This window comes from Odontesthes bonariensis, chromosome 24 (assembly GCF_027942865.1).
Source record: "Odontesthes bonariensis isolate fOdoBon6 chromosome 24, fOdoBon6.hap1, whole genome shotgun sequence".
Classification (NCBI taxonomy): Eukaryota; Metazoa; Chordata; class Actinopteri; order Atheriniformes; family Atherinopsidae; genus Odontesthes; species Odontesthes bonariensis.
Window position 1 is genome coordinate 13,139,667 of NC_134529.1, and position 287,788 is coordinate 13,427,454.

At 39.8% G+C, this 287,788-nt stretch overlaps 4 protein-coding genes across 8 annotated transcripts; all 4 read left to right on the forward strand.

Moving 5' to 3' along the window:
• The first annotated feature begins 1,491 nt into the window (after nt 1-1,491).
• On the forward strand, nt 1,492-39,344 carry grm1a (glutamate receptor, metabotropic 1a). Of its 2 annotated transcripts, none has more exons than XM_075458865.1 (9): nt 1,492-1,611; nt 2,446-3,283; nt 5,748-5,997; nt 23,175-23,410; nt 24,619-24,865; nt 25,341-25,509; nt 28,755-28,881; nt 31,400-32,336; nt 36,939-39,344. In XM_075458865.1, exons 2-9 carry the CDS (start codon nt 2,557-2,559, stop codon nt 37,753-37,755), a joined length of 3,510 nt encoding a protein of 1,169 aa, XP_075314980.1. In that variant the 5' UTR covers nt 1,492-1,611; nt 2,446-2,556; the 3' UTR covers nt 37,756-39,344. The 2 variants fall into 2 exon arrangements, with proteins under 2 accessions (XP_075314980.1, XP_075314981.1); XM_075458866.1 differs by having other exon boundaries at nt 36,974-37,172.
• Nucleotides 39,345-41,332: 1,988 nt separating this feature from the next.
• On the forward strand, nt 41,333-61,022 carry rab32a (RAB32a, member RAS oncogene family). The gene is made up of 3 exons (XM_075459324.1): nt 41,333-41,756; nt 53,636-53,913; nt 59,804-61,022. Exons 1-3 carry the CDS (start codon nt 41,543-41,545, stop codon nt 59,951-59,953), a joined length of 642 nt encoding a protein of 213 aa, XP_075315439.1. The 5' UTR covers nt 41,333-41,542; the 3' UTR covers nt 59,954-61,022.
• A 743-nt stretch (nt 61,023-61,765) lies between these two features.
• adgb (androglobin) lies at nt 61,766-100,622 on the forward strand. 3 transcript variants are annotated; one of them, XM_075459520.1, is made up of 35 exons: nt 61,766-61,937; nt 62,135-62,363; nt 62,462-62,554; nt 63,672-63,743; nt 63,998-64,174; nt 66,781-66,920; nt 67,966-68,052; nt 72,185-72,357; nt 74,105-74,181; nt 74,688-74,862; nt 75,281-75,374; nt 75,905-76,055; nt 78,421-78,466; nt 79,466-79,577; nt 79,672-79,735; nt 79,892-79,987; nt 80,271-80,379; nt 81,098-81,236; nt 82,876-82,990; nt 83,688-83,855; nt 84,564-84,702; nt 85,014-85,148; nt 86,745-86,838; nt 87,573-87,704; nt 87,950-88,103; nt 88,420-88,607; nt 88,742-88,908; nt 89,424-89,557; nt 93,434-93,542; nt 95,468-95,625; nt 96,082-96,237; nt 96,389-96,473; nt 96,558-96,660; nt 98,731-98,914; nt 99,039-100,622. In XM_075459520.1, exons 1-35 carry the CDS (start codon nt 61,867-61,869, stop codon nt 99,237-99,239), a joined length of 4,527 nt encoding a protein of 1,508 aa, XP_075315635.1. In that variant the 5' UTR covers nt 61,766-61,866; the 3' UTR covers nt 99,240-100,622. The 3 variants fall into 3 exon arrangements, with proteins under 3 accessions (XP_075315635.1, XP_075315636.1, XP_075315637.1); XM_075459521.1 differs by having other exon boundaries at nt 85,017-85,148; XM_075459522.1 differs by having other exon boundaries at nt 62,135-62,294.
• Nucleotides 100,623-114,616: 13,994 nt separating this feature from the next.
• Nucleotides 114,617-214,039, forward strand: stxbp5a (syntaxin binding protein 5a (tomosyn)). Of its 2 annotated transcripts, XM_075458734.1 has the most exons (27): nt 114,617-115,163; nt 117,183-117,280; nt 150,051-150,132; nt 151,805-151,905; nt 163,586-163,720; nt 171,980-172,043; nt 173,393-173,476; nt 186,754-186,877; nt 189,686-189,764; nt 190,417-190,571; nt 191,412-191,484; nt 191,718-191,865; nt 193,630-193,697; nt 194,808-194,848; nt 195,134-195,354; nt 196,989-197,161; nt 197,542-197,667; nt 197,931-198,082; nt 199,594-199,656; nt 201,384-201,437; nt 204,777-204,826; nt 205,766-206,048; nt 206,728-207,097; nt 209,710-209,875; nt 210,195-210,306; nt 210,412-210,632; nt 211,204-214,039. In XM_075458734.1, exons 1-27 carry the CDS (start codon nt 115,026-115,028, stop codon nt 211,243-211,245), a joined length of 3,423 nt encoding a protein of 1,140 aa, XP_075314849.1. In that variant the 5' UTR covers nt 114,617-115,025; the 3' UTR covers nt 211,246-214,039. The 2 variants fall into 2 exon arrangements, with proteins under 2 accessions (XP_075314849.1, XP_075314850.1); XM_075458735.1 differs by lacking the exons at nt 201,384-201,437; nt 204,777-204,826 and having other exon boundaries at nt 205,809-206,048.
• The last annotated feature ends 73,749 nt before the right edge of the window (nt 214,040-287,788 follow it).

Here is a 287,788-nt window from a genome sequence, read left to right on the forward strand (position 1 = left end):
TTAACGTATTGTTTGCACTAAAGGGATCGGGGCTGTAAAAGCAAGAATGTGCAAAAACAGTGCCAAGATTTTTGACTGATTGCATCTAGTTTATGGTTTGAGGAGATAAAACAGAACTGGAGTTATGTATTTTTGGCATGATACAATCTTATTTATTTCCCATGCAAACACAAGCCTGGATAACCACTGAGCCTCAAATATAACGACAAATGCAGTTCTTAGTTCATGCAATTCCTCATCACGTCTGTCCACTCCACCAATAATGTGTCGTTGAGATGAGAATACTGTTTAAGTCATTGGTATGAAGTCTCTCGGTCAGCCCACGCGGACCGCAGTCCCAGAATAGACAAAGTCCCACCGCCGCCCTTTGCCCTGAAGAGTGACTGTGGCATCTAAATAATCCCCCCTTCTCAAACATGTCACTTTTATTTAGGTTCAGTATCAGATGATTGCTGCCAGAGCCTCAGGCACCAGTGTCACAGCAACTCCTTCATAAGTTTATTTGTGATTTATACCGCCTGGCGTGAGTCACGACATGACCCTATACGACGCAGTTCATACTCCCTCCAGGACAGAACCTTTATGAGAACACACTGAGTGGCCTAAAGTTGAACCACACTCTCTGTTTCACTGCTTTGGATTGAAGCTGTTTCAAACGTTCCATTCATATAGCCTAAACTGGGCGACCACATAGAAGTATATGAACTTTTAGATGTTTTATGTGTCCTTTATGTTTTTTGTTTATTTTTTCAAATTGGAAACTGTTTTCCCATACCCTCCAGAGGTTTAAAAGCCAGAGAACACCGTGGCAGACCAGGCCTTCATGACATACCTATTCTGCCATATCTCCCTGTGCTCTCTTTTTTTTTATCAGATTAAAAGAGTGACAAAGCTGAGCTCTGATTGACACTTATGACCCTCAACGAAACGCTAGATGGCGCAGTGGATGGGTTTGACTGCTGTCCGTGGTGCTGAAATCATCCACGTACCCCTTTTCATGTAGTTTAGGAGCCAGGGGGCCTCAACTAAACCCAGCGATGGTTGATAACAAATATAGGCTTTGCTCCTCACCTTGTTAAGCTTGTCAACTCTCTTCAGACCAAAGAGACCTGTGAGATGATTCAAATGGTATTTTTTTTCATCTCTTTCTATACAAAGAAATAAATGACATATTCATATGTTAGGTGACACATTTGTAATGTGATATAGTATTAACTGTGCACCACCCCATTCACAGTTAAACGGATATGGACAGTTAGAGGGATCATTTAATCTTGTGCTTTCACCTGACGTTCTCACCGAGCCAGCTGAAATGCTCAATACATCGTACTTTTGTAACGATTTGTGACAATGCTGTGAGTAATGCTCTCCTAAAACACGCAGGTGTTAGTCTGAAGATGCAGACTTGAAGGCATGAAGCTAGAAAAAAAGAAAAGAAAATGTGAGTTTTGTGGCAAAGAGGAGGGTTGAGAAAGGGAGGGAGGGGGTCCTTCATTTTCACGTTTCGAGTTGAGCAAGCGAGAGGGAGAGACAGAGCAACTCAAGTAATACCGACAAAGACCAGCGCGACAGAAGACGGCTGAAGGCACGAGACATGTCTCAAGGATTCAGGTAAGTTTTTGATGCAGCCGACACAGAACAAGCAGCTTAGAAGGTGCATGGTGTAAACGGGACACTGTAGGAAAGGTGACAATCACAGCTGATCATTTCTGTCATGTTCTCTATGACAGACAATAGTTCGTTTATTATCACACTTGTTTTTTATCGATATTAGTATTGTTGCTGCAAACCGATGGTTGAGTGGCAATCTGGCAGAACGACAGATAAAAGGATGCTCGTTATGGTAGGTTTAGGAAAAAAACACTCGAGGCTGTTTCGTACCCTTCCACATGTGGAATCCAGCGAGGTGTCGATTATGGATGGAGTTTTTGTATTCGATGTTTAAATGGGGATTAGCTGGGTTAAAATCGTGAGTAAGACTGAGAGAATGACGAGTCCAGGCAACGTCCCAAAAAACGTCCTTGTACCGTGTTTGGAAAGCGCGCTGTCCGCGGTGCTGAAATCAGGTTTCTGCCTGATTTTCTCAATGAGCAACAAGAATACTCCGCTAACCTCACATGATGCACAATTGAGAGTTTTTACAGTACTATTTCTATTTTATTTCATTTTATTGTTTTGTTTTTTTTTTTAAAAAAGGGAGACCAAATTTTCGGAAAATTTCAATATGATTTTATGATCAAGCTTAAGTGCCTTGCTCAAAGGCATCAGGTGGTAGTTTGTTAGAGAGATATGAGAAATGTTGCCAGCTGTAGGGGTGTGAAACAAGGCGTTGGTTGATAAGAGCATGCGTGCTCAGTGAACTTCTTATAGCCTACATTAACGTTTGGCATATCTAGTCTCCTTCTTCCAGTCACATCACAGCAGTTTGTCTTGTTTTTCCTGCAGGTGCGCGTGGATATACTCCAAGTGTCGTGCTCACAGGTCATGGCTGGGATAAACGTGGAATCACTGGCAAACAGCAGATAATATGCCTGCACATCTGGCTCGGCTCACTCTATGTGGCATAATATGGCACGCGTAAAGATGGGTCTCTTCGCTCTCCTGTGTCTCCACACGTGTCTCTTTCGCGTTCTCGTGCTCTCCCACAGCGGCATCTATGAGCGGTCGGCGGTCCCTCGCGCCGTGTCCCGCTCCGTGGCTCGAATGGACGGAGACGTGATCATTGGCGCGCTCTTCTCCGTACACCACCAGCCGTCTGCTGAGAAAGTGGCCGAGCGGAAGTGCGGGGAAGTCCGAGAGCAGTACGGCATCCAAAGGGTGGAGGCAATGTTCCACACGCTTGACCGGATCAACTCCGACCCGAACCTGCTCCCCAACATCAGCCTCGGCTGTGAGATCAGGGACTCCTGCTGGCACTCTTCGGTTGCCCTGGAGCAGAGCATTGAGTTCATCAGGGACTCCCTCATCTCTATCCGGGATGATAAGGACGGATCCAAATGGTGCATTGACGGTACCCCGTCCAACCAGCCACCACCCTCCAAGAAACCCATTGCCGGAGTGATCGGACCCGGATCCAGCTCTGTGGCTATTCAGGTGCAAAACCTGTTACAGCTTTTCAACATCCCGCAGATTGCTTACTCTGCCACTAGCATCGACCTGAGTGACAAGACTTTGTTCAAGTACTTCCTGAGGGTCGTCCCCTCTGACACCCTCCAGGCCCGGGCCATGTTGGACATCGTCAAGCACTACAACTGGACCTACGTGTCCGCAGTCCACACTGAGGGTGAGAGCCCATCACTAATGATCCCAACTGTAAAATCACTGTGATAATACAGTATTGCATTAGCAGTCATGCTGTCTATTAGTGAACAAATTCTGACTTTATAGTGACCTCGTTACTCGTTATGATATTTTTTAATTAACCATAGCATCAAAGCAATGCTGTTATTAAGAGTGACACATAGCCTATTAGCTGTTATATTTATAGAAGAGGCTACCATATCCAGGATCCCATGCAGGCAAAACTTTAGAGGTTCTTGGTATTCGATGTTGTGATAGAAATGCACACTGACCTAAGTGCAGTTTTTATTAATCTTATCTTTAATTGCATATCTATATTTGCTTTTTACAGGTTTGTCTTTTGAGGGAGAACTCAAGTCACTCATGCTTATCACAGCAAGCTTAAAAAGTCTAGTGGAGCAGATGAGAGACCATTTTATCACGAACAGTGTGGATGTTTATTCAGCAATGTTCAATGCATTTCATGGTTAAGGGAAGAGTTTGAGGTGGTAAAAAAAAGACATTGCTGGTTCATGTTTTGTTAGATATACATTATTAAAATGAGTGTCATATTCTTCCCATAAAAACTTCTGGAATTCAGCATTTCATACCATGATTAGCTCACTTTCCTTTCGAGAACTTTCTCCCTAATTTGTGCAGCCTGGCAGCACAGCGGTGCGTTACAGTGTAGACAGGAGATAAAAGGGAGAGACGGGTTGGGTAGACAAAGTAATTACTGTGAAATGAATTATGTCCATGGCTTTTCATTAAAGTCTTGGTGAAACACAGTCAGTGATGTGCACCCAAATTATGACTGACAGGCTACATTACCCAGGATACCCTCCTGAGGAACTGCAGGCTCATGGGGAGTGTAAAACATCTTTGGAAAGTCTTATTATAGTTAGGTGCAGGAGATGGGCTTTGACACAGGTTGCTACCAGATAAATGAAGAGAGGGAGTTAGGGAAGTGTAGTTCCTGTAGGCATAACTAGGTGGCATTAGCTGTCCGACCTTCCTCTGAGACTAATGACAGACCAATCAGGGGAGGGGGAATTGGGTTGCAAGCAACATCACTAACTCAGTAGGCTGCCATCTCAGTACAACTTTTAAGCTTTATGTAATTGTTTTCTTTTTCCTCCCTTCTACTGAAAAAGATTGGTAAAAACAGTTCAGAAGTTCGGAGTCATAGTAAATGTCGACATTGTGATTAACCAGATATCAGGCTTACATCAACCTTGTCAAGTGTAGAGCTACTCGTTTGTGTTGTTCTATCTTTAGTGGTCTCTAAATTTGTGGTCACGACTGGAGGTTTCACTCTCCACCACCCTAGACAAGTTATAAATGTAGCTTGTTGCCCATAGCAACAGCTAGGGCTGTGAAATTGCATAAATTACCTGTCTTGATTATCATCTGTGTGGTGGGAATGCTCAGAGTTCATTTTTGGTGGTCGTTTTCAAATGGGGTGTCAACTAATGCAACACCACCCACCTGTCTCACAGCCGAAGTGGAAAGAGTAAAATAATTGGATATCATTATTTCCATTTACCAGCTGGAGAATGAAAAGAGGCAATTGAAAATTTCATCACAGGACTGTTGGAAAAGCAACACATCAGCCCTGTGAGCCTAAGTAAATGCATTACACTGATGTCTATTTCAGCTGCTGTCCTCCTTGTAATAGAAAGCCGTACCACGTACAGTGTATTTGTTCCTCATCACCCATTTAAGGGGAGCATGGCGTAGAGGGCCTACAGGAACCTGGCCTCTCACCATCACAATTGCATTATAGATGTTTTCAGATTTTAACGAAAAGATGCTTCATATTTCCTCCTAAAAACATACACATTCAGAGACAGACGGGCTCCAGCATGCACGATGATTGGATTGTCTGTGTAAACCACCTCTCAGACTGAGGAGCTGTGGGTTTTATCAACAGTCCAGACTGTGACACATTAGTCCAGCACTGCGATTTGTGTGAACACAGAAGATTTTTGACTCAAACAGCTTTAAGTTGCTCTTGATTAGAATATTAAGGAGTTAAACAAGGACTGTCATCTTCACTCCTTTTGGTTATGATTGCAATCAGTAGCCAGCAAACTCTGACACACATTATCAGTGGATCAGAGCTTCTCTCTCGCAAGGTCTGCTACAGTGATTGACTGCTGAGGGGGTGTGCTCTAAGCATGACATTGACTGTCTAACAGTGAAACAATTGGATATCTATGGTTGAAAGCAATTACTCATGCTATTTAATATTGTCAGTGTGTTCTTTTTTCAATTTTTCTTCAAAATCATGGCATGCCATGCTTTGTTATCACAGATAAATTGTGTAAAGATTCATTTAAGAAATGGAATAAACATAAAATTAAAATAGATTTCAGAAAAATTTATAGTTTAATCTCAGTGAGGACAGAATGTTCTCCCACTGAATTCTCACTTTTCTCACAGTCTATTTGCTTCACCACCTTTAGGCAACTATGGGGAGAGTGGCATGGAGGCCTTCAAGGAGCTGGCCTCCCAAGAAGGCTTGTGCATTGCACACTCGGACAAGATCTACAGCAACGCTGGCGAGAAACACTTTGATCGCCTTTTGGGGAAATTACGAGAACGCCTACCCAAAGCCCGTGTAGTAGTGTGTTTCTGTGAGGGCATGACCGTCCGTGGTCTCCTGATGGCTATGAGGCGACTCGGGGTCTACGGGGAACTCCTCCTTGTTGGCAGGTATGGATGTGCATTTGTGTGTTTTACCTTTTAATTCACAGTTCAGGGATTCTCTGTGGATGACAAGGCCTTGGTTAACATGCTGGGAGACTGTGAGATGCTGTGTTGTCTTCCTGAGGTGCATGTCACCAAGGCAACAAAGGAGAATTAGTCCACATACCAATCGCGCTGAATAGAAATGTTTTTCAGCAATGAATAATTGGTATTTCTCTCCAGACACACAGCTAGAGAGGGAATCAATGCTGCTATTCCGCTCTCTACCTGTTTGAGCCAAGGTCTTCAGAAGCACATCTCTAGCAATCGTATATTAGCGTGAAAACTGTTTTTATTTGTACACATTAAGATCATACTTTATCAACTCGAGTACAAGAAATCCCTCTTTTTGGTGATTACACACCTTGCCGGATATTGACTTCATCTCCCTGGTCCATATATTTATCCTCCTCCTGCCTCACTCTGTTTGTTAGTTAACCTGAGTGTGCCGTAATCTTAGTAATTAGTAATGAGGTATATGGTCGGTTCCCACTCATAGATAGTATCATGTTACACCACAAAATCAACTGCAAAGAACATACTTGGCTGTCAGTATAAGTCACAGCATAGTTGATGCTACTTATCCATTCATTCATGCGGCATCATTCCCCCATCATTCCAGGAGGGGAGGTTTTTAGCACATGTTTGTTGTAGGTTAGTTGGCAGCAGTGAGTGGCACATTATATGATATATAGCTAAGGATGACCAAAGTTTGCAGCAAGCAGGGGAGGATTCACTGTGCTCATGCAATGTTCAGCACATCTCAAATTCTGAAAAGAAAAAGAAGTTCAAGTTCATCAAATTGGGCAACTTCTCTCTGTGCACTTTTACTCTTCCCTTCTTTGTATGCCAGCAAAAATGTACATTATTCTGCAAAGACCTGTGCTGTCATTTTTAACTGGATGCATCGTATCCGTAGTCTAGTTTGCCAGAATTTACAGAACAAGAAGAGATAAAAACAACACAGGCTGTGTTCCAGTCAAACTTGGGCAAAATGCCCAAGATTTTTGAAACACGGATAGATCTCTCTTTGTCCATGAGAATCAGTTTCACTTGCTTTTGTTCAGCCTGTTGAGTGTAAATGAGTATGTGATTCTGATTATGCAGAGGACTTATTAAAGCAGATGGTGCTTTTGTGTGGCCCAACACACACTGCTAAAAGTATCTGGCCATATGTGGGCCAGACCACCTCCAACTGAGGTCTTTACAACCAAATCTGTTGGGTGCCTCCACATATATTCTCCTGTATTATGGCTGCTCTTGTGATTTTATCACACAATATGCATGTTAATGGATATGAAAAGGGCAAACTGTGTTTATAAGGCCAAACACAACATTTCAATCCAATCAGCATACTTTACTGGACTTTATTGGCAGCTACAGGTGGCATTTTGGTAGGACAGTCAGAAATGGCCTCCATTCACTGACTGACTCCACTTGTAATACTATAGTTTGATCTGATTGATTGAAGTTTATCCAATCATTTGAGTTGAGTTGAGCATTTTTCAAAAAGTGCCTCCTCTTCCAAATACTCTCATGTAAGGTTATCCAACATCAGTCTCTGTTGAAGCTGAACTACAAATGTCTAGAGGAAACTTAACAGTATTTACAGTTTGTCACATTTTTCCTCATTCTGTTTCTTCCACTCATGTCCTGTTCCTTTGCTAAAAACCACTCCGCTTAGATGTTTCAGCATGACTATAAGAAAGAGTATTTTTTATAGAGTATATAGGATTTCCATAGGCATTATTGGGCTTTCAACACAGCTCTATCACCCGTGTAAAACATTGCAAATCTGTATGTTGTGCACACAGTATAATCTCAACAAGTGAGCTCTCTGACCACATCATATAGTAAAACTGTGAGGAACGTGCAAGCTTTTGAAAAAACTGGACTTTGCCCCTGACTATGATCTTAGTATGCCTAGATCTAATAAAACCATGTGAGAGGGATAATTAAAAAAAACGACTAAACCATCTATCTATCTAGGGGATGACGGTCTTGCTTTTCAAATGCCTTTTAAATTATCCATCGTAATGACACTCTAGGATTGGCTACATTCCCTCCCGTATCTCTCCATTTCTCTTTCCTCCATAGGATATGGAAAAGTGTGTCTTTTTTTAGCTTTTGTGGAAGTCTCCATGGGCAGAAGAAATGCTTCTGGGTCACAGAGAAAAATGAAACGGATAAAGAGACAGAGTGTGTAAAAAGACAGAGCAAGTCTGGGCCAACACAGATGCCATGCCATGTGTGCGGCTGAATGAAGCTGGCAGGCAGGTATTAGCTGATCAAAGGGGAGCTTGTTTTCTTAATTCACGCTTTCACCTCTGAAGAGTCCTTCTTTTTTTTGTCCAGCATGAATGTGCATATCCGTTTGTGCGTACACAGAGTTACAGAGAATATATAAACGGTTCATGTAGGCACTGTGGAAATAAGTTTACAAATGGCAAAACGAGTCACATGCACTCTTTTGATGAATTTATGGCTATAATCAGTGTTTTTGGTCTGGCAGTGTTTGTGATAATGGAACCGCTCATAGGTTAACTCTACCAGCTTGATGTTTTAGTTTTACAGGCTGCAGCTTTGCTGTTTTGTTTCACTTGTTGCTTTCGTCACCTCTGTTTGCAGTCGCAGCTTTTACAGCTGAACAGTAACCAAAGCCCACTTTACTCTACCTGGACCAAAAAGGAGAATGACAAAGGGATAAATCTCCAAACATTGTGGAACTCAGAAATAAAACAAATGACCAGTAATAGTTCAGTGTCTGCTTGATGTGTAAATAAAACTATTAACCTAAAAACATAAATTAAATAGAAATCAGTTTTGATTGCAGCATAATGAACAGTAGTGCTCAGAATTATTTTGTGTAAATTTGACATAATCAGATTTTCCCACAAATGCTAAAACTTGAATATATGGAATCCAAAATGAGAATTTTTTATTTTTTTTATCATTATCATCGCAACAGTACAATGACATTTTAAAAAGCTATAACTGTACAAAGTGCAAGTAAAACAAAATACAAGCAAACCATCAACTATTCCACAAAGACATCACCAATGCTCTGATAAAATGAATAGATAATAAATATTAATATTTGTACAAACACACAGAACTCAACTCCTATCTATTGGATCTAAATCTAGTGTAATACCAGAAGGAGGTCGAGGGTCCTAACCTAAATTGATTTACTAGATATTTAGTAGGTATTTACTTGAAAAAGTCACCACCCAAAACAGAATGAAATATTTCAAAATGGCTCTAGCCAAAAAAGAAAGTGAGCATTTAATCATAATTTCATCAGGCCAACCAGTAAAACATTTTTCACAAAAAAGCACAGCACAGCATCAGTCATCCACCAACGCTTTTGACATAATAAATGAGGAATTTTTGGTAAAGCAGAACCTTATGATAATCCGTGTGTTTTGTTAGGATAAAAAAGTATATTCAATCAAAACCTGTGAAATGACGAGGGAGTTTGTACCACGGCCTTCATCTATTTGATGTCATTCGTCTCCCCTATTAAATTGAACGCAGAACAAACCAAAAAAACAGGATAAAAAGGCATGCAACAATGTAAAATCCAACAGCGTGCTCCTCATCTCATACACTGAGATAATCATGGAATACCACAGTGACAGACAAAACACTACACAGCAGTGGCTGCGTTAACAGCAAGTGGTTTGAATCTGAGAGCTTTCGTGTTCGCTGTTCGGCTAAACTGCTCCTCTGACAAGGGCCAGGTGAGGCAACATGCTTGACCCACTTCATTCCTCATCTGCCGAATCCACGCTGCATCACTTCAACACTTTACATCCACTCTGTTCTGCTGTTGCTGGTCAGAGAGTCTCATGTCTGTCCCACTCTGTGTTGTGAGTCATGATTTTACCAATCAGCTCCCTCCATTCCTCTATGACACATTCTGAGACAATATTCATTCCAAGCATATATCAGGCAAGCAGGATATGGACATGCAACAAACAAGCCCAGTTGTAAAAGAGTTGGGACGCTGTGTAAAATGTAAATAACAACAATTTTCAGCAATGATCTGCAAATCTCATGCATTTCGATATTTTATAAAAAAGTACTAGCTCACCTTGAATTTGATGGCAACAACACATCTCAAATGTTGGGACAGTGGTGGCAAAAAAGTTGGAAAACTGAGTGGTACTAAAAAAAAACTGGAGGAACAAGTTGCAACTAATTTAGGCTCATTGGCGACAGGTCAGTAACATGATTTGGCACAAAAAGAGCACCTTAGAGAGGCAGAGTCTATCAGAAGTTGAAGTAAACAGACACAATTCACCGTGCCATCGACAAATGTAGGTTAAAGCTCTGTCATGAAAAGAAGAAATTATATGTCAACATGAGCCTGAAACACCATCATGTTCCCAAGGCTAAAGTTAATTCAAAATGACTGAGGCCACGTGTTCAAGCACATTTCAAAGTGAGTGTCTTCTAATAAGTGACAGTTCCAGAAGTAGAAGCTGGTGGTGATCAGCTTAGCAGAGTAACACAGTTCTGCAGTAAAGTGGTTGGAGATGGAGACAATTATTATGATTCTTTGGCTGCGAATCAAGGATGCCCAAAGATTAAGGTGAAAACTCCTCCAGAATAACCAGAGAAAAAAAAATAGATGAGAGAGATTGAGTAAAAAAGAGTAGTTTACAGAAACAGAGAGAAGGGGGGGATTTCAAAAAGCTCAAGTAGTAGATTGTGTTCAATTAGTCCTCAAATATATTTAATGATGATATGATTGTCAACAGGCTGAAAAGTTCAGCCTGAAGTGAAAAGGAAAATTTAAGCTGCAATCTTCACTATTCAATTGATCTTTTTTTGTTTTACAACAGTACCAGTGATTTGTGATGCTGGCTGAATGGTAGTCCCACGTGGCCGATCTGACCTGGGGCATCGTGCAACAATCCCAGCAGTGTTGAAACATTGCCGTAGACACACAAATGTTGAATGAGTGAGATTTATTTGCCTGGCAACATATCTTTTGTTTATACTATGGTATAAACAAATACCATTAATTAATCATTCCTTTACTGATATAAAGTCTAACTTTTTTAATGTAGGACAAAAACGAATATGCTCAAGCTCACGAGTGTCGTCATCATAATCGAAATCAGTGGATATGTCAGTGTTTAAAAACAGCATCACTTACTGTGGCTGTGATATCTATGAATGAAGGAACAACATCATGTGGGAACCACATGTGCTTCTGCACACAGAGGGAGCTCGTTGCTCTAAGATGGCAACAGAGTCATTGATTGCTCGCCTATGTGTAAACGCACACAATGACTCCCAAGAGCCTATATCATTACACATCAAACATTATTCTATTTCTGAACTTCACCTTTAGTGACTGTAACTTTTTGCAGAGGTAAATGCTTCATTTATTGCATAGAAAATGTCATGTTTAGGAAATAAAGTATATTTGGAGATTGTAAGTATCTTGTTTATATAGGCTTGAGGTCAGCATTTGAATCACTTCTAACTTATTTTTAACCCAAGAACAAACACAGTCACTTCTGAACGCATTTAATGCCTATTTTTTTCAGAATATAAAAACAGGGCCATGTCTGTTGATGTGAATTTTCTGATATTTGTAAGCTACTGTGAATTACACCACATTCACAAACTCTGTTTTCTGATGGCAAATTGCAGCCGCTACAAGTAGATATGGTGAAACCCTCAAAATGATGCAGCGGAACATGAGCCTTGTTGAATACTTTTCACAGAGCAGTCAAATGGGATTTTGACATTTTTAAGTTGTGCATTTAGAAAATATGTATGTGAGCTAATGATGTGAGGAATGCATCTTAAAGTAATATCAATCTATGTTTTTTTTTTGTTAAGATTTATTGGGGATAACACCATTCAATTCTTGCCATCTGAACTGTTACAAAGAAGCTCTTACTCTTGAATGATAAATTCCACCCACTCAGTTATACAAATAAATTACCATGGTATTCAAGTCTCTTTGCTGAGCTGTAGTTTTTGCATCAATTACAACCAGTTTTACATTCACCGTACAGTCTTTTGTTATGATTCCCTCCACTGCCTTTTCTCCTGCACAAAGTTGCTGAATAGTGGCATGCAGTGAATTCACACACTCATTTGCCTGTCTGCTTACTCTCTTGCAATTAGCAGTATTCATTTTTCTCTCTTCCGCTAAAGCAGCTTGAATGCTGTTATTACTAAACCTAATTTGCATAAGCTGCTTTTCCACATGTAATGCTCATTTCTTCCCCGTCTTACTCTCCACAGCTTCTGGTACGGGTCTAATGTCAAATGCTTTAGTCTTGTTTATTATTTTATTCTTGACAAAATGGACATTCAGATTGGAATGTGGATGTTCTGCCTCTGCGACGGCGTAACACCAGTCATTAAAAGGCTTAGACTGTGTCTGTTGAGATTGCAGCGGGGTGCAAAGAAAGCTGGGAATCTGTATTGTGCATGTCACATGGGTTCCTGCATTTGGCTGTCCCATTTAATTTTCTGTGAGAGGGAGACTGAGGTTTTGCTCCAAGCTTGAATAAATGAAATGTTTGGGGCTACACAGAAAGAGCGGAGTTGTAGAAATGACACGTTTCACTGCCTTTTCCTGTCATCTCTGTAGCTCTCGCCTTCTCTCCATCTCAGGAAGGAGTGCGCGGAGGATGTGGAATTGTGCCTGTTTTCTTTTTCATGCGAGTTATTTGGCAAATAGCGGTGCTTGAGCAAATAAAGAGCTTTTCTCTGGCAATAGCACTGAAAATAATGCCCAAATAAATTGGTATCTTTGCCATCCAGAACTGAAGATGCACAAGAGGTTAAGACTGAATTGGTTTCCAAGTATAATCCATCCTTCTGAATTAAATGATTCAGAATTAATCTAGTTTTCAGAAACATTTGAATATTGACATTAATGAGTTTTGAAATGGCATTTTAATATTTAAGATGCTTATTTTTATGTTCTTCTAAAATTATTTGATCCCAATTCTTCCTTTTCAGATAACACAAAGGCATATTGGCTTGTGTTATGTACCGTGGGAGCATTTGACCTAAAACCCTATGCTGTATTATATTTATCATCTGATATTCTCCTTCTTGAAGGAAGTCATTGCACTGCATTCCTAAAACCGGCAACATGTTTCATGGTGTTTCTTGACTTACTTTTAGAAACATCTTTTTTATAATGTAAGCAAAGTAAGGACTGAGTATCGACGAAGGTGCTGGAATGAAGAGAGTGGACCACTTAGCCCTATTTTTTGTTTTCTTTCGTGTGTCAAAGCACCCTACGAGGATATAGAATCTTCTACATTTGACCATGAATAGGATCCACAACATCAGATTTCCAGAATATATTCCAAAATAATACTACACTGAGTTTTTTACCATAGGTATTGTGGTAAATATAGTAATGTGTATTTGTGAGTGGCAAAAGTATGCAAACCTCATTTTGAGTACCTCAAGAGCCAGTATTGTAGAACATGCCCCCTTTGTACCGAGGTGGAGTCCTCTCTTTGGCAGGCTCATGTCTGTCTTTTATTCTGGCCCATTTACTAGAAGAAATGTTCCATCTTCTTTGCTTTAAGTATTGGGTGTGATCCAGACAAATGTTTTAACATTTCTATTTATATTTCACTGGAATAATAAAGGGGATTTAGTTTCCTTAATGAAGACAAGCCATCCTGGCTTAGATGTAGCAAAACAAGCCCAAACCATGACAGACACACCATCAGGTTTCTTTCTCCAATATTGATACTTTTTCTTTGAACCAAAAAATGTTTAATTTTTGTCTCATCCATCCACACATTTTTCATAAAGCCCTCTGCCTTGTTCATGTAATCCTTTAGCAAACTGCAGACTGGCCTTCTCCTTGTGGCCCTGCCATTCTGGACTCATGAACATTAACATTAGCTATCGCCAGAGAGTCTTGTAGTTTCTTTGCAGTCACCCCGGGATTCCTTTGTGACCTCGCAGGCAATTAAACATCTATATTTGAAATCGACTCTAACTGTGAACTATTGGAGTTCCAACTCTTCGGCCTGATTAGCGACAACAACAACTCTTTCTCACATCACCTTAGTTCCACAAACGTGTTGTTAGAATCAGATTCTTGAGGAGCTCCCACCCACACTTGACTGTCATCAAATAATTTCTGTAAGCAGAGTGGAATTTACTGTACAGCAGCAATAAAACGACTTGTACACTGCTTGCACCACAGTCTCCATGGAGATATTGTTTGACCTCATGTTGGAGCTGGTGTGATTGTCTCACTGCGGATCTTTAACACACTCTTTCAGCAGGGCTCCAGAAAATACAACACAGAAGTCCATTCTCGGAAAATATTGTTGACATCTGAAAAATCCCCCCTGACAGCAACAGAAACAAAGATTGAAATTACAATGGAAGGACGAGCTGTTGACATTCGTTCTGCAGTGGAGCCTCTGTTAGACAAGTGGCTCTGGAAAATGCACTCAAGTTGGGTCAGGATTTGTGATTATATCTGTCTGTGTTTCACTGAGCAACGGAGCACAATGAGCCGCATCTGAATATTCATAACACACTTCTGATGTTAATTGAAAGCAGCCACACATTGTGAGGGACATCTCTCTCTTTCCAACTGATGCCTTGTTTTTCCTGACTAAATGCGGGGGGCTGAGCGACATTGGAGGGATCAAAAATAGCACAGGGGCCTGCATCTGGACATAGCTGTCACACGCTGGTTAGCAGAAGCTGTAATGCACACTTGACTAAAGTGTGTAGGTATAACCGGAATGTGTAAAAGGAATTAAAAAATGCAATAGAATTATTTTCGACTGAAAGAAACAAAATCTAGAATAATTTAGCTTATCATAAACAATGATGAAAAATTCCAATCTATCCCTGGTTTCAGCCTGTTAGATGAGGGTTTTTGGTTTTTTTGTCCAGTATCACGCAACAGCCTTGGGTTTTGAGCAGTTGCTTAGATGAAAGAAGAAACTTGAAAAGGGAGTTCCGAAGAGCTGTAAAGTAACATATTTCACAGTTTAAAGAGAAAGAAGGGGCATAGTGTGTCAAGGGAAAAGGAAAGGCAAGCCGCTCAGCAAATTCCCACAAATTTAAAAATGTGCTGACAAAAAAAAAGGTCTCGGAGGCAAATGCGTGTAGACTCACCAACCTGGAGTCAGATGTATAAAGAATGTGCAAAGACAAAAAACCATACAGTTTTTTTTCTCATACACAACTTGGTTGTTAGAACATTTACATTTGTGAGATGAAACTGCGTGAGCCTCATGCATACTTAACTTCATGTTTGGACACATTTTTTTGTTAAAAGGTTCAAGCCTGAAATGATGAAGTGAGAAAAAAAAGAATTCACTATCCTTTTTTTCTCAAAGAAAAAGGCTGTTTCACAGAGCCTGTGTTCCTCGTTATCATTATTTCGTCAGCATGTACACGCCCACTTATAATTACGACGTTGCATTAAAAATAAATGAATGTGTGCTCACTTTTATCAGGCCAGTAAGGGTACCAGGAAGGGCCTTTTTCTCTGAACTTACAGAGCTGATCGCCTGTTTTCTATTTTCTACTCAGTAGCATTAATAATTTCCCTGATTCCAGAACTGAGACTACCCAACAATTTCCATATTTTTCTCCATTTGTGTCTCTACTTCACATGTGACAAAATTCTGCCTCTTCTTTGCTGTTGTCCTCACGGGCATGTCTCATAACTCGTGGCAAATGATTAGATGAGAATGAAAAAGTGCCAATGCCAATCTGGCCTCTTGTGCTCCTGATGGATGTTTTTCGTTGTATAGACAATTACAACAACATGAAAACGTAACGTTTTTTTAAAATCAATTTTAAAGTGTGTAAATGTTTGTAAAACAGTTGCTGCAACAATGACCTTAACTCAATAACACCTTGCGAAGTTTGGGTGCAAAACTATGGGGCAATAATGAAATTAAGAACATTGAGCTGGAATTGTTTTACTGACGGCCTTAATGATAATTATTCTTTTATAGCATTATTCTTGGTGTGTTGTTGGTGGAAGAGGTTAAATAACAGAGCTATTATTTGTTTGAGAACATTGTCAGTGGTGAGTCCTGTGAGAGGCTGGATATCAGTGGACGTTATCATACATTCATCTTGGTGAACCTGAATTTTTTTTTTTGAAAATATAGAAATTCTTGAGCAGAAAAGTTGTCATCAGCCTTACAAACAATTAAGCCCATGATAATATATCACGAGCACTCAGTTTCCGCAACTATTCCCTGCACATACTTGGGTAGGGAATTGACATCCTCCAGTTGTTAAAACAAACAAAAAAAATTTTCTCCCTACAGTGTTCCCTGTTAACATAGAGGACACTGATCTCCCCACTCAAACTGGGGCATGATGAATAAATAAAAGTAGCCTAGATGAGCTTTTAAAAGCTCACCAGCCCACCCAGGGCCTCTGTGTCACCTCAAGAGAGTCTTGCTGCTTTTGCCATGAAGCGAACAAGCAAACACAACTCCTGTTTTGAGTTATGAATAAGAGAAAAGGCGGAGATGAGAGTGGGGAGACTCATAAGCATGGAAGGGAGAGGGGTCTCTGGAAATTTAGCTGACGAGATTAAGTAGTTCTTTTACTGCCAAAACAGTTTTGAATTAATTCATAATGTTGTGGGATCAGCATAGATATAAATTACATGTAGGAGTTCCCGATGTGTGACTTTCACACACTCAAAACACACAGCAATATATACGTTGCTATTCACCAAAGTCTCAATTCTCTCCCCTGTTTTCCTCAATGAGCACCCTTTACCAAAAAAAACAACCTTTTTTTGTTTCTGGCTGAGGCTTGCGCATGAAGAGATTTTATGGTGCTATCAGTCAACAAACGTGTGCAAAGTGAACTTCGTGCTTGTTTGTATTTCTATCATGTGTGCTGTTAAGCGGTCCCAGCAGCGTCAGCTGTGTCCAGCAATATTTGGTTCCTCATGGGCAAAGATAATCTGAATTTTGTATTCACAGCAGTTGGCGTTTTAATGATCTGCGAAAAAGACAACAGCTTAAAAGTTTTTTCATTAACTACCTGAACTTTTAAATCCACAATTGCACAGAGCAATTAGGAAACTCTTTTCACTCCCCTATCCTCCACATCCTCTTTTTAAAGTAACTCTTCTCATTCGTCCTCCTGGGGAAACAGTCCATGTGATTAAATCTCTGCCCTGCCAATTAATTCATGCCTTCATAAATATACAATTGTGCTATCAAACTGAAACTAGATCATCTGGCAGACACTGTTGTATACATTTCTGTGTATTATCCAGCTTTCAACAAGCAGTGTTTCTGTAAACGAAGCCACACATCGTCAGGTCTCAGTAAATCACTGAAAGACACATCGTGTGGCGCGTGGCATACGACCTGCTGCCACGCGCAAACTGCAAATGAGAAAAAAAATAAATGCTGACTTCAATCATTCAAGAAATGTATTTGGAAACTAGTTTGTACAGTCAAGATCTGCATCATGTTTGGAGTTTTATTCAATTTCTATCGCTGTATCCAAAGCAATGAATTCCATATCACATGTTGGAGGTCTTATGCACAGTAGGTAACAGTGACAGAGTTTGCTGTCATTTTTTAAATCCTTAAAACAGCACTTATTTGCTTCTTTTCCCCCTCTAATGTTTGTGTGAATACTTCCTCCGTGCGCTTCATTTTATGGTCTTATAAATGCAGTTCTCTCAATTAATCCAAATGGTCATTGAACATCAAATGGGAGTTTAGCAAAAGAAAAGACAGCCATGTATTCATTCTTCATTTTACAGAGTCAGCATAACAACTATGTAACGAAAAATGAAAAGCCATTGAAATTTTCTGGCTTTCTTGTATACTGCAGACTTCTTCCTATACCACTTATTGAGGAAAACATCATTTATCAACTGGCAACAGATTTGGGAGTGGACTTTCAGTCTATCTTCAACCCAATGAGTTCCATCTCATAAATAGCAGCCTGCACCAGCACCCCTCCTCCACTCTGCTCGAGCCTGACTCAAACTGGTGCCCTGTGTACAATAGTGATCCAACTACAAGCTCATCCATCTGCTCCATCACATGTCACTCTCTTTTCATCTATTCAGGAAACCTTTGATAATTCTGTATTCAGGTATTTCTTTGTCATGATGCAGGATTAAATCTCTTCTTACCCCTTATGTTAGATCAATGAAAGGTATTCACATGTTATTTGGACAGTTAACAGTCAGTTCAATAGAAATCACCAAAGCCCTGCCCTTCATAACAACCTCATATTAACATGATCAATCCAATTAGTATTACATTTTTATGGGTTGCAGCTAGAAAATATACATAGAAGTGATGATAAGAGCAGTCCCTTCATTAAATTTACAGTAATGAGGAGGATGTAATGAATGGCTGTAAACTGTTTGGCCCCTCAACTTTTTCATATCATTATCCTTCTGCTGGCTCAAAGCCAACTTCCTGTCAAATATACAATTGAATTCCAGCAGAACAAGAGGTCCAGTTCAAGACTAATAAAGAAAGTCTATTACTTGGGGTCAAGTCAGCAAATTATCTTCTGATGACTTGTCTATTTCAGAAAGTATTTAATCAACACTTCCATGCTCCAGTTTGGCTTTATACCTCAAAACTTGCTTTGTTTTAAATATCTATTGGACAGGTTTCACTGCTTGTGAACAGTGTTTTATGTTTTATATAAATTTTGTAGCCACATAAGTAATATTAGAATGCACTGGTGAATAATGTTGGGCACGCAATTATAAATTCTCAATAACCTATTTTAAGAGGGGGATGATCAATGCAGTATTTTAGGTATTAGGACTGCAATTAATTCCTGGAAGCATTCCATAATGTTCATATTTCCTGCCTCTCTATTTTCATCGAACCAACTAGCGCACACTTGAACAGCAGTGACTCCTTAATCCACTTGAACAGGTGTTCCTCTGGTACATACAACCCATGTTATGTAATAATGGGCCTTCCGATATGTAGTGTGGAGACGCGAAACATTAAGGTGACATTAAATCAGATTTTGTCCCATCAGTCGTCCCTCGTGTGGCCCGTGAGTTTCGATGAGCTGCTTGGAGCTCTGCCAGACAGCACTATTCTGAGAGAGGAATGTGAGGAGAGCGAATGTCTTTTTTATTTCATCACAAACTTGACTGTGAGACACAGTCAAGCATGTCTTCAGTGTGCTGTGCATTATTGATATGGAGTGTTGAACAGCACCGCTGCTCACTCTTTCCCTCTCTGTCTTTATTTAAGAACTGTCTGCTTTCTTCTCTTCACGTTCAGCAAATACTCCAAACAAGCGACAGCACTGAATAGGCTTCATTAAATGAATTTACCCTGTCATGTAAGTATGTTTATGATATGCAGTCTGAACACACACGCAGAAATGTCTAAATCATAGTGCGTGGCTGTCTTTGCGTTCCTGTACCGCTTGTACAGAATAATAGAGGGAGGGACAGAGACTGCATTCAGTAGGAGTGAATGAAGGAAATGTGACTCGGCCCAAATGAAGTCCACGTGTTTCTCGGTCTTAACTCAATTAGAAGAATGGAAAGGATGACTCAGTTTAAATGTGTTTTTTGAATAATCAGCAAAAAAATAAAAAAAATAAAAAAAAAATACAGCAAACATTTTGAAACATAACAGGAAGTAAAGTTTTGTTGTGATTTTAGAGAACCATACTTCTATTATTCTGGCCTATCACAAATACACAACTATACAACACGTGCCACAAAGGTTACAGTACTGGTTGTTGTAGGGTTACATGTTTAGCTGAATTAATTTCAGGCTGCCTAACAGCAGTGGCAACAAGTTATTAATAAACATTTCCCACACTGCAAGTACACATTTGTCAATTTTACACATATGATGTATTAAAAAACCTTCATACAAGCTCCGGTGTGTATTTGTAGATTAGATTAGATGCAATGTTAGATATGGTTCTGCCTTCTATAAGGCAAGTGTTAAGGATGACAAAGGAGCCATTTTGAGTTGAATGCAAGGCCAAAACTGTAGACGAGAACAGATTTTCACAACATTTTTGAAGTTTTGGAAACTAATTCTGCATAGTAGATTGAGTGTCACATCAGTTTTCTTGCTGGACCAAGGACATGGAAATCAACCTACAGTCTGTAAATTGATACATACCCTATAGAGAGCACAGAATGTGACCTGTGTTTTCCTCTTAGAGTCCCCGTGAATTCAAATTCTAAGTGTTGATATGTAGTATTTTCTCACATGTAATGGCCCAACACTGACACAAAGTTGGTAAATACCTGGAAAACAGTGAAAAAATGTTGATAACTCACCCTTCACTTATTCTTACCAGAGACTGTATTTTAACAGTGGATGCCAAAAACGGGCAAATCCATGGTTACAAAAAAAAGCAATTCAACTGAACAGCTATTATGGATAAAATTAACCCATTTCTCAACTGAATTAGTATTTCAGAAATAATTGACCTCTTGACAAAGTTGTCTCACTTGTCTTCCTTACTACTGCATGATGTTCATTTTGTAAATGGACTCATTTAGAGTAGTATGGACAATAGGGCAGGATGTTTGTAAAGCAGGACTTCAGGGCAAGGCTGCCTTGAAATTGAAAAGTCATGTGCGTGGCATCCACAAGTTCTCAGTCAGATCCATTCCTTGATGGTAACTTTTGGCTCCAAATACTAACGTGTTTGCGAACATAATGGAAAATGGTGGATTTCACCATAGTTTTTACAGGGAACATTCCACCAACCGTTTCAAACTTTAAATGAAAATTACAGCAGTGATATTATGTGGTTTTCTCAGTGTCAAGAAATCCCATTAAAACACCAAAACAATTTAGTATTAGCAGTGAAGACGAGCCTAATTTATCTTAATGTTTTTCCACTGTATACCAATACTTTTGTCCAAAAGCTAATCAGAATACTGCCGATGACACCATACTCTGCGGGACACATTGCTTCATTATGATCAATACAGACTATTGTTTATAATCAATCATTTTCTCATGACTTGTTATTTTTTGTTATTTTCTGTGACTGTAAGAAAAATATAGACTTTACGTCGTTTTTTTTCTTCAAATTTTGGCGATGCATCTTTCATACTGCTCAGTGGGTTTTAATTAGTATTTCACGCCCCCGCAGACATGCAGCGTGTAAAGAGAGATAACCGGATCAGAGGATCAGACGATCAGACGATCAGACGTCAGGTTCAGCTGGAGACGCTTTAACAACTTCAGGATGACTTTAGCGTTAGGATGATTTCCATATTCTGCAAGTCTCTTGCTGCGGATTTTATCTCAAACAAAGGCTCTACTCTCTCAAATAAACTGGCTTTATTGCGTCTTCTCAGTCCGAATGGCTTTTTTTTCTTGACTGGCAGTAATGGTGGATAGAAATGTCAGAGAATTTGACCCGGACACATCCTTATCCTTCAACCAGAACATCCCATGTGTGTAAGGTAATTGGTTCCATGGTGAGTCATACCTAATTGGTGTGTAGCTGTCAATAGAACAGGTATTCGAAGGCAGTAGCCTGGAGCTCGCATTTAAAAGACAGAGAGACACGGCCAGTAGAAAACACAGCTGAAAACACTGACTCAGAAAGAGTGAGCTCTGAGCAGGGATTTTCGTGAAAGTCTCCCTTTCACTGACATTTCTTATTTCTCTTGGAGCCCAATGGCCAGATGTGTCCAAATGAGCTTGTTGGGGTTGACAGTCTTGCACACAAGCAAACAACAAGCCAGCTGAAGGGATTGTGTAAAGCCTGCAATTACAGTTCAGGCACTATTGTTGAAACTTCTGTCCTCTTAAATTGAGGATTGCAACAGTAGAATTGAGATAAGACACCAAGTGGTGCACCCACACTAATTGAACTCTGTAGAAGAGTAGATAATGTAGTCTTTCTAAGTGTGCTGGAATCTGAAAAGAAAGTCAGAGGAACAACATGGCCCAGAGGGTAGTCTTGAATACAGGTGACATAAGGTTCTTCTGTTGATCACTCTTTTGAATCAATCACTTCAGGTCATACATTCATAGTTTCCTAGTTTTCCTTTTAAAATGTTACCAAAAGAGACAAAAATATCGTACTTTTTCATTAATTTACTCAGAAAAATGACTAATCACATTTAAGAAGTATATATGAGTATGATATATCTGTATATATTTCTATATATTTTACATAAGTATAAGTATTTGGCGTGACCCTAATGTGCCTCAATAATTATGACTAAACGTTTCTGGTTTCTGTTGTTCACCCCTACACATCTGCTTGAGGGAACTTCAGCTCATTCCTCTGTACCAAACGCTTTCTGTTCAGGGATGTTGGTGGATTTCATCACATGAACTGCTTATCTCAAGTGTTTCCACAACACGTATTAAATCAAGGTCAGGACTTTGACTGTTCCATATCATTACCTTTATTCTTCTTTAACCAGTCTTTCATGGAGCGACTTGTGTGTTTGGGGTCATTGAGCCACGTTCTGTTGAAATACACTTCAGGGACAGATGTCCTGATATTTTCCCTTATAATTTGCAGTTCAGAGTTCATTGTTTCATTAATGATGGCCCACATGCAGCAAAACAGGCCGAAATCATGATCCCACTACCACTATGTTTCACAGAAGGGATGCGGTGATTTCTTCAATCCAAATTTAATGATGAGACATTTATGACTGCACAGACTTGGCATATTCAAGCTGTACTAACAGCTCAGCAACCACTTACTTGCTCATCACAATCTTTATGTGCCTTTTAATCGGCTCTCTGTGAAGAATTATGGAATTAGCTGACAACATTGCTTTTGTCCACCACTTAGAGCAGCCTCGCTGCTAAAAGCTACTAATATGGACCGGGATGAAGGGCAGCAGCAGCAGACAAAAAATTGAATGAGACAGAGAAACTGTCCTCAAAAGTAAAGCTGCCTCAGTAAAACCTTTTTTTCTTTATGTTTTCTTACACGAATGAATTATACAGCTATTGTGAACAGCTTTACAGGCTTGTCAATGTAAATTAGCAGTTAAGTGCAAATTATAAGATACAACAATCCAGTAAAAAAGACCTATGACAGTGACAAGAACGCTGCCGAGCAGTACCTCTAACTGTTATGCCAATGTTTCACTCTCTTTCAAATATTTTTCTTTGCAGTGATGGATGGGCAGACCGTTACGAGGTCGTGGAAGGTTATGAGCAAGAAGCAGAGGGAGGAATCACCATGAAGCTGCAGTCCGAGGTGGTCAAGACCTTTGATAACTACTACCTAAAGCTGCGTCTGGATGAAAACACCAGAAACCCCTGGTTCTCCGAGTTCTGGCAGTATCGATTCCAGTGTCGCCTCCCAGGCCATCCACAGGAGAACAAGAACTTCAAGAAAGTCTGCACTGGTGGGTTACAGCTGAGATATTCATCTTGTATTGTTGCTGAACAGGAGGACATTTTGTCTGCCATGAGGTGATCTTAAGTATTTTGCTTTGTTCTTTCATCTTGGCAGTTAGACAAGAGGGGTGAATTTGACCAGAGTCCAAAACTCATGTATAATAACAAAAACTAATTTTGACTCAACTGCATTTTTTTCTCTACTTCTTTCCCTCTGAATATTCTCTCCACTCGCTCCCAAAAGGTGATCACGGTAAATTGTGTTCTTGACTCAACAGAGCCAATCATCACTGCAGTCACTTTGACGTGAAAATAAGTTGCTAAGCATGCTTCCAATCAAATGATGAATAAAATCAATTAGTGTTGTGTGATGACTGCCACTATCTTCAAGCAATACAGCTAGTGCAGTCACAGCTGCTTTTCTGCTTTGTCTATATCATTTTTTATAAACCTCTTGTATTCCAAAGATCTTCAAGGTGGTAAGTGTGTCACCAAAGCCACAAGCCACCTTTTATTTTTTTATTTTCTAATGTCACCGGCACTTTGTATTTGACACTTTCAAGTCAGGAAGAGTTTGACCGATGCTTTTAACGCAACACTCTGTGATGTTTAGAGAAATTCTGGATTCTTTCACTCTGGCAGTCTTATGGTAAAGATGAGAATTGGATCAGTCAAACTCTGATGTGTAAGCCTTGTTTATGATAAGTAACTAAAACGAAACTTGTCTTGAAAAACTGCACAAAAGATGCTGTATAGAGATAGAGCATCCTTGTTTTCCACTAAATGTGCATGTTAATGTCACAGACAAAAGTATAAGTATTCTAAATGCACTTTCTAATAAGGCACGGAGATATATGAATTGGGTAGGAAACATTTGAGGAAATGGCTTCATCCATTTATTTTTGCCAAATTTCCCATTCTTCAAATTACTGAGGAACAGCGCCTTCCGATGACTGAAGTACTACTGATATACACAGTCTCAGGCAATTGTTGCTCTCCACATCTGTTTCCTATTTGAATTTTGGACACCTTGTTTGGATGTTAATAGGAGTATATTTTGCAAGATCTGCTTATGTCATTGTTCTCTGTGTCTGAATCAAATTGAATGATCTCTCTCTCACATAGTGTTTGAATACAGCACACAAAAAAAAAATCTTTCACTTGTAATTCTGAATTCTTCCAACTCTTCCATGACCTATTTTTTTCCTTTTGACAGGAAATGAGAGTCTGCATGAAAACTATGTTCAGGATAGTAAGATGGGCTTTGTCATCAATGCCATCTATGCGATGGCTCATGGTCTCCATGATATGCACAAGGAGATGTGTCCGGGCCAGACAGGGCTTTGTGAAGCCATGGATCCTATTGATGGCAGCAGGCTGCTGGACTACCTGCTCAAGACGTCCTTCAGAGGAGTCTCGGGGGAGGAGATTTATTTTGATCAAAACGGAGACACCCCAGGCAGGTAAGAGGATGAGGAGGAAAGAGAGCTTTAATATCATCATTAATCTTGAATTTCTCCCATCTCCCACATTCTCCAACTCATTAGCACATGTGCATAAGCATACACGTGTGCACCATTCTTGAGCACAAAAGGATGTAATTAGTTTGGACTGGAACAGATTCAGAGGATGGTCCACTGTGGCAGCCACTTTCATCTCTTTTCGGTCCAACAGACTCCATTTGACAGTCAGAAAACACAGCCGTGTCATTTCTCTGTCAGCGAGAGGTTAGGTGGAGCACATCCCGCTTCAGTATAAAAATCAGGACACGGGGTGCGCTTTCACATGCTCTTGATGTCACACTGACAGGGCTCCAAAATGTATGAAAGGATTATGAACAAATACATTGCTAGGTGGTGGAACCTCTATGAATTACTTGTCCTTCTTTCTCTTCCTGTTATTGATACTTGAAGTAGTTCATGATCTTTCCCTCTTCAGGTATGACATCATGAATCTACAGAGTGTGGGTGATGAGCACTATGACTACATAAATGTGGGCTCCTGGCATGAGAGTATCTTGAACATAGATGACAACAAGCTATGGATGAACAGCAGTGAAGTGGTTCGCTCAGTCTGTAGTGAACCCTGCTCCAAAGGACAGATTAAGGTAGGCATTCAAATCCGCCATAGACTGAATTCTAGACCAGACTCTAGTGTTCCTGACAGCAATTGCATATGAAGGGTAAAAATGGCGTTCATGACAGTGACAGCCGAGTTGTAAAAATATTAAGTTTCATCATAACATGCCGTGTTTACGTGTAACCAGTAAAATGGCATCCTTGAAGATGTTGGTTGCATTGTAAAATGAATGTGTTTTCGGTCTGACTGTGATTTTTGTTCATTGCCTAAACTTAACCAGGAGGAGACAAAAGCGTTTTAGTAAAGTGTTGTCATGTTATTGAAGAAACATATGTAGACCTTGATCTTTTGTACCACAAAGACACATGATTGAAGGCGCTGCTCCTAATTGCGCCATCCAACCCACCCCTCCTTCCTCTTTATGAGGACTTTGCTGCTTCATAAACAAAAGACTTTGAGAATGTTAACTGCTCTGATGTGGAAATAGTCATGTGAGTCGTACTTCCTTTCTGCCACTTATAAGGCTGATGCTTTAGGGTGCCTTTGTGAATCCGATTATAGGGTATGAATCCTGACTCATTGTGACACAAATCTAACAAAGGACTGAAACTAAAATAAATTTACCAAAAATGAACAATGTAACATTATAGGGGGTGGTCCTTGAAATGTTTTTTTCAGAAATGTGATCCATGTGATTCATTTGGTCTGTTTTGTATGCCCTATAATTTTTCTTTGAGAAAAACATGGGTCTTGGTTCTTATGGGATAATAGATATTGCTCAGTGAACACAAACCAGTATTTCAACATCAATTTCAGATTAAAAAAGAACCTGGGTAATATTTGGTCTGAACATCTATAGTATGACCTCTTTCCATCCTATTTTCAACCCACTAAAATGTGGTTACAACATAACCCTCTCACTAGGCTCTTAGTTGAAGGGGTGATTGGTAGGCAAAATGCAGTCCCCACAAAGAAGTAATTCTAACACATCTATTGTTAAAATGACTTTTTGTGACATGGAGGTCCTGAAGAACTGACAAGGGAAGCAGTTGCAAACGTAAGCTGAGAAACTAGTTTCATGTGCATATTGCAGGTAAAAATACCCTTTGCCCTTCCAAAATAAAGAATAATTAAATAATTATTATGTCAGTTTATTATAATACAAGTTGACAAAATTAGGGAGACAAAACTGATGCCTGTTTTTCCTTTCTGCAAACCCTGGTAAACAGAACTATTTGTGAAAGTCCAGCCAACTAGTTTCTGAACAAACTCTAATACATAATCTGTTATGGGTGCATTTTTCATAGGATTTTTTTCTTTTTGGTAAAGTTTCTGTCCTCTTCTCTTCAAAAAAGAAGTACTGAAACCACATGAAATTCTCACTGAAAAATAAGTACATTTTAATTTTATCTTATTTAATCGGGGTGTCTCGTGGAGATTATTGACATGCTAAAAGGTGATGACGTCAGCTTGCTAGCTAATAACCTATTCAGAACAAAGGAAATCAACAGTATTGCAGAGATTTGAGCATAAATGTAAGTATTGGACATACTGAAACTTTTAACCTGCATGGCGTTTGATGAATGCATAAGGAATCAACAATATTTATTATCATTCTTGCTTAGGGAAACTTAAAGGAGTGTACAGTTTTATGACAATCTAGACAACGGCTGTTAAAACATACAACAACATTGGCAAACATAGATGGCACTACAGAAATAGTCTGGAGTTTTCCAAAGCCATTAAGCATGTTTCCTCTGAGCACGATGTATTTCTATATGCAACGTCTTTTCTTGAAAAAGCAAACACACCTGTTAGTGACAAATGCGTTGGAGGGAGGTACTACTTAAAAACAGCAGGAAGAACTCCTACGCACTGATGGAGGTCAGAGAGACCGAAACTCTGCCATTAATTTTTAGCAATAAACAAAGTGTGTGGAAGAGCTTCCTACTGTTTTGTGACATTTCCATTTAGTTGATGGAGGCATTTCACAAAATGTTTAAAGTATATAAGTTGGTGACGCTTTGAGCGAGCTTGCTCAATGTTGTAATTAGACGATTGCATAATTGGTCTATTATGTGTGCACATATCAATGGAAGTGTTGCAGTGTCGCTCATATAATGTTGCTGAAGGTCAGGTAGCCTGAAAAACGATGAAAGATTTTAGCTTTTAGTGAAACAGTCTGCAGGAGTCTTTCCTACTGATTGCATGTAATTATGTAGAAACTGATTTAAAGAATGGAGAAATGTAACTTTTTTTTTAACAGAATAATTCAAAGTACTGATGCTCAGGTGGTGATAGTTTGACAGTTGGTGGTGTCTCTCGCGACTTTGTATTACTGAGCTAAGTTTAAGAAAAAGCCATCGATTTTTTTTTTTGCCCAACATTTCTCAAATGACCAAAACAATTCCATGCTGGAGCTTGTTGAAAAGTCCTAACATGGCTATTTTCATCAGTTTTCGGCCTGTAAGTATCACGAATGTCTGAAGTTCCAGGATATTCATCCTGTGGTCAATAATAAGTTGCAGTTACTAAAGAAAGAAGCAGTCATGCCCGCGTGTTTTTATGCAACTTCTTGCAATAAATCCAACTTGTTTCAGTGTTATGATGTTCACTTTCCAAGTGGTGCCAGTGTTTAGCCTGCCACAAACATGTATGACAGGGTTGTATTTCACAATCTCTGGTGATATTGAGCTGGAAATCTACACTCAGTGTAATTATTTATTATTTTAAAAGGTAAAAAGACAAAAATTCCTTTCAGTCTAAACATTATATTTTCAACACAACTCTAAGTCTGCTCATGGTTAATGAGGAGAAGGCCAGCACGGCACACTAAATACTAAAACTGGTATGGAGCCCAGTTTGATGAAATGCCCTCGTTAGCTTAATCTGGGGCCGAATGTTTTCTGTTGCCATACTCTCTGCTGCCCTGAGGGAGGGTGCATCCTCTCTCCAAGCTCCTCGCGCTTCTCATGCTGCTTTGTTTCCTGCCCCACTTATCACCCTGCTTTGCATATCACAGTGCTGGTAACAGCTTCTCCGGGAGCAGAATGTAAAAGCAGTTGGCCTTGTTTTCTAAACACTGTCTCGGGCTCAAGAAGAAAAAGAAAAAGAAAAAGCACACTCTCAACCTCGTCTTTGATATCTCCCTGATGCTCATTACTTATTTAGATTGCTTTGGGTGTGCAGTACCTTTTGTCAGGGTTTGGTCATTGCCTTGAATGGTTGCTAAGCTGTTTTTGACCCCTCTTTGTTGATCATCTCCACGTCCAGGTGATAAGGAAGGGCGAGGTGAGCTGCTGTTGGATTTGTACCACATGCAAGGACAACGAGTTTGTCCAGGATGAATTTACCTGCAAGGCATGTGAGCTGGGATGGTGGCCTGATGAAGAACTGGCAGGTAGGTGGAACAAAGCAGACACTCCAAGCCAATCTACCTTTGTTTCAATTAACAGTGTTCAACATACTCCCCGAACAAATCCACACCGATTCTTTTAGCCGTGTCTGCTCTTATCCAACCAACCTTTTGCCTGAACTCAGCCATGACAATGACTACATTACACTCTAAAAGATCATCCTCCCCCCTGAAAGCTATTCATACCACAGTAGTCTGGCACCCTCTTTTGCTGATGCTTCTCACCAGCCAAGTCCTATGCCCCTGCTCTTTCACAGCCTCCTCAGCCTCATTACTCCCCCAAAGGTGATACTGCTCACTTCTCTCCTCTGTGCTCTTTGCCTTGTTGTATCCCAGTGGTTGTTTTGACAGCGATTTATGAAGTTGAGAGGACCTCTCAGTTCCCAGGTGCGAAATCCTATTACCGCCAGGAGAGGCTTGGGAACGCATTTCAGTAGTCTGTTGAGGAAAGAAATTCTCCCTTCACTCTCATTACATTTGGAGAATAATAATAGAGATGATGATCCATATATGGAGTCAGATTAGATTTACTTATGTGATTATTCAGGGCAGGGTTTCGTCATCACATAATATTTAGCATGGTGCTCATTTCTTTTCAAGTCAAATGTGAATGTCTCTTTGAAAATGTATAGCAGAAGTCTTAGCGTTGATATTGAAGCATTCAGCGGTCTTTTCCAAAGTGCAGATACTGTATGACAGTCAGGAGAAAGAGGATTTAGGATTGTAATTGAAAGGAGCCAGATAACGCATTTCATTTTTGGCAGGATTGTCCGTTTGCATAAGATGGGGCAGATGTCTCCGTAACCTAAGTGGTAGGCTTCAGACACTTTTACCCCCACTAGTGTACTCCACATTCTAATTTTCTTATTTGAGTTGGAGACAACATGGGCTCTTTTAAAATGACAGATTTCTTCTGATTTGACACGTTAGGCGTCAGTGTGCAGATCACAAGTGGGCTTCTCAGTGAAGTCAATTTAATGCTATTAGCAGAAGCATGTAATTTATGGAGTTTTAAGCAGGGGAAGTGGAGGGATGTCAGTTTTCCCACATTAAGCTCTACAAAATTCCTCTTCATGTTGGATGACAAGTATGCAACTAGTGCATCATGACAGACACAGATAACCATGTGTTGCATGCATGTGCACATATATACTTGACAGATATCTGACAGAACAAGAGCTTTGAGATGTGATAATACAAGCTCATTAGTTTCTGACACAACCAAAAAATCTGGACCCCTGCAGATATGAAGTCGCGGTGGCCTCTAACCCTTTTAACAAAGAGTTGTCACACATATCCTGAAACTAACTTTTTGGCTGTTCCTGAATGTTTCTTTCTCTCAAAAATACAACATTCCATTTCAAAATGTATTGTGTAAAATAGATTGATATTTTGTAAATGTATAAGACTGTGTTATTGCTACTAAAAATCTATAACAAATTTTAAATTGAGATTAATTTTGGAGGCAGCTTCATGATATAACTTTGACATCAATAACATGAAAAGACAAGCGATGGATATATGGGGAGCCTCTGATTTTGGTCCAGATGTTCATTTATTCCAAAAGAGATCTGAAATACTGATAGATCTGAACACAGTACATATTGCCACATACATATGGCCCCTCCCACATTCTTCTGAGCCCAGAGAAGTCGACGTCACCTCTTGAGAAGGGAAACATAAACAGAACATGGTTCTTTTTTGCACAATAAAATTTAAAGTGGCATTTGTTAATCAACTTCATATTCTAGTGCTTGACAAAGGTTCCCCACCGAAGTTAATCCTTTGCCCATGTGGTTATATCAGCTTTTGATGAATGACATGTCATGAACTTTACAGTTCTTGATGCAGTGCCGTCTCAGGGATCAGAGATCAGCTTAGGCTTACACCCTTGCGCCTTACCCACTGAAATTCCTCCAGATTCCTTTAAAAGAAAAAAAAAGATATTATAACTTGTAAAGGCAGAAATATGCAAAACCCTTCCAATTTTTCTTTGAGGAACATGTAAAAGAAATATATACGTTTGAGTTATTTCTCATGCATTTGTTGACAAACTACAGATACTCTGCCAATATTTACACAAAAAAAGACACTATTTTGTGGATAATGCTTTTGCACCAAATTCTGATTACAATCACCTGTTGATATCACATGTTTGAAAAGTCTTCAATATAATTTTTTGAACTAATTTCCAGCCCTACATTGCGCCTGTCTCAATCTTTTTTGGAATGTACAGCATACAGCATTTAACATTTAAAAACTGCAAGACAAAATTCTTTCTATTTGCATGTTCCATACCATCCTAACCTTTTCTAATTTGGAGCTGCATACTCACACACAAGCAAAGTTCAGCTGGAGTCTTCAGCATCAGTGCAGTCATAACATATGCACAAAAACTGTTTCTGCAAACTTTTTCTCTCTCATTAATGGTTTTTTTTGTAAAAATAATAACAATACCAGTACCACCAAAAGACTGACTCAAGAACTCCACTTCTTTTTTCAGAATGCCAACCACTGCCTCTGAAGTATCTTGACTGGGCAGATGTGGAATCCATAGTTGCGGTTGTTTTCTCCTGCGTGGGCATCCTGATCACCTCCTTCGTCACATTTGTGTTCATCCAGTACCGTGATACACCGGTGGTTAAGTCCTCCAGCAGAGAACTGTGTTACATCATCTTGGCAGGCATCTTCCTGGGTTATATCTGTCCATTCACCTTAATTGCCCGTCCCACAGTGGCTTCCTGCTATCTGCAACGGCTCTTGGTTGGCCTTTCAGCTGCCATGTGCTACTCTGCTCTGGTGACCAAAACTAACCGAATTGCCCGTATTCTTGCTGGCAGCAAGAAGAAGATCTGCACTAAGAAACCACGTTTCATGAGTGCCTGGGCCCAGGTGATCATTGCCTTTATGCTAATCAGTGTGCAGCTGGCTCTGGAGATCACACTCATCATTCTGGAGCCGCCTGAGCCCATCAAGTCATACCCAAGTATACGTGAGGTCTTCCTCATCTGCAATACCAGTAACGTGGGCATGGTGGCACCACTGGGCTACAACGGCCTGCTAATCATGAGCTGTACCTACTATGCCTTCAAGACTAGGAACGTCCCTGCCAATTTCAATGAAGCAAAATACATTGCCTTTACAATGTACACTACCTGCATAATCTGGTTGGCCTTTGTGCCGATTTACTTTGGCTCCAACTACAAGATCATAACCACATCCTTCTCCGTCAGCCTGAGTGTAACAGTAGCACTGACTTGCATGTTCACACCCAAGATGTACATTATCATATCCAAACCAGAGAGGAACGTCCGAAGCGCCTTCACCACATCTGATGTAGTGCGAATGCACGTTGGAGATGGGAAGTCTGCGCCTCAGTGTGGAAGCAACAACTTCTTCAATATCTTCCGTCGGAAGAAGGCTATATCTGGAAATGCAAAGTAAGTTACTTTTTTTGCTAGTTTTTTCTACAACGTATGTTTATTACTGGTGGGATTGGCGAAAGACTAAACTGTAAGATGACTAAGCATCCAAAATTCTAAAAAAAAAGAAAAAATGTATCAATTACAAGTAACATGTAGTTGCTTGTTTTTTTTTTCTTTTTTAAATAACAAACAGTACCCGGCAGAAGTTTACTTACATTAATCATGGATTTAAATTTTACGGCAATATTGAGCCATCACTTGTTTAGATTTATTTATTTATTTAGTCATGAATGTATTTATTCATTTGAAGTTCTTTTCCTGGGATGAAATGCTTTTTTGAAGAAAAAAAACCCATAGTGCACAAGTTTTTATTGTGACATAAATGTAAATACAGCTCATTTAATCAGTTGCACTTTGGCCAGAGGTTTTTTGCAGCCATCAGTACATTTCTTTATCAGCCCTGTTGGGATATTTAGAATCAGTAGAGTTCAATAGAACTTCAATTGAAAATTAAAAGAAAGGAAAATAAATTGCCTCCTCTCTCTGGCCTGACTTTAAAATTCAATCTGTGTATTTTTAATCAAATTTAGGTTGGATGTTTGGGAAGACCACTCCAAAAACTTAATGCTAGCCCTTTGCAGGTGTCAACTGTTTGAGTTTTGCTAAATATTTCTGTGGTAGCCCTACTTCTCAATCCACTTTGTGCAGTTATATGTTTATTCGTACCTCTAAACATTGAGGCATACAAATCAATTCTTTGTCTCATCTGGCTTCCTCTAGAAGTCTTGTTTATTTGTCAACCTGGTCAGCTTCAAACATTAGCATGATTTAGCTAAACTTTAGCTTGAAGGTATTGATTTTGGAGCAGGAGCTTTCTTTTTGGACTGCTGTCTCTCTGTCTATGGCGATGTAAAGATTACTTGACTGTAGTTACTGACACTTGTGTCCTTGTGCTTCAGTGACTCCTGTGCTGCTCCTGCCAATTCAAACTAATTTGCTCTCACTAAGACTGCAAAACAACACTGTATTTTGCCATATTAACAAAGTTGATTGTCCAAATGGGTTTTTCCTTTGCTCATAGTCCAACTCTCCACCAAGTTTCATGAAATTTGGCTTTTCGATAGTTTTTGTGGAATCTTCTTAATATAAAGACAAGGTGCAATGATCACATTCTGCACTTCAGTTTGCATCTCAGTGAAGGACTTGATTTCATTTAAATGAAGTTGTTTGAACTGATTGTCTGGCAAACTGCGGTTGTTCAGATATGGCTCCAAGAGACATTGATTGAGTAAATCTACAGTCCACTTAGTCGGATCTTGACCGAGCTCCTTGGAATTTCCCACTGTGTTGTGCATTTTAAATCCAGTGAAAGCTGTCCCGGAAAAATAATAAATGAATTCATTTAAAAAAAAAATGTTTATGTTGACATAGAGAAGCTGCAGTCAATCAAAAGACGTCAGTGAGAAGAAAAGGGGACCTAGCAAATTAAAAAACACTTTTCTTAGCCTTCAATTATCTACAGTGTTTGAGATGATTTTAGAGGACCCTCAATATATAAAAACTTGTGCACTAAATAAAAGATATATGCTGTACAATAATTCTCAGATAAAAAAAAAAGTAACACCACTGACAGCCCATGATATCTATGCCCATGATCAGTGCATGTAAACTTCTGACTTCAACGGTAAGAATTGTGTTTCAGAACTTTGAGAAGACAACTTGACTTCTTTAGCGTATCGATGCATGATGTCAGTTCATCTTTTTAGTACCTCATTCTAAGTCAAATGGAACTGATACACAGATTTAAATACAACCCAAATATAACCCAGAAAGTTTGGGACGCTGTGCAAAATGCAAACAGAAACAAAATGCAGTGATTTGAAAATCTCATGGTTCGGTGTTTTAATACTATATAGAAGACAGCAAGTGTTGAAATGAGACATTTTACTATTTCATTAAAATAATATTAGCTCATTTCGTATTTGATGGCAGTAATATGTCTCCAAAAAGTTTGGGCAGGACCATGTTAGCCCATCTTGTTTTAACAACAGTCTGTAAGCATCTGGGAATTGAGGAGACCAGTTGGGAGAGGACTGCTGTCCCATTGCTGTCTGAAAACCTGAAGGATTCTAGCTGCTCGACAGTCCTGGGTCTTCTTTGTTTGTATTTTGCATTTCATGATGCACCAAATGTTTTCAGTTAGTGAAAAGTCTGCACTTCAGGCAGGTCAGTTCTTTGCCTCATTTTAATTTTAAAAGAGCTTTGGCCCAATGAAGACGCCATCATTTGTGCGATAGAGCTTTAAGCTGCATTTGTGGATAACATAGTGAACGGTGTTCACAGACAAGGATTTCTGGAAGTATTCCTGAGATCCTGCATCCTTTGGCCATGTCCCTCGCACACAGTCTCCAGATTATCTGAATCTTTTGATGATATCATGTACTGTCCATGCTGTATTTTTAAACGTCTTTACAATTGATTGTTACTGAACATTATTCTGAAGTTACCTCACAATTTGTAGATGCAATTTTTTTGTAGAGAGCCGAACCTCTGCCCATCTCTCCTTCTGAGACGCTGCTTCTCTAGGTGCTCTTCTCATACCCAATTATATTACTGGCACATTACCAATTTGCCTAATTAGCAGCAACATATACCTCCAACTGTTTCTTTTTTAGTCCTATTCAAGATGAGTTCATTTTTTTCATGAAATAGTAACATGTCTCACTTTAATCATTTGTTGGGTTTTCTATGTGCTATTGTGATTAAAACATTGTTTTCATTAGTTGTGCAAATAATTGCATTCTCTTTTATTTATATTTAACACGTCGTCCCAACATTTTTGGAACTGGAGTTGCACAGTAAACATTGGTTCATATGTCACATCCCCCTCCCCCTGAGAAGGAAATAAGGTTGAAATTATTATACAAAACACAAGATGGGACGTTTGCTGTCATTGATTTGGAGCTAGCAGGCCATGCTAACATGTCAATGATTTTTAATGTATAGATTTCACACATCTAAATTAGTTATAAGACTTGTACATAACTTTTTTGAGATCCACAGCTGTGGCACGTGGACAGGTGACTAAAGTAAGGAGCGGGGCAGAGAATGAGAGTGATCCCAATATGTTTAAGTGTTGTCTCTCACCCTTGCTATGCAGCCTATCAAACACTGGCCTTTAACCTTCTACACTATGAAGCAAATGTCAAGGCTTTTAAATGTTCTGGCATGGGGGTATTCATCTTCTGTCTTGGAGAGCTGCACTGTCAACTGAGCTATTTCATCATCCTATCCAGAAAGCGTGGACATTCAGACACTCAGTACTTTTACATCCACAGTTAAGTCGAGCTACAATTATAGGACATTTAATTAGACCACTGTCTTGTCACAGGAGTGAAGCATGAGAGGGGAATCGATTTATTGACTGAATTATGTCCCACTCCTGTATGATATGTGGTGATGTGTGTAAGGGTCTTTTCTGGTTGATCTATTACATCACAGATGTATTTATCCTGCCGGATAAATTTTTTCGACTCTCAACTCAACTGTTTTGGTTAGTATCATGTAGATCGGTGATGTGGACAAATTCAAATCTCTATACATTTCATCCTTCTTATACACTTTCTGTTTTTGTGTGTGTGTATGTGCACAGCAACTAGAACAGTGTGTGACCAGTTATATGTATACATGCAGGAGTAGTTCATCTCTCAGTTGGATTATCTGAGTGTGCTCGTCCAACTTTGAGAAATTAGATATAGTATGACTTAGTCGGACTAAAGTGTATCCCAGCATTTCAAAAGTCCATTTTTTCATTGGACAAACACAATATTTAGATTTTTTACTAACGCCATGTAAAAGTACTGACTGACGGGCCAAAAGATTAAAAAAGTCCCACAAGTAACCCTTTTTAAATAGGTTTGCACATCACTTGGGTTTCTTAAATTGTTTTGCATTCAACAACAACGACGACCTGGCCTGGTAAGGAATCAGATTAATTAAAGTTATCACCTGCTTCTGTGATACTGAAATTCCTGACTTGTGTATGTTGTTGACACTGCAGCCCTCCATGAAGGAGACCTACCACCCTGCTGCTTTTGGTTTATCCTGACTTAACCTCATATTTAACTTTTCTCAGCATGTACACCCTCCCCTCACCGCCTCCTTAACTAATCACATTAGAGCCAGTCCGAGCTCATTCTGCACTTAACTATGTGTCGTCCTCAGGCCAGCTCAGGGACCAACAAAAATATCTTCCAAATGCATGCGTCCCATTTACACTATAAGTCAGAGGGAAGAAATAGAAATGAGCTGGATGGCTCCTAATTCTTTTAACTCAATGTCTAAAGCAGTTTGAGGATCATAATGCTGTCTGCACTACATTATGAATCACTGTTTGTGAAGCTAATAAATGTAATGCTCTTCAGGGCTCATGAGTGAACCCTTTTGGCAAAGCTGTTAAATGTCAAGTCATGTAGTTAAAAAGTATTTTAACATCCATTAGAAATGTTGAAATGCTGCTGCTCTGTTGCGTTATGCTAATGCTATGTTCATGCTGTTTTTCTGCCTCCGCCTCCCGGTTACCTGTGATTGTAACTTCAGTCTCTATCTCGTTCATAGTTCTAATGGCAAGTCTGTGTCATGGTCTGAATCAGGTCCAAGACACCCTCCGAGGGGGGGGAATGTGTGGCACAGACTGTCTGTGCATGTGAGGAAACAGGAAGCCGGCTTGAATCAGACAGCGGTCATCAGGCCCCTAACTAACACCCCCGACCCCCACAGTTGTGAGCCGTCCACTGGCAACCCTCGCACAGACCCCCATCTCTCCCAAGAACCGCCTGGCACTAAGCCTCTGTGCAACCTGGCAGAGGAAGACGACGATGGTGATGCACAGCGCCCCCTCTGGACTTCAGCTTGCTCAGAACAGACACCAGAACTGGAATCTGATTTAGCTGAGCCGGCTCCTTTTTTGCCCTCGAACTCGAAGGGCCCCACCACAGAGCGCTTGCAAGGAGCTGTGGTGGACACACACAGTTCCCATGTTCCTACACTGAATGATCACACTGCCAGAGAGGCAATTCCTGCCAGCGAGCCTTTGAGCTTGACACCCTCTCACCTTCCTTTGGCCCCATATGTGGGGGCGTATGAAGAGGAGGGGACTGAGGAGGAAGAAATGGACCTTTTGCACAGCTACATTTACAATGCCAAGGATGAGAGGGAGGGGGAAGACGTGGAAGGCGAGGATTTAACTCAAAACAAGCCAACTCTGGAGGATTCCCTTGCCCTGTCCCCCCCCTCTCCCTTCAGAGACTCTGTATATTCGGGGGAGTCTGTCAACGGCTCCCCCATCATCGAGTCGATGCTCGGTAGCTCTACAAGCTCAGTCTACAACTCCAACATCCTCAGAGACTTCGCACACAGCTCTTCAACACTGTGAGAGCAAAACCTGCACTGACACAGTAGCTGTCGGCGTTGCACAGACATGTATTTCCACACACAGTTACACAGGCGCACACACACAGATAAACACAACAATATACCTTAACATTTCAAGGATTTTTCCCCAAGTGATTTACCTGCTTGTATGTATTACTTTTCTTGGTAAGTGGTTAAGCAAAACTCCAAATAGAAATACACCAGGAATTATATGTGAGGGTGTACGCATCCGAAAGGCTGCCATCGCACAAAGCCTTTCTGTAAAACTGAGAACGGGGCCAAAACTAGCCAGCTCTCGTGCCAAATTGTAACGAACAATACAAAACTGAGAATCATATTCAAAGATGTAGCTGTGTTTTTGATGCTGGCAGTGCAATTAAGGGATCTGCGTGGGAAGAAACGCAATGAAAAAAAAACGCTAAGACAGACCAAATTTTCCTTTAAAACTGTACAGTGAGTGCATTTAATGCTAGTTTGGATCAGCTAGGCTCCCCCAGTTGTACGTTCACAGGTCTGTTCATGGGTGATGGGATCACAGATGTATTTAAATCTCTGAGCTTTTTGATTGATTAATTGCACCTCTACTTTTTCTCCTCTAACCTCATTGCCATGTTAATATTACAAAATCAGTAAGGAAATGTCAGTACCTTGGTTGAATATTGCATTTAAGTATTGAGAGGTGTGCTTACCACAAAAATCTTTCTTAGTGGTTTAAGGTTCCGCTGAAGACTTGCGCTGTATGATATGTGATATGGATATAATGTGCCAATCAAAGTTGTTTTCAACCTACATTCTTGCTTTAAGTATTTTATTTTTTTTTTATAAAGTAGCTGATAAAGGTGATAGCGTGACTGTAGAAGATGCCAATGTTGTTTATTCCGTTTACACTCAGTCATGGCCCTGAGAACAAGTTTTACAGGCATGGGACGTGACACGAAAAAATTGCTTTTGCTTTCCATGCTGTGTTGATATTTCTCACGTTTTCTGGGTTTGCTGTGTCATTGTAATGGAAACACACGGTACAAGTTGTACAAGTTCTCAAAGTTTGTAATACTGTTAAGCCATCTCTTGTTTTTCACACAGGTGGTATGTTTGTAATACTGATCAATGTTTCTATATTTAGAATGTCAACTGAAAAAAAATGATGACTTTATACATTTCAAACTGTCCTTAAATACTTGTCAAGAAGCAGTGAGTTTGTTTTTTTTGGTAACTTTTAAGCTAACTTGAGTCAAATGTATCCTCTTAAAAACATTTGGTTGTAAACGTAACCAATGATTAGTTGCTTCTTGTAATTGGATGATACATGTTTTAGTTTTGCTTAAATCTAGCTATGAACTTAAGTAGTTTACTTGAGGTTAAGTTTCTTAGTTCTTTATCTATAAGAATGCAAATCATTTCAAAGTACGAGACTACACAGTACATACTGTAGTGCAACTGTGTTGTATTTCCAAATGTTTTTAGTCAATTATAGTGTAAGTTGTTAAATGATTTTAACCAATGTACAATATACAAGGTGCCACCTGTTTAATACTGTTGAATCTAGAAAGATATAGGCCTTTATGTTTCGGTTGAGCTAAACATGAACAAAGCTGTAAAATAAAAAATGATTTATATTAAGAAGACTGATCACTGCCTACAGTAGCCTGAAGAACTGGGTTTGATTAGACTGCAAATGATCCAACAACATAACAAAGTTCCATTAGTTTGATCGATTTTTTAAACACGTTTGTCCGTTTGCTTTTTTAAAACTAGGGTTTGGATACCACGTTGAGGTTTTCAGTCAAATGTTTCTCCAAATCTTAGTTGGAACGCTGTGTTAAACGTGTAAAAAACCATGATGCAATGATCTGTAAATGATTTAAACCCTATTTTTTATTTGAAATAGAAAAAGACAACATGAGAGATGAGGACACTGAGAATTTATTTATTTTTCCCAGTCATAGTTTTGTTCCACATTAGTTCCTCCATCTCTAACCCAGTAGGTTACAGCCTTACTGTGAACTCTTTCTATACCCTGTTTTGTTGCTGACTTGCTGTTAATCAAATCCTGATGATCCCAATATGAGATATTTAAGCTTTTCTTTTTTAAGGAATTACACTACCTTTCCAGTCTTTTTTTTGCTCCATTCCCAACTGTGTTTTTTTCATGTGCTGCAAACATCCAATTTAAATTTAGCAAATAGTTTTCAGAAAACTGTTTCACCGTTTGACACGTCTTTTAAGCCTAATTTTAGCCAAACATATGGTTTTAAGGGTTTAAAGAAACATCATTGCATTAGCTTTTTTTTGTATTTTGTCACATTTTACATAGTGTCTAGCCTGGGAATTCCCATGCTGCTTTGCGCTCGATTTCATTCTCACTGCAAAGTCAGCCTGGAAACCACCGCCCTTATTTTTGCTAGAGTTTGGGAACCAATCACAGAGCGGGGGGGCAGCAAGACGATGACGTCTATGCGCTACACCGAAGCTTGTAGAGCGTTAATCCAACATGACAGCGGACACAACGTTACCGTTCAATGCAGCCTTAGAAAGTGTTTCGGAGTAGATTCAACCTGGGGTCATTTGAACCGTGATATCCAGCCAAGTAGCCCACCCGAAGTTTTTCCGATATTGGCTGAACATCAGCTGAGTTACCGAGTTATCCCGAATAGCTTAGTACAAGCGCTAACTGACCCTGGCAGTATCTCCAAAATTACCACACTAGAATCACATGTCATGACACCAAACTTCTACAGTTGTACAAATATGGTCTGTACTCACAAAACGATGCATTTGGAAGTTTGTACATAGTCCAGGAGTTTATTATTATCATCAACACAAGCCTGATAGCTTTTCTGCTGCTAAAGCTTCGTTGACGTCACTTCTGGGAGCTGGGAGCTTCAAAGTAAGATGAGGGTTGATCTACTACTGTAGACAACAAAGCAGGGCTGCTCAATTTCTCCATTATTAAAATAAATTCACAACTCTATAACATAAAAATTCATGTATAATATAGCATATAGGCCTACTTTGTTAAATTTAAGTAGCTTAGAGCGCAAGTTTACTTTTATTTTCCATTTTTTTTCTTCTTCCTCGTCGAATTTCTGTCGTCATCTGGTATAAGTGATACAATTGGCTATGAATCGCGCGCAAAGCAGCATGGGAAGAACCTGACGTCATTTGATAGACATTCGTAGCGCCCAATAAACGGCTCTAGGCATTCGTAAACCACGCCTCAAATACGAGAAAATGCACACCTAGTTCCCAGACCACCATCTCATCGAGATTGTGGACGCGTCAGCCAGGCTACATAGTGTCTCAAATTCATGGGGAAGTGTATACAAGTCTACTTTTGAGGTTCAGAAAGAGAACCTCGTTGTGCCTTTGAATGACAATTCATCAAGTCTTGTGACAGGTTACTTGACGGGGGGTTTAAAAGCGTGGGTAGCTATTTGAGTTATGATGGGGAAAAGTTGCTGTGATCGCAGCAGCAGGAGGAGGAGGAGGAGGAGGAGGAGGAGGAGGAGGAGGAGGAGGAGGAGGAGGAGGAGGGCATATTGTCAAGCCTCCCCGACATTTCCGGGTCCTATGACTTATCAGGTGGTTTGTGTGTGGCGGCGGGAGGAGGAGGGAAGACGAGATTTAGAAAGTGGTAGACTGAGGGGGGCAAACACGCACTTTATTGTTTCGTCCAGCTCTCTCTCAGCTTTCTATCCAGCGCAGCCGCCCTCACCTCCTCATAGCACACCTTTATGAGCGACAAAGCAGGATTAGTTTGAGTGTTCAGGAAAGCTGTCAGTCCCAGCATGGCCGGGGGTTCGGTGTCTGAGTGCAAGGAGTACTTGTTCAAAGTGCTGGTAATCGGGGAATTAGGTGTCGGCAAAACCAGCATCATCAAACGCTATGTCCACCAGCTCTTCTCGCAGCACTACAGGGCGACGATCGGGGTCGACTTCGCCCTTAAAGTTATCAACTGGGACAGCAAAACGCTGGTCAGGTTACAGCTGTGGGATATCGCAGGTAAGGAGACTTTTACCCGCTTGTTTTTGCAGCGTCACAGAGCCAAACCAGGTGGTCTGGGGGTCGGGGGAGTCTCTGCTTTTGTTGGGCACAGAAAAGTAGTTTCAGGTTCACGGGCGAGAGCTCGTGTTGAGAGTTTCGTGATTAAAAAGGTATGCGGTGTTTCACGGGCGCACGTGCACTGACTTTTAATCAGAAATGTAGAGATTAATAGGAAGTTTTTTTTGTGTGTGTTTGTGGGGGGGTTCATCATGTCTGCTCTTTCTGTTTTCCAGTTTGTGATCACAGCAGCTCATAATTGTCAATGGAATGTAGGTCACGCTGTTATTACTGACTGAGCGCCGCCCCACTGAACTCCTCGTAATGTTTTTGCATCATTTTCTGCTTTGTGGGCCTCGCTGCTTCTTATCTTTATGCCAGGGTTTAACGACAGAGTTGCTACAAAAGTCCCCCGTCACTTTTGTAACGTCTCTTCCCTGCCCTCACACTCCTCCAATCATTTAATTTCACCGAAGAAAACTTTTCCCCAGTGCCGACCTGCGCATTCCAGCAGCTCGGGCCAGCGAGCTTTGAGGAGCCGGAGCATTGTGGGTGAACGCGCGTTTCCCACGCGGAGACGGGCAGCTCTGCGCAAACTCACAACCACCTGCCGTCTCCAGACACACACACAAATGTCACACATCGCAGTCTGAGAGTGATGCGGCTGGAAGGACAGGTGAGTGAGGAAGTGGGGTAGGCTGAGCAGCAGACATAGCGGTGACTGAGTTTTCAATCAAGCCAAGCCAAGCTGACAGAGGCTCAGCACAGACCAGTCAGCAGGTATGAGGGTGTGATGTCTGGGATGCTCCATGAGCCTCTGGCCATTTCATGTTCGAGCTGACTGTCTTTGGTACCAAAAAAAAAAACATCTGACATTGGGGCCTGTGAAGTTACTGGCCAGTGACCGAGCTGTAACTCATGGGGTTAATTTATGCTCATTATCTTTATGAGGACCATGCCTAAGTATCTAAATATGTGTATGTGGTGTGTCATGGGGAAAGCAAACGGTTAACAGTTAGACTTTTTTCTCTAATAAAATCTTGGTGTAGTTGCATTATAGTTATCAAGAAATTATATTTCACTGAGGAAGTGTGTCCTATTGTATTTTATTTTTATAATACAGCAAATTACACTACACTAAGCAATAAAAATGATATATTTGCATGATACATCCCATGGATATAGTTGGCTGTTTTTAAGTAGGCAAACATCTGATCCTCTTTCGAATAGTGCCTACAGTTAATCATATTGACATTTTATTGTTGTTCTAATAATCCAAATGGAAAAGCCTAGATTTGAATTATCGTAATCAGGGTTTCAAGATTACGTTCCAGTGTTCGGAACCTCCTTTAAAGGCGTAAGCTGTTAAACCTTTGACATCAAGGACCTATGAGCTGTTTGCGTTATCCTGCCAAGATTTAATGAGCTCTTTCAAGCTCCTCACAAAAAGGTGTGGAGGCTAACAAGTCGTCAGGGCGTTCCATATATCTGGTTTGTTAGGTTGTCTTGTCACCGACAATGTAGAGGGAAGCCTTTAGCTTCAGTTTTCATCGAGCCATGTAATTTACCAAAACTTAACCTTGTTGCATTGGTTATGTTGGGTTACCTAAACCCAGGAAAGTACCTTTTGAAATCTAAACTTAACCAGAGGGTGACTAAAACAACAACAAGAAAAAAGTAGAGACTGACTGAGAAGGAACATGAAATGAAGAAGTGAAAAACAAAACTGTCACAAACGGATCGAAAACTTGGGTCTAATTCCAGTGACATTTTTAGTGAGTCCAAGGGGTCTTGATAATATGGCAGCATTTGATGTTATGGGGGTCAGAATGGGCCAGTTTGGGAAAGGGCTATTAAAAGAATCTCAGAATTATTTGAAATGGATAATTCCACAGTAAGAAAAATCATCTAGATGCGTTGCGTATTTTGCCCAAGAACAAGAACTTAATGTCTTTGATGCAAACTGATCCAAAAAATAAATTTCCAGCAACTTGGAATTTCTTTTTAACAGAATCCGCAGCTAATTCTTGCATGTGTTGTACGCAGTTGGGCCTCAGAGGCATGCCAGAGGAAAAAGCAGTCGCCATCATGTTCCCTGGAAAACTGTAGTTTTGTACGGTGAATATACTGTGCTTTTGACAGAAAAATCCAAAAGTTTGTTGGTCATGTTAACAGTAGATAATGTTTTCTACAGACCAAAGGCATCTTTCCTCATGCCAACCGTGAAGCACAGTAGTGAAAATGTTATGGTTACTTAGTGCTTCTGGGGTGGGGCACCATCTATGCCATGAATTCCTCATAAGGGTGCTTGAGGATACTGTGAGGCCATCTGTCCATAGCTGAACCAGTAAGTGGACTTCTCAGCTTGATTACAATCCTGAGCACACGAACAAATCGGCAACAAATGAATCAAAAAGAAGAAATTAAGGAATGATCGCGTCAAAGCCTGGATTTGAAATGAAATCCTGTTGAAATAAGATGAACACTTCCTGCAACGTATGGAATTTCCTCATGGACGAGTGATAAAGAAATGACAACAGGCTAATGTTGGAGATTTTTGGGCAGTTATACAAAACACCAAGTCATTTTTGTGAAGTGCAGTAATAGTAGCTTTTCATAGTTTTATTGTTCAGGTATTGGCAGCCACTTCTGTCTCTTGGCACTGTTTCAAACAGCATTGACTGTTTTCTTGTCCAAATAAGTCAAATTTCATTGAATGTTCTTATTTGCTTACCTTACCTTATTTGCTGTGCTATTTGTGGCTAACCTCAAATCTAATCTATCTTCAGGTAAAATTGTAGGACCTATCATAGAAGTGTCATCATTTTAAAAATTGACAGCAAAAAGTATTCAAATTTAGGCAATTTGTAAAGGACGATTGCATCATTTCTTTTAAACACATTGTGGCTGTCGTCAGGTCTCATTTTAATTTTATTATCAGGCGTTTACTTTCTCAACGAATCAGGGGTTGTTAGTCCGAACATCCTAAAACAGAAGTTGGACACGTCTAAGTAGCTTGCTTGATCTGACACTCGATGCAAAGTCAATCATAAAAAAAGATGAAAGTCTTTGAAAACAAATGTTCAACATTTGGAACCTAGGACCAGACGAGCTTGGTCATAGTTTCCCTTGAAAGGCCACCTCAGCTTTTAGTTCGGGTCTGTCTGACAGTGTTGGTACTAAAACATGTCTACAGACGTAGTTTTTACGTAACCTCTTCACCAAGCTTTAACTAGTTTTGGGAGTTGGCGGTTGCACACATGCTGAGTTAGAATGATGACCTTTTTATGTGATTTGTAATAAAAATTGGACTTTGTGTTTTACAACTTATTGTTCAGTGTAAAATGTTGGCTGTCCTGTCGCTGCCAAAAGCTATTACTTTGAAATGCCATGACTAAGCCACAAGATAAAGATAAACATCCATGGATAAACTGCACTTTGTCGAAGCGTTTTTTTCCCAAAAGCACACTTTTCCAAAGCCTTTGTGATGGTGTAGCTTTACCATGTGCAAGTGATTAAGCTGTGCCTCAGAGAATACCGACTGTTTCTAGTACATTCTGTTTAAGTCGTCTTCGCCAAAAGGGGCTGTTATAGTTCCTAAACTCCCTCAGTGAGACGTGAATCTATCTTGTTAAATAGTTAAATGCTGTTGGGTTATGGCTGTTTTGTGCTGACTTCAGCTTTTAGGAAGTGTGATGCATCCCATGAGGAGTTTCTGGTGTCCAGACTTTCTTTTCGCCAGCTACTTTCAGAGCTTCACTGGCAGAACCACAGCATCCCACTTTGAGAAAAAAAAAAAGAAATATTGTTTTCAGACAGTTTCTAAAAATCTCAGACTTCTTCTCTTTATTCATTTTGCTATGCTCTGAAAAAGGAAAGATGTCTTGCCCCATAGATATGTTCTATTCTATCCTCTTCCCTCAATCAACCAAACCTCATATGCTGAGACAGATCAGGACAGATGGTTGGAAGACTGCTGTTTTTATATTCATTCCATTGCTCACAGCAGTGACAGAAATGGGTGTTTGAACATTTGGGTGTTGGGGAGGTCGTCACCACAACTTGTGTGTCTGTCAAAGACTGATTGGCTGTCAGTCAGGCCCTGGCAGCACAAGCTCAATGTGCAGGGGCATCTGTGACTGGGTGCCAGAATGGGCCGTCTGCCTGTCACCGCCAGACAACACTGGATCAGTTGATCTGTGAGGGTAAATAAAACGCAGGCACGCACAACTTCCGGATAGCCTGAAATCATTCATCGAGACAAGGGAGCGCTAGCCCATATTGGGGGAAGAGAGTATTTTCTGCCGGCATTTGCTCGGACCAGAGCATTTAACGTGAGATGACACAGATGCTGATCTAAATTATTCACACCTACACAAAAGCTGGTGCCTGAGGGCACTCTGAGGATAAAATAAGTAACAAAATGTGGGTGTAAAGAGTGAAAGCTCTAGGTATGTTTGCCAAGTCATTAAGGCCATTAATGAGTGGCCTTTAAGCCCTTTGATCGTGCAGGAAAAAAAAAAAAGGGAAGGATTATCATCTTGGCAAGACGAAGAGCAATTTCAAAGTTACGTAGGCTTTTACCAACCTTAGTCGTGATTACAGTCTGCGGGGAATGATAGTAATCAGAGGCTTGTAGAAGTAATCAGAGGCTTGTAGAAGATGGAGGAAGGCAGTGGGAAGCTTTTGGGTTTCCCTCCCCTTTTCACCCAGAATTGCTACTCTCTCGTGGAGTTTTCTAAGCATGTGGACAGGATGATTATCACCATGGTGAAGAGTAAAGGAAGCCTGCATCTTTTAGGATCAAAACAGCTCAGGTCACACTTGAAGAACTCTTTGGACTCGGCAGCATGTTTTTCTATTTCATGACCCTCCCTGTTCCCTGAGGCATTTGCGCGTGGACTGCCAGCCCTCTGGTCACCTCATCTGAATCGACCTTTTGATCTCACTGCCGAAAGTGTCCTGTGCAGAGGGCAGGTCGCCACACTATATTTTACTGCTATATTTAGGAAGGACACAAACTCGTATTTCATTGCAGTACACATAATATTGCATATTTATTTCAGTCTCATTATTCTCCTTGAGAGCTGGTAGCCTTAAACACCATCCCGAGTTTACGCCGCTTTGCATTCTGGATTACTGTTATCAAAGTGTCTACATCAACAGCTCTGTCGCTATTAACCTCTTGAAATCTGTTCCTCAGGTCATTGTCTTGTCAAAGACAAAGATCTTGGAAAACTTTGGCCTGTTTCTGTTGTCTGGTAAGGGTGCTTGGCATGACATGGTGCATTTGGCTTTAGATTTTCCTTTTGAATGGGATCTTCTTGCCAGAGACGTTCTTAGTAGCCATAGAAAACAATCCATTTTATAGTATTTCCAGGAACTGGTGAGACTTTCTGTCAAAAAGAGACTTCAGTTTTGAGGGGTATTCAAATACTTTGAGACAACATTGTAGGAAACGCAGGCTACTTTGATCTTGTATAAATTAAACTGAACTGCGCTTGTAACTTCTTGTGTAGTGGTGCGGGGTCTTTCGAGGTTTCTGTCTAGTTGCTGGTTGTTTATTCTTTTTCTTTGGCGTATCGTTCACACTACGCAGGAATGGATTCGGCTATAAAGGCGTCGTCGACCACAGATTCATTTGGTACACGGATAGTGCATTAGCCACTGCTCTTCAGAGGAGAGACAGCATTGCCGCCATAGTTGACCATTGACGCTACACCTCATCGCGTATCGAGGTCTAACAGGAAAGAGATCAGCTCCTCAGTCATATTGGAAGGATGTGTGGTGGTCCTTCACACCGTCTCCTTAGAGAAGCTATTTTAACCTGAACTCGAGAACTGACTTGATAAACATCTCTGTCTGCAAGCTGCGGTTTTGCAACACAATTCCGATGTCTCTTTGGTTGTCTAAAGCCAGCTGTGATCATAGACCCAAGAGCTCATGAGATAAATGCAAGCTGTGTTAAAATGTTGAAAGAGGAAATCCAGGAAACATGCCACTCTATAATAGATTTGGTATTGAGAGAATTTTAAGCTGACGATTTGAAGAATTATAGAATTGGCTTTGTTTCAATGGGCAAACAAAACTTGTTGTCACTGTATCTCAAAAGAAGATTTGTGGAATAATGTGGCCATCAACCTCTTGCTCTTGTGGAATTGTAAAATCTGTCTTTTACGTCTTACTGTTTCCTGTCACAAGGTTTGTCCTTTCACCGTTCCTTCTGCTCCTTTATCGCTGGTCGGACTCAGATTTTGCCCTCGCTCTCAGCTTTGAGGCTACACAGTTATCTCTCTTGTGTTTACTCTGCATGACTTCTTGTGCACAGCTGACTGAAACCTCCCAACTCAAGCCTCTCACGTGGTCGGCCTTTGTTATTCATTGGTTAATGAGTTTATCAGTCACGGCTCAGAACTGCAGATGTTTTCATTCAGAAAAGTACAAAATCTAAATTTGACTTAAAACGTTGGCAAATTAAATTGTTTGCTACAATAAAGCAACCATTGGAGAGCTCAACCTGCTGCAGGAACCCGCTAATGTTACCCGCTGAGTGGAAGGAGCCAGATGAAAGGATTGTGCCCAAAACATGGGGGGAAAAAAACAGGCTGTGAAGAAAATAGTGATGACAGCATAAACACAACGCTCAATTATATAATTATTGAATTGTATAACTCAACGGTTGGTCATTAAATAAGGATAGAGAGGTGTTGAATCCCATAGCAGGATGTCACCATGTTTCTTTACCGTCCTCATTCACTGGGACAGATCACAACTTACCTGGTGGTGTTACATTGCTGCAGCCTTTCCCACCTGTAAGTAAAAAAAATAAATTATAAATAAATAAAAAGAAAATAATAATGGAGGTGAAGAAACGACTCTTTGCTTGTTTTGGATTTTTAGAACTCTGATAATGTGAACCATTTTGTTTCCATTTTAGAATCTCGTTCCTCCACCCTTGTGCCAGGGCTTTATGTTGAGCGGCCACCACCGACCTTTGACCCTGGGGGGTGACGGAAAATGAGGGTAATACCACTTGGAGGTCTGGGATTTTCCCTCAATTCAGAGTCTGTTCAGTGCTAAAGTAATCTGTCACTCCTCACATGCTGCTCAAAAGAATTTGAACGTGCCAGTCATGTGTTCTTCACAGTCTCTCCTTGGAAAGTTTTGCTGAACACCACCTTAAAGACAGGGCTGTGTATTGTCTTCATTTTTATGTTGGTGGGTGGGTGGGTGGGGGTCACAGCCTGTTGCCTCCTAACAGACGGAGACTGCTGCTGTTGCTGCTGTAATGTCTAGCTTGGACAGTTTCTATGGTAACCCACCCACAGGAGTATCTACGACCATAGAGGAGACTGGGGTTGCTAGGTCTGTGGGTAATGAAGAGACTTTGCTTTTTCCGTGTCTCCCACACAGCAAACAGAGATGATACAGTGGCTACAACTAAACAGTTTCATCAACTAGTTCTGCAAGTGACGGAAATCTTTGCAACCACGGTGCCTCATTGTGCTTGAGGTCATGCAGCAGTATTTATAAGCTGGGGAAAGTGAACTAAAATATCCCCTCTTTTTTAAAGCCCTTGAAATTCCGCCATAGCTCAATGTCTTTACGGCTGGATTCAGGTGTACACGTCTCTTTAGTTTGCACACAGTTGCCTCGTGTTATGCGTTTGACGCAGCAACACACGTCTTTGTTCTTTTCCTGCAGTCTCATGCTCCTCTCTGGCATTCGCGGAGTAAATACCCAATTGTTAATGCTGCTCAGCCCATGCCTGCGTTTCCCGCTGATTGGGTTAGCAGCATATGACACTCATTAATGCTTCCGGCCTTCTTTTATTTGTCTCGTATGTAGATGAAACAAATCCTCTTTATGTGCACTTTTCTTTAGCGGGATGGTAACGGCATATTGCTGCTTATGAAAGCCATCAAAACAAGGAGGGAACAAAAACAAACGGAAATGATGAATTCCATTAACATATTTGCCAGCCATGTGTATTTGCCATTCTGCGAGTGTCAGGAATTGCAACATCAGTAGAGCTGAGTTTCCCTTACAAGTCTTAAGTCTATGACTTTTGACTTGCCCTGCTGCTTTAAAGCCAGCTTTTACCTTATAAAGCAACACTAATTGTTCGGGAGGAGGGCAGGATGTGAAGATGTGACTTAACATGGCTTACGGAACTTGGAAAAATAAGAAAAAGAACTGACGAATCAAATGAAACCACTTCATGTTTTACTGGTATGTCGTTCTAACGGCATGCATGCACAAAAAGGGAAGTAGATCCGAACAATAAGTTGATTGACTGCAAGCTTTTCAAAGATTTACTGGTTCCAGTTTTTCTTTAAAATATCCGGATTTGTTTGACAGCCAGAAAAGGAAATCAATATTACCGCAAAGCTTTAAAGTTTACGCCAAACAATCGGTCAATTATAAGCACATTTATCAAAAGGAAAGATAATCGTGAGTAGCTTTTTATTCTAACCACTTGAGTGTGTGTTTTTAGGTGTATGATCAGCAGCATCAGTTATTATATTTTATTTTTTTTGTCCAGCTAATTCTGTCCCAGGAGAAGTGACACATATGCATGTATGCATTGTCATTATTTGTTTATTTAATTATTCAATTTCAGTCTGACTTGTCCAACAGGCAGTAAGGTGTGGATGTCTCCGATGGTCAGAAGTTGATTATGAAGTCCTCTGATGTCTTATATTCATGAAACCTCCCAGAATAAATGAACCACAAGGCCTGTTCTTGCATAAATTGGTGTCTTTTAAAAACGGGAATCGGGAGCATAATAAGAAATTAGAGTGACACTGACTGCTGTGCACTCAACACACAGTGGGATACATATTAGACAAAACTGTGTGTATCTTGCAGTTTTTGACTCATTTTGCTGTGTTGATTGCTCACAACATTACTTCTTTCATTTTACAAAAAAACCCAACAATACCGTACTACATTCTTCAGCATATACCCCCCCCTCAACTAACGGTGCTGAAAATATCTGAGGGAAAAAAAAGTCTCCATTCTGCCAGAATTGTTGTGCTCGACTTGGAGAGTCACTGGAGGAGAAGTGACTTGAAAGCGATGAGGTCCTTATCTCTGTATATATTCTGCCCTGGCCTGCAGTCTTCTGGGCGTATGAGCCGTAAAAGGCCTGGAAATTAAAGCCTTATTTCAGTCCATCGGCTCTTTATCCCACTGTGTCGTGTCTCTGGTGAATTCACCTGGGGTTATATCAGCTAAAATTAGACTCTCAATTATGAGCAATTAGCGTCAGGCCTGTGGGCCCCACCGTGTATTCACTCTCTGGCTCACACCCGCACTGCGCCACGCCACTCCAGTTCCTTGTGTGGTTGGGTAAGCGCCTGCGATAATATGAAAGTATGCACTTCCTCAATCTTCATCTTGGTTCATTTTCTGTTTTGCGTCAGAGCTGTAGTAAAAGCAGTTGGCTGCCTAATACACTGTACAATTACACTTGTCCTGTTAGGCTTTCTTAAACTGGAGCAGTGTAGCATAAATATGCGCTAAATCCATCACATGCTACCTCAAGTCATTGGAAGCCTGCTGTAATTGCATGGACTTAATCTAATCACTGCTGTGTGGCAGAAGTAAAGGCAAGAAATGCATAAGAAATTTGTTGCCATGCTGCGAATCAAAACACAGGACTGTGTTTTGCTGTTTTAAGATCAGCAGGGTGCAGTTTTTGGCGAGGGCCAGCTCTAATCGGAGCACTGAAATATATCTACATTATATTTCTTCGCATCCTTGCAAAGTCGGTTTCCTCTATGTTTATTAACTGAACTCTTTCTCTGTGCTCTTGTGTGAATGTACTGTAAATGTACCTTTTTGTCGTGCACCCTGAGTCACTGTACTTGTATTGGCACACAGCACATAAAACGGGAAATGTGTTTTGAAGCTCACGCAAGATTGTTTTTGCTGGAGACTCGATTTTAATGTGAAAAGTATTCGCACTGCGAGATGAGAGTTCAAAATTTCAGACACTGTCATCATTTTGTCCCATCTTTGGTTTCAGTGTTGTTACGTTGGGCCTCAACTTCTAACCTCTCAATGCAGGACCCCAAATCATCTTTTATCTGAAACAGCCCAAAGGCACACACAGCTTTCCTGGCTTTGGTGGAAGCTTGTTAATGTGACTTTTTTTTTTTTTTCGCCTATGATTTTGCTGTACAGCGCACCCATTCTCCATTTCAGTGTTGCAGGTCCACACGTGGAGGAGGGGCAGCTGCCTGAAGCGTCCATGCAATGCATGAATAGAGCATTTAAAAGGATTCTGTTCTGCTTTAATTTCTGATTAATGCAACAAGTCCTGTGAAGAGATCCAAACCAGCAGTGATCTGTTCCTTCAACCATCCAAATTCTGACCTTTACTCCTCGCTTGTTGCCACAAATAAACGTTTCCACAGCTTCCTTCATCACATGGGCTCCAGAATTCCACCCTTAAAAAAATGAAAAACAGGAGGCCCACCACTGTACTACACTTTAAAACTGAAAGTATTCACTGTTGATGTCAGAGATTTCTATCATCAGAGGGAATGCCTGTGTGGCTGAAAAAAAACAAACAAAAAAAAACACAGTGCATGAAAGAATGAAGTCACTGAAAGATGCACACTGAGATCTTTGCTTGATATGAAGTTGTTCTGACAGTAGAAATATAGCTCATCATCAGCCGAGTCCTTTAAATAAGGGATATGTTTTTTTTTCTTAAAAAAAAAAAAAAAAAAAAAACCCAAAAGCTGAGAATAATTCCAAGGGGTAAAACTTGGTTTCCCCACCACTCAAGGCGAAAACATCAGCTGAAGAAGTCAGTGAAGTGGCCTCAAGCAGGTGTCGAAGCATGTTTCGATGAGAGGAGCGTGCTTGAGAATGTGATGTCAGTCAAGTGTGGCCTTCGTTTTAAAAGAGCTCAACTGTTGCTGCTGATCATAGATTCACTCCCCCCCCCCCCACGGGGTTACTTGCTCTGTACGCCTCACTGAACACTTACAGTGAAATTAAATGTGGGCAAAGGGCTGTTCCTGAAACGATTTTCTCACCTCCAGAGTATATTTCCTCATTAAAGTTTCATTTTAAATTTGGCAGTATAAGCCTGGGAAGTCCCAATGAAGAAGAATCGGTTGTGCTTTTTCTTATCAAATTTACTTCAATCGTCTCACATTTTCTGGTGGTTTCTGAAGTGTATTTAAAAAAAATAAATAAAAAATCCAAATAAAATGCTCTTCATAATTGGCTGATTTGGTGTTTATTAAAACGATGAGGCCGGGATTCTTGTCACTGGCGTCTTGGCCTTGGTATGTAACTGAGGAAAGTATGACGGTTAATCATCAAGTCATCCACTTGTGTTCTGGAGCATATCCTACCAAACTGATTGTGTCACACCATATAGCATTTGTAATTCCCTTTGATTTGCTTTTTATAAAACGGCTCACATTTTCACAGAACTGCCACAGAGAAGGGTCTTATTATAGTGACAGATTACTTCTACCACTCACATAGTGCAGATTAGGCCTGTGGCAAATGAAGGGAAAGCAGGCTGAACAAGGGTAATTTTTTTTTCTTCATTTTCTGTAGAGTCATTGTGCAGTTCTCATTGAGTTGTGGCAAAGAATGGAGAAAGGAATGTGACTTGAATGCCTAATGTTTAAACCTTTAGTTTTAGTCACAAGACACTGTCTGGTTCAAATATTTAAGCCCGTCTGCTTCAGCTGCATTCATTACACCCACATGATTAAAAACCTTACGCAAACCGTAACCTGTATCCGTCATCTAGCTTTTAACTGCCCGGTTACGTCGTCCACTAAATTCCTTTTTCGTCCCTCCAGGCCAGGAACGATTCGGGAACATGACGCGGGTGTACTACAAAGAGGCCGTCGGGGCATTTGTTGTGTTCGATGTGACGCGAGGTGCCACGTTTGAAGCTGTGTCCAAGTGGAAGCATGACCTGGACAGTAAGGTGAAGCTGGCTAATGGCAACCCCATCCCTTCAGTGCTGCTTGCCAATAAATGTGACCAGAAGAAAGAGAGCTCCAACAACACGGCGCTCATGGACAATTTCTGCAAAGAGACTGGCTTCCTGGGCTGGTTTGAAACTTCAGCCAAGGTGAGGATTGGGCACTTAAACACACACACATACAAAATTGTACATTCTATGGAAAATATTAGCTTTTTAACATGATTTTGGACAAAAAATCTACTCATTCTCTTTGAAAGGGTGCCTGTTAATTCACGCCATTTTATCCAGAACTGCCCTCGTTAGAAAATTGGTTGTAAACAAAAAGGTGGTCCGATATTCCAGCCCTGGGTCTGCATGTAACTCTGAAGCTGATGGTGTAAAAATGTATTTGCCTGCTTTGGGACGGTCATTGCCTAAATTTGACCTGTATGGGAGGCATGCTAGGAGAAAGCCATGGCTACTAAAATAAGAGTATAACAGTTTGCTAATGGACATGTAGGCAAAGATCAGTTATTTTCCAAAAAAAAATTCTGTTGGGAAGTAGCAAAGACTGTCGTGTCTGATCACACTAACGGTAGATATGTTTGGTGCGGCACGAAGGAAATCTTTTCTGGAGGAGAACCTTGTACCAGCTCTGAAGCAGGGGGTGAAATATTATGGTTTGGGGTTGCTTTGCTGCTACAAGGTGTGGGAAACTTGCAGTCATTGATTTAAGTACTGTCAGGTCAATGAAAGTAAGGCTCATTATTTTACCCATTTATATTTTGTGAAATGGCTTGAGATGAACAGTAAATGTAAGAACACCCTTTAATAACCTGTAACTGAAGGACTTTTACGTGAAAAAGTAAATAATTATGCAAAACGCTTACTGGAAGATTGAAGTATAAAGCTTATTTGTTTGTACTTCATTCTCATTCCATTTTTCCTCTATTTTATGATTATTATTTTATTTAATTTTTTTTAAAACAAGACCATGTCAACGTGAAATCACCAATTTAAGTCACTGATGTTGTTACTTTTTATTTTATATCATGAGGCTAAAATGTTTAGTTTAGTTTGTATCCTCCTCAGAAGTGATTAGCGCTGGACTCCAGTCTTATTTTACACATGAATGAGACTTGTGTTTGCAACAAATCAATTGTGGTAAGAGCTTTTCAAATTTCCCATTTGGCGTGCTGAGAATAAAAGGAGTCTTTGGACATGTTGCCGTTTTACTGAATGGCTTATTCACTTCCCCTTGCCGACAAGAAAATACTCTGAAGTTTTCCGTCAGGGAAGCCCAGCCCCCCTTCTGCATGGTGCAATCAAACTCTGGTTATTGCAAAATAGATGTTGTCATGGTTATGTCAGACAACTTTGCAGCAGTTATTGTGATCAAAAAGTTGGGGTTTGTACATCATTAACAGCCACTATGATAGAAAGAAAAGAGTGGGAGCTCAAGCGTGGATTCTGTTTGCTAAAAACGATCAAATATGCTGAATTAGTCTTAAAATCTTTAGAAATGATACAGCTGGTGTTTGGTGTTTGTCATGCATGGACAACATTGTGTGAAATGTCCACTGGACAGCTGGATTGATATGGTATCGCATGACGCTGCTTGATGTTGCAGCCCAGAGTTGTGAGGGTCAGATGCACAGGGCTCTGAGAGACGGCGTTTGTGCTTGTTTTTATAAGCCCGGTTCACGGTGTCACAAGTTTGGTGTTACTGTTTCAGTGCGTTTACGCTGCCTCTCACTTCCACAGAAGTTTCACTTTAGAGATTGATTTATGCACTTAATATAGGCAAAAACAAAGAAAGGAAGCCTTTACTATCTTACATTTAGTTGGCTCAAGTAAAAGTAAATGATGGTGCAGTAAATCAAGTGTAAACTGTGTGCTAGTTTGGTTAGTAATCGATGGAAGAAAAAAAAAAAAACTACATATTTTGTTTGTATATTTAAACACTAAATTAAAGTCTAACCATAGTGCTGACGAAAAAGATGAAAACTTTTTCCCCAGGTTAAATACATTTTGTTATGTTTTTAATACTTGTGTTAAGATAGATTTGGTTATTATTATGATTTTTACTGTAGCTGCCATCATTGTAAAATACCAGGAGTTTGGAATCACCGACCGGCTTCCTAGATCTTGCCAGCCAGAAAAACCTAGTAGTCTGGAATGAGGGCCAAGGTCAGTCAGGTTATCAACAAATCAATAGTCGCTGTGAATGGGATCCAGAGTTGGTTTGTGGATTTTAAATAATCTGGCTGAAGGGCAACCATCAGTGCAGCACTCCACCAATCAGGCCGCTTTGACAGTGGCCAGACGTGACTATCAGTTGGGAATTTGCTGAAAGGCACTTGATCGACTCTCAGATCATGGGAAGCAAAACACTCTGATCTGATAAAACAAAGATTGGACCACGAACATTTGCTACCAAAGTTACTTCAACCAAGTACAACATTTAAGGTCTAAATTCTTATGCAAGGACGACGGGATCTCGTTCAAAAGTGATGGCAAGTAGGAGCCAGCGATGACCAGATGGATTGGGGCTTCATCGGCAGTAAGGAGAGGAGGGTGTTGCGCTGATCTGTTGCCGTCAGTACCAGATCCTTTGAGTCCAGCAAGTTGTGAGGTGGGGCTTCTGTGGATGAGATTTGTTTGTCCAGAACATTTCACAGATGCTTGTTTAAACTCAGATCTGGAGAATTTGAAGGCCATGTCAGTGCCTCAAACTCGTGCTCCTCAAACTGTTTTTTAACTGTTGAAAGAGCCTTCAAGGGACTGCAGCAGTGTGAAGTTGGTCTGTGTCCGAAATAAGATCCACATGAATGTCAGGAGCTACGTTTTTCCAGAAAAACATAGCCCAAAGTCTGATTGTCCAATGCTGATATTGTAAAGCATCAGCAGATAACTATGTTAGAGCATCAAAGGCTGCATGTGCCAAACGATGCTCTGTGATGAATTATTGGAAAACTAGAATTACCAAATGTTTTTTTTTTGTTTGTTTTTTTTAACATCAGCATATTAGATTTTTATGTTCTTAATTGTAAGATTACAGGGAAAGTCACCACCCATATTTTCATCACCTACTTTCCTCGTCACAGTTATCTTTTTTTTTTTCTTTTTTTTTTTCCAGGCACGTGTATATTTTACCCCATAACCATCTACTGTTACTTTTTCCAATTTAGAGAATGCCTTTATGCGTTTGGAATGAGTTGACTTTATCTAATTCTGAAAAACTCTGGGTCCTGGAGCTGTGTCATGTGAAGTGTGTGTGGGTGAGTGTGTGATGAGTGCAAAGCGATTTCCTTTCCGTGAGAGCAATAAAGTGCTGCTATGTGTGCCTGTCACGCAAGTGTGGAACTTAACCCACAGCAACCTGTGATGGGACTTCGCTTAAGGAGCAGCAGACATTCTGTTTCGAGCTACAAGGAAAGTTGCTTGACACCATAAAGGAGAGTAATGCACAGTCGTAGTAAAATATGCATTGTTTTCATTACATTTATTTGGTTATCACAGTGTGGTGGTGAGACATGACACGCAGCCATTGAGGAAGGTTTTTTTCATTTCCCCCTAATCAGCCTGTGTTAATATGTAGTTATTAACATTAAAGATACTGGTTGTGATTACTTCACGCCCTCGTATAATGGGCCAGACGAGACTCATAATCACTCAAGTATTCAAATGCATCAGCATGTAATCAGGAAAAAACCTTTGAATATAAGGGTGACTTGCATAAATTATGGGGTGCAATACATTCCTTCTTACCAGATTAATAATTACTACTTTCTAACATAATACACAATTTTAGTTCCACCGCCAGCATATTTCTTTCACAGCTCAGTCGTTTTTCCATTTAAAAGGCAAAAAAATAAAAAATTCTAGAGATCAGGTCTCTTCGTAAACAACTTTTTTTTACTTTAGAGCCTGGACAAGGCCTTTAATACAGGCTTTGGATAACGTAATTGAAATGCAGTGTTATAATATCAGTTTTATGATTTATTATTGAGATGGGCATCCTTTGGCAGAAATAACTGCTTCAGTAAGTCGAGTATTCAACTATTCAAAGTTGTGTGAAACGGACCATTATCATCCGGGAAGATTGCACTACCATTGGGAAACATTTGGTCACCCAATGCTGTGATATCGCAGGGTCAAGACAATGACATAGCCACCCAAACCATCACAGAACCACCTCCGTGCTTCGTAGTTGGGTTCAGGCAATCGGGAACAATGGCTACAGAAAGGAGGATGATTTATTGGCGATGACATTCTCTCATAGTCCATTTCTTGTAGATTTTTGCAGCATTTTGGGTGTTGTTCACCACTGATGGGTGAAGAAAAAGTTTGGCAGTGGCATCCCTTTCATGGTATCCAGGCAAGATGCTGGTTCCGCTCTGCGGGCACATTGGAACTGTAGTTCTGTAATTACTCGACACAATTCGTATTGATGTGTGTGTGGTTTCTCACTGGGTATTCCAGCTTCCTACCCCTGCCCAAAAACATGCACGTTGGGTTAAACAGTGTCTCTAAATTCATGGTTATTTGTCTCTGTGTTTGCTCTGCGATGGTCGGGCGAACAGTCTAGGGTGTACCCCGCCTCTCGCCCAGTGACAGCTGGGGTAGGCTTTCAGCCCCACTGGCCCTGAGTTGGATTAAGCCGGTATAGAAAATGGATGGATGGAAATCGTATTGATGCTCTTCAGTCTTCTGTCACAGACTTTTTGACATATACTAATTCACTGATTAGTTAAAAACGTCAAGAAATGGGGGTGCTGGGATAGCTCAACTGGTTGAGCAGTCATCCCATGTACAGAGGCTGCGGGCTTGGGCCCTTTGCTGCATATCATTCCCACTTTTTGACCACCGGTGCCAAAATAAAATCCTTTTTATTGAAAAAAATGGGAAAAAAAATACCTTTGTTGTTACATAACATAAGTGCATAATAGATTTATGTACCACTGGAATTCCTGCCGTGTCTCCTGTTTCCTGTTTTTCTGTCCAGTCCCTGCACATGTTGACTTTCCACTGCAGTAACACAGGCCAGACATGAGGTGGGCAAAATGTGAACATTTTTCAACAGCTCTGACTTCAGTTCCAAGCTCACAAAAACAACCGAAGTTATCACCTGTTTAAGAGCATTAGTCTGCTATTCTTTGTCTTGCTTTTGATGGTTACTTGTTTTTCAAAAATCACGCCAGCTCAGTTTTCATCCAGCCGATTGTTTTCTGGTCTGCTCCAAAGAACCCACTCTGTAGATTCCCCCCCAGAATTCAGTGGCGTGTTCCCACTATGCAGGTCGGGTCGGAACGGTTCGCATATTTCAGTGTTTCCATTATCACGAAAGCGTTCCGATCCGTTACCATTTTCGTAACCCTTCTGCTTGGGGTACCTAGCACACAGGACTGGTTCCAGGCTCTGCTCTCCGTTGTTGGTGAGGAGGCTGTGCAGCGGGAGCTCAATGGCGCTGAGCGAAACGAAAAAGTTTTCAAGCTGATTGCTGCAAAAATGGCAGAGAGTGGTTTCAACCGGAAAGTAGAGTGGTTTCTAAACCAGTTCGCAATAAATAAGCATCAATGACAATAATAAATGAAGTGGGAAGTAGGATTCCATGTTCAGTGTTGTCCCAGCGTGTTAGACTTCCTTTTTGCAACCACTGCAGTCGGTCCCAGCTGGCCACAAAGAAAAATGCAGGTCGAAGGCATTGATTTTACTGGATTAAAATTTCAGTCATGGAGGCTTTTGCATCAATTATACCCATTTCAATGGGTCCTACAGGGGCAGCACATGTAGTTGGAACATGCACAGAGGTACAAAAGCTTCAACAACATTCAATGGAAAGCAGCATTTTTGTTTTCTCTTCAGTCTAATGTAATGCAACTTTTGGCTGCACTGCAAAAAGCTGCCTTGGCTGGCCATAGACATCTTTAATAATCTGGAGTGTACAAAGTGGACTTCCAAAGAAGCTGCTAGCAATATTGTTTTTTTTTTTTGTTTTTTTTGATACGCTACTCATCACCTCTCTGACATAACTGTTTTAATCTTTTTTTCATAGGACAACATCAACGTAGACGAGGCGGCACGTTTCCTGGTAGAGAATATTTTGGCTAACGACAAAGGTTTGCCGTATGAGGAGAGCAATGGAGACCGGATCAAACTGGACCAGGAGACTGTGGCTGCTGAAAGCAAACCAGGCTGCTGCTAACGCTCAATCCACTCACATTAGCCATCCGCCACCCTTTGGCAGGGTCCAGCGAGTTCACCCTGCCTGTGGCTTTGGCTTTCTGTTGCAGCCTCGAAGAGGAATAAGAATTTTTTTTTTGTCTTTTTTTTTTTTTTTTTTTTTTTCTTTTGGGGGAGGGGTCTTGAAGCTCCAGGAACTTCTCTCTGCACTGAGGCCCATTTGGCCTAAACATCCAAGCTCCTCATTACCCACCATTGTTTGTGATATTGCCTTGATTTTTTTTTTTTTTTTTTTTTCTTCATAACACTTATTGTGCTACTTCAGGATCTTTTTGTCTTCGTTCCTTCATATGGACTCTAGGTTACGCTGCTCTTCCCACTATTATCCTTACAACCTCTTAAATTCTGGGATACACCACATCTTAGATTGGTCCAAACCTATGAGAAAGTTGAGAAATGAAAGCTCAAAAACAACCCGTTGCCTTCTGTCATTTTAGTGTATTTTCTTTTAGTATCATTCCTTTGATGTCGTCATGGCTTCTTCCAACTGTTATCTGTTAAACAAGATATTTTATTGTGTTTCTGAAGGTTACTATGTTTTCTGGTTAATTTCACAGCAGCCATGTTTACCCTCAGCTGTTCTCACATTAGACTACTGTTGGGCATCAGTCAACCATTGTCAAACTTTTTATCATATCTGAAATTGCTGTTAATATTTTCCATCTTTATTCCTTATTTCCTATATTTTACAGTTCAGATGGACAATACAATATTTCATTGAAAGGAAGAAAAAATAAAAATAGGAAAGAACTTGTTGATGGTACTATATGAGACACTGACAAACCTTTGTTGTAATTACAGTGGTATGATCATTTAAATCTGCAGTATGTGCTTTTAAAATGTTTTGCATCAAGCATTGTATAACTGGTGTGGTGTTAGAACAGGGCTCGGAGGATGACTACACTCTTTTGTACATTGGAATGGTAATCTGTTAAGGAGTTGATGAAAGTGTAAAGACCGTTTTAAACATGTTTACATGTGAAAATACTTCAAATCTTCAATACCAAAATAGAATAAACATTTTAACAGATTTCTGTTGTCTACCTGTGATTACACTGTCTGTCCAGTTATTGTTTATTTAACCAATTGCTCCTTTACAGTTAGCTTATGAATGTAAATGTTGATTGGCATGTTTTGTTGATCATGACATTTGATCTGCACCTTATGCTGAAAGTGAAGTATTTGTATTGACTATGGAATAAAGCGTTTGTGTCTTCGTTAGTATTTTAGAGTTCTTTGTCAAAAGCTATGTTTCTGATTGCCCTATATCACTGTTTAGTCTTTTTTTTTTTATTTATTTATTTATTTTAACAAAATTCTATTTTGGAACAACAACGTCTGGTAGGTTAAGATTTAGATCTCGAAAGCTCATAAACATGGAAAGCCACAGTAAACTTTTGAAAAAAAAATGGCATGCTTTGTGTATGCAAGATGTTTAACTGTGTCCTAACTTAATGCACGAAGGAATGTAGTTGTCGCTGTTTGTGTTAAAAATACTACGGACTTTATGTGTGAAAATAAGCCTAACGTAAGACTCAAGACAACAAGCAGTTATCAGCCATTGCTCTTCTACAGATCGCGCAACGTACCAGGAAGGCAATTAAAAAAAATCGGAAAAATTTGCTATCGCTTAACAATAAGTGAAAGAAATGAGACTAGATGTGTAACGAGTAGTATTGCATCAGAAGTTGATGGAACAACTATTCACTCTTTACAAAACGTGACGCTACAGTTTCAGACCCCGCCCACGTTACAGCTCGGTTGCGTGGCAACAAGTAAACTCCCGAGGGTTGAGAAAATGCTAAACAAATACATGCATACTGCTTGAGTTTTTTCTTTGTTGGCTTTAAGTTTTTCTCTCTTCAACCAAATTCAATGTCCAAGACACACGGGAAGAAAAAGGAGTCGTCCTCCAGCAAAGTGTCTTTATCTGACCAACAAACGGAGTAAGTTTGAGTCAACGTTATAAATGAGCGTTGATTAAAGACAACCGTAGAGGTTTTAGCATTAGCTAGGCTACATGCTGTCACATTGATGTGTGAAAACACTACGAGTTACTTTACGTTTCACTAAGATTTTTGTTTTGTAACTAAATATTCATCAAAACGTAATGATAGCAGCTAGCCACTTGTCGTCATTTCAGTGCACACTCCCTGGTCGCCACCTCCACTGAGAGCCTTTCAAGTGTGGGGAAATGCAAATTCCCCATTTGGCCTGAGTGGAGTGATGCGGAAGTCGACAAGGAGAAATGGAACTCGAGTAAAGGACCTGAAGATAAGAAGACAAACAAGAGTCCGAATGCTGTAAGGGGGGGGGAAGGATATTTGAAATTTCAAAGGAATTTGTCATCGACGATATGCGGTGTTAAAAATGTATGCAACTGACCCACTCGGAAATGTTCATTTCAATATCCTGTTGATTCATGATTTCTCTTTATTTCATATTCACTTTCTTTGTTTTTTGTCTGCAGCCATTTTTTGAGGACCCACAGGGGGAAGTGTCCCTTCCTCCAGCATTAAAGGTGCACACCTGGAAGCGCCCAGTGGAGCTTACACTTGACAAGGTAACCTCATGCTTCTACAAGGATTGGTTTTTGTACATATGGTTTTTGTAAACGGCCAATTTCTATGACTTTTGCAACAATTGTCGACAAAGTATGTGCATTGTTGCTGGACCACTTACAGGATATAAACAGAGATGTATGCGTTGCTCAACCACAAAAGAAAAAACCTCTGATTTATGACATTTAAAATAACATTAAACATGTTTTTACAACACATTGAGAAATCTGGAATTCACAAGGATGTTACCTTGACCCATCTAAACTTTGTTGGAGACCATTCATACACACCCCATTTGCTGCCATTAGACTCATCTCCTAATAAATAAATAAATAAATAAAAACAGGTCAATTTACCAAGCCACATGTTTTCATAGAGCATATCTCTCTTTGCACCTCATTGTTGAGTGTAGGAAAGGAGATCTACCTGCTCACTCTCTTGTCACTTCCTGTGAAGTTTAAATCGCATCACTCCATATTTCTCATTGCAATGTTGAGCAATTACTTGAAGCCTCCTGTTATTTGGAATGATTCCTTTCCAGGTCACATGTTGCCTTTTCAATGAAGATGTCAAAATCATTTGATGAGTTTCACTTAACAGGTGCACAGGCTCATAGCAAAAGCAATCAGCATTGCTCTTCTGAGATATTCTCTCTTCAGGAGGTTACATCAATCTGTTTCCAAGGGGAAGGATATTAAGAGAAATGGTTTAAAGTTCTTCATAAGAGTTGCTCGCATTTGGGGAAAACAAATGCTCCCTTCTCCTGCAGGCACTCTGTCTCACCATCATCTGACCTATTAATTCATATTTTAATTAGTAACATGGTAGAGTCTATTAACTTGGTTTGTCAGAATGCAGCCCCAGTCTTGGGAGGGTCATGGTGAGGTTAGACCCGTTCTGACATTGGGATGAGAGGAGCATTTTGTAGGTGATTTTTTTATGACCTGTTTCAAACAGGTGACAGCAGCATTATGAAGCTGGTTGTCCACTGTGTTGCTACAAGAGATGGTTCTGCTCTGTATTAATGCCACAGTTTTGCAGAACAGCCTGAATGCTACAAGAATGCTGCAAATGTTCATGATGTGTCTATAATGAAAACAATGATGTGCTTTATTTAAGGATCTCACTGTTGTTGACAACCAAATGACCTTTGACCTGGTCTCTCCCAACGACCATTTGTTTTGTTGTGAGGTGAGTTTTCGACATAGTTTTTGCTCTTTATATTGGCCAGCATTAGCCATTATGTGGGTACTTTATTTCAAGTGTCAGCAGAGTCGTGTTTGGCTGAGACAGAGGAAGTAGACTTGGGTAATTCAGTGCTCTATTGATTTTTTTTTTAAATTGATAATCACATATTTAGAATTCAGCCCACAGATTTAAAGATAAGAAGACTTCTTGTTTTTTTTTCCTTTTCCCCTCCTCTGTTTTCTCCATGTCCCATCAAGCTTATGAGGTGGATCGTCAGTGAGATTCATATTATTTGGACGCTGTCTAACTGTGCATCCACACAGCAAGATGTCTGGAGACCTTGGGAGCACATCTACTCGCTGTGTAAGGTGGTAAAAGGTCACGTGCCACTCTACAACAACTACGGAAAATACTTGGTCAGGCTTTACTGGATGGTAAGCCTGACACAAACACTTAGATGCACACACACATCCTCCCATACTTATTAATTCCCAGCATACATTGTTGGCTCTCAATTACAACTAGATGTCTTTTTATACTGATCCTTTTCACTAAAATGCATGTCATGGTAGGATATACAAAAACTGCAGAAGAGGTCATTACAGAAGAAGTTATCGCCCCTGAATTAATAACACATATTACGGGGCACAGTTGGATGACACTAAATTACATTTCTTTGTTATTCACTAGATGAGAATGGAGTAGGGATGGATTCAGCCATAGAGGGGGGAGGGGATTAGAACCTTATCCTCTCAGAGCTCAAATCAATCAGTCTTACTGCTGTGCCAAAAGTGGTGGAGCTTCATACATTGCCTGATGAATAGATAAGCCTTAACACGAGTCAGCTGCTTCTTGGAGAGCTAGGCTGGAGTTGGATTTCTCCACTTAAAACGACCTTTAGAGCAAGCCCAACCCTCGGTAGGGTTTTATCCATGGCGGCATCATTCATTATGGTTATGTGTAAATTTGAGGTTTTTACAGATTTTTGTTCCATGTTAAAGCAATACAATGTAACTTCTCAAAAAGCCCATTATGGAGCTCCCCCTACAGGCTTGGAGGCAATGTATGGTTACACTGTCGTAAATACAACACCCTTTCACGTTTCACGTTTGTTGACGAACCGGCGAGGAGTTAGAAGGTGCAAGCTATGTCGACCGAGAAGGTAAGAGTAATCAAATGTACCTGGGAGCGTGAGAGGGGTCTATTTGTTTTTGCGGTAGGTGTGCCAGAAAGCAAGTCAAAGTACTTCCGCTTACCTCCCGGGCCGGTCCAGCAAAGTTACATAGCGCAGTTTTTCCAACTAGACCCCCGAAGAGCATAGGAGACAGGCCAATCGTAATTTTAAAACTCATTCTAGCCGCACAATTTTTTTCAAGCTGTTATTTTATGGTAGAAATGTTACATAGTATTACTTTAAAGATGACCACATCACTGAGATACAGATCGAAGTTGCTCGATCTCCAAGCTGTTGACCCTACGTCTCTGTGTCTTTTAAGAGAGGGTATGTACTGTTGCACAACAGTTTGGGTTAACAGTCAGCCACCATGAAAGAGCTTATGATAACGGCTTTTTATAAGACTGGGACACTGGGACACTTGCTTTGCCAAACAAGTATGTAACAGTTGTAAGCATCACTTCCCATGCCAAGCGCAGCATCCTCACAGATAGTTACTGAGATTGCATTAAGTACCCAGCTTCCACACACCATTCCCATTTCCTTGCCCAGTTTTGCTTTTAAGCCGTTTCTCTATCACTCATTCATCTGTTTCTTTATTGTTGCACACCTGTATTTTTTCTTTAGCAAGTTTCCCCCCCCACACTGATATAGATATGCATTTGGATTCTCTTACCCTGTTTTACACAATCTAACTTAACCTCTCTCCTCCTGCTGATCGTCTTCACTCCTGTAACTTGCCATTTTGCACTGTATTTCACCTCATCATGTGAACATCAAGCTCCTCAAAGGGGAGAAAACATTTGACTAGAAAATAGAAGAAGAAGTGAGAAATGGAGTGTGCTAGCGTCCAACATAAATTTGGATTGCTTGTGCACACTGTTCTGATAGATAAAGAAAGGCACAGCTGTGAACAGTCAGTTAGATTATTGCCTGCTTGTGTTTCTTTTCCTTGCAAGTAGTGTGAAACTCCACGAGACAGCTTGCAGATATCCGACACATACTGTAACAAACTCTGGCAGTGCCTAAGATGCTAAGATGCAAGCATGGGCTTGCTAATGATAAGAGACGTAATATAAGACAGTGTGAAACACACACACGATTGTTAGCAAAAAAAGATGAACTCTGTATTTATTGTAAGAGATGAAAATCACACCGATGGTCCACTTTGAAATCAGAGAAGAAATCTCTTATTTACATAATCTTTGCATTTGAACATTTGCAATAACATTGGCACTAACGCATAAGAGAAGTAATTATGAGGATTATAAATCTATGAAGGCTTTCATTTATGTTACTGTTCAGCCGGTAGTAAGTTAATCATTAATGACACGTTGGTAATGAGCGTGACTACTTCAGTGGTCTTCTTGAAGCAATGCAGAGCTGCACCTGCTCTGAAATAGCTGCAAGTGTGGAAAAACAGCAGCTGTGAATTTGACTATAATGCACAAAGTAACATTTACTCCCGGTTACTTCTTGCCACGGATAGTACAGATATTCTTTGAGATTATGCCTCTTTTAAAAAATGAATTTCTGTTTGGTGGATTGTGACATGCTGTTCAACATGTTTTGTTTCACTGTATGCTTAGAAAGATACAATTGTGCCTTTATTTTGTTCACATAAGTGGTTAATGGGATTGCTAAATACTGTATGTCTGAGTCTTTTGTGCTCAATTATGTAAGAAATAATATCGTTACAAACTGCTTGTGTATACATTCAATAAACATGTGCTTTCCTTTAAGGTTGACCTAATTTTCTCTGATGTGACTAATACAAAGTAATACAGCAGTATCTATTTTCTTAGGCCTTTGACATTCTTAGACATTGATTATTCTCTCTCTACCATTCTCCTTCTTATCTGTCAGGGTTCTTGGAGAAAGATAACCATAGATGATTCCATGCCATTTGATGAGAAGAATAACCTCCTTCTCCCTGCCTCAACTTGTAAGTCAGAGCTCTGGCCAATGCTGCTGGCTAAAGCTCTGATTAAAGTAGCCTGCGCAGAGTAAGTGACTAAACATTCCAAGAGAAACTATGTAAGCATATTAGTACTATTCCATGGTAATCTATTGTAGTCTCAATGTAAGACTCACAAAGTAGTTACACTAACTCTTTGTAGTAACCATGCTGACATAAAGCTGTATACAGACTAGGACTATTACCCAATTTCAAATAAATTACAATGAAAAACATTTTTTTACAACCAACATGCATTAACAAAATGAAACCTATATGGATTTAATTTACAATCCAGTAAAGATCCTTAAACTATAGCAATGCATTCAATATAAATGCTCAAAAATTCGGGATCAGTAGGTAGATTTTTGAGTTGGCATACATACAAGCAATCCCCACACCTGTGGAAACAAAGCCAGCTAAACAATTTAAAGTTCACACACATGCACAATAACTGCCAAAGAGGGCCATTTTCTGTATTGAATTGGTTGACAGGCAGAGATGAGACACTGGTCATACCTGTGAGGGGGCATCATAGCGTGTTTAAAGGTAGCCGTGCAAGTGTCCATAGAAAGTCCAGACATAAATGTTTCATCCTGAACAGGAAACAGAGCAGCCTCTCATTTGATGAATCATTTATAAGCCATAAAGAAAGTTCTTTGTTCTGAACGAGAACCAAACTTTTCTCAGGTGTTTGCCAGTGCTTTTCAGAAAAAGAATGTCCCTTTTTTTTAATGAGGATCTGAGTTTAAGGACTCCTTCACTTTGGTGCAGAGTAATATTTCTATAGTAATGGACAGTTAGATTTCTCTCTGCTTGACATGTAAAGTATGCACATACACTTTGAAACACAGTTCCTAAAGTCATGTGAAGTATTATAAGATAGGGCTTTCAGTTATAATTCTTTTAGTTGAACTTTGAACACCAAGTAAATGCATACTTTCGAGGATTAAAACCATGACTTCAGCAGTTCTAATTGAGACTGTGGCAGTGGCATACAGCTGGTTCAAATGAACTCTCCCATCTGTTGCACATATGCTTGTGCTTGCTCTGTTTCAAAAAGCTTTTATGCATTATTTTATGCTCTTCCTCAGTGCGGTGACTGAAGTAAGCAGGGAGATGGGTGTGTTCACCTTTATCCAAACCCTCACTGGCTGGATCCCAGAAATCAGCCCAATAAAGTAAGGTTCTGAATGGTTGATCTATCTCTGTTGACTTAATCTCTGTCTATATTCTAACATAAACTTTATATTTGATATATACAGCAGTTTTTCCTTAAACTGGCATCATTAGTGTTTAATTGATTAATTAATTAGGCTTGACATTTTTCCCCTTTGAAAATCACAGTGAGACCATCTAATTTCTGGTAGTTTTCACCAGTAAAAGTCAAACATTTGAATGTTCCAATTTAGGAATGCTATTTTAGAAAAAATATGTTTATGCAAAATCATGCAAACATATGCAAATGTTTTAAATGATATGGGAAATTGTTCTATCAGCTAAAATCATTTATATATATATATAAATATAAAAGCCCAATTGTAACTCTTTGTAGAATGTAAATAGAAACAAAATCCAACGATTTGTTTATCTCTTAAAAGCAATATTTTATTCTGAATTGAATATAGAAAGCATGCCAAATGTTAAACTTTCCTATTTCACGACCAATATTAGCTCATCTTGAGTTTGATGGCCACATGTTTACCACTGTTTAGCATCTCCTCTTCTTTTAATAACAGTCCATGATATGAATGTCTGGGAACTGAGGAGACCGGTTACTGGACCTTTAGGAGAACAGTTTAGTGCCATTCTTGTCTGCTCTGAAGCTGCTCAACAGTCCTGGGTCTTCTTTTTCATATTTCGTATTTTATGACTCACCAAATATTTTCTGTTAGTGAAAGGACTGTTGTGTCTGCAGTCTGGACTTTTCTACTGTGAAGATATGCTGTTATAATAAATGCATCATGGGGTTTAGCATTGTCTTGCTGAACTATGCAAGTACTACCCTGAAAAAACGTCTGAATGGGCGAATATGTTGCTCTAAAACCTGCATATACCTTTCTGCATAGATGGTGCTTTTCCAGATGTGCAAGCTGCCACTTCTATAAGCACTAATGTACCCCCATACCATAAGAGATGCAGCCTTTTAAACTGAGCGTCCCTCTCCCCTTTGAAGGATGAAGCATGTAGAGTTTTCTAAAGATTATTTAAAATTTCAATTTGTCCACAGAAAAGTTTTCCATTTTGCTTCAACCCATTTTAAATGAGCTCTGGCCCAGAGCAGATGACAGTGTTTCTGAATCCTGTTCACATATTCTTCTCTAAATGGGCCTAATCCTGCATTTATGGATGTGATGGTGAACTGCATTCAGAAATGATGATCTTTGGACGTGTTCCCAAGCCCATGCAGTGATTTCCATGACAGAGTATTGTCTATTTTTAATGAAGTGTCACCTGAGGGCCCAAAGATCACAGGGATCCAAAATCGATTTTTTTAGCTGTTTCCATTTTGCACAGATATGTGTCCAGATTCTCTGCCTCTCTGAGGTTCTCTTTTTATACCAAATCATGTGACTGATCTGTTGCCAATTACTCAATGTAGCTGCAAAATGTTCCTCCAGCTATTTCTTTCTTGTTTTTTAGTACTGACTTAGTGCTTACTTTTCCAGTCGCATTGCCCCATCCCAAATTTTTTGGAGAGATGTTGCCATCACATTCAAAACGAGCTAATGTTTTTTTTTTCTTGAAATAGTAAAATGCCACACTTTTAACATTTGATAGGTTTTCTGTTAAATCGGGGATCAAATGTTGATTTCTAAGATTAGCTGTTGCTAACTAGGAAAATGTAAACCCATACAATAATGCCCATTTTGCGTTTCACACTAGTCCGACACATAAGACCCACATCAACTACAAAAAGCAATTCTACTCTATTGGCATGAATGCATTTTATTCACTGTAGTATGATGATATTTGTTGTTGTTACCAATTCTATTTGCTTGACTTTAAACTATCATTCTGACTCACATTTGAATGTGGCTAACAGCAGTCACTATTGTAATGCTAAAACTTTGTATATTTAATATATCATTTCAGACTGGCAATCGTAAGTTCTGGAGATATGAACTGCAGGTGTTTTGGATAGGGCTGCGCAACGATTCAAATTTTTAATCTAATTAATCACATGATTTCCCTGATGTAATCACGATTAATCGCATTTGTACGCAAAATCCAAAAATGAATTCAAAAGTAGTATATAGCTTTTAGCATTTAGTTTTATTTTAAATGTACTGCCATATGAATGAAAGTGCCATAACATTTGTTGTGCAAACACACACTAACATCAGCATTTTTATGTAGTTTTTATGTAGAAGCCTCGCTCCACTGTCTATTTCCTTGAATGACTTGCTGGTATCAGTTGTGTGTTTTGCCTTTTAGTGATATTTTAGACTGGAACTACTACGGTGATAAGACAATTCAACTTGGCAGTATTTACAGATGACTTTGGTTCTCTCGACTCCGCCATCTGGAAGAACTTTAAAATGAAAATGGCCGAGTAAAAGTTCCGTACCCTTCTCCATGTTTGGTGGATCCACCAATTACTTTCTTTTCCGGTTCCGCAGCAGACAGCAACAGACTTTTACAAAATAAAAGCCAAAATAAAAACCCGGTTTGAGTCCCGCATCGGACGGCCCTGGTCTGCGTGTCATTCCCCCTCTCTCTGCCCCCTGCTTCCGGTCTCTCTGAACTTTCTTATGCTGCGTTTACACCAAGGGCGACCTACGCTACCTGGTAGCGGAGGTAGCTGGAGAAGCTTCGCTTGAGAATTTGCTTTGGTAGCTTTGGTAGCTCGTGACGTCACATTTAGAATGTTCAATTTTTAAAGGCCCCGCGGCTGTGCAGCACCCCCGCGAAAAAAAAACATGAGGAAAGTGAGGGCAGGGACACGAATAAATGTGTTGTTATTTACAATTTGTTATACAAGATATACATCACGTTACAAATTATTTAAAACTACATTAGGTACACCTGAGAAGAGCAGGAATAGCAGAGGCAGCTGTGAAAAATAAACTAAATTCGAAATAAAATCCGAAATAAATCCGAAATAAAACTTAATTGCAGTGAGAAAGCTATGCGTGGGGTTACTACACTATTGTATTGAAGCACTTGACACAGCAATTGCAACAGTCTCAGGATTAAACGACTATTGTTTGGATAGGAACCAAAGTTTACACGTCTGTTTCCGCGAACCCCGCGGATCGTCGGACCCCTACAATCTGTGGATTGTCATTGGTTTTCGCCGAACCGCGTCATAGCTCATTACCATAAAGTTAGCTTGAGTTTAATCGCTGGAATCCGCTCTGGTAGCTCAGTTCTCTTCGCCCCTGGCGAATCCGCTCTGGTCGCCCAGTTAGCTCACCCTCCATAGAGAAATAATGATTTCCGGCGCTCAGGTAGTGTAGGTCGCTCTTGGTGTACACGCAGCATTATCCATTAAAGGCACAAAAGCCCCTCCCCAAAAACACTGCGTTAATGCGCGATAAAATATTTATCGACGTTAAATAATTAACGAGTTAACGCGACAATAACGAGTTAACTCGCCCAGCTCTAGTTTTGGACTAAACTGACTTCTTGAGTGTTAAAAACCCGTCAAAACAGCAGACAAAGTGATGCCCTTCACATAAAATGACATGACTCTCCTTCTTACACTTGCTAAAAAAACAGTGCTCTCTGTTCTTGGTGTGTTAAGCTAAGGTGATTGATTAGTGTTACCGCTGCTAAAATCAATCACAAATCTGTAAAGAATCAGATAAGTAAAGTTAGGAACCAACTTGTAATTACTGTTTCTGGTCCAACGTCATGCCTCGCCATTTTAGGTCTGTCTGTGTGTTTTGTCTGTGAAGTTCCGTACTCAATAATATCTTCTGCAGAGACTGTTTTAGTAGAGAGAAGACAGCCTTATGCACGTAAAGATTAAGAAACGCTTATTTACTGTCATGCGATAAACAGAGACACGATGCAGAGGAAGAGGCAGAAACGGCATTGTTTGAGTTTTTAAACTAAAAACAGTAAACACTGCTATCAAACCAGTCTTTATGTATGAAACCTGAATAATAGATATGAGGGCAATTACTAGGGAATTACTGGTTGTATTTAAATGTTTTGCAGTGGTCATGTTAGTTTGACAAGAGAACATTTAGACAAAAAAAACCCAATAAAGCTTCTTTTTTTCAATTTGCAACAGATTGCATCTTTATAAAGTGATCAAAGTATTACGTGGAACTAATCATGTTCTCATTCACTCTTTCTCAGGTCGGTGTACTCAAGAAAAATCTGGGGTTTCTTGCAAGACACCATTCCTGAATTTAAACACCGAGATGAGAGTCCGCCAGTGACAAAGGCCGAGATTCCAGATCCAGCTGTGGAGTCGGATTCCACTGAAAGGGACAAAATGAGTCTGCTACCAGAGCCAAATAACACTAAAGGTCTCCGTTGTGCTAAACATTCACACACACACTCAGAAAGACACATATTTATGTGTAGATGCACATTCCCGAACACAAATATTAGTTACAGACTCTGCTTCCTCATTTAAATGAGGGAGTCAGTGTAATCAATCATTCATTACTATGATCATTTCTATGTACAGACCAAGCTAAATGATTTATGTATCATCATATTTGTGTTACATTCCCTATCTTATTTGTGATATATAGACATTTATGCTGTATTTTATGCTCGCTGAATATTTCTTTATCCATTTTTCACGCTGCACTTGCAAACATGACAGAAAGTGTTTTATAGTCCTACAGAAACGTGTCCTTATCAGTTTTATCTCATTCTGTCAAACAGTCGCAGAAGTAACCATAGCAACAATTACAAAATTGTTCTGGCACTTTACTTAAGGATAAGACAGAAAATGCTCATTGATTAACAATGCTTCTGTGCCCCCTGTGCTGACCATCTACTGCCCTCCTGCCTCTTTCTTGCTTCAAAAATCACTTCCTGTTTTTCTAAATTCATCTATAATGGAGTGCAGAGAGGGTTAATGCATGTATGGTGGACCATAAATAAACCAGCAGAGGGAGCAGTAGAAGGGTGAATTATTTGGTCCTCCCTCAGGGCAGAGGAGCCTCCCAAGTCAAGTGTGGTTTCCTGATGAAGGCAGGATTGAAATATGTCCTCTGAAATGAGTGTGTGGTTTTAGTTGTTTCAGGTCATAGTGTTGCCACGGAGGCCTTTTAAAGCTGTACAAAACATTTAAAGACATTTTGGATTTTTCTGCATGGTAATTATACTGAATCAGTGTTCTACAAGCTAAATTTTTGAATAAATGACCTGGACCTCTAATGGTGAAAATTGAGGGAAACGTGCAAAAATAACGTGTGATATAAATGACTACTTTATTTATTTGTTATTCATAAAAAAAACACTCTTTTCCTTCAGTCTTTTTCTAACTGCCTCGTTGATCTGACCTCTTTCTCTCTCTTGAGCTAACATTCACAGACCAGCTCTTTCTGATGAAATGTCCCTTACACTCTCCTATAATCCCACTTGTGTGCAATAACTTAAACTGTTGGATATTAACATTATGTAATGATATGCATACGCAAGTTGTATTTCTTAACAGGACATTTTTGCTTAAAGGAAATGCTCTGCGTGAGGCTGTCACACACACACACACACACACACACACACACACACACACACACAACCTACACATTCTTTCCCTGGTGCTTACCGTGATCTTCCATTGAAATGCATAAGTCACTATGCAGTGTGAGAATCACTTCTCCGTTTAATTTTTAATGTGCAGCCTTTATATTAGCCTAGCGGTGCTCCCATCTCTCCCCACCATGGCCTGTCAAATTGATTTTTCATGTCTTCTTTTGCGATATACTTTAAGATGCACAATGTGGGGTAACAGCCCCCTACGTAGCATACATATAAATACGCACTGTTGTCTTATTTATGATTGTAAATGCTACCAGTGTTTTCAATTGCCAGGGTTTCATTTTGTTCTGATTTGAATATTTGGTAGATATCATTTTTCATGAGATGGGGATGGTTGATACGAGTTTGTTCATTTCAGTCTCTAAATAAACTATTGTGTAGTGATACTTTGTAATGTCAGTCACACTACGTGTTTGAACTGCTGAACTGCGTTTGCTGTTGTTTGTTTGTGCCATTGAGCTTACCTGTGCTTACATTATTATTCTTTTTGCTTCTCAGGCTCCCCTGAAGTGGTGGTGTGTGCCAGCTTCTACCCTTTTCAACTACATAACAATTCCTCAGAGTTTGGCAAAATGGTGGGATTTTTATTTATTTTTTCCTTATAAGTTGAGAGACAGGATAGTCACTACATAGATATTCCACCTATGAATGATCTGAGCAACTTAAATTTGAGGTAGAGCATTTATGTTGACATCACTGTGTTTTGGAATATTCAGACATCTTCATTGCCTCTTTTGAATAACCCAAAATGAAGAAATATATTATTAGTGGGTTTGTAAACGTTGCTTGTGATCTTGGGGCATGTTCTATTTGGATGCTATGCCTCGACAGGCTTCACTTTTATTATTTACACCCATGATAAACCTAATTGGAGGGCAGTTTTGCAGAGCAGTCCTCGGCTGGAGGTGTAAAATCACTCCTCTGATCATCAACCCAAATGATCTCTTGTCTTTTCTTCTGGTTGGTGTTGACTGTACATTTAGGATAATGGTTTTGACTCTTTTAAACCGCAATCATGCATTGCTCCTAAGTACTGCATGTATGTTCATTTCTGTGCACTTGTTAATGTGCGGTTACGCAGGCAAATTCCTCCGAATTTCTACGTCGTCATGGCTTATCCTTGCTGTACAGCCATGTCGTCCTGTTGACAAGAACCCGTGCATGCCAACTGGAGGTGCCGCCCAAACCTCCACCCGTGCCCCAATGGAAACTAATCCGTCCGCACAAGAAGATTACCGTCTCATCTGAACCTCAGAGTAAGTGAGAGCAAGAAAAAGTCACGCATTTTTTAAAAAGAAGTTGAGATTATGTTTGGAAATAAAATGGTAGTGAAAGGGATTCAGGAGGAGAATGCAGGGGAGATTATCAGGTAAAAAGAAAAGTGAGAATAACTTCACAGCGTGTAGGTGAGTGTCATAAATGAATATAACTGGAGCAAAAAGTGGGAGTAAATGCACGGGATTTGGAACCCTCAATACAAAGGGCATGCAAAACAGCATGCTGAAATAAAAACATGAGGAGGCCAGCTATAATTCATCTGTTTTTAAAATAATTGTTGACTCGGGCAAATCTGACATCAGCTGTTCTCCGACTGAAAAATGCAGTGCAAAATCTGAGTGAGAGCAAGCAGTGTAGGCATGATGTTTAGAGGTTTTCTCTTTTCTCTGTTTGCAGAGTTCAATTTGCCGAAATCAGAGCAGTGCATTGAGGTTGCCAGCCCTTTTCTCTCCTACCATTCCAACAGCAGCAGTGGCTCCATTCCAGTGCTGTGCGTACCGCTGAAGTAATCTAAATCTGATAAAGAATCTGATAAATCTTCTCGGTTTTCTGTTGGTAAACTATGGCTCGATGTCTCTGTGGACACATGAGAGCACAAATACTGATTTTGTATTGGGATGCAAAATATTGTCATAATTACATGATTTTTTTCTTAGGTGAGTGTTTTGTGTGTGGCAGCTTGAAATGTAAATTATTCGCTTAATTATTTAGTTTCAAAGCTCACATAGTTATAAACAGTAACAATTAACATTAAATATTTGTTCCCACTGAACTAGCACCCTGCTAATTAAATTAAATGTTTTTTTATATGCTTTGGGTAAATAAGTCAGAAATGACATGAAAGAACAAATGGAAAAGACAAAGTTAATTTAATTTTATTTGTGATTTATTTCATGAAATGAGTGGAATGGTAGAAATGCTGCCCTGGTGTAACTTGATGACAATAATTTGACACGGATGACTCATTTGTACATGATACGTTATATTTGTTTAAAATGAATATGGGTTTTTGTGTTTCAGAGAGGCTAAACAGAGTGCTCCAAGGAAGCTTTCCCATGGAGCCCCTCTGATGTCCATCACTGAGAGAGAGGAGCCTGAATGTCAGAAAAGCCTTGAGCTCGATGTAGCTGAATGCACCACTAACTCACCAAACAACATTGACCAAAAAGAGGTGCATAGAATTACTGCCCGTTTGGTCACATTATTAATATAGACATTTAAGAGATGGTTGTTTACAGGGAATACACTGATTACTTAAATAGCTTTGAGGATCTATTAGACCTCGAGTAATAATGTTTTTTTTTAAAGAAAAAGAAGAAAAGCTAACACTGTAGCTGCTGTCAAATGTAGTCACCACTTGTTACTACTTATTGTCATGGATTCATCTCTGTTCCCTAACACCTCTGTCTATCCGGTAAATGCAGCTGAAGAGCTTTGCTTGTCAGTGACAGAAAGGCTGCCATCACCCACTCTCAAAGTCACTTCTGTTGTCTCCCAGCCAGGCCACTACTGACCTGGGGCACATCTGCAGTAAAGAGAGAACCAGTTCAGAAAGGGAAATAACAGGGGGTGGGGTTCAGAACAGCAGCGCCAAACAAAGACCAACACAGAAATGGAGACAGAAGCAAAGAAAGCAAGGAATGCAGAGGAGAGACCAGTGTACTCTACAAATAAAAACAAAGGGGAATGAAAAATGGGAGAAAGTGATATTTGGGAAGGGAAGGACGAAAGCAGAGCAGAAAATGGAGGGAGATGGTGAAAGAGGCTCTTTGGTGTATGGTGATAGTGAACAGGGTGCGTGGGTTTCATACAGGGAGAGGTCGCGTACTGTGCTAATGAAAAAAGCAGTGCAATTAGACGGTGAGCCATCAGTGTCTGCATCTCCTGGGGGCTTCATTATTACACTTCAATCCTAGCATACAGAGGAAAAAATAGAGTTCATATAAATCGCCCTCTTGTGTAACTGTGACCAGTTATATAGCGGTTAGGTTAGGGCAGTGTAGACATGATAATTTGATGTGTCGTTTGATGTGTGTGCATAGGGACTTGTTCAGATCCTTTTGTGTGTGCCGCATTTATTGTGGATGTCCCTGCTCTTCACCAGCACATGCTGGACCACGTGCTGAGAGACGATGAATGAAACGAGGAGGATTTCTTATCTGATCCTTCCCACCATTCCTGTGAACCCTGGCCAACAAAATCAAGCCCTGTGCCTGACTCCAGGATAGAAGAACTTTCTGTCATATAATACCCTCAGTGGCCCACTCACTCAACTGTAGCATGGGTTAAAACATTACATCCTATTGTAAGCACGCTGTTTTAACCACTGATATATTTGGATTATGGTTAATTACAACATCACCAAAGCACTCTGGAGTTTAAGTTGTATTTTTACTTTCTCCTCACTTCCAAAAACCATCAGGGGAATATGTGAAATATGGGGAGTCTCTTTCAATCTCCCTGTGTGAACCAAAACCCCTTGAAGAGTGCGTTTACATGTGCTCTCCTCCAACTATCGACCCGTGAGTGATTTGACCACAGGAGATAAAAAGAAAATTACTGTGTCCTCTGAAAGCAGCAGCTAAAAGTCTCAGGGGTCTTGCATGTAAAATCCATTTGGTTAAATTTTATTGGTCTCAATGCACCCTCTCTACACACAGAGAAGCAGTCTCATAAGATGGTTCGCTGTGGATGCCTGGGATCCACCAAGCCTTGGAGCTCAACTGAGAGTTCCATGCACTCTTATGAACATGCACACAGAAACATACATATTGAAATTCAGTTTCAGGAAAGCACTTCTGCAGTGGTGGAGAAAAGGTCAAGTGTGGATCCCAATGACAGTGCCTCTTTCCGTCTGTCTACATCTCTGGGTACTTATTTGCATGAGTAGTGACTCACATACAGCTGTACACACACACATTGAGTCATCAGTGAAGTCTTGGCAGGGGTTGCTTTGAAGTTACCCAGATACAAAGACATAATTCTTGTTCAGAGCTGAGTAAACTTTTGGACACTTTCCAGTTTTTTTTTTTTTTCCTCCAGGGAGCATTTTTTGATCAAAATTTGTAGTTGATACAGGTGCACCACTCTTTGCAGTTAGCTTTGATATTGCTAATGCCCTTTTCCCAGACCACACCAACTCCTTGTCTCCTGCTCAGTCCATATGCTATTTTAGGGATATGACTCGTTAGCTGTATTCCTTTTATATTTAGGGAAAAATAGGCATGGAAGAAGAGCTATTGCATAAATTCCCTCTAAAATTACAAACATGCTAAACAAACTAATAACTTATCATGTCACTGGCATTCAAACTAAATTAGAGCTGGTGTTCCCTGGTGGTGTTTTTAGCTGGGGAGGAGTAGCCCCTGTCACATTAAACTGTGTCTCTGTGTTGGGCGAGAATGGCACAACACCACAGCTGGCATGGAATCACCAGAGGGTGGAAGCATATCTCTTGCAGTGCTAGTCTGTCAGCATCCCACAGTTCATTCCTCCCTCACTTTCCCTTTTTTTCCCCCCTCTTGTTGTCCCTGTAGGTTACAGCAGAGGGCAAGAAGAAGGACACTGATGACATCTCCAATGGTAAAAGCAGTTTTTCTGGAATGCTTTGCACCTCAATTTTGTTGGAAGAATCATACAAGATCATCTTACCTGAGGTTGAACTCTAAGCTCCCAAAATGCAAGATGCTCATTATTTATCTTTTATTGAAAAAAAACCCCCAAATGTCTTGAAGGTCGTTTTTATTGGAGCGCTTGAATAGCATCAGTGCAGCATAGCCCAGTTAACGTGTTTAGAAGAATTTTCATCCATCTTTCTCTCCATGCTTCCATCGGTTGGCCAAGACAGTTAGATAGGAAGAAAAAGAAGATAGGACTGAATTTATGCCCTGTGACAACAAACCAATTCCCTGCCTCCTCTCTGCCCCCGTTTAGTTGCTTAGTAACACCTGCAGTTTGAGTTAGCAGACCACCATTGCTCAGCAGCAGAGACGCTGGCCTTTGCCGCCTCATCTTACTGATCAGACTCTAGCTTCAAGTAGAGCTCGGGGGCAGGCTGTTTGTGTGTGCGCATGTGTGTTTTTGGGGATGAGTGTGTCTGTGTGCATATGTCTATGATTTCGCACAGCATGCAGTGGGATAGAGGGAGTCTGTGAGTGGGAGTATGGATGTGCATGTGTGCTCACACTCTGCCTTTATGTGAGAGTTTGGCCAATTTGCTCGGTGTATTTAAGATAATGATTTGAGTCTGGGGTAACTTGATATGAGTCACAAGCATTTTGTTACTCGCAGCATTTTGAAATGTAACATTTCACTTGCAGCTCCATTTTCACTTGGCAGTAAGTGTGGTGTGGGAAACACCAGTCGTCTTGGTTGATACTCAGCTTTACAAGGATATGTTTTCCCTTTATTATGATGTATGATGTATTATGATATCAAACAAAACACTTCATTATCCATCTCTAAGCAAGGAGGTTGTTACAAACCTGCGTTCGGGAAACAAATGTCTCATTCCAGAAAAAACTTTTTTTTTTATTCAGAATTCATCAGAAGCCCAAATCACTCTTTAAAACTCCCTTCCAGATAGGCCAACGACTGCAATGAAAAAGCCTGTAACTCAGGAACCCTTAACTATTGTCGGACCCATCCTGCAGAAGACATGGCTGGACCTTGATGACTTTGCAGAATGCTTTCAGTGAGACATACACCTAAACACAAAAATACAAATATTACCATATCGTACCAACGGATGAGAGACAATTATGAAAAACATGTTTTTATTCTTCTAGAACCCTCCTGGTCTTTCACAAACCACAAAACTACCCACATCAAATCAAGCAATCACATTTTAAGGTCGGGTACTATTTTGTGCTGGTTTTGTCTTTCGAGCTGGAAATTCTCAAACTTTTAATGCCTTTCTCCACATATTTTCTGTGCTTTGAGAAAATGAATGGTCATTTTACTGGATATATTGCAATTACAGTAATTTAGTTGTTTATTTGTCAGCAGAGCACCGTCCTACCCAAAACTACAGGAGGCATCAGCTGCACTGGCTCTTCTACACATTGTCTTACCTCTGCATCCATGGCTGTCGCGAGCCTAGAAGTACTCTTGCAGACACTCAAAGACATACATGCATGCACAGGGCAAATAGATTTTATGTGCATTCTCATCTTAATCTTTCAGATTGTATCCTTCTTCATATTTAACACTTAGCTGACATTACTAAATTCACTGACTTTTATCGGTCCTAATCAGATGTCATCTCAAAAGCTACTCTGCTGTTTGAGCTCATTAATATAACTCCCAACAATTGGATTACATTCCCACCTTTTGCATTTGCCTTCAAACTAATATTCAAACAGTATGCGTGTGTTTCTTCCTGCAGTGTGCAGAGGTGAGAGGCACTTACTTCCTGTGTGTGGACAGCCTGCAACCTTCACAGATTCTCATCAACTTTTCTGCTCTTCGTTTCTGGAGAGATCCAGCTGAGGAGAGTAAGGATTTAACTGCACGCACGTGGATTTTCTTGCTGTGTTTAAACCGCTTCTTCACTCGCTCAATATATAGTGTCAGTGCATCACATAGAGTACTGGATAGTAGTGGATAGGACTAGACTGCTGCTGATGCATTTCAAACACTACTTGATTTCAATAGTTCTTTGTGATTATGCACCATTTATTCATAGTTACCTGTCATATAAAATAATGCAGGTAGGATACAGACACAATACATCTGAAATGACCAACAATGTGCTGTTTTTGGTTGAAGATATGTTGTAATTCGCATTTCTCTGTGGACACTCACATAAATAACGCACCAACTGCGATATATCGACCCACTGAAGCATTGACAGTAGCTGTAACTATAGTAATAATGATAGTTTATAATAAGGATGATGATGATGATTATTATTATTATTACCTTTATTGAGGAAGGAATAAGTAGGAATGGGAATCTGTCTGAAATGGAAGATCTCTTTCGCAAGACCATCTTGGCCAAAATAGTTTCAAAATACGACACATAAGAGTTATTCAAACATAAGATTAAAGGTGAAATGAGAACACACTCATGAATAAAAACTGACTCCTTTTATAGTAAACTTACGGTGAACGAGTGCACAAATCGAACCCATCATCTGTATGAACATTTTATTAGTTATATTTTATGCAACACATTTTTTTTGTTTGTTTTTTTTCTTCCTTCACCTCACAGGAAAGGAAATGGTTGGAGTACGTACATCTGCTGCGTTAATCATCCTGCCACACTCCTGGACATGTCTGCAATCTCAGCTGCCTGTTCTCACCATCAAGGCCACCTACTCAAAGGCAGCTGTGCTCAACCTACCCTCAGGGTAAGACAGCACTTGTATAGATTGAGGGTTCTGGGTTGCATTGGTCAAAATTTCTGAGCATAGGAGTCCTAATGCTGCACACACTAACACATATTAGATATAAATAAAGAAGTAGGCTTCAAAGTTTCAGAAGTTTCAGAGATAAAAGTGAAGAATACAAACATCTTTCAAATGTGACCTATCAAGAAGACATGACCAACCATGCAGTTCATCAGTGCTGGAAGGTCAGCAACATCAACAAAACAACAAAGTCTGACCTCTCTCAGATGAGCAGAACATAGGAATAAATATATAAATATGTGACTTTCCCCAAATTCTCCAAAACATCAGTGATGCAGCAAACCCGGGGTTAGCCTGTCCATGAGGTCACGCAGTTGCATAGTTCATGTTTTGTGTACGTAACACAGTCTTATGTTCAGATATGCAAGTCTTCAAAAAGCTATTTTTTTTTGTCCCATGTAAACAACACCTAAAGGAAATTTCTACATAAACTCGTGCTACTGCAGTTAATGAGGGATCTGATCGAGCGTTTTTTTTAAATTAGAATTAGCATTGAAGCACTTTTGATTCTTGTATCCATGATGCCAAAACATTTTCACATCTTGGATTTATTACATAAAGATGCCTGAATAATACACACCATTCTGGGTCAAACTCTATAATTGTAACTGGTTCCTTAAATATTGTCCGCCTCAATAGACTTAATATTTGTATAATTCATGTGGCCATTCTGCATTTTAAAATCAAAAATAAAAGATCCCATTTAATTTCCCTACTCATACCTCACAACCATTTATTGACCTAAGTGATGTATTCTTCCCTTTCTGAGTACCTGGTTTTTGCTCAGCTACAGTTCACTTTTGTTTTGATTTTTATAACTGTGCAGAGATCTTCTTTAGGCTATCATGTAAGCAGTGGATATCTGCCTACCTCAGTTGCTCTGAGAAGCAGTAAAAGAATCTGTCCCAGTCTATTAATGGGTGTGACTTGGCCTAGAAGCAGAGGGCCTAGTTTCTAGGGTCAGGTGCAAGTATGCAGCAGTGCAATTACCACTGAGCCGTAATCACACACAAGGCACTCATCTCACAAGGCCCCATAGTGCTTTCTCTCCAAGAGACTTTAACTGATATATTGAAGCTACTTGACAGCAATCATTGTTAAATGAGTTACACACTTTGTGTGTGTATGTAGTTCACTGTTTTATCAATTTCTTGTTATTGTTTAAGTCTCTCCTTTAATTTTTTAATTTTTTTATAACGCCATTCTGTGCTAATTTTCTTTTAGTTTTTTCTTCCCGTCTTCACTCCCAATCTTCTTTCTCCTCACTCTCATTTATTTCCCTCTAGTGTATTGCTAAAATACCAGCCAAGCGCTGCCATCGTGGTCATCCATCTAGTTAGGCTGTGATGGCTGAATTACGTCAAGCTAATGGAGCCAAGGGAGTGGGACACAACTCTCATGGCTGATCAGGTCCTCTGAACTCAGCTTGGCACTTGGTTAGCTGAAATTAGACAAAAGAAAACTTCAAAGTTTCTTTTTTAAGGGTTAACCCTTACCCTAATCGTTTAGGATAGTGCAGTAAATAGTGCAGTTTGTGCTTTTCTAAACAGATACAATAAGTCGTCTCTTTTCCCTTCAGGCGCCATGTGCTGTGCATGCACACACATGCAGCACTGGGCTACCATGTCCACCTGTGCAGCAAGACACCATTCATCTTTGGGGATGAGGAAACCATCATGTCACACCTCACAAAGGTGACCAAACCTTTGATTTCCAGCTGACTTTTCATTCTTCTAGTAGTTTCAATATTTTTAATACAATGCTATTATTATTCAGTTTTCAGAAGACAACAGTCTCTTTAGTTATGTTGTGGGTGAATATTGCGAGTTGATACGTCCAGAAATAAGATCACGTAAAGAAGATGTTGCACAACTGGTACACTGTTTTTCATCTTTTCATCGCACAGACCAACCAACGCAGTGAATACTAATATCTGCCTCCTGCTGCTTGTAGATAGATACACTGTTTCATTTTTTATATAAAGTTATGGATTCTTTGCATACTCACGTAGTCAGAAAGGTTGCAAATTTCTCTCAACTTTGGATACAACTCTTTCCAACTTTAATTTAGAAACTTGGCAGCAAAATAGTTTTTTCTCCTTTTTAAAAAAAAAAGTGAATTATTTTTGTCACTTGCGGTGGATGAAACGAAGTGCTGGTGTGTTTTATGTGATGGAAACAAGTAACAAAAACAAAAAAACATTATGCACAGTCCACCGCTGTGGATAGTTTTTACTTTTGGCATATTTCCAAATAGTCTTGATTTGTTTCGCTATGGATTTTCACAGAGATACATTGGTGTTATATACTGTTTCATTTAACTTACATTCAGTTTAACCTGTAGCAATAACCAAAATAGAGTTACTTCTCTTCTGCTTTCTTCTTTTAACAGGAGAGTGCTCGCTTCACTGAGCAGGCCTCGTCCATATTTAGGGCACTGTCCAGAGTGGTGTCTTCCTTTGGGGATGAGCAGGAGCTGCCAGAACTCAGAAAGATCCTGGAAGAGACTCACTGCCCCCAAAACATCAACACCACCAAGGGGAAATGGGAACACCAAAAGGTAGTGTGTTTATAATGGCACACAGACTGTACACAAAACGGGTATCTTACTGGCTTTATGATAGCTGCTGCAAGTACAGTATTTGCACATTTGGCCATGTTTATGCTCGTCTGATCAGATCAATCACATTAATTGCCAGATAACTGTTTATCTAGAATTTAGCAGCCATGCTTAGCTATTGTTAAAGTGGCGTAGCTAAGTCCCAGCCTAACATTGTTCAGCTTTGTTTTGAAAAATGTAGTCCTCGTAGTCCACGTGCCTTTGTTTTCCACCACTCCTGTCATCGCTCAGTCCATTCCTCCACATCTTGTTTCTGTGTCCTCATCAGTCATGTAGTACACATATTGACCTGTTTTCTTTTTTCCTTGCTGGGTTTCTCTTCATATTGTTCAGTCAAGCTTTGTTCCCATTTCTTGTTTGTTTCTCAGTGTTCCTGGTTTAGATTTTCTTTTTTGTGTCTCCGCACTACCTGTTGCCAACTTTTAGTGTTTTTACACTTTTGGACTGTTTCCTGCATTTCTCCTGTTTGTTTCTGATAGCTAGAAGGTGGCATGTTTGAAGAATAATACATACTCATCTGGGCACAACAGTGGTTTTAGGGATCAGGTTTTATGTACACGTGGCCTGTCGTGATAGTCATATATTCAGAATTGTTTGAAGTATATTCACAACTTTGCAAAGTAAGTGTGTGTGTGTGTTGCGGACTAGGTGTTTAACTCAGCTGTTTACCTCATGGTCCGCGAGGCTCTGGGCCGTAAGCTGACAGCAGAAGAGCTGTTTGCTGTGCAGGCCCTCACTGCTGACCCCTCCCTCTTGGCCTCTCACCCACAGGAACACTCACCTATATGTAGGTCTTGTGTGTTTGATTCCTCTATGCTGTCCATGTTCATATATTTATACGTGCAAACATATCATTCCCTTTAACTGTTTATATAACTGCTATAATCACTGCATTAAATTACTGTATGACTCCTATCCAACCCAAATTATCATTGACATCAGAATATACCATCATTTGCGAAGTAATTCATTGCAAATGCCTTTATTTTATTATTTTTTTCTAACATGCCCATAATGGAGTTGTATTCCATTGTCTTAATTTTTAACTCACTTCTCGTTTTTTTTTCTTTTTTTCTTCCTGTGTCTGTGCTGTGATAGTAGACACAGATTCAAAACCACCAGAGATCTGGAGAAATAGGCAGCCAACAGACAAGGAGGTCCAGGCTGTCACCATTCTGCAAGCTGGATTCAAAGGGCGCTTGGTGCGAGAGGTCCTTAAGGCTTCAAGACCTGGTAAACATGCGCATGAACACATTTGGAGATGATTTATTCAAGTAAGATGACCCCAAGTAAATGATAGATGGTATAATTTCCTTTCTACTGATGTATACAATCGTGAATAGACTTGACATGAGAATGCCCATAAATAGGTATGTACTTAAAGACTGAGCCTCAGAGCAGAAGGACAAGTAAGTATTGAAGAGGCTGCCACTCTTGCTAATACACTCTGACACATGAAGGGTTGCCACACATGTAGATTAAATATAACAGCAAACTCAGGCACACAACATTCTTTCAGCCACATTCAAAATGCTCGTCAGCGACTTGAATTAAAAGTTGAAAGGAGGCTAGGGAATGGAAAATAGTTTCCAGGAAATTATAAGGGATTATACTGAGAGATGAAGTTGAGGAGCCCCTCCTCTGTAAAAATGTATCTTTTTCTTGTTTACTGTTTAAATGCATGGTTTTGTTTTGTGCAAATTGTAGATATATGAATTTTTTGTGGTGGTGTAATAACAATAGCTGTAACCTGAAAGTGCACCGAACCACTGTCAATCCCTGGGGTAACACTAGAGGTGACTTATTACCTGGGCGTCTTCTGTTTACTGCTATTGCCTGAGGCTAACTGTGGCTTCTCCTGTCACAACATGTGAACCTGTCACCTGCTGGGGTATGGACAATCATATTAATGCAGACAAAGCACAAAAAAACAACAGCGTTTTGCAGCATTGGTGAGATTATCCTCTTTGTCATAGTTTGGACAAGTGGCGTGAGCATTCCATACATCAAGAATAGTCACACCATCCGTCAGCTCTGCTGAAAAACGCTGTTATGTGCCATTTGCATGACAGCAGCATACATACACACACTCAGGCTGAACAGCTTGACTTCTATAAAACATGCTTGTCATTTCTAAGAATCTATTAATTTACTTATCAAAGTAGAAAGTGCACCATTCAGAGTGGCACTTAAAGTAATGGCAAAACCTCAAACATACTTTAAGAACAGTGGCTGTCTAACACCACCACTTTCATAAGCCATTTGTTCGTTAATTCTTACATTAAATGGCCAAACTCCCCAGCGCACATTTTTTATCTTTTTCATTGGCAAGTCACATTTCTGCACATCTCTCTTCTCCGTTGCTCTGTACATTTTGTTGTCTTTCCACCATTTCATGTGTCCCTCCATCTTTCCGTGTATTTTCTTTCTTTAACTGCAAAAATTGGAATGCATTTCACATCAACGAGCGTCGGCGCACGGTGAAGGTTTGATGTGAAACGGAAAGCGTAAGAGAGCAGAGGAGAAGGAGGATTGCATGATGGAAGAATGTGAAGACGACGTTGCCATATGTCAGCTGTGAAAAAAAAAAAAAAAATCTATTATTTAGCCGTCTCCTCGAAGCACTTCTTTCACTTGTGGGAACAAACGCACCCTAACTGACACACGTGCCCATGAACATGTTGCACCTTATTGTTTATCAGCATTTTTCCTCCATCCCGCTTTGATTTTTTTTCACGTGTTTGACAGCAACATGGATTGTCTTTCATCTTTAATGGTGGCTACTTTTCTGTGTGTGTCTGTGTGTGCATGCGTGTTTACATCATTCAGGAATGAAGGAGAACCTTAACGCATCCAAGATTCTTTTAGACATGTGGCCGAAGATTGAATCAGATGCAGGCAAACAAGCTGCTTTCTTGCTACGGTAATTCAAAGACACAGTTTGCAAAAATACGCTATTTTAATGACTCATGAAAAATGTTGATTTTATACACTTGTGCTATACATATAATGTTACAGATATCCTGTAACAGAAATGTCCTTAGTGAAAGAATATGAGAGCACCCCTACTGCTCTCCTGTGCCACTGCCGTGTAGATTGTATGGCTTGCGTTTAGCCTTTCTGTTGCACTGCATGCCCAGATATCTGCTCCCTCTCCTGGTTGTGGCAGCCTGTGGGGGCCATGCAGGGAGCATTTTCCACATTGAGTTCCATCTTTTCCCAGTGGTACCATCTGCTGTTTATACTCTTCTCGTTCCAATCAGCTTGCAGCGTCTGCCGAATGACCTGCTGCCTGGGGAAGTATTTGTGCGCATGAACACTGAAAGCTTGTACACTGTGTGTATGGAGTGTAAAGGGGGTTTGTTGTTGGGTGTTGTGAACCTTTGAGCATGTGTTTGTCTTTACTGACAGAAACATCCACTTCAAGCCGAGATGCAAAGTGCATTTCCTTTCCTCCAGTGCAGTCTTTTGATCCCTTTGTTGACTGGATTTCATTCACTTTTTGCTACATAGCGGATAAGTTTTGGGATATCATCCCCTGAGAATAGATCTTTTCTTTACTTCACACAAGTTATATATATATATTTGTTCATATATAAATATGTATGTATATGTATGTTTCTAAATGTGCTCTCAACCTCTGTGTTTCCTGCACAGGTATATCATAGAAAACTCTGAAAAGAAAGCAGAGCTCTACCCTTGTCTACAGGATGAATCGACCAGAATCACCTTTGCTGATTATTCCGTATCTCTTCAAGAGAAGGCCAACTCCTGGGTTTTGGTCTTTAGGTTAGAAAGCATGTGTAGCTTAAAGGTTAGGCTTGGCAGTGAAAGAGAGTTTTCTACCTTTTCTTGGGAAATCTTGTTGGAACCTGATGTAAATAAGTGATGGTCTGTTCTTACGGAATGCCTAAATGTTGGCTTATGAGTTCTCATTTGCACTGCCAGAGCAATAAGGTTAGGAAAGTATTGCTGTGATGGAAGAAAAAATACTTGGAACAATTGTCCGATTTATTTATTTATTTTTTGTACAGACAGGTTTTCCTTGTTCCTAAGGGGATGCTGCTGGTACCAAAAGTCGACTTCCCAGTTCCTAAATGTCTGCTGCATGTCATAAATAATGATACAAGGCAGGAGATTGACATGCTATTCAACAAGGTGGCACCCCATTTCTTTCAGCCAAATAAGGTCTGTGGATACAAAAAATGATTCAACTTCATAACTTAATTAAATTAATAAACTTATATTTGGAAATGTTAGCATACTGACTGTTTACCAAGACAAATTACTTCACTTTAGGAATGCTTCAAACATATTTATCGTTTTGTAGGATCAGTTGTTGCTTCATGTCATTACTAACTGTGAAAATTCAATAAATCTATGAAAAGCTCCTTAAGATACTTTTCCTTAATAACATCTGTACTACTGCATTGTAATAAACTTCTCTCAGATATTTTAATTTCACGATTGAATTTTTTTTTTCTTTTTTTTTTTTTTGTCACAGCTTGGTTATACCTTTTTAGCAGAGGTTGTAACGCCTGAATTACTCCCTGCTGGAACCAAGTGGAGAATGCGCTTGATAGGCTCAAAGGAACCACTTCCAACACCGTCCAGTCAAACTCTGCTTGAGACTTTCTCTGTGAGGGAATTCCAGGAATATTACATTCCTAATAATGAAAATCTCATATGCCGGTGAGAGAGTGATGGGTTTCATGGACAGCATTTATACTAATCAAACAAGTGAATCGTTACAGTTTGCAATACAGGACAAAATGAATTGTGGTCTGAGACTAATAGTACCTACATCATCTGAAACTTTTCTACAGTTACTGTGTCCATGTAACAACGGACCTCCTGGGAACGATTCAGTTTCAGGCTTCCAAGCCAGATGTATTAATACGTCTGTCTGTTCTGGACTATGAGAAGGAAGTAGCTGGCAACACTGGGATGGGCCATGTGTTAATTCCTGTGTTCTACTTCCATGCCAACAAAGGTTAGCAGTCATCACATGCAATAACTATAGTATTTAAGGATTTAAAGCACCTTGACAGCAAAACATTTGTGAGACTAAATTGCGTTTATCTGCCAAAAAGTTGCATGTAGAGCATCGTTTTCATCTGCGGGGATTTCAGTTTTATAGGTGAAGATTGTATTGTATATACTGTATTCTGAATGACAAAGGTCAATATTCCTGGTATGAAAACCTTACAGTCTAAATTATGCAGCCAAGCCATTAAGGAAGCAAGAATTTTAGTATGAAATAGTATGTGTGGTACATTATTGTCTTTTTATTTTTTACTTTCTTTTAGCACAACCCACTAAAACATTAACACCATTCTATAATCCTTGAAGTGTTTGCCTGTTAGGCTCATGGAGGGTTTGTAATTCATGCAACAGGAAGTTAGTATTAATAAAAAAACTGGGTTGTAGAAGTTTCCAAGGACTGATTATTGAACACTGGTGTCTTTCCTCAGAAATGGACTTATGTGGACTTGCTTTCTCTCATAGAACCCACCAAAGGTGAAAAGAGCAACATGGGATCTCCCACCCAGGATATATCTCAGCAGAGAGAAGGGACAGACAGCGCAGTTGTAAAGCCAGGCTCTTCACCTGACCACCGCCAGCCTCCAACTAAGACTATGGTATCACTGGCTACTGTTTGTGTGGTATCTGCCTTTGCTCCAACACTTAACTGATCTCACTTGCGTGCACATAGCACGGTCGCTATCAGTCTTTCTCACCCACTGGCTTGCTGTCTGTCCATATCAGTTTTTTTCTCCAGCCAAATAACACCTTACTTGTTAGCGTGCGCGCAGAGACACACACGCACACAAATTTACATTCACCCACACACACATTTACACAGACGAAATCTGACAAAAAGAAGAGCAGCGAAATCTGGAGGGGTGATTTTGTTGTTAGTTTCTGGCTTATCAGCAGTTCTCTGGGGCACTGATTTGCTCATGATCTATTGTCTGAATACCCACCCATCCACCAAAACTGTGCTATATGGTAACAGGCATGTTATACTAATACACGTGTACATTTGCTGTGACAAAACACAAACTATTGATTCGTCTTAACTTGTAATTATTTTAATTCCCCACCTACTGTTCCTAAATACATACATTTATATGGAAGTTATTGCCAAAATGTTTGTTTTGGCTTTGCTGTAAATGTGTCTAATACTTTTTTGTACCGATTTTCTCTACTTAAACAGTATTGTCAGTAGCACTGAGACGGATCATGTCAGATCCAATAGATCAGCAACCAGCATGAAGAAAACATTGATCAAGACTTTGAATCAATCAAGACTTAGATCAAAAGGTCACAGTTTCAGGCACTGTTTGCTGCCACAAGCGTGCTGATACTGATACTCATTAACAGAGGGTTAATAGTGAGGGCTCATTTAGTATTATAAGTGTGGGACATGAACACCCATGTGAGGACACACAAAAAAAGCCATTTTAGTTATTTTCTTTTGTAATTTTAGGTTTTTTTTGGAAAAGAAATTTAGATGGAGATAATTCCCTTCTGCCCTTTGTACAAATGTACAAGAACTGTTCATGGGAAACTAGCCAAGTCAGTTTTCTTGAGTGTTCCAGGTCAAGCCTCAGGTTAACACGGCGCCAGTCTTTGTTGAATAGATCCTTTGGGACAGGAGTTTGTCTTCTTCATCACTGACGTGTCCGTATGTAAATAACTGCTTTATCATGATGTTTCAATCTAGAAGTATGTTCCCAATGAAATAACATCCCTTCACTAAGTTCATTTTCATAAAGAGTAAACTATGTACATTAGAACAAAGGGTGCTGACAATCTTTCCCATCCAGCTTTAGTAAGAGAAGAATAACTGACACCTATGGATTTACATAAAGTCTGCTCACAGTGTGGTTATGTAGTCAATTCCCCAGAGGTCCGTTTCACGAAGCAGGTTTAGTGAAAACTCTGAGTTGATTAACCCTGAAATGAGGGAAACCCTCAGTTTTCCATTTCACAAAGGGAGGTAACTCAACCCTGAGAAAGAGGGATAACTCTAGCCTGTTTCACAAAGAGAGGTAACTTAACCTCTCGGTCAGATACCGTAGTAACAGACTCTATGAACCTAACCTGGTCGGGACCAGGTTTTATTCAAGAAACTTCGGGTTTCTCTCTGTCTCCGCCCTCTTTCAGCCACACACGCCTTTTGATTTCCTCATTCATTCAGTCAGCAGAGCGAGTTCAGTAGGAGACGACTTTTTTCACGAACATGGCATGTCCTTTTGACAACGATCCCGTGGATGAAGGCGCAGCATTATTGCGCAGAGAAATAAATATTCGTCGGAGATGGTAATCGGACCGCACATAGATTTTTGCATTTACAGACAATTATCTTTTTGAGCGGCACCATCAGAATGTGTTGGGACAAAAGAAAAAAAAGACATAAAAGACAAATAAATATTTGTATGAATAGGCTTAAAAAAGACATATATAGGCCTATTATATTAAGACTTGTGTCTTGGGGATGGACTCCCCCCAGGGATTCCCTCAGCCACTGCCCTCCCGTTAGAGGTGGTGGTGCTGGGCACCACCCGTTTTACAGGCATCTGCCTTCTTTCTGTTGGCTCAATAGAAGTCTGTGTTAGTGTAAATAGGCTTTATTATTTAACGGAACATGATATAGATGAGAAGACATAGTTTATGTGTGTGAATAAAATAACTGCACCATCAAATAGCCACTTAATATTTATTTTACAGTGTAAAACATGATCAAAATGAGGGACCTCCATGGCGAGGTCTCACCTGTTTGAACAATGTTTTTATGTTTCATCTTAAGCTGCTGCCAAGAGCGCTTCTCCCCCGCGAGATTGCACCTAAAAGAAATAAATGAATGGGCTACCATTCAAGCAGTTTCCCTGTAATATTATTGGGATTGCAAAGGACTACATTTAAACTTCCGCTTTTGCTGCTGCAACGGTGCACTTATTTCTAAAAACGTATTGAAACTCGCCGTATGAGCGCATTAAGATTTCCAATTTGAGGTTGGTGAAAAACGTAGCCCCCCCTCTTCCCCGTTGCCATGGTGACTCATCGAATCGGGGCTCCATTGATGCTGGCTTTTTAAAGTTGTGGCGCACACGCGACACTCAAGGTGAACCTACTCAGAGTTGATTAACCTCACTCAAATCAGCGTTTCTGGAACCGAAAACTCAGGGTTTTCTATCTCAGAGTAGATCAACTCAGAGATCAGTAATAGACTCAGAGTTGGTTGAACCTGCTTTGTGAAACGGACCCCAGGTCTGCCTAAATTCATCCCTCTTTTAGGAGGAAGAAACCAACGCACACCAGAAGTTTCGAGGTGCAGGTAGCGGGTACTAGTTCACTTCAAAGGGAAAGATACCGCACACTCTTGTCCATCATGCTGAATTCAGCATGATGGACAAGAGTGTGCGGTATCTTCCCCTTTGAAGTAAATTCATCCCTCTACCATCTTATTGAGAGAGTAATCTTTTCCAATTTACAAAATCGTATTGTGCCATCTTCTAATGTAGGGGGTATTGAGTTGAGCCATCACCTAGTTATAGATTTCTTGCTCACCACCAACAGGACCTGCAGTAGTTTTATATCTTAAATACAACATTTAATTTTTTGCGAATATCCATCCAATTTTGGGTGGGTGAGTTTAGGGTAGTCCCAACATGTGAAAATGATTTGCTTCACTCGTTCCACACTGTCTCCAGCAGTTACACCCTGGCATTTACCTTGGTGTGGAGCCTTAAAGAGTCTGACAGTATTTTTCCAGCCATGTCCACTATGGAGTTTGTTGAGGATCACTGGAAACAACAAATCTTCCCCCATGCTTCCTCTGATATTTCATTTCCTGATTCTGTTTAATTCTTTTTCGTTTGTATTGTTTAAAAGAACCTCATATAATTTGGAGATAGGTTGAGTGTGAGTCGGAATGCAGAGGTTAGGATGTTGTTGAACTGTAATTTCACTTTAGTTAAGACTAGATCTGCAGTTCTTACGGAAGTAGTGTCATACTCTCTAAGCCATGTTTTGCATGCAGAGATTGAAAACTTTTTCTTTAGACAATTTTCATACAATCACTTTCTGCAAATGCCTTAAATGGGCTCAGTTGCAAGTATAAGAATTAACATAAGAAAAACTGAAGCTACATGTGACTATTTTTGTCATTTTTGTTGCATTTTGATTAAGACACTTTCTTGACGAGCTTAGGTTTCAACTTGAGTTTTTGTCCAAATTCAGTCTTTCTTGTTTAATGTCATGCCAAAGAGAGTTATTACTTCTGATATAATCTTAGCTAACAAACCTTCTGCCTTCTCTCTCCCTTTGTTGCTCTTTAAGGCTATTATATCGCTCTGAATCATCACCACAGTTTACAGCTGCATGTTCACAAAATATCACACACAGTATTTTAGCTTTATCTCTACGATGTCATTTATACGCGTGTGCCTAAAACCACTTTTGTAATGTGTAGATGTTTCACATTTATTTTTCTTGTGTGTGTTTCACAGGGTCACAAGTATGTGGTGCAAGCAAAGGTGCTCTGTAAGAGCTGGGATTTGGATGAATCCCAATTGACTTTTGCCTTTATGCTCAAAGACATGGAAAAGAAGGAGATAGGTATGTACTGTACAGTCAGCCATTCTCAGTTGCCCAAGAGAGAGCCAGGAAAACATTTCAGTATCACATGAATTTTTATCTGGACATCTACCTCTTGATGTTCATTATGCATGATTCAGATTTATGATTCAGATAGCCCAAAATACATGTGCGCCTATAATGGGCCATGAAGCATTTTCATTTGCATTATTGTATTCAGATGTTAGTCAGCATTGGAGCCTTGGGTTATGAATATATTCTCTTTATTCCATGTTTGCTCTTGTCCACCTCATTTTTTGTGTCTTGTTTTAAACGTGGCTGATACTCAGTTGGCAGTGTCAGGGGCCACAGCAGACGCAGTTTATTCTCTGCTTCCGCTAGCCAGAGGCCTGTAATCAGAAGCCTGATGAAAGCCAAATGAATACAGCTGCTTTTGCAGATCACAGTGTGATTTCTCGTGCCCACCGGCCATTGGCTGTTGCAGTAATCCTGTCCTTTGCCACCAGCTCTGCATTTCTTCCTTTAATCATGCTACAAAAAATGCATCAATTGAAGAATCAGTGGTTTGAAATTTGTGGAAGTCTGTTGGCAAGAATTAAGGGGAATGAATGAAAAGCTGTGCAGGTGGATGACATGTGGATGTTAAAGAGATGCTGCATGGGGACAGTTTTCATGATTGCCTGAAGAGAAAGGCGAGTTTGCTGTCATTGAATTCTAACACTATTTTTTTTTCTGTCGCTCTGGTCACTGGTGCCCAGATTAATCCATTCAGTTTGCATAGCACAAAAATCTACAAATGATATGCATGACTGTCATGTGCAACATTAATGCTAATGAAGTGTGCTGTATGTTTTATCTTCCTTTTTTCCTGAGATATTTCCCTTACACATGTATGTGACCATGCCGAGATCTTTGCGAATACTCATGTTTGTCCTTGTATGTATATAAGAGCCAGTCTCCTCACAAAGCTCTTGTGTTTTCCCAATAATCTTATGGAAATGGGTCAATGGGATGTCAAATAAAGTTGGCTCTTGCCCCTTGGTGCCCAGGGAAATATCCCAGCAGGAGAGTGAATTAATTTCACCCAGTGTAACTCTTGTCTCAGTGGTGAGACTGTGCCCTTGATCATGGTCCCCACATGCTACACAGATAAACACGCTGTGTAATCCACACCGGGCTTTGAAGCCTATTTTACAAACAGTTACAGAAAGCTGAAGTCAAATTACCGCACAGCATATGTTCAATGAATGCCGCGTTTGCGTCCCCGCTATAAATCTTAGTATATTCTGTCAAAGCAGTCGCTGGATATATACTTGTGTCAGCAGTTTCATTGCCATGACAACCACTGTGACATTTTTACCGTGATTCTATCAGAGCATAACTCTGAAAAAAACAGGTTTTGATTCATTTTATGTCAGTTCGTCCATCTTAGAATCATTTTCCAGAAGATCTCTCGGCCTTTAATTAAAACAGTGATTAATCCTTAGATAAAGCTACAGCACTAAATGTCCACACTTGGAAATAAGAGTAACTCTTAGTATTTAACATAGCACTTCAGCCAGAATGATGGGGAGTCAGCTAAATGATGGATCATCACGTTCTTGATGTTGGAACAGTGGGACTCACTTCATTTAAGCTTGGAAGTGCACTAGTTTCAACTTAAAAGTGCAACAGTGCCACCTAGCAAACATTTAAATGAACAACACATGCATTGTTCTCCTTCTCTGTCATAGTCTGTGAAAGAATGATTTATTTTCTCATGAATTTTCTGTATGGAATGGACACGGCTCTGGGTGCCAAACTGGTTTGTCTGTCAAAAAAGAGAGCAGTAACAACAGTTAATGCTTTTATAACATTATAACACTATTTCTAGGAGCAATACAGAACAGATTTTGTCTGTGGTATTATCTAAAGTGAATCTACTTGATCTCTGTCTTGAAATGTAGCGAACAAGCTGGGAGATCTGAAGGCTTCATCCACCACTATCCCACCAAGCAGTGACGGGCTCAAGTCCAACGCACCAAAAACCAACCGCAAAGGTGAAGGTGACAAGGAGAAGGGGAAGTCGCGTGCCGTCTCCAAATCAGGCCCCAAGCAGGACACAGTAATGCCTTACTCATTAACTTACAACAGTGACCCACCACAACACTGTAAATTGATAATTTGGACAGTATTATGCAAACCCACAACTATAAATAAATGATACATATATATATATACAAATTACAGTGGCACTTGTTATGTGATTGTTAATAAAGAATAATACTGGTCACCCTCACTTCCAAATAATTTCTCTTTGTTGACAGTAAAACGATGGTAAAGTGGCAGAGGCAAAGTAGAAAATGATCTCACAACTAATGAATTAAAACGATCGGTTATTTACAACAGGACATTAGAAGAGGACATATAATCTTTAGTAACTGGGCAGCTGGTTGTGTGCGTCACACTGAGGAGCTCTTCAAACGAGACATAGTAAACAGTGGAACAACGACCTTCAGCGCAATGTTTGTCTGTGTGAGCTTAAGCATTATTATTTTCGTGCATTTGTTTGTTTGTCTAGAGCCTTGACCTGACTAAGCCAAACTGGACGCTGCGCGTTGTCACTGATGAGAGCAAAAAAGAGGGCATTGAGGTGAAGAGGGACACGGAGAGAAGAGATGAGATTAGGAGCCTTAAAAAGGCCTGGGAAATGGTTGAGCCAGGACGCTGTGTCAAGGTAACCCAAATAATTCAGAAGCCCTTCTGATCTAATTTTACATATAAGCATAAACACATGTATAAACTGGGAAACAAAAGTATGCTGTTAGATTTTTCCCATCTTTACCTAAGCATATACTACTGACATAGTTGTTTTGCTGTCTTTTTAGGCTTTACAATCCCGCCTTGAGTTTCTTGACCAAGACCAACATAAAGCAAGTGATGAAGCGACTTTAGATGAAAGCATAGACCCCGGTATTATCCTGCACATACACCCACATGTATTTAGGCTGTTTGTGTTGTCTTACTTGTCTCATAGAGTTATTTCTTCATTTACAGCTCCTTCAAGATCTGTTCCAGGTACCGGTCTCAGTCCATCCAAAGAAAAACTGAGTGATCTCCCTTCCTCCCACTCTCACTTAGACCACAGTCACCTCACCAGGTTTGCAACTGGCTCTTATACTCTTTTTTCACTCTTTTTCCATCAAGTTTAGCGCTCATACTGTCGCTGGGATAGACAGAATGATGGTAAAATCAGATTGATAATGAGACCACAGCCAGCACTGCTACAGGTTGTGTGCCTCTCAGTGACTGTTTCTGTAACAACAGATAAATTCATACATGTGCCGAGAGGACAAAGATGGACTGTAATGACTCTGCATTGTGACGCTCTGACAGACTGCGTGTTACCACAGTCCTGTGCCATATGTACAGGTCTGCTTTTCTAGCTCTGAACTAAACAGCCACGGGGCTTGTTGACATAAGGGGATTTTTCTGTGTGTGCGCAGACATATGTGTCTGTCTCTGTGTGTTGAGTATGCATGATGTTATGTTGGCAGACGTGACGGCATCCTTTTTCTTTGCAGCAGAGTGGATTATGCAGTGTATGCAGGACTTTGCTAGTAATTTACTTTTTATGACCTTTGCTCCAATTGGTGCAGTGAATTACATTTTGTGCCGTTCCTGTCCTGAAAGGGCAGTGATGCCATAAAAATATATGAATGATTAAATGTGTCCAAACATTTGACTGGCAGGGTATGCACTAACATAAGGTGGGGGGTTATGACAGAGAAATGGTAAAAAAAAAAAAAAATTGTTACTGGTGGCCTGCCAAGCTTCTTGCTAGAGATGCTTTATTTCCAACAGCAAAGCTACTATGTATGCGCCTCAGCCTCCAGTTGAAAACACAACAGCTCCACTACTGTAACTGATGTTCCTTAAAGTCATGCAGAGGTTTTACTCAGCAGAGTTGGTGCTTTACTCAACCATAGCGGTTAATTTCGTTATCGGATCACCGTTATGGTCACGAGCAACCACGACTTTCCTGGTTTTCTGTGTGTAAGCCATGTGTTACCATTTGACTTTGTCACTTTTTTTTGAAGGGAAGTGTCCCTCTACAATTCTGCCTGAGTGTCATGTTACTCTCCCTCACGCCATCTCTCATTCTCTCCCTCCATCTCTCCCTCTGTCCATCCCTCACCAGGATAAATGAGATGATATTTGGGTCTGTTAATTAGAAAGCTATTTCAGGGCCCCTGTTGCTCCAATGAGATGTGCCCCTCTTCCGTCACCTCTTCATCCTCTCCTGCTGCGTGAGCGTGTGTGCTCACATGTGTCTCTGTGTCCAGCTTCTAATGGCTGCTGACACTGGCCTGCAATCTGAGTAAAGACAGAGATCCCGGGGAGTAGTGCGTTAAGGCTGTCAGATTAGTCTGCAGTGCACTCCTCTCTCACAAAGGTGCACCATGCATGCCATCTTTATGGCTTTTGTACACACTGTTACACACAGTGACAGAGGTTGAACAAGGGCATCGTTCGTTAAGCAATGAACCTCTGCTGTTCTTTCTTTCCATTAAGGTCATCTTGTAGGACATACGTAATAACATTTAGAGTTAATTCCCTCAGATCTTCACTGTGTTGGATTCACAGGGTCATTTCTTTCCTATAAACACACATGTTGAACGACTAACTGGTTCACTCATTCACAGCTATTCCTCTTGCTCTGCTCTTGTCGCTTCTGTGCCCACACAAATACACGGTGTGGTAGTTATGAAATCAGTCCTTAACTGAAAAACCGGTAGAATATGATGGTTCTATCCAAAAGCAAATCGAGTTCTCAGATATCCATCTGAATCCACAACTTGGGATATAAGATAAGGCCTGGGACCATGTGTACATCATTTCTTCTACCTATCTCTGTATTTATCTATACCACATTTCCATCCTGCCTGTGTCAACATCCCCCCATCTCATAGAACAGCCTGTGTAATATCAGATCCTCACACGTCTCGGTCTGATAAAATATACTTCATATAGAACAGTACAACACTATATTTGTTCAGAAAGAAGTTTCTCTATGCACTGGAAATATACATTAATTATCCAACATTTACTCTTGTCTATTCTCATTAAAGACATCACTGAAAAGGTGGAAACAGCCCACATGACAGTAGATTATGGTAAAGCATATACACTTGTGTTGTATACACTAAGTTTTTGTGCATACACGTAGGCGCCAAAAGGAGTTTCCAGAGCTGATGGACTCCCAGAGAGAGGAAGTCAAGCAGAGGGAGCTTTTTGAAAAGTTCCAGACCCATCGGTTGGTCCGTGAAGATGTGCTGGAGCACGATGAACAGCAGGTGTTCAAACGATTGCAGCTAATGAGGCTTCAGCTGGAGATGTATGATAATGTACAGGTCAGTGAGACAGAGACAAGTATGTCTGAAATTGTCTCTAGATGTTGTAGACAACCACAATGAGCTGCTTCTGCTTGGAAATCATCCTGTAACTTCTTTCTGTCTGCCTCTGTCTTGTCTCCAGGCATCGTGTCAGGACAGGGAGAAATTATTTGATGCTTGGGAAACGTTTATTAGCCATCAGATGGCGGCCGAGAAAAAGGAGCAAGAAAAGAATTCAGCTCTGAAGGAGGCCCAGTTGGCAGATGTAGAAAAAACAGCCCCCACCTCTGCTGCCACTCAGCAGCCCAACAAACCTGCCAAGAGTGCTGGAAAGAAGAAATGATGGTCATTAGCACTGACATCCAGTCTGAGTTCTCCTCAGCAAGTCTGCTTGAACACTGAAGTGTCTTAATTTAATCCCAACATCAGTGCCTGTACTTCACTGAACAACACCAGAGAAAAAGTTTGCACAGTTCAGAGCTGAGGGGGCTGTTGTCTCTTCCTCTTTGACTCTTTAGGATTCTTAATTACTAGTTACTCCAAACCAAAAGTGAAGTGAAAGTGTTTCATTTTCTTTTGCAATGAATTTCATCTTCGTAGCTTTTTTTTTTTTTTTTTCTGTATAATATATTAAAGCTTCCCTTCATTCACAGATGTGTTGTGGTCAGTGTTGCTCTGACAATGTTGCATGTCACAATACTAGTTTCACAATATTTCTTCTCTCTTTAAGTACAGCTCTACAGCTAGTTTGGACACCAATTCGGGTCTAATTTTGTCTCCAATCATTAAAATTAAGAACATGTTTAGTCATGTTTTCAGAAAATATTAACTTCATTCATTTTTTTGATAGAACTTTGACATAAATAGTTAATATCTGCATGTTTCTACAGATCATCAGACATACCTGTAGAGGATCTTTAATTATCAAACATTTCTCTTCAGAAAAAGTGGTTATTACTGCTGTAGCTGAGTGTAATCACTTAAAACCATTCTTCCTTCATTGCACTGAGACTGTCATTATGTACGATCATATTCTCCTAATCTTCTGCTTTCTATTGAGTGCATGACTGGAAGCATGGCGGATCAAGCCAACCTTGCACAAGCTGACTGCTACTGATCGATTGAACTGTAGTCTTGCTGATATGAGCCTGCAAGACTCACATTCTACAACCAGGCAAAAGGACAATGCAACGCATGCAAGTTGATCTTTAACGCATCATGCCAACAATGAACATAATTCTAAAATAAGCAGTTTTTTTAGGTTTCTGGTTTGTATTTAATCTTTAATCTCGTGAATTTGACATGGTTAAGTGCCCTTTCTCTTAATTAAGCATTTAGACCACATCTACTTCTCCATCCCACATAGTCGGGTGAGGAATGAGAAAGTAAATTGGAAATGAAAGGGCAGATGGTGCCATCTAGTGGCTATGGCCGTTGATAAATTCTCATTACCATGTCAGTAGTGTGCCGTTTCAAGGCTGACAATAATCAATTGTTCCATTTTGCTGCTGCTGCATGGGGGAAATTATCATTATGCTGTTCATGTTTATGTGTGTGGACCTGCGTGTGTTTGCCAGATAGCTGGACAAGGCTAATTGTCTGTGCCTGCTTGCAGATGCATCCTGCAATATTCTGCTCCAAAGCTTTTGGTGGTGCGCCTGAGAACTCATAGATTAGAAAGCTTTCAAAGGAATAATTCCTTATTCTAAACATTAATTGGGAAATGTATATTAGATCTTATTTGAAAGGATGTTATGCCTCCAGAAAGTTTCCAAGAGTCATTAGAATATATGCACACGTGTATGTATATACTGTATATAAACATATCCACTCAAATCTCCACTTTACAGTGTTGGCATGTGTGCTTTGTTCTGTGTTCTCTTGACTAAAAAAGTGTGCTGCTGTGTTTTGCGTGTCTGTTCAGTGGGTCACACCCCATCTAGCCGTCCACCATTTCTACCCTTGTGACTACACGACAGATTTAATCCTGAAAGCCTTGTTCCTGGCACAGGACATTCCCTCTTGTCTGCACCACTTGCCCAATTCAATTCCTCCCTTTATAAAACACGAGTTGTTCCGGGATGTTTTCACCTGCACCTAAATCCGCCCTTCTCCTCCTCCGTGTGTGCGGAACAAAGGCTGTTTCACTGTTTCGGCTGCCTGGACAGAGATATCCCCTGACTTTCTCTAACTGGCAGTGACGCGTGCGTGTTACCAGGTAGTCTGTTTGTTAATTGGCAGCTGTTGGCTGATGGCTTGATGCAAATGTGTTGTGAGCGACGGAAGAACAGAAGAGTTACTCCTGAGTAACCTTGAAAATAAGAGGAGAGTCGGCATTGTGCGTGTGTGTGAGACTTCCAAAAAGTAATTTGAAAATATTTCATTTTCAAATGGACCCACATGGTAGAGGGATGATGAAAATAACTGAAAGTAGATACACATTCGTCGAGTGGTGTGGGGACTGTAGTGGCTCTTTAATTCACTCTCCATTTTGGGAGGCAATAATTCCAGAATGCTTTCATCAATTTCTTTGCTGCTGCGTTTTGTGAATGATAAAAAGGCATTCCAACTTTTTCTGTAGCTTTTTCTCAGCAGAAACAGTTTTGTCACATATATGTGTGCTATTCACAGTATATGCAATACCATAGACAATCCTAGTTCCAAAAAAGGTTGGGATGTAAAATGTAAATAAAAAACCAAAGGCAATGATTTTTGAATCTCTATTCGAAATAGAACATTGAAAACATATCAAATGTTAAAAGCGAGACGACTCGCAGCTCTCTGAAAAATAGGATCTCACCTTGAATTTGATTGCTTTCAAATGTTTCTCAACATTTCAACCTGTTTTGTCCTTTCGCTTTAACCCAACTGGATCTTTTCTTTTTGAATTCATTATTTTTGTCTGATACAGCAGTTCCAGTCCAATCACATAGTGGATTAAATTTCAAGACATGAGAAGGTCATCAGATACTTTGTTTTTTTTTTGTGTTTTACAGCAGTATAAGAAGACAGGACAAACACAGCGAGAGGGATAAAGATTCCCAGCTGGAATCATCACAACATGGTTACGTCCTTATAAAATGCGTCTTAAGCACTCAGCTGCCAGGCGAAACATAAGAGAACAAAACCTCCTCATCAGTGTCAAAACCTGGTGTGACCCCGATGAGTCACCGTATGTATGAACCATTGTTTGTTTGGTTTTAGTTGAACGTAATGAAGCAGAACAAAGCGTCTGCAGCTGCGTTAGTGGCTCTGTGAGGGTGCTTGCAGCTGAATACTGCTGTCAGCATCTCTGTCAGAAAGTTAATGTGCTCACCAACGCGGGTGAAGGTTTTATTTCAAAGGTGGGGGGGCAGTTAGTACAGGAGCATTAATCCTCAAGAGGATTATAGGTTTTCAGATACACCTACCAGAGCAAAATGGGAAATTCTAAGAACCTTTTTTTTTTGAGCATTTTGGATTTTATTAGATTGTGAGTTAGTGGATAGTAGAGAGAGACACTGGGGTGACTGGCTGGAATTCAACCCGTGCCTTTGTGCTGAGGACTCGTGCAATACACGTGCTTGCTCAACATTGTGAGCTACAAAGGAGCCAAGATGCCCAGTCCCTTTTAGATATGTTGCTAATGATCTAAATTATCTACAAGGACAGCAAATTAAAGACGATGTTCTTCACTCGCCACCTAATTAACGCTGGTGAGTTGGTAATTAATGTGCTGAGTGAAGCACAGAGGTGGACCGATTGTGCTCATTTGAAATATAACGTCCATAATAACAAAGTAATTGAAGAGATTTTTCACCGATTTACTCCTACGTGAGGTAGAACTAAACATCATCATGTTATAACATACAGTTACGGTTTGTCATCAGAGGCAGGACCCTTGAACAGAGGCAGACTCCTGAAGACTGATAATCAACCAGTTTTATTTACAAAGTGCCAAAGGTTATCCAGTGGAAGTAGCTATAACAGAGGCTTGTGGGTGATGCCCTACGGAGGGGAGGGTTTTCCTGAAGAGCATAAATTTCCAACTTTCCAGAGGAGACAGCGGTGGTGGTGCAGAGTGGTGAGATGACAGGTGCTTGACTCATGGCTGACTGGAGAATACTCCTTAGGTGTGCAATAGAGCTCTGGGGTGCTCTAATCCAGAATAAGAGTTTCAAACAAACGGAAGACCCAGAACCTGAACAGGTTCCTAGAAACAGACAGAGGGAAAACAAGTTTATATAAAAATAAATACATTTTTTGGGGGGGCTTTTGAGCCTTTAATGGATAGGAAAGTTCAGAGAGACGGAAAGCAGGGGACAGAGAGAGGGGGAACAACACGCAGCAGTGAGCCGTCCGATGCGGGACTCGAACAGGGGCCAGCTGCAGCGAGAACTATAGCCTCTTGTACATGGGGCGACTGCTCAACCCACTACGCCACGGACCACCTGTTTTTTTTTTTGTTTTTTTTATTATTATAAAACTCTGTTGCTCACAGGCTTTTATTTTGTAAAAGTCTGTTGCTGTCTGCTGCGGAACCGGAAAAGAAAGTAATTGGCGGATCCACCAAACATGGAGAAGGGTACGGAACTTTTACTCGGCCATTTTCATTTTAAAGTTCTTCCAGACGGCGGAGTCGACAGAACCGAAGTCATCTGTAAACACTGCCAAGTTGAATTGTCTTATCACCGTAGTAGTTCCAGTCTAAAATATCACTTAAAGGCAAAACACACAATTGATCCCAGCAAGTCATTCAAGGAAACAGACAGTGGAGCGAGGCTTCTACATAAAAACTACATAAAAATTCTGAAGTCAAAAGTGTGTTTGCACAACGAATTTTATGGCACTTTCATTCATATGGCAGCACATTTAAAATAAAACTAAATGCTAAAAGCTAAACACTTTTTTTGGATTCATTTTTGGATTAATCGTGATTAATCAGGGAAATCATGTGATTAATTAGATTAAAAATTTTAATCGTTGCCCAGCCCTAATTTTAAGAAATCTTTACAAAAGATAAGACTCAAGATTTTTGGTTGCACAATACCACAGGACAGCAGACGAACTGGTGATGACTGAAGCACAGAGCCAGGCTTAGAAAGAGGAGGACATCAGCGCAGTCACAGGCGAGTCAAATGAGCAATCAGGGAGCATCGAGTAGCCACTCCTGCGCGAAGGCAGGAGCACGGTGTAAGAAACCAATAAGAAAAAAAACCAAAAAAACATGAAAACTCACAGATCTTAATAGCACTGTTCATACTCTGCCCTGCACTTTCAAGCAACATGAATATCAAAATGTGTAAAGTTTCAGCCATTTAAATTGAGCCCCCCCCCTCTCTTTGTAGAGCTAAGCCACCAGGGATTTTCACTGCTAAGAGCAGTACTGAAAATGTCAAAAAATAAAACTAAAAAACAAATGATGCCCACCTCAAGGTGGCTATTCAAGATGGTGAAGGAACTAAGTTATACAGTTTTACCCTCTCAGGACCATAAATATCTTTACATAATGTCATGACAAGGGCTGACACCTAAAACAGTAACTCCATGCCAACAGCTGCATGTGTTCTAATGGCTGTTTTGCTTGCCACAGTTAGCACAACACTTTTGGGGTGTATGTCTTTTATTCATTCATGCACTCCCTTTCTTTGACATCCACAACAAAGTGTGCACAGATTTTCCTTCAGTCTATTATCCTGTAATATGTGCAAAGAAGATGCAGTGTCCTTCAATTCTTCAAGAGCCTTCCTCTTTGTTGGCAGTTTTCGCCTTCAACCTTCTCTGACACACACATGCATTTCTACGTGCATAAATGAGCATATACAAACGCACATACTCAAATCTGCACTTGCAGGTGACATGAGGTGGTCCTTTGGCATATTGACAGTCTGCAACAGGGTCTCATTGTTGTTGCTTTCTCCTCCTGAAGGGGGATTTCTCTCGAGGTCCATCCTCTGAACTGGCTATGCTGATAAAAGAAAGGGAAGCGAGGCTTAGAAAGAGAGGAGCCTGTGCTGTCGGGGCTCAGACAGCACAGAGCAAAGGCCCAAGCCTTTATGTTGTCAGGATGATAACACTGAAGGGGAAAAGGTGAGGGCTCAGAGATTAATGCCAAATCTTCCCTGTGGTAGCCTAAACGTGTCTGTCCTGTTCCTTCTAACAAAGTGCTTTTGAGACTTCAGAGGACATTAAAGGTTTTTTTTCTAACCTGAACAGTGACTTTAACAAAGAGGATACAAAACATTAACCAGAACCTAATCTTGAAACATATCTCCAGCATAAAATTTCTGATAAACATTTGTTTTTTCTCACTATAAAGAGAGGAAAAAAAAATCACCAATGTGGCAGATTTTGGTCCCAAAAGCATATTGTCTATTCACAAGCACAAACACACATCCTTGTTTTTATAATTTGTAGAGACTCTTTTTTTTAATGTAATGCGTTTCCTAGCTTCTCCACCTAAACTTAACCATCATAAGTGAATTCCTTACCTTAACTTGATTCTAGCTGTAACCCTAAAACCAAATCTTGAAATCTTGAACCTTCAAAAGTCCAAATCAAACTTTTTGGACCCCATGAATATAGCAACACAAGCCTGCTTACACTTTTTCACAATCTGCAGTCTGTGCTGGAGGCTGGATGGCTCCCTGATTTTATAGAAATGCTGACCTGTTTGCAGCCTCATTCTTTTTGTCCAACTATATATCCCCCTGTCTCACCTTGCTTTGGCTTCACTGTTGTTTTTTTTACTCCTCCGCGGCCAACACTTCCAGCAACGATCGTCTCTCTTCAGCCAAGACGCTCTGCACAGCTCTGCAGACCAGAGGGGGTGTGAAAGTAAAATAAGGAGTCATAAAAATCCCTGAAAAAATAAAAAAAAGGCCTTAAAAAAGCAGACACTTCGAATTTTTAGCTATAGAAGGAATAAAGGATCAAAAACAAAGTCAACGAAGAGGGAAAAAAAGAGCGTGTTCATTTGCAACTCAAACTGATAGCTTTTTATTTTCTTTATTTTCCTGTGGCCCTCACTTATAAATGTCTGGAAGATCCTCCCTCAACTGCCAGCTAATAGAGGTCTAGAAAAAGTCTATTTCTATTTGAAGGTCAGACCGAGTCAATATTTGAGCCAGGCTGAGAAGCTCATGTTGAGGCAGATTTATGAATTGACTGTGAGCCAGCTCCGTGCACACTTAAAGATTTGACGGCACGGGACGGCAAGGCACAGTTCAGGGCAAAGGCTTGGGTTGACGTTTACACAGGTGGGGATAAAGAGGTTGTGTGGACACATGACATGATGACACAAATACTGCAATTCCATCTTAATGAAGAAAAGCTTTGGATTCCTTTGCTCTTCGGTACAGTTCCCGCTCAACATGACTTTTTATTGCAAAAACTGTGACGTTCAATAGATTAGTGTCTATCAACACTGATCTTTTCCCTTGTCTACACTACTTTCCACAAATAATTATTGCACACTTTATTGCCACCCTACACTTCGACGAAAGAATTGTACATGATGGACACAAAGGCTCGCAAACACCTTAGGACGAAATGTTTGCTGCTTTGACTCTAGCAGGTCCGTGTGTGCTTGCAGAGGGTGGAAAGTAGAACAAAAAAAAAGAAAGCCCGGTTTTCCAGTGCATGCGTAGTTGATACCCCGAGGAGGTCATGGTAACTGCCTTATATGAGTCATGTATGCATGAGCATAATGATTACGTTAAGTTGTGGGAGGAAGATGCTTTTAATGTGGCACAAAAGCAACTGACGTCTCTGCATGTGCAACTCGACTCAGTCAATGACTCATAATAAGCGGTGACACTGGAAGCAAATTAGGGACACAGACATCAGCACTAGTATTAACACTTTCTGCAACTGTTTGAGTCTGAGTGACTGAATTTTGTTTTCAGAAGGAGAATGTGAGTCTATCTGCAGATGACAGACAGGATGTTGATGTGCTGACACTGATATTCTCATCTAGACCAATCTGTATAGTCTTTCTGGAACCCTGACCAATCACACTTCGTATAAGTTCACGGAAAATTGACATGTGGATTTGCCTGAATCAGTAAAATTCACGTCCTCTAAGTGGGTTTCAGTTGCACAAGAAATGAGTATACTGTTGGTAACAACAACTGCCTGTTTGTAATGCTTGTACAAAGAGCTGAAATCTGAATCTGCCAGGGTTAGAGTGAGGTGAATTTCTTCTCTGGGAAACAAAAATGGTCCAAATCTGAAAGAGGGCGGGGTGAAGAGGTCAGCCGCTGCCTACAGTTCATCTTTAAAGAATACAAAGACATTCTCATGTAAAATTCAAGGAGAAAAGTTGGAAAACAGAAAGTGTGCAGTGGTATACAACAATCCACAGAAAATGTGTGGAACACATCATCCGAAGTGGACGAGAAAGTAGTGCAACAGCTATAAGTCTTTGGTGTTGGCAGACTTCAAAGGAGTCACACCTCATATGTGTGTATGTCCATACAAAGTGATCATCAAGTTTCTTTTTGTATTCAAGCTGAGACTCTTAAACCCAGTTTTGTGTTAGTTAGGAGAGATCAGCTGAAAGGAAGGAAACTAAATCTATTGATGCACACGACATGAATTTGAAACATTTTGTTTGGCATTTAGCCTCCGATGGGTTATCTCGAAAGAGCAGTGACATGAATGAAGGAGGGGAATAGGATAGGTCCCCTGAGGTCAGGAGGCAGTGGTGGATGAGCATAGTTGGCACGTGACAGAGACATGTGATGAGGCTCTTTGGGAGTCAGTCTGGAGGGAAAAGAACACCAAAGAAGACATTTAAGGAGTGGGGGTCAAACTGAGTGGCTGATGTTGTATTTCTTTCTAAATATAGATTTACTGATCCTACCAGATGTGGTCCATTGTTTATGCAAAAATAATTCCATGAGCACAGTGTAAAGGCACTTTTTTCGTTTAAAGCAACACTAATCACGTATCAATCGATGTCACTGCTAGCAAGTGGATGGGGCATAATCTATAGATGGATGGGTGGAGGGATACACACAAATTCTTTAAATAGCATCACAGTGACTGCTGGAATCACTACTTAATTGCTTTGTGTTGGAGATGATTGTATCAATGCAGCATTGGAGGCTCGGTTTACACAGCAGAGCCGTAAGGTGTCAGGTTGCCAATAAAACAGGAGTCTAAGTTTCATCCCACTTTATTGCATTGCGCAATAGCCTTTGCCAATCACAAGGGATAATTGCTCAGTTTAATTTACCATCAGAGGATACAGAATGAGAGGAGACTGCTGTAAGACTGCTCACCATCAGTCAACTGAAGTCTATGAAGAGTTTAATTTTCCTCAGAATTGGCCTTCAGTGCCCATGAGTTGGATGTCTCAGCATGCCTGTGTTTGGCTTTGTTTTTCCTATCTATGTTAACACATCCTGACAGACTTTCACTTCTAATATGTGGATAAAGGTGGCGCTCCGTGTGTTGCCTCACACCATTTCAGCGACACAAACAAGGTCGCACTGAAATGCTGATTTAATTAAGTGTGAATTGATTGGAGCTGATACCAGCAGCAGGTTACAATGCAGAGGAGTCATTGATAAGCTGCCCAAAGCTCATTGTTGATTATTGTTGTCTGATAACAGGACTAATATCTCTGTCTCACACACATATACACATGTTAGTGCACTTAATTTTTCATGTATTTAAACTGCACGCACAATTATTAGGCAATTATTATTATTATTCCTGCGACATTTTTCGACTCCAAACCTTGTAATCTTGCATGCTTAATGGATTTAATTACTTTGAGGGCGCTGCCTCAGTTGACTGACACCATATTTTAAGGCAGACAGGTTAAAAAACATGCAGAAGCATGCATAGAAAAGAAAAAGCACCAATTAAGAGCAGAATTCTAAGCAGCAGCTACAAAAAACCAGTAATCCCTAAAAAATCCATACTCCAGATTACATTTTACCTGAGTTGCCAGCAGGGGCCTCAGAGATGACGGAGGGATGATCAGCACTTTTCGTCACCTGACTCAGATCCAGCCACTGATCTCATGGGTCCTTCTCAAATGTGAAATCTACAGCGACAGAAGACAAGAAGACACTCCTGGGCTGTAAATGCTGCTTCAGCAAAAGTTTCTCTTGAACAAATCAGGAAACCTGTTCTTTTTTTTTTTAACCAACAAGGGGAAAAAAAACAGTCAATTTCTCATTTTGTGTTCACAGTTCTGTTTGAGAATCATTGAATGAAAGGAGCTGTAGTGAGCCATTGCATTTCAGCCGCACCAGCTACCAGTTCCACACTCCAGTCAGGCAGGTTGGCTGATTTCACAGAATTTGTACTTATTCTGTTCTGAAAATTCACAAATCTCTTTCACATCTGACTGGCTTTTAGTCCTTTCTCAGTCGCTAGATTTTAGGTTCCACACAAAAAGAATCATAAAAAGCTTCATCAAAGACTCCAGAGACAGAAGATAACGGTAATTGTAATAAAAAAAGTTCCCATAATCATTGCTATATTATCGAAAAGCAAAATATTCTTAAATTGACATTCTGTGTTGCTTTTTTAAAAAGTCGCTTAATAACTCTGGATAATAGTGTTTTCTTTACAATTTTGAACACTTTTCCCAAAGAAAAAGAAAGCTCACTTTGTGTTTCTGTAACATTCAGGTTTAAGGCTCAGTGACACTTTACTTTGTCTGGGAGCATTGCTTTGATTCAACAAGAAGAATAATCCAGTTTGCCCAACAATTATCCATGCAGTTCAAGAGCAAGTGTGTGAGTATAAATGAAGTGGATTGCGCTATTTTTCAGGTCCCTGCACAACAAAATACCAGTAACTCGGGGTAGCCTTTCATCGACTGTATTGAACTCCCGCTCGTGCTCGTTCAAAGGACTGCGCCCGACAGTTCCCTCCCTTGTTCCTCCTCATCAACCACTTTCTCCAGTCACTGAGTCAGTGGTGCTGAACTGGGGCCAAAGTACGATTCACCTCTCGTGTCTTTTCAATCTTCACATGACTGGTTCAAGTCAACTTAATTTTGGAGGCAGCCTCTTTCTAAGAATCTGTCCTCTCGGATTTTCTGTGTCACTGCAATGACAGGAGTGGCGATGCCCTTTCCTTGAATAGTGGCATCCATCTGCTTTACCATGTGTGTGTATGTGTGTTTGTTGATGGCCAGCTTATCGCCTTGCCTGATTATTGGCAACCAGCTGTGCTGCCTCAGGCGGAGACGAGTTTGCTAGAACACCACTGTGCTCACACATGACTGCAATATCTGACATTTCTGGCATTTTAAGGATGCGTGACCTTATGACCTTAAAAACATAATGAAACAACACACCCAATCGTTTTCTCAGGAGAGGGAACATTTCTGTTATTGTTCTCTTCTCCAGCTTCCCGATTAGGAGCTGTGTCACCATGATGAAGGCTTTACGATTGTTTTCAATTTCTCCTCCCCCACCTACTCATCTTTTTTATCCCCCCCATCAATATTTATAAGCCTCTCTGTAACCATAAGGGTTGGTGGTGGATGGGAGGGTGAAGGAGATGCGTCTCTTAGCTTTGTTTCCTTCTTTATGCAACACATTTACAGTACATGTGTGTTTGACATTGAAAACAACCTCCTGTTTAGCTAAGCAAGTGTTCCCTCTAGGGGATTTGGCTCATTAACTGCTGCAGATGTGTGTGATGTATGTGCCTGTGTGTTTGCATGTGTTTCATGCATAATTTTGTCAGCTTGGTATGTTTCCTCTTTGGTCTCCAGCTGTTCTGTGAACGCGCCGTCCATGTGACAAACAGCTTGCAAGAGTGTCTTTTTCTTGTTCCTTTTAATCACGAGCCAGCGTCATCATGCGAGTTACGTGCTCTGATAATGTGCATCATCACACTTGCTTGACAGAGCTATGCTGAGGACAAAGGGGTTGAACGCTGAAGGGAGGCCCGGGGTCATGAATGTTAAACTCAGGTGTGCTATGAAGCGCTTGATTAACTGCAGCTGTCAGTGAGGGCGGAAGGTCCCGTCCCTCCAGCGCTTCTGCATGGCAGGCAGACACCCGACTCTCTGCAACCTGAGGGTTGTCCCCTGTGTCGCCCTGGGTTTTTCACTTTCTCAGACAGCCCAGGGACTTTGTTGCCGCAGGGGACACGAGGGGCTTACTGTGATGCTGAGTGCCGGGGCTGCATGGTGTGCTTTTGATGGATCAGTCTTGGATGTGTGCGAGTGTGACAAGGTCCATCCCTGTTAAGTCATTTGTAAGATTTTAAGGCGATCTGGCCTCTAGGGGGATTTTGTGCAGAAAAAGGCACTTATGTGGTACTCACGTGTTTTGTGAGAGCATTTGCTGATCTGCATATGGACTGTATATTAAAGTCATAGATTTGGAGTAATTGAAAATATGACATTTAAATACAGCTAGAACAGCTAGAGCCTAAACTAGAGCCTACAGCCTAAACTGTAGGACCTGTGTAATAAGATACATGAGGTATATGATGCATATTTATGATTTTTATGCAAACCGCTGTGTAATATATGCAGAGTTGCAGAGGTAAGTAGGCGTTTTTTCATGTCACACTTCAATCTACTGTCCAAAATAACACTTTTTGTGTCCTCAAAAAAAAATAGAGGGAAAAAAATTTTGCGGTAATTTATTCACTCCACGTTGCCTAAAACAGTTATGGCCACTGGTTTTGCACACATCAACAGAGGCTGACCACAAAACACAACTTGAGCGCCTCAATGCAGTCAGTCCTAGTTCTAAATGTTTTGGTTCATCTATCCACACCTCTGACCTGAAATTAGCATAGGACCATTTTTTAATCCATGTGCATCAGAGCTCAATTTGCATTTTTCCTAAGACTATTGCCTTCATTGATTAAGCGCTAAGAGTGTGTTACAGAAGCATTGGGATGTTAGCTGATGCAAGTAGTCTATATATGCACAGACATTAAAAGATTATTTTCTGATGCACTTTTAGAGGATGGAGACCTGAAAACTCCACACATTATATTCAGCATGAACAGTATTATGTACAGTTTGATGACAAGAAGCAGCCAAGTCAAAACTGTAAAAAAATTATACACAACAAAAGATTAGCTATGTCATTGTAACTGTAAATGATTTGCACAAAGAGCTTTAACAAATAAAATCAAACATCATCCTTTCTTACACTTAATCAAATGTGTTGATACAGCCATATTTCCCAGACTTTGCATTGGATTAACACAATCCCCTTTCTTTTCTTTCCGTTCTGCTGCATTTAAACTATAACTCTACATGAAAAACGAACAAAAGCATAACTAAAAACAAAGGCAAACAAACAAAAAGCCACCAACGACGCTGGCTCAGTGTAAAGCCTTATCAATGCGCACAAACACAGCAGTCAGCCACCAAATACAACACACACAAACGCACGTGACACAGCTAGATGAATGGCCTGGCCACGACACAATGGCGCTAAATTAAATCTCTGATGTCAGAGTCGCCAACATGTATTGACACACACGCAAGGATTGACTAATAAGGCCACATTGTTTGCCTGCTTGATGTATTCAGGATTAGGTGATATCGTCTGGGGTTGGAATTTGTGTATGGTCAATTTTACTTCATTATGCAAATCAATATGGCAACAATTGTTCTCAGGCCAGCCCTGGTATGATGACTGGATTAATGATTTGCTCCCTGGTTCGTTTCATATATTTTTCTGCCCTTTCATTTAAAGTAAAGCCTACATGAAATGCTAATAAATAAGCTTTTTTTTTTTTTTTTTTTTACCAGTAGGATGGACATAGAGTTTTATATATTTATTTGAACTTTTTCAGTGGGAATTGGCATCAGGTGTTACTAGCCAGAGCACAGACACGAATATTACTTCCGCTGTTTTACCCCTATCCATGTCCCCGGCAGGCACCTGTCGGAGATGAGTGAGTTAGCAAACGGCCCAAACAGGTGGCAACGTCAGTGCCACTCAAGCATGAGGAGCCCCAGTTGAGCTTGTCAAGGTTACTACTTTCATCTGTGACCTTACAAACATACACTGCTGTTTGGGGTTTATGAACTCGGCTCACTTAAGCTCTTAAGGGGAAACATGATAGCTGCTGAAGTTGTCTGAACGGTAGCAGCCCACGAGGGACCATGAATGAGAGTAATGACAGGAACCTCTGAGTTGTTTATTTGGAGACATGCTTTGCTGATGTCTTAAACTTTGTAAGAACAACTGTGAGCTCATATCACGATTTAGGGAATCGGCTAGTTTTGAGAAGTCATTAAGAAGGCCGAAAAAAATAAAGGAAAAATAAAAACTCACAGCCAAATTGATGTATGGCATCTCTAACCAATCAATCTAATACCCATATGTGAAAACATATATATATTGTTGCATCTTAAGGAAAAATTACACATTGCTAAAATAATTTATTCATTTTATGATCGTTCAAAAATAAAGCCATTTTTTTGCCATCAAAGCAAACGGTTCATGTTACTGCAAATATGGCTTTTTCCACATCTCTTCAATTTCAGACAAATCCTTTTCAACGATTCCCCAGATCTTTGAGGTTGGAGGGTTTCCTAAACATTAGTGCTGTCTACAGTTCCCTTCACAGAAGATTTAGGTCTGGACTCTGACTGGGCCACTCCAAAATGTTAATATTGTTCTCTTTTAACCGTATCTCGAGTACTTTGGCTACATTTTTCCTTATTGTTATCCTCTTTGCGAAATTTGATCTAGACTATCTGATTTCTTATTGCAATCGCTTCTTCCTCACAATACTATTTACTTTGAAGGTTATGTGGCTCATTGGCTTTGTAAAACTGTAACAGCTCTGACTAAGTATTACCATCTTTTGGTACTTGATCGTGTACTTTGTTCATGGAACCATATGAACAAGTCAGAAGACACAAAACTGCCCATAAATTTGGCCTTGGATTGAATTACTCTGGGAGCCATTATTAATCTGAAAATGTAACTTTTCAGTATTTTTTTCAAAGCAGAGCAAAACATTACAGAATTGAGATGCGTAACTGTAGACTGATACATAAGTTCAGCTACTGAGTTCGCCATGAGAGGAAGGCGGGGATGAGTGACAGGAAAACTTGGATTCCACCATGAGCCGGAAACAAACTATTGCCATGGATACAAATAGACGCAGAGCTTGCTCATTTGTTGGGTAATTTAATATCCTGTTTTTCTGCAAACGCATCCCCCCATCATTCCTAAAAAAAAAAAAAAATAAAAAATGGAACCAATCCTTATTCTGTGCGTCATGAGCCTTTTAAAATAATATTCGAACCCAATGTTACATGACAAAATAACCCTCCCACCCAACCCGTTTTGTCTGTAGACCCATATCCTCCTGAAATATGCAATAAATATATCATTCGGCGCTGTTTTCAGCTCCCTTGTTCGATAAAACGAGGGTTTTAATTCACTTACACAACTAGAAAAAGCCTCTAATATGGCGAATCTTCCACGCAAGCACACAAATCGAGGCGGGGTTGATGGGGCGAGGGTGCAGAGGAAAGAATGGGACTGAGCTCCGGTTTGTTTGCTTGTCTGTCTCCACGCAGACACTCACAACGCTGCAGCATCCCAGCATCACCAGGTGCAGTGGAGCTAAACCCCACTATATGTGTACGTGATACAGAGGGGAGGGAGGGGGCGTTTTCGCTGGGTGCAGATGAAACGAGGAGAGAGGGAGAGAGTGGGCTGGCAAGGTGGCGGGATTTGTGTTGAAACCTCTATTCTGTCAGACATGCGCAAGAGCTCCACCACCACAACCACCACCGCTGCGCTGCGTTTCCGCCTTGGCTGAGCGGCGCACACAGCCGAGAGGGGAGGGGAGGGAAGCTGAAAGGAAGAGCAGGAGCCACCAAGACGCAGAGGGGCACAGCGTGCACGGACTCGGAGCAAATTACACCAACATCCCAGCCTTCCGTGTCCACATTTATTTCACGTCAAGAGGCCACCTCTGCGGTGCGCGCCAGAGCTTTCCAAAATGGACACTGCTCTTAAGAAAAAGCTTTAAAATGTGAGGCTTACAGGGGAAATCAGAGTAGACAGAAAGCGCACGCGCGTGTGTGTGTGTGTTTGTGTGTGCGTGAGAAAGAAAGTGGCTACCCCCCCTCAGTCTTTTGCAGGTGATTTAAATTTTTTAATTCTGCAGTCTGAAAATGAAGAAGTTCAACATCAGAAAGGTGCTGGACGGCTTGAAAGAAGCGTCCTCCTCCACGCCGTCTGTCCAAGTGGGGCCACAGGAGAACCATCTGATTCAGGAGACTCTCCAGTCCGAACATTTCCAGCTCTGCAAGGTGGGTGAGACTGGTGATTTTTGTCAGGCTTTGGGCTACAGCTGTTTTCAGTGGTTACAATTAGCCCTCCTGCGTGCATTTGTTTAAGGAATAATGATTGATGATAGTTTGTATTGGACTCGTCCCATTTCAGGACACAGTAACACAGACGTTAAATATCACAGCACGTAACACTAATATTCCCACTAACTATTTTCAGGTGATGTTTGAATGTTTATTTAACATTCAGAAAGAGAATCGTTGAAGCGTTCTGTGCTTTCGTGTAAAACATACCCATCAATGCGCATATTCTGTGGCGAGTGCGCACTGGAAACAAGGAAATAATTGCAGTTGCATCTTTGCATCCTCTGAATTTATTCTTTTTTAATGAGCAGTTACATTGGTGACACGCGTTAGAACACACTGTGCAAAATCCTAGAGTTTGCTGTTTGTGCGCATGGCATGAGCTGTCATATCGAGGGGTTGGGCTGAACTGATCCCTTCTTGCATAATCTGCTGGGTTTGGATTAGCAAAACGGTGGTTTGTGATTCATGTGTGTGTATGTGTGGCGCTGTGTGTCTTCCCCTTACCCCTTGACTTTCCTTCACCATTCCCCCATATTTTTACCACCACACACGCACATCTCTGCACTGTCTCCATCACACATACACACACGCACACATTAAAGCACGCTGCTTTATCCCGCATCATTTGTCCTGTGGGGAATGATGCTGCCTGACATGACTGGGTTTTTTTTTTTTTTTTGGGGGGGGGGGGGCAAATTGAAAAGAACAATGGATGGAATAATTAAACACTCATGCAATTTTCATGCTGCGCAGGCTACTTCTTACCCCATATAAACTTAATTCAGCATTTCCCTAGTTGCGCTCCAGTGATTTGGTGTGGGGTTTTAATAGACCACACTGTGTGTTTGCCATTGATTTCCCCACATATTTGACCCATGTGGATGTTCTAGGCTTAATTGTGGATCCATTTTTTTAAAAGTTTTGATTTATTTTAATTGTACTACTATCAGTAGATCTACAAAAATTGCTTTTCTGAGACAATGCAGCGCTCAATATATAACCTTTACATTAGCCATCATCATACATTGCCATTGACAAACTAGATCATATTTTGGATGGTGCAGCTGCCGATTGCTGCAGGAAGTCCTTTGTCCTACGTGTGGATAACATTTTTTAGAACTGAGTTGGAGTGCCTGAAGTGTGAGTGACTATAATCTAGAATCACATTGACACTGATGGTTTTGAAGGACAGGGGAACACAATGACAGCGACAACAGCGTAAAGACATCTGACTGAAGTGTCTTTGAGCAAGACTTCACACTCACTCCTGCACCTCAACTGTCTGCCTGGACAACAACTGTTTGCAATGTTTCTCTGCAAAGAAAGCAGGTGTCTCTGCTGCACTGAGTGCTTCTTATGTAATCTGCTTTAGCCTTCTGCCACTAAGCAAACAAATCCAGCAGCCCGCCAACGGCATGCTGGTGCCATAAAACTACAGTCGCACAATATAAAGAGTGAGGAGCACCTTTCAGGGTCATACAGGCCTTCAGAAGGCCCTGCGACAAATCATGCTCTAATGCTCCATATTGATGTACTTTATTTCCAGACTTCAGTGTAATCACGACTTCATGTGGGAGGCAGAGAGAGAAGGGGAAACAACATAAAAAGAGAAAAATGAGAGAGAATAAATCTCAAAATAGGCCTGTGATTATAAACGGATTCTAAATGGTGAGACCAAATATCAGCCTATCGTGAAGAACAGGGTACTCATGCAAAGAAAAAGCATTTGTTCCTCTCCATCATATTCTCACGTCTTCACAATTTTAAGCTCCATATTTCAGTTTCATAACAGTTTCTACATTTATCTGGGCTATTTGTTTACCAAAATCAGGTGTGTGACATCCTCGGACAAAACAACACCCGTGCTGTGAAATGCAAATTGATATTCTCTGTTATGAATTCTTTCTTCTTCTTTTTTTTTTCTCCTTCCCATCTCTTCGCCTATCACACCAGACTGTCCGTCATGGCTTCCCCTATCAACCATCCTCCATGGCTTTTGACCCTGTGCAGAAGATCCTGGCTGTCGGCACCCAGAGGGGAGCTCTCAGATTGTATCCTTTCAGTTGCCATTGAGCTGTTAAAGATAGCTGTGGCCTGTGGCAACATCCCTGGGAGGCAGCAGCAGGTAAGTGAACAGATGTCTGAGCTGCCATAGTCGGATGCTCATGTAACTTGGTTGAGTTTCAGTGTTTTTTCAGAGTGTGCTGAGGAGTTTTTGATGTTTGGGTTTATAGTGCCCTGGAGTTCTCCGTCTGCGTTTGAAGTTTCAGCATCAGGAATAAAATCTCTGGTTTTTCTATGTTTTAAGCTTCCAACTTTCAGATGATATCACCTGGCAAAGTAATGGTTAAAGTATGGATCAACAATTCTGCAGCCCTTGAATCCCTCATTTCAGATGCTTTTGAATGTTGAAGTATGCGTTCAGTTCAGCACAAGTGGCTGCTTGTGTCGACTGTCTTGCAATATGAGGACATTTACAAAAACAAAGACAACAGCTTGCTATAAAATGACACCACAGGGAGTCATATAGCTTCAGATAACACCCGCGAGCTTGCCAGTGTGAGGCTGCTTTTACAGGTCCTCCATGTGTTCTCCTGCCTGTCCAACAACCTTCGCCAGCTCATTACAGCGTGATGAAGAGCTGTCCCTCTTTTCCACCTGCTGGCAGCTATGCTTGTGACTCAGTCTTGTTCACCTATGCTGGGAGTCAGACAAGAACCATTTTCTCTATACCTACTTGGAAAAAAGAAGAGTAAAAAATGGTGGACAGCCAGTGTACCTTTTCGTGTGTTCTCTTAGGCTGAGTCAGACAGCCGACTGCCTTTTGTTGAGATGATTGACGTGTCCAACGTTTTACAGATTTGACACAAACCACAACTGAACCAGAGCAGACTCTGTCATTGCTACACATGTATTAGCAGATAGGAGACAAAATCCCTCCTCAGGTAGAAGCTCTATGTTGGGGCTTTTGCAGGAAGTGGCACATAGGCTTAATGGGGCTTATCTCCTATTGCTTGCGCATTCCTCCACAGAATAAGAAACGTTTGCAACCTGGAAGTCTGTCACCTATCAGATTAGAGATCAAAATGCATTTGCCATCAGATTATTCTGAATTGGTTTCCTGCAAGCTAAAACTAGTCACTTTGAAATGGAATGAACAGAAGAATCTCTGATGTGTTTGAGTGATGTGGATCGGATAGTCTTATCAGAGTCAGGAGAAGGTGAATTGGGATTCATATATCTTTTCAGTGATGCTGGTTCTCCTCTGCTGTTATTTTGCTGTTCAGTCAGCCCTCATTCTGTATCTGATGACGATACCACCGTGGCACAGATGAATGGGAGGTTTCATGACTTGTTATTTTTTGCATTGCTGCTCTCCCGCATGTGGGTTTTTTTGTCTTCAGTGTATCTTAGTGAACATTTTGACTGGTTGTTATGAAAGGTGTGACCTAGGACTCCTACACTGATGCACCTCTAAGTCCTGGAAGTGACTATTATTACAGATAGCGGCTTCAAGTGGATACAGATGTCTGTACATGTTTGTATGGGTGTTTGTTTGCCTGATTGGCCTGCCACTGTTGGTTTTGCCCCTCTCTCATGGAGGATTCACAGGAAGTGGGAGATCAAGGGCCTCAGCCTGGCAGCGTGGCACTGAGGACTGACAATTACAAGGAGAAATGGAACCCGTCTGTGTGTGCACCCTCAGAGGAGATGCCTGATCCCTCTAGTCACAAAGCAAACCACTTGAGTTATCCTCTAAAACTGCCCCATGTTTGATGCTCACCACTGCCTCTGCCTTCACTGTCCAGCTGGGAAGATGACAATGTCCCTTTGGTGTTGACTGGTGGAGGGAAAAGGGAGGAATAGAGACATTGGTTGGCTGGGGAGCACAGTCGAGTAGATAAGGAAGAGCAGGGAGTAGGAAAAAGATGGGAAAGGCTGGGGGAGACAGGCTATCTTTTTTTTTTTTTTTTTTCCAAGATCTAATGGCCAAGAATAGAATCCTTATTGATCTGTGTGTGGTAATGCACTGACTCAGATATGCCCAGGAGCACACACGCACATTCATTTGTTTTCTACACAATATCTCAGCAGTAAAATAAAGTTATGAGCCTTTAGAAAACAGGTTTTGCTGCACAAGCAGTCGCCTCATATTAACTGTGCATTGGACCAACTGTGTGATTTTTGTTTTAAAAAAAAAAAAAAAAAAAAAAAAAAAAAGAGCAGAAATGCGGTCTGCTTAAATGGTGCATGAAGTGTTTTGAGAGTTAACCTAAGGTAGCAAGAAGTCAAAGGAAGCTTCTGGCATTTTGTTTGATTTTGTGACCAGACTGAGTAAAATTATCTGCACTGATGCCACATGGGCACGTGTTGTCCTTAAGTTTCACCAGATGGCTGAAATGGAATAATGATGACAACAGGAAAAAACGTTAACATATTTTATTGTACTTGCATGACATGATTCTCCAACAAATTTTTATTACTAGCTCTTCATTTACTGTCCCTTGGTCAATAGCCCCTCAGTTTTCTTTCATGGCTTAGCTCTGTAGCATCCGTTTCCAATGCATAGGGAGCTGCTCTGTAGCTGTATGTTCTCATTTCTCATAGAAGTGACACACCAGCTACACCAATGGTAAACGTTCAGAGGAAAACATCATTCCATGGGGCTATTATTGTTATCAGCAATTGACACAGACCGTGTAAGAAAGTCGGAGTGATGGAGGGAGATAGTCGCCCAACTGTTTAGCATGAGACTCACGTTCGAGTTCAAACTTGAAACTGCTTTTTCACCCCTGCTTTTTTAGCCCTTTTTAAAATTCTAGTCTTGCAGACTTCCTTCCCTCTAGTACCACAGTCTACTACTTCATTGAGCATAAAAAAGTACTTGGTTATGGTAATTAAAAACATCATCATTAGGCATTAAAAACACAAGTTCTTATTACAGCATACACTGCCATTAGAACGTGTCCTGTGACAGTTTAAAAAAAAAAAAAAAAAGTGATGCTTTTGGGCCCCTTTGTGTTCAGAACTGTCACAGCGGGTTTCCACCTCGGTGTGGGATGAACTGGGATTGAGACTGGGTCGGAATCTGTTCAGATGTTGATGTTGAGTGTAAACCATTAACTTGAGAGAATACATCGATTATTTATTTTTCTAAACCACGTGCAATATCAATTTAGAGAACAACAGTGACAAAAACGGGGGCATTTGATGGAATGTAAATGTGAATTATTTTTTCGGAAATCAAAACACGTTTTGAATATTTATTTTTTTTAAACGTGCACTGCACAATATTCTACGTGATGTTGAGCAAAAGAGCGATGTCATCTTTGCTGTTAGCTGCTACTGCTTTTTTAACAGATGCTACATATGGTGTCAACAGCCGATTTTGCAACTGTCCATCGGCAGTTTTGAAAGCTTAACGTCTTAGTTTTCACAATCATTTGCATATTTGAGTGTTTGCTTATGCATGTGTTTCCTTGGTGGACTGCAGGCTGTGCGTGTGTAACAATGTCGGCCACTCACCCCTTTATTGGTGTTGGCCAGAAGAAATGGCAGCACCATAACTCATAGACTCCCGGTGAGCCAGAAAGACGCAAGATCAATAGATCAAATTGTCAGTCCGTGCTCTGCCAGATTATCTCATCGACAGACGCAAGACATCATAGCACTCACACATCCAAATGTGGGCACACACAAACACTTATACTCAAACAGAGGTATTATTTCAGTCTAGACATTCGGGGGTGGGAGTTGAAACACACTTTTCAGCATGCGCAGATATGCACACACACAATAGTGGATTAGTTATGGAATTGTTCATGAATATGTATGCATGTATTGTTTATATGATGGCATGCTTAAAAGAGTGTACACATGCAGACAGACACGGTTGCACACATGTTTGCAGAGGCAGCTTTGCACACACAAAGGCTTTGCATTAACCGCTTGGACTGACAGGCCCTGTGCAGCTTCTGACCGTAGCACAGATTGGCTGTGACATATCTTCATCATTAATCTTTCTTCTGATTCACTCAGTATCTGTGCTGCTGTTTGAGCTTTTCCTGCAGTCACTGGGAAACTTCTCTGAGCCATGAGCTGTCCTAGGACCACTGAATGGGAGCAATGTTAAGTGTTAAAACAGAGATTGTTGCCCACAAAAAGCATGCACAAGAGGAAAGCCCTTAGGGAGCTTCACCATGTGGATGTATGGATGTTTCTCTTTGTGAATAAGCCGTCAGAGGTATTTGTTGTATTTAAATTCATTTGAAAATTTCTGAAGGATTAAGGTGACATAAACTCTTTCCACTAACGTTAAGCTGCTGAAATGGACTCAAATTTTATATTTAATTTGATTCTTCACTTTTAAGTGTTGCATTTTAATAATGTATGGTGCCATAGAAATTTGGCTCGCTATCCTTATTATTTCTGTAAAAATGATCATGAATTGGGAATGAAATGAGTGATAACAGTGGCTGCATCATTTTAAGAGACACAGGGATAGTTATAGCTTCTCTCATGATACCTTTTTTTTTTTTTTTTTGTAAATGTCAATCTTCTTCAATCTGCTATGTAACAGTTTTGCTCTTTTTGCATTCTCAGTTTCAAGTTGATTCTTCTCGATCGTATGCTAAGGAAGTTATTAGATACAGCGTTTTGTGCTTGTGTATGTGTTGAGTTATGCAATGTGGCCGGAACAGCACGGCACAGCTAAGACTACGCTGCTCTAAACTGCTTCTGCCATCCTTTTCCTTTGTAGTTGAAGTATATATGAGTTGGCTTTTATTTGTAGCACTGGAAAGATGTATAGAAATGTAAAGAGGAGCAGTGTCGTTCAAAATCAAGAGAGATTACCATTTCGTCCCATTTGACCTCATTTGGCTTTTCACCCAAATGGAAGTAGGGTCTGAAAAGAGAATGGCCTCAAATGAAGTCCTATTTAATGCAATGAGGATATTTAATGAGCGAGTGAGCCTGCCAGGATGTGCTGTACTTTTTTTCTGCCTGACGGTATTGTGAAAAATGTCTCAAAGTAAAGATCGTTGTGAACTCGCCTGTGAGCTTCCAAGATTTGGCTTTCATGTCAGTTCAGCGCACATCAGCTTTGCACCATTAATGGAACAAAGGATGTGTGCGTCTGTGCCTGTTCACTGCAGTGAAGTTCTGTTAATCAAAGGCCCCTTTTGTACCAGGTTTCATCATTCGTGTGCTCTGAAGTCTCTCGTTACTTCTGGTTTGTTGATTCTTGGGGATGAAAAACAAATTTTGCTGCATCAGGTTCACAACATTGCAGTAGTTTTCTTCCCCTTGTCTGGTATCGTACTGAAAATCAAGATAAAGCAAGCCTTTGCCCTTCTGCTCCACGAGAGGTTTCTGTCCTCCCTGAGCTCGCCTTAGGACACCTGCGTTAGCGTTGGACAGGTGTCCCGCCCCAGTCAAACTCCCCACCTGACACCAGAGTATCCTGACAAATCCTTTTGCCTTGACAATCCCCAGATGCAGGGTTCAGAGTGATTAAGGTTGTGCAGCTATGTTGCAGCAATAATATAATTTACAATGTTCCTTAAGAACGGGGTCTGTATACATTTTTTTTTTTTTTTTTGTCTATGACAAACTAATCAGTTCTAAATATTTAGTGCTTGTTTTTTTACATTCCAACTGCTGTGTCTCGTTGGGAAGATATCAGGACATCTCCACGTATTCCCACCGTTTTTATTCAATGCTTTCTCGACTATGTGATAAGTCGACAAATTGTTTAATTTTGTCACCTTCTAGTGTTTGTTTTGGTCCTTCACCTTCATGAAATGATCCTGTCACAATTCTTAAACTCTGGTTTTGTTCTAACTTGTAAAAGCCCCTTTGAGGATTTGTGTTTGTACGATGGCGCCCCGTCCCCACGCCCCCACCTTATTGTTTGTAGCTCAGAGTGACTGCCCTGTAACAATGCTACCTTCATCCCAGATCAATATCTTCAGTAGGTGCAGTGGCCAAACCTTTTTGATCAGTGTTTTGTGATTTATGACAGACTTTTCCTCACACAACTGCTTTTTCAGCATTGCTGGGGCCACTTGTGAGGACCACGTTCTCACTGTATTGATTTGCACTCATATTAGTCCAAGTCAATAAGCTTCTGTAATGTAGAGGCGCTCTCATGACCAAAGGGTTTGACCGCTGCCCGGTCCCTATACCACAGAGGTCCCTGATTGTCAAGAGTCAAATTTTCAAAGTAAATACTGTATCCTACACACTATTGGATTTGTTTAGAGTCATTGATTCAGGACTTCTCATGCAGGACTCCTGATACTGTAGCCTGTGGTAACACTATGCCTCCTATTGATCTCATTTGTATTCTGAGGCTTTCATTATCTTGACACTTTGGTGAACTCCCCAGGGATCAAACACTGCTTCTTCAAAAATCACTTAGATAGCAGTTTCTTCACTATCAAAACAAATATTCCAGATTTCCCTTTGTCCACTAAAATAAAAACCTTACTGGATAGATTGAAACACAAGTTGCCATATTTGACTTTCCTCGGGCTCAATAACGACGTGCCGATATGTTTTGCCTGTCCAGCGATTATAAATATCACTTCATCAACTTAACCCTACATGCCGTGAATAGGCATCTCCTCAAAAAAAATCTCTGTCATTTAACAAATTGAACATGACAACGACAGAACAATGAAATCATCTGGAATGCATTTTTGAGGTTGAACGAGAACGCAATGTCTTTCTATTAATTACCTCCAGTGTAATGATGCCAGGGAATTATTTAAAAGTGTCGTCTGTAAACATGTGTTCATTCACAGATCACCCTTTTGAGCTTTATATGTGTTCTGCTGTCAGGGGAAAACACCCAAGATGACGTTTTGTGTGAAAACAGGTGTGTATTTCGTCTCAATGTGACCCGACTGCATCAAAAGCGTCTCCATAACTGAGCGAAAGACCCGAGTTTGACAGTCTAGAAAAAAATAAAAAATAGCTGCTTGCTTGACTGTAGCATCAGCTCTAGCTGTTGTGGTTTTGCTCGACATTGTTGTTGAGGTATGGGAGTGCGGCAGGGTTGAGTCAAACTCCCGCTGTCAGGTTGCCACAGTCCCTGTGGTGCTCGTAAGTAGACTGGCTTGCAGAAAGCTGTGAAGCACAAAGATTTTGTCGTCTCATTTTTCTCCCTGCCTTTCGTGCGATCTTCGGGTCTCCGCAGTACATGTCATTGCTGCAGTAATTGTAAATGTAAAGCAGTTTTATTTTTCTGAAATATACTAACTGGAATTCATATCTGTGTCAATGCAACATTATTTGAGGAAAGTAGGATTTTTTTCCAATGAGATTTATTGACCTTTTTTTTTTTTTTTTTCAGTTTCCTCCTTGTGTGCTTCTGGTCCCAATCCCGATTCTCAGCATCTCATTATTTTTGTGTAGCTGCTGTAGGTAATCTTCCAGTGGAGATCAGGGGGCTATGCTCCCCTGTCATGAATGTTTCATGCGTTATATCTATTTGTCTTTGTGGCATTATTGTCTCCCTGCTGATTTACCCAGACATCTAGAGATTCATGTTTCAAGAGGTCGTTTGTGCTGTATTTTTTCTTTTTTTTTCAATGTTCTCCTCGTGCACTTTGTTCCTTACGCTGACTGCAGTAACAAAAACAATGTAACTAATTAGCAATTTATTTATTGCAGAGTTAGATACACATCATTGTTTCTTCCTTTCAAACGTTGTCCCAACAATCGGCAGCCTTGGGCTCCTTTTATGAAGCTTGTCTGAAAATGAATATAACTGATGACCACCGAGCAGGAAAAGACTAGATGAAGAATATTTATTTTCAGGTAGCCATTTCCTTGGATCATAATGAGATGAAGTTATGGCAGTTAACTGACATGGTGGAGGTCAGGTTGAGGTCTGGAACACCAAGAAACATTTGTCTAGGGTAGACAAATGAAAACTCAAATGAAAACTCTCATTTGACGATGATTTAGCAAAATTTGGACTGGTGGTGCTTTGTTCTACTATGCAGCCAGACCTGCACAAATATGACCTTCATGGAGCAGTTATCATCAAAACAAGCCAAGGCATATTTTGGAAACGAGCCATATAGATTCAAGTTAGAATTGATCTTTTTGGCCACAATGAGCAAACGTATGTTTGGATGAAAATAAGGTGAATAATTATATGGAAATAACACTTCTCCAGTTGGAAAGCATGGCAGTGGATGGATCATGCTTTTGGCTTGTGTTACAGCCAGTGGGAGTGGAAACTTTAGTGGCAGGAAGTGTTTTCTTGGTTCACAATGAAATTAAGCAATGACAGTTAAAGAGAAAGTTGAGGGCCAAACTGAGGCCTGGAAGACCAAGAATGCATACGTCTGTAAAACTAGCTGCTGAAAAAATTATCACTTTTATGGCAGTTTAAGTATCTTCAAAATGGACTAGATGACAAAATAGACAATGGGCAACCTCAACAGGTGCAAGCTGCCCGGGTACTCTGACAGGCCTCCAGAGAGCATTAAAGGCAAGACTTAGCTAGAAAGTCACAGACCTAGATGTTAAAGAAAAAAAGATTTTATTTATTTTTGCAGAATAAATGGGTGTAAGTTACCCAAATGAGAACAGTAACAACTCTTAGATGGTGAGAGAACATGTTTACAACTGAGATACTTGACAAGTGGGGTTTCACAGGGTTGTCAAACCTTTGATGCACATCTTTTTCTCTTTTTTTAACTGCAAAAGAGGAAAATGCAAATAAGATTTTAATTTAGATATTAAGGAATTATCTGATTTAGAAATCAGGTTACCTTTACTCAGGCAGCTTTTAACAGTTATTAACAGATTTTTTTTTTATCAGTGTGCCCAAACTTTCACATTCCACTGTATGTTTGTATGCTTGCACTGACCACCAGTGTAGTAAAGCCCTTCTGAGCAGTTATTTCTTTGTGTTTTGAGAGACAGAACAGATCATTGTTTGGTTGGAGTGTTGGTGACAAACTGTTAGTGGCACATAATGGCCATGAGCTTTGTAAATGTTATGACCTTACTGATCCAGATGCTACTTCTCTGTTTACAAGGTCCTCCACACTCGCAGCACATGCACACACGCATGCACAAACATTGAGTTAAAAACACAGTCCAACATGGCGGAATAAAGACGGAGGTACCCAAGGTACTGCATCTTGAGGAATTGGTTATCTCCACTTTTGTTTGCTGGGCTGTTGGTGTATGTGTCTGGGTTCAGACTGGGTTGCGCTGCACACAACCACTGTTTATCTTCTCCCTAGGTTTCGATATTTATGTATATTTAAGCTTGGCAAGTTCTCAACATCCAGGGAAATATGCATCAGTTTCTTCAGTTTTATTGCTTCAAAGCTAAAGTCTCAGACAAAGAATTGCACAATTTGAGTCTGACTGTTCAATTACATGCTCTTTACCTTCTTTGCTAAAGGCTAATTTCTACATACTCGACTAAATCGGCTCCAGCTGGATAATATTGGCCTTTCTGTCAGCTGTAGCTAAGAAGCCTAGTCTGCAAGTGTGGCCATGTGGGTAATGTTGCTTATAGGCATATTATGGAATATATACTGAAACAAGATATTAACTTGTTACTATTTAACTGCTGTTACTCCCCTCAAGCTGCTGTACTTGTTGCAGAATGAATGTTAGCTAGTATTTACAGTTTTACACAGTACTTATGTCATTTACCTTTCACCTAAATTTGGCACAATCATTTGTTCCACCAACAGCTACTTTAAACTAAATATTTCTCCCCAAAGTATCCAAACACCTTTTTGTGACACAAATCAGTGAAACGTGTGCATATTTGAGCATGTGAGGATCTGGGCTAAGCTACCAGTGGGACCACCACATGGCTTGCAAAAAATATTGCAAGTTGAATCTTTCCTTTCGGAGCGAAAGGTGCCCTGAGGTGCAAAACTGAAAATTTTCAGGATGAAAAATTAAATGCAGCATAACCCCCCAAGAATTTGAATAGAAAAAAATCACAGCTGGTGAAAAATTGCATTTATAAAAGTATTTCTACATGTTTTTTTTTTTTTCCTGCAAACGATTAAAAACATTGGTTTAATCTTTAATTCAAAGATTTGGCGTTATGAGTTCATATCAGATATCCTATGTCAGGAGTGAGTGTACTGATGTCTTTATTCTACAGAGAGGTTTGCACAATGTATTGTTTTCACCTTTTGTTATTTCTTCAAGAACCTGACAAAGCATATTAGTCCACATTTCACCTGACTGTAGGTGCTCTGTCTACTGCTCGATTCTACAGGAGAAAAAACTAAATTGGTAATGATAATAATAATAATTTTAGTATGTGTGTGCTGAGCTGAAAACAATGGGTGATTTGTTATGCACATATTGCAGAAATGGGCCAAAGTTTACAAGTAAGTCGCATGCAGTCCAGCTGGAGTCAGCTGCTGCCCTCACACAAAACGCATTTCTAACTCATCCTCGTCTGTGGCTGCAGCTCACGTGGTGGAGGAGGCAAGATGTCTGGTAAGTAACCAACTTTTCAACATGCACAAGCTTTCTTGAGAAAGACACTGAACCCAGGTCTACCACTTTGGCGGTGGGGATGGATAAATGAGAAACATTGGTAAAACACTCACACCATATACCTTGGACAGCATCCACTTTTGGATCCAAAAGTGGATGCTTTAAAAAAAAGGTAGTGTTGTTGCTCAGCATTGATGCCAGACACTACAGTGGTCACTAAACATTTCTATTTTGCATACCCTACATAATAAATCTATTCCATATGAGTTGGGTGCAGTCATGCTGATCACAGCCCTGCACTGGCATATTTCACTTATTTTCTCTCCCTCAGCTGACAGCTCATCGTGGCTCTGCGGTGTTTCTGTTTTTTTTTTTGCCTCTTGCTGACGGCGACGTTTCAAACTAATGTTTGAAATTTTTCCTTATCTGAAGAGAGAGGGCTCTAAATATCTGCTCAGTGACTTAGGTCTTGCTGCTGCCGGCCCAAATAGATAGAATTTTGTTAACTTTCTGGACTTACCTTGTGTAAAGCTGATGTCCTAAACTTTAGATGACTGAGACTGTGACTTGGTAGGACTTGGTATAATCCTCATTGGTCAATAAGAGCAATGCAAAGCCCCATGCAGAGTGGCAGATTCTGAAAGAGGGGAACGTGTGCTGGGATTTTTTTTAAATTTTTTTTCCCCACAACACTGGAGGCTGCACAAATAGCATCAGCATTGTACAAAGCTGTAAAACCTGAAGTGGTGCAGATGTGACCTTGGCTTATCATTCAATGCAGTACCGAGTCCCTGCAGCTAAAGGAGACAGGATGACAAGCAACAGGGAGAGTGAATGGATGAAATCACTGCAAAGTGACAAAGTTGCATCTAATTTTTCTTCCTCCTCTTCACTCATCTAAACTTAGAGAGAGATGAAGTGTACACTAGGAGTGTCTGCATATGGAGTGGAGCCATAGTGGTCTCAGCCATTGCAGCTCGTTGACTCAGAGCCCTGGTGTTGTGTGGGTGGGATTTACAGAGATTGGAAGGGCAACAATTGGCTCCTTACCTAACCGTAATTAGGCCGCTGTCCAAGCGGAAGCCACCTCATGTTGGTTGTTTGTCTTCTGTCAGAGCAGGAGTTAGACCCCACTATTTCCTGTCCACTTGTTTCTGCCAAACGGAGCATGGTCTTCACTTGGGTTCATTACAAGTACAACCTCTGAAGGAAAGGAGAACCTTACAATTTGTGCACCACCACTTTAATTTCAAAGACAAAGCTGCTCATTTGTTTAATGAGCCAGAAGTGTCTGCCATCCCCAGACACCGGTGGGAGGCAACGATGAACAGGCAGTGGGAGGGGTCTCAGCCAGCCACGCCACTCGACCCCCATTGCACCTCGATTGGGGTCTATTGGCCTGATTTCTCTTCCTGGCTCGTCCTTGGCAACACTTTTGCCATCACATTAGAAGCGGGTGTTGATCAGTATTGATAACATGATGGGAGACGACAGTGGCGAGTACAAGAACCATCGCCGGCACTGCAGATTTGACAATTTGAGCATCTAGAGAGATTTCCTGTGCTGTTTGAATCACATATACTGTAAAAAGAAGTAGGTTAAATGGTATTAGGCTTTGTTCTTCCCTGTCACTGTTTTTTTTTTTTTTAAATCCATCTGAAGGTCTTTGGCTGTTCTCAGTGTACCAATCAGCAGCTGGTGCTCATTTTTAGAAACTGTTGCTGCAGTGCCATGCATTTTTTATCGCTAAGGTCATTGTTACAGCATGAATTCTCTCTGCATGTACATTTATTGTATGTGTGTTTTTGTCCTTGCAGATTCAATGCAAACAGAAAGTTTTGAGATTATTATAAGTTTTCAACATTTTCCTTTTCAAGACTCATCTTACAATTATTTAATAATTACAAGTTGTTGTTTTTTTTCTAATTAACCCAAATGTTTTATCCTCCAGTTTCAAAGCAAAAGCTGTATATTGGACATTGGGTGCAATATAAATATTCCATTTGCATGAGTATTTATACCCATCATGTAGTATTAACTTAAAGCCCTTAGTCTTCATGTGAATTTTCCTATAAACTGGGCATATCTTTCCTTTGGAACTTTCTCCAATAGTTCTTGGCAGAATCCTTCAAGCTCCACCAGGTTGGAAGTGGATCATTGATGCTAAGCCATTTTCAGGTCCCTCCAGAGATGCTCGTCAGTGTGTCTGCCCAGTTTCTGGCTGGACGATGCCAGAAATTTAACAGTTTTCCCAAAGTCATTGCTCTTTGAAGGTTTGCCTCAGGTAATTGTTTAAATGTAAACATCCCCCCTATGCTTGAAATTCTGAGCATTCTGGGAGATGGTTTTGCTAAAGATTACTCCGTATTTTTGAGCATCTGTTGTGTCACAACAAGCCTTACTTTATACTGAAAATTAACATTTTGACAGTGCAGTTAATAAGCATTCACCAAAGTAAGATTCCTCACAATAGCTTATGGTCATATCTCCTGCCGCTAAATGGAAACTATTCTGCTTTTGGGCACTTTCAATGCGTTTGACATTCTCTTCTATCCCCCCTGTGATACAGTCTGGTCTCACAGGTCTTAAGTAAAATGTTTTAACTTCATTGCTTGTTTTTCACATCAGCATATCATAATCATACCATACATATAAACAAATATATGCTTTCTGAATTATGTCTAACAAATTCTATTAGGCATAAGTTGACTCCAGTCAGGTTGCAGAGGCATCACAAGGACCGGTGTATGAAGTAGAGTGCACCTGGTATCATCATAAAGAAAGGCTCTCGGTACTCAAACAAGCTGAATATTTCTGTCTTTGTTTTTTCCTAAATTTATAAACTCCTGAAAAATTCTAAAAGTCTACATTGCTAATATATGATTTAATCTTTTTTCATAATGCGTCCGATACGTCATGAAATGCAGATCTAGAACAATCCCTATTGCAATTCCCCGCTGTGTGAATTGCGTTTGTGTGCTTATGTATTATCCTCTGTCAGCATATGTTTACATTTGTAAGGGGTACGACTGCTTCCATTTGTGTTTGTACAGTGCTTTGTTTGCTAACAGTGATTTGGACACTAATGTGATGCGACAGCTTTGGACCTCAGACACACTCCCTGAATCACTTTGAATTAGACCTGTGGGGCTCAGATTCCCAGAGGTCTCTATTAATGCTGCCATGGCTCCTGTCCATCCCTGCAAAATTAATATGAAGATTTGCCGAAAGGAGGAAAAAAAAAAGAAAAGATAATTGTTCTATATGGAATGGAAAACCAAACCACATGAAACTCAACATTTTGCAGGGAATGTCAAGATGAAGTAAATTGTAATTGTCATTCTAACCATATCCAAAATAATATATGTGTGGTAGACTGACATGCCATTCCTCAAAGTATCAGTAACTCGATTTCCTGAGCCTGGAGGAGCTGCTGTGTCTGTGTGCGTTGCCATGTTCCATCACATCACATTTTCTGGTACACGTTGTGAAATGGCCCTTTTAGACACCATGATTTGAGCTGTACTTGCCTCTGGGTTCAGCCCACTGTTCAGAGGAGTCGTGGAGGACGGAGCAAAAGAGGCAGACTCTTGAAACACACCTGAGAGGCCTATTTGGATTGGAAACCCAGTTCCAAGAGAGAGCTTTCTCAACTCAAATACAAACTTGTTGTCCAACCTTGGTTGGATGCCTCATGGTCACATACAGTAGGTTGCACAGGTATTCCTATAAACATAGGAACAAACACATAGAAATAATAGAGTGAAGGGGATTAGGTAAGTTGTATGTACCAATCACAGTGGGCAGTCTTTGCATATGATTTCTATTATCTTGTCACATTTTTGTTCTAAGTATATGCTTAGTATGATAAGAGGAATGTGCTCTGGATGTGACGTAAGAATGGAGACCAGGTTTTATCGAATTGTATCACTTTGTTCTTTAGTTTAAGTGATTTTTTTTTTTTCTAATTGCATGATCTGTTTGCAAGTTGAGCCATTTATTTACTGATAATGTTGTTCAGTCTTTCCAGCTAAGTAAAATAGTGTTCGTTGGCGATGGTTAAAGCTACTAAGATATAAGTTTGGAGGTGTTTGGGATAAAAGCTATTGTTCTCACATACATTTGTCATTGATGCCTATTTTACCTGGTCGATTGATAAGATGCGCACTGCATACAAGAATTGGCTTTAAAGAAGTTCAGGAACATTAACTTAGATGCTTCGTCATTATAATCCTATAGATAATGCAGAAAAAACATTTCTCGCTGTTTTTAATGAATCCAGATGACGATGTGAATTCAGTGATATTCTTTAAACCTAATATACAGTAAGTCAGTCCCTTGACTTCAGTGGGCAAATGTATGGGACATAGAATATGACAAGAGAGCTAAAACCAAGATGAGCTGTCATGCAGTTGTTTTTATTCAGATGTGACTCGCTTGAGAGGAGAGAGATGGAGAAAGAGTCTTCCGTATAAACCAAAAGTCATTGGCAGGGTGAAGAAATGACTGCTTATGACTGCACAGCAAGTAAAGGATGCTCTCCTTGTCAACCATCGAGACAGGACTTCATGGCAAATCTCCAGTAAAGCTCAAAAACAGAAACGCAGGTCGGGACGATGAAACAAACATAAACTTGTGTCAAAACGCTGCAAACAGAAACTGCAGAAGAAGAGGAACAGCTTGAGTCCTAAAGAGCCACCTCATCTGTCAGTTACGGTGTGTATGGCTTCCAGCGGAATGGGTACATAAACATTTATTGACGGCTAAAGCACTATAAATGCGGGTGTACAGAGCTACGCATCAGATTGATGAACTTTTCATCATCCAGTTGGACAATTATCATAAAACTGCCATCAAATTGACCAAAAAAACAGTAAACCGGTAGCTTTTGATTGAATGGCGAAGTCGGTCACCTGATCCGTCTTAATCCAGCGATGCACTTGCTGACGACCAGAGCAAATGAAAATAGATTTGACACATTTATTCTTTCTTCCTGATTTTCTTCCTGAGGTAGAGGTAGGTTAAAAAAAAAAAAAAAAATGGAATTGTTATAATGGCAAATTGCTGGGAATCAGTGGGGGATTCTGGGATTGTTGGATGCCTGGAAAGAAGAAGGAAAGACGGATGGATGCTCCAATCATGTATATACATGGAAATGTGCTCAGGTGCACAAACACTTGCACATCTTTTGTTCTAGATACGAATAACCAAATTGGTTTGATACCAACACATAGGAGTCGCTTTGCTGCCAGTCACACAGCTCACAAGCCAGGTGTAGTTACAATCCTTGTGTTTGCACGCAGGTGGGTTCTGAATGTTGGCACAAATGCGTGTCGGCTATGCAGCAGGAGTGTTTGAATGAGAGGGAGGAGGAAATGGGGAAGAAAGGAGGATCAGACAGAAAAGCGACACAGATAAAAATGACAGAGATGGTATGAGCGAGAGAAGCGGCAAGGCGACAGAGGGATTAGCAGCAGAGCGAAGAAGATGCGCTTTCTTTTTTGTGCTCTCACGTCTTTCTTCCACACACACCTGACACACTGTTGCTGAACGCAGTGATGGAACGAAATACATCCTGGCCAGTGTGCTCTACGCACTGCATGCCACATGTCTACAAACACAGACTTTTACTAACAGGGACCATCCTCTTGACTTATGTAACTGCTTTTGTTGCACTCTGCACTCACTTTAGACCCCTCCCCCAAAAGCTTGTCTTTGGTGACTGATGTGATTACGTGCAAGTCCGTCTCTTCTCCATCCTATTTTCTTTCTAATCTGTGGTACTACAAAACTAGTGCCGGTGCGAGAGTTATAGATGAACATTTTTCTGTTGCACAGATGGGCCGGTGAGTCATCAAAGGGCTTTTGTTTAATATTATACACAGCGTTTGTGTGAATATGCAATCTATTTTGTTGTTAATTCTGTCATTCACATAGAAAATCGGTCCTTCTGATCCCCTGAATTACGTAATCCAAACAACTGATCCAATGCGTTACCTAAATTCACCCTGTTTGTTATTTAAGTAATGTCTCTGCCATATGCTTGGATTAATATATTACAGTATATTTGAAGCAACTTCTCCTTCTTTGGGGCTGCTCAGATCTATGTGTGACCTTGCAAAAAGGTTGGATTCTTGAACAATTCTGATCATGAGAGATTTTTTTTCTTGTCAAGCCCCAAGCTCCTGTGGGTGACCCCCACTTGTTTTGGACCAAGAAGTGTCCTATACTGGCAGGTACGGATGAGTTTTAGGTAGAACGACAGTCAACAATGATGGTCCCCAAAGAGGTTAGCTCAGAGTTTCCTATGACACTAGTTAACCTGAAGGACACAGCATTTTTTCACATAAAAAGGGCAAAACACAACTCGGAAAGCCTTTCATGGTAGACTAGATATTTTTGCTTTCCTCTTGACTGAATTTGGCTGAGCTTTATCCACTTTGATAGAGAGTGACATATATGATTCATGCAATCATCTGCCAGGTTTTTTATAAGATGCCTTCCTTTTCCCAGAGAGTTACCACCTACAAGTTCACATATAGATTTGCACAAACAAATTTGGTGTGTCGGGTAAGGACTGACTTAACATTAAAAAGCCATCTATTTTCAGACATCTAAGTCATTTTTCCTTGCAATTAACAAATTTAGACTATCAGTTAACAATCTATTGAAAAAGTAGTGCCAATATTTGCTGACTTATTTCCTGTATGCTCTAACCTTGTCTATCTTTTGTCCTCCTGAAACCTTTAGATGCATAAATAGCACCACAGAGCAGCCAAGGATTGAAGCTTAAATACATTTCAGCAAGGCAGATGGTCACCAACATGGGGAACCTTAAACTTTAGTCACGCGATTGAAGGACGCCTTCCCTACTGTGTGTGCCACCCTCTGCCCTCGGTGTGTGTGTGTGGGTGTGTTTGTGCATCAGAGATGATGGTAGAAAGAGAAAAATGTATGCGTGCATGCTAGTTCACTGGTAGTCTCCAGTTAAGTGCTGGTAATATTCTGCCTTCCGTTTCACATTAATCAAATACTAAAGGACAGCACTCAGATTAATATTTTATATGCTGTATGGTACTTGGTAAGATGCCATTTACCATTGGCAAAGTGACAGCTATAGAGTGTAGAACTGGTGTCTAATTAGTCCTAAAGCAGACACAACAGAATTCATGCCAGCAGGGAGTGCTGTTTAGAAACCTCAATCCATCAGCGTGAATAAATCTATTGATTTATAGTGTTAAAGATCTGTACAGTCATATTGTTGCCAATATAATCGTATGTTATTTCTTCTGCTTCTTTTTTTTTTTTTTATTCACTGTGCCGCTCTAAAGTCAAATTTATTTTCAGAGTAACCCAGCCTCTAAACACAGGGTCTATCCCATTCTTATGGCTTTTTATGTGATTTTTTTTTTTTTTTTTTTTTTTTTTTTTTTTTTTTTAGAAATTCAATTTCTTGCTCCCTTCAGTTTCTGAAATGTGTCTATGAAGTCAGTGAGGTGCTACTGCATGCTTGGCAATATGCAGATTTTTGCTTTACCGGCAGCTTACAGGCACCTTGAAAGCAAGGCCTGGCTCTGCATTGGTTGGCACATTGAAACACATTAGAGGCCAACAGTGGCTAATCTTCCATGATCCTACCTTTTGAAAAGATTTGTTTGATATCTGTGCCAGAGGGTGACTGTGTGGTGTTTGTGTGTGTGTGTCCAAGTCGAGAGAAGAGGGGGACGAGGGAGCTAAAGAGCTCACACGCACAACACAGTGCTCTTTAATTGCTTTAGGAAAGTTAGGGGACTATAGCTTTGCTGGGTTGTAAGCAATTTCTCATTGTGAATATTACTGTTCATATCGGATTAACGGAAGCATTTCATTTTGATTGGAACTCATATAAAAACAAAGACTTATGATATAGCAGAGTGAATGTATTAAAGGTTAATTTAGCATTGAGTAGCATTCTAATGAAACATTTTCCTCCCTACCACTTTGGAAGGGTAATGCATGAAGCGATCTAAATGCATATGCTGCCGTCCGTTTGCCACATCCATTATTTATAGGTGGGAGCAAAACCAGTTGCCGACTTTTAGTTCTGCAGATGCTTGTGCCTCCTCTCCCTTACCCACTTTTCTCTTAGTTTAAAGTCCTGGTTTAAATGTCCATTCGGGCTTTGTCTTTGAAATTGTTAGCCTTGTTTATATTTTTTTCTTTCCCCAACAGACTCGGGCTCACTCCCGCTTTCTCAGTTGTGTGACAGAGAGAAGATTTATGATGTTTAGAGTTTAGTTCCCCAGCTTATCTATAGCCCAACAGGCATAAAGATTGACATTCCAAAGCAAACAAATCCAGTCCACAGCATAGCCTATATCAGATTTTGTGGCCATTGGGACTAGCATTGACTTTTTACAACTGATTGCTGCAGTAGAAAGAAACTGCCTTTGAATCGAGCAGATTTGGTTATGTCGTCCTGCATCATCAAGAGGTGGCAGAGATTTCCTCGGGTAATTTTAACTGCCCTATTGGGCAGAGGGCATTTACCACACAATGACTTGTTTTAAGAGAGACTACAACCGATTTATGTCAGTGTTTTAGTGACAGTCGGGTCACTAAAGTTTTATTTTATTCCAACTTTTTGTTTACTCATGCATGGAAATTAGAGGTGCAGTGCGGATGCTCATTCAGAGAAAATGATCACATTCGTGTATTAAATGCAGACGACCCTCAAATCTATGCTCTCTCTTTCTATCCACTGTATTCAGTACATGTTATTGTAAAATAGGATATTTACATTATAAAATTGATATGATTTAGATTTTAGGTTTTTAAACTCCCTTTTCAACCTAGTTCTGTTTGCGTTAGATACTCTCGTTTGGACTATCTGATGCAATAGTGTACGGACTGAACACTCTGTTTTCATTATTTTCAGAGAGCTGAATTTCTGCAGCAAGAAAGAGCAGAGAGCTCTGTGTGGAGAGTATGGCAGCACTAACCCTTTGGAGACCTGAGAGTCATGTGGTTCATGTTTCTTTTATACAGTATCATGGATTTCTCTTCTAGCACAGGGACTACAGGAGCACACAACGAACACACAATCGATGTCTCTCTAGAGAGGTTGTTAGAAGATGTAAGCAGTTGCCCTGTTTTTTAAATTATATCTCCCTCTGATGTAGACGGTAGGAACATCTTAAGATGTACTTCTGAGAGCTTAACTCGGCCATCAGCATCTTTGGTGTTTAAACTTCTTCTTACCTCTCTCCTCGGTGAAGTTGTCAATTGCAGCAGACCATTTTCAGAGACCGACATGCACAGAGAGTAAATGGATGAGTAGGTTGAATTTTGGGCCCACAGTTACCAAATGTTCAGAAAGAAAACTCCAAATAAATGTGAATATTGCTCTGCATATGTTAGATGTGTAATAACCTACTTTAGGTATTCGCTAATCTGCGAAGTGTTTTGTTTGCTCTTAGATGGGGAGAAACAATTGGCAATGCAAATTTGACATTGAAAGGGGTCATTTCTATAGGGTATATTTTCCAAGACCACAGTAGTTGCAAAGCCTCGTCTAATGTGCTAATAAAATTCACTAATCTCTTTGACTTTGTCATTCACAAACAAGAAAAAAAGGCAGGTCAAGTGAAAGGCAATAAAGTTAAGGTGACATTAAACTCGAGTTCAACAGGTGAACATGTGGTTCCAGAGGTGACTGATAAAACAATTTGGCTCTCCTCTGACACATGAAAGATGATATGCGTTATGGCTACCAACGCAGTTCCAGTGTGTTTTGCTGTGTTGCCTGCTTGTTCTTTCTTTTCCTGTCTGAACGTTACAAAGACACACAGGGACGTACTCACAGCTTGAGGTCTCACCGGGGATTGTAGAAGAATATTATAACTACAACAAAACTAGAAATAACCAAAGGTGTGTTTGATGTAGAGTGGATTGGAAATTTTTAATTTTACCACATCTAGTGGTCTATCATAACTTATTGCCAATAATTTGGCATGATGTGTTCCTGGTTTGGTGCATGCTGTGAGTCATTACAGTCTAAGATTAAACATTCGGGGATTGCGAGGAAGATGACCCCGGCCTTGTGTTGGTATAGGTTATGGAAACGTTGTCATTTTTACATTATTCTACACGAATGATGATATGGTTCCATCACTCTAGCTTAATGCTACACACCAGGCCTTTGACTAATGCATCCAGAATGTATACCAGTACAGTATAGTGCTTTTAGAGATTTTCAAGTTTGGAAGAAAATGATGTCATGGATTTATTTTATTTATTTAATTTTTCATAAAAGGACCAGAAAACTTGGAAGTTAACATGAACAGCAGCCAGACGGCGGCCTCGTCCTTGCCTTGTCCTTGTGTCAGTTCTCCTGATGAATACTAAATCACTCTGTATCCAGCTGATAAGTGCCACGTAAGATAAGGGTAACAGAATCGAGAATCAAATGTACCAACTTGGATCCAACCAGGTACTTAAATGACCTTATGTATGAAACCTTTATTCTTGTCCTCTGATATTTTTCAGAACAAGCCACAGCAGCATGACCTTTTTAAGCAGCAGCCACCTGTCAATATTGTGCTTCGCTGTTTGGAAAGGCTCCAAAAATCCACACCACCACCCATGATTGCTCTTTGACAGATCCATTAATGTCGCTTAAAGCCCTATAAGTAACCTTACACTATCGTGCCTTTTTCACAGTAAACCGGAGTATTGAACACTTAGTTGGTTAGGGCTGCATAACGTGTTAGAATGCCTGCACAAGGTTAATTTAAGTGTCTGTGTTGGCTTTGATTAACTGCAGCCTTGTAAATCATGTAAAGAGCAGCTATCTGTGTTCCAGTCCCAGTGGCTATCTTCCAGTTGATCCTAGGTTCTCAAATATTAGAGGGATAACCTTGAAAAAGGCACCTTACAAAGTATTATTTTTGTTTGATTACAAGCTTGCACTTATGCCAATGAGACATGAAGTCTTAGAGGTTGAGTGAATAGTTATTGAATTCTTTTTTTTAATTCAGTCTACCCACGCTGGATAGATGAAGATATTTAACCAGCTCTGTGCAGAGATAAGGCAGATTAGCCAGAGTTTGTCTTTTCCATGCTCACTTATTAGAAAAAAAGCATATGTCAGAGATGGTATGTACCAGCGAGAGATGTTTTAATCAGCATTAATTTGTTTGTACATTATATTTGATTTAACTCAGTTATTAAGACTCAAAATTAAATGAAAGAAATTAATTCTGCTCCCGAAAAAAAGCAAATCAAATCAGGACATTCGTGCCAATATCTGGCTCTTCTCTCCACTGTATTGAGCCCCATTGTTTGTACTAATCTAGCACTTTAACTGGCTTTGCCTAACTGTCACTACACCAGAACTTATTTCTGTTTCTGCTGACTGCCACACTTACGTAAACGAAACAGTTTTGTTTGGCAGAAAGAAATTCTGTATTATCTAAGATGCTCAGGTATAGAACTGGGCCGTTTTTCATAGGTCTCTATTGCATTTGTGCAGCATCTCTCCTTCAGTGGTGAGTTCATTCACTTCTCTTTTCTTTTGTCACTCCACCCTCTCCCCAACTCCTAACTCTCCTCCTGCTTCTTTCCATTTTTCCTACCCCCCCCCCCCATCTCTCATTTTCTCTTTTAAGCATTTTGCGTACTTTTGCAGGAGATATCAGCAGTAAGCTGTTCAGCTGACTCGACATTTCTTCCCTTCATAGTTTACCCCTTAACTCCCTCCAGCTGCCTTTCTGTCCCCACTCCCTCTGCGCTCCCACCCTCCTTTACTCTTTCCTGCCTTCGATCTCCAAAGCCAGTGAATTTCCACACCCCTTTCAATGCTTTGATTCTGTTCCTTTTCCTCCCTCCCTCCTTCTGTCTCATCTTGGTCGTGATATTTGAATATGAGTGGACGTACAGGAGCCCATTGCAGAGTTATCCTGCTAAAATTAGATGATGTCCAACGTTATTAACACGCTACTACTTGGCAGAGCTGGCCATGCTCCAACAACCAACAATTCACATTATCCCTACAGCACGGGGTGGTCACATTTTTTACTGAGTGTCACCACCGTGGCTGAGTAATATTTCTCAACAGAGCAGAGATTATGGCACAACTGGCCACAAACGTCTTAGTCTTAGCATTGTACTTCATTGTACACTTCATACATCATTGAGGCAGATTACAGGCTGGCAAGGGGGCAGTGGGTAGTTTAGTTTTCACTGTAATATCTTTTCTGAAACACTCAAAACCCAGAAGTTGCTCAGGTTAAAAGTAAAATGTTCTCATATTTTGTTCATCTCGTTTTGCAAATGTATTAATATGCAATTTTAGGTAAGGTTATAAACGTAACAGAACTCCATTGCAGCCCTCATGTGCAGCATCTGTCTTCTCCTTATCTACCTGCAAACTCTCAGAACGAACCACTTCTTTTTTTCCCTTTATCTGACCGGTGATTACCGCAGTGTTGAACTGTGCACCTCAGCAAATGGCTTTTTTTTTTCTTTTCCCCATGAACATCATCTAGATGAATCTTGGGGACAGGGGCCATAATGGATGCAGGGGCTGAAATATGTGTGTGTGTGTGTGTGTGTACATCACAATGCTTTCTGAGGTGAGTGTGTGGAAGCTGAGGCAGCGACAAATACTTAGTGGCCCCGACGCAGTGTAATTGTTTGCCTGCATAATAAATCAAATATGTCAAGTGAGAAGGACTGTGTTAAACAAAGGAATCCCCATTTTTGCTCAAGTCCAGCTTATCTGTATGTTTTTGTTATTAGTTCTGTACTGGTGCTTTAGGATGCATTTCTGTGTTGCTTGCATCTCAGTTTAATTTAATTTTTAAGACAAGTGGGTCTTTTTTGCGCGTACGATTCGAAAATTCTCGAGGGAGAGTGATTCTCATAGCTTCCGCCTGCTCTCTTTGTCATTGATGTATCATGCGGTGCCTGAAAGCTCTTGCAAAGGAAGGGGAAAGGAAAACAAATTAACACAAATAAGTCATAGGTCCTCTTAAGTGTTACAATGTGTAAATCTCAAAAGCTCAAGGGGTGAAGACTTTTGCCCGGAGGGGGGATTGAGCTTCAGCCTGGGTGGGATGCTAGTAGTCATTGTGAATGCAACATTTGTAAACCTGTCTAAAGCTCACTTTTGCTGATGTTGAGATTTTTTTTTTTCAGATTTTACTGACAAATGTGCAGCCCAGCAAACAAAAGAAAAAACAATCAAACTAAAAACACCCCCACACCAACACGGCCACGTCAGCATTGTGAAGCCCCGCTGAATGTGATACAACTGATGTAATGCTGTCATCCAATTATATTGTTTTTGGCATTGAACTTAAACATTTTTTTAAGACAACTACCAGATATACATATAAGTCTGTCATGAGCCATGTGCCTTTATTGCAAATTGCGAAGGTACTGAGCTGGAATGGTATTGAAATTGATCTGCTACTGATAGGCCTCCTAGCCAGCAGCATGGGTTGTAATGGAGGCGAAAAGGTCTTCAAATAAAGGAGAGACAACACAGCAGAACATGCAGCTCAAACCGACAATGCCATAGTGACTCAGCTGATTTCACAACATCAAGCACATGCTGTTACGGTGCTGAGCTTCCGCTGTTTCCAAAACGGGAAGAGTAGAGCCTTAACGAGGACATCTTTTGTGTGGAAATACCAGTGTGACCACAGTGATGAAAGGGCTATAGGTAGAATATAACTGACATCATGTATGTTCTGTAAATAAGAAAATGTCAGTCCTCTAAAGTTTGTCCAACATAGTGACGTCTAGTGGTAAAGTTGCAGATTGCAGCTATTTATCCTCCTCATCACCCTTTCCTGCACAAATTGTAGAGGAGATTGGGTTAGATGTGGAAGGCCAGTGTTTAATTTATAGCATGAAGAGGAATCTGTCGATGCAAAAAAAAGATTATAGAGGTTCTTTGCAACATTTGGTCTTCGTTTTTTTTCATGGTTTAGTTTGCCAAAGGTTTGCCTTCCTCCTATTCTTCTCATTCTTAGTCACACTGCTTTTTGCAAAACACTTGTACTGTTTTTTTTTTAGTTTTGCACCCCCCCCCCCCAACTTCCACTTCCTCATCCCTGTGTCTGTGCCCAGTGCACAGCATGCTCTGATATGTGGCCCCGCCCCCTCCCTGGCAGGGTGATGTATGAGTGGCTGGCTTTGACGTCACTTCATGCTCAACGTCGTAGCAACTCACCGCTCCCAGGCTTGCTCTTTCTGGTGCCTCCTTTCAACGCCTCTCTTCTTTTCCTTTTCTCCTGCATCTTCCGCTAAGCTCCTTTTTTTTTCCCTTTTCAGCTTATTTTCGTCTGTGATATTGCTTTTGGTTTACAGTTTCACCCCATCCACTTATATTTCTGTGTCTTTTTTTTTTCCAGGTTGTTTTCTTCCCTCGTGTTCATATTAGAAAATTGTTCTTTCTCTCTAATATCTTCTTTTTGCCCCTCTGTAATTTTCTGTTCTTAAACAACCCCCCCATCCTATTTATTCCTCTCACAAACACACAAGTATACATGGGAATGACATGTATGTGGTAAGCAGCGAGCTATACCTTCATTCGTGTACCACACAGGCTCATCCCTTTCCTGTTACTCTTATCAGTGCTATTCCTGGATGCCGTGGTTTCATAAAATCGTCACTTTGCCAGACGACCGGTGACTCACCTTTATTTGTCAAAAATGTTGCCTGTGGCTTTGACAGAAATAGATATAAGAAGAGCAGTATGAAAGTGAATTATCAGTCAACTTTGACTTCCAGAAAGCTTGGGAAAATTTCATTGGTCTTGACAAGACGTGAAGCTGACCCACTTTCTGCTTTTGCTCTCTCTCTTCCTGTGTTTTTGTCTCGCTGCTATCGCTGCCTGTGGTCAGTCTGTCAACTTTTCTGAGTTGGTGCAGTGCGGGAAGAGGGATGTGGGTTGAGATGGAGACCACGGTTGGCTCAGAAGGAATGAGGACCTCTCTTGTCAGCAACTGTGATGTATCTCCTACAAGACTTGTCCCATGTGCATCAAGCTGATGCACTTCAGCGTAACTTTGGATCGCGTTTGTTAGAATGCTGGAAAGAATTGACAAAGCTGACGAGGAACCTGATAACTTTAAAACCTAAGCTTGTGTTTTTACAGGAATTACTTTTAGAGAAAATATGGGGTCATATGGGGTCCATGGGTCTATCAGTGTAACTACAAAGATTTGGTTGTGAATGACTTTCCAGATGTAGTCTGATTCAGACGGAAAGTCATATGTAGAAATCCAATCTGATCCCATCCATCTGGTTTAGATTTCATGTAATAAACTTTTGGTCCACACTTCTATGATCAATGTAGACACAGTCCCCTAAGGAAAAAATAGCACATTCTGTTAATTAAATGTACATAATGCACCTATGATTTAGTTCATGGACCACTTAAAAAAAACCCACAATACTATTAATTTTCTGTAATTCCCTCTCATAATCCTGTAAAATATTTAGTAAATGTTGTTGTATAGTGGTGCAAGAACAACCCACAGAAATCAAAATTATGTTATTTTCCACCCTGGTGTGAAATCTAGTCAAAAACACATTGCCACAGGAAACGAGTGCTCATAGAAAAGGCTTTCTTGACACTGTATGTTTAAACAACCACATAGTGCCGCAGGTTTATATAAAAGCTTTCATGTCCTGGATAAAGACTGAATTACCATCGGAGATTGAGAGCAGCACAAGTGGCTTTCATCTGAATATCACAGACAGGGTGTTAGTTTTAGGATGGAGTGGTGACGATCATCCTATGCCCTGTAAAATAAATGCATGCAAATTTGCAAAGCATTAATAAACGATTTGTTGATCTGTCGTTTTATTGCTGGAAGCCATACATTACTACATCTCCTGATTAATGAATAATTGCCTCATAAACTGAAAAACATCCATCCATTTTCTATACCCGCTTAATCCAACAGCAGGGTCGTGGGGAGGTGGGGCTGGAGCCTATCCCAGCTGTCATCGGGCGAGAGGCGGGGTGCCAGTCCATCACAGGGCCACACGGTGTATATGTGTGCTTCACGACACCGTGCACGTGGGTGGGATGGCTGGCTCCTTCAAACAGAAGGAAAAAGCAGCAGTTTAAAAAGCACAACCTTAAATCCTTTCCTCTCTCTTTCCGAGGCCCTGAAAGATTTGGTTGCCAGGCAACATTAGGCCAGAGCATTCAATTAAGTCGCTTTGAGTTACTGTTGTTGGATCCATAGCATCTCGACCAACACCCATCTTGCACTGCTGTACATGTGATCAATAACGATCCGTGCAGAGATGACGGTATCCTTCCATCAATGAACGTGGATGAAGTGAAAAGGCAGAAAGTTCAAGGCTGCAGTTGAACTTTTACCACAAATGGCACTGGTCCTTCTCACTCACAAGATGTAGGAGTACAACATGTCATGTTTTTTCTTTCTTAAATGAGTCACTGTTACGATCTTTTGGTGATAAATAGACAATATACAGAAATAACGATGTGCCGTTTTTATGGTAAAGATGAAAGTTGCATAGTTGAGCTATAAAAACACACTTTTTTTTTTTTTCAAACAGACAGAATCATATGAGTGAACTTGCCTCCTACGAAAGGAAACAACATCGTCATTGTCTCTGTTAATTATCGATGTGTTGCCAAAGCATCAATGATGCAGTTAACCTGTTAAGATTTGAGACACCTTCTACACATGCATGTAGACTCTCATGTAGCATCAGGTGTTATTGGTTTAAGATGGCGTTGCTCTTTGCTTTTAGATTTAGACACCATCACTTACAAGAAAACAGATGGCCAAAGTGATCCTTTAAGTCATCCTCTATTTTATGTGAAAAGGCAATAATTCTGTAACTGAGCAAATGTTTGTCTTTTAAGTTGGATTCACTTGAACTCTGTTCTTATATGGTTGCAGCCGTTATTTGGAATGTGATGGACTGTATTGAAATGAATTCAGTTTCAGGCTCTTTGCAGGCTAGTTAGCACATTTCCATCTTTAATAGTCAGCTCTAAGTTTGTCAGTGCAATGGCCTTTTCATGGTGTATGGTTGCTATTTGTAAGTGTCTAAGTTTGTTGTCAAATCTCAAGCAAATATTGGGCTGCATACAGAGCGGAGCGTACAAAAGGCTACATGGCACTGCTTTCTTTGCAGGATCTTAGCCAGAAGGAGCAAGCGCATGAGATCACAGTACAGTTTACAGACGATCAGGAATTTAAAAGTATATATTTTTTTAGGCCAACAGCACTTCTCTCTTATCACCCTTCCTTTCTGACCTTGAAAGCTACATGTAAAATAAAATCTATATCTTTTAAAAATCACTCCCTTACTTGCCTATTTCATTTACATGGTCAGTGTCCTTTCCCAAGTCAGTGCCAGTTTAGTCATGGGTGAATCCTAGAGGATGGCAGACGAAATCAAGGTCCTGTTGTCACACAGTCGCACCAATTGGGTGTTTGTTGAACTTTTTGCCTCCCTGTTACAGATGGAGGACTTTTTTTATTCATTAATATATTCCACTGTAAGAAGCTGCAAACTTTGAATGCTCCTGCTTTCTGAACCTATCCATTTGACCCTCTGTCCCTGCATACTTAATCCAAACAGCATCGCTTGCCTCAGCTGTAGAATCTGCAGACAAGCCAGTATCACCATCACTCACTGAGTTGAATGGGTTGTTATGTTTTAAAATGTCCATTATCTAGTCAAGATGAGCATTTGTAACCACACACATACTGCAGTGTCATATGCTGGACTATTCAGCACGATATGCACAAACAATAAAATATCAATATACTATATTTAACTAACTATATCAATATAAGCCTGTTCTTCATGTACAATGGCTTCTTTAGATGCTGTGAAATGAGTATAAAGATATTATTAATGGTTTGGGTGGCTTTTTGTGCTAAAAGCAAGAGAAAAAAAATTAAGGGAAAAAAACCCCTCATACTTTCATCTCATACTTTAAAAACGAATAGTCGTTTACTCTTATTACATAGTCTGCTGTTAATGTGTTATGCTGAAGACTACACAGTATCAGAGGGGCTGCAACTTTAATTAGAACCCCCAAAAACCATGGACACCTTTTAATGAGAATAGCTTACTGCACAAAGTCCTATACATTTGTTAATTTAATGAAAACAGTTGACTATCAAACCTTCATGTCTTCACAGTTTAATGAAACACAAACGATGCTGCATTGATGAGGACCCCTACAAAGTTTCTTTTGGTTTTCCAACAGTTTTTGGAGCTGCTATCAACCAACGCTGCTTTTGAAGCACGTCGATTGTGTGTAACACTGCTAGTATGGCAGTTTGATTTGAACAAAGGGCAATGTCTTCTTTTGCTATGTTTCCACAGAAATGTAATTATTAAAAATTTGCTGGATTTTAAGAAAATAATGTGCTTTACCCACAATCCAGCAGGGAAATTTAAGCCCTCAGACATGCCGACATGTTTTTATGTGCAAAGCTGCAGGCCAGATGAAGAATGTTTCTCCACAGATAATAGATATGTTGTAGACACAGTTCACCTGTTCTTTCTCACCTGGCAACGCACACAAACTTATCCTTTTTTTTTTCAGTGTACAGTTTATATGCTCAGGTCTTCGTTGCAGAGAGTCAGGATATACCTACACTTGGCTGACATCGGAATGGTTTTCCCAAAGCACTCAACATTCATTTTGCACACTTTGCATATCAAATGAGTCATTACCTGAAAACATTGTTGAATAGGTGTGACAGAAAGCTTGCCCTCATTTAGAGCGAGATTGGCCGTATGCCCTTTTAATTTTCATGCTGATTAAACTCTCACAGATAACTTTAGCATCGAATCATGCATATGCTATTGCCTCAACTTGAACATGGAATTTAGCATGAAAGCCCAAAGATGCGCAGTGGATGTCAGCTTTTTCTAAATGGACAAAACATGTTAAAGAACATTGATTTTTTTTTTGAAGAAGAAGAAGAAGAATTGCAAATGTCATGTGAGTCTAGAACTCCCCCCACATCCTTAGTTTATAAGTGGAATGCACTCTGTTTATTTCAAATTTAGACAGCATCTCTTGTAACAGATCATAAGCTGTCCATAGTATATTGTGCTTCAGAGGGGGTGTCTGGTAGTCAGAGGAATTTTCAAGCTTTTGGGGCTAAGCTATCTACTTGTGTCAAGGAAAGGTTTGATCGTCACTGACTTTGCGGCACCCTGCTGGTCTCGCAGTTCAAGTCGGTTCCAGTTCCCCTGGGGCCTTATTCACTAAAATCCCTTGGAGCTGGTAGATGTTTTTTCTAGTCAGGGCATCACTGCTGCACAGATTTATTCCTTTAATAGGTTCTTTAAAGAGGAAAAGTAAAGCTTAATTTACCTAAAGAGTCAAAGAGTAGGCTTCAGGAAGCGTAGAAGCTGCTTTACCTTTGATATCTTACCGGGGCTGGTGGATGTGCTGCAATTTAACACTGATTATAAGCTCTCTCTCATACTGAGGACCACGAGCCTGTCACACTTTGATTTAATTATTGAACTTGTTAGCAAACAGCTGCTTAATTAAACATCAAGCAGCTACAGAGCTGCATCTGTACTCGTGTGGAGTCCTGTCTGTGGTTACTTCAGTGACTACAGGTCCAATAGTCAGTCCTTTTATTTTTGGTTCATCTCTAGTTTCCCAGTGGCTGATGCTGAGTATTAAGAGAACAGATCAGCCAATAGCCAGCATCCATTTTTGTGTTTGTGTCTTTGCATCTGATAAAATTCAACGATTTGATATTAATTACAATATTGATACAAAATTGAGCAGCTTAACTTGAATTTGAATTAGTTTTTATGTTGGTTTTTTTTCAATTTTTTTTTTTTTTAGGTCACACAAGGCCAGCGTCCCCAAGTGGGAAGGAAAATAAAAATCCTGACAGCCTAAAGCCCTGAAGAATATATTTTGCAGGTGGTCACAACACATCTCACAAATGATTACACGCATTACAGCTTGAGAAATTACACTGATGTCTGTCTGGGGGCTGGTGGCACAGTTTGCACCATGGGAGAGGAGGACTTGATAACTGGCGTTTCCTTTAGAATTTTAAGCGACCTCCTGCCATTATTTTGTAGTTAATTAAGCTAACATCTTTAGAATTTTCTTTTGTAGATCCCAGAGAGTTCCCCTCTCATCATTCTCATCATGGCTATTAGATCTGTATTCTTATATATGGCTGCATGTATCTAACTATGCGGCAGCTGGATAGTTCTGCAGGCAATTGACAGTAGCTGGTCACTTATGGAAACCACCGCCCTTCCACCCTTACTCCTAATGATGAGCAGTAGTGTCAACCCCGGTTGTTACACCTCTATGAGCCCCTCTCATAAAATATTACCACCCCCCACCTCAGTCCCACTCAGAAGGAAAAATGAATAGATATAATCGGTACACTCACCCAGTCACTCTCCTCGAAAATGGGTAACCTCGTTGTTCTCTTTCAGCCCCCCCTTCCTTCTCTATTTTCCTGTCTTCCATCCTTCTTTCTGCTCTGCATCTTTTATCAGAGTTATCAATCTCACCTCAGCTGTATCCTCTCCTTCCCTTCTTGTTATTATTTTCTGATCTGCTCACAATAGCCACCTCTTCTCTGCTGATTTATTTGTTATAATTGAATATCACACCCCTCTTTTTTTATTTTCCTCACCTCAGTCTTGTCACATTTCTGTTTCCTGACAGTTGTTCCTTCAGTGTCCCCCTATTTTGTTTCGACTCTGTAGATTTAGTTATTGCACTCGCCTCTAACGCATGTATTTCTTTATAACTGCAGTCATCAGTAGTTATGGGTTTCCTGCATTATATTTTGCGTTTGAAAACTGGACCTCCAGCACATTTATTCTTAGAACAGTATCGGTTAAAGAGAAATGTTCCCTCAGTTAAACTGACCCACAGTGTATGGCTGCAGGGTATATATTGAGTTATTCTAAAGAGAGAACAGTGAAACAAAAGCACATGAAATTTCTCAAAGGGTCTTGTAAAGTGGCAGTCCTTCTATGTTAGAGGAGATTAATATGTTTGAGCTCTGTTGATAGACCATAAAAATATCACTGTTGTGGAGAATACATTTTCCACTCCAGCAAATATCCAGGTAGCTGAAGTCATAACATTTGCATCAGATTCATCAACTTTAATAGCTTAAAAAGCTGTTTGTGTTTCATTTTAATTCATTTTATTGAGCCTACCTATATAATTGATAAATTAATATCAATGAACTCTCCTTGTTGTGCTCAGATCCTCAAAAAGGTTGCTCTACAGATGTGGGCCATAATAAGAAAGATTCCTCACCGTTGGTTTTACTCCTTACCTTCGGTATAATTAAACAGCCTCTTAGACCCGAGGGTTCCGTAGGGTTCATAGGATTAGAGTAAACACTCATGGTGCAGAGTTTTAAAGCAGTTGTAGCGGACATGTAGTCTTCTTGGGGAGACCAAAAATGAGAACTTTCTAATCAATATTGCAAGTGTGCTGTAGAGTGTCTGCATTGCCTTGAATGTGAAATTGTTGCAGTCTGGGTGTGTTCTGTGGATGATAAAATATTTGATTTGCTTTGATTGATTTAATGCAAGTTTTTTTTTTGCAAGTGCAGCTGTGCATGAGTTTCATACTTCGATTCTGTCCTGGTTGACCTGTAAGAAAATTGATGCATTTAAAAAAGGGTTGCATTGAATGGTTTTGGGTCCTCAGGAGACACAGCAATGTAAAACTGTATGTCATCAGTGGTAATCGTGCCATGTCTCCCGACGAGGCAGCATTTGGAAATCAAAACAAATGTGTGATCTAAAATCGAGCCTTATGGAGCTCTCTCCACTGCTTGAGATATGTTTGGTATATTTTGGATCTCGCAATTTCGGCAGCTACATACTGTGAGGTTATAAGGATGTAATGTCCCTCTCATCAGAGATGGACTTCATTCCCCTTTTCTTTTCTTGAATGCAAGCTTCTTTCCTCCTTGTTCTAGCACATGGTCTAGATGCATGCCCATCTTGGTGCGTTTAAGTCCCCCGCCCTGTGCAGCCCAGTTCAGGCAGACCCCCCCCCCAGATTTTTCTTCACTAAATGAACAATGATTTATCAAAAAAACTTCTGTCCAGACAGAAATAAGACCAGAGTCCACACTTCTCTGGTTTTCCCAAAATAAAGAGATCGACTGACTACTTGAAGCGCCGCAGAAACTTGGCTGTGTTTGTTTTTAAACTGAGATTTGGTCCGACACCCTGTAGTTTATTTTCATAGAATTTTGCAGAATTATACAATCCTTGACTCGGATCCTTCAGGTTTGGTCGTCCAGGTGTGGAGTGTTACTGTCAGCATGAGAGTGGAGCAGCCGTCATCCAGCTACAGTTCCTCATCAATGAGGTAGGTCCCAAAAACAGAGAAACTGCTCTGGTACAACAAGCTTCATCTTAAGAAAATCCATAAACATTTCACCTGTAAGATGTGCAATCCATCGTTCATTCTTCGTATTGTTGGAAGTGTGGCAGTATAAAAGACTATACATGCAGATAGATCTGGTATTAATGTGACTGGTTAGCAATGTTCTATACTTTTGAGCACTTAATGCCAATACTTTGCTGATATTTAAGTGCTTAAAGTTGTCAGCTGTTGAACGCAGACACTGAGAGCCATTAGAAATGTGCTGAGAGTACTGGCATATTTCATTAAATAGAAGAAAGTGGAACCTTTTGCAAGACACTGCATATTTCAAATTGATATATCTCACGTAATTTTTTTTTCATTCTTCATTTATTATCGGAGAATTGAGGCACATCTCATCCAAGCCTTATGAAAATAGCCTGTTCTGTCTGTATGTCATGTTAAAGGATAAGACCGTTTTTTTGACATTGGGCCCTTGATTTCACATTATAGCATGATGTTCTACTCACCCCTGCTTGTTGTTTGTCATTTGGAGCTGTTCCGAAGATATTCGCGAGGCGTCTGGCTGCTCTCTTGAGATATTCGGCCATGAAACGGTTTCCTATGGGCAAGCTTATACAGGCACAAACTATGCTGTTTATAATTTATTAATTACTCTACACTAGCACTGATAACGTGGAGGTGCGTCGCTTACTTAAAAAAATCCGGGTTATTGTAATTTTGATTTTTTTGTCGTAAAGTGGGTGTTACTGACGTCCTCGTCGTGCTACTGCCACAGACAGCCCACAGACCTGCTGCCTATTTATTCATTCGGCTAAAATTCAAAATTAGTAACCCGGATTTTTTTAAGTAAGCGACGCACCTCCACGTTATCAGTGCTGGTGTAGAGTAATTAATAAATTATAAACAGCATAGTTTGTACCTGTATAAGCTTGCCCATAGGAAACCGTTTCATGGCCGAATATCTCAAGAGAGCAGCCGGACGCCTCGCGAATATCTTCGGAACAGCTCCAAATGACCAACAACAAGCAGGGGTGAGTAGAACATCATGTTATAATGTGAAATCAAGGGCCCAATGTCAAAAAACCGGTCTTATCCTTTAAGCTACAAGCCAGATGAAAAATGTGAAAGTATTTTTAGAGAGGCAATTGACAACCTTGAAAAATGCCAGAGGTATACCTACAGACGTAAGTCGCTTGGGGAAAAAGCAAGATGACGTTTTGCTTTCTATTTGAGAAATGCAGTATTTCATGCATAATCGTGTGTGTGTGTGTGTGTGTGTGTGTGTGTGTGTGTGTGTGTGTGTGTGTGTGTGTGTTTGCAGTTTGCTCGTGCATGTGTGTAAGCGTCTGGATGACTGTGACTCAGCAGCTAAAACAAACCCCTTAGGGAGATGAAGATGATTTTTACTGCCTCCTACACACACACATACACTCTTATACGTCTTATGAATCCTCATCATTACCTGGGAGAATGTTGTTAGGGAATGCAGTGTGACTAATGCATGTCATCTTCAGAGAAAATGTGCAATTTGAAGACACGTTTTTGGAAATTTAAAAGAAATCTGTTTTTGTTTGAATACTCTTTATTTTGTTCATTTTTTTTTAAATGATAAATTTTATTTTATGAATTGCCTATGCCTGTGCCATGACAGGGGGCGCTGGTGAGTGCTTTGGCTGATGACAGTGTCCACCTGTGGAACCTGAGGCAGAAGAGACCAGCCATCCTTCACTCACTCAAGTTCAGCAAAGAGAGGTAATAGGTTATCGCAGAACTACAACTGAAGAAGACAGTTGGTGCATTTACCTCGATTTGTTCTTTTTTTTTTTTTTTTTTTTTTTTCTGCCTTTGTTATTCCTCTATGTGCTAAATGAGACCCTCACACATGGTCTGGTGCATTATGAGTTGTGACTCATAAATGTGGCCGTATCACACTTTTCTGCTTGTGTCAACTGTTTCTGTTTCTGCACTGATGCTGCATGCAAACAGAGGGCATTTCATTTAGCAAATGTGCACCGGGAAAACTGCGCAGGGCAAAAGAGGTGACGGAGAGGGTGGTGCTCCCTTTCTACATTTCCCTCTCCGTTTCTCTCCCTGCTGATCTCTAAACGCTCTCCACGTGGGTCACTTCCTCTGCCTTTGAGGATTTCCCATCACTGGGGCGCAGGTGTGAACCTTCCCAAACAGCTTAAGGTTTACACCAGAAGCTTGTTCCAGTCAAACAAGCAAACCATAAACACAAACAAAGCAACATGAGCTGGGTGAAATTTGAAGTTGTGAGATTTAGATTTAGTCGTTCATCATAAAGGGCCTCTCTCATCAGAGAAGAATATTAATCCTCTTTGAAACATACAGCCAAAGGTAGTACACTCAAATTAATGACAGAAAATTTACATTTTTTTCGTTCTTAATTTGATTGAATAACAGTTCAGTCACATAGAAAAAGTAATTATACCTTTATACATGTAGCACTTTTTAAATCCATTAGGAGATATAATTACAAATTCCAAAGTGAGTGAGCCGGTCTCATAAACATCTGACTTTTAAGGTTTTCTGGTATTCAAGTGTGTGGTGTTATAAAGATGAAAAGATTAGCTTGTGTATGCCCACAAGTCTGGCTAAAGAATCTAAAGGATACCCAGATTATTTGAAACTAATGATTCCAGTTTTCTGTCTAGAAAAATGAAAGGCACTTTCCCCAGCAAATTCTTCAAAACGTTTCCAAGAACCTCTCAATTTCTTCAAATAACTCCTGTAGCTGTTGGTGTCAAAGCGCATGTGCGTATAATTAGGAAGAAATGGCAGAAAATGTGACCTCAATGGGACCTGTGACAGGAAAAGTCTTTGCTGACCAAAAATAATTTTAGAACAAATCGAGGACTGCATGTTATGACATCAGATTGTTTGCCATTTGCAAATAATGTTGAAAAGCAATATCGTTATTGTTCTGTTGCATGGTGTGGGAACAATCATCTCGAGAACAATCACATATTGAATGTGAACAAGCCGCTATCTTTTAGGGGATGTCCGAATAAGCCAAACTCTGTTTTCATCCTGGGAGAAGAGGTGGAGGACTATAGATACCTGAGAGTTTACGTAGATGACACAGTAGACTGGAAATGCAACATTGAGTTTGTCTGCAGGAAGGAAGAAGGAGGACTCTACTACTTGTCGAAGCTGGGTCATTCAAAGGTCGCAGCATTTTCTGTTAATCTGTAGAGGAGAGTGCGATCTTATGGAACAGCACCATCAGAGCCAGTGACTCAAAAAACCAACAAAACAAACTGACAAAGAAAGCTGACTGTGCTGGGGACTGCTCTGGAGCCCCTGCAGCCTTTGTGCAAAGAATTCTGGTGCAAAAGTTTCTAAACATAGTGAACACTACTACACACTGTCTACAAAACACACAACCAACTGGCTGAACACTATCATAAAAGTAACAGTAATCTAACACAATAGGTACTTCCCCAATACGCTACAGTATATTAAAAAAAAAGGAAAGTTCCATAAATAATTTCAACTTTTATGTAGAAAACCATGAGATCAACCTTCCAATTTCTTCCATACTCAGATCAAGAAACCGTGTTGTTTCTTTTTTTCCCCTTCTTTCTCTTTAAATGCAGTTTAAGTTCGGAGATGAGAGGGCAAAATCAAATCACCTGAAGGAAGTTTGCAACCACGGTCTCCTCTGATCACAAACGTACTGACTACCCATCAGAACCAATCATATCATTCGCCAGCGATTTGCCACAACGATAAGTCGTGAGCGGGTTAAATGTCAGAACCAATGATCTGAGACGGCGCTGATGTGATGGACAGGTGGCCAGCAGCAGCTTTTAGGGCGGATTGTGTTCTTGTGGAGGCGCTTGACCGCCTCTGACATTTAGTAAGCATTTTGAACGCAATGACCTCGAGTCACAGCGTCGGATAGGAGCGGAGTTACTGTGTCTTAAGTGTTGTCAACATGAGAGAGTAAGAGTGCAAAGTCAGTTGACACATTTAGAATGGAAGGAGGAAAGAGAGTTCAACTACAACAGTGATAAAAAGGAAGTTTATCGGGGAGATATCTGAGAGACGTTATTCTCAAGGAATTCACTTTCCATTCCTCATTCCCTGCAGTCAGTCCTCATCCAAAAATAATATGTAATGCATAGGGCAAAAATGTCAATAACAAAGCCTCATGAGACAGTCAAGTTGATCTCAGCGTTAGACATCAGACTGCCAGCAATTTCACTCCAGGGCTTTTCTGTCTCACATTCCATGTATTCTCACAAGGTATTTGGTTTCCCCCTCTATACCAAAGAAATGCAGCAGAGGTGAACTAGCAACATCATGTTCTTGTAAGTCTTAATGTTGTTTGCTATACTAAATGTGTTGAGCTCAACAAAGACCAGCTATGTTGCAGAGCATTGCATCATTTGATGCGCATCAGTTAATGAACACCAACACCAGACCCAAAGGATATGTCATGCTGCACAAACACGAGACACAATCAGGCTGGGCTGCTGCAGATCCCAGGAGTGAATGTGATTATGGAATGCTGCCTGAGCATACAGTAGATTGGTATAGAAATTGTGTGTAGTTGTGTAGCCTGGGATGTCGGTGGGTTTCATCCAGGGATCATTTGCATCATGATTAGGGTATAGACTTAAATTCAGGAGATGCATTGATGGGTGCCATACATTGTCAGAGTCCTCTGAGTCCTCTGGAGCTGCATACCAAGCTGCTAGGCTTCCTTCTCAAGACGCTGGAGAAGTGCAAGAAGGTATAGATAAATGCATGGAAGTTAATGAATTTGAGAAATGACATAATAGAAAAAGAGTATTCATTAGCTATCGATTGCAGTTGAGCTCTTAATGCATCAACGTGTGCTATAAAGATTCTGAGACACCCACTGCATTTCAGCCCTTCTATCAAACAGATCAACAAAGTGTCTTTCTTACTCCGATGAGCTTTATGCTTGCTTTGCGTACAGTTGTTGGGTTTTTTTTTCCGCTTCAAACAGAACAAGGTAACATGCCAGATACATCAAATGTCAATGCAAAAGTAGACAGGACAGGACACGGTGAGTAGACTTAAGGTTACACGGTCAAATGGCTGAGCAGTCGTCAAATCTGAACATAAATAAATAAGCTGATAAAATGGTACAGAAAGACATGTCACCGGTCGAGTTGACTGAGAGATATGAGGAAGAAACAGGAATACAACACATGGATGAGTGTACCAATGCTCCCCACATCTCTTGCGACTCTGGCTGTCCCTTAACGCCTCCCTGTCTGCCCTTGAGAGTGAACGGTCTACCATGTTCAGTACTACAATCTGAACTAATATTGGTGTCTGGTGGCACAGACACCAGTGGACAAGATGCCTGAGGGCAAAGGCATAATGGTATTGGAATGAATTGGAAATGCTATTCCACAGACATCAGTTACCAGGCTTATTAAATTGTCTGAAATATTTATGTGGAGTTCTCACTTGGATGACCCTGAGAATATAAATGAACTTTGACATAAATGTTGTTATTTAGACGTCAACTTTTCCCCACAGTGATGAGAAAAGATGAACCCCATGAAATAATATCTGCCTCATATTGCTTCAACAGAGGTGTCAGTGTTGGCTTTCCAACATCTACTTTTGCTGTGGCAAAAGTGATGTATCACCAGTGGGCAGTACGTGGAAATGGGTAATGGAAAGAGTCCTGATTAACTTTGTAACCTTAGTGATTTGAGAATGGATCTATCGTGTTAAATAGGACTGAATGCTGTGTTTAGTTTTTTTTTCATCACTTTTTCATGGACCATAGTTGTCAAAAAAAAATAACATGAGTTCATATTTCCTCCGAGTGTCACCTGCAGTTGAGAGTGATTTATTTATTTTTTTATTTTTTATTTTTTGAGAGAAGCCAAGAAAAAAATGTTGACCATTTTTAAGGATGACATGTGAGACTGAGTCAGACAGATTGGTAAAACAAATTAAATTCTTAGTCTCCTACTGTCACCCATCTTTTTACCTTTGCTTTGTTGTATTTTAGCCCTCCCGGACTGTTTGTTCAAAGCCTGACTGGTCAGCCTCCATTTCCAGCATCAACGGAAGGGGAGTCACCCCTCCCTGACTGCCCAAATGACAGCTGTATAGAAGTGGAAAAAAAAAAAACGGTCTCAAGTTAAAATAGACACCATTTTTTTAAAATCTCCCAGATACCTTTAGGCATGTGATTAACTGCACAGATTGTCTCTGTGTGGATTTTAGATTTTTTTTCACTTAAGTGTTTATTGTATTGATTTTCATCTGCATTTCAGTACGTATCAAACTAGCTGCTTCTTTATGCTAAACTAAGCTAAACACTTATACTTATACTCCCTTCTTAGCAGATAATTAGAGTTTTTGGTGTAGTTAGCAATTAACCGGGTCACAACACAAGTTAACTATAACTATTAATATCTATTAATGTTAAAGTTTTGGGGTTCATTCACAGGCAAGAGTTGTCTATCAAAAAAATGCTTGCTACAGTCAAAAAGTTCATTCATATTTTGAATAGCTTTTACTTTGTAACTTTTGCCAATCAGTTTCCCACTGCCATACAGCTCCCTATTGCGCCACTGATCATGCTTTCACCGCTCTCAGGAGGTGGTGATGGATGATCTTGTCTTTTTTTCGGGTGAAAGAGGGATCTGGCATTTAACCGAGACTGTCAAGTGAGAGATCACAAGCTTAAATCCTATCTTTCATTATATTTTTCTACAGTACTTTCACTTTTCAGCTTTGCTGCCACCTGCAGATGGTTGGGTTTAGATGTTCAAAAATATACATTGTCACTGACAACACAGTTTGATTCTCCGTGGTCATGGTTCCCATCATGTAACACAACAGTGCCATACACAAAACACCTGCCTAATGAAAAGTTGTCATTGTTTTAGTCAAGTTTGTCATCATTGACATGACAATCGTGCACACTGCATGATTTCTGGTGAGACTGGGCTGTCTCATGTCACATTTCCAAGCACAGGACCCCACTTTAATTGACAACCTGCAGAATATTTCAAAATACTCTTGTAGAAGTCATTAACATCTGAAATGGGCTACATGAAATCATTTCCAAATCCTTCCTGCTAGTGTTGTCTGTCATGGGGGGTTGTCACTATGGCAGCCAAGAAAATGGAGGGGAACCTTGTTGCAAATGGCACAAATTGTGCCTTTGAAAATGTGTTTGGAGGGCACGATTAAGCCCAAACAATGTTGCTTTCGCACTCCTAAACAATGAGTACAGATGCCCGAACTTGTTTAAGCGAACCAAGAAAAGATGTCCAGCTGCCTTTTTAAATAAGGATTTAGGATTATTACAAACTGTATGACCTAAACAGATCTTTCAATTCCGCCTCCTTGTTTTTCTCATCTCCTTCCTTCCCCCACATCAGAATTTGCGTTTATGGGTGAAAGCAGTGCAACAGAAAGCGTCGGCATCCATTCACATCAGATCACAGGCAATAGGAGAAAGGAGGGAAGGGAGAAGAGGAGGAGTTGAGACAGACTGGGCCTCAGCCACAGTGCACTGAGTCAGTCTGTGGGTTGGAGTGTGGAGATGGAGGGAGCGCTAAAGAAATCCTGCAGAGTCATTCTGGCGTAGGATGCTCTCGTCACCTCCTGGCCTCGCAGGAATGTGCTGCAGAAGGGGATGCTACACTTTCAAAACAGGGAGATATGATGGGATGTACTAGCGGGGGAGGGGAAGTGTACACTTACAACACAAGTGAGAACAGATTTCTGTAAAACCACATGAAAAAAAAGCTTAACCACATAAACATGTAAACTGGTTGATAAGATGCAAAGAGACGATTATATCTGTCACTTCTTGCTGTTTCACACACAGGCCTTCAGCCTAGGTACTGAATGCACTTGTTGGTAGAAAGGAGTCGCACAGTGTCACGCTCATTCAGTGAAAACAAAATGAAGCTCTTGCTGAGACAATTCAATAACAGTGGGATCACGATTTCAAAGATTTTTACAACCCAGCTTGGTGTCTTGGCGAGAGATTTACACTCCGAAGTGCCGTACAGAAATCCTCAGATCGGTCAGTCGACGACAGAACTGTGTAACCTTGAAATGAAATTGTTTCTAAAATATTAATGATGTGAAAGGTCGAGGCTTTTCCAGACTGCTTGGGCCTGACCTGTCATGAGTCAATCTGCACAACTCAAGCTTTTTTTAATCAGAGGAACAGAATAGGATCTGCAGCAACTGTAGCAGAACACTATAATCAAAACTGTCACCTCTCTAGTTGTGCAGTGCAAATGTATATGTAGTGACCTGTATCACTATTACAATAATCTCTGAATTAGCTATAATCAATGTAAGCTACTTGTTAGTTCAGCAACTGACAGCAGCCAGGACAGAGACACGCAGCTTCTCTGGTGTTCAAATGTTGGACAGTAATGAACAGTGACAGAGAGAGGGAAGCACATGGGAGATGGAAAGCTGTTACTACCCACTGAAACCCCCTCTATTGTGAGTTAACTTTTTTTGGAAGTTTGCTTTGCCAGTTTTTAACCCAACCCTGCCAAGTATTTTCTGTTTAACCTAAACCTGAGGAACCTGTTGCTCATGTGTCGATGTCCACATCAGTGTGATCTTTGAGAGTTTCTCTTAGTTTCCAGCACTTGCAACCTGAAGGCACATCTTTGAAATATATGCCTAAATGGGCAGGAATTACGTAATGTAGCTCTTTTAAAGGAGATGGTGAAATAAATGAGCCTATATAAGCATGCCTCTTCTTATGTGCTTTTGTGCACGTAAAACCTTCTTTCATCTTGAATGAAGCAAAAGGATGTTTTGTTCTGATGCAATCGAGACAAAGCTCAATGGATGCAACCTATGAGGGTTAACCTTGTGATGTGAACTGACCTTTGTAGATTTCATTTGAAAACATTAGTCGAAGATCTGCAGCAATTTGACTGACATCTTAATCAAAGCACCATATCAATGACGGTATGAATATTTTTCCAAAGACTCAAACTAAAGTCGGAGTGAAAACATGATGAAGAGATTCATCAGACAGACTTTGTATCCAAGACAGCATATGCACAATAAATCATGAGATTACATGAGTTGAGCTAAAACTGTGGGGAGAACTGGGATGCAGGACACGGATTTAGATTCAACACCATAAGGCTGTTATAGAAGTTTTGGTCGGATCACCCACCTCAAGTTGCCTGCATCATGGAGGTTAATGCTCATTTCTCACAAAAACTAATGATTTATAAAAAAAAAAAAACAGTCATGAAATCTATTCTGAGGAAGCACAGATAAAACTGCTGAAGTTGATGCATTGGGGACTTTGCAGTATTCAAACAGTTGTAGAAGAGTCCAGGTGCAGTTGGGGCTCTTAGAAACAACAGAATTTAATGATTAGCTATTCTCATGAAACATTTTAACATCGAAGACATAGCAGATGTTGAAAGTGTAATATTCTCGGCTATCCCTACAAAAAAAAACGACGCCTGAATGGGAGCATATGTTGCTCTAAAACCTGTGTATAACTTGTGTATCTCTTGTCTATTTAGAAAGGCATCTCTGAACTACATTTCAAATTTCAATTTGTCTGACCACAGTTTTCATTTTTGCCTCAGTCCATTTTAAACGGCTATGGTCCAGAGAAGATGGTGGATTTTCTGGATCATGTTTATATATATATATAGCTTCTTCTTTGAATGCTGCATATGTGGATCTTTTAAAGTGTTCCAGAGCCCATGCAGAGATTTCCATGACAGAATCATCCCTGTTTTAATGCAGTGCCATCTGAGAGCTTGAAGAAGGGAATCCAATATTGATTTTCAGCCGTGTCCCTTGTGCACAGAATGTCTTTATTTTCTCAGAATCTTTTACAAATACTGTGTACACTAGATGAATGAATAATAATAATAATCTTTACAAGTTTATGGTAAGAATCATGATCCTGTTTTTGTTTTATTTCCTAACCTATGCCCCTCTTTACCTCCGAGACTTAAAGACTTCTTAAAGACTATCTCTTTAAGATGTTCTTTTTTTATACCCAATCATTTTACTGACCCAATAAACCCAGTTAATTACAACATGTTCCTCCATCTGTCTCTCTTCAGCACCACTATCTCTAGCAGTCTTTTGTTGCCCCCATCCCAACCATTTGTAGGAGTGTTGCTGCCGTCAAAATCCAAAAATATTTTTCATTAGATCCTTTAATGTCTTGATATAAACATTAAATGCTTTCTACATTTTATTGTGATTAAAACATTGTTACATGAGATCTGTAAATGAATGCAATCAGTTTATATTTACATTTTACGCCTCGTCCCAGTTCCTCTGGAATTGGGGTCATTTAATTAAAACAGTTTCTCCTCTTTTCTCCAGTTAGAGTAGAAATAATGTAAATTCCTCTTCAGAATAGACTTGATTCCTTATTTGTTCCTACATCTACAATGGGTCAAAAATAATTTAAGTATAATAATCTTATATTAATGAAACTATCAGCAAAAATGCCACATCATGCGTCCCTGCTATAGGGTATCTGGAAGTAGATATACTGCTTTGCTGCTGTTGTTGCTTAAAGATTGCTCAAGTTATGGGCATTATCTCTCTCTACATCCTCATTCCAAACACTTTAGAAAGTATTAACATGCAAAAACATCTGCAATCCCAATTACTTCAAATTTTTTTTATCCTTTTAGGTATGGACAGGGCGTTGGCTATACAAACGTCAAAGGAAAAGATGATTAACACGCGGAATTTAGCACACCAGCACAATTCTCCCTCTTTATATGTTTGAATACATTATACATTTAAATTGTACAAAAAATGTTCAGATGATTTGTGAAATTGCTATTTTACTGCAGCAATGACAGGCTTTCATTACACGTACCTAATTATATATCCCTGTTGTACCACATTTCGATATTCAGGAGTTGGGATTCAGCGCTCAGGGGTTAACCAGTCCAAGTTTCTTAGAAAACGTGATCAGAGTATGTGTGCTGGTTATTTCTAATGACAGGAGGGATAATCTTTTGTAAGAGTGCCAGGAACATCACATAAAACAATGCATTACAAAACATGATTTTTAAAAATATCTCCCCTCCTTAATTCATTGGCAGTGAACCGTGCTCTCATAGGTCTAGCCCACAGTGCAGTTAGTCTCAGAGCTGTGCAGTGTGGCAGGCGTCTGTTATTTCTGAGGCAATGTGCTTGGCCCTGAGCCTGCAGGCTGGCAGCTGCCTTTGTGTGTCGTGACCACTTGAAGCTGGAGATTTCACCAGGAGACGCGTACATGCACAAACAATTGGGTGCATATTTGCACACACACAGACGCACACTGTGAAAGGGACACACACTGACAAATTGCAAGCAAATTTGTATAATTAAGCTCCTGACACTGCCTCCCAGTTGGCTCTCTCACACAGTGGCTCTCAGAACACTTAATCAGTTAGCTTGTACTGTATTTATACACACACAGACACCAAAATGATGCAACCTGATACTTCTACATACAGTATATATGTAAAGAACATGATTGTATATCAGCTGCTGGGATGTGGGATGAAGGAATGTAATGTACACAAATAGACACGCACAAAAATAAACCACACACACACCAACCTGCATACACATAGACCAGGCACATCTGTTAAAAGGACATTAAATGAGATATATTGTCTGCTTGTTCAGGGAATGCCGCAAGTTGTCCTGAAATGTCATGTTGCTATTATTGAGTGGGAGTTTGCACATGCAGTATACATACATTTTAATTAAGAACTGTCTTACGTTTGATGAAATACTAATAACATATTACATTTTACTGTCAGTAGATTTAGTTTGTCATTGCATTTATTATTTTGTTGTCTGGGTAATTATGCCCTTGGATTAGCCTTGACAATAATATCCAAATGGTTTCCTCAAACACATTTAGCCAAACATGTCTTTTGTGAATATGAAAATAGCATAGACCTTAGTTACCTGATACATCATATCAGCATGTGAAGTAAGTTCTTGTGTTTAACATTGACAGCGATTTATTTCTGGTAATACAGTATTATACTTTTTTCATACATGTTTTCATCAGTGTGGACGGTTGTTTTTATTATTGTCAAAGGAAGCCATTTCTTTGAGTCAATGAACACTAGTTCTCCTCCTTGCCCTTTAACTTGTGGCATTGTCATATTATGACAAAAGCCCAGAGAGGACTAACCAAACACTGACTCTAGATGAAGCATTATATTTCAATCAGAATGAGCTGTACTGCTGAAGATCACAGCTGGATAGGGGGACTGAGATTTATCTCAAGAAGCCTGAAGCCTCTTCAAAGTATGAATATATTCATGTGTTCAAGCATTTAGGGGAGATATATTGGCAGAAAGATCCCCCTAAATGGGGCAGAGCGTGAGAGTATGTTTTTAATACCAGGAGTCAATGCAAAGACATCTTTACACAGATTTGTGCTGAATAAGCATTTATGTATGGAAGGCAAAAATAACTTGATTTGTAGTTAACAGAATTGTATTAAAATTTCAGGAATGCTTTATTATAACACTCGGGATGTAATTAGCATCTCAAAAAGCAAGATACAATTTAATCTGGTTTCAGTGTTTAGATTTCTTGGCCTACTTTGATGGATTAATTCATCTTGTAGCAAATTTCACATTCAAATTTGAAATTTTCTGTGCTGAGGGACTTCATGCCTCAGTACCACATAAACTACTAAGATTGCAGAGGAAAGGTTGTCCTTCTTGTGTCCTCCTTGTTGGAATTGCCAGACAAGAAGACAGTGAGCTCAAAGAGAGATGGATGCAACTCTGTTTCTCTTCACACATGAGTGGATATCCAGACGGCTACCGCTTGTGGGCCTGGTCTTGAGCCATTCAAGTCCACAGGTATGGCTCAAACCAACATGAAGATTTAAAAGGATCACCAGAGGAACTGAGCGACCTTGAAATATTAGCTAGCCGGATTACCAAGGTTGTACATTATCATTCTACAGGAGAGTGGATGAAAGACCAAAATGATGAAAAGAGGATGAGAAGATGAATGGATAGCCACAGTTAAGGAGGGGAGGGTTTATAACCTCTCATTAAACTTAAGTCTGATGGATGGATGAAAGGAGGAGATGGGTGCGGTAATGAAAACAGAAGAGTTATGGGTGACTTTTTGCTCTCAGTTTTCCTGTGGCTGCAGAGAAAAGGTGTCAGATGGAATGTCTCAAAAGCTCCTTGGCTTGCCGCTCTCATCATGACCTGGTGGAGTGGTAAATAATCCCCCTCAAAGTTGTGCACGATTCCACACTGGTTATAATAGGACACTGAATGATTTCCAAAAGGATTCCGTCATTCTCCGGCCTTTAATTTCCCTTCCTTTATGTCATTTCTCCTCCTCCTTTTCCTACTCTTTCAACACTTGTGTCCTCCCCTTTCCTTCACAGAATGACTTTCTGCCACGTGCCCTTCCAGAGTAAATGGCTGTACATCGGCACAGAACGAGGGAACATCCATATCGTCAACGTGGAGTCCTTCATGCTCTCAGGCTACGTCATCATGTGGAACAAAGCCATTGAACTGTGAGTGGCCCTGGCCTCTTTTTTTTTTTTTTTTTTTTTTCTTCTTTTTTTTTTTTTTACCCATGATTCCCACGTTTTGTTCTGAGGTGTCTTTGCTTTTGCGTTGAATTTTTCCAATAACCCTTATTGCTCCAAAGTTAAGCATACTGCCATATAGTTTTTGTGTCACATCGAGGGGTTCCATATCCAAAATGTATCACTAAGTGGATCAATATTCAAACTCTGCTGGAGTCAAAGGAATATCGCCAGCACTGCAGCACTGAGGGCCTATTGACTCATTTTACAGAGTTCAGTGAGGAATGCTGTGGGATCAGCATTTTATAATTCGAAAGGTTATTCTGGTTCAAATGTAATAGCATAAGAGCTCATTTATAAATCTATCATTTCCAGGCACAGTATCAAATTCCAGGTAGTGAGCAACCCGTCTCTGCTTTTTCAATGGATCTGTCAGCTTGACGGGCTCCATTTTGGCTCTCCGCTGTAGAGACTTAAATTATTCACTGGAGCATTTTGCTTCACACTTTCCCCTCATCCTCTTATAAACATGCTTGTGTGTGTGTCTATACATGTATGTGTGTGTGGAGACGGAGAAAAAGAGGAGGAGGGAGTGGGTGGAACAGGTGTCTGCTGAGATCAGTGTATGGTACACACAGACGTCTCGTCGACAGGGCTGCGGGGAAGAAAATGCGAGAGTGAATGTTGGGGGAATGGGAGGAGGGGAGGAGGAAGGGTGCTTGACAGAGGGGAGAGGAGTGGAATGGATGAGGCGAGGTTTGTGCTTGCGGATAAGGACAAGCGGAAAGGCAGAGTGATGGAAGAGAGGAATGGAGTTATGAAGGAGGGAGCAGAGGGCAGAGCAGAAGAAAGAAGTTGGGCAGATAAGTGAGAACAGAGGGTTTCCAATTAAAGAAAGAAGGTCAGAGGGTAAAGTGTGATAACGACAAGATGGAGAGTAGATATGGTTGATGGAAAAGTAGATATCGGGATGCCTCTAGACTTGAGGGCAAACATTAACTTTCACTTTCCTTGGCTGGACTCTGTTCTTGTTCTTTTTTCCCCCCATTTTTATAGTCCCCCTTCATCTTATTTATCTTGGATGATGCAGCTTTTCCCGCTGACCACCTGATCCACTCATTCTTTCAACACGTCAGCGACTACCACGATTCCGAAGCTCTCACTGTGGGCATGAAAAATGCTTTCTATAAAAAGTGTCATGTACACATCTGTGCCATGTCAAAAAACGTGGCACAGAAAAAAAAAATCTTGTTTCTATGTGAGCTCTGAATCGAGGTGCTTATATTTATAAATTTTTATAGAGCGTTTACCAAAAGGAAAAACTCTGAAGACGTATTTTCTTTTTAGTTTTGATCAAACAATCGCTTTGCAAGTTTTGGGATCAGCCTCATCGCACACTTTGAAGAGGTGCAACTGAATTGTCATGTAGACTTGCATCCTGCCCCCTGCTCTACAAACCATATCAAATCAAACCATAATGCTAGTTTTTGAGTCTTCAAACTCTCTTCAAAGTCCAGATGCTCGTCATAGAGTAAAAGTGTAGGAATCTTTATTGCTTCGTGATATTGCGGAGAATAACCTTGCAAAGTGAAACCATGTCATTTCTTGAGTTAAGAAAAAACGAGTTTACTCCCCCAAAAAAATCACCCCCGATACACACTACCTGCCAACGTATTTATCCGCAAGACGTTGCTTTAAGTTATCAGCTCTCATCTTGTAATTTACTTGATATTTCCACCTGAAATAATAAATGAAAGTGCTCTTAAAAATAAGTGGCTTATACTTTACTAAATTGATCTTTAATCATATTGACCTGAATGACCTCAATTACCACCCACCCCGTATTCAGTCTTGATCCTTTATTTGATAGGAATGCATTTCTTCATCTGCTTTCATCTTTGCGCTCAGTCTCCATTTCCTGACCCCATCCAAAGATAAATCGTGCTTATCAACAAACATCATCTGACATTCTCTTCTTCAAACTCTAGGAGCTTTGTTTCTGTCCAAACTGCGGCTCTGCGCGATTAGTTTGAGGAAATTAGGTTTCTTTATCTTTTGGTACAGGCTTCACTTACTCACACAGCCATTCTGGGGGATATTATGTCTTCTAGGATGGCAGCGGTGCCGGGAATGATTTCTCTGATTTGTTACAGAGGCATTCAGTTTGCATATCTGTTTGAGTTTGCTTATGCGGTTTGCTTTGAAGCAGATCAGAGAGGTTCGAGGTGAGTCTCTTGTTCTTTCTCTTGTGCCACACTGCCAGCTGCGAGGTTAGCAGGGTTGGCGTCCAGAAACAAAAGCTTCTTTGCCTCTCTTGTTGTCCGCTTGTGATGCTGTCATCAGACAAAGATGGCACTTGATCTAAATTGGTGTAACTGCACTCGCAGCTGGAATGTCCGAGTGTCCGATCTCGAATGAGATACATTTTTTATATTTATGTATAAGCTGTCTGTGAACCGATAATTGCCGGTTGCGGTCTCTAAAATGAAATAAATGCGCTACCTCTTTCTGTTTCAGGTTTATAACTGTTGCTTTGATCAGAAATTGAAAAAGTTTTTTTTTAAAAGCAATTGGACGATATCCCACGTGCCCTGAGGATCTAAAGGAGTTCACAAATACTTCATGGAACTGAAATTCAAACTAAGCTTTTTGAACTTTATACTATTGTCAACAACAAACCGTGTCATTGCGGTGTTTACTTAAACATTTTATTTTATGCCTTGCCCAGTACACCACTGTTCTTCTGTGACTGCTAATGAGGCAAGGATGTAGTGTGTGCAGGGGTCATCATCCATTGGGCTCTGCTATTTGGAGACAAGCTGCAGTTGCTGTGCCAGTAGCCCCAGGCCCTGCCTGGCCCAGTGCTCTATGTATTTGTCTGACTCACACCTCTGTTCCCAAGCTACTGTGCCGGAAACTGAACTAGACTGTAGGATAAACACTTATCCTACACCAACGGCATGGTACTATTGTTTAGTCATTTCTATAGGCATGGCAGTAAGGCCACATGCAAATCTGTGTTTGTTCACATGATGCATATTTTTTTCTGCACAAATGTACTGTGCAATAAATGCAAAAATGGTTACCTGTGTATGTATTTACAAAACAGCGCTTTTTTCTGCATCCGTGTGTGTGCTTGATTTGATTCAGTTAAATGGTCACTGGGTGCCGAGAGCAAAGGAGAAGTTTACTATGACACATAGTTCACGTGGACATGTTGAGTTGAGGCATCTTCTGTTCCTTTGCTTTCATCGACTCCTGCTCTCTCACTCGGAGGCCCAAAGCAAATAACTACGAAGCTAAAATTTTTGGGATTCTTTAAGTCTTTTCGTGCTGTATTTTTGTGAAAGTGTGAGGTCCACAGCTGGTAGCGCAAAGCATGTGAGAAGTTTCACAGACTACTGGGCCTCAAAGCCATTCACTGTGGTCCCGGAGCTCCAGGTGAGGGCAAATATGATTATTTTTTTTTTGGTTTGTTTAATTACTTGTTTGATTTTTAAACGGGAACAATGGGTTCTTTGTTAAAATTGTTCTTATGATGCTCTCATGCAGCTGTTTTGTATCAGCAGAGGTGAGAAATTTTTATTTAACTAAATTTTTTTATTCATTCCCAAAGAAATTACGTTGCCTCAGTATAGATTATTGAGGAATGATACATAAATAGATAAAATGGGAATTGTCTGGAAAGTTGGAAGTCTAGCGATAATAAGCATGGATTCAGTTTTGGAAGATCACCAAGATTGCATTACCGTGTTGTTATGCAACACCTGAGCTAGGGCTGGGCGGTTCTGGAAAAAATGAGTATCACGTTTTTTTTTATAAAAAATGATATCACGGTTTTCTGCACGTTTTTTTTTAAACAAATTTAAATCTTTATTTAACTCAAATCCAAAGTCAATTTCTGCTATTATTCAGTTTGCTTAACAAAAATATTTAACATAAAATACCGCATGACTAATACGGCCAAGGCTGTTTTGGTAATGTGCAATGTGCACAATGTCCATGGCTATAACCTCCATGAAGTTTACCTAGAACAGATATTCACACATTCTGTTAGCCAGAACACCTATAAAATAAAAAATAAAAAAGCACAGAAGACCCATTTACTTCTAAAATGAACTGCAATGAACTATATGAAGTTCAAGTACAACATGCATTTACACACACTGTGTTATCCAGAACACTGTAATAAAAACAGAGAAGACCCATTGACTGAACTATTACCAACAATTCTGACAAAAATGGGGAAATTATTCAGAACTATTAATTTGGGCGACAGTGCCGCAGACATCGCCGCAGGAGGAGAGAAAGGAGGCCTCTGATTGGTCAACTCTACATCCGCTCTACACTATGCGTATTTCCGGTTTGCTAACGGCTAATGGTGACGCTAACCGTAACGATTCTTTCGCCTCTCTGCCAGCTCCAGTAGTAGCAATATTTCTTCTATTTCTAGATCGATCAGCTGCATCTCAATCAAAGTGCGCAGTCGTCCAGTCGCCATTGTTGTTGAATGACCTCCGTAACCGTAACACCCACAATCCTAGCTTGTTCGTGATTGTCCCTCTTGCGTTGTGGCGTGGGATTAACATAGCGCAGACAGCGCTTCAAAAGTAAGCATAAATCAAAAATAACTGCGTCGTGTCTGCGACAAGCTCACTGCGACACTCTGCTGCGAGAGTATACACGAGCCTTTACGCGGCTCGTTATGAAAAACAAAAAAAACTGAACAAAACCGTCTCTCATCAAAAAGCGAACCTTGTGTAGGTGTGAACCGAGATCACAGTTTTTTTAACGGTATACCGCCCAGCCCTAACCTGAGCTGATGTTACATTCAGCGTCGGGAGACAACATGGATGAACTCTCTGTAGACGATAAGGAGGAAAGTTTACAGCAAACAGTTCCAGGAGTAAACCTGGGGCCAGTCACAGGCAGCTTTGTCTTGCCTTCGTCCTCCACTAAGTGCTTGGGAACAAGCATTCCAAATCCTTTACTTTTGCTGCTCTGTCTGCAGTGACTGTCTGCCCATAAAGTCTAAGAGCCCTAAAGCGAGTCCACAAAATGTTGACCTTGCTTTATCTCAATGAAAGGCATAATGCTTAATTCTCAGAATTCTTGCTGTGTCAACATCAGCGCTCCAAGCTTGTCCGTTTTGTCAGTAATCTCAGATACTATCCATCCATGACAACCCAGGTTAAAACGGTTTGAAAAGGTTTAGAATTTTTCCTCACTGCAGTCCTTTTTGCTCCTGCCTTTTATCCTTGATGTCTCCTCTTTAACTTGTGTGGATGTGGGGTCTCATTGTTGACATTGCTTGAGCTTTGGAAAGCTCAACCAGCTGCTTTGTCATGTAAACAACTCCCCCATTAGCATGGTTATGCATACATGATAGATATTTAATAATAAAAAATAAAAAATCAGTGATTGCACAGATAGAAAGCTAATGAAAAAAAATTCAGTTCGGTTTTATTTATATGGCGCCAAATCCGAACAAATGTCATCTCAAGGACCTTCATACATTCCAATTCAAGCCAATTACAATTGAATTATCTGTAATGCAATTCTAATCAGTTCACATTCATTAAATTCCGTCCATCCATTTTCTATACCCACTTAATCCGCCGGTCGGGTCGCGGGGGTGCTGGAGCCTATCCCAGCAAATTTAGGAACCACAAGTAAACCTGCAGTTTGAGAGCAAAGTGCTCTGTTGGGAAAATATCCAACTGTGTCCTCTTTAAGATATGATGGAGCCTGGTCATTAAGAGCTTTGAATGTGAGAAGAAGAATTTTATTCTATTCAGAATTTAAAATGGGGCCAATGAAGAAAAGCTAAAACTGGAGAAATATGATCTCCCTTGCTAGTGTGTAGCTAGTTTAGCCCACAAGATGTATAGATATACACCGTAAGTATGCTCCTTGAATATCTGCTTTTATTCATACAAATGCTATTTCAGAAATGGCACTATTTTTTTTACACCACTCATACAGTATATTTTCCACGCACGAAAGAGGAAATGTGCTTGTGTGCGCGGTGAATAGATGTTCTCAACTTCAATGAGGTGTTACCTTTCCTAATGCTTAAACATTCCCGCTGTGTCATCGACACACCCACCAACAATTGCTTTACGGTGCTTGTGTGCAAAGCACACATAAAAGTCTATTTCCTTTATTGCTCTGAAAGCATTACTGGGTAGGGGGAATACTCAAAGATGGATTTGGTGCAGCAAAGGTTTACAAAAGATGACTGTCTGAACCGAGAGTATCAAGGTTATGTTTGCCATTGGGAATTCAGTTTAGTGTGTGTGTGTGTGAGTGTGTGCTAGTGTATAACATGAAAATCCTTAAATTAAAAGATGAAAGAGAATAACATAATAAATGTGAAAGGAACTATTAAATTAGTAGCATGCACACGGCCAAAAGAGCATGCATGAACACACATACAGTTGTATATGTGCACAGTGGGAGAGTAAGTGTGTTTGTGGCAGAGTACGGATGATTTTTGGGAGGCTGTCTGCACTCTGCCCATCCTGCCTCTGTTGCCATGGTGATTCCTTTATCTCCAAACCTGACTGGGTATTTGTGGACTTTACAAATGTGTTCCTGTCAGACTTGTGTACTGTAAACAATTTATTTCGAATTTTCGCCTGGGAACACCGAATGTTACGCATTAAAACCCTATAACAAGATGGAATAAGCCACAGGGGTGGGGTAGGTCCCAACGTGGAATGTGGATTTTGTAATTTAGCATGAGAGTAACTGTTACACTATCACAGGTATTGTTTACAACTGGGGAAGATTTTATTATGTGTCTTAATTGTTCTCAAATCCAATTGTGTGTTTGTGGATGTGCGTGCTGGTGTGGACAGCTGTTGGCTCAGAGACGGGCAGTGAAGGGGGATTAGATAAATCAACAGCTCCGGCTGCAGCAGAGCTTAGGTAATAAGGCTCCAGCACTAACAGGCTAAATATAGAGACTACTGAATGACTGTCTGCCTGCCCACTTACTGATACCTTTTAACACACAAACACATTGCTGAATACTTTCTTTTGCCCTCTGATTATAGTCCTAGATTCATGGAGGTAGATGGCGAGAGGGAACGTTCATTGAATGCAAATTGATTTCTTTCCAAAATATGTTCTTTTGTAAGATATAAGAAAAGTGAATGATATCAGCACATCCTCCCCTTCACTGTCAGACTTTACGCTGAGCTTACAAACTCTGCTCTGCTAATACATTGGCCCAAACAAAGTCTCTACTTTACTTCATTTTTGCAGTAATTCCATATTGCTCCTGCTCTCGTCTCCGTTATCCCTGCCTTTCCTGCATAGTACTGGGGTTTTACTGATGAAACGGCAGCAATAGTCACTCCTTTTCAGTGACCTTCCCATCACATCTCTTTAAGGCAGGACAGGTTTGGAAAATTCTGCTGAAGATTTGACATAAGGCTGTCTAGAGGGTAAAACCCAGACAGGAGGGGGAGAAGCAGGGGAGTCCAGCATTTTGTGCTGTCTCCACTGACATGGAAATGAACACACATGCATTCACATACACACGGCTACTAGGACTGACACACTCATTTATCACAACCTTCGGCGAGCTTCTCTTTGAGATGCCTTTTCGAACCTTGGAGTGATTGGCAGCTTTGTCATCTCCCAGTAGACCTCTTTCACGGGTTTAGAGGTACTTGCTCCTCACCTTAACTCTCCTTTTAAACCACATCTCGGTTCATTAATAATGAACATCTATTATTCAGTTGCATTTCCAGTACACCCTTCAGCTGACTTATTTTTGAAAATAAAGCTTTTTCCGGGCAAACTGGCACTACAGGCTGACACAGCTACTCCACGTAGCTAATTAACATATTATTGCCAATGTACAGTACCGAAAAATGTCTCAACTGCTTTTGCTCAACCTATATTTACACACTTTTTTTTTTTTTTTTTTTACACAATCACTAAATAACAGTGGCTAAAAATATGCACAGTAAAACTGCAAATTTCATCAGTTGGCTAACATACAACAGCATTACTGCAGTTGGCTACAACGATGAAGCAATTCCTCATTTTCCTCTGCCATAGCTGTCACATACAGTGTCTGTGTTTACCACTTGTGTCTTTTCTTTAAAACCTCCTAATATGTGTTATTGTTAAATTATACTATGATTTTGAGTGATGTCTGACTGTGATATTGTGGCACAGGAAAATAGAAAAAAAAATATTTCTGTGTCTCTTTCTCTATCTCATAAGGTCCTCTAAGGCTCACCCGGGACCAGTTGTCCACATAAGTGATAACCCTATGGATGAGGGAAAGGTAAAGCACACACACACACACACGCAAAGTAATCAGATGTGCATTTCTTTCCTTCAGTATCAAGCTTAAAACTCACAATAACAACTGATCACACTTGGACATGCTTGTCTGGAATACTTTGTGGCTTTTGAAGTGATAGATGTTGAACTCTTGTTTGTTGTGTGGAAAAATGTGCTGGAACTTTTTTTGTGTGTTTATTTCATATATTCTTTTTGATGGTGTGTCTTTTAGACTGAGACTGAGGTCAAAATTTTTATTTTTATCCAGGTGACTAAGAAAATGAAGGGGAAGCAATTCTGGCCTTATAAGTCTATCCTGAGCTGTTCTTGTATGATATGTGTGAGGAATTGTCAGATAAATGACAGAAAACCCCATTTGTTGAGACAGACACTGGATTTTGCCGGTGAACATGTTGCAAACTTGCTGCATCAACCATCACTTGCATTTCTTCCAGAGAAAACACTCCATGGAAACATGCATTTATGCTTGGTTAGTATGTATCTATGATTTTATATGACTCGTTTTGGCTCATTTTACTACATTACTGAGGAGTAATTGATTTAAACAATATCAGATGCCACAAAGGATTAGAAACCCATTTTGGCTAAATCTGGTCAATCACTGTTTTAGGGTCCCTGGAAACACTTTTGTCATCTTAGCTTGTCTCACATTATAATTTGGCGCACGGTCATTGATTATGTGTTGCGTGTACTACAGCGCACATTTTTCTCAAACTGATTGAAATATTATTTTAATTTGCCTGTGTTTGTGACCTTTCTCAGCCAACATAGCTTTTTTCTGGGGCGATGTTGCTTGATGATTTCATATTTTACCCAATCGTAAATGAAATGCAATTTTTTGTTGAATACACGACAATGCTACAGACATTTAGGTCCCTTTCAAACACAAGGGTTTGTGTTGATTTTTAAGATAATCTAGTCATAGTGCAAGCTGAGAAAACAACTTGCTGTATGCAGTCTTGGCACGTGTTGTAAAGATTGGTGTCAGTTATTTTTGTTGCATCCATAAATGTGACAGATTGAATCTGAAGGCACTAAACTGAATGTAATTGTTCTCTATAAATAAGTTGTCAGAATGATTAACAAAAAACAACCTTATGTTGTGTATGTGCCATTCTTTCTGCAGTTTCTCTTACCATCTTTGGTGAGTCAGGAGTAGTAGCTCTCTTCCTGAGCTACTGTAGACTGCTTACATATGATTTCCTCTCATCCTGTGTGGGAATGTCAAACGTATTACTTCTGTTTGTGCCCATCATGGGGTCTTCTCTATCATCTGTCTGTCATCTCTTTTACCTATCTCAAAGAATGCCTAATACTCTTCCTCCCCAGCTTATGATTGGATATGAGTCTGGGATCGTGGTCCTGTGGGATCTGAAATCAAAGAAGGCAGACTATCGCTACACTCATGATGAGGTAGGCAAATCTCCCCGATTTATTTAATTCCTTTCAGTCATTTCTGTGACTTTTGATCTACAAGGTTACGCTGTATCTTTTTGAATGTGGGAATTGAATCGCATATTCATGAACTGTACTGTACACAGCTGCATCTGTGTCTGTCAAACTTTGAGTCTGAGATATTTTACTGAGGATAAAAAGGCTTGTTAGTTATGTATGGGTATATATGTGGCTCACATACACGCGTGCCATTCACACACTTTGCTGAAAATTGAGTCTCCTCACATCTGTGTTAAAAGCCGACTATGTTACAAAAAAAAGAGTGCTGACAAAGAGTGTAAAAGACTCTCTACAACTCCTGTTTTTCTTCAGTAAGGTTGAGGTTTGTCTTCATGGGAAGTGGCAGCTCTTGTTTACTGTTTGATTAGAATAAAGCCAAAGTTTGCTCTACCAAAGGATCTTTTCTACACCCAGCTGTAATTGGATTCACTAGATGTATCTGTGCTATTCAGCTACAGGAGGAAGGAAGATGCTTTACGAAAGGAGTTTTTAAATAATTAAAATTACAAAGAAACACGAGGATTCCAGGATACCAGAGTGAGCACAACTGCATGATAAGTTTAAAAAGACATGTTTATCAACCAAAATTTTACAAGGAGGCTTCTAAAGTGGGAGAAGCACCAATCAGTAGATGTATAAAGAAAAGAACGTACCCATTTTACTTGTCTGCATGAAGGATGGCGGCTCGCTTAAAGTCCTACATTGTAGAACTGACTTACTGCTAAATATATGCGCACCAGAAGCTGTGGTCATTGTGGCCTGTAGAATTGTCAAATCCCCAGGAATCAATCATTTGAATGCACTGTACCAAAATATGAAGTAAAAGGAAAAAAATGTATATATGGACTTATTTTTGCTGTAAAATGTAAAAGTGCAAAAATGTTTATCATGCTTGAGTCGCTTTGCAAAAATGAGCTTTTAAATGTATTCTTTTAGGAAATCACTGCATTTGCCACTTCAGAAAAGCTGCTTTGACACATTAGTTCTCATTTACAACCGTGTTGGGATTTATACAGTAGTGGACCATGTAATAATTTCTCCAGAGAGTTTGCAAGGTTGCACAGGGATTTTGTTTGCATATCACAGCTGTTTATTAAAAAAAAAAAAGAAAAAAAAAAGGTCATCTTAATTTTTCTGAAAGACTGTCGTGTGGCTTTATTGTCGTCCCCAGAGGCATTAGTGTGTGTCTACAGATAACGTGAGATACAACACATAAAATAAAAGCTCCTTAGCTCCTCTCTGTAGCTGACTTATGCTTCTGGCTACTTTTACACTATGGCATACAAATGAAATCGCTACTTTAATCAAGATTATTTCTCACATTGCAACACTTCCATTTATTTCAGTAAATTGATTTTTTTTTTTTTAATATGCTATCAGTTTTTTGTGTATTTGTTGCAATGTGGCTCAGACACGTAAAAGGGGAAGTAACCTTAAACAGAGTTGACTTGGTCCAGGGTAAAGAAATGCATTATTGTATGGATAAAAAACTAAAATGCATCCATTGAATCTAACATTGGAGAAACTAAGTATGCATGTGAGCACCATTCCAGACAGTTTAGAGAAAGCCCTCAACAGATTAAACCTTCACAGACAAAAAACGCATGCAGTAGAGTACCATGGCTGTGCCAATATTGAGTATTGCTTACAAGAAGGAGCAGCAAAGGTAGGATGGTGAGCAAAGGCAAGCACCAATTCTGGACGAGAACCAGAGAATAGTTATTTATATACAGAAATAAGACACTTAAAACGATCGGACCAAGAGATAAGACAACAGTGAACAGCATGGGAATCATTTGCAAAACATTCTTTTGACATATCCTTTTGAGTTATAAGGCAGGGTTTTGGTGGAAATCTTTCTATAGAAACTTGTAGCTTAACAGCTGAGTTCTCTACAAATTCTCCAGAAATTCTTCACCGTTTTGTGTGTGAAAATGGCTCAAGTAGTGGGAACTGGGTATGTCTATGAACCAGAGCTCATATTCATGAACATTAGCCAACTGAATGATTGTGGACCCATGCACACACACAGTCGGCATGTAAATGGTTATAGGAGTGTCTGTGCTACACATAGGTAAACCGCCTGTTTAGACTAATGACCTTACCATCTTGCCAATGCTCACCTTGCCAGATACCCAGACTCACACACACATAATAAATAGTGGGTATTATATATTCGGTATGTTAGGGACAGTCTCTGTCGCTTCCTGTCTCTGCTGTCTCCCCCTGTTTGATAAGCTAATAACCTCCCTCTGCTCATGGGCATTACAGCCTCTAGAACCAGATCTCCCCAAGGGATCTCATCTCCTCTCTCCAAACCCCTGCAGATACACCTCTCTAGAGACTGAGCTTTTATTGGATTGGAATTGAAGGAGGGGACTGGGAGGAGTTCCTGCTCTTCATTTGCTTCCTTAACACACAATTGTTTACTCCAATTTGAAATGTCTCAGTGGTTTTCCCCTGGTTAATAAATTCAAATGATTGCAAGAGTCAGATATCTTTAAAGTTTAATTTGGCCCCAAACCACCTTCATGACACCTCTGTGCTGCATCGATAGTATCTTGTGGGTTCACAGTGACTTTTCTAATATCACTGTTGTGACAGGGCTGTTGCCAACACTAATTAAATTGCCTAAAGAACTGGTGCCATGGGATATAATCATAGTAGGCCTTTATGATTAAAGGTGTGGGTGGTGTGGAGAAAACTAATATACTCTTGATATTCACTTAAATAATTAAAACCACACAATAATCACACAATAGAATGGGTATTTCACCTTGTAGTTTTTACCCCTTTCAAAAGAAAATACATTTATTTATAAGATATTGTAAACTTTTGTCCAAAAGATAATAGGACTCTGTGTAAAATGCAATGAAAACCATATATTTAATAGCATAAAGGACAAAAATAAAAAAACAGATTATGTTGTAGAAATCATTGCAGGGGCTCAGGAACACTTCCCAAGACTTTAGCCATTGAACACAGTTCATCATATTCAGATGCAAGTTAGAACTCTAACGTATAAAGATAAATTAATAAGCTAAATTAAACTAAATAAATAAAACAGATCCTTAAACACTGACATCTGTGGGCTGCAACTCATTTAAAATTAAGTAAAAAATTTTCCTGTGGTCTGAATTTAAAAAAAGTAGAGTAGAGTTTCTTATGAAACTCATGACTGTTGCTTCTTTGTCGCTAAATAAGACCCGAACCATCCGTCTTCATCCCAGACGAGGCGAAATTCTTTTTTTTTTTTTTTAAAGCTGGTACATATTCATAGATATTTCTACTCGAGGACTAAAGTTTTCCTGTAATGTATTTCAACGTCACTTCATAGTACCCCTTCTTTAATAAAGACTGTACTATTATGAGAACTTGCTATTTGTTTTATTATTGTAGAATGATATAGTAAGTACTGTTTTGTCGATGCATATTCACTATATATAAAATTATATCTATCATTTTACTCCTCATATTTTAAGAGTTTGTTTGTTTTAGGCTGTTTGGAGACTGTCCTCCCAAAACAGTCCTTTGGTTTTTTTGGTCACACAAATCAACAACTTATTATTATTTGACTTTACTGACAACAACTCATTGTCAAGTGTCAAAATGGGCGTCCATTGAGATGAAGATGGCATAGTACAAATGAATACGAGCTGCAACAATGATTATTTTCAAAGTGACAAGTGTGTTCTCATAACATGTTCTGATGGCACCGTGTCACTAAAGCAATCAACATAAATAACTTTACTGTGGCACTTTTTTAAAGAATGTGTCTTAGCTCTAAACTATAACTGTACTATTACCTTCTAACAATGTAGTGCTAATTGTTAACCCTAACTAAGCAATGTTATTGCCAGGAAATGTTGTCAAATTGTTGTCATGTAGTGATGGCGTCCAGCAACCCCTACTACTCTTACGGGAACCAAACATTGTTCCACTTGTTCGTTTAGTTCTGAGAGGTGCAATGCTTCCTGCAGCCTTTAGGATTGCTAGTTCACAGGGTTCTCTGGGGGTCATTTGTAATGGTGAGAAGAAATGTCTTGAAAGGTCATGTGGACGTGAGGACCTTATTGGTTATTTGAACTTCTTAAGTTTACATCTCAAAGGGTCCTTTGACATTAATGTAGATGTGACGAAGGATTTCTGGTCATTGTTTTTGTTACACGATATAAACTAAGCAGAAATAACCATAATTGAAACGCTGCCGGTTTATTGAGTTCTTATCATTGCACAGATTGTTTTATTAATTTTTATTTTTTTGCGAAATTGATTTGTCATTAAGACTGTTGATGAAGAATCTTCCAAAAGCTTTTACTGCATAGAAATATGTATTTGCAAAGGGTGCTTTGTCTGACATCAGTAATCAGACATCCTGTGTTTGGTTTTGTTGCGTAAAAATCAAAATTAAGCAATTGAGTATCAAAGGCTGAAAATTGGATACATGCGTCTAATTTAATTAATGTGGGGTTATAGTTATGAGATACTTTCTGTATTAAGCATATTCTTAATATTAATTATAAGTCAGAGACAATACATGGATTAGAAGGCGGACTCATAATTAGCCTTCCCTGGGATTGTGAATATGTGCTAACTTCATCTCTGTATAGCTTATTCAAACAATGCTTTTTGGTGAAATAACTTTTTACAGCTAACAAATCCTTTTACAAGCCATACTCTTCCCGCTTCGCAGTTTTCATTCAAACCCCATTTGCCCGGAAGCTTGTTGCCAAATATCAAAGTTATCAACTAAAATTAACAACGGTGCATGCCAACAGATAAAGAAGCTTTGGATTATGACTAAGAAGCATGTTTTGAAGTTCAGTTATGATAGAAATTAGTGATTTTTAAAGAAAGTGAAAGATGGTAAAAAAAAACATGCGCTTTTCGAGTGATGTTGGCTTCTGTTTTCAAACTTTCTTGCATGACATCTGCGAGTAGACGGATGTACCGGCATTGTTTTGGCACAAGTAAAGGCAGCTTTTGTCGGTTCTAGATACGGTCAAACTCCAGAAATTTAAACACAATCGGGGAACTTAACCTGGCTCTCTGATAACAACAAAGTTTCCATCAGAGTTCAGACAAAAAGTTAAAGCAATAAAACTTTGGTTTTACAAGCTCTCAAAGAGCTGAGAGAGCACACCATCCACTATATGTCTTTCAGTGGATTGTCTATTATTAGCTGTGGATCAGCACTATGGGTTTCAAGTAAGTGCTAGCCAGAGAGCATCCGTCACCCTGACCCTGCCTCGCCCTGCTCTGTCTGACTCAACACCTTGTTGTGAGTTTGGTCCTGATGAATGGTTCATATTGCAGACAAATCTGACTTCTCTTTCCTCCCTATCTCTCTTGTTTGTCTCCTGGCAGCTGTTGCTGACTGCCTGAAAGTGTGATTGTGTGTGTGTGTGTGTGTGTGTGTGTGTGTGTGTGTGTGTGTGTGTGTGTGTGTGTGTGTGTGGATTTCTTTTTGTCATACCCTTAATCTGCCCATTGTTCAAACTCACTAATTTATTCTACAGTCTGGTTACACAATCAGCCCACCATTTGTCTCTCCTCAAAGCTTTTATTTTTCAGTATTGTATGCATTTCCATTTCCGATGCTCTCACCATTTTCTTTTCCCCAACTTTGATATAGATATCTTTCTTTTTCTCTCTAGCTTTGGCATGACTGTGATAACCACTAATTTATGTGTGCGTGCTGTCTGTTGCTGCAGTGTGCGACAGATAGCTGCTCCCACCCTTCACACACATTCAATGACTGAGGAATCAATTTGCTAGGTCAGGATTGTGGAATTGCTTCAGTGATGACAGTCTTAAATCAGAATAAAGTTGATATCACGCCAGTCACCCATTACATTATGACAACCCTCCTAATATTGAGTAGTAGGTCTTCCTCATGCCACCAAATAAGTTCTGGCCAGTTCAGGATGTGAACAAAGAACATCTGAGGGTGTCCTGGAGTCTCTGGTACTGGGAAATAGACCCTCTAGACTTGAAGCTTATCCCAGTTCTCAAATGATGGGAGACGGGATACACCATGGACATGCTGCCAGCCCATCACATGGTTCTTATCAATATTCTGGCCCTGGGATCAGTTCAGTACCAGGATTTGGAACCTATCCCTGTCTGAATGCGAATGTATTGGCGTTAGCAAACACATAACATTTCAGAGTTAATTCAGTAAAGCTTACAGTGTTTTTTTATGCTGGATGCAGACTGAGTCTGATGCAACACAGCACTTGTTACAGATGGTTAATATTCTTCTCAAGAGATGATGCACTTATTGCCATAAAGACGAGACTATACAAATTTCCTGTGGCATTCTTTCTGATGAACAAGAATGCCTTCATTTAATGTGCCGCATGCAGTAAATCCCTCCCATCTGCTTGTCTGAGAAGATTAAAAACCAGTGCTGCAAATTATTTGTGAACTCTATCTGACATGAGTCTGGCTTCATTAGTGAGTGCTGTCGTTCCCCTCTAAGACTTATGGAGAAGTCAGACGAATAACTATTCATTGCTGATGGGTCTTTTGGCAAGTCAAGCCAAGTATTGTCCATTAGTGGATAAGATATCATTCCTTATATGATGGTAAGTCTTTGTTGAACTAAACCCTTAAAGAAGACATGGGTAGTACTCATGTTATGACAAGACCTCTGGCGTCAAAAAAAAAAAAGGAAAAGAAAAGAAAACTCTTTATTACTTTCTATGATGCTTATTCCAAACCGAAAGATGAGGAATGAATTATAATAAGATGATTTTTTTACAGGATAATCAGTCATTAGTCAAAATGCTCTGGTCCAGAGTGATATTTCAACCATCACTGGAGGGACTTGATGGGTCTGACTCAAACATATGCTATTTTTCCTTTACGCCTTTAAGCGTGATGCATAAACATTTAAGGACACCTGGTAAAATTCACAACTTCTGTTGTTGATCTGTTGGTGGGCGTAAGATTGTTGCATGAACCAATTACAGCCAAGCTTTAACTGTCAAACAGATGGTCTCACATTTGACTCCGGGATATTTCGGTAGACAGAGGAGTTCATGCTCGACTCAGTGACTGCATGATGTCCAGGTCCTGTGGCTTCTAAACCATCACCCCTCTACCGCTGTGCTTGACAGTTAGTGTGATATGCTGTTTTTTGATCTCTCCAAATGCGGTGCTTTGCATTATGGACAAAAATCTTCACTCTGGTTTCATCTGTCCAAAGGACTGCATTGCACAGTCTGACCTCATGGTGAACTTTTTCCAGACCAGCAAACTACCAAAACTTTTTTTTTTTTTTTTTCCCACTTGCTGAAGATGAATTATTAAAGTACTTTTGATCAGCAGCACCTGGCTGCTCCTTTAACTTCTTTTTCATGGAGGCGGTGAGGTTGTACTTACATTTTTAAACACTACATCTGCATTTTGGCTTTTTGGTTTTTGTCAACTTAAAAATGTCAGGGTGTAGTTTGTAGTTTTTTTTTTTTTTTTTTTTGTTTTGTTTTGTTTTTTTTATTTGAACTGAAGTGCTACATAATCTGTTTCCCTGCAACAAACACCAAATGATACTGTGTTACTCCTGACGTTTCATCTAAAAATTCGGACCAATATTCCCACTCGTCACTTATTTGGTCAGTATATCACATTTTCAAAATCTAAGGCTGAGTTCACAGTTGTGCTTTGAGATTCATAATAGCTTAGCTTCTTTTCGCTGTAGTCTTAAACTGTGACGGCGAATCATCTTTTTAACACAGAAGAGCTTGCAAGGTTTTGTTTTTTTTTTTTTTTTTTTTTTCTATGCTTACATAACAACAACAGAAAAATGGGCTTCACATTAAAAATAAATTACCCAGTGGAAATTACTATTGACATTTAGTTTTTTTTTTTTTTTTTTTTTTTTTTTTTTAATGATGCCTTTTATATCCCCATTAATCTGTGTTTAGTCGAATTGTAGGGACTCGGCTCCCATTTGGGGACAGATGATGAAAGTTTTCTTTTGTCAATCAGAAAAAATGTTTGGTGAAGTCTATAACCATTTAAGATCTGAGAATCTTTTTTTTTTTTATACCAAGGTAAGGGTTCAAATATTATTGTATTTATTGTTGTATAACAGTATTGCAAAAGTAAATGGTTTAAGTCATGGTTTGAGTAAGTTACCAGGAGAGAAATGTAGATCGATGTTTCTGTGTAGATGCTTGGTGATCCAAATCATAGCTATCCTAAGGGCTTAATGAATACGAGCTGCAACAATGATTATTTTCGAAGTGACAAGTGTGTTCTCATAACATAAAAGGTTAAAGGTTACTGGACTTCTTTTGGTGTATAGAAGCTGTTTAACATCTCACCCAAGAGGCTTCCCCAGTTCTTACTCACTGATAGGAAACTTAAAGCGATACTCCGGAGTAGATTCAACCTGGGGTCATTTGAACCGTGATATCCAGCCAAGTAGCCCACCCGCAGTTTTTTCGATATTGGCTGAACATCAGCTGAGTTACTGAGTTATCCCGAATAGCTTCGTACAAGGGTTAATGGATCCTGGCAGTATCTCCAAAATTACCACACTAAAATCACATGCTATGACACCAAACTTCTACAGTAGTACAAATATGGTCTGTACTCACAAAACGATGCATTTGGAAGTTTGAAAATAGTCCAGGAGTTTATTATTATCAACACAAGCCTAATAGCTTTTCTGCTGCTAAAGCTGCGTCGACGTCACTTCCTTGATCTGGGAGCTTCAAAGTAAGATGAGGGTTGATATACTACTGTAGACAACAAAGCAAGGCTGCTCAATTTCTCCATTGATAAAATAATTTCACAACTCTACAACATAAAAATTCATAAAAAAAACATGTAGAATATAGCATATACTTTGTTGTCTACAGTAGTAGATCAACCCTCATCTTACTTTGAAGCTCCCAGCTCCCAGAAGTGATGTTGACGCAGCAGATAGCATAAGATAGCAGCAGAGAAGCTATCAGGCTTGTGTTGATAATAATAAACTCCTGGACTATGTACAAACTTCCAAATGCATCGTTTTGTGAGTACAGACCATATTTGTACTACTGTAGAAGTTTGGTGTCATGGCATGTGATTTTAGTGTGGTAATTTTGGAGATACTGCCAGGGTCCATTAACCCTTGTACGAAGCTATTCGGGATAACTCAGTAACTCAGCTGATGTTCAGCCAATATCGAAAAAACTGCAGGTGGGCTACTTGGCTGGATATCACGGTTCAAATGACCCCAGGGTGAATCTACTCCGGAGTATCGCTTTAAGAAGTTTAACCTCTCGTGGGGTCAACCTGGAGGAGAAATGAAAGTTTTTCCAGAAACAACAGTCAAGTAGCCTTTTATTCATCCCTGATAATGTACATCAGCCTGCTGTCCCCTGAAGGGATGGACACATGGCTGTGTGTAAGTGTGTGTGGCTCTTGAGGGCTGTTTTGGGGCCCAGGGTGACACAATGCTGCCAGACGATATTCCTACGAGGGCCGTGACATGCATGTTTTATGTTGGTCTGTTTTCCTTCGCCTGTCTCAATTTGTTGTTCTAATAATTATCTTCGCAGTGAATTTGTGTCTCGTGTGACTGCGATGAGTGTTGACTGAATTCTCTCAACCCCCATAGAGTAATCTGTGAAAACTGGCCTAATGTGATAAATCATGAAATTTGTCTTTTCAATTGGTATTGTAAGATTTGATGAGTACCATGTGGTTCAATTATCCTGCTAATCTTCCAATTAAACTCAGTGCATTGTTGCCTGTTGGGAATGTCACCGTGAACAATGCACTGATAGGTTTTTGGAGCTTTGTCTCGATGTCAGTCGCTGTCAAGGCATCATTTAGAGGGTGATTGAGTGGTTTTGTTGATAAAACTGTAATGGGTTATGGAATTTTTGCCACTTTTTTTTTTATTTTCATTCTTTTATTAAAGCATCTGCAGGTCTGGTCTTTGAAGACATCTTCAAACCTTTCATAAAGTTCACAATGTCTGTGATCGATCCATAATACCACTGCTTAAGCTTTAATTTCCCAGTGTTGCTTCTTAAATGCCAAACGAGGGTGAAAGTCTACAAAAAAGACATGGTCAGAAGTCCGATGCTCATAGCGTCAGTTGCATCTTTATGTAAACACGTTGTTTAAGTAGCGTTCCTTCCAATTAATTGAAATAAATATAATTTGAAAAAAGACCTATAGTGTGTCTGTAATGCTAAATTTTGACTGAAATTTGGATCCCCATATCATCTCTGAATTAAAGGCAAAACATACTTATTCATGGATAATTCACTTTATTTCCAGAGCATGAAATATTAATATGTTATAAAATGGGAAATTTTTTCACACTGCATTCAGGACACCTACATAGCTGCATCCATGCCACTTGGCTCTGCATATATATGAATCATTTATAGGGAAAAAAAATCGGTGACAAACTCCCCGTCTTTCTTGGCTTCCACAGTACCTAGTCCCCCACCACCAGCTTAAAAAGACACTTAAGACACGGCATTACTCATCAAGCCTGATTTATAGCTTGGCAAATAATCTTCATAAACAGGAAATGAGTATATGAATAGTTGAAAAATTGAGCCAAGATTAATTAAAAAAAAGAAATGTAAGTGTCAATTAGTGCCTATGACCTGGAATATATCAAACATAGAAAACCGGAATAATAGAACTTGTCAAAACACACCAACTATGTATCCGAAAGCATGCACATAAAGAACCACTATCATGTTCCTTATTTTATGTTACATATGTGCAGTACTGTTGAACATTCATATGAACGGTCATTCTTTATATGGTCCTCCAGACGCACAGTCAAACAGGGCTCCTGGTAAGTACATGTCCACATTCATCCAGAACACTTTACTTAAATGGCATTTAATGTACTTTGCTTACAAATAGGCAGTACACAGATACTGTACAGCCGTTTGGCAACAGCAGAATTACATTATAGTTGACACGTAACCTTTTTTGTTTTCTTTCACCTGACATTTTCCACTTCAGTCTGGAATTTAGTGCTTTCCCACAACTACACTTAGGAACAGAGGCATTTAGAAATTGTTTTCATCTTGCTCTGATCTTTGCTGCTGCTCTTAAATATAGGCTTTAACAACAATGCAGGGATTTGTAAAGTGACCATATACAATCAAGAATGAGAAATCATGGCTTTTATGTAGTGATGCCTTCAGGAGACTGGAGTTGATATGTTTGTTTAAGGCAACTGGGGACTACATGTACAGTAAGAGCAGTACGCAATGAATACAGATGTTTTTTTTTTTTTTTTTTTTTTGTGAATCATGTAGAGTTGCAAAAAACAGAATTCGGTACACAAGTACAAGTGGTCTAGTGGAGTTTTGGCCAAAAAGTGATTGGAAAAGGGCAAACGCAGCTAATAGGATGAATGATCTGTTACCATCCATCATGGGTTAGAGTGTAGTCTGTTGCAATAGTTGACTCTATGAATAAAGTATTTTCTATTCTATTCTAGAGTTGCACTCAAAAACCTGCCTGTAGTTGCCAGCATAGGGCCCTAATCAAACGCCACTTCCAATGGCCATAATCCTGATTCCTTTTGAGGTTACTAGTTGACAAGAACATACGTTCCTTTTAAGATTTCCCCAAGTAAGAAAGGATGTCGTTTTGGAGCAACGAGAAATGGAATTGTTTAATAATTCACTCTAATTCACTGTGGAGCAAGGTAAAAGTATAATCTGTTGAGCAAATCAATGGTATTATGAGTGCAAGCATTCACTATCCACTATCATTTCATGCAGGTGTTTTTCCTTTTCCAGTTTTTCTTAAAAAATCAGCAACATTTTTTGATTAATGACACACTTTGGGCAAAATTGATATGCTCTTAAATAAATTGTTTGTGCAATTGCAGGAAATTGACTTTACTTGACATGTGCTCACGTCGGCATTGACAGTGTGGCAATCATTTACTTCAGATGAGCGATGGGAGACAAGTAGCAGTGCCTGGAATACAAGGCGACTAGCAACGGTGGCAAGTTTACTCTTAAACAAGGGAAGCTTTAAATAGAATTTTCAAAATGTCAAATCATGCAAGGTGGAAGGAATGTAATAAATCTTTAGCTATCACAACCACTTTATTTTTCATGTTATTTATGGGTGAGGATGGGCCCCTTAGTGAAAATCCATGTTGTATAATTACCTTTGAAGCTGTTGAGAGCTTCTCTCATGTCATATTTACATAATTGCAAAATATTGGTGGGGTGTAATTATCAGCTATCAAAAGGGCATCAATAAGCAGCAATGACCTTTACCGGCTGGCTTTAGTCATGACGTGCTTTCTTTTCAGTAGATATAGCATTATGAGCTGTGCTCACAACAGCAGCAATACAGTTCGGATGAAAGGGGAAAAGAGGACGGACAGAGCAGCGTCTCTCTAACTCTTTCCTATTGTCCCTATTACTCTTTTTCTGCTAGCTTGTCTCTATATCGGAGATCTGTATCTTCATTTGGAACTCTTTATATCTTCTTTCTTTCTTTTCTTCATGCCCTCATTTAGATTTTGAAAGCCTTACATAAGATCAATTCTTAATACTTTTCTCCTTTTACTCCTTTTAATATCAGCACCTTTTCCAGTAAATACCACATATATTTGAACTATTACTCTTATCGTGTAAAATTATGGCTGATCTGTTAATTGTACATTGTTAGAAAACAAAGTCTCAATCAACAACTTCCTTTTTTTATGGCAATGTGAATGAGACGAAGCATTCAACACTTTTACAGTATCTCATAGAAAATATCTAAAAACCATGGGTACCAATGATAATAGATGAAGCTGAACGCATTAGATCTGCTGTGTTTAAATTATATTTAATGTTGAAGCTGCATTTCTTCCCTCAAGTGAGTTCATATTGTTACTATGGAATATAAATCTTACACACATTTCCATGCTAATATAATCTTCCCCCTGGCCTTCCCTTTATCTCTTCACATTCAAGAAATGGGTCATGTAAAAGTGTCATCTAATATATTCATGAATGCTCTCAAGACTGGACGCTGTTTTATGTTTAACTATGCAATTTAACCATCTGTCCATGAGTACAAAATCACAGCCCTTTGAGCCACTTACGAGTAACACGCACCGTACGGCTGTAGTAATGCAACATACGTGCAACATACGTGTAACATAGGGGACATGGTGGCACATGATGTTTTTTTATCCTGCTGAACTGCTGAAACACCCCCCCGCCTTCCTGCCTGTTGTTTCTTAGGCTATCCACTCAGTTGCCTGGCATCATGAGGGCAAGCAGTTCATTTGCAGTCACTCAGATGGAACTCTGACCATATGGAACATCAGAGGCCAGGGCAAACCCATACAGACAATCACACCACACGGTAAGAAGGTGCAGACACACACACACACACACACACACACACACACACACACACACACACAGGCTGTGTCCATTATCACTTCTTAATCTACTCGCTTTTTTGTTTGCAGTATATCTTCTGCAGTCTTCGGAAAATATTCATACAAAAATTATTTGAAGGAACCAGAAACTTTTTGAGGGTAAATATAGTATCCTACACGGGATGAACACTCCGACCAATAATAATCTGATTTTCACGAGAATACTATCATTTTATCGTTGAAGATATTTCCATTTATCTGCATTGAAACTCAATTGTTATGTGTCCAGAGTCTATTTTAATACTAAATGAGAAGGTGATATTTTCTCCATATAGTACACATTTAAACCCTGACAAAAATGTAAATGGTTGGGAGATGTTTACTTTGCAAAAAAATTATTTGTACTAAAATTACAGCATTATTACAAAAATATGTACTAGGATTTAGTCATGTGTATCTATCTTTTGGAACTCTACTTTCAGCACGTTGCAAAGAGACATAAGTTGTTCCCATTTTTAAGTTGCATGTATGAAAAATACCAAAGATAACACCGTAAGACAAACATGAAATAGTATTTTTGCTCCAAAAAGGTGATTCCCAAAGGGCTGTTGGCCAAAAACTTGGCATAACACAGCATGGCATGCAGTGTGTCCTTAACCAATAAGAACCCAGACCCATTTTTCCTTAAATAAAAATTGTAGGGAATATAAAATGGACCAAATGGCCCACATTTCTAAAAAAAATCCTTTTAGTTTCAATCATTTGTGACACCTGTGTCACCATGGGTCCTTATGGGTTAAAATGATTTAAAGAAACTGGACAAGTGGGGGACAGAAGAAGAGGAAGCCCCAAGCCAACTATCTACAGCACTTGAAAGGTATGAAAGTAATGTCCTTAAGAGAATATGGGGGGAAAAAAAACTGGTATCCTGAGATGCATTTGGTCCTTCAGTCGATCCGTCCCCTTCAGAAACGGTCTCCATGGGAGGGTGGCTGCCAAGCCACCATTCTTAATGAAGGGAAACCGGGAGAATAGGGCTGAGATATCTCAAATGACACAAGAACTGTACTGAAAATCAGTGGCAACAGGTCTTATGGAGTGAATCCCCTTCAGAGCCTGGACCTCAACATTATTGAAGCAATGTGTGATCATCTTGAAAGATGAGATGACGGAACAAAAGGCAGCCGACATCCAGAGAAGAGCTTTGAAATGTCCTTCAAGAAGCCTGGACAACAATTCCTGGATCAGTAGAAAGCTTTAAGAGGGTTCAAGCTGAGTTGAAGAATAAAGGTGGTCATACAAAATACTGACTTCAAGCTCATTAGAATTTTATCAACACTGTTTGTGCCTTATCTACTGTATTTCCATTTATTTTTGCTCGTTTCATTAAATCATTGCACCTATTTCCCATGTTCATTACAATGGAGTTTATAAAGAAATTAGGTCTGGCTCAAGATTTTTGGAAAGGTACTCTATATATTAGATTGAAAACTTATACTTATAAACGTGCAACTTGAGATAAGCAGTTGAAAGTAGACATTTCTTTGTAATGAGAGACCCAAGCAAACACTGGTCTGAAAATGCATTATAATGTACCTCTAATATACTTGTTGTCATCAAGTTTTATGGCTTGTATACTCAGTGAAGGCAAATGTATCATTTTCTTAGATAATCACAGAACAGAAGAGCTAATAAACTGCATGGTTGGATTTCTTCAGGAGTTTTACAAGCGTTAAACGCATGCTTTCTCCCTCCTCTGTCAGACACAATCTCATTGCACCCATCCTTCAACAGTGTTCCTGCACACGAATCCCTTGTTATTTCCTCATTTCAATTAGAGGATTATTGTTGGTTCAATTATGTACCGCCTCTGTTTGCTTTACCTTGTGTTTGCATTCACGTACTTTAGTGCAGGCGCCCTGTTTATTTATTTCCCTCTGAAAGCAAGTCTGCTCTTTTGATGATGTTTTTTAATCCATACTGCTCTACCCCCTACACACACACACACACACACACACACACACACACACACACACACACACACACACACACACACACACCTACTCACCTCACAGAGTGCTTTGACAATTCACAGATGAGGGGCCCAGAGAAGTAGACAGTTTGTGTGAGAGCAGTCACAGGGCCGAGAAAGAGAAAGAGAGGCAGATGAGGAACAAGGAAAGAAGGAGGGAAAAAAAAACTTCTAACCAGTTTCTCAAGCTGTTTTTGTGTGCAAGGGACTGCAGGAAGGATTTTGCCACACAAGCTTTTTAATTAGTTGTTTCCCCCATAGCTGCATACATAATTACTTTGGTGTTTAATGGGCAATTATGCAAATTCCTCTGACAGATTTGAGTAAGGCTTTTAAGTCCTCCTTTAATTGTATTTTTCGATGTCCGTTATTAAAGGTATTAAATGTAGTTATTAAAGTGTTCTTACCGTGTATAGGTTTGCAGTAGGACTCACTTTGACACCTCAGCAGGAGATGTATTCAACCTCTTACTGTGTTACAGAAATATGCTGATGTACAAATTTCCTACACACTGACATCCCGTGAGGCTTGAACAGGTGGACATTTCAAACCATCCACAATCCGAACACCTCCCTTGCACATCCCTGCTCCGGCATTTGTCTTTCTCATCTCTGATGAATAGGCTTCTGTCATTGTCTGGCTACTGTTCAGACCAACATTTTAAGTACTGCTTCTGGGGGGAAAAAATTAGTTGAAACAAGAAAGAGAGGAGGAGTGAACTGGCAAAGTAAAGTAACTTCTGTTTGTTCTATTTTAGGAAAACAGCCCAAGGATGGGAAGAAGCCAGAGCCATGTAAACCCATTCTTAAAGTGGAGTATAAAACAACTAGAAGTGGGTAGGGTTCCTATTACTTGTCATACGTAGTAGTAAAGTATACATAACTGCAGCAAAAGACAATACTTGGGTTTTGGGTTAAAAGCTGTGTTAAACTGTGAGCTTGCCTTTATTAAGAAGCTAAACACAACTCATTGTGTTCGTCCTGCAAAGCCAAACATTTCTTAGTAACAGCTTCTCTTTGTACTCTTCTAATTATGTATTTTTAAAAATGTAATTGTAATTTAAAAAAAAGAAACTCTGCAACGTTAAGTGTCAATTCTGTGATATGAAAACTTTTTTGATTTAAGGAATATAATTGCAGAAAAGGTTGTCATCACATCCAGTAGTTTGAGTTGCTTGGTTTCTGACGTTTTAAATTCTCTGAGCTCTGTGTGCAGCATATGTAACGGATTAGCATCGCAGCTAAGCAGACGATGGTTAAGTCGAGCTACGTCTTCATGGAAATTTGTGAACTAACTTGTGAAAGGCAATGTTTTAAGTAAAATCACTTCATGTTTTCTTTAACTAAAAAGTTAGCAAACTACCCTATCTGTGTATAAGACTATCGACCAGGACAGCATGTCAATATGAGAATTTTTTTTTTTTTTTACTACTTCAGTAGTCCACATGAAATGACTGAGATTGTTAACATGTGTATATTTCTGTTGCAGGGAACCCTTCATAATCTTTTCTGGTGGTCTGTCCTATGACACGGTGGGCAGGCGGCCATGTCTGACAGTAATGCATGGGAAGAGTACTGCTGTGCTGGAAATGGACTATCCTATAGTAGACTTTCTCACACTATGTGAGACACCATATCCTAATGGTAGGTTACATGTGGTCTGGTCTAAACTTACATTTGTGTGTTTCCTGGTTGGTGTGTGCATGCGCATGATACGTTACATACAAATACAATGCATCATTCCATAGGGAGTATAATCCTCTTAATACGCTAGTGTTTTTTGTTTTTTTTCTAGAATTATGTCAGATTGGTTGTGTGTTAGTGCCTTTTGTATAGGGAATTATCCTCCCTTTCCGCTTCATTATCTGATGTTCAAAACGGCATCTTACGTTTTAATTTCATACCTTTGTACATAATAGGCTTCCATCTGAATTACATTATTATTACATTATTATCTTATTTCCCGTATTGGTGAGTCAACAGCTAAAACAAGTCCAACTGGAGCTGAACGGCATGGGGCCCTGAAAGCATGTAATCCTGTATGTAATCTTTGCTGCTGTGTAATGTGGCACATATACAGTTTGAGGAAGGATTAGGGAGTTATGTAACAGTGATGACTTCATTAAGTCACTTCCAACCTGATGTCACCATCCACTGCTTTAATCTGGTAATGGACATAGCTGGGTTTGGATTATTGCACAATACATGTCTCGCTCACACATGCTGGATTCATCATCATTAATCTCTGACTGATAGAAACATTCAACCAGCATTCTCTCCCACAACGTATAAATCACATAGATTAAATAGATTAATAAGCATAAATCTTTCAACTTCAAGGCATAGATCTGATTTCAATTAAAAAATGTGGAGGATTTTTTTCGATTTGGTTTACAGAGGCGAGGAAGCTCTCTCTTAAGGAGTACAAGACTGGTGCAAGTGTTGTGCGATAAATGATCTGTCTCATTGTGTTTCATTTTGCAGATTTCCAGGAGCCTTACGCTGTGGTGGTCCTTCTAGAAAAAGATTTAGTGGTGATCGACCTTGCACAAAACGGGTGAGTCTTACTCTCGACGAACTCAGCGTTCTGACTTAGTTATTGTTTTGTATTTTATTTATTGCATGTTCTTTTAACATATTCCTATTACATAGCCAATGTCCAGAATTGTTTCCAAACCAATACTAAGCGAGCGTATAGTACTCAGTTGGATACTTGATTGATGCTGCCTGACAGACTAATTTCCTAAAGAATGCCTTGTTAGTTGACCATCTGTGTCCTCTTTTTAATAGTTACCCCATATTCGAGAACCCATATCCTCTGACTATCCACGAGTCTCCTGTGACCTGCTGCGAGTATTTTGCTGACTGCCCTGCGGACCTCATACCTGCACTTTATTCTGTTGGCTCACGGCAGAAACGACAGGGCTACAGCAAAAAGGTACAAAAGCTTTTTGTTGTACCATTATGCATTGTTGGTAAAGACTCTTTTCCAAGTTCACTTTTTTTTTTAAGAGGAAAAGAAGAAATGGCTTTAATATAGGTAAACTGAAAGCAGCCTAATCCACAAGAAATGCATTTTGACTTGATGTATTTTAAGAAAAAAAAATGCATATTTATGTTATACATGGTGCCCTTCATATATGACTATATATATAAAATATATATAATATGATTTGACTAGCCTATAGCTGTGCAATCTTTCTTTTATACATTTTATGTCCTTTCTTAATGTAAAATAAGGGTGCCTAAAACCACAAACAGGTTTGCCATTTGCATTGACATATCTGTTCCACACGGTGTGGGGGTTGTTGGCATGATATGTGGTGCCAAAGCTGGAAAATCCAGCCTCTCTTTTTAAAAAAAAAAAAAAAAAAAAAAAAAATGAACAAGCGTTGCTGTTATGCTGGTGTGATATTTGCAACCTGCGTGAAAGTATATGATAAAAACAGCCTTTTGAAAAAATACATGCAGTCTCAGTTTCACAGTGTGCTTAGTGGTAAACTTGCAAATGTTAGCATGCCATCGTGCTGAACGAAGATGGTAAAGCTCGTCTATGCAGTGTTAAGCATCAGTTTGATAATTTGTTGTTGTAACCATTTAACCACACCGTTACAGTTTATATCAAAGCACTACGCCTCATAGAGCAGCAATGGTTGTATTTATACCCTTAGGTAGTCCCTACTACAATGCGACTCCTTTGGGAAACGTTCCAGAAAATAGAATTGTCAGGAAATTATAAAACTGTCATATAAGGCAGGAGTCTAATGCTTAATGCCACCCATGCAGTTTTTTTAGTTTATTTTTTAAACAGGTTTACAGTCTATATAACTAACTTTGATACCAGCAGAGATTCGTTATGTATAACAGTGTAATACTGTCCTTGGGGTACATTTTTCCTGCTTGTTGTCATGAATAGTGTGTCTTTTTTTTAAAAGAGCTAAATGCCTAAATTATAAATGTAAATCTGGTAAACAACACCCTCTAGCCATAATGCCATACACCATGACCTACAAAGTAACATGATAAAGGGCAAATTATTTATACTACACCTTCTACTGCTGCAATATTAAGCACCGGTAAACTTGTCTCCGTGGTACCAAAGTACGTTTATCATTGTTTCCAAGAAGCTAAATGGACTATATATAACAGTGTCATTCTGTCATTCGCTTGTTTTCACCGTATCATCGCGGGCAGCCCCCCTGCTCTATCGGCCATTATGTATGCTTATGTTCTTTTCCTCGTCGCCTTGTTCAGGCTTTCTGTTTGAAATGTCAGCATGCACTGACCTGAACCGGCAGCATCAGCCTCCTCTTCTTCTTGTTCGTTCTTTTTTTCTTGTTGTTGTTAAGCAAAAGCCTGCCTGAGCTGCAGGGGGGTATTCTCACATAAAGATCACTATGAGTCATCCTGGTGACCTTTTATATGTGTCAACGTGTTCGGAGACTAACCCCCACCAGCATGCACACACTCACAAATGGAGACGCACTCTCACTAAGGTGTATAACATGTAATTGCAAGGCACATTAAAAGAGGCACACAAAGGATTCCTGCATGGTTTCCTGTGTAGACTTTCACAAGGGCAGTTTTATCCTGTCATCTGCTTTTATAATCTATGGGTTTAATAACACGCCATTTATTGACATAGCTGTTGTTGTAAGCGTGCTATCTCACTGACTAATATATGTGTCTCCTCTCTGTCCAGGAATGGCCTATTAGTGGTGGAAACTGGGGTCAAGGCACACAAAGCTACCCAGAGATCATCATCACTGGGTAGGACGATACTGAATTTCATTAGTGTCATTATTATCAGCCAGCAAGCTTCAATTACTTTCACCTGTCAGGTCGCAAGAGAGGCTGTCTTAATCTTCTTCTTTTTTTTTTTTTTTTTTTTACAGTAGGCCTTTTTACATTCCAATCATGTGCACTTTTGCTCGATTCTGATGTTTTATTATTGCACGCGAGGATGCCAACAAGCGGAGAAAGGGGTGTTTTTAACAGAACACACGCACTGAGGAGGTGACATTGAGTTATGGGTATGGCGCTAGGAAGCTCATGCTCCCCTTTTTCCTCTCGTCACCCGTACGTGGCGTATTAAATATTCAGGCCAGGCTTCTCTCTTTCTCTGAGTGCCTCAGCCTGCAAAATAGTTTGCTCCCCATTCACTCATTTGAATTGGCAACAAAAATACAGGATACAGGGGAAAAAGGGCGAAATGACTAAATACGTGACCTTTTTTGTGACATTAAATGGGGAACCGGTCAACAATTAATGTGTCATGGATCAGTGTAAACGTTCTAGCAAATGGTACGCGGCCAAAAGTATGTAAGATCACTGGGAAATTTTAGTGTGGTCGGGATGGTTTGTCTAATGCTTTAAAGATCCAGACTTTTGCCACAAGATTGGAACCCAATAAAACATAACTGCATGCTATAGCATAAAACCAGCAATGTGGGACAGCGACCATCTGTCACATTCAAACAAGTTCACTCAGTACTGATTAAGCCTGTCAGTGATGGGTAAATCTCTTCTTCTTGTTTAAATTTTATGTCTATGATAACATTATCATGCTGCAGCACCATAAATGTTCATGCTTAACATCGGAGTGGTTTACCAGAACTGAGGAGGAAAGTAATTAAAACATTTTGGTTGGAATTTCAACAAAGAGAGTAATGTCTTTGGGGGGGGAAAAAAAAGAAAAGTCTTTCTACTGAATTATCTGTGGTTATAAGGACAAAAAGGGATTTTTTTTTTTTTCTTTTTCTTTTTCTTGCTAAGATGGAAATTGAAACGGGAACAGAAGGTGCTAAAAGTGAATTCAATCCTTCACACATTCATTGTCTATTTTCCTCCATTTCTCATCTTTTTTTCTTACATTCCCAGGCATGCTGATGGAACTGTGAAGTTCTGGGATGCTTCTGCAAGTAAGTTCTGCTCACTAATAGGAGATTTTTAAGGACAATTTGACCATCATGTATACTGTTTGACAAAAAGGGCGAATCATGAAAGAAAATTTCTCAGAAAAAATAGAGATACTTTGTCACTTTTTATGCAAATTTCCTACATGGGAGTGCCAGCAATCACTGACTCGCACAAAGTAAATTTGAACTGATAATCAGAGCTTTTCATTTTTTTATTTAGCATTGGGTTCTCTGTGTCTGATAGTATAATACTGCAGCTGATTTGTCTTCTCTCTCATTTTTCTACAGTAATGCTCCAGGTGCTCTATAAGCTAAAAACAGCCAAGGTATTTGACAGGAACCGGTCTAAGGATGACAAGGGCAGCACTGAAGTGTCAGACGAAGATCCCTTTGCCATTCAGATTATGGCCTGGTGCCCAGAGAGCCGGATGCTTTGTGTGGCCGGGGTGTCAGCCAATGTTATCATCTACCGCTTCAGTAAGCTGGAAGTAACTACTGAGGTTGTGCAGGTGGGTTTTAGTTATTACTTTTATTTTCAATCTAGCTTGTCAGATCTCAGAGAACATGTCCATTCTCCTTGTCATCTCTTTCATATATTGAGTATCTTGCAGCAATGCAAGCTTAGCCACAAGTAAAGGACACGATGTAACAGACCCCTAACAAACATTTTCCTTGTGTTTGTTATGAATTGCCCTCACCATTAACTTCCTCTTCTACTTTAAGATGTTGATACAAATGCATAACCAAACGCACGCACACACACACAAAGATCTGCCTAGTCAAAGGCACTATGGTTGCTATGCCAACAGACAGAGCATTGAACAAGCAAAGCTGGACCAACATTATAATCTGCCTTGAAAGCAGCCTAAGTGATAATGGCGGCATGATGCTGTGTTTAATGGATTAAAGAGAAATGCAGCTATTCTCACAGCTCCTACATTAAGTGAGATGATGTGCACACGTATGGTACAGTCATGTGAACAACTAAGTCTGCCCTTGCTGCTTCCATAGGAATTAAAAGGGCAAGTAGCTTTGCTAATAAAATGCACTTTGCTAAGTGATCATCAGCAAATGTGAGCACCTCAATGAAAGTTTTGGCAGCATGTTGGTCTGGCACATTCAGGTGTGTATTAGCACAATGCCAAGGAGGAAAGACATTTGCAGGGATCTTGTTAGGTGTTGTTGCTCATTAAGTTTAAATGAAAGCTGGTATTCTTTCTGTTTCATATGACTGTATACTTAGCTTCAGCTGTTGCGTGTTTAATGGGTATCCAGTATGCTACTGTTTTTATTTTAAGTCCAGCAACAGTTTTTGTGCAGCTCAAGTATGCTGTTGCTGCACCTGCCTGCACAGGGATCACTTGTCAATCATAGTGTGTGGGCAGTGCTCTGGTGTGTTAAGCTGTTCAGCACTGTTCGTCCTGAATATCTGAACATAAGAAAAAATAATCATGCATATGAAGAGGCTGATTGTAATAAGCTGCCTTCATGATTGAAACCTAGCCGTTTTTGTCTATCTCTCTGGGCCGTTGCCAGTGAGCATCGATGCACATGTTACGGAAATTTCAGGCCCTTCTTTTTCTCACACTCAAAGTGCTGCACCATAGATCAGGACTAAATTGGAAAGGTAGTGCGGAGGAACTGAGCTGGCATAAGGAGAACAGCCTCTCTTTGCATAAGGCCAAACACCTCTCTAACCTTGCAGGAGTGAAGGTAGAGGAGAGACAATCTGAAGGAGAGCACTGATCACTCTTCACACCCACATATCAGTTGGGGACTAATGAGACTAACAGAATGCAAAAGAGAGGAGCTTATGAGCATTGTGTGTGAGTTTAGGAGTTGTGTGTGTGTCTGTGCAAAGGCGGAGGTTGAAAAGGGGTAGCCAGAAGGAGGATTAAGAAGAAATGGGATATTTTAGTATTGGAGGACCTCTTTGATTCTCAATCTGCCCACACATGCACACACGTCAAATTAATCCATATTATTAAAACGATGCTGTTCACATATGCAGATGTCATTCACCATGGCACTTCTTTTCCCATCCCTAAAGGAATTGTTGTTGAGCTCCTGATTTATTGATTTGCTCACACTGTATTTCTTCCTCTGTGGCCGCTGTTCGGTGCAACTCTGCGTGTGCTTATAGTTACTAGAGGTGCGTATGCAGTATGAACTGAATGAAACAGAGTCTCCAGATGGCGGGGGTGAGCAGACATCGGCACATCCCACCCCGGGTGCCTCCCCTCAGACAAGTGGCCCGCCTTCACACCCTTCCACCAGCAGCAACAACTCTGATGGAGGCAACATGCCCTGCCTCAAGTATGAGACATATATACACACACACACACACACACACACACACACACACACACACACACACACACACACGCAGACGCAGACGCACTTACATGAACTCTTTTAAGCAGCAGGAGCGCTTCCACACACCCTTGTATACACAAGGGTCCTTCTTTTTGCCTCAAGCACACTTCCACTGACTCAGCCAGTGCCTGAAGCATTCTCAGCCAGAACCTTCCCATCATCCCGTTGCAACCACTCATGCCAGACTCTCGATACATGACTGCTTCACAGCTGCAGCTGCACCACTTTTCACTTTCTTTCTTTCTTTTTTTTTTTTGTTCTCATCGTTTCCTCTCGCTTTCTCTTTTCTCCCTCATTTCTTTTCCTCGCCCTCTCCACAGAGTGCGCAGTACTCCTTTGAAGCAGTCCCCAGGTTACCAGGTAGATTTGGTGGTCCAGTTAGTGTGGGTGAGTGGAGAGCCTCCTCAGCAGATCACAAGTCTGGCGCTCAATTCCTCTTATGGCCTGTAAGTGCACACAAGATAACGCCTGAGTAAGACTTAACCCAAATGAAAGTATTATTTGGAATTAGATTAATTTATTCTGTATCAATTAGTTTCATCTGAGTTTAAAAAAAGTAACATGACTTCATCATATACAAAGTGGATGCACATGCTGTCAGCACCACTGTTGTCGTGTTGGTGTCTCTGTATCACTGCCTCTTCATCCGTGTTTCACAAACCTTTACCTTTCCTGCTCCCTCCACTTCCTCTCTGTCACCGCTCCACAGAGTGGTGTTTGGCAACAGTAACGGGCTGGCAGTGGTGGACTACATCCAGAAGACAGTGGTACTCAACTTGGGGACAGTCGAGCTTTATGGGTCCAACGACCCCTACCAGAGACAGCCTCGGTCGCCAAGGAAGTCACGGCAGCCTTCAGGAGGTAATCAAGGAAAGAGGGATAAGAAATGACCAGAAAGAAAAACGGATTGTAAATTTTTCAGACCAGACGGATCGGAGCACCTCTGCTTTTTCTTACAGCTTTTCAGCCATACATAATTTTAATTTGCTATTGTTAATATCCAAAGATGACTCATACATCCACTCTATAAATGAAAGTAAAGATTAATTAGACGGGTTTATGCATTGTTGTTATTTTGAGTCTTTGACAATCTCTTATCACAATGGTCCTACTGTCAAGGGCCCCACCAACACCCAGTTATTTTACTTTGTTTATTTCCTGGACTTATCCCTTCTTGTTCAGCAGCCTTCCGTTTGATATTTTTTTGTGTCTAAGCACAAAAGTTTAAAAGTCTGCTTTTGTGCTAAAGGCAGAAGGCAACGTTTAAGGGAAATTTCACATCTTGACAGATACCCCTCGAAATCTATTTGTCGTGACAAAAGGAGCTCGGTATATCTCAAAGGAGTAAAATCTAATTTTGTTTTTGCTTCCTCAGCTCCTTTTGCACGGCAGGTTATGTTTTCATTAAACAGGGGGACTTGTAGTTGCCACTGAAGCTTAGAGCCACAGGTGCGCAGTCCCTAATCTGTTCACCAAACCCAAATATGAGAATAAATAAAGTAACTCAAAACATTACTTCGAAGATGATGCCATCCAGCCTTAGTTTGCAAGGCTTACACATGAGAGAGGACATTGGCAACACCTGCACTAACCCTTTCTTTGGGTATTGATTGACTTTCTTTGTTTAACCACATTTCCCTGCCTCTATCACTTTGCCTTTCAGTCACACATACTCTCACAGCCCATCCCTTTTACACAGTGCAGCTTCACTTTTCCACTGACGGATAACAGGACGTCTTCAGCATGAAAACACTTCCACCACGTGTTGGACAACAGCAGTGCAGCCAAATTAAAGATGCTGCAGAGTCATGACGAAGCACTGCCCATAAGTTTGATTGATGAAGCAGTAATATATGTGTGTTGGTGCTGAGAAATAATTTTTCTTTAATATGATGATACCTCACGCACAATTATGCAAAGCGTGTCACAGACACAAAATATCGATCGCACACACTTGTCTACACGCTCCCATTTAGGCAAGAATATGCACGTGTGAACACACAGAGAGCATCTGGTGTCACTGACTGGTGAGCTGTGGGCTGGCACCTGTCAGAGCTTGGCGAGTGTGAGCTGTAATCAGGCGTCCAGCTGTGTTTCTGTGCCATGAGGGGCTGCTGTCTGCTTGGCTTTCTGCCTCACAGGACAATGTCTCACACACACACACTAACACACACAAACGTGCAAGTGGCAAAGGGAGGAGTAAGCATTCAATGTGGATAAAGCCAAACAGCTTGTCTGTTGAAACAATAGAAATGGAATCATCCATTTGAACATGTGCTCCAGTCCTGTCTTCCAAAAAAAAAACATTTAGCAAGTACACAGAATGATTCACATTTTGGATTTAATGGTGATTTGTGTGATATCTGCTACAGGTCTGTGTGATATCAACGAGGGCTCAGCCACATCAGAAGACCGCTGCAAATCCCCTACTTCAGGTAACATGTCCTTCAACTTCTTCATGAAAAGCAAGACTGAGAAGTATATGAAAAGCTTTGTGCCGTCCGGGCACAAAGCCCATACAGTGAACCACTCGGAGAATATACCTGCAATTCCTTGTATACAAGAAGTGTTAGTAAGGGAAGAAGATTAATATTTCAAAAGACCCTCTCAATACAGTTTTACTGAAATTGTTGCTCATCAAAGTGGAACTGTATGAAAGGCTTTTTTTCTTGTCCAACCATGAAATTGTCTGGTTGTCAATTTCAGTCTTCCGCAGTGTTCTAGAAGGGCGCTGTTTGATTTGATAATGCCACACGGCCTTGTGTTTTTTGCGAGTATTTTCCTATTTGCGAGCACATTCCTTTGACACTTCAGAGTTCAGTAGACAGGGATAGATTAGTTTTAATCTCACTCTGTATACAAGAAAACCGGCTTTTAGGCTGCAAAAGGTTTCCAGTATTTGTGATGTTAGTTCAGTGTGACTGCTAAGAATCAAGAATTAAATGCAGCTGTAAAACAAAACTCTTAATTCTGGTTAGAAACCTTTTCATTTGTATTATTACAGTTTTAGTTAAAGAGAAATATGTTTGTGGGTATTTTCTTCGTATTGAGTTACTGCATTGTTGCAGAAGTTGGGAAAAAAATCTCTTCTTAGATTTCAGCTGTGTCTGGGTGCACTGCATTAAAGCATCTTCATCCTGATACATTATCATATCAATGGGTTTTATATGTAAATAATTCCCTGAGGGAAGCAAACAAAATATATTGTCCTCAAGGATTAGTGTGTTGTGTTTTGTAGCAGTGAAATGTTGTTCAGCTTGCTTTCGTAAAATATTTCCATCCCCGATTCTTCACCTGAGAGAACGATGAAGTTTCATCTCATTATGGATAACTTGGCATAAGCGCAATGAAAATAAGGAGCCTTTTAAAAAGGTCAGATGGAAATCAAATCTCAAAGTCTGCTTGCTGCTGTTTTCAGGTGTGATTGCAGTCCCAACCCCCATGTCTGGTACCACCAGACTGCGGTTTGGTACATCTGTCTGCTTTGCATAATTCATGGGGTAGAGAGAGATAACGTGCTGCCCAGCAAAAAACCATCTGCCTCAACTTGTCATTTAGTCAAGGCTTCAGGATTTTCTTCTGTCTTTTTAGGCAAGTGGTACACGGTGCTGGTGGAAGAAAATAAGATCTGCGTTTCAGCCTGTTTTGCTGTGAAGTTAGTCAGGATTGGTTCATGTTTGCTTTAAAAAGAAGCTGAAAATGACAATTTGTGAAATGGTACCCGCGCATTTCCACAAATTTTCTTTTCTTGATTCCAAATCGAACCTACTTTGAATAATTGTGATCTCTTCTTATAATGGTATCATGAAAAGATAAAAAAAAAAAAAACTTTTGATTGTTTTATTTTCATTTTTTAAGGACAAGTATTTGAAAAAATGTAGGCGACCTGGCTTCATTTAGTCTCCCAGTTGATTTTCTATCACAAGGAAGGCAGCTGTGGTGGTGTATTACACCATAAACTCTCTGATATGAATCTGTTCAAGGATTTGACATCATTTACATCATACTTGACTAAAATTAGTGCCATAAACCAGCTTTATTGAGGTAAAGAGGCCATTTTGCTGCTCAGGGGGAAGAAATTGCAACAGATTGTATGTAGTAAAAGAGAGTGTTTCTAACTGCACCTTTACTGTACTTTACTTTCCTCCTATACCCCCAAAAGTCTTGATGTCACACAGCAATCTACAGCAATTCTACAATGGAGGTGGTAGAGGAGGTAAGATTGGCCAAACATTTCCTTGTGAGGCTGTGTAGGCAGGGAAGACATGGTCCAGATTTTATTTTATTTTTTTGGTTTCTTTTGTTTTTCTTTGTTGTGAAGAAACTGTCTGTCGTCATGTCTAGTCACCACAGTGGGATGAAATAGACTAGAGAATAGAGAGCAAAAGCTCTTTTCGACCTCAAGGTTAGCCTCTGTTCCACCATCTTTTGGTCCTTTATGTATTTTGTCAAAAACATTTTTTAGATTTTTGCTTCAAACAGCAAAGTGCTCACGTTTTCCATTAGAGCCGTAAATAAATGTGGATGGAAAATGATAAGGACTGAAATTTCTTGGATCTGAGGATAAGCTGGAAGGAAGATGGGATTGCAGCTGTCCATAGACACCTGAGTTGTCTGATACACATTTTGCATGCTACTTGTATGTAGCACGAGTGTCGGATTGTAAATGTGTTTGGTTTGATATACGTCCTGATGAGTGTCCATAGTATGGAATGACACCACAAAACAAGAGGAGCAACTCATCTGTCCAACTATGTCTTTGTGCTCCTCTTGTATGTGTTGATGAAACCAATAATCACAAATTGTTGTAACTAAATGACATGCGGAGAAACAAGGATGGAGGAGCAATGCAGCTATAAACTCTAAACTTAAGCAATTCAACTTTGCTCTAGCCTGGCCATTTGGAAAGCAAGTTAGTCGATTGCATTAGCTTTACTTGAAATGGGTAATATGAAGCTGGTTCAAATCTGATCATTAAAAACCTAAATCTGAAAACTACACCTTGATGATCTTGCTTAACAAAGATTCATGAAGTCTGGTAACCTCGCACCGTAACCTGTTGGTGTTCAGAAGTTTGATTTTCTATATATTTGCATCCGTTTGGACAAAATCCTCCACAGATTTTCTCTTAACATCTTAAAAGTAGAGAAAGTAGTTACTCAAGTGAGGTAAGAATTAGTAAAAAACAAAATGGGTACAAATGGAGGGAATTCAGGACTATTATCCCTCTCCAAACAAAGTTTACACCAAGATCAAGATGTATAATAGTCTTGAGTTACTTCTAAGCAGCTATAGTCTCTAATTCTAATGTTAATGTCCACGAGTCCTCCGTCAGGAGAAAACTAAACAAAAATAATGTGGGCTAAAAGGAAAATGACTTTCCACTGCTCGGCTAAAGATCACATGGATAATCCGTAGGATTGTTTGAAAAATGCCTCAGTATCTGGACACATAAGAAATTGATAGGAACTGTATGGTTGAGGTTAGAAACCTCATGCCTGTTTGGATTTGATTTGTATAAATATAGGCAGAACAGGGGTCCCCAGTTGCGCTTGGTCTGTAGGCTGTTCTCTGTCTTTGTTAAACCGAAATAATTTTAACTTGACCTTTCCAGCTAATGTCTATATCAAGGTTCATGAAAAAATGTAGCCAAGGCTCTTATTGGCCCCTTACAAGTGTCACACAGTGAAATACTACACAGTGATAATCTGTTTTGTATGAGGAAAAGCAGAAACAGGAGGGCACTAGTTGTGCTTGGTCTGCTGACTGTTCTATATCTGAGATATGGGAGCACTCACCTCACTGAATAATCCCTCTCGGGGTCTAAAATTGCAAATATGTCTCCAAATTCTCTACTAATTAGTAGAGATTCAAATTTGGCCTTCCTCATAAATACAAATACAGACGCCAACTTAACTCTTGTGACCGTTCGATTGTGGCTGTCGCATAATAAAAACACTGTTTCACAGATATATTCAGTATCTCAGAATGCAAAGTTAATGGCAGGATTGTGGTTCGAGTCCGTTTTACTGCATCTGAGCAAAGCTTGCCATCATCGATGGAACCTATTTTGATGTATAACAGCAAATTTGTAGGGAACAAAAAAAAAAATACCAAAAACATATTTTTTGCCCTTGTTGATTTTATTGAAATCTCCTGATCTACTTTTCTAACTTAGGTGAGAACATTAGCGCATTTTGAGTCATTAAAAAAAAAAAAAAAAAAAACGGATAAAAGGATAGTTGTAATGTGTTCTATTCATTTTAAAAATCACTTTAGCTCCTCTTAAATTCAGCCTGTGCAACTCAGCGTGTCGGCAGGCATGTCTCCTGTGTCGCAGCTATTAAAGAATTTATTTGAATTCATTTCAGAACTCAATGGGTTTTTCCTTTGCTCCACTCCACCAACTCTTATGCCATTTGACCTGGTGGATTTTTCATAATTTAGATGAAAGACAAACAAACAGCATTAGTCGGCTCTTGGCTCGGTACGAGAATGAACCTTATTAAGTGATACTTGTGTGGAAACCAAAAGCAGTGTCCTTGAAGTAAATGGAAGGTAAACCATTGTAGACATGTCTGCACTGTTAAAGGTCAGGGGGCTGGACAACACAGGGCTTCAAAAACTTGATTTAATTCGTGCAGTGCCATATAATCAAATTCTACCTCTGCATCTTAACTTTTTGAAAGATTAAAGCAAAAACATTTAATAACATTAGCTAAAAAAAAAAGAAGAAGAGATTAAAAAAAAATAGCATTCTAAACTCACCCCAGTCTGCACTGGAGTATATAATGTTAGACTTTTTTTAAGGCAGAGATTTGTTTACTTGATATTTTGGATTTCTGTCAGGATTTTAACAACAGTAACTTGAACAATAAATGGCAAAAAACCCAACTTCCTAACTGATAAAAGATCCAACGGTTTTCTGAACACATGGCGAATGTCTCCTGTTGTCATCTGTCTCTTACTGTACTTCTTTTGTCCTGCAGACAGAGAAAAATGGCTCTGGCCCTTATTTAATGTCGTTTCTTTTCGCACTTGCTAACGATGGCATGTTCTGCGACGCGGTGCTAGAAAAAAAATGAACAAGAAGCAGTAAAACACCTTAGTCATCTTTAACCATCTCTTTCACTGTTTTCTTCCATCTCTGGTGTGAATTATTCCTTCCTTGTTCTTGGTGCATGCTCCTTTGGCATGAAAGGTCCTGAATGGCCCTGCAGTTTTGATGTCTTACCAGTCACTTTTTTTCAGGGCATTGTGCAACCAGAGGTCACCTCTTATGTTGTGTCTGTCACAGCATGCCTCTGATATATATGCAGGCTCTCTGTGTTCTTATACAGCATCTTCTTATGTGTGAAGCATTTTGGCTCCTCTTGACAATATATAAAAAAAAAATAAAAAAAAACCCTTGGCACTTGATCCACAGTCTTTGGTCATTGTGGTGTACTCTAGCCTTGTGCACAGTCCTTGTTCCATGCTAGCTACCTGGCTTTGCATGGCATCGTGTGTCAGCTTAGACGTGTGTTTGTAAAGAGGGATGTTCTCTTTTTTCCAGCAAAGATGTCACGGAAATTAAGCTTGCCTACTGAGCTAAAGCCAGACTTGGGTAAGCCTCGACTTTGTGTCTCCAAACGATTTATATGAATTGCAGTTTGCTTTGCTCACTCAGACTGGACTCCACCTCATTCCATTAGTCCAGTTTTACCTAGTTATTAGTCTCAAAATTGTCAAGCTTTGCAGATGTTCTCCTAAGTTTGCATGAGTCACAAGTAGCACTGATCTGATCTGAATTTAAAATTGAGCTAAATTAAATTGTTGGACTTTTTAACCATAGTGGGTGTTTTGCAAGAGGTCAGTGGTGCTAAGCTAAACACCCCATCTCACTCTGAAGCTTTCTGTAACTGCAGCTTTCTTTTTCTCTTTTGCGTTCTCCGTGTCTTTTCCTTTCTCTGTCTGGTTGGGTTATTTGAAATGTGAAGACGTTTTCTTCTGTACTGTAGGACTGTAAAATCTTTCTCCAAAGTAGCAGAAACAAATTGGGACGTTGATTGATTTCAACGGGTCAAATTAAAAAGTGCCAAGACATTCATGCGGTTGCCTGTCCCAGTGTTACACATACTTAACTTCACCAAAGTGCCAGACCAATGGTTAACTCTATTTCTCAAACTCCTGACTGGAGATGAAACATTTGAAGTGACCGATAAAATGCAGGAAATATGTCTTTACTGAACAATGTAAGACCGCTTTCATTTTTTTTTTTAAGTAGGATTTATATGAAGCTGCCTTGCTAGAATTGTCAGTAAAGAAAAAAAAGTCCAGAGATAATGGTACATCAGCTTTTTATCTCTTTACTAACAGTAAAGATTTCAAATTTCTAAGATGATCACTATATTACAAAGATCAGTAATGAATGTGAAACCTACACAGCTGCTTTTTGAGTTTTCAGTGTTTTTGTTTATGATTTTTACTTTGTTTATACATCTCAGTGTCTTTATGATGTTGCTGCTTTGCAGGTGCTTTACCTCTCTCTGTTTTCTCCTTACTGTCCTCCTGTCCGTATGCCCGCCGCGGGGTGCCAACCCATTAGACCACCGGGACAACTCCTTCAGCCGCTCACGCTCTTCCAGCGTCACCAGCATCGACAAGGAGGCCCGAGAGTCCATCAGCTCCTTCCACTTCTGTGAGACCTTCGCCCGGAAGGGCGACAGCACTCTGACACCCTGCCTGTATGTAGGCACCTCCCTGGGTACGGTGCTGGTTCTAGCTCTCACACTGCCACCTGCTGGCGAGCAGCGACAACTGCAGCCAGTTATCATTTCACCTTCAGGTAAATGACGAGATTTCAGAAGCACAGACCCCCTAAAGGGCAACGTAGAAAGTAAACCGTTCAGTTTCTTTTCTATGTTTCTGGCTTGAGACAAGGTGGAAAAAATGTGGGTCAGTATAACTTTTCTAAGTTTTTTTTTTTTTTTTGGTTATTGTTTTGCCAGATCTTATTTTTTTTAAGCTTTCATCTGTTTATTTGTTGGTAATTAGTCCTGTCTTAACAAAAGGTTGTGGTAATGCAGGTCTGCCACGGAGGAAGAGAATAAATGGAAAAAAATTAGATAATAAAACCCAACCCAGCCTATTCTGTATCTACTTTCAGCTGTTTTTCCTCTTATCATTCTGATTATCTTATGACTTCAGTTGTTTTTGGTTGGTTTAATCTTTAAAAACAAAACCTTGTTTCAGTGCAGAGGTACACAGGGGCTTTATCATTTCTAATGGTGTTTTATTCATAATTTTTAGATTTGTTACGGAGGGAAGGAAATTATGACAAACAAAAACTTTTGGATGTTTTGTGTATGCAACAAAGTATAATGTGCAGTATATTGTTTATGATTATAGCTACATAAACTTACAGTTAAACTGTTGCCCAGAGTGCACTCTAAACAGCCGCACTGTTAGGGGATAAAAGCCTTTTTCATAAAGTTTCAACAATGCTTTTCCATTGAATTCTCCAGGCATGTTGGTACGGCTGAAGGGAAGTGTCTTGCGCGTGGCTTTCCTGGACTCCACAGGTTCCCTCCTGCCACCTATACATGAGCCTTGGTATGAGCCCAATATTACAGCAGATGGTGAAGAAAGAGAGAAGGTCCGTAAGCGCCGGCCCGTCTCCGTATCCCCTTCCACCTCCCAGGACCTCAGTGAGAGCCAATACGCTGTGGTGTGCTCAGAGAAACAGGCCAAAGTCATTTCCCTCCCCTCCCAGACCTGTATCTATAAACACAGCATCACAGAGACCTCCTTCGTCTTACGGGCAGATGTGGTGCAGATGAGCCAAGGCATGTGTGTAGCTTGTTTCTGTGCTAACGGCCACATCATGACCCTCAGGTGAGCAATATGTCAGTTTGAATGTAATATAAAAATAGCCAGTTGCTAATATAATGTATCAGTCAGGTTGGTTTGAGCAAATCAGGGCAGGATTAAGTAGATTTTGATGTGTCCTGTTTGATCAATTCACACAAAGAAAGAACTGTGGGCCTCGATCACTATCCGTTCTAAAGAGGAAATTTCCTTTTTTAAAACCTGCAAATGCAATTATCACAAAGACTGTTAACACTCTCCAATACTCCTCATAAGTAAAAGCAGCATCTATGTTTGAGTGCAGACACATTAATGCAAAATAACTGGTTATTGCCTTCTCTTCAGTTTTGCAGTAGAATAATGTTATAAGGATTTAGATACTAGTATTAGTCTTATAATTGAAATTCCACATTTAAAAATTGTTTTCATCATTTTCATAAACCATTAGTCTGGATGAGATCACATTATTCCTGCTGCTGCTTCAGCACCACTACATTAACAATTTGAAGTACTGGCTGGTTGCTTCAACGTGTGCATTAAGGCACCCCATCCAGATCTGTGTCTACATCTCAGAAGCAACTGCAGATTCATAAATGCATGACTCATCTGCCAGAAACACCTTCTTAATGTGGCCTCCGGCTTCCAAGAGGTGCCAAAGACACCTACCGTACGTCATGCAAAACAAGCTCAATACCTCGTGCAAAGAGATGCATAAGACACGAAGCATTTTTAAGTCATTTTTGATTCCAAAAATGGGCTTCTATTCCTATAATCCCTTTTTTATTTGGAGATTGAGAATATGCTCCGGCAAAAAGTAGCGGCGCCAGACCTCTGTACCTCAGCCAAATTCTATCATCATTTGTGTTTTTTATAATCTTTTTATCATTTTCAGTTTGTGTTGTAATCATGCCCTGCTGTAAATGGTCTACACTTATTCAACACCTTGTAACCTTGGCTAACAAACCTCTTTAAAATGAGTGTCTTATCGCCCCATTAGCACACCGTCTCACCCACAAAAGGAGCAGTGCTGGCACCCATCCTTTGGGAACAACCTGGGGTTTTAAAGAGATGTCCACATGTAGAGGGGTTAATGATCTAACCGCCAACATTGTGATTAGAATGACCATCTGAAGCACAATCCCCACACAGCTGTGTGTTGCACAACATGGACGATCTGTTCCTCCCTCACCTTTCCAGGAACCAGACGGCAAACTCGCTCCCCACTGTTGACGGCAATTAAATGCACATTTGTAAAGAAAGGCTCTATAAAAGCTTCAATTAAGAATTTTTTCAGTACAAAGAAAAGAAAAAAATATCTTCAGCTGTATCTGTATTTTCTGAAAATTCATCAAGAAACTTGTTGCAGACGTTACAGCTTTCTGCTCCACTATCCGTTTTTAGGTCATTTTCTACCTTACTAAACTTTTGGGTTCTCTGTGTGATGTGTGTGTCAGAAACAACTCTGCAGTCTCATTGTCTCATTTTTATGGAGATTTGTGGGACATTTACCTTTGCTAATTTGGAGCGACTGGATTCACCATTACAAGCCCAGACACGCGGTAAATTCTGCAATTTAAAGAGCTTAATTAATTTGTTGTAAATTTGTTCCAGATGACCCTTCTCAAGAACAAATTTAGGAAAAACCATTAATGAATGAGGCCCAATATTCAGATTTCGGTGTTACCAGCCAGTGGGAGAGCCAGAGAGTATTGAAATGCAAGTGGGGTATTTAGCCATGTTTTGGCAGGGACTAGGCTACAAAAACAATTCAAGTTTATTTGAATTTCTCACAACTGAAACTTCACAGTTGGAGTCCAGCCTTAGTCATAATGTAAAACTGAGTCTTTAAACAGAGATATTTCTGGTGAGGCATTGTGATTACAAATTTCTTGTTGATAAGGATATAAATATTTATCAGGTGTGTCAAATCAAGCCAACAGATTGTCTGAACTTTGGAAAAGCAGAGATATCAGGCTGGCTCATCATATAGTTAAATTTATTCATTGTTTTACTTTTGCACAAATTGTCATTTGTCACCAAACATATTTATCCTCAACCAACCCAAACCTTTCCTCGAACCTTTTCCTTAAGTGAACCAGCGACTGACAAACATATTCTAACCCGCTTTGCAAACTCAGAGCCACAAGATTACACCAAGGCTTAAACATTGCAGTGTAACAGAATGTGACAAGGTCAGGAACATTCCACACAGACACAGACAGCAGGTTAATTTTCATGCAGACAGCAACGGGGCACGAGTGAGAAACGATGTGTTAGTCTGTCACCCATCATCATCAATCTTAACTTCCGTTGGAGAGAGAGACAGAGATAGAAGAGCCGTCCATATGGGTGTTTGATGAAGCAAAAATAACCAGCTGTGTCCTTGTCTGTGTGGGTTTTTGTTCCTGTGTAAATGTGGATGTGTTTGCCTGTTCCGAATTTTCCTGAAATTTCTGGAGATTAAAATTTGTTACAATTACAATGTTGGAAAAATAATTTGCCTCTCCAGCACTGACTTGAACAACTAAAGTGACACAAGGACGGGTTAAAGTGCTGAACCCTGAGCAAGACTAGAAATGGAAAGCGCATTTTATATTCCATACATCTAAAATTGTACCATTTCTGTGCCTCCTGCCCAGTGTGCCGGGACTGAGACCTCTCATGGATGTAAACTACCTACCTTTGACAGACATGCGGATAGCCAGGACATTCTGCTTCACCAACCTGGGTCAGGCCATGTACCTCTGCTCCCCCACTGAGATCCAGAGGATCACCTACAGTCAGGACACATGTGAAAACTTACAGGTGAGTTACTCTATGTAAAGCACATTTTGCATATCAGTTCAATGGGCCATATTTCAGGATTTAGGATGTGAATAGTAATAGAATAATCTCACATCCTCTGGGCGATTTAAAAACTATGCTTGTCTTGCTACATGGAAAACAAATCATACATGATATCATTAACACAGTCATATTAAATAGCTTGAGGATTATGCAAACAATGCACATCACTGTATGTGCAGTGTATTGTATGATATGATGGATAACAAAGATACCATAGAAAGCCAGTTAAACTGTATTTACTGCAGCGCAATACAGTAAAGTGCACTGATTGTTTCAGGAGATGCTGGGTGAACTTTTTACACCAGTGGAAACACCAGAGGCACCAAACAGAGGGTTCTTCAAAGGCCTCTTTGGAGGAGGAGCACAGTCACTGGACAGAGAGGAACTATGTATGGCAAAGTCACTCACAACATGAATGCTACCTATAAGGTTCTGACCTCCTGGTGGATATAACATCACTGTCTGTTTTTTCTTCCCTTTCCTCCCTCACTCAGTTGGTGAGATATCAGCTGGAAAGGCATCTCGAAGTCTGGCCCAGCACATCCCCGGCCCAGGTGGTATTGAGGGGATGAAGGGGGCCGCCTCAGGAATAGTTGGCGATCTGGCACGTGCCCGGATAGCATTAGATGAAAGAGGCCAGAAACTGGGCGAGCTGGATGAGAGGACAGCTGCCATGATGACCAGCGCAGATTCTTTTTCCAAGCATGCCCATGATGTAAGGGAATGAGACAAACTCTGGAGAGAAGCATGTCACAAAAGACTTTGTGTTGTTGCTGCAAAGACACAGGAGTGGCTATTTCTTGAATGTACAAACCTACATACCTTAAAGTGCCAAACAGAAAGAAGTAGGCTTGGCTTAAATTACTTGATGAGGAATAATCTCTCAAAGGCATAATTAATATATTATTATTTCAGTAAGTGGCAGATTTGATCTCTAGGTAGGCCAGTTTAGCACCCTCCATCTTTTACTACAGAGCCCTGTTGTTTGTCACACCCACAGAATGAAATTTTTTCAGAAATATTATTCACTTGCCTTCTTTGTCCACTAGATAGCAGAATAAGACCAGAAGTAGACTCAGATTTTCTTTTTAGAAATGAGACATGGACTTTAAAGTGTTTCAGATCCTGTGTTTCTTGCTTATTATTTGACCGGCCATGAAAACTACATTTAAAGCAAAATGTCTCAATCCTAATGTTCAGACATCCAAAATTAACTTGAATTGCAGATCAGGGTGTTACTCATGTTTTTAACTACATTTTCACATAAACTTTTCCTTTGTTTGCAGATGATGCTGAAGTGCAAAGACAAAAAATGGTACCAGTTCTGATTAGTGATGGGGGAGGAGTAGAGGTCTGTGGACACCAGTATCTGACTGACTTTCCATCGGTTCATCTGGACTCCCAACCATCCGTCTGTCCATCCATTCATCCCTCCAAGCCTTCTTGACTGAAACACTTGGGAATTTCTTCCCCAGCACAATATTAAAAACTGTTTTTACCTCAGTCTAAGGGCTGGACTGAGTGGTAGACCGGGGAGAAGGACAACCTCAGAGGGAATAAATAAATGGTCTTTTTTTATGTTCTTGTCTCTGTTTATTTCTGTTCAGCCTCCCCTCCGAGGTGGCAGATTGGCTCAAGCGCCTGGAGACTCCTTACTCTCATTTGCCAAAACGTTCTTTACTTTTGTCTCCACTCTGTTCCCTCATGGCCAACATTCATACCGACGAACACAGCTGAAAGAGACGAATATCAAATAAAAAAAGACAAAAAAACAAAGACTACAAAAAATCAATAAAATGTAAAAAAGAAAAAGATTCTAAATACATCATTATATATACATAGATCTAATAAATGTGCAATGCTGTATCCACTTGTAGACTTTTGTACTTTAATGGCGAGTATAAAAGAAAGGGATCGCTCTTCGAGAAAATGGGAGCAGGGCTTGAAGGCCAATGGAGGCAGCGACGGAGAATCATTAGAAGTGCCGCGACGGTGAAGCGTCCTCTATGCAGAGACTCACAAGGATTAAAGCAACTCTGATGTATTCTGGATATTGCATTATCTCGCTCAATCTCTAAACTCTTCTCCGTATCTGACAGACTTTCGTATTGTTACCAACGGCGTGTTCATGTGTGCGAGAGGGAGTGTGTGTTACTTTCAATCCAAGTCATTCCTCTGTTTATTATGAATTGTTGGGTTTTTTGCTCTGTCTGTATTATTGGAAAATCTCTTATTTTTCTAATGTGAAAATGGATGATATTTAATTTACTGAGGGGGGGGGGTGTGACTTTTGTCTAAAAACACAAATTATTTTCTCCTTATGACAAGGGCTGGAATCTGTAAGGAGGGTAAGGATTTAAAAGGCATTAATCGCACTGACACGTCAGATCTCTCTACTCTGAAAGCAAGGACGTATGATCCCCAAACGATTACTGTTTACCAGAGAGTTTGTTTGGCTCATCTGATGTGATGTAATGTTAACTGTCTCCCTCACCCTCTGATGTCAATGGCTTCCACAATTTGGCCAAGTCTGTGAGCGGGACTGTATAACTGCTTATGTTTAACTCTGTATTAGATACACTAATGTTCTTGCTAGATTGGTTGAGTTTCAAATTCTGGACTATACATTAGTATTCAGATGACTTATGCTGGAATAGTATTCACGTATGCAGGATAATGCAAAAACTGGAGTGCAAAGGGATATAATTTGAAATCCGTCTCATTTTGGTTTTTTTTTTTTTCGTTGGTGGTCTGTATGAAAGACGATTATTATCTGTTGGGTTCCTCTGTCAATATTTATTTATTTATTAAGGTGCAAGAGACACTTGAGTTTGATGTCAGAAATCCTCAACTTCATTATTACCTTGTTTCTGTTCCCATGTTTGCTGTAAAGCTCACATGTGGTGTATCTCTGTCGACCAGGCTTCTAACCTTTATTTGTATATAAGTAAATAGTTTGACAATCTTAGACCAACTGGAAAGTAAACACTGAAGTTGCTTGAGCAACAAAAGAGGAGATGGGCCATATTTTTTTCTGACACCAAAGAGTTGCTTTATCTTTTCCATTGCATTATTAACTAGCCATGAGTCTGGGAACAGGAGGGCTCCCAGTAACATGTTGTAATACGCCATAGCATGGAGTGCAGACATAGCATCAGATCCATTTACGAATCATAATCTCTTTCTTCATCTGTCGGGGTTCAAGAAATGAGAAGTTGCAATGGAAAGCCATTTATAGTACAGTGTCACAAAAGGTAACATTTTGATTAATCTCAAGTGTTTAAAGAGGCCAAGCTATGGGTTAATATGCCTGTTTCATTAAAAGCAGAACTATTCCACTACACAATATTTATGGTCTTCATCTGCGTGAATGTGTGCATCCGTGTGTGAGGCTATGTCCATGTAACCTAAGTGATATTATTTACATTATGTTCTGAAAGTTGATGTCTTAGTCTGTCCCAGTCAACAGTTTGTGTCCAGTTGAGTGTCTGTTAGACTACAGTAACTAAAGCCAACAAAGAAAAAAAAAAGTTAACAATAGGATAATGAGTATTAGAGGAGAGCCTATGAATTCTGGATTAATTTAAGCAACACATGTTCAGTCTTTGCACAAAAAGCCCTTCCTCTTTTTTTTAGACTTTGCTATTGTCCTCTGAATTGTTTGTGCCTCTGCAGGTAGCTCTGTCTTTTCCTCCGAGGTGAAGAAAAGGGGATAAAACAACAAGGAAAATTAGCTTGTCTTGGCTATACTCAGTGTATTTTTCTTCTCCCCAACTCTTGTGTGTTTGTTTTTTTTATTATTCCAATTTTCAATGTCATCCTATTTTGCCATCTCTGAGTGGTTTGTTTCTTGTCCATACACTATAGTATGCAGTATTCTTACCCGATAAAATCCACACACTCAAACAATGAGAGGAAGTCATGTCTATATGCCATCTTCTGTCCTGGATTCAACAGTTATCAGTGGGTTGCAGTATTTTTCTCATTGTAGCCAATTTTCTTGTACAGTTTTATGCAACTTTCACATGGATGTTTATGACTTTATCTGCTGCCACAACAAATTTAGAAACTCTGTAGATAGAGATAACTGTGCAATGGGAAATAAAAGTGGAAAAAATAAAAGTTTGTGTTCTGTTTTTAAAATCTTACAAAGTTTATTTTTCTCACTTGTTTCAGCCTAGTCTCATATTTAAATATGTTATGGCTAGACTGTCCACAAACAATGCAGTTTACGATAAAAAAAAAAAAGTTATGAACTGCCACTTAGAAGAGTGAAACTTTATATATATATATATATATATATATTTGAGATCTTTACAGAATCATTTAAATTAATTTAGGAAGTGAATCTAGCTATTAAAAGCATAAGAACTCTCGAAGAGTCTTGAGAGCAAATGACAACGTCCATCTTTTAGACACGACATATACTGTGCTTTTTCCTAAACCTACCCAAGTAGTTTTTTGACCACATTTAAGCAGAAGGTGCCTGAATATAACTTGTCACATACAAGTTAATTTTTTTTTTTTTAATCACCTATCCCCTAAATAAAGACTTTGAAAGGCAAATGCTTTATTGTTTGTTAGTTTTTTTCACAAGTGGTGCTTTCATGAGTTATTCAATTTTATAAGTTGGTCATTTTTCATCAAAATAATGGTGACTAATCATTCAATTGTCTTTTGCTTTTGTCATAGGACTATTAATAATTTAATGATTAGCCTAAACCTTGTGAAGAATAACAGTCATTTTATTAGAAATTAATACAGGAATAAAAATGGAAACACATGTTAATGTAATGTAAACATGTAATTCTGCACTTGGCAGATATGATAATTCATAGTAGAAGACATGATGACATCATTAAAACAGCTACTCCAGGCAGTCAATCAGCTCCTTCAAATGATGGAAAGATTGTGTAAGTTTACAACTTCCAATGTATGTGAAAAACTCAACAGAGCCAAGATGTACGACGTGACTTTGCATTTAAATGAACACAGGTCATAGAAAAGAAAAGTATGTAATTCAGGCAGTGTTTTGGACTTTATATCAGGGAGAAAGTGCAGGGTAAGTGTATTATGTGCATCTATGAACACTAGAGAGCAGCAAATACACAGGATTGCTTCAACACGCAAACCGAGCCGGGGAAACACAAAAGGTACCAAACAAAAAAGCATTCTTTTAAATATCAACATAATCAATCAGCCAATGTTTAACTGCTTGTAACAAGAAAGAACAGATTTATTGATGAATTCATAAGTGGTCCTGCAATTTCACTATAAAACCAAAGATGCAGATCTCTTAAGTTTGAAATAATGTCTAAAAATAGTCTAATGTGATATTTTCCCTAAAATATGGCAGTTGTAATGACCTGCTGTGTGTTTCATTGCACTATCCTCTTGCTGTCCCACCTTTTCCAGGAACACAGAGCAGTGTTGATCAAACTAAATGAGAACTGTCTGACTTCCAGTTGGAGGACAGATTTATAGGACTGTAAAGGAGCGTTGGTAGACTAAACATTGTGTCAAAAATGCGTCTTGACATACAGTGCGACTCTCGCCAAACTATATAGTTAAAGGATATAATATACAGAGTGTGTATTTCTATCCTTTTGTGGTGTCTTAGTGAAGGGGGGAATAAACCACACACAAAAAACCCTCACAGCTATTGATTGCTGACTGGAGGGATAGAGCAGACTATAATTGAATGCTGCCTTCTCTGTGGCAGACTAATCATCAATCTAACTAAAAGCAGATGTACTACAGTTCAAATATTGGGCAAACCAGAGTTGTGGTTTCCTGGAATAATAGCAAATTAAGAATCCCTGAAGATTTATGCTCAAAATCAATATGTAAAATCCATAATTCAATATAAGAATAACACTAAGCTGTTACTCATATGCTGGAAATAAGTAGGACTTCCTTGCTTTTTCCCTTGACCTCCTTCTTCCCATATATTAAATAGCAGTTACTGTCATCAAGTCATCATCTCAACTGTATGTAAAAAATCTAAACTATCAGACAAAGTGGTGTCATGATTTTATTGGGAGGAGTGCATGTGTTTTTCATCTAAGATAAGCTTCTGTAGCTGTGGGAGGTGAAGGGTAAATTAAGAGGAGAGTGGGAGACAGACACAAAGGGAGGGGAATGGGTTAGGTGAGAGGAAAAGCGTGTTGTTTTGTGCAATTTGGCTGAAGCTGTGAGGAGAAGGTCACTGGGGAGAAATGTTTGTTGATGCATACTGTTTGAACTACTGACTGACTGAGAAATAGGGTAAAGGCAGTCCAGGACTGGGCATGCTGCTCAGCAAATGACACGTCAGTGTGACTGTTGCCGTGGTGACTGGCAACACGGATGACCCAATGAATGACCCAAGCCATGTCTGCACAGCAGGAATCAGTGTGATATCCGAAGGGGATTAAGCTGGCTATGTCTGTTTCAGCTTGATTTAATGCATCCCTCAGTTAGAAATGTAATTATGATCGTTTTTTTTATTGTCTCGCTTAAGTTTTTTTGTTTTCCAGTGTAATGTTTTACAACATCAATCTTGTGTTGACTTACATGTTGGTTCTAAAAATGTATACAGAACATCAACAAATGTGGTTATTGGTTTAAGATGTCAGTCATACAGCTGGATCTGCCATTTAGAATGAAAGTGTTTTATTGTCAAAATGTCCCACATGATTCAGTTTGACAACATGAATCATTTTGCTAATGAACAAAAGCTATTGGGTTTGTGGGGTATAAGCTGTTTAAAGCTTGGATATCCTTATATTGGATGCCTTTCCTCCCCATTCCTTCAGATAAACTGAGTTATTAACAGTTAAAGTTTGGATTTTTTTATTTCCTTTTAAGTAAATCAAGTGTGTTGGTTTGAATGGTTGATTAAACTGTATTGTAATGACATTCATTTCTACTTATCTGGTCAACCCATATTGTGGTAAGCTAAGTACAGAATAAGATTTCTAATAGATTCAATTCACAACACATTGAACCACCCATTGTGATTAAAAATAAATACTCATGTTAAGTTGCTCCAAAGCTCGAAACATAAAAACTTTTAGAATATGAACACACCTTGTGCAAGAGGAGGACATATTTTTACATGAATCTTTATTGAAGCTTGGCCTGCATCTGCTTACCACAAACTCTTCTGTAGCCTACATTCTTTAAAAGTGCTTACCTGTAGCCCTGCCGTCCAACCTCTTATATGGAGGCTCGTCTCTAGATTTTACACGCTGGCCTATTTTTCATGGAAAGGCACACGTGTAATTAATACCAATAATTATAACATTATTGTATTGAGGTCTGAGTTTGGTTGCAGTGCAGCTCCCTGGGGAAGCCAGCCACTGTGCAGAAAATGACTTTCACCTGTGACGATGTTGGATGAAACTTTGGAGCGTGCAGTTTTTTTGTTCTGTTTATCAGAGGTGGACGTCTCCACCACAGGAAGGTAAGATGCAAGACTACACGCAGTCTGCTAAACAGAGTTTGTTTGCAGATTTTTCTGCACTGCGACTTTTGCAATAAATCTGCCATTGCGTCTTTTTTTTTTTTTTTTTTTTCGTTTGTGGCACATTGGTACACGGTTGCTTGCACTTTTGCTTTGGTAAAAGCTACATTTTGTTTCAATTTGAGTACGAGCTTACTGTGGTTGAGGGTTCACTGTTGCTTTCCTTTAGTGTTTGCCCACCATTTCTAAATGTCACGTTTACCGCACTATTTAATTTTTTTTTTCTTTTTTCATTTCTTTCTTTTTTAGTGCTACCCTTCACAATCATTCCCACTAAAGTTGAGATGGTTTCTTTATTTTAAGTTAATCTACTCCATATGTTATTAGTTGCTGGCTGTTACCTCGTGTAACAACTGGAATATCTAATTTCTATATTCGTTATATTTTTGGCTCTTTCTTTGTTTGGAAACAGCCACTCAGCTGTTGGTGTCTGACCAACCCGGGTGCCCACACAAAGTGGAATACAAATACAATGGGCTTTTTTTTTGTGTGTGTTGGTGACCTTTTTTCTTACATTTGCTGCAGCCTTGAATTTCTAGACATTACGGAGCTCTGTTGAGATGTATTGTAGGTCTATAAATTAGTCAAATTGAAACCACTAACTTGTGTTTATCCATTTGGTTCCTGAGTGTAAAGTTCCAATAATGACTAGCAGAGCCTGTGTGACTACAGCAGGTAACTGTCTGGAGAGCTCACAGCCAGTGTGGATGCTGATGATGGCTGCTTCTTTGTCTCTCCCTTCCTTTTTTTTTTTTCTTCTTCTTCTTCCTGTATGCTTATTAAGCAGGTATTGTGTGGAATTCTCTGTGTGCCCTAAACAAACCATTGGGATTCTTGTACCGTGCATTTAAAATCTATGTTCAGGTTGTACTTTCAGGAGATGTGTCTCAGTCTCTGGTTGTGTTACACATGTAAAAAGGGGTAGAGGATGTCTGGGCCTGATCTTTATTGATTGTTTGTGGAGATGGAGGCAATGTGCAAAAACTATTTATGTGAAAGGGCAACTCCATGTTGTGACAGAATGGTGGCCCTTAGAAAAAAATTTGTTTGTTTGTTTGTTTTTTTAAATTGTCCTTTTTCAGTTCTGTACGATTGCTGACTACTGATGAAATTTCCACCCCTATTGTGATGTGACAGTGTTTACCTGCTAAATGATGATGTTGTTGATGGGTGGCCTAAAATCCTTGCCTTTCAAGTGAGAGACTGTTGATTCAAATAATTTTCTGTGTAGTCTTCTCCACAGTCCTTTTACTTTTCTACTTTGCTCCCACCCGCTAATGGTTAGTGGCTAAAAGCACATGGTTAGGATTAGAATTAAAGCAATACTATGGAAGTTTGTGAACCTCAACTATGTGCCTCTGAGTCCTTTTGAAGTACATTGACTTTTACTGCGCACATTCCCTGGCCTGAAACTCCCCTAACGCGCCAGGGGGCTGAGACACAGCAGCTCACGACTTTGGTTTTCAGCCCTGTACCATCCCCTTTTGCTTTATGGTCACTTGACATTTTTGTAGGCTTTTCGTGGCATCTTTGTGGCCTTTTCAACACGACAACAATTTCATGTTGTATGGCTGTACATTTGCAAAGGGTCATGTGGAGAGTTGTTTTTATAACGGTAGTGTTATATCCAATAGCTGTAGGGAGAGCCAAAGGGTAAAAACACCTGCCAAATTCTTTAGCGTTAATTTCACGTACAAGTTTGGTTTTAGATGTTCAAAAATATATGGCTGGAAAACTTAACATTGTCACAGACCACCCTATTGGATACTTTATAGTTAAGGTTCCTATCACGTGACGCTACCTGACACAAAGCTTTATTACAAATATATTTGTACATATTCATCTATAAATAAAACATACATTTAACACTTGCGCACATTGTGCCAGCACATAAACCTGATCTTTAGAGCCTTTCAGGAAGAACAGATTTTCTTTTCTAATTGTATGCTTTATCTTATAAACTCCACAGGTCAATGAAGGGGACTGGACTTCTTCCGCTCTTACAAAAAAAAAAGTTTCTTCACATAATTGAAACATTGAGAGATCCATGTTGCAACTGTAATTCATATAGTTTAGAGCTGGCTGATGTTCGGGCTATTTTGTCAGAACGATAGCTCTTCATAGTGGAGGTGATCACCTTCACAGTACCAGTACTTGCTAACAGCAAAAAAAAAAAAAAAAAAAAAAAAAATGTATTTGTTTGTTTTTGTAAACAGCTTGGGTTACTGATTTGAACAGTTCATTTATTCATAGTTGAAAATGCATCTCTTGCTCTCATAATCAGGACTTGGGACATTAGTAGAAGCTCATTTGAATGCCCATGTTTTTGTTATGACTGTAAGCAGCTAACATCAAGGGAAAAAAGTTTTTGAAAAGGATAATTTGCTGCAGTCAGTCAAGCTGAAAGCTATATTTTTGTTTTGGAAGTAACTGTCTGGTCTTGCGTTTGTGTGGGGGCTTAAAATGGTACACATCCCCTTGGTACCAATTGGATGTGTTTACCCTGGATCCGATCTTACGAACTGGCTCTACTTTAACACTTCTCTCCTTGGTAAGAAAGTAATATACCAAACAAATCATTCTTGAAATGTCTGAAAAGAGGGACAGGTGATAAAGGAATGTCATGGAAGCCATCTCAGAACAAAACCCTTCGCCTGTATGACAAATTTTCAGTTTGCTTTCCGGCGTGGTTTTGAAATGCCAAAACACTAATACGCACAAAGTGTGTGTGTTTATATAATTACAACAGGCACTGAAGTGAAGTGTAATCAGTCTGGTTCTGTGAGCCATGACTTGTTCCAAGAATGACAAAATGCTGGGAGCCGTCTCATCTTTTAATGTTGCTGACACAGTTCAGCCCGTTTACTGTATGATATACAGATGTTCCATATGCAGTCATTCACTATTCTATATCATATTTAAATCTCCACATGGTTCATATTCTTGTTTAAATTTCCTGTCAGCACAACTATTAAGAGCCATGTTATTCCAATCAAGGACTATTTGCTGTTTGCCACTGCTTATTCAGTTTATATTTAAAAAAAAAAAAATGGATTCAGTGAGGATTTATTTTCCTATTTTAATGTTTTATCTTTTTTTCTTTTTATTAATTTGTCCTTCTTCGCCCAAGTGCTTTTATGTATGATGGCAACATGGATTCTTGACAAGGGACATGCCTGTCGTCATACTTTTTTGCATCTTTTTGAGGTTAGTCTGTGAATCCTTTGAACATTTTACTTGTCAAACTATTTCATTCTGTTTTGGAAAAAGGTGATGAGGCTTCTTCTTGAAAGGGTCAGTTAGAATATGCAAGGACATGCTGTGTTTCAGCTCAAAAGGAAAAAAAAAAAAATTTTGATGGCTGATTTGAAAGGAGCTGATCTGCTGCAGTGGCTCATGTTACATGGTCTCACTGACACAGTTCTGCCATTTAAACGTCATTCACCCACAACTGCATTCAAGAAAGTTTATTTTTATAAATCAGTACTATATATTATGGTGTATACCTTTTTGAATCGTTGCTTTGATGATAAACACTGAGAGCTTAGAATGGGTTAATATGAAGATGAACACATTCTACAGCACATGGTATAATGTTTGTCTTCTCTTCCTTCAAAAACTGATGCACACTCAGGTTCCACCCACTCAGCAAGTGGACCATCTGGCAGACACTTTCATGTAACCTGGCTACTATAGCAAATTAATTAAGGATGTTTCGCTGTCTGCCATAATGTATTTGATCATACCAGGAGATCTAATCTAGTAGTTTCACCTCATCAATGATTAACAGTCTCAGTAATATAAACAGGTTCTTTATGGCATACAGGAAACCTCAACACTTGACTGAGGTTAACATGTGGAAGGGCATTCTTTGTTGCTGAACAGCAGCTGCTTCTATATTGTCCAGTCCTTTCTATAGAGAATTACAATATGTCCTCTGTGGGGCTTTGAGTAACCACCACCTAAATCAATTCTCAAATATTTACACAGGATGCCCAAAAGACTCATAATCCAAAGGCGTAGTGAGAGGGCTCTTTTGGGAGTAATAAGTATCTGTGATCCTTATCAAGGCCACACAGACTCGGGATGAGTGAAGAGCTTATCACCACTGCTTTAAACACAACACTTACCAACACTTTTTCTATTCTTAAAGTGTTAAGCTGCGTTAACAAAAACATCTGTGCTGGCTTTCTGAACATATTGCAATGGCTGAAACTAGTCATGGCATTTTCTGCTGCAGAGCTTGATGTGTATAATATTTGTCTTGTTTACTTGGCTCAGACGCAACCAACCCGGTGCTGTGGGTAAAACCAAGATGAAGAGTTTAGATAGTTCTCCTTATGTAAATCTGAGTAACACCATTCCCCTGAGTAGCTGATCATTGGCCAAATCAACCCATACAACTGTGTGTTCATTTCAGCTGTTATCCGATTGATGTAAAGCAGGGCACATCTGAAAGTGGCTCAAGATTCAGTGGTGTAAGGCAACTCTTTGTTCTGATTCATAAATGCATATGCCAATGGATTGAGGCTCCTAAAACCTCATCTGAAGTGGGGCACTGTGTCAATATGTATCATACTTTCTCCACCGTAAGTTGTCGTTTCTCATCCTTTGCTAGATGTAACATTGCTTTTTTGCTGAGCCTGAATAACTGTAACATTGTATCAACAAAGCATTTTATGGGTTTTAAATTGGTCCCTAAGGAGACTTCAAAGTAGGAAAATATCTGAATACCACATGATGTAATCAAAATCTGACTGCTGCTAAAAGGACTCTGTGGAGAAATTGTTTTTCTTAACAGACACAGACTGCTGTCCCTTCTTAATATGGAATTATAGAATATTTGCACACAGTGAATCTTTATGCTTCTCCTATCAGCTTGAATAGCATGCGGGGATCTAATTAACATGTCTGGCCAGTAAATAGCCCTGTTCTCCCACAACAGCAGTGATAAAATGACTAGAATGAACAAAAGCAGCTGCTCGGCATACAGCATGCACAACCAGGGAATATTGTCTGGACCATTAAAGCACTTCATGAAACACAAAAAAACTAAATACACAACAGTCCTGTTTTTCTCATTCAATTTTCCTTTGTCATCTCAGATCACGCAAAAATTTTTTTAATGGGACATTTATCAAATAAAGGTTCCATGGAAAATAAATTAACAATATAGTGTGATTTGTTTTAATTTCCTAGATTTAACCCGTGTGTCTTTGGCAGAGTATTCCCACTGCTGGAATTTTCACAGACCCAGTTGCTTCATTTTGGAATTTTTAAATGACTGCCTGGCAGCCGCTGGCGTTACCAAGGCAACAGTGCGATTGGGAAAGGGGATTTGAATGGTCGCTGTCAGTGAGGAAAATTGAGTGCTGCCACAGAGATACATTTTACCCTGTGAGAGTTTGTTAAATGTGGGTCAATCATAAGCCTCTATTAAGTCTTCACCCCAGCGAGGCATATTAATTTGCATGTTGCTTTCCTTGTCTGTATTCCATTAAGAGTGGTATGCTGCCTGCTGGTTTCTTGAGCTGCAATATAATGTGTGATGAATGTGTGGCAGTATGAAGCAGGGGAGAACGAGATTTACCAGTGTGTGTTAGCAGGCTAATGGAGGCGGATGTCACCCTGCACTTTGCTTGCCTTTTGATCTTCTTTTTTTGATCCCGCAGCTCATTTCTTGAACATTTTGATAGCAGTTGCTCAGAATGAACAGAAATCAGCAATGAAATCCAGCAATTTTTTTTCATTTACTCACTTTCTCATCATACGGATATGATTCGAAAATCGTTGATTGATGCAGTCTTGAAAGCTCCATTATGTTCAGTCTTTCCTGGCAATCCAGTGGCAATCTTCATCCCAGCTTCAAGTATTTAGCAGCTACAATCACAAAATGTTCATGTTGTCTACAGTGTTTGTATTCCTTGAAGAATTTATCTCGTTAGTAAAATGATGCTGTTGCACAAAATACTAAACAAATGTATGCACAAACATCAAGCATCGGAGTTCAGGCAGATCTGTGACTTTAGCAAGCAGACGATTCGTTATATTGTTGGCAGGCTGCCTGGGGATTGAGACCCTGGACCGTTACATCATCAGAGAACATCACATCAGTGGTGAGAAATGGTTTTCCACACAGTGTCTCAAGTTGACACTACAGGTGCAAAACGGGTATTTTTGTTCACAACAACTTAACTCGCGTATGAACATTTACATGTAAGTGAAAAAAGTTTGTTAGTAATCAATATTCTCCTGGTGTCAAGTGTGTGTGTGGTGAAACACTTGAAGATTTTTTTTTATTTATTTCAACTTTTATTTGGCTGTGGCAGCCCTTATCCTGAGCTGGTTTTGGAATAATTGGTCCAGTGGTTTTTGATGGGATGTCTAACAAGATTTTAAGAAAGTATGAAATCTAGACATTTTTTGAATAGCAGACCAGTGGAGCAAAGAGGCAGATGAACTGAGACTGACGGGAAGAAAGGCGTTTTTTTTTCACTCTGTTGTTGAGATGAGCGCTTATAAACTCTTGGATGAATTTTTATTCATTCATTCATTCCTATACCCATTTTATCATGTTCAGAGTTGCTGGAGCTTATCCCAGCTGCCATCAGACAACAGGCAGGGAACACCCTTGACAGGTAGCCAGTCCATTGCAGGGCCAACACAGAGACAAACAACCATGCATGCTTACGCTTGCTCCTTCGGTCAGTTTAGCCCAACAAACTAGGGATTCTGATTGTCTTAGATATTTTTAAGTGTAACTTTTTTGTGCTAGTACATTAAATTTTACAAGGCTTACATCAAGCTATTCAATGACATGTACAGGTCAGAATTTATGACACTGATCTGTTTTTAAAAACACCACCTAAGACACATTTGCAGTGTGCCTCTGGTGATAAGAAAATTGCATGTGTCCTATCTAATGGTATGTTTCAAACCAGCAGCCATGAGGTGCTTTGCAGGGCATTACCAAGTAAGCTGAGGAAATGACTTTCATACTGGGTTATAGATAAGAGATGTTTTGAAATTGTGCCGTTTGTTTGTCTGTGTAAAGCAACATCAGATGTAGAACACCACACTATCTGCTTTATTGGCAGAGCAATTACTTTTTATCTAAATGTATTAACATGACTGTAGATTTTCAATTTGCTGATGCTTATTTCACAGCTCAAGAGACTTAAAAGATTTTTTTTTCTTATTCAACAAAATAAGAAACGGTGTTACATAGCCAACATTTTGAGCCAAATAGCCCCTGTTCTTAAGGTTATTTTCAGATTTGCAATGATCCCTTTTATCAAAGCTGTAACATGATATGCAATAATATGATGTCCTTATACTTGGTTCACTATTTGTCAGACATTTCTTTTACTTAGAATGGCCACTGGACTACAATCTGAACACACATTATAGTGACCTAAGCAATTATTGGCAGAAATGTATGAGCCATATTCAATATACATTGTACTGCTTGAGTATGAACTAATAATTTATATAGTTCTAATAGATCATTTCTGCATGATTTTAAATTCCTGGTTCAAATCCTTGTGGCCCTGTAATGGACTGGCAACCGATGTCTATTTCAAGGGAGGTGTATGAAGTAATTATGAGTAGTCAGTATCTTACCTGCAGTAGAGAATGGTAAGAGTGGTCTTAGTTTGGAGAATTAGAAGCTTTCCTAACAGATGAGCTACTGCTAAAGACTACCAGAAGAACAAATTTCTCACTTTCTAAAACAACTAGGACCAGAAAAATGTTGAGGTTTGAGTGAGAGCTGTATTGTGGATATTTACACTGCATCACTTCTGCATCAAACAGTTGTTTACACTTTCTCCTGGGCACTTGTCACATAGTGAGGATTTTCAGTAATCGCAGCCCAGATGCATAAAACTGTGTGGATTAATGACTGCACTGTGTATACACGCAAAAGCAGAAGTGTACATGCGCTTTCTTTTTGTCATATTTATAAAGCTCTGTTTACATATGGTTCTCTTTATAAATCTCTGTCATTGGGGAACGATACGCAAGGACATGAACCTGAGTTCCATTACCCATTTTTAGCCACCAGTGGATGCAGACACTCGCCTAAATGTAAAAAAAAAAAAAAAAAGTAACAAATGATCCGCTATGAAAGTTCAAAAGTTGAAGTTGAAACAGCTACCAAAACGCACATCAGCTTGCACCGCACATCTGGCTAGTGGAGGACTGACTGTTTCATCTGCTAGCCTGTCCTGTATACAGAGATGATCAGGAGGGGAGACGCATGGATCATGGTATTTTTGCTGTTTTCTTAAACACCCCTTTAGAAGCCTATGAGACGATACTGTACCAGATAATATGAACAATCTCTAAAAGTCTACCAGGCCCATAATGCACGACATACCGTTGCAGTTATTTATAACCCTAACCCACCCACAATTACTGTGGGTAAGTGTATACTGTATTGTGATAATTGAGGATGAGGAGCTAGATCAGAGAAATGGAGCACTATCGTACTGGGAAATTTTCTGTTTGTGTCTACGCATCCTTTTTGCAACTGGCCCCAGGACTTTTAGCATTTATTCACAGCAAAAGTGGCAGGGAAAATGCATTCTAACTGCCAGATTGAGCTTTTTCAATAAATGTTCTTACAAACCCACACATGCACAACTCCCAAAGGGATCTACTCTTTTTGTCATGATTAACGGTCTGTTGTTCTAATCGGTGTCCTTGGAGAGATGTTTATCAATGAGGAGTTTGTGTGCATGTGTCCCAGTGTGAGCTCTTCAAACAGGCTGGAACTTCCCCTCTGGTGAATGCAGAGCTATGAAGAGCTGTTTGCTAGCCTCAGCACTAATCCAGGAAGACGTCAAGGACCAGCTATACTAAGCTGTGGATCCACGGTTGCTATTCATGGAAAGGGCATGGTCAGGTTTCCAGCACTAAAGTGCCTTTCTGTTCTTTCTCGAATAGTCTTCCATTCCCCGTTGTGCTCAGAAGCCCATAAATTCAGACAAAAATTACAGTAAAAGTTGACTTTTAAGGATTAATGTTGGTTTGAATAATTTTTTTTGTAACTTTTTTAATCATAAAAATGTTTGTTCATATGCCATACAGAAGATTTTGAAGTGAGATAAAGAAGTGAATACAGATGTTTGTTCACCTGAACATGTACATAAGATCCTAAATATCAACCTGGATGTTGGTCAAGCTTCACTCAAAAGGTGCATTATTTGCAAAGATGCTTGTACTTCAGCTTGTAACCTTTTAATTAAACAAAGATTTCCTTTCATGTGTTTGCTTTAATAGATGAGATTGCAGTCTTGGCAATGTTAGATTTTTCAATGCTGCAAGCATATTTTTCACCCCTAAAAAACACTTATTCGGCCAAGTGCAGCCACCACTGAGGTATGATAAATTGGTATTTAATGCAAAAACATCCTATTGCTTAAAGGATGCAGTGAGCCTTAAATGTTTTCTACAAATGAAAACTCTTTTCTATGTTAAATTGCTTCCTTTTGTCTGTGCTCTTCATTCTCTCTGACTTTACTTTCACTTTGCTTTTGTATTTCCCACTGTTTGGTCAAGATCATGACATGAGCTCACAACACATGGGCTGTCACATGATTTCAATCAATTGTGTTACTAATCTTGTGGTTTCTTTTTTAATTGTACAATGTCATCCCTATTAGAGTGAACTGGATTATTATTCCTAAATTGAAGAAACGCAACCAAACTAAACTGTAGAATATATCAATGATCCTGATATTTAGATGCTGAAATGAATCAAATAATGAAAATGTAATTTTCATATTCCCAGTTTTCCTCAATTTCTTCTGCTCTGTTTGTAAAATAGTTTGGCTTTATGAAAATTTCAGCCACAGCCCATCTGACAGCATTTTACCCAATGTGTGATTCACTACCAAGGTAATTATAAGGCTGACTGGTGTTCTGCTCTTGCACTCGTCTAATTAAATCATGCAAATTAGACATTTGAACACTTTGCCCAGCAGCTTCGCGCAAGTTTATGAAATATGACCTTGTACGACATTTCGCACATGGCTTTTGTTTCAGAATGAACCAAAGACACAACAGTCTGTTATGGTAATGAATAGAACTTCAGTTGATGGATGGTTGAATCTACAGAATTGAAAGTAATTCAAGAAAAAGACTACTTAAAGTCACACAGAAGGATTTCAAAGGTGTCCTCTTGTATCCAGTCACAATATGTCACTGTTTATAATTCAGAATCCGCCTTGATGAGCATTGGAACATGCTTCTGTACTGATACACGAAGGCAGTATCTGTTCCCTTTGTCTTCTGATCAAGTGGAAACATTTGGGATATCTGACATTGTGAAATCCAAAATGGAATTGATGTAAATGACAGTTTTGACACTGGCAAGTTTTGTGTCAAAATTTTAATTCACAAAATGTTTAGTTTAACTGTATTTGTAACCATGGTTACTGTGCTTCTCTTTTTCAGGATGAGGGACACTTGAACCGAGAGAGCTACTGGCATTTTAAAAGTGGTGCTCATGTGCTGGTTAATAGTCTTGACCTTTTTTTGCATTTAAAAGGTACAGTTTATAAACTTTAGGGGGATCTATTGGCAGAAAAGCAATCTAATATTCATAATCTTCATTTGTGTCGAATAATGGGTTGTATTCCTTATGGTCCAACATGTTGCAACATCATGCTTCTAGTTTCAGGATCAGGATCTTAAACTGTTCATGTTCAACTTATGCTGAAGCGGCAACCGCAGCTTTTTTCATTGTTTTCCTTCACTGTAAATCCCATCTTTGAGTAGAGCCCACAACTTCTCAATAGAATTAAAATCAGGTGAAGAAGAGCCTCTACTCATCATTCACCTTTGAGGCTTTTGCTGGCATCAAGCAGTGAAAGATTTGAATATGTGATGGAGCATTTTCCTGCAGAAAGATAATGGCTTTATTGAATGCTGCAGAATTCTCATTTTGATTGAATGCTGTTCTTCTTTGGTACTTCCATTTAAAATAGCTCTTGTTTGTTCACGTGCGCAGCTTTTTTCTGCAGAGATGGGAGGGAAGAAGGCAAGGCAAGGCAAGGCAATTTTATTTATAGAGCACAATTCATACACAGGGCAATTCAAAGTGCTTAGAAAAGCACGTGTATCATGTGTGCGGTCGCAAAGTTGTTCTGGCAACACTTTTCATGGAATTTATCCACCGCTTGACCAATATGTCTTATCATCTAAGTTGGCAACAGTGAAGAGAGGTTGTAAGCAAGCACAGCTCAGCGTGTAACTGACAACCAGAGGAAAAGGAAAGGGGATGCAGGGCTCCGGTGACTAAGGAGCAGGAGATATTCACACTGGCAAAACTTTATAGCAGACACCGATGGCATTAGATTATATTGGTAGAAATGGTTTTGGCATAATGTAAACCTTGTTTGAAGAAAAGGGGGGAGGGGGGAAACTGTTGAATTAAAATAAAGAGTACTGTCAATTCCAAGTCCAACTAACCCATTGTTTATGATAGCTACTTATACCTGTACCCCCTCCTACTTGGTTGTTCCAAGTTGAAAATGGTGTCTATCTGAATCAACGGTCACTCAAATTTCATCAGTCTATAAAATATTTGATAATTCTACTTTCAGGTATTTGTTGACTGACCTTGCTGTTTCAACATGTGACTATCATTGGTGGTGATGGTGTTTCAGCCTTCTTTACTGTGTTACATCTTTGAGCCGTAGGGACACTTTTTTTTTGTTTTTTGCTGATTTGGCTCTTTAATTCTCCACATGTCCTACTTTATCAGATTTAGTTTTTTGTTCCTTTAATCCAACTGTTTGCAGAAAACATTTGATTGTCTGTTGGTCACACTTCAAGAGTTCAGCTACTTTAAGAGTGACACATCTGTAAGGCCGCACTGTGCAAACTTTGGTTGTCCTGAACGAAAGATGATCAATTTGAAAGAATCATGGGGATACCTTTGATAGGGGCTCAAAAATGGTGCTCGTTCTTCCAACTGGGAGAAAAGAAAGGCAGCCATTAAAGAAATCTTTGGGATTCTTGCTTAGAATAAAATCTAGTTTCAATCAGCTCCTAATATGATCGTGTTTTGCAGGATGATGCATGTGGGGGAAAAAAAACAAACCAAAAAAAAAGGAAATGAAGCCATGCGTTACAGGTTGTCATATTCACCACTGACATTCTCAGCAATTTATACTACTTCACTTCTTCTATGGAATAGACCCCACTGACCAGCCAGCTCTCCTCTAATACATCAGTGAGAATTGTAAGTACAGATACAGATGTCCAGAGTTCAGTGCAACATAAACACGAACATCAGATCCTTGTTCAGTATGTGCCAACATTACACTTTCTCTGCAGGGAGTGAGACTCGGACATGGAAGAGCGTGCTTCGCTTTGTGTTCGCAGCTGTGTTCAATTTGGGCTTGAAATGGGATTTTGTCTTCTCGGCAAATTTCCAATTTTAATCAAATGGTTTCCTATTCTCAAGGATATGGAAGCTGTAAAACAAACTGTAAAAAGAAAGACATGCAAATTAATAAGATTTCTTCTGTTTGAAATTCTTTTTAGGCCATGTTTGTGCATCATTTGAAAAGGCCCTGTTTTAACTCCCAAGCCAGGCATTATCAGTTTGAACACAGAAGCTCTGTGGGATACTTCAAATAGAAGGAGCTGCTTGATGTTGTAGCTATTATTTCTTAAAAGCCTCTCATCTCGTCTCTTAATGTTGAGAAGGAGTCATACGAATACAAGCTGACAGAAACTGATCATGCTAAAACCTTGAAAGATAGTCCCTCTGCCTCGTGCCTGCCTTATGAAGTCAGTTGAGGTTTTACTTAAGAGTTTTCTGTCTGCATCAGGCCTGCTGTGATATTATTGCTTTGCTTTGCAGTCAGTAGGCTATATTTGTATTTGGAAAGTTACATTGGCTTTTGCTTTTTCATGAAATGTACATTCACACAGGACTTATGCTACAGTATAGTGGGTTCTGTAGGACTTTATCAAAGTGTGTCGTCAGTATTTTGTGTAACTAACCTTGTAGATGCTGATCTACTGTACATGTTTTGAATATACGTGCCGTCGGGGCCTGCAGTCACTGACACTGCCTGCGATCAACAGCAATTGAGTATAATCAGGTCTTTAAAATTCATGGTGCGATATTTGTTTCCAGGCAAGGAAAGGAAATGGGATACTCAAGTGATAAAGGGCTTGACTGATGGGTGGCAGAGAGAAACTTTGAGTGGATCAGAGAACAGGTGATGGAAGAGAGTCTAACTGACGAAGGCGTTATGCGCCCTTTTGTCTTTTATTTCGAGAAGTGTGCTGGAATTTCTTGGTGTCTGGCAGACACACCATGCACAAAAAAGGGTGGGTATAACAGCCTGGCTCCATTTAGTACTATTGTTGAAGGAAATTGTTTGCAGGAAAAAGAAAGTCAAGTATTCTCTGAGATGTGGGGCAGTGCATTGGAACACTTGGTTTAGTGTTATATTGTCATATGAGTTATTAACAGGGGTGGAAAAACCTCTTGCTTCTCTTGTCTGGTTTCACAGTGGCAATAAGGCATTATTCTAAATGCTAATCTTGTGGCTTCATGACTGTTCATAAAGCAGTAGGGGATATAATGCTGGCTACTTGTACATTTTATATGCAATCTATAGTTTAATGGTGCTGGATAAGAAAATGTGCTTGTAAGAGCACATTCAGACAGACTGTCTAACGGCTACATATATCCAGAGATTGCAGTGTAAAAATAAAGGCTCAGACTGTATGATGACAGTGTATTGTTTTTTTATACTCTGACCCAACCAAACCATGCAGTATGTCACAAATTTGATAAATCTGACCAAGTGTAAACTTAACCATTCCGTTAATAATGAAGGAACTTGAAGAAAATGATAGGATGGATAGGATTCTGTCCTTTGCATGACAGTCTGAGTGATTAATGCCTAAAGCCATCCGTACAAGTGTTTTGTACATCTTAAAAATGATTTTTGTGACAGTTTCATGTAATGCGAAATGCAGGCATGTCACATAGAGATCTGAGAAATTGAAAGCATTAAAAAAAGTCTCACTTTTTAGAATTTTGTATCATTTTCATTTTTTATTTAAGCCTTTATTGTAACATTACTAAACAGATGCATGAAATCTGCATTGGAAAATAAAAGCAATAACTGGCAAGTATTAGCTGTCTGTTACACTTGATACATCCTCGGTATTTTACCAAAAAAAAAAGAAAAAAAAAAGAAAAGGTTTGCTTAAACTGTATTTGAACTTTTCTATAAAACATTTCACTAGTATTTGATAAGTCTATTTAAAGCGGGTTTGTTTATTGAGGTTTTATTTATTTAACAAGGAAAAACAATTGAAGATGGGGAAAAAAAAAGGTTTAAATAAATCACCTCTCCAGAGGAACAAAGTCAAAGCAGTGAACTTCTTTCCTGAGGGTAGCAGTGTCTTGTAGCTAGACCAGTAAAAGAAGTTAATCTCTTGTGAAAATGTTTGCCACAGAAAAGAACTAGAGGACCACTTGTAACATACAATGTGGGTTGTCAATTTTGAATTGAAGATTTTGACAGCCTGCATGACAGACTTCTCTCTGGGGAACAGAACAGCAGCAGATCAGGCAGCTACTGAAAATCTTTTAAAAGACAACCAATCTTGCATGGGAAATGTTTGTCAGAAATGAGCACTCGAGCACATAACTGTAGATTATTATAGAAATACGCCGATATTTAAGTGCAGAAAAGCACACATTCATAAATGTGGTATTGTCAAATATATTAGAAATACATAAGCCCACATGACCTTCTCACAAAGTCACCCTCTCCCATAAGACAACGCACAACATGACATGCTTGGTGAAAAACAAATTCTCTATTTGTGAAGCCCGAACAGCCATCTGCCTTCTGCTCTTATCTTTCTGTCGCCTTATCAGGTTTGATCTTCGTGAGTGTCTTGAGTATAAACAGAGCACTGGCCCTTTGTCGTGTCTTTCCGGCTGTCAGCAGAATTTTCTCTTTGGCTCCGATGCCGATGTCTGCAGCTGCTGAATTCGCTCTGTTCTGTCACCAAAAGAATTTATTGAATAACATACCAACACGCACATCTCTGGACTGGCATCACACAATAGTTCCGTGGTGTTGATCGATGCCTGTCTTAAACCAAGCACAAAAGCTGGTTTTGTGTCACGCCGTGATGGAGGAAACTGGAGCATGTTCCTCATTGATAACGCTGTATGGTGTAATTGAATCATTCATGGTGGACCCGACGCACAAATATTTCACCAGCTGCTGTTATTATTGTTGTTGCAGCATATTGGAACAATCCCATTATGTGTAAATTAGATCAAATTATGTTTAAAACTGTGATATTGTCACTTATGTTTGTTATCATAAACTGGGTATGAATAAAGGACAGGACAATGCCTTATTAGTCCTGGCAGTTATTATATCAGCACTCTGTCTTTCGGACGACTGTCAAACCTGTATGTTTAAGAAACTTGGTATATTTGTAATACATTTGTAGTAGTCTGATTGCTTGATTTTCCTAATGTTGGGATTATCCTCTACTTATACAAATTTTAGTTGTGATGATCTGATTCAGTTTATTCCAGAAGGGTGCATTCATCGGATTAGAAAAATGTGTTTAGTCATGTGACGTGCAACAATGCTGCACCACTGTTTGGCTTCAACATATAAACAGATTTTCACTACATATCATAGGAAATCTGTTCAAACTTAGCCATAAGATGATTGTTGTTGACCTGCTATGTGTTAAAATGTAGAAAAACAACTGGACGCACCTTTCGTCATGCTGATTTTCTCACAATGCACCCTAATTTGATTTAACACCCAGCTAATCTGACTTCATACCTAACTGATTGGCTTAGTGGCTGACCTGGTGTGGTGGTTTTCATGTAGCTGGTCGCGAACCCCTCTAGCCCCCCATGTAGCCACCATCTGCACTTAAACCATCCTTTTAATCTTAAGTCATTTAATCTTCTTCCTGTTCTTCATTAGCCTGTGATGCTACCTGGAGGGTTGCAACACCCATCGGTTAAGTGGATGAAATGGCAATCCGTCAAGACTTTTTTCTTTCCTTTGCAAGTCACTCTCACCCGGATTCACATGACTGCCTGTTTTAGTGTCTTATCAGCATTCCTTGATGTCTACATTCTGCACCAAAGGAGATACATTGAATCAATTAAGTCACGCATGAATTCACGCCGTTCACAGGAGAAAGCAGTATTAACAATGGCTCGCAGAGACAAACTGACGTGAGCCCTTCCTTATATTGCTGCGTCTGCTTTTCTAATGACAAATGATTCACTTTTCCAGGCTGGCCTGTCCCTTAGTTGCCTACCTTACTTTCATGTAAAGGAAATGCATCTTCTGACTAAGTCTGTCGGATCACTTTATATCAGGCTACTTGGTGCAAATTTCATAGATCCTTCTCGATTTGAGGTGTGTTAGCTATTGTAGTCACAGTTCAGGATTTGATGAAGGCAACATGCATAACAAATATAAATATAGTAAGATCTAAGTTACATTCTCAGTGCATGCTGAAATTTATAATCCTTTCACCTCTTGGTTTGCATTTCCAGTTAACTGCAGTTTGACAGAAATATGATTTGGATTATTATAAAAAGGAACTTGCATAGCAAACTGGATCAAACTCAAGTTGGTATATTGATCCATTACATTTTTTTTTTAAATTGACAAATTGACCATATTGGCACTAAAAAATGACAGCCAAATCTGCCTGAAACAAGAGCAGAAGAGTTTAACATCCCAACTTCAATGTACAGTGAATTATTTGAAATAAAGATGGGGATAAAGTGAGCCTTTCAGGTGCAAATCTCAACATCACTTAATGGGATATCTTCAGATCTAGATGGCCCCCAAATTAAGTGATGTAAGTGATGTAATGCTCCCCTGAAGGGATGAAGGTCACAGCGTACCGTAAGTTTCAATTGGTGGTCAGCAGTTGGTTTGCCATCAATTAGAAAATACCAATTTATCTGTCTTTTAATCAATTACTCAGCATAATATGCAGAACAAACAGACAGGGTAGCAGGTGCAAGTCAGATTTATTTATTTTTGTCTCGAAGAAAGGACGGCAGGATGAAATCAAAATAAAGAACAAGGACACAAGTATTTTCAAAACAAAGAGGTTTTCTGGTGTGTTTTAGTGTCTGATTGTGAGGTAGAGATTGTATCTCTACAAACAATGTAGAATACACACACACATACATGTGTGAAAAAAAAAAAACAACAAATGTAATAAAGACTTTAAGAAAAGAGTAACTGCACATAAGTGCCATCTTAATAGTCCTTTGGCTGCCAACAAGACCCAAACCTGTTGTGTAATCCCTTTAACCGTTCCCACAACCTAAGGGCTAATCCATCATAACACGCATCGCTATGCTTCACTCCCTCTTCACGCTTAGTGAAGGTTTTTTTGAGATGGGCTTGTGTGCACTTCTCCCAAAAAGCATACAGCAAAGCATCCTTAAGACGGGGTGATGACAACAGATTTCATCACAAAGACGATAAAGAATAGAGCAGCACAGGCAAAAAAAAAAACTCCACAGGAATCAGCTTCAATGGATAATCTAAATTCTAAATGTTTTTCCAATCAGTTTGGACAACTCACTCCACAGCAAAGTAGCTCTTTGTCCTCTGATTTATAAAAATTAAAAGTAGCCTACACCTCAGACTGCTTCACATATTTGTGAGACTATCCACGAGTTGGAAGTACATTCAACAACGGGTGCTTTTGCAAATTTGTGCAGAGTAATGGATGCAGAACCATGGTCTGACCCTAAGAGTGAGAAAGGAATGCAAAAGTCAAGTACTCATACGTAATCCAGTTTAATTTCCTGGGTGTCAGATACCTTTGTTTAGTTTATACTCGAGTTAGAAAGATATTCAGGTTCTCTGGGCAGAATTGAGACTTTCACATGATGTGCCCATTCAGCAGCTTCCTTAGGCTGATGTGTAGAAGTGTCCAGAGATGAGGATGTGCTTATTGGGCTTTAGAATGTTACTACTGTGAAATTATTAATAAATTATACTTTATTTCTCTGATATATTGCTTTGTTTTGCAATAATCCCAAACAAATATATTTTTACTTTTTTACACAGCTGCAAGCTTTCAAGTTTCGCTTGTTAAACAAATGTTGAACAGATTAATGCAAAGGACTCCATGTCTGAAAGGAACTTAGCTGGATCCAGTTGCTACCATGATTAGCATCACTGCTCTGCCACAGAGCTAATGCTAATCGGAGCAATTAGATAACAGCACGTGTCTCAATTTATGCAGCTGGGGCCAACTCTAAACCTCATTTAGAAATGCAGTACAATGACAGTGATCGTCAATTATATCTGTGGTAACAGGGATGTGCAATGCCACAGATGGAGGGCACATCATCATGATCCCTCCCGCTAATTCATAGGCTGATTTGCATGATCCATTTAGGAAGTATTTATGAGAAATGGGAAATGGCTGTCAGTGATGAGGCAAGTGGGACTGATAGTTAGAGGTGAATTTACTTTTTTCTTGTCGCTTGTTTATACCTGCTATAATTTGTGCAAATGGATTCACAATGTGAGCCAGCAATAATTTAGATAATTGGGCAAAATAAGGAAAACTGAAGTTTCGATCAAGCTGTTTTGTAATGGCGAGTGTGTGGTTTTCCAGAGTACTATACTGGTAAAAGACTAAGAATAACAATTAATTGGAAGTCATAATTAATTTGTGCAGTTTTGACTACTGAGGAGCTCAGTAACTAAGTACTGTAATACAAAGTAGGGCAGTTTGAGTATTTGTGTTTAAACATTTCCTTTAAGCTATTACCAGGTCCTACAGAGTTTAACATGAGGTAAAAGTTATGTAGTAACATTTTGTCAGGAAAGGATTACAATTATAGAATTTGCCATTGTGGTGATTACAGATAAATCGAGTGACTCTTAAATACACTCATTATTGAATTAAACTGTTACTGTAATTTGATTGCTAATACAGTTTAATTCAGTGATGCTTTAAATTGCCAATGCCCTTTTATTCGTCAGTAAAGGAAAGGTTTCTACTAATATTTCTAAGCTTACAGCTGCAAGCTACCTTGCACGTATATTGATATTCTTCCAATTCAGGAAGAGCACATAAGAGCTTAAATTTTTTTCCCTTCATGATCGAAATAGTAAACTCTTTCTTTGTTTGAATAAATGTGTACAGTCCCTCCTATTTAAAATACAGCAATTTTGTTCAAAAAGGTGAGATATTGCAATGTAGAAGGTAAAATAGGCTGTAATTTTACAAGCCCCACCCATCCAACACCCCCCGAAACACTGTGTTGATTACTTATCTCTCCACCTTCCGCAAGATCATGGGCTTTCTGTGCTTTTTAAGACCCAGTGTCTTGATGTTATCGGACCCTTTGTGGCCCCACTCGGGTCCAGTAATAGCAGAACTTGGTCAGTACTCTGATTGTCAGGCATCCTCAAGCTATTTGACATGTAGACACTGTCTCAATACAACTCTGCAGGCATAGATTCAACCATAAAACCAGCATTTCTGTCTCAGCAGATTTTGCTTGTGCCACTTTGCCAAACCCGCTGTTTGTTTTGTTTTTTTTAAACAATATTTAAGTGTCTTTGACATCCCGGGCATGTGTCAGATAGCTAGAAATTCCACTAAAATTGCACCCCACAAATATGGACAAGGATTTGTGGTAATGTTGGTTTTGAAGAAGGTACCAGGACATTAGAATTGATACTGATCATTCCTGAAAAACTCCCAGCCTGAAGATCTTGTTGAAATCTGGTTTTAATTGAGTTTTGGCTACAGAGAGAAATTCTGAGCCTGTGAAAGGATGGACACAGATAGGTGCAAATGTGTACCCAGAGATCTCTACATGTTTTGGTTTTAAAATGGTATAGGAAAGTAAACAATTTTTAACCACAGTACATGCTTTTACTCACCAGGAAGGTTAAGTACAGCTTTGATACCTCTATGTTGTGCTTTTGCTTTGTTTTATGTCTTGCCATTCGGGAACAAGCAACACATTGTGATAATCCCTCAAGGATAAAGAAAAAGATCCCTCCAACAGTTTAATTTTGCCAGAAAGCTTTTCACAGTATTTAGCTTTTATTGAAGCTTTTGTCATAAGATCTTGGCATAAGATTTAGGTGTAAAATTATGTGACAAGTATTCGAAGAGCTGGATGTGCCAAACACAATTTATAGTAAAAACCATAGGACCAGATTTGGTTTTAGGAGTCTTTAGTTATTTTCTGGTTCTTTTGGTCAAGAATAGATTCATTTGAAATGTTCTATATCTTTTTTTTTATAGACTGCCATCATAATTAACTGTCTATTCATGATGGAAAAGAATATCAAGAGCACTGTAAGAGGTAAGTTACAGCATGTTAAGCATATTGAAACAATTGACATTCATGCTGATCTAATTGATTAAATGTAGAAGGTAAACAGGTGTTCGCCAATGTCTTTTATTTTCTGGAGCACAAGTAGACACAAGCTTTCACAAGCACATTGGGTTACATCAGAGCTGATGTGTGAAGAGGTACACCTTCTAATGTGCTAATTTTTGCACATCTGATGCCATAATAGAGGTGTAACAGCACAGTCTGTTCAGTTATATAACTAGTGTTAATGCAGTATTTATTTTCTTCCTCTCCAGGGGGTGTTAGACTTGTTGCTTTTTTTCCCCCATGCTGTGTGTATTATTGGGGAAGCAACATTGTTCCCTGGAGAAAAAAAAAGGGGAAATTAAACAGAAAACTATTAAATGCTTTTAATGAATTTATTTTTCTTCTTTTCTGGCCTTCTGCTTTTTGATATCACATTTGAGCTTTAATACATTTTGGAGAGTTATTGGGAGTTGATGTCAAACTTTTCTTCTTTTCATGTGGATATTTTCCCATTTGGGGATTAATAAAGTATCATACAGTTCAATCTCAGGTTTTAATGTTTACATGAATGTCATGGGAATGTACCAAGATGATAGTATTTTTTTTATCTGCATATTTCATATAGGGCTTTTCTGTGTGGAAACCCCTGAGGTAAAGAAAATGGATGGATGTTTTAAATCTTACCTGAGGTTTACAGGGACCTTTTGTGCAAGCAAAACATGGATTTCTGGATAAGCATTGATTTTGGTGTATTAAGCAAAAGAAAAAAAACTTCACTTTTGTCCTTTTACTCTTTTCTATCAGCAAAAAATCAATTTCCCCTAGATATAAATAAAATAATACACATAAAGTACCATGCAGAGGTTCAGTCACACTGTTTAAAAGCTTGCGCTCTAAAATGTTTCATTCTGTGTTTTTCTAAAATGCTGAGCTTTAACACACTTCTACTTCTTGCTCATTCTTTCATGTAAAAGAACATTTCCCTCTCATCAAGATCACAACTAGTCAGCACTTTTGCTTTCAACATTTACTTGATTTAAGGATTTCAAAGACACAAATAATATTGATGAGATGAGTATAGAGCTCAAGCCTGCCAACATGAGCAGATGTGAGAGACAAATGAGAACAGAGGCAGCAGGAGAAAATACATTATGGTTGCTGGGAGCTGGGCAGAGTGGGAGCAGATTGTGTGGGTGTGACTCAGAAGGGCACATGAAGCTTTTTGCAAGCGTTGCTGCTGTTCAGGAAAAGGAACACAGAAAGCGTTTAGGGAGCAGGGTGACGAGATGAGCTGCAATGTGACAGCTGTCACGTCACCTTCGAAGGACAGACGGTGTCAAAAAAAAGTGACACCTTGCTGATGTTACTGTGAAGAGGCCCAGAAAGACCACCACTGTGCTTGGAAAAAATACAGCTGTTCTAAGGCTCTTAACGCTTGTATATTCTTCACTTTTGGGACCCTTTGGTGTCCCTTGGGTCAAATTGACCCGGGACATATTTGGGGCTTTAAAACAATTTTAACAAAAAAATTTATTTCATAAACCATTAACATATATCGTCTTTATTTCAATTTCAAACAACTGAGATAATATATATGGTTAATGAATACAATCAGTCTCTACTAGAACACAATTAACAATGGAAGCGTGACTACTCTTTTTGTCATAAGGTTATAATTGATGTTAAAAATCCACTATACTTAATACTTGGGTGTCATAAATCCTGCTTATCTAAGAGAATACATGGCTTACATGGAAGCTTTTCAGAGACATTGTGACTCTAAAAATTGCTCTCCCTGTCTCAGCATCCCACAGACTTTCAGTCGACTCCACTCTTGACCTGTAGACACCAGCAAGGATGAGGATGCCAAAGTAGGCATGCAGATGCATGATGTATATCTCTTTCCACTGGTCACATGGGATGAATACCATTCAATTTGTTCATTCTTAGACAAATATGTCTGTGAGCCTCTTCCAGTGGCTGACTCTTGTGCTGCTCCAGCGGCCACCTGTGGTGCTCCTTGGGGTGCATATTCCGACTGAAGGTCATCTTCAAATTCACATTCAGATTCAGATCTAAATTATCCTCATATTTGGAGATATCTTCCTCTTCCACATCGCTATGTGCCTGATTCTCTTCAAATATGAGTTCCAAAGTCCTCTGGCAGCTAAATCTTTTGGTCATACTGATGCTGGAAGACTGTACTGTGATTTAAAGGTATTTATCTCTTTGTCTCACCCCCTTGATGTGCAGGTGTAAAGTATATAGTGCGAGAAAATGTTTGATTTTTTTTTTACAATGTTATGGAATTACATCTAAAAAAGAAAGTGAGAACAAACAGCTTCTGTGTGCTTTGATGATAATAATGTAACCTTGTGTGTCTCAGTGTATGCGGGTCAAAATAACCCGAAGACCATATGAAGGATGTAAATGTGTGGGGTATAGTAGCATGTGTGCTAAAAAAAAAATTGTTTTGTACATGTTTATCACAGAAAACAAGCTAAGGCCATTGAGTTTCAGGTAGAAAAAATGTATACGTGTACCATTTTTCTTCTTTTGAAAATTTGACCCGAATACCATACAAGGGTTAAGTAAAAACGAAATAGTCGGAGACAAACTGAATCTGATACTGTTTCACGAAGCTGGCTATTTTTTTTTTTACCTAGACTGATCAGATCACGCTCACCAATGTTTGTTTCGCTTTTTTTTTCTTCTGACTTTCTTTCAAGCTGTTCTGTCCTCATTTTCTTTTTCCTCACCTCAGCTGGTCGGCAGATGGCCGCCCTCCAGACTCCAGGAGACTCTGGTTTTGCTAAAGGTGTCTAACATTGTTATAATGGAACTCTAATAATAAACTTGAAATTAAGTGATGAAATTGGTGTGACTCAAACATGGTACTGTCACCTAGTTGACTGGGAATTGTGTCCTGTGTTGATCATTATCATAGCACAGTCACTCAATCATGTTATTATTCAGTTGTTATATCATGACCACCTGGAATAGGATTCATCACCCTGGTAACAAAGACAATAGAAGAGAATCAGGTTTTCTGTTTATACAAGAATGTCATTTAAATTTAAATCTGGTGTTGACAGTGTTTTTTTTGTTTTGTTTTGTTCCTTCCACATATTCTGCCAGTTCAGGCTGAGAAGGTGCTATATAAAAAGCTTGACTGATTGGTGTGCACACACCTACAGCAAAAAATAAACTCGCTGAGAATTAACCAACCGTGTTCCATAAATCCTGATGGAAAATGTTGCAGAGATTCAGGCCCTCTCTTCTTCTGTTACATAGCCATTCCTCAGCTGCATTACATGGTGCAAAGAACACATGTCCCCTGACAGCTAAACAAATATGTTTTCTACTTCAAGTGTCGTGTACAAACTGCAGTATACATGTCATGTAGACGCACTCTTTGTGCCACAAGACGCAACACAATTATAGTAGACATGTATTCATCATCTGTTGCATTTACCTTCCATATCCTCTACTGGTCACAGCTATATACTTGCATATAAAGTAGGCATTCCTATTCACTTTATTCTGTCCCTGGTCCCTGTCTCAGAACGTCTAACACCTGTGCCTCACTGCTGCCAAACTGCTTTAGCTAGTCATCCATTTGAAAAGAAGAGTGGAGTTCCTTAACATCAAAATGCTACTCTTTGTATTTTTATTTTTCACCCAGTGTATTTCCATTTAAAGTTTTCAATTTTTTATGGTTAATGGGCAAAAACAAAAGACTATATTTTAATATAAAGTGGCTTAACACGATGAATACTTATAGCCCGATCTGGCAACCCATCTGCTGTGGTCTGGTGGCGATGCCTCTGGGGGCAATGAGCAATATTTCTGAGCTTCCTGTGTAGCAGATATCCAAAATAACTGATATCTAGGCCAAGACATTCTTTTGCATGGTTAATTATCATTTTTTATTTTAGAAAATAGAATAAAGCTGAATTGTACAAAACAATGGCTTTGAATGCTTTGAAGACTTGAATTTGCAAATGTGTTCAAATACCCTGCTCTGTTATAAATATGACTTTTTAGGTGATTGGACAATGACACTCTAACCCTAACCCTTATAATCCAGTTTGATGAGCAGCATCAATTACTTTTCGAAGATTGTTGCTGTCGTTTGTCCCTCACTGGCATTGTGTTAACACACACCTGAATGCTCCAAACCCCTGAATGCTAAACTTTTATAGAGGAGCTCTCACTTTCTAATGATCAATTAACCAAGTGCATTTGATTAGTAGCACCTGGTTGGTGCTTATAAAACTTAAACTCATAATTCATGGAATCAGAAAGTGCGCACTTAGTTTTTCACACACTACTTCTGCCTTTTTTGTTTAGTCTTTATAAAATAATGGCATGGTGTAATATGTCATGTTTTGCTATTCATCTAGGTTGCATTTACCTCATTTAAAGACTGGCAATGGAGGACCAGTTGGATTTTTAAATTTTTTTTATGTCCTGATATTTGAAACCTCAAAATCGAAAGGGGTTTTCATTTTCTTTACATGTATTTGCTTTGCATTCAGTTTTTATCATTCTAAAACTTCGAGAAATTATGCCAAGTCTAAGCAAATCCTATACCAAAAATGAACATCACCGCATTATGGAAAACAAATATCTGCTCTTCTATAATTTGGTTTCAAAAGCCTGTTCATGAAACCTGTCGCATTCACTCGCTAGTAAATGTATTTATAATGTCCACTCATGGCCCAGATATTTATGGTCCCTAGTCATAGAAACGAAATGCACACAGCCCCAGCAGTTGTAGCTTGTGGATGTTGCCTCCTTCAAATGATCTCATCTGGCAACACAGCATAAGCCATTATCAGCAATTGCCACCGTCTCTCCAGTTCATTCCAACAGTTCCTAAGAAGCCATGTAATGTTGTACTGATGCACTGTACTGTAATGCATCGACTTTCTCAACTTCCTCGCTCTGAATACGAGGCATCTGATTCAGGATGTGCTTTCATCTGAGAAGGCTGTTTATGTTGGTGATGTCACTTTCAATTGAGCAGCCTTTTCCTCTGCAATTATCTACGGCTGTGGCCTTTGTTTCTGTGTTTAATTCCTCCATTCATTTGAGTCAGGCCTCCGTCTGGTGGTTTCTGTGGAATCCTTGTGGGAGCAAATGAATGAATTAGAGGTTTTAATTAGAACAGAACAGACCTTTGATTGGGTCACCATTAGTCTGTTCCTCTAGTCTTGTGCTTGTTGCTCATGTAACTAGAGCTGGGTGATACAACAAAAACATTTACTTCTGAGTTTGTAATGTTTAACTATTTGTGTGTGTGTATTTTCAAGCGTAATGGATAAATTATTTCCTTCACTGTTATGTTATATTGTAGCCTGGGTGCCAGCCGAACTTAGCCCCGCCCATAAAAGTTTTGGTCGGGAAGTTCGGTCTGGCTCTGCACAGTTGGGAAATCATTATGCCCGACCAAGAATCGGTTGACCCAATCAGATTGCCAGGGCGGGCTTTATACGATGATGGACAGATGATCAACAGGGACATTATCGAGTACGTCACTGAAGAGCTGAACATGGCTGCCGCTGGAGAGCTAGGGTGTGTAGATTCTGCCATTGAGTCTGTTCTACAGGATCTCCACATTGCATTCATTTTGAAAGACGAACAGAGGAACGCGAAAAAGGCTTTTATCGATTGAAAAGATGTTTGTGCCGTCCTTCCTACAACAAGTGTGTGTCGCTTAATCTACGTCACATACTACGTTGCTCTGATTGGTTGTAGGTCTATCCAATTGAGCGAAGAGGCATTTTTTCTCCTGGTTCGGTTGAAACACGCCCCATACTCAAAACTCTATTGAGCGGTATCAGACTCACATTCTGACTAGAATCGTGAGTATGACGTAGTCAGGCTAGCTATATTGAGAGTTGGTCTGAAAAATGCTGTCAAAGAATGTTCTTAATGTGAGGCTTGAGTTATGAGGACTTCCCTGAAAAACATCTCCAAAACAGTCTGTTTACCTCAGTATTCACATTTAGGAGTGGGGGGGGGGGTCTTTTGATGAAGCTTCAACTGGGCTAATACCATAAAGTTTACTGGCTTACGCAGAAAAAGCTTCAGCACATCACCAAAGCCTGCGACCCAGCTGTTTTCATTAAGCTCATCTATGTTTTTCAGGCTGAGGTCATTGTAATTTCTACCAAATGAATACCTCCACCTGTGCCCAAACTATGTTGGCTACAAAATTGAAAAGCAGTTTTTTTTTTTTGGTTTCCGTCTTCTGAGCTACCTGGGTAACATGGTTAAAACCTTTTAGTTAATTCTGGAAGTTCGGCATTCGGGTCTTGACACATGGTAGTGCAATGTGACAAAGGGATGAGAAAGGCGACCCGTGGCATTCTTGGTTCCGTCATGGTACTGAAAAAAAATATTATTTTTACTCAATTCTAAAATAATAAACATTTTCGTATGTGTTATTAATCTTATTGCAGCTTGTTTTATGCCAGACTTTTCAAAGTTTTTTCATATGTAGTAATATATTTACTCTTGAATGCAAAATTATAACTCTTTTCATCTTTTAAGTGTGGTTGACTAACTTGCATTATTGTTTATTTTAGAAAAAGAGCTCCGTTTTGCTGGAGAAAAAGCAGAAGAATTACACTGATTTGAAAAAATATATATAAAGGGAACAGCCTTTCCTGCAAAGAACAGACAAAATGTTGCAAGTGTGCGCTTTTTACTCGTTTGTTCCTATTGTTGGATCAGTTGCAAGAAAAAGCTCTCTGCTATAGCTCTAAAGTTTATTTGGGAGATAAAGTTCAATCATTGTGTTTGCTGATGTTCCATGGTTAAAATGCTGAAAGACCTTGAGACCAGTCATTCAGATTTATAGCCATGGGTTTTTCTAGTTTCAAACATCTGTTCTGAATATGTCTCGTGAGTCAACGGGGTCGTGAAGGTGACTCTTTACTTACAAGTGTGATTTAATAACATTTAAACATAAATCTCACAAGACCTCACACAACAGCCTAACTTACTTTCTAGGGGGAGCAGTGATTGAAATTATTTTTGCATTTTGACTTGACTAACACTGAACTGATAAAGGGAGCCAGAAATGATCAGCAAAACTTTCTGTCCATTCCCAGGTACACGGACATCGTTTTGATTTGACTTTTGTTGATCGCATGAGCATGCATGTGGTTCCTATAGTGTTTATCCTTAGCTGAACTGAGGTCAATAGCTGGGTGATATCCTGTGCACCATCTGTGAAAGTCTATTCAAATTGTATCACTTATAAAATGTTGGGGTTTATGACCATTACCGACTGGAGATTTTGAAAATCCCTTTTAAGATGGAGAACAGACGAGCACACACTGTGTGTTCCTCCCATCCTCTTCCATTTAAGAGCTTTGTGTTGTCATTTTTATGATTGTATTTCTTGAGGAATGTCTCTGAGTGTCTCGTCTTTTTTTTTTCCATTTAGTGTAGCTTAACTGTCTTGAACTGTTTGTGTTCATGGGATTTTATCCACCCCCTCTAATTTTATACCATGTTTTTAATTTAAGAAGAAAAAACTAAAATGGAAATCTGACCTAAAGCATTTATTTTGGCTTCTTGAAAATGTAAGTTTCTGCAAAATTTTTAACTTTATGCTACTTTGTAGACTCTGGACAACATACATCGTTTGACATTGTTTGCTTGTTTAGACAGAAGAGTAGATATTTAGGGCCTGTGTCTGTGGGCCAGACCCTCCACTGACATCCTAAAATCACCACTCAGATAACCCCTCATATGACCCCTACTTTTCTAAAGCTTTTAGTGTTGCTTCCTTGGAAAGACATATCTGTTAAAGATTACTGCTGTGCACAAAGTACCCAGATCCGAGGGTTACTTGAGCATGTGCCAGATGTGCAAGTTGAAAAGTTCAGTTTAGATTAATCTCAAGTCACAGGCATGGTTAACATTTTAAGGATCTACAGCAGAGCACAATTTTACGTCTGATTTGGGAGGAAGCCAAACAATAACCAGAGAAAAATACCTGAAGAATCCACTACATGTAACCAGCCCTGGCATATAACATTACCCAGGATGGAATGATGGTACTGTTCAGACATTAGTAAATGTCTCAGTACTGATGGCCAACTTACAGTAGGGACTCTGTTTATTTAATCCTGCTGTCAGTTAACATCATCGTGTGTTTTTAATTTGTACAAAGTAAGAAAAACGTGTCTAAATGGCACAAAGTATTTTACTGTTGTGACTGTGGGTTCTAAGTCTGTGTTTAGAGGGGAGCCAGACGGCTGATTTTACATTCCAGAGTTCTTTACTGTGGAGTATAAAGGCAGTTAAAGCTGCGGTCGGCAACTTTTTTTTTAGTCATATTAGCTTGAACTGTCATGGGATTCTGGAAGTAGAATATTAAATAGGCTGTTTAGGAAAAATAACGAAATCTGTAGCTCCCTCTGAAGCCTGTAATCATGCTTGCAAAAACCGAGCGCTCCCGGCTGTTTTTAACCAATCAAGTTAGGGTGGAGGAATCCTACCTGTCAATCACAGCTTGTGCACACGCTGCTGAGCGTGAGTCTGCCCGCAGCTTGTGTGCGCTCACACTGGTGTGAACTCACGTGCACAACCTCGTCCACAGAGGGGGAGGGGTTTGGGGGGCGATTCGGAGCTTGTTAGAGGTTGGGGGAGGGACCTGAAAGTTGTATCAGTTCGAATTTTCCGACTTTAGACTCACAATTTTGAAAACCTGCCGACTGCAGCTTTAAGTACTAAATCTGCAATATGGAGTTCAGAATTTGTAAAACTTTGTCAATAGGTTTTATGAAAGAAATGGACAACTTTTTAGCTGCCATCACATTTAAATTCTAACATTCAATGTATTTTGATGGACTGATGTTTGCATGGAATCTGGGAGCAAATGAACATGTCTGCCCCCAATTAACCTTCGGTTTGTGTGAGTGAGCTGCTATTCTGTTGTTCCGTTTCCAGTTGCAGCCCTTTTATGCCTTGAAGGGCTACATTTGCCAGTTTGAATTAAAACTAAATGTGACCCCGTGAAGACCTCTCTCCTTTCTAATCTGACAGCCAAGTAAACACAACAAGACCATTTAAAAAAAGGTCATGCCAATGAATTTAAAAGAAAAAGGTGGCCATGTTTTAACTGCAGTTCAGACCATGAGTCTCTGGAAACTATTTGTAGTTGTCTAATGAATAAATTCTTCTTGCCTTTAGCAGAAGCCTTGGCACAGTCTAACAACTCATTATGCAGCCCATTGAAGGATTTGTGCTCTTTTTGCCCTTTCAGGCCTGCTGTTGGTGTGTGTTTTGTTTTTACTTATTTGTGTGTTGGGGCTTCCCTGGGCATGTAGACAAAGCTCCTGTCCATGTCCACAATTTGATTTGTCATGACCAATAACTTGTTTTGACCATGTGCTCTGTGAACTTGTACAGCCCTGGTATGCGTGTATGTAATAGAAAATTACACCTGAGTGCACCCAGGCATCTCGGCGCGATGGTATTCCATCTAGTAAGGAACGAGACCAGGGTATATTATAACATGCATGTCATTTAAATTAAAATACACGCATACAGATGTATTCTCCACAGTAAGATTGAGAAGTGCAATTATGAAGCTGTTGCATTTTAAATTGATTTATATTGGCTAAGAAATATGCATCGTTCTTTTTCAGTTAGCCCAAACATCTGGAGAACGAAGGGCTCTGAAGGGTTTTTAAGGGTAGGCTGAACAATGGAGGCAGTCAAATGGGAGGTGTTAATTATGGATAAGATAAATGAGCAGACAAGCTGAATTACATCCTTTAGGAAATTGACTCTGGAATATTAAGGGAACAGGATGGCTCATGTTATTTGTAATGTCATCAGTTACATGTTCAGAAGAGCTTATGTATGCGTCTCAGGAAATAGTGCTTCAACATCAAATTGGAGTCTGAGACATGATGGGAGAGCCTTCATTTCTTTTAGTTGACGTTTAGTTGATTCATATTTTTACATGACTAATTTACTAAAAGTTTGACCTGAAATGTCCTTCATAAATACGCAAAACATGACCAAAATATTTGTTTGAGAAAATATTAGCGTTCAAATAGCAGTTACTGCACACAGTGGTGTGAACCATTCTTTTCACTCTTACTCTTTTCTGTGACTCTTTCTTGCTTGCCTTCACTTCATCCTTTTTCTTTCTCAGTAAAAAAAAAAGTTGTATGCACACACACACACACACACACACACACACACACATACACACACACACACACACAGACCAGCACACACTGAGAAGAAGGCAGCTGAGCCTCTCTGAGAACCTACAGCTGTAATGGTGTGATAAGGCAGCAAAAACCCAAGCCTGGGGTTTATTCTTTTAGCCATGGTCAGAATCCCAGAGAGGCAGAGGTTTTTGAACACCAGTGGTACATCGCTACTGAGCCCATGTTTATCATTCCTTGTACCATTTTTATGGCCTTAAATGATGACCAAGGAGGCATGCTGAAATCTTCAGATGCTCTGAACCAGACAGAAGGCAGAACAAGAATGGATGAAATGGAGAAAGAGGACAAAAAGTCCTTACTACAGGCCACCCTCCATTTCCACCATAGTGACAGTGATATATGTCTTTTGTCGACCAATACAGTTTGTTTTTCTCTCTCTGTCCTTTAATCTCAGATAGACTATATAGATAGAGTGCATCGGTCCAAGGAATGATGATGAGACCCCCCCCCCCTCCCCCGTAGTGCTTTAAAGGTGTATTTGTTTCTGCTGGATACTAGGATGAAATGCAAACTGATAGTTTGCATATTGTTGCCTGCGTGTTGTATGTACAACATAGTTGAGAGTGTAATGTGCCAATTTTATGCAAGTTTTAGTACCAAGCCTGTCTCACCCATCCTTTGATTCCCGATTTAAAACATGTAACTGAGGTGCAGTAACAGTTTTAACACTGCCGTGAACACTTATCAGAAATGGAGATGTAGCATATATTTGTGTGTTGTACTCTAAAACCATAATGATTTGATGAAAGCTCTAAGTAATAACTTGTTTTATCATGAAAAACCTGACTGAATCAGTGTGGGCTAATGCCATTTTCAGGGCTGTTGCGGTCTATTATTAGAATTTAACTTTGATTATGATTCAGATGCAGATGGAACACCTGCAGTCTGTGGGATGATCAAACATGTTAAGAATATTCAAAAACATAAAAATGGCATTGTAGTGATGCTCAGTACTGTTTGCAACACTTTTGCTGTTGACATTCTGCAACCGTTTAATTTCTATTTTTATAATCAACTGGTTTTATAAAGATGAATTCTAAAAAAATCAGTGTGATTAATGTGATAGAATTTTCAGGGTAAATAATTATCATTTGATATTACTTCAAATGATTCTTAATTAATTGGTTCCAAACCACTTCTTATTTCAGATTGGCTTAAATTAAATGCTGTGAAAGTTGGATGTCATCTTTGTAGTGTCACCTTCGGTATTGTGCAGTAAATGACGATGTGTACAGTCAATGATTTGCCATAATTCAGTTGAAATCACAGGTGTCGACATGCCACCCACACACTGGAAAATTAAGCCATATATTAATGATTAAGCGTCGGCACCCTGCAGCATCGACCTCCCACCCTTTTATTCACTCATATTTTCAGGCCCCCTTTTAAATGTCAAGATATCTATAATTACAGAAATATTTCATTGAACACACACATTAAGCCACCCACTGTCTCCCACACTTCCACACACAGATGTGTGCAAATCCAGCGCTTCCTGACATATTTCAGCCCTTCCTGTCTCTATCTAAGGCCCTAATGTCCGTTCAGTTAATGCCAATTACCGCTCTTACTGGTGGATGGCAAAAAGATTAACACTGAAATGCCAAACTCGTTGGGCTTCTTATTGAACGCAACACTTTTCTGTGTCAGCGTGCTGCTTCTGTATTGATTTTCAGAAGGCGACGCTGCTGATCCATGAAGGCAACATGGTGGCATATATTAGAGCGATTTGAGCCAATTAGAATGATGTATGTCTCGGCAGCCAGTGGCACCATCGTAAGCGACACAGTTGAATGGAGACTCCCTCCGTCATTTTTCAGTGTAATTAGAAAACATCACATGCCATGAGAGGCGGGGTGGGTTAAATGTGTAACCCCTGGCACACCAGGCCACTATTGTAGAATTATCCACAGACGCAAAACACCCAGTGAGAGACAACTAATGGCAAACACTGTTTAATTTTGATTTATGACACAGATTTTGCCTTAGTACCTCACATCATTTGTCTTCATTTAAGGGGGGATATACTTCTTATTTACAAGTCAAATTGCAGATAATTCACCTGGCAATATTTAACAAGTCACACCTCCACTGCCTGCTGAATTAGAGCACCAAGCTTTACGTCACATCCATGGGGGGTGCTCTCGGCTGCTTGAAAGTCTGCTGGAGTTATGGCAAAGGCTAAAAGGAGCTGAACTCAAGCAGCCAAGCTTGGTGCTTCTATTTTACAGAGAACTGTAATGGGTAAAAGTTGTGGGAGAGGGAATTTGTTTGTGTTGGACAAAGGATGCGCCCTTTTTTTTTTTTTTTTCTCTTGGCTGCTCTCATGGAAATGCTCATTTATGCCCACTTAAATCCTCCCTCACAGAGCCATACATAAATAAACAGCATAGTTTACTTTATTTGTAGCTGTGTTTTTACACGTGTCTGATTTATTTAGTTCTTCAAGACGCCATATGTGTCACATGACAACCCATCTTCGCAAATGAAATAGATTGACTGACTGACTTTGCCATATCAGTGCAATGGTATAAGAAAAACCCCTCCCAACCAGTAGACTGGACAATGGGCCTCATGCAAGAACATTTTCGTATTTTTATTCTAAATTTCTCTCACTTTTTTCGTAAGAAGGTCTCGTACGAACACACCACGTCAGATTCAACAAACGCTCTTATCTTCGGAAAGTGTGTAAATGACCTGCGTAAATGATGAATCCCACCTGTGCGTATATAATTGCACGTGCATGAGGATAGTAAATTTGCATACTCCACGCCCAAAATTATACCATATAAGGCAGTGCTTCCTCGCTCCTGTGCCAGGAAATGTTGAGTGTTGAGTCATGAAAACGGCATCAAGAAGCAAAAAGAACAACTTTACGGGCTCTGAGATTGAAGTTTTGCTTTCAGAGATCCAAAAAGGAAAATCTGTCATTTTTAGCAGTGTCAGCAGTGGGACCTGCTAAAGCGAAGAAATGGGAAGCAATTACGAGTGCTGTTAATTCTGTGTCACCTGTAGTTCGTAATATCACCGAAATAAAAAAGAAATGGTTTGATATGAAAATGGCTTTAAAAAAAAACGTCTCGCCCTGGGCAGGCGCTCGATGACTGCAACTAAAGCCGTGCAATCAGTTGTTGCCTCACGATGGCTCTTTGATGGGGTGGTCCATGAGGGTGGTCTTCTGGCACCACACCTTCTGGTCTGCCTGGGCTGGTTCAGGTGGAGACCCTCGTTCATGGCAATATTGTGCAAATCTGGCATGCCTTCTCTGGGCTACAGAGCAGTTTGCCCCCCTGCTGTATCGAGACACACCCACCTGGCCTTCAGCTCAGTGCGCTCCACAACAGCACGGGTGCTTTGATGTGTATATGTGTGCATTGTTCCGATATGATTGGCAGTCCAGCCAAGGCATGAAAGTCCCTCTTAATTTGTACTTGTTGGACAGCGGTGTGTGGGAATTTGATGTACCATGGGTGATAAACTGATGAGCGGTTTGATGACCAAGGGGGTCCCAGTCCTCTGTGAGTCGTGCTCACAGAGGACTGGGACACCCCCGATCTGTCTCCAATCTCCCTCTGAAAGGTTCCAGTGGCCAAAAATCCAAGGGTGGTGAGGACCTGGACATGTGGTGGAATTGGGTTTGATCGGCGTGTTTCTCTCTGGAGTTGTGGCTCTAGCAAGCTGCATATTCTAAATCGCAATGTCAGCCGTTTGTCTCCACATGGTCTCTTCAAGAGCCTGATGCGCTAAGGCATCCGAAAGTAGAAAATCAGCCGCTGGTTACGCTTCCCATTGACCTTGTTATATACAGAGTCAAATTAACCTTCAATTAGTGCATAATTTAAGTCAAACAGAACAATGTCAGCATCATTATGGGGTATAATGTATATATTTATTTATGTTTGCTTCAAAGTAATTAAATATACAATCCATTAGTCAAGCAAACTTGATTGGAACAACAGCGGACTATTTTACGAAACTCCTATGACAGGTCTGGATCACTCGTAAATTCTGTTTGTACCTGAAAGAAAACGTAAAATACGAAAAGATTGGTGAATGCGCAAATTCTCTTAAATCACTCGTACGCACGACTTAAGAACAAATCTGTGCGTACGAACGGTTCTTGCATGAGGCCCATTATATTTATGTTTCTATGCTATTGTCGGGTTTTTGTGTGAGGAAGGACACGGATGCGGACTTTAAAGGAAAACTGAATTTATTTAACAAAAACAAAGTACCAACATAAAACGCGGCTGAGCCGGAAAAAACGTAGGTGTGAACAAAAACAAAGAACTTAACACAGCATGGATAAATAAATACTTAGCTTCAAAAACCGTGGAAATCATGGGAAGCAGGAATCTTGGCATGGGTGAAAAACATGACGAACAACAAAGATCCGGCAAACTGAGAGGGGAGGCAGGAAACTAAATAGGGACGGCGTGACAGCTATATAGTGAGATCAAAGCAGACACGTCGTCTAGATGATTTGAAAGTTGTGTGTATTTAACAAAATTGTATGCAGGGTTGAATGTTTGTTCACAGCAGCTGCCGAACATATTGACAACTGATTGACCTAGAAAAGTCAAAAGGGTCTCAAAGCTGAGTCTCCATTTAACTGTTGTTGATTTTGTCTTAGATATTTGCTCATCACATATTGACACATGAGATGATGGAGCCTCAAATGAGGTTAGGGGACAAAGGCTGTCTACAGTCTACAATATCTGAGCTCCTGCAGGATATATAGCATTTTTTTCCCTGGAGGCCAGTTAACGGTTATACATACTGTCTGTGTTACTAATTTTGACAAAGTTATTTAAGTTCCTTCACAAATTCAGATATTTTAGTTGTACAACTAACAGATTGCAACAAGGACCATGACCAGATTTCCACCTCAACTACAGCTAAATATGTTTTCAAAAGTATGACCAAGCTAATGGTACAGCACAAATTCTAAATTAATCTCATAACCGATTGTAAAATACATACGTTGGTCCATGAAAAAATACCTAGTAATACCTTTACAATAATGGCTAAATTTTCTTTCCCCGGTTCCCTACTGTGAAACAGTTCCTGTCTTGCCATTTATGAAGTTTCCACAACTTGACTGTGTTGATTGACCACTCTTGGTGAGAATTGCTTATAAGCTGAAAGTGGGGGTTGGTGGGTGGTCAGTAAACTTTGAAGAGAGAAAGCTTGCTCATATCCTATCCTGCTCAATATTTCAACATTCCTTTCATTTGATTACTTACTTTTTTACTTTGCTTTCACCTGATTGATGGTTAGGGTTGGGAATTATAAGCGCATGATTCTGGTTAGAATTATTGTGTTAGGTTTGGAGGGATTTTGGGGGAGGGTTGAAAACTCTACATTGTTAAACACAGTTTAATACTTCTTGGTCATGGTTTCTCTCATGTCACACAGCGCTACCTGATGCAAAACGACTGCCTACCAAAACGATGTCTTCTCAGTTTCTCAAGCCATGATTGTAAAACTGGACATGTGGACAGACTGAGTAGTGAAGACTCTTAATTGTTCTGGATAATGGAAGAATGACAGAAATAAAGTGTTGTGCTAACCTTAAAGATTTAAATGCTTGCTCATGCTTACTTATAATGATAGGTCATCATTGTAAATTTGAAAATGTTCTTAATGACTTGCCTAGTAAGATAAAGGTTGAATGAGGGGGAAAAAAAATGATACTGCTCTCCATTTGTATGATAAATTGAATCATGCGATCTACACTTTATAAATGATAGGCATTGGTACAGAATAAGACGGACCGAAAAACGTACTGTACAAACACCGAACAGAAACAGGCTCCTCTGCAGATGAGTGTTCTAATTTAATTGTCATCCAGAGAAAACACAGAGCCAGTGTCCTCTGCTCTAATAGAGCAATTGTGTCCTGTTTTATCTATTTACATCCGTACTGTCTGCTTCAGTTTGACTACTTAGAGAGATAAGGTCTGTATAGGAGAGCTGTCCAAAATGGGTTCAGATTAAACTGCCTTATATTAAAAGTTCCATGTGAAGAGCGCAAGTCCAGCAAACGGTGTCACCAGAAATGACAGAGAAAACTATAAAATAGTCAGAACATGGCATTCCCAGTGACTTTTTTCATAGACCGTCATCGATTCAAACAGTTCTCTCTGTTGTTTTTAGGTTCTCAGAATGAAATTAAATTGTAGTGAAGTTCATAGTGTTGTGACGTTCGCGAACGAGCCGGTTCTTTTGAACGGCTCTTTGATAGGAACGAAGGGAGCCGAGTCGCGGCGGTGCTGGAGCCGTTCTATTTCTCGTTCTTTTTTTTCTTTTTTTTTTTTTACTCATGCGTGTTTCACGCAGCTCCCAGGGGACATCTAGTTGCGGATTCCCCCCACATAGGACATCTACGAGTAGGGGGGGTAGGGCGCAGGCAGCTTGCACGTGCTCTTCACATGAGCAGTGAGTGTCTGAGTGAGCACTGACACTTCTGTATGGGGGGGAGGCCTTCGTGGCGCAAAAATAAGCGCCTAAGCGGCGCCACGCCGACACGCGCACACATAGAACGTGAGGGAAAAGTAATATAGGAATCTAGTCAGACAGTCAGTCACTCATTGCTCGCAGAAAGGGACAGAAAGGGAAGCAGCCAAATTTGTTTCGAAATGAGCCAGAGAAAGAGGAGCAATATTGGGACCACTTTTCAGCTGAGGGGGATACCAAAGCTAAATGTAACTTATGCATCTTATGTATGATTTCTGCCGCATTCCCAAATGTGTGCAGGACTTTGCGTTTGTGGAGTAACCAGAGACGGTCAAATAGGACTAAGAAAATCTTTTGAGTAACCATGGGTACGAGCGGACATGGCGGAAATTGATTATAAGCCTAAAATACTTAAAAAAATTTTTTTAAAAAGAGCCAAACGAGCCAGTTTTTTGAACGGCTCCTTGAAAGGAACGAGCCATAAAGAGCCGGATCCCCCAAAAGAGCCATAAATCCCATCTCTAGAAGTTTACTGCAAGGGAGTTATCTTGGTAGAGTCATTCTGTGGGGTGACATCCCCTCCCTCCTGTGATGGTTTTCTATCGGGATGACCGGCTTCCTCCCACAAACCGAAACGCGATAAAACAGGTTTAGAGGATCGATGTATGGAAAGCTGAATAAAACTGCAATCTTCTTTTAGGCAAACAGTGGAGTATTTAAAAACCATTGTGTTGTTGGTGTTCTACCTGCAGTACCTCAAACTGGAGTCCGGAGAACTGTATTGTATTGTATTCAGATGATACACAGCGTACTGGCTGTATTTCATTTACACTTGTTTGTTTTAACGTCCAATATTTTCCTTTGAAACTAAGTGAAGATAAGCAGCCACCTGCATGGAACCTCACTGTCTTGCTTCTTCTTTATCAAAACATTTCCTGTTTCTTCTAAAACTGAGCACCAAAGGGGGGGTTTTAATCATTGGTAATTGAAGACCCTGCTGCGGGTAAATGAGCCTTAATCTGACAGTTGAGTGCATACCATTAGCACCAGGGGCTTAGGCATTTGGGTGGCACTTAGAGTGCGATGCAGATAGAAGCAAGATTTGTGGAACTGTCAGTTGCTACACAGTTGTGTGAGAGAGTTGACTCATTTCTGAGTTGTTTGTTCATTTTGGTATGCTATTTTTGTTAGCTTTTGTAAAAACATTTGGCATAAACTGAGTGTTAATGCAGTTTTTTTTTAAACCAGCTCTGTCCTTGAACATACCACTCAACTTGAAATATTTGACTTTATGAGACATATTTCAGTCATTTCCACTCGTTGCAGAAGTAATTAAATTCTTTATTAATCATACAATTCAGATGTCTCGCTTTTTCACTCTCTCTGGAGAAATGTTTCTTTTATACATTTTCAATTCAGAGTTTGAGCTTTATCTACCTTTTTTCATGCTCTATTTGAGGTGAAACCCGTGTGACTCGCACCCCATTTGACTGATAAGCTAAAAATGTATTTCTCTCCTCACACAAGCTCTGCGCCTCAGTCAGCTGGTGAATAAGATTCAGAAAAAAAAAATCTATAGATGGAAAGCAAACTGAATTAAAAGATAAGACAGTTTTTTTTTATCTGTTTATTTCTATTTCATTACATTCGGAAAAGTTCATAAAGAAGATCTGCCTGCCATGTCTGGAAATGTGACTTGGAAAAGATGGAGAAAGTCCTTAATACAGAGCCTCTTTAGAAGCTTGGGCCAAAGGAAAAATTCAAATACAAATGAATATTAACGCAACATAACTGATAAATATAGGCACAATGAGCCACTGCACTGGCACTTCTGCATACTTGAAGTAGAAATATGAGTGGCAACAAATGGGTATGTGTGTGTGTGGACGTATGAGCATGCACAAAATGTGGGTTGTGTAGCCTCTTCCTGATGACTCCCTCTTTTGCTAAAAGCTTTATAAACAAACATTTTCATCTTTGTCTTTTTTTAATAACTGCCACTAGAGAAGCTAGAAACCAAACCTGCAACTGCAAGTCACAGCAGCTGCTGGAAAACTGAAAGAATTGAAATTGAAAGCATTGTTCAGCAACATGTTCTGAGATGTTTAATATCTCCGGTTGAGGGAAATCAGATTACAGACTGATTAGATAAAGTTGGATTTACTGAACATGGAGTGAACATTGTCGGGTTCTCCATGGAGACCTCTCCCACTCTTAGATGGGGTGGCAGGGTTGTAAAATAAAAAGCAAACCTGCACCCTTCCCACAATGATGCAGTTGTTGGTGTACAGAGGGAAGAGGAAACTGATGTTAATTAATTAAAAAAAAATTTCTTAACATTGATGTAATGTTTTGTGCACTGTCTTCGACTTCAGAATCAGAATCGGAGTGAGTTTTCTGATCTGTTTGCTTCAGAAATTCGATTCCACAACATTTGGCCAGATTGGAGGGAAACATGGCTTAATGAATTAGCTTTATTTTTCCCTTTAGAAATGAAAGTTTGTCTATGTCTGGAAAAAGTTAAGATGCCTCTTGAGAGACTGCAGCATTATCCATTTCTAGTCATGGAATTGAAATTTACCTTTTTTTTTAAAAAAGAAAATGAAAAAAAACCTTATAAAAGAAATCTCCAAACGAAGCTTGTTGTTTACCCACTATTTTATCCTTACACTCTGCGACTCCTGAAGCCTTGGAAGCGTTAGAGGTTGTGACCTGCTGGTGGATTAGTGGCTTCTCGGGGCAGCTCATCTACAGACTGGGATTGACTCAGAAGGCTGACCCATCCTCTTACTGCTAATTGGTTCACCTTCTAATCCAGCTGGCGGTCAGCAGTAACACTCTCCTCAAAAGCAGCTTGACTGTTTGGCTGAAGCTCAGCTTGTTGTGCCAGGAAGCTGCTGCTGCTCGACTCGCTGTCTCTTCGTTAACAACTATAACAACTAGCGAGAATACAAACATACTTGGTTGTCATGTTTGTGAGACGAATTTTGTAAACTGTAAAGTTGTAACTCTTGTCCGACTGAGTGAGCAGATGGAAGTGTGGAGCCTGTCTGGTGACTTTGATCATTTACAGTCAAACTTTGTTGGGTTGTTGAGATCCGCCATCCAAACCTAATGGTTGTTCACACCAATATTTATTCTAAACTGTGACTATTATTCTATGTATCTCTCATGAATCATTCAGAAAGGTAATTGCTATTGCCACCAATGTATACCAGTGGAATTTAAATTGAATAAAGCATTTTTACATTAAAATTATGTTAAAGTATTTTGTTTTTTAACATAACATTATGTTGCTAATAAGAAATAACACAGAATTTAAAAGTTGCAATTCCTACTTTGGCAAGTGACAGTTTTGCAGCATTTTTTTGCCATTATGGCAGCAAGAATTTAGAAGGACTGATATTAGTTTTGTTGGTGTACGAGGTGAATTTGTGGTTGTCACATGTGGCTAAGTGCTAATTGTTGCTAATCTCCTACCTCTTCCTTACATTTTTTCTGCTTAGGCAAGTCTTGAGCAGAGCGATGGTTCTGTTTTGCTGTGGCTTGCTCATGCTTGGCATTGTGCAGACATGTGAGAAAGATTTCATTTTATGGTCCTTTCATAGCTCCAGACCACAGTTGTATGTTCAAAGGGTTTGTCAGCTCACTTTAGGTGTGAGCACTGCCAAGCTGGGACAAATTAAGGATTAGAAAATAAGGATCAGTGAAGCAGAATGGGGGAAAAAAATAGGTTATTGTTCCATTTCTCAGACTTTTCTCTTAGAAAAGAAGTAAAGAAATGGGTATACAAAATATCTTGAAATATAAAATATATCTATTTTTTTTTTAATTATTACATTATAAAGATCATACTCAATATAGAAGTTTAAAAAAATACATACATTTGTTATATTTTTGTACTGTAATGAATATGTACGGAATTCATTGAAGGACAAGTGCAATTCATTTGAAACTGCTATATTACAAAATTGTGATCTGCTGTTGATAGTTAAATCAGACCTAAAATAGAAAGCCAGAATTGGTTTACAGAGGCACACACATCCTTGTTACTGAATTGATTAGCTTGATGAGAAAACAGAGGTGAAACTGCGGCCAAGCTTCTGCTGAACCTTCCACAGCGAGGAATCACACTGGACAGGTAATCTGAATGAAGATAAACTAGTGCCACTAGGGATCTTAATTACCTCAAGTGTAATCTCATTGTGTTGCCATGCACAATCTGCCTATCTTTCAGTTTATACGAACAACATTATGTTCAAAGACAGCAAGGTACCATATGTTGAGGTTGTAGCTGTCAGGTCACATTGAGATTTCAGCAGCCCCTATTTCACAATTTGTGTCAGGTATCCCCCCCCCCGTGGCAAAATGGGACAAATGATAAAGCTATTTGATCCAGCCAATAAAAAAACCAAGAGGACACACACACATCACACTAATTGCCATTGTGCCAACTGGATACTGCAAGGCTTAAATGATGGCTGAATAAGAGGGGAATAAATGAGTGGTCAAAGGCTAATCAATTGATCTGATGGACGGTGTTTGCATGGCTGTGTGTATGTGTGTGTGTCTTGTCATGCACATTTGAAAGTCTTTGGCCCAAATGTTGACATTATTATAATACTGGATGAATTTGTCAGTTACAGTATAGTGATTCCTAAATGGGCAGTAGTGGCATCATTTGTCTACTCTGGACAGCGCCTTTTTAACAAAGGCATCACAGAGTGATGACATCATGCTGTGTGTAAAGTCTCACCTTGTCAGATACTGTATGCTGATGCAGTGTTAATTGAAAGCATTGATTACGAATTTTGTCTTGTCTTCATGTAATTGGCTGTGGACATCACAGCCAGTTAGTATTTCCAGTCAGGATGCTCTGTATTGCTTCTTTGTAGAACTGCACATGAACTTGACTTGGGAGCATAACCAACGTTAAATTTCTAAAGGTAGTACAGTTGTTTCGATCTTTCATAAACACGATCATGTTAGATGATTATAACATAAATCCACTCACCTTCTCCACTACAGCTCCACTGATTTAGTCAGGGTTGCTTTGTGTCTATTTGTCATTTGCAAGTGTCTTGTTGAAAATAATACAAGTTTTTAGATATTTCTACATGTGGCCATAACATCTTCATTGTCACTGAGTTTAGATTCTGTGGGGATTTTAGGTCTTTTGGGACACTGTAGTGGCAGTTTGCCAGGCCTCATATAGGAATGTTCCATTAGGTAGTCAGTGTTTTTATACTCCTTTCTCTCTTTATGTGGGCATCAGGACTTAGCTGTGAACTGAAATAAAACTGTCCTGATAAATGTGCTTCTTGCAGACCCCCAAAGCCTCATTAAAGTACTACAGTACCAGGAGACCCTTTGTCTCTGAGTGCTAGATACACAGTGGAGGCAGAGGAATGATGTTTCCAAGTGTGTGGTCTGTCTTTGCTGGGGAATCGGTGCAGAAGGTGGTCAGTATTTTACATGGTACACATGCCTTTGACAGACTATGTGCTCACACTTTTGAGATTACATTCTTACTTTGTAATTTTTGTTTTCAATGTAATGACGTGCTTCATTTAAATCCAAGGTAACTTTGCTTCTATTAAAATGGATGCTCATACGTGGAGCTCAGACTCTATTAGCTAAAAATGAGAGAAACTCAGTTTCCAGGGGGGTGAAATTGATTTGTGACTGTAGCTTATCTTGCATAGACATGGTTTAATGTGGTAAACACGTGTCCTACCGCGGATAAGCATAGGCTCTCTGGCGTAGGGATTCTCATGGAATACAAAATTGCTTCGTATAAAATTAAATTTTACCTCAGCTTTTCAGTTTAGAAAAGAAAAGAAACTTTTGAAAACGCATATTTGACAGCAAAAACAGAAAACCTATTTCAGAAGACAAGAATGAAACAGAAAACAGAGCTAAAATCTTAAGTCTCTTAAATTTCTTGGGCTTTACTACATTAGCTGTCTTCAGGCTTTAATGTCACATTTATAATTATCACATTTTAAAATGATTTTAAACTTAACTCCCCGATGCTTTTGAAACAACATCAATGTGCAGAATTCTCACTTGGAATGTAGCTGTGAAGCTTTGCATGGAACCTTCTATGATGTATGGTCGATCCCGTATTTGAGTTTTTTTTTTTTTTTTCTTGTTGGCAAATCTCTTATAAGGAAGAGTTTGAACCACCAAGATCATTTTACACTTCTGTGGAATTACTGGGCTTCTCTAAATCATCACCACATGTCTAATGATTGATTTTATGAAATACCAAGTAGAGCATGACAGCTGAAGGGCACAACTTGTATACAGTGGGTCATTGTGGCAAAGATTTCCTTATCCTGGACCAGTACGGCATACTTTGCATCCTGCAGAGGCAGACCCTCACGCACACACATATTCACACACATCTAATAATAATAGGGTGGGACTGCTGAGGAATGTGTCCAAGCAAGCAAAAACATTCAGCCTCTGGTTTGGCAGAAACTGACGGCCAAGTCTTCTAATTTGCCCTCCTTCTGTTTTCTCCTTGTGCAATCAGTGTTTTGTGTATTTCCTTGTATAGCAGCAAACCAGACAAGGAGCTGAGCCTATTTATTTAGTTTCAGTCAGGGGTTGTTGGTGCGTGACTGGGAAGAACTCTGAAGGCAGTGCTGACTCGCGTAGACTTGCCGCGTGGATTCAGCCCAGCTGTAGCCAGGATTCTGTCAATGACCAAACCACTAAATGAGCCCTTGTTTTCTGATAACGGTAGAGAATGATAAAGAAAAGAACAGACACACTCCATGTTGCTACAATATTGGCACAGTTCTCAAATACTAAATGATACTCAGCATTATAAGTACGTTAAGACAGATGGTTCAATCAAATTCAGGGTCATTTTTGCATTTTACATTTCTTTTTTGAAAGTCTTCATGATGTCTGTGTTTCATACCTGACACATCAAAATAGATTTACATATAGCTTGTGTATAATTCACCCCGATCCACCATTATTTTCCTTTCCTGTCCCAATGAAAGAGGAAATACTTGTTTCACTACAACATGAAAACATGCTGCCATCTTGCCTTTTTTTCACTAAATGCATTCTTATTAGTTCAGTTCTGTATTGAGGGCAGTGCGAGTCATTGGGACAGAGTGTGCTTACAGAAAATAACAAGTTGCCAATAATATGCTCCAAAATATGTTATTACATTGTCAATTTCCTGGCCAAGTCATAATCTTTGTACTGGGGGAGGAGGTATCAGGACGGTGTAATTTTTCTGGTTATTTCCTTTTCAAACCATAGCTCTTTCTCTCAATCTTTTTTTCACAAACATTTATTGATGTTTTCAGCACTCGTCCTTTCTTTGGGCAACACATTTAAATGTAGAACAGTTTGATTTACGTATAGAAGGTTATTTTCAGTCTATATTGATGATATTTCCACCAGGTTTATAGATGGAAACCTTTCAAACTTGGAATTACATTATTTGGTAGTTTTATTGATGCGATGCAGCAACAAACCTGTTTTTACAGATTGTTTTGTTCAGTAATTATCTTTCCCCCCTTTCTCCCTTTTCCATGTAAAACTATACTAGACCACATAAAACATGCAAAGCTAACTCTATTTAACAGCAATGTTAACTCTTGGGTCACATGTACATCATGACTGTCACTCAATTTGACTTGTATATCTTCTATGTATGGTGTTTACAATCCTTGTTTATTCACACCTTTTCCCACAGGGTTAATAGACATAAAGTACTCTACTAGTCGTAATTAGTTAAAGCTGTCAAATTCTTCTTAGTAGGGCTTGCAAACCTATGAGCTTAACCTCAGATTTCTTACTTTAATCTCAATCTATTCAGCATGCTGGCCTTTGCCAGCTTTTGTTGTTCACATTCCAGCCACATAGCTTTGTAGTCCTCTCTTTTAGAAGCTATTCATTATTCAGACACCAACATATGACCTGGGCCCTTCCTCCTTTTTTTTTTTCCAGTCTGCTGGATTAAATAAATTTGGGGACTTTCTTACTAACCTTTCTAGCTCTCCAGCTGCTGGCAGTAGTTTAGATGTAACTACTGATATTATAGATCTCTGAACAAACATGGCAGAGGTGGACAGTGGAAGTAGAAATCATGGGAAATGGTGCAGAGAAGTGCAAGATATGATGTGTATTACTTGTCCTTAAGTCCGAGAAACTGATGAAAGTGAAACTGAACACCACTGAACACTGAAGGAATACTTAAAGTGCCAGCCAGAAATTCAAATTATGATGTTTTATACCGACAAAGGTAACATAGGTTTTTAAATGTGGGCACATCTGCAGCTAAACCATGCCAGTTAAGTCGTTTCCTATTGCTAGTAAGACCACTTTTACCCTCGGTGCTCTAAGTGCTCCAACTTACCAGAGCAGCACCACCTTCAAGGGGATAAGTCTTAAACTACAACAACACAAAGGGTATGATATTACACTGTTTCCTGTGGGCTGTGCTGAACCCCCAGTTTCTGATAAGCATAACTCTCTGAGAAAATAAAGCTTATTTTTAACAAGACTGCGGACATCAACTCTGCACAGTGGGACCCACAGTCAGCTGCTGGCTGTCTTGCAAACAGATCAAATTTATCAGTCTCATCTCTTTTTGTCCATGACTTGTTGCTATTCTTGTCAGAACATGTGAGATAATATGTCTGGTAAACGTGTGTTTCTTTAAAAAAAAAAAAGGGAGCTGTGTCCTCTGATATTATCTGACCCTATAGCACCCCAAGTGAAAATTATTGTGTGCACCAGTTGTTGTGTTCCCATCAATGCTGTGCCAAACTGCAGCCGACACATGCTGCAGTTTGGGGTCATAGGTCTCTATTGCAGAGACCTATGATCCCATACTGAATGACAATTAAACACTTTCCCATTGCAGTCAATTGCCAGGTGTCCTAAGGTGGTGATTTACAAAAAAAAAAAAAAAAAAGTAGCATAACTAGGTTTAAAAGTGTGTTTAGGATTGAATAAAGATTCACGGACTGAATCAATAGCTCTCCACACGTAGTTGTGTCTGTCTTCTGAACAAGCAGCTGCAGTAAAATTGCAACAAATCGATTACAGTTGCTGACATCACACTGGAGACAGAACTCACATAAATGACTTGTGCATCTAGAATAAACATGCTCTACACTGATGTCCCCTAGAGTCTCCAATAAGAAGTATTTACAACCACGTTTCTTTTAGAATGTTGGTTTGCTCACAGCTAAATACTATGGACACTCCACAGTAGCTTAAAATGCACACTGAGCATGTATGAAATGGTGATTTCTGAAAACATGATTGCTTGGATCAGAAGATAAGTTACAGTGAATGTTGAATATAACACCCAGGGGTTGGTTAAACAAACAGAAAAAAAGCTTGCACTTTTTTGTACTTTGTGCTTTACCCTTTCTTCCTTTTTACTTGGTCAACACTGATCACATTTAAAGTCTGTGAGCTCAGATCCTTTGGAATGCTGAAGGTACAGTTGGGTATATTTTTGTGCTTGGGTGTCTGCCAAACTCTGCCCCCACAACTAAGCACAGCCATTATTTTAGGATAAGCTGCTTCTGCACTGCCATTCTGTGTCCTTGATAATCATGGTAGGGGTTCAAAGCTCAAGATGTTCTCTGCTTTTGGCCATACCCTGTGGTAAACCTCAACTAGCATTTCCCTGGGTTCTTGGCTTTTTTTGTGGCCCTCCTTGTGTCTTCCTGACGTCAAGCCCAGGCAGAGTGGAATGCCATCTGTTATCATTGTGAAGTCAAGAAATTCTCCTGGGGTCCAGATCATGTCTTTTGCATTCTTTTAATTTTTTAATTTTAATTTTTTTTTTTAAGCAGTGCAGGTAAAGCATCAACAAACATGTCCGGTGTTGAAAGATATTTACCATCTCACTGACGAGGTGGAAACAAACACTGCAGATCATAGAATGGTAGTTACTAAATTATAAATTTGAATGAATAGATTCAAGTCACATTATATGGAAATGTATGAGATTTCCCTTTTTAGTTCATGTTCCTTTTTATTAGGTGTGATACACTGATTCTGGCCTCTGTCTTTCATTGGTAAGCAGAGCCATGTGTAGCTCCATTCTCCTCCTTCCCCTCCCTCTCTAGAAGAATATCTAATGCTGCTGCAGTTGCTGTCTGTATACATTGCGAATTCCAGTTATGGTGCGTCTGAATCATTGGTATTCAGAGCATAGGGCACAAGTGGCGGATGTGCTCTGCCGAATCGACATGAACAAGTTTATTGAAATACTCTTCTTGCTCTCCTGGTAATTGCTCTGGGTCTTGTCTCCAATCCCGTGCTTCTCTCTTTGTCCTCCAACACTATGCCTCTCAATCTCTCTCATCTCATCTCATGCTCTTTTGTCTTCCTCCTCTTCTGTCCCCTATTATTTAATAAATCCCTTGTTACTCCTTCCACTCCTCCTTCCAGATCTTTCTTTATCCACTTTGTCTCTGTTACCTTTAAAACACTTTTGCTTCCAGTTCCTCCTTTGATTTAATTTCTATTTTCTCCACTCTCACCTCCGAGTTCCTCTTTTCACCTTTGAGACAGGAGAGGAAGATAACTGAGATTCCATCATGAGGCTCGTGAATAGGTTATTCCGATGTCACTGCCTCTCATAAATACACATCTTATTACCTGCCTCTCTCTGCAGCACACGTATAAGGTCTCACGTTCATCCTGCCTAAATATCTGTCTCTTAGAATGCATGAGATTGATGCAACATCAGCTAATAAATGCAAATGACATCTTCATTTCACCTGTGCTGGGTGTCATTGTCGCTCATCTGTTTGTTTTGTGAGCAGATGGTATGTAACAGCTTCTTTTCTTTCGTGCTGCTTTTAACTCCGTGTCTTCCTCCACATCGGCCAAAACAATCATGAGCAGTATGCTTCCTTCACTGCAGAGTATATTATCTCCTGTTGCTGCTGTTATTTTTTTCTTGTTTTACGCTTCCTTTTCTACAAGTGTTCATACATTTCTTTCAAATTCTGACAAAATCTCTTATTTTTTCTCACCCTGCATCTGCTGTACTCCACTCTCTTTGTGAACTTTTTAGGCCTGCCCCAGCGGGAGTAGGAGCCACATGCAAGTGTACTTCTCACCACCAAAATGCTTGTACCAAATACCCAGTTTGCTTAACATTGCTCCTCTTAATTCCCCTGAGCAAATGTAGTGATGTCCATGTAAGATTTATTTCACGAGTAGAGATCTGACTGGGATGAGTGCGGGTCTGGAGGTAGGCCGTGGTTGTTGCAAAGACAGAATTATGAACAGGAATTCCTTGTGTACACAGTCAGAGGTCAAATACCACCCCAGCTAGTTTTTACCAAATAATCAGCTGAGAACTCTGGATAATCCTCTTCATGTCACAATGTGCCATTCAGTAGCCAGATATGAGGAAAAGGAAGGAGACAGAGTAAGAGTGCATTTTCTTGTGGATGTCAGTGATTTGTCAAAATAAGCATCATGTGTATCGCTGTGTACAAGACAATCAATCTGGATAGATGTCACATTTTTCAGACACAAGTTCTTGTGCAGCCAATGTCTGCCACTGTATGCAAGTGGTCATCTCCAGATGGCTGAACGCCGGAACGCTGTTTGACTTGGCTTTGCTCAATGATGTATGTAAGCCACATTGACCCACCACTATGATCATCTGACCTTGCATCCCATTGTCCTGTCTGTGTCGCTGTCCACTCTGCGGGCCTTAGTAAAGACAGTCATGTCATGTGTTGTCATGTTTATCTTAATCTGTCTTTTCCACCGTCATTCACACCTCCCTTTCCACTGCTTAAAAGATGGTGTAAGGAAAACAGATGTTTCTTTTTGTCTTTTCCTTACACGAGTCAATTTTGGAAACTGCAGGCGTTGAACGCATTAATATTAGTTTTCTGAATCAAGATTAAATAAGTGTGGTTGCTGATAGTCAGTGATGCTCTTTGGAGTCTAATAAAAAGAATGCTGTTGTAGTTTTTCCACATTATAAATGGGGAACAGTGAGGTGTGAAACAATGGTGAGGGTGGGTATGAGTACCAAGGAACAGAATTCAGTTAAAAGAAGGATGCAGGGGAGTGTGATGGGTGAATGAAGAAAATGTGTAGAGAGGCGTGGAGGGAGAATGAAGGGGCTCTATCTGCCTGCTGGCTCTCCCCATAGGAACAGCTGTCTCTCAGACTGTGACAGACGTAGATTCACTGAGGTGGGAGAGAAGGTCTGACAACTCCTTTGGTCTTTCCGCTGAACCTATTTTCTTGAAACATTTAAAAAGCCCTCCCTACTAGCTGGAATCTCTTTTCATTCCTTTTATTGACTGTTTCTCTTTTTCAAACATGTTGTCAATATGGAATGCCTTATCCACGGTCCACTACAACATGGTCAGTCACCAGTGTGTTGTGTGCGATATCCAAAAACAGTTTAAATATTATCAATTCCAAGCCTGTCCACTTTAAAGAGATGTTTTCAATGATCTTGTTTCTATTTGTGCATCTCCCGGCTGCTTAAAAAAAACAAGAGATTTAAAGATGGCTGTACAAGATGGACTGCCTACCTGATTTGTTCTGTTTACACAGTGGATATCGAGGCAGCTGAGGCCACATCCTCCATCAAGGCCAATTTGAGCAAAAAGGATTTGCACCAAATTGGAATGGATTCTTCTCTGTCCTGTGGTCCAAGTTTCCAACAAATTTCACGAGAATTTGACTGGGATCAAAAATGATCGGCACCAATATTGTAACGCTGTTTATTTTGTATTACCCTTTGTATATGTAATTAAAGGACAACAGAGACGCGTAAATGTGTGATGAATAAGTGACAAAAGCAATAGCTATTTACAGGTATCAACCAGTATTGGAACAGGCACTGAACGATTAAGTCTCACAATGAACATACATTGTTTCTCTATGCAAATTCTTCCAGGTCTGTCATCTTGCCCTCCATGTTGTGCTGAGAGATAATACTCCAGCTCAATTAATATAATGTCAAATTCAACGGTCAGCATTGATGAAATATGTCATATTGTTTGACAGTGTTTTTTTTCTTTTCTTAATTTAACATGGATACCAAGAACATCAGAATTCAAGTGGTTAAATAAATCATGAGCAGCCATATGGTCAGATTGGCATTAACTGATTAGGATCTCATATATACGCTGACAATCAAGGCATTTTGTGGCAACATTAACCAGATGAAGCACATGGCCACCCTTCCTGAGTCTGTTTCTGAGTTCTCTTCCTGTTCAGAGTTTTTCCTCTCTGGTGTTGCCTGCTGCTCCATGCATGCTTACGGCAGGGGACTGAATGGAAGCAAAGATTCAATACGATCCCTTTTGTTGTGAATTAGAACTATATGAATACACTGAACTGAATTGTGAGTAAATTCCACATGTTTCTCTCCTGATGTATCTAATCTAGATTCGGTTTCGGCAGCATTTCAGATTTCCCAAATTCCCATTTGGGGTTTAATTAAAAGATAGTGTGAACAGTTTTGCGTGTGCGTCCTACAAATGTAGGTGCTTGTGCAATTGCATGTGTATTTTCTCCCATTGTAGCAATTTATCTTCTTCATTAATTTCGACATAAGGGGAAATGAGCCTGTTCTCTGCTTGAGGCTACATCTAAATTAGAAAGGCCTGGGTAATCCTGAGATTTGAAAGGCTTGAGAGATTTGGCGTATTCTCAGGTCAAATAGTCAAATAAAAGAAAAGGGGATAATGTGGCATTTCTGATTTTCCTTGTACAAGGTTATCAGTCAATCTGTTATCATTGTTATCTTGGCCGTCACAGGTAGTTATTTTTGTTATCTCTGAGCAATGCTGATAAGTGTGAGGTCCAGGTTGAAAAACAATGTCTGTCTTACAAGCATAATTTTGCTTTCTCTCTCACAAAATGCTTCACATTGTCCTAAGAGGTTTACTCAAGTTCCCAGCTCTGTTCAAGAACCTGTGTCTTTTTTCTTTATTTTCCCAACCGTCTTCCTTTCCCTTGTTTAGTTTGGCCGTCTGCTGTGTGGGATGTGAGGAGGGCAGGCAGAGTCTCCAGAGAGCCACGAGCAGATTCCAAACACAAGGCATTTGACTTGGGTGTCAGAGGATGTGCGCTCAGATGCTTGACTGTTGAACTGCCCACCCAGAGGTCTGTCTTAGCAGCAGTCAGCCAGACACAGTGGAGCAGAGGAGGAGAGCGAGAAAGAGGAGGAGAAGGTTAACAGCTGAGACAATCATGTATTTTACATTATCCTGCCCTATGGGAGGTTTGTTGAGTGAAAGCATTCTGCACTTGAGTGGTTTCCAGTGAAGTGTTCTGTGTTCTGCACTGTGCTGAACGCAAGCTCTGTCGCATGTGTAGAAGCTTTCCCTTTTGTTTTGGTATAGGACTTCTTGTGGTATTCATATTTTATTTTCAAGTTTAGGTGCTACAATTAGCAATGTAACCTGTACTTGCAAAATCCAGACATTTTAGTCCCACCCCGGTAGTCATTATGGTTTTCGTCTTTTAAGGGTCAATTACTGAATGAATTTCACTGAAGGTTGTCCCAGTTCCAAAAGCTAGTATCGTTCCTGGGGTACCACTACTCTAAAATTATGCTTGTTTTGACAGTTAAGCTCACATGACATGGGAGTTTAGTAGGATATTTATAGATCTGTGAAATAACCATTTGCATTTGAGTGTTGCAATGATGTTATGTGCTGTTGTATCATCCTGTCTGCATCTGATTGTGTCAGTGATTGTTTTGTTTGTTTGTTTGTGAAAAAAAAATTCACTGTGCTGCCTTAAGCCAAAGGGCATATTACTGTATGTCACTAAAATATCCAATTTCTAACTCTGTCAGCTGTAAATGCAGACAAATGCATATGGGTCAAATCGCTCAGAGGTGCTGGACATGACACTGGAGATGGCAAGAGCTTTTACACGCTATAGTTTCATGGTTCATTTAATTTAATAGTTGGATTACATGGACTTCAAGCTGTAGAAGCCCAGCTAGAAGCTTCCCACCTTGGCTGACTTACCTCAGAAAGGTTGATCAATAAGGAAGGCATGCTGTGTTAAGGGCGAAAATACCTCTAAAGTAATATTACACTTCAACCTATTAGCTTTCTCTAATGGTGGAGAATCGATGCACAAGTAGCTCCAGTTGACAACACTGAAAATATGTGACAGACATCATTCTCACTCACCTCTCACTAACCTGTGCCATTGTAACATTTAGTCAGGATTTCTTGGCTTCATAGGAGTCAAGGATTTCTTATTTCATTCCACAACCAACAAAGACTACAGTTGAGTGTTGGAAGGGTGGTAGAAGAATAAACACCAAAACTCCAACAGGGAAACTTAAGTGCCTCTGTGGCTGGAATTTAAAATTTTTCATCCTTAATGTGTGTTGGGTTTGGTTTTCGGGTTTGAGTATTTTGGTTTGGCAGCATAATCCTCCTTTTTATATTAATGATCATGATGGGAAGAACACTCCTTTAATTTTAAGATCAGTTCAATGACCGTGTCAAGATGTGCAGAAAATATTGGGCTACAATCTCATGCATGTATTTCATAAAGAGACAGTTGTATTGAGTCTGTGGGACTACCTTGCATATCTAATGATCAACATAAAGATTAACATTACAAATTAAATTGCAAATCATAATAGGTTAATCAAAGCCTCTTGAATAAGCTGTACGCAACAACGTTTTGAGACTGAGTGTAGCTCAGTGGACCTTCCGATTTTGTTGGACTTAGTTTAAAAAAAAAAACCTCACTGGTTTTAACAATTTATGCTGATCCTTGCTGCGATGTGGAAGTGAGAAGGTATAGATGGAGTTTGGAAGGGTTTATGAAGTTTGCCAAAAAATAAGAGGAAACAGGAGGTGATGTTACCTCATGTAAACACACAGCAGTTCTCAATATGGCAATGTATGATGGTGTGTAAATTATACAAGAAATGTTGCTGTTCACTTCAATTTATTTTATCTGCATACCTCAATAAAACTCAGTTAATCTTTTCAGATTTGTTGTACGAAACGCATTGTGGGTTACTCAAAGGCAATCACCAGAACAAAGATTTACTGTTGGTGGTTGATATGATGCGACTGTTTTTTCATAAATCCTTGAAGTTTAAACCAGTCACATTCACTAAATTTTCATTCTGACTGAACGTCAGAAAGATTTTTTAGTTCCTCCGAGAACATGAAACTAAGAATTCCAATTGAACCCTAGAACAGGGCAGCTTGATAGGATTGTATCTAGCTGTCGTAATTGATCAATAACAAACTGATATCTCTGAGCCATGTTGCTTTGAAGAGCTCAGGAAGACTGCTGTCTCGAGAGGATGTGTAACAACAGCTGATGAAACATATCGGCTTATCCCACCATAACTGTGATGTGCTATAGTTCCCACTGGGATTTTTTTTCTTCTGTGTCACTCTCTTCTTCTCTCCTGTCTCGTCGTATATCCATAACAGAATCTAGGTTACATTACTTTTCCATATTTTCTTACTTGTTTTTTTTCTCTCTGTGCCTTCACAATATAAATCCATATTTGAATATTTAATTCAAAGTGTTGCTGGGGACACTCATTCAAAAGTCGTTTTAACTTTGAGTAAAAGCTTTCTCCTTTTGGAGAATAACCTCAGCAGAATGGTTATTTGTGGCAGCCTCTTGAACAGCTTGAATTGAAAAGATATGCCTTTATCACCGACAAGTCATCATAGAGCAAAAAGACAAACTAAGCAAGTGGTCTAAAGAGATGCATTATTCATAGAGCTCATAAGATATTCCTCCTCTTTTGAAGTCTTCTTTTCCAAAAGAAGCCACTGAGGCCTGAGTAGAAATCCAAACGTATGAAGAAAAAGAATAAGCAGAGTAATGCCTTCAGGCTGTCAGCTGCTCAACTATTGAGTCTAAATTTGTTCAAGCAGGAAAGTAAATGAGAATATTATTATACACCTTTTAGAGCAGAAGAATTCTGATAGTTTACAAGCAGTGGGTTTCCTTGCAATTTTCTGCAAATGACAAACAACCAAAAGAATAAGTGAATATAATGCTCGAGTCAAACCTGTAGTTATAGAGGAGTACTCGTATCTTCTTCTGCTGTAGCTTGTCATTTCCACAAGATAACCTCAGAGCTGCTCATTAGAAATGTCATTTCTTCTCACTGTTGATCCAGCACTCCTAACCCATTGCTGCCCTGTTGTCGGTAGCAGATACACTCGGATAACCATCCCACCAGGGACAGGGAGTCAGGATCTGAAGGCCACTCTCAGCAGTACCAGTAGTCGCACCAAAATGGAGCAGGATCCCGAAATAATGAGAAAGTTGGACAAAGTCTCAGCTAAATCAATTGAGGAATCGATACCGTACAGACATATGCTGCGGTGGCCTTTACAGCAGCACAGGTGAGCAAATCAGAGCAAATATACCCTGAGGGTTTGCTTGCTTGTGTATTTACTGACTCTTGTAAAGAGATTTGCAGAAAATAATACTTCATAGAGTTCTCTCTCCTCACACACTTGCACATACACACACACATAGAGATTGGTGTTTATAAACAATTTCTTTAAAGTAAGTAAAGATTTTAAAAAAAATCTTAAAATTTGCTTGATATGGATTGGAATGTGAATCGATGTTGATATACGCCAACATTGTATCTTATTTATATAACAGACAATATTTAAGGTAAACACAAGAAACTTGTGCTAAAGAAAAGAAAAAAAAAGTATACTCCCTTTATAGATCAGTGAGCAGTGCTGACCAACACGTCATTGGGGTCATCAGGTGTGAACCTCCTTTCATCAGTGTTTCGTCTAGTTGGGCCCACGACACCTCCAGGAGGCTAGACAATGATCACTGGCGTCCCAGAGTCAACCCCCTAATGCCAGCCAACACTGCTCCTCACACCACAATAACCATCTTTTTTTTTCTTCCACAGCCACAAGCTACCTCAGCCTCTCACCAACTGCACACCAGTCACAGCGGGGTGGGGATACAAACCCTGGTTCGGGTAGGGGGAGAAATAAAAGCGGTTAAGATAAGTAGGAATGGTATTCAAACCCTGGTTCGGGTAGGGGGTAATGAAAATATAGAGGGTGCCAGGGGTGGAGGCAGGACAAGACACACTAGCAGATTCAGCAGACAAACTCACCTAAACAGTCCTACAATCACTAAAAATCCCCCTGCTGGGCCCTCAGCTGCTATTGCTTCTTCTAATCCAAATCCACTGGCTGGATTTTACTGCTTTATCTGAAACCTCCTGCACTATTTTTCTCACACTCTGTCCACTTACACCCAGCTCCCTCAACAATGAGACGACAGACTTTGCAACAAATCCTCTGCATCCTACTTCCACTGGACAGATTCTAACTTTCCATCCTTGCTGCTCTGCTTCTGCACCCAACTCCACATACCTAAGCTTTTTCCTTTCATATGCTTCTGCTACTAATTCCTCCCAAGGAACAGTCATCTCTATGAAATAGACTCTCATTCTACTCCTAGACCACAAGATTATATCAGGCCTTAGATTTGTAGAGGCTATCTCCTGGGGCTATCTCGTATACATCCTCCCCTTGGTTGGGTTTTGAACCATCTTACTAACTACCACATCTTTACTCCCAGCTAACAGGAGCTCTGTCCTAACTTTAGTACATTTAAACTCCTCTACTAGACTAGATACTGGGAGCTGGAGTATGCCTTTCCCATACAGTGCCACAGTACTTAAGCATCTAGGAACACCTAGCCACTTCCTAATATGAAAACTAACTAATCTTTCCATTTTTTCTGCAACAGATAATGGAGTCTCATACACAGACAGTGGCCAAATCAACCTAGAAAACAATCCAAACTGCAGACACCACAGCTTCAACTTTCCTGGAAGTTCTGATTTATCTATTCTATCCAGTCCCTCAGCAACATCTTTCCGAAACTGCACTGCCCGCTCTCCATCATTCATGTCTGCCTGGTACCACCTGCCTAAACTCTTAACTGCCTTTTCCCTAATTATTGGAATGTCTTCTTCATCGATTACAAACTTTCTATCACTCAATTTCCCTCTACTTATTGAGATACTTCTAGACATAGTAGGTTTGATTTTCATACCAGCCTACTTTAGATTTTTATTAAGTCTCTCAAGTATTCTCTTCATACATGGCACTGTTGTAGTCACCAACGTCATATCATCCATATATAATAATATGTAAGCTTCCCTACCTTAAATTGGGATCCTATGCCTTTGAGAAAGGGTGAAAGCCTTTCACAACTAATTTTGAGACAGAAGAGTGACACCCAGTCACTGTGTCGTCACTTGATTTCCCTGCCTGTGCAGCAAATGTGAAGAGATGTCAGCTAATGTTGGGTGAAGGAACAGTTTCTTGGTAGTGTCTAAAAAGGTGGGAATTGGATAATGTTTTTCTTTTAGGCTTTTTCTATGCACACTTACTTTTATAACAGACTACAAACACACTGCTACTGAAGCAGTTCACGGCACATCTTTGTTGCATGGAGCAGCAGAGCAGTCTGAGGAGGCGTTTCTGCTGAGATCTCTGCAGAAATCTCACTCTGGCGGGTGTCAAAATCACCAAGTTGGCAAGACTGGCAATGTTTGTCTCTTCTTTTTATGCCATGACATCACAAGTTTGGAATGTGTTTTTCACTCGGAAATGGATTTTGTTGTGTGAAAAGTGTGATTTGTGAGTCTCTCATTGAAAGCAGACTTGAGAGCCCTGCTGGTATGACGTTGTTGATATACAATTAGTGTGCATTTGCCAACACCAGAAAGCATCGATAAAGTCATTGATTGATAAGTTAAAAGTTTTTTTTTATTTTTTTTATTCGTACCTGGTGGAACTGGTTCTTAATTCCCATATGGAGCAGTATAGTCATTAGAATAAACCACACACACACATCCTGGTCGAGCTGTCTCCTCCTTCATATCTTGCTCACGAGCTAAATGCTGAATATTAATTTTATTTTACAGTAAAGCTACTGGGTTATTTTGGAAAGTTGCTGGTCTCATGGGACTGTGAGGTTATGATCTTGTTTTTGCATTTCTGTTCCTGCCTGTGTGTTTATCGTATCTATGCGTCCACATCAAAAAAACGAAAGGAAATTCTAGTTGCCTTCCAAAGCCTCATCAACACTTCTCCTCTGGTTGGAATTATTATGCATTCATTGAGTTACTTTTAGTGTGTTTTTCAACTAGCCTGTGATCTGTGATTTTTGGATTTAAATGGGCTTGGCTTTGCTAACAAGTCTTTCCCAATCTTTTCAGCCTGAGCAGCTGCAACTTAACGTACTTGAACAGGCTTTACAGATGAACAATCTTAATGTGGTCATTTAGAAATTGCTTCAGCATCAGACAGAGCAACAAGATTTGATATTGGATCTCAAGATCTTGAATTCTTCAGCCATCAGTCAGTTTTATTTTATTTTCCTTCCTCATCCCTGCAATTTAAATGTGCTGCTTCTATATCATGTCAGCTGAGGACCACAAACGACAATTACAGCAAATGCCAACAGTATCATTTGCATATAAATTGCTTCTGTTATTTTTCTGAGGTCAGTTCTTGACCTAACCCCAACCCTGAATTTTGTTTGGTAGGCTTATAAGTGTTGCTTATAAGCCTGCCTCTGTGTGACTAACTGATAGGCAGCTTATTGTCATCTATTAAAAACTAGTGTGTATTACAGAGGCTGTGCTGTAGGCCTGTATCAACCAAATATTATGGGTGATGGAACTTTTTATTGTTTGTGCAGCTGTTTTATCTGAATATAAAAGTCAGCATATAACAACCATCTATTTGATGTATACTTCATTGCTGTGTGGAGGCATTACAGTGGTATTATCTGTCCTCTTTCTGGACACTTTGTGTTCTTGGAATGCTAGTTCATGAATTTGTACTTAACGCTAAGCACATTCCTCTAAAGCTTAGAATATATCCATATCTTCCTTTAATTTGCCTTGAAGAGATGAGGATTTTCTCCTGTGTGACTGTGCATATCTCAGCAACCTCCAGAAAAAGCCAGTTATTTGCTGTAAATAGTTGGCCTTCTCTCGGGAATGCTTTATGGCCTGTAACAGCCAGACATGGCTGCTGTACTTTACAGTGCGCGTGTGCTCTGCACTTCAGTCTGTTCCTAAAGATATTTGCTTTTTCTTGCTTTGCTTTTCAAACTTTCAAAAATCTGTTGTTGCTTCGAGTATATATAGTCTCTTTACGCAACTAGTGCAAAATGTGTCTAAGTAAGAAATACAACTGACAAATGGTTTTCATTTGAATGCAGTCATTGTTGTTGGCAATTACCTTTGATATTATTGAATAAAAACAATTTAAAAAATCACAATTTTTTTTAGGTTATTGTAAAATTATGTTTACTTTTATAACTACACTAATAAACCAGTTCAATATTTCCATTTTAGATGTTTTGGTTTTACACAGATATGACAATCTTCATTAATTGCTTTAATTTATTCAATGTTACAGCGATGCAGCATCTCGGAAAACTCTGACCTGTTTCTATGTTTCTGTCTATCCACAAACATTATTGAATGGAAAAGCTTCAATGGATATTTTTAATATATTACAAATATTGTAGTAGACTCTCTGAAAACACCATACAAGGATGATAAAAGAGAAACAAACCTTAGTGCAGAATTGATGTCTTTTGGGGAGAATATCACGACTGGAGCAAAGTTAATATGCAACCCGCATCCTGATTCCAATGAATGACTCACCAGCTCTGAGAATGCCAACTTTTTATGACTCATATTATATTCTGCCCTTCTGTCACTAAAGCAGAACTTTTTTCACACATTTAGTCATAATTGCACCGAAGATCACAGCCTCACATCAGTGCATAACCGAGCCTCCAGTGCTTAAATACTGAAGCTGTTTAACACAAACACAGCTGCAGATTCAGGGGAAGCGGTTCCAGCAGGTAGATGGCCCAGACACGGGGGATGTTAAACGCCTTCGGCTAAGATTCCGAATGTTGGTGGGGAGCAGTGCCCTGACGTTTTAATGGGAAATAAAAAGGAAAACAATGCAGTGAGGCAAAGGAGTATGATATTGTTCGTCTGAAAATATTTTGTGATACCCCTGACAGGAAAATTAGTTTTCTTCTCTGACATGTGGCGTGTGTTGCCCTTAGCAGGTGACCTTGTCTAGGTGTTGAAGGTTCAGTCGTCTTTGTGGAGTTAAAGCAAATTAATTTGAAGCTCTTCAATTTTGGTCTCCTTTGAGAGGGGAAATTGTGCTTCTACTTGCTGTCATATCTGGCTAGAAATTCCCCTTGAACTATTTACAACATTACTTCTTTATAGTACAGAACACAACAACTAATGTTTGACTAGAACCACAAAAAAACATCTGCACAGTAATCAGAAAAAGACTACTCTTTTATAAATGCTTCTGACATCCTTGTTGCAAGGCATTTGTTCATGCATTTAAATAGGAATATTATTCTAATGATGGATCCCTTCTATTTACAGCTATTCTCCCAGTCTGTTAACTTTTCAATGTGCCACTGAACATTAGTCTGTAATTGGTTGGGTGTTGAGCCTGTGAAAAAACAAGACATTTGATCTCTTGCTGCTGAATCTCTATTGTAGTTGTGGATGATTTACTGATCTTTGACTCATGGGGATGAGCAGTAACAATTGTGAAAATGTAGGAATAACACATGACGGTATGTTTCAAAATGGCTTGTATTGAATCTTTGAAAAATAGGGCTTTTATGCAGATAAACGGGTCTTATTAACTCAAAAGTATCGTTATTCGTGTCTAATCTGTTGATCTCTCTATAATCCAATGTCACATCAAACGTCTCCTGTTGAATTAACGTCCGACAGCAATGGATTACTGTAACAATCTGGGGAAGGAAATTAAGATTGTTTGTATTCGTGTGAACTTGTATGGCAGTACACATACCCTCAGTGTTTGCGTAATCTATGGTGAGACTTTCACGTCTTCAGTACATCAAATGTAGTAGAGCTATTCCCATCCTTAATTGTCTATCCTGTTTGAAGGAGCTTACTTGAGCAGATAATTGCATTTTAAAAGACTCTTAAGAGCAGAGAGGCGGTTGGCAACAGGGTGGTTACTGCAGAGATAATTACTCTAATAGTTCTTTGGAGAATGTCATTGCATCATAATGGACCAAAGTAGTTTTACAGTTGTTGATTGCAAGTCATTCGGGCGTGGATCTTGAAAAAAATTCAAAACAATTTTGGCTCACTTTGTGTAAATATACTAATCAGTATACTCGTTAGATAAAAGATAAGAAATATAACAACTAACTTTCACCTTTTATTTGATATGGGAGTGGCAAAGAATGAATCATGAACAAATTTCAAAGGGTTCCCTATAACTGAATTCAATCATTTGTGGGCAGCTGTGTGCTGTTTCAGCAGCAGTTTATAGACCCGATAGACGAGGGTTTTCTGTCCAAGATAAAGAGTAGGGAAGTTGACCATGCAAGTGAATGATACAGTATGATAATGAGGGGTCAAGAAGTGGGCAAAAAGTAGTCAAGTCATGACCACTGTGTTCAGGACAATAATTATTCATCTGCAATTATAGTAGTTTATATTGGGTGGTGCTCTGTTCTGGAACCTCCCTGCCCTTCCATGTACAAACAAAGAATGATTGACTCAGAAAGGGCAGCAGCCACAATTCCCAGTGTTCAAAGCAGAGCAACATTGATAAACCGACATGATTTAGTCAGACAACATCTGAAAAGAAGGAGCTGGGCAAACGACTGGATAGATGCTCCTTCGATAAGCTGAAAAGCATTTGTACCAGGAAAAAAAAAAAAATCACTTGATTTGTAAAAGGAAATGTGTGAAAACAATCCTGAACATGCAGCCACAGTAACCTTTTTTTTTTTTTCATTCGTAACACAGTAGCAGTTCTCCTATGTTCCAGTCCTTCTTTCGACAGCCAGTTCTTTCTGAACATCTTGTCTTCCTCCTTCCAGATGCTGTGATCAGCTGGAATTCACACATCTACCACAACTGCTGTCTTCTGCTCCTTGTTAAACACCACTCTGTCTGGTTTAGGATAGTCAGGAATTTAAATTCCCACAGGATCTAAGCTATGCTGTCCTCAGCCACTTTTAATAGGGTGTCTCTTTGGCACGGTGTACAAGAACAATTGTGCTTGGCACACATAACATCTTCCATCAGTCTGTGGTTTTTCCCAGATACTTGAAGCTACTATTTATGTTTGCCATCCAAGACGTGTTTCTCGAGACAACCTTCGGCACCTCTGCTGCCTGTCTAGCATCTCTATACAAACTGGAGACGATAAGTAGAGCTGAGTTAACATCTGCAAGATTCTCCTGAGTTTTTTTCCAGGGTATTGATTGTAAAGTCTGACTATGATTTTTGTCCTCAGCTCATTTGATTTAGCTGTCATGAATGGTGTGTTTGTGTGTGTGGTGTCATCTATTAGACTTCTCACATATATTTTGGGGTCAGTTTGGTGTCCACAGGTATATTGGTAGCTTTCTTTCTTATTTTTCCTCCATTGGGCGCCCTGTGAGTCCTCCCTCATATATAATTCCCACATATGTTGTTGTTGTTTGCTCTTTGCTTCTGTAACAGTTCCTTGTGTCATCCTTGTCCATGTAGAACTCATTCGAGCTGCCCACTTCTCATGTGGATGTCCTCCTTCTCCAACACGTGATGGGAACCTTGTTAATCTGTAATCTCCAAGATGGCGACACACTTGAAACCAATAAATGTCTGAAGATGATATCTTATTACACATTACCATTAAAGTTTTTGACACTGCCATCCTTGCAAAGTAAAAGAGAAGGCGTATAATTTATGCATGCTGTCTATGCCATGGAGAAATAGTACTGTGATTCTTATAAATAACTGGCACATATATACTTAGTTTTTTCCACTTCTTTTCCACTTGCCATAACACAATATCTTTTTGGTATGATATGGTATGGCACAGGAGCTGGCTCAATTAAAGTTGATCAATTTCACAGATAAAGATTATTATGACATGACCTCCCAGTTTAATGCTGTCCAGTGCAGCAACATTTTATAACTCAGTGAGTAGTTACGGATAATCACCTTTCTGGCAACATCTTAGCGGGAAAGAAAGAAGAAAGCTGAGGATTCAAGGATTTTGCAAAGATTTTGGAGGAACAAATTCATTCTATCCACATCTGGTGGGGAAAATGCAGCAAATTAAACTCATACATTACATTTATGTAAGAAAAACTTGAAAAATAAGATGCACAGTCCAAATGTATCTGCTAATTTTGTCAAGCTGATTAGCTCTATTTCTTTATTCAAACCATTGTCATCCTCTGTTGTATGTATAAAAAATGATAGCAGGGTATCATTAACAGATGAGGTGATTGTCCTGGAGCAAAGCCCACAGTGAGACGTTGAATCTTATTGATTTGTCATTCTCTTGTTGGGAAATCGTTTGGAGTATGATGAAATCTTCATCTAAAGCCATCATTGTTGCTCATAATGATTCCTGGACCTTTATTCTTTCCATTTCTCTCCTCTGTCACGCTGCAGAGATAAATGCAGTAACTGAACCTTTTGTTCGATAACCCATTAACTTTACTTCATTTTTCACTGTGTTTTCAATATGTCATTAACATGTCGGGTAAGGGTAAGATAGAAGTACTCCAACATGGCTGCGATTTAATTAGCTTGTTTTCATTATGAGCATTTGCATCATGTGATTCACTATTCAGTTTCCCTATGTGCTGTGGTTTTTACACCAATACGTCAGAATGCTATAGATTCTGTGGACCTGGAGGACAAGTCCATGTGCTCAGAGCCTTATTCATTAATAACACATGTTAACAAACCTGGGCTCGCAGCAATCATCTTCCCATCCATTTATGGCTAGATTTATTGTAGCGATACGTCTGGGGCTGTGGTGTCTAATAGGTCTTTTATCTTCAGTTTTCCTGAGGTACAGATACTGAAAGAGGGCAGACCCACAGCTTTGTAAAAAAATAGTTTAACTCCAAACACCAACGCTTATTTTTCTTTTAAATATGTTTCATATTTTCATATCCATAAATTCAGGAGTCTATTGAGTTAAGTCTATCTACCAAGACACTAATTTGACAATAATTCCATGCTGCATAAGTAAAGGAGAACATCTTTTTTTTTTTTTTTTTTTAACTCGTGCTGTCAGTCTTTTCTAGTAAGTCCCTGATTTCATGCATATCTAATTTAGAAAAAAAAGCATCTTCACACATCTGCATAATGATTCATTCATTTTCAATCACCTTATTTTAATTAAGAAGGAAAAGGAGGTCCATGGAAAAAAAAAACAAACTCATTTTTATTAAATTGGCTTTCTGCATAGCTGAGGGGATTGTTATAAAACATTCTCTGAAGTCACATGACGGTTCATTTATCATCAGCTTGAAACCTTTCCTTTAACAAACGGTACCCCAAACACACACATTCACACACACACACTCACTGTCATACTATAGGTCCCTTTTCCTATCGTTCATTGTCTCTGAGGATTTGAATTCAACTGCACAGCAGTACATCAGTTGTATCCTCAGGTCAGTCATTGTGGAGATTAGACCCAATACCTCTGGGTGCCATTGTGCTCGGCGGTAGACCATGTGGTGATTTTGCTAGCTGGAAATGCTTTTAGTCAATAACTGTCATGACCGTCAAGCTTGTTTCGAGCCCGACCATGACCTCTTAAGATGATTCTTGTATCTGTAATTAAAGTCAACTGATGAGATGAGAGGAGGCAGAACCTGTTCTCATTTCCAACTTGTTACATGTGCACATATGGGCCAAAGACTTTGGTGTCATATACAGGGTAACCGTTGGTGCATTTTTTTTAATTCTTTTTTTCTGATGGTGATGTTGGACACAAATCTAGACCTTCTGAATAAAATTAGCAGAGGCTGATTTCTTTCTGGATTTTCTTTGTTGTTTTTTCTCTGTGAATATGTATTAATTAGTGGGGGGTTGCATCAACGTTGCATCGTGAGTCTGCCAGTGCCAAAGAAAATATGTCTGTTTATGCATCATATTACTGCTCAGTTGCATGTCTAAAATTACCAGTAGCCTTGTGTCAAAAATTTGCATATATACAGTTTCCACTTATGCTGCTGTACTCATTTGGTGCATGGTCGTCCATACTAATTAGAAGCACTGTAGTTGACTCTGATGGCAGGTCAGTGCAGTTGACTAGGAATTAAGTGGCAGTTCCCGTGGGCATGTTGATGCCCTTTAAGTCACCAAATCCCTCCTACAGATTCCTCTGCTGCTGCAAACTTATTAAAGCATGGCCAAAGGCAATAACTAGACATATTGCCTGATAATTCTCTTTGGTAAAGCCTTGCTTTTAATGATAGCATCTTAAAATTCTAAAGCAGCAGCCTCATTTCTCAGGATATTCATATGGTCTTGTGTTTATTTGTTTTATTTTATTGTTATTTATTTTTTTTTGCTTTTTTTTTTTTCTGTTTGCTGTTACTACTGTCATGGAGCCTTGTGCGAGCACATAATCTCTGAAGACAGTCTGACCCACTTATACGAAATGAACTTATTACCTGTTGTAAAAGAAGTTTCTCTTGGTGTATGGTGAAATGTTTGCAGCTCATTAGCCTTCCTTGTGAATTTTTTGTATTTGGCACAATAGAAACCATTCATTTTAACTGCTGGTTTGTAACGAGCGATTTTAATTAGCAGTGCTTGCTTTTATTGCTGTCGGTCTCTCCTCTAGTCTGCAAAAACTTTTCTCTTTCAAGTTCTTTCTGTTTTGTTTCTCAAGAGATGCTCTCAGCTCAAAAGATATGCCAGTTTTTAATCAGGTTTTGAAAGAATAAAACAGGATGCCAGAGACTTCTTATTAAAGCAGAGTCAATAAGAACGGACAAGAAATTGTATCAGTTCAGCTATTTTTCCAGCCACTTCCTTTCCAGTCTTAATATGGAGCTAAAATACGGTAATGTTCAATCTGCAGATATAGGAATTGATTTGAGGACTGCACTTTCTCCTCCTGCATTTTCCACTCAAAGGTATCACCATTACTGTCTGAGACCTGTCTATCACCACCCACAGACCTTATTGAACTACACCCCCGAGGAAGTTAAGAAGTTAGCTGTAGCTGCAACTCAAAGGAGTGTTTGACTGAAAGCATCACTTTTAGTGCTCCAGTGGGAATGTTAACATCGACAACTGACCTGTTCTTTTACTTACAGATTGTGTGTGGTGATTGGCAGGTGTCTGTAGCTGATATATTTGGAAATGCAACCTTTGCATTAACCCTGGGCTTCAACGTTCTTCTCCCCTTAGGTTTGGGGATGTTTAGGTTGATACTGAGCTGCCAGCAGAGTGGCAGCTGCCCTGACTTGCTCTCTTCACCTCTGGTCCCTGGAGGCTGAAGCCCAGCCAGCCGTTTGTAATTAAAAGAGCATAAAGACAGATAAAGCTCTGTCCTTCTTGCTTGATTTAAAATATCAGCAGACTGAAATAGAATTCGCTAGGTGCCCTAGCCCAGACCCTTCGCCTGCAGGGAGAGCTTCATTTTGAAACCTGCAAAAAGAGGCTCAGTATTGACCACTTAACTATCTCCCAAGACAATTAAATTGTAGACTTAGCACTAAAACAATTCAGTTCTGTTACACCCAAATTTTAGTGTTTTATTTACAATTCTTCCATCATACTGAAAGTGATGTTGGAACATTAAGAATGATGGGCTGTTTTCCATTCCAAATGCATGCAAATGCAGTAATAATGGTGTCCCAGTGACTTTCAGTCTTCCTGAAAACTCAGGTCCATGCAATTCTCAAATCAAAATAGAGGGTAAAGAGACCGGGAGTGTTTTAAAAATGCATGCAAGATTTTTGATTCATTATTGCTCTGCCAATATGGAAGTTTAAAGGTAAGTCATAAGGTCACAAGTTGAAATGAATGGAGAGAAAAAAATCTTTGCACAAGTAACAGTCAGAAATAGCTGACATGCGTCATCGTATCTACTTCAGGACCCAATTTAGTTTGAAGCATGAACTATCATTTGTATTTTCTTTTTCCATGTATGCTGAGTATCTGTCTGAGGCTGAAAGATGGTCACCTCTGCACGCCTCGCCTGAGAAACTGACATCCATGACCTTCAGAGTGCTTCTACATTTGGGTGGACACAAGTCATTCTCTGCTTCAAAGGATTTCAAAATTGAGGTCTTGAAAGGTCTCTGTGTCTGAAGGCAAAGAGCCCCTAAAATTTCACTCGGCCGAAATCCCCACCTTGTGATACAGAAGTCTACCTATAGAGATATAAAAGCACAAAGTAACAACTCTTTGCATTCAGAAACCTTGACTATCTGCAGCGCTGCTATCTGCCTTGTTGTGACTACCTACCCTCATCTACCTCCTGGAGCTTTCCTTCCATGGCCTCACTGCAGTCATTAGCCCCTTTCACACTGCGACCCGCTACCTTAGCGGGTCCAAATTGCACCTTCGACCCGCGTCGAGCAATGTGAACGCTTGGCGTGTCAGGGTGACCCGTGTCGCCTGAAGCCGAGTTCAGGGGGCGTGGCCTAGTGGCAGAGCGTCACACGAAACACAGAAAATGCTGGGCGTGTACAATGATGTAGTCACAAGCCATGCGCCGGAGGTAGGGTTAAATACACCTGTCTGCATCAAATTTTTCAAACAAACGATGGCGGAACACCTTGAGAACTCGTTTTTGCAATGCAGTTCATGGAGATGTTACTTTACGGTGCGTCTTGCTGCGTGGGAAACCGAGCTCTCCCATCTTTCTCGCCAGCCCTTCCAGCAGATGTCCATCTTTCACTGTCCCCGAAATGTGGCGGTAAATAACGTCCTCTGCTCGGGGGCTGAGGAGCTCGCGGACCTCCTTGTCTCACCAGTTGGCCATATTAAAAAATGTCTCGAACTTGATGTAGGCTAAAACAGAGTAAAACTTGTCCTCACCTGTCGCTGTTGTTCTGAATCAGCTGTCCATTCTGTCTTTTAAACTCCTCACGTCACGCCCACGTCCGACCCGCGTCGATTGTGTTCACATCAAACTCGGCTCGGCAAAAAGACTAGGGTCCGACGCGGGTCGAAAGGCGAGTCGAGTTGACGCGGCAGCCCGGGTCGGCAGTGTGAACGCAACAGCGGACACGCTAAATTCGCGAATTAAACGCGGGTTATTCGGCAGTGTGAAAGGGGCTTATGACTGCAGGGTAAGACTGCTGCTGTCAGAAGGGACAGCAAATGTTCTGCTGCTGGAAATGTCCACAGAGTGACTTTTAACTATGTGTCTAAAAACAATATATTCGAGTACCTCATAATACCTTCTGCTATACTAAATAATGCTAGCAGATATGATTGCACATTTAGTACAGTTTTAGTAATGCCTCCGTGTGTGGCATGTTGTGAAACAAAATATGAAGTATAATTTGTGAGCCAGTGAAAGTCAAATATTTTAAATAATTTCAGCCGTGTGATGCTGTACATCAAGAGTTTAGAGCTTAGAGACAATTTTCTTAATTTTTACCAATTAAAGAATTTATTGAGGGAGCCTTCGAGCACTATGTCTTGGGAGGGGGAAATTAAAAAAGAAAACATTGATATCATCCCCCAATTTATTGGAGGTTTTTTTTGTATTACTAATGGAGAAGCTGTTTAATTTGTTCTTTCACCTACACTAAAGACTAAATACTTCAACTACTGACAAATTTGTGAGGTAACATTATAAGATCAGCCTAATTGACGGGCACTGAATTGAACTTTCACTGGCCACAGACTGACTCTCACCTTCACACTGAATTTGCACTTTGTCATCATAGCTTTGTTAACAGGAGTCACAAGATGGAAAGAGTGGGAACCACTTTGCAAAACTATTGACTATTCGAAGAAAAAATCCTCAGACAACCCAGACTCTTAAAAAAAAAATGTGTCCACAATGCAACATGCAATATTTTGTCACTGCCCATTTTTCTCTATCAATCGGATGTCACTGGTGTCATCCACAGGTTTGTGCCCTTTCTGATACCACTGCATTATTTCAAGACTTACTTATTATTATTATTATTATGGACTTGCTTTCTTTTAAATTCACAGTTCTGTTGGGCAGTTGATTTTTTTTTAGGATCGTTTCACCAACAGATCTATCCATCTCTGAATGTCCATAGAGCTTGTGTGACACTTGTTATATTAGCACCTTTGACTCTTTTGGAGTCTGCTGCTGCTCACCATGGCCAGAGCAACAGAGTGGAAACAGAGCAATCCTGGCACTGCCAGCACGCACCCAGAGTTCATTCGTCATAGAGCGCACCTCTCCCCCGTTCCATCTGTCACCATGTTCCCATAACTCTCTGCTCCTTTAAGTCTTCTTATAAGTTGTTGCTCAAAATAGCCTATGGGGAGTTTTGAAAAAATATATAATCTGTTCTTCAGTGTGAATGTTATCAGTATTATTTAAACTTTTGTTGATTATCAGGAATGTCCATCACTTGCAGACAGTTTCCACAATCTGAAGTATTTGCTTTTTCTTGTCTTTGCACTCTGGAATTGGCAGGTATTGTTTTATTATGTCAAAACTTTCTCTGTCTAAATGGAGGTAAAATGACCATTATAAGTCATACTATGTGTCAGGTGTTGTAGCATAATGAGGTTACTCAGTAAAAACACTGAGTATTACATTTAAAACTAATTCATTGTGTAAAATGCAAGTACAAAACAGAATTATGTGATTATTTTTTCAAGTGATTATAAGTTTTCAATTGAAAAGGAGCACAAATGACTAATTGCTAAGTGAAATTGATTCAGTTGAATCTTTTTGTAAATTTTAAGCTTTATTTTTTTAATTCTAAGTTATTCCATTCTGTAGAAAAGTTGGCATGGTGCACAGCAACTGTTGCAGTTATGAAGGCAAAATGTTTCCTCATTCTTCCCTGATAGACAGTATGTTTACATATTTAAGCAGCTCAATGGTTTGAGGTTTCCTTTTTCATATTTTTTGTTTTATAAAGCACCAGTGGAGCAATGCTATTGTACTATGTACTGAATGAGGTTTGGCAGGGCTTCCCTTGAAATGACTAAATTGGCAAGCATGGCATGTGCCCTCACTCACCCCCTAAACCGTCATATATTCTAACCTTTTAACTGTGCACAAGCTGGATGGCTCCTCCCCCTTAGGAAAGTCACTGTCCATGATTTCCAAAAATTTCTAATTTTGAAAGTTTTCCATTTTACCTCAATTCAGTTTTAAATTAGCTTGGGCCCAGAGAAGATGGCAGCATTTCTGGTTCTGGTATGTTTTTTTTTTTTGTTTTTTTTTTTAAATTTATTTGTAGAAGCTGTGATGAACTGTGATTACTGAAAGTAGTTTTCAGGGGTGTTCCAGGCAGGGATTTCCACTACAGAATTATGCCTTGTGTTTAATGCAATGCCACCTGATCCCTAAACATCACAGGCACTCAATACCAGCTTTTGTCCTTGGCCCTTGCATTAAAACATTTTTCCAAATTATCAAAATTTTAAAATTATATTATTCACAGATTATGAGATCCCCAAATTCTTTACTACTTTTCATATTTATGTTGTTTTCCTCAGCATTACACAACTACTACTACACACTACTCTTTTGTTGGCCCTGTCCTTGCCCAAAATAAGCATGTATTTTAAATATTAAAACAATCCAATTTCTTAGATTTAGTTATATAATGTTGGTACTTTCTTGAGACAATATTGGATTTAGGATATTTTGAAATTATTGCATCCCATTTTAGATTTTATGGTGCACAGCTTTGTACGTATACAACTTTGTGTATTTGTATAGAAATGGGGTATATATGCACATGGTATCATATCAGACACTGGACACATTTGACCCCCCTTGCTCATGTCAGTAAAACCAGTTTGTGCAACAAAGAGTGAAGGACAATAGAGCATTTCCGAGTAATTACACTGACGGCAGCAGTCAGGTAATTCACCGGAAATGTCATCTTGCTCTTGTCTGACTGGAGTGGCAACATGAAGGATCTACACTGCCTCACACCTCTTACTCTGATACTCTAACATGCATTTCTGGCATATTTCTGATGCTGCTTTTACAAAAGAAGGCTGTTTGATATGCTTCTTATGCTCTTCCCTGACTGGTGTGTCCAGCCTTGCTGCTTGTCATAATGCAATGAGGCAAATAACTTCCAGCTTAGAGATGAGACAGTGATTGTATCAAACTGACC

Coding starts and splice junctions, on each gene's coding strand:
- rab32a (XM_075459324.1), top strand. CDS start 41,543: ATGGCCGGGGGTTCGGTGTCTGAGTGCAAGGAGTACTTGTTCAAAGTG. Junction 41,757..53,635: donor ACAGCTGTGGGATATCGCAG/GTAAGGAGACTT, acceptor TCGTCCCTCCAG/GCCAGGAACGATTCGGGAAC. Junction 53,914..59,803: donor GGTTTGAAACTTCAGCCAAG/GTGAGGATTGGG, acceptor TTTTTTTCATAG/GACAACATCAACGTAGACGA.
- stxbp5a (XM_075458734.1), top strand. CDS start 115,026: ATGAAGAAGTTCAACATCAGAAAGGTGCTGGACGGCTTGAAAGAAGCG. Junction 191,866..193,629: donor GACAGGGCTACAGCAAAAAG/GTACAAAAGCTT, acceptor CTCTCTGTCCAG/GAATGGCCTATTAGTGGTGG. Junction 198,083..199,593: donor GTCACGGCAGCCTTCAGGAG/GTAATCAAGGAA, acceptor TATCTGCTACAG/GTCTGTGTGATATCAACGAG.
- adgb (XM_075459520.1), top strand. CDS start 61,867: ATGTCCAAGACACACGGGAAGAAAAAGGAGTCGTCCTCCAGCAAAGTG. Junction 74,863..75,280: donor CGTCTCATCTGAACCTCAGA/GTAAGTGAGAGC, acceptor CTCTGTTTGCAG/AGTTCAATTTGCCGAAATCA. Junction 84,703..85,013: donor ACAGGAACACTCACCTATAT/GTAGGTCTTGTG, acceptor GTGCTGTGATAG/TAGACACAGATTCAAAACCA.
- grm1a (XM_075458865.1), top strand. CDS start 2,557: ATGTGGCATAATATGGCACGCGTAAAGATGGGTCTCTTCGCTCTCCTG. Junction 5,998..23,174: donor GAACTCCTCCTTGTTGGCAG/GTATGGATGTGC, acceptor TTTTCTTTGCAG/TGATGGATGGGCAGACCGTT. Junction 24,866..25,340: donor AACGGAGACACCCCAGGCAG/GTAAGAGGATGA, acceptor TTCCCTCTTCAG/GTATGACATCATGAATCTAC.